Source organism: Oryctolagus cuniculus, chromosome 18 (genome assembly GCF_051225735.1).
Source record: "Oryctolagus cuniculus isolate XC-2025 breed Fujian yellow rabbit chromosome 18, ASM5122573v1, whole genome shotgun sequence".
Classification (NCBI taxonomy): domain Eukaryota; kingdom Metazoa; phylum Chordata; class Mammalia; order Lagomorpha; family Leporidae; genus Oryctolagus; species Oryctolagus cuniculus.
The window spans coordinates 56,806,260-57,094,617 of NC_142884.1; the positions used below are offsets into that span (position 1 = coordinate 56,806,260).

The window sequence follows — 288,358 nt, forward strand, 5'->3', positions numbered from 1 at the left end:
CTTTCAATGTCTGGTAGAATTCAGCAGTGAATCCATCTGGTCCTGGGCTTTTCTTTGTTGGGAGGGCCTTTATTACTGTTTCAATTTCTGTCTCAGTTATGGGTCTGTTTAGGTTTTCTATGTCTTCATGGTTCAATTTAGGTAGGTTGCATGTGTCCAGGAATCTATCCATTTTTGATAGATTTCCCTGTTTGCTGGCATAAATTCTTTGTAGTAATTTCTGATGATTCTTTTTATTTCTGTGGTGTCTGTTGTTATGTTTCCTTTTTCATCTCTGATTTTATTGATTTGGGTCTTTTCTTCTTTTAGTTAGTTGGGCCAATGGTGTGTCAATTTTGTTTATTTTTTCAAAAAACCATCTCTTTGTTTGGCTGATCTTTTGTACTGTTTTTTGGATTCAATTCTGTTGATTTCTTCTCTGATTTTAATTATTTCTCTTCTACTAGTTTTGGGTCTGGTTTGCTGCAGGTTTTCTAGATCCTTGAGATGAATTGAAAGCTCATTTATTTGGTGCCTTTCCAATTTCTTCATGTAGACACCTATTGCTGTAAATTTTCCTCTCAACACTGCTTTTGCTGTATGCCATAAGTTTTGAAATGTTGTGTTGTAATCCTCATTTACTTCCAGAAAGTTTTTTATTTCTCTTTTGATTTCTTTTATGACCCAGTGTTCATTCAGGAGCATGTTGTTCAGTCTTCATGTGTTTGCATGTGCTCTTGGGTTGCTAATTTCCAGTTTCATTCCACTGTGGTCTGAGAAGATGCATGGTTTGATTTTGATTCTTTTGAATTTGCTGAGACTTGCTTTATGGCCTAGTATGTGGTCAATCCTAGAGTAGGTTCCATGCACTGCTGAGAAGAATGTAAAGTCTTTAAATGTAGTATTGAAAGTTCTGTAGATATCTGTTAGATCCATTTGGGCTATAGTATCGATTAAATCTGCTGTTTCCTTGTTGATCTTCTGTCCGGATGATCTGTCTATTTCTGAGAGTGGAGTATTGAAGTCCCCCAGTACTATTCTATTACAGTCTAAGTTTCACTTTAAGTCCCTTAACATATCTTTTAAATAAACAGGTTCTCTGTAATTAGGTACATAAACATTTATAATAGTTACATCTTCCTGTTGAACTGAACCCTTAATCATTATATAGTGCCCCTCTTTGTCTCTCCTAACAGTTTTTGTATTAAAGTTTATTTTGTCTGATATTAATATGGCTATGCCAGCTTTCTTTTGGTTACTGTTGGCATGGAATATCTTTTTCCAACCTTTCACTTTCAGTCTGCATGCATCTTTGTTGGAAAGATGTGTTTCTTGTAAGCAGCAAATAGATGGGTTTTGTTCCTTAATCCATTCAGCCAGTCTGTGTCTTTTAACTGGAGAGTTCAATGTGACTATTGATAAGTAGTAACTTTGCCCTGTCATTTTCCCAAAAATACTTCTAATATATCCTTTGAGCTTCCTGTGATCTTTTACTGGGAGGTTTTCTTCCTTTACCTTCTTTCATATTGATGACCGTGTTTCTGTGTGTAACACATCTTTAAGCATCTTTTGCAGGGCTGGACGAGTGGCGACAAATTCTTTCAATTTCTGTTTGCTATGGAAGGTCTTTATTTCACCTTCATTCACAAATGAGAGCTTTGCTGGATATAATATTCTGGGCTGGCTGTTTTTATCTCTTAGTACTTGGGCTATATCTCCCCATTCCCTCCAAACCTGTAGGGTTTCTGCTGAGAAGTCAGCTGTGAGTCTGATTGGAGATCCTCTGAGAGTAATCTGACGTTTCTCTCTTGCACATTTAGAATAGTTTCTTTTGTTTCACTGTGGTGAGTTTGACTACAAGGTATCGTGGTGAGGATCTCTTTTGGTCATGTTTATTAGGGGTTATGAGCTTCCTGTATTTGGATGTCTCTGTTCTCCAAAACTGGGAAGTTTTCTGATAGTATCTCACTAAAAAGGCCTTCTAATCCTTTCTCTCTCCCATGCCTTCAGGAACTCCTAGAACCCGAATGTTGGGTTTTTTAATAGTATCCTGTAGATTCCCAACAATGTTTTTAGATTTTTAATTTCCTCTTCTTTTCTTTGGCTTGACTGTATACTTTCCTGTGCTCTGTCTTCTAAGTCTGATATTCTCTCTTCTGCTTCACTGATTCTGTTTTTAAGGCTTTCTAATCCATTTGTTATTTGATCTATTGAATTCTTCATTTCATTTTGATTTCTCTTCACTATCACAATTTCATGTTCTACTAGTTTCTTCATTTCACTTTAATTCCTCCTTAAGATTTCATTTTCACAAGAGAGATTTTCTTTCCTGTCCAATAAGGATTTCTGTAGTTCAAGAATTTGTTTTTGAGAACTTCTAGATGTTCTTATCATAAATTTTTGAAATCCGTATCTTGCATTTTTTCTCTCTCATCATCTTCATAATCTTGGCTTGGAGTGTCTTGTTCATTTGGGGGCCTCATAATGTCTTCTTTGTTCTTATTTCCTCAGTTTCTGCGTTTGTTGCTTGGCATTGTGGAGATATTCTTTGGTTTCTTCTTTTTTTTTCCTCACTATTGTGGTTTTTCTCATTATACTATGACTCTAGATTAAGTGGACTGTCTGCTTTTGATGGATCCATAGAGGCTTCTGATGGGTGTGGCCAGAGAGCTTTGTTTGGTTCTTCAGGGTTAAGGGTGTGCCAAAGGTGACACATCCAGATTAGGCATGGTAAATCTTTCTCTCTCTCTCTCTCTCTCTCTCTCTCTCTCCAGAAGGAAAGTAAGTCCACACAGCTGAGCAGAACTGAAGGCAGTCAGTGTCTGAGCTCTGGCCCCTATGGGTATAATATTCGTCTGCTCTGTCCCAAGGACCACACCAAGAATCTGTGCAGTCCGCAGTGTAAAGCTCAAATTCCCCTGTCATCTCCCACCAGGTTGCCAAGGTTGCCGAGTTTTTGGCGTCTCAGGCACTCCATGAGTTCTCTCCCACACCCTCAGTTTTGTTTTTTTTTTTCCACAGTCTCAGTTCATTAGCTCCACACATTCACTAGATCTTAACCTGCTGTTATTTCTCCCCACCAGAGTCAGGTTTTTTTGCTTGGCTGAGGGTGGGTGCAGCCCACAGGCATCGCAGCTTTTACGTATGTCCAAAATGGCACCTGCTCTTTGTCTTGCTTGCCTTTGTAAGCTGAGTGGAGAGAGAGGCTCGTGTCCGTGCTGGTCCCCTTTATTTATTTATTTTTTTCTCTCCTCTAGTTTGCCTGGTGAACTTTCCTCCATGGGGCTTCAAACCTCATTCCCTCTAGGCTCTTCCTGCTGCTTCCCTGTCAGTGTCTTGGGCTACAGAGGTTTCACTTCACCTCCCTTTCCAGCGCTGGTGTGTAGACTCGGCGGCTGGGGTCCCGAGCCGTGGGCACCCATGCCCTCCTCATAGGTCCACCGTGTCCCACTAGATCTGGAAGAGTTTCCTCTGCAGTTTTTCCCCTAACTCTTCCCTGAGACTACAGTATCTCCACTTTTATTAAACTATCTTTTCCCAGACTATGAATGCACTCCCTCCCTATCCCGCCATCTTGGAGCGACTCCTCCATATTGGCAATTTTTTTTTTTTTGACAGGCAAAGTTAAACAGTGAGAACAAGAGACAGAAAGAAAGGTCTTCCTTCCATTGGTTCACCCCCCAAATGGCTGCTATGGCCGGCGCACTGCGCCGATCTGAAGCCAGGAGCCAGGTGCTTCCTCCTGGTCTCACATGCAGGTGCAGGGCCCAAGCACTTGGGCCATCCTCCACTGCCTTCCTGGGCCACAACAGAGAGCTGGACTGGAAGAGGACAGAATCTGGCATCCCAACTTGGACTAGAACCCAGGGTGCTGGCACCGCAGGTGGAAGATTAGCCTAGTGAGCCACGGCGCCAGCCCAGTATTGGCAATTAAACACTTTGTCCAGGAAAGAAGAGGTCACTCTTTATATTTGTAAAAAATTATTTAATTGATATAATTAGATGCTTAAATATACTTAATTTCAGAAAGTTAGAAAAGTCTAACTTTTAATGTGCTTTTAAGGAAAGAAGAACCATAAATGTTGAGAAATGTAGATCTCCTCCTACACTACTTTGAAATGATACTGATACAAATCTAACAAAAAGATCTCAAAATACAGGACACATATTTCATGCCCCAACTAAGATGCCACTAAGGATGTCCACATCTCATATCGAGGTACTTGGATTGGAGCTCAGGCTCCACTTCCAGACTCCAGCTTACGGGCACCCTTGGAGGCAGCAAGTGATGGCTCATTTACTTGGGTGCCTGCCACCCAGTGAGAGATCCTAGTTAATTTTCCAGGCTCCTGACTTTCAATTGGTCCATCCCCATCTGTTAGAGGCATTTGGGAGTCATCCAGCTGATTGGTCTCTATGTGTCTCTGTCTCCTTTTCAAATAAAAATAAATCAATAAAAATTTTAAAAACAGAAGAACTCTAAAATAAATATGTACCTTTAGCATCATTCAGTGCAAAAATGTCTTTTATCCCAAGCTTTGTCATGTATAACACTTAACAATGCCCATACATTGTTAGAAAAGCATAAATATTCCACTTATATTATGTGATTAGTTGATGGACCATTTAAAAAGATTTTATCATGCAATGGGGAGAGGATGGTTACTGGATAAAATAGGCATACATTTGAATTCTGGATGTGTTGTAGCTATAGATAAAATATTTAAAATCACCCAGATTCACCTCTTACTTACAATATAAAGATAACAGAATCTTCACAATTAACTTTCCTGAAAATTAATCATGTAAATGAAATCCCTGAGAACAAAACATTACCTGCACTTAGTGGAGCATTTTCTCAAGTTGGTTGCTTTTTCTTGACAGTCATAAACCAATTAGAGATGACTGAATACCTGCTTTTGTGTCTTTGGCCTCCACTTATAGAATGGCTTCATCACACCTTCCTTGAACAATTAATTAAAACTGCTATGAAATAAGCGTACATTGAATGCCAGGAGAAAGAATCCTACCCATCCATGTCCCATCCTTTTCTGGCGCCCGTGAGTCTACTTCGTATAGAAGCAGCAGCTAGCTGTCTCTGAGACACCAAGTTTCTACTTCAGAGGACTCACATAGGCTTTCTCGGGCTTACTGCTCTGCACTCTGCATTCTCTGTGCAACTGGGGATGGTCAGGCTGTGGAGCTCTGTATCAGTGATACCCCAGCACTAAAGAATACTTGTCTTCAATTATCAGGCACACTTTCCCCAGACTCTTGCACATATGAGTAGAGTGTGTGCATTAGAATAATTCCCGTGATGGTATGTATGTCTCTTTCATTTAACTCTACCTTATCAGAACCCAGAAATCAAAGTCAGTATTTCAATCAAAATGTTAGGTCAACCACCCAAGTTGTTAAAAGTCAGGCGATTACCCAAGGAAATGTTTTGTGCCTTATTCAGTAACGAAACTAACTGAGGCAACATTTACATTTTTATTGTGAAAGTAAATCTCCTTTGGTGGGGGTGGGGGGAGCTCATAATTGTATTGCTTCTTGTAGTTCCTTCAGATTCTTGCGTGATTTGTTCTATTGCAGTGGTTCTGCAGGGATTATTAATAAAATGCCAAGCATCCCTTCGTGGCCAAAATGTGTTGTTGGAAAATGAAACTACTTCATTATGACATAGATCCTCTTGTTTGTAATTCAACCGGTATGAAAGACACATGTTGTGGATTTGGGCCCTGATTTGATTGATTTAATATGTGATTATGCTTCTCAACTTATCTGAGAAATACTCAGAATTAATCCTTGCTCCTGTTTCCAAATACTGAGGTAGAATCAGACTCCCAGCACTAGGCCATTGGCCATAGATGACCAGGCATCTGCACAACAAGATTCATCCTCCCAGAAAGAAGCCTGTTGTGTGGTATGTTCATTGGAAAATGAACAATAAAATTATACTCTTACTGTACAAAGTAATAGAAGGATAAAAATGGAATCAGCTTCTTTTAGAAATAATTTATGGAAGTACTGTATGTCCCAAGCTGAAAAAGAGAAAAATATTAAAATATGATCAGTCTTAAAAATCAGATCAAATGTATGTGAACATTTTATACCAAATACCAATTTCAATTTAAAAAATGCAATCCTAAATAGTAATGACTCTGAACACAAATCAAAATCCAGTTTCATTTTTGCAAATGCTTTTCTTGCTTATTTTTTTTTAGAGATAAAAAATACCCCCATTGCAATAAAGCTGATCTTAGATGAATTTAAAGCTCAAGGGCTGATTAATTAGAGTATTGACTGATCCTTCTAATCCTTAAGCAGATTATCTGAAAATAGATTGATTTATGATCACCATAGGAATGCATCATGAAGATATTGAAGTTTTTATTTTGAAAAATTTACTATGCTTTTAAAAATAACAAAAATCCTAAAATCAAAACTGCCACAACTCCCAGCAATATTTGTTTAAACTACAATAATCTAAATTTAATTGAGTACATATGGAGTCATTATCATTATCATTACAACAATAATAGTTTTGTATTTTCTATCTCTAGAAATCTTTCTAGGTATGATTTCTTTTACTGAGCTGTGTTACAGGTCCAAGCTATGTAGGGAAAATAACCAAAAAGCTATACATAGATTGAGAGGAGGGAGGCAGGAATGGAGATAAAGACACACACAGGTAGATGATAAATAGATAGACAGCAGAAAGGTGGACAGACATATAGATATAGACAGATGATAGATAAGACAAGGTAAGGTAAGATGAGAAACATACTTATGAAAGAAAGAGAAAGAGGGAGATTTTTAAATTACTCACATGCTATTTAGGGCAAGTGGAAGATTCAGGGAGATGATGTCGCAATCTCAGATCTGAAGGCAGTCTGATGGTAAAATATTTTCTTACAGTGGAAACCTCAGTCTTTGCTTTTAAGGTTTATCACTAGATAACTACTCATGTTATGGAGGATGATTTTGTAAAACCTTTCTTGAACAGTGTACATTTTGGGATAGTGACCTTAGATTCATAAATCTAACTGAAGAAATTTGTCTAAAACTAAATGAATGGTTCTTGATGATTTCTACCAAGAGAGATGAGTCAGCCTTAAGTATAAAGTTAATTAACCCACAACCCATAACCCATGAAGCACTATAGGCTCATCAAGTCTATGATCTCATTTTCATAATTACTATGTAGCTCCTTGAGTTCATGAAGAAAAAATGCACAAGCAAAGCAAGCAAACAAATAAAACCTGCTATTTTGCAATAGTAATTATCTTCTTAAATAAAAAATAAACAAACAAATGTTATATTATCAAGACAGTAGACTAGGTGACCCTAGTCTGTGTCACTACCTCCTACCCCTCAAAAAAGAGACCTTCACCTGATGGATGAGGGTGTTTAGTTGAAAAGAATCAACAATTACATTACAATAATTAAATGAAAATAACTCTAGTCAATTCAGGAGTCCATTTAAGAAGCTGAGACAGCATAGTAGAGGGAAAAAAAAACTCCAAAAACTGCACATAAGAACAGGAAGAACAGTTTCATGTTGCCTGCATCACCCTGTCCCCAGGGCTGGTAGAGTTCATTGCTGGGTGGGAACATCCTCACCGGAGAGTTCTGCAGGCAAGGGTAAGGACACAGGGGAGTGAGCCGCTTCCCCGCCTTCTGGGGGCACTGCCAGAAGGACCCGCTTCAATGTCATCCCATACCCGTGGCCTGGGGGAACTGGCTGAGCTGAGACATCTGGAGATGGCCGGTTAAAAAAAAAAAAAGACAAAGAGGCGGCTAGGAAGATCAGTCGCTTAGCAGGTGCCACACGGTCCCCAGCAGCCGCCACTGTTGAAGACTGCAAAAACTCTGCCGGCTGATAGGAACCTCTTGAAGCTTTTCCTGCTGAGGACCCGGCACGTGCTCTCTATCTCTGATCCTGCCTTTTGCTCTGCAGGGACTTTTAACACAGGAGAAACAGCATAGTTTCTGAAGATCACCACAGTTTTTGACACTTAAGGCCTGTAAGTTTATGCTTTAGCAGATTACAGCTGAGAAATTTTCCTGTATTCCACCCCTCTGGAGCTTTCCCAGGGCTTGCTGGCTGCAGAGCCTGGCTAGGCCACCGAGTCCAAGCCTCCAAATAGACCAAGACATCACTGCTGCCTTCCTCTTGTCTTCCTCCACTTGGGAACCAAAGCTGGCCCATTCAGTCAGCTGTGTGCACACCTCCAGCCTAGCCCCTGTGGCGGGTAGCACAATGCATGCATGCATGCAAGCTCCAGCCCCATCTCTGACCCCTCAATTAACCCCTACAGCTAAGTATGTGCCCAATGTCAGTTCCAGTGGCCACAGCTGTCACACATGTGACACCTGTCACCAGCCCACTCTGCCACACATGTGTTGGTTACAGCTAGCTTCTGGAGTCGTGTACTTGAACCCCACAGCCCTGTCGTCAAAAGTGCATGCTGCATGGCTTTGTTGCTGGCCCTGCATGTGCCTGCAGCCACACACTGTCACAGCAGAGACCCAGCGCAACACTGACCTACACCGTTAGACACATGGAAAGCCTCATGAAGTTGTTGCTAGCAACAACTGCATGTAAACAAAGCAAGTAAATGTCACTTGGAAAATTTATGTGTTCTCTAAGAAATCATATAAACACACGTAAAAAGTCTTCATCTTTTTTAGTCAGAGAGAGAAAAAAAGTGAAAAAGGGAGGAAATAAAGACAAAATGTGGATTATGGATTCTACATATTATCCGAACCTGGCATAACTAAGCCATTCCGGAAGCTCTTATTTTCAACGTGAATTGCATTTTGATTTCTCATGTGTTTTGTAGTCAGTAGAAATCCCAGAGTAGTCACTGCACGTGTTTCCCTCTGAGCCCTGGGAGCTTTCATTGCAGTGTCCACATCGAGAATACAAACGCCCTTTCTCAGGCTCCTCGATGAGTGTGACTTATTGACTGCACCCAGACTCCTGGCTGATCAGTGACATGAAATTTCACTAGTGTCGTGCTTTTTTGTTTTAATATTTATTTATTTATTTATGTACTTGAGAAGCAGAGAAACAAATAGACAAAGAGAGCTTCCATCTCTACATTCTTTCCCCAATTGCCCCCAGTGACCAAGTCTGGACTAGGGCAGAGCCAAGAGTTAAGAACTCAATCCAAGTCTCCCTTGAGGTGGCAGGAGATCAGGTGCACCTACTGGATTGCAGCGAGGAGCTGGAGCACGGAATTCAACACAGACACTCTGATGTGGGATATGGATGTCTCAACCAGTGTCTTAATTATTGAGCTAAATGTCCTCTCCTATTATCTCCATTTTTTAATAGTTCTTTTACGACGCTTTGCCCATTTATCTTTATTGCTGTCAACTTTGATTAAAATCTGTAGCATCTGTGATATCTCTTCAGATATTTTCTTAGCACAATATTACTTTTGCAATTTTTGTACATTTAAACCATTCATTAAAGAATCATTTCTTAAATCATTTAAAATTATTTGATTAATTGATAACTCAGAATGACATACAATCCTCATTAAGAGAAAACCCTTTACATTCTGTAATTTTGTAATGTTGTATATTACAGGGATTTGGGGATGTTTGAAACATGAAATCAATGCTTAGCATTGTAACAGTTTATGATAAGGAGTCATTGCCTACTTAGGGCCTATCACTGTCTAAACTGTCATGAACCAATGTGTGTCTTCCTGCACCACCATTCTGTACATATACGTTATTTAGAGGAATATATGGGCGGCATAGGTTTCGATAGGAGAATCTGATAGGACTTCTTATATAAGTTAATCACTGGAAAAGGTCTTGACATATGAGAAGCTTTTTAACAGATGACAAAATCTACACAGCCATATCTAGATTGAAAAAAATGATATTGCTAATAACAGAGACACAAAACTGCATGGAATTTAGAAACTGTACTCTGATGTTACCATTGCTTCCTAAAACGGGAAATAATAGGGGATGGGAGTGGCTTCTTTTTTTTGTAAAATTCTGAAGCATTTTGCAATTTACGCTATACACTTTGGAGAGCCATCGAGGGGATAGAAAGGGAAAGCTGTACTGTGGTCCATATTTGTGAAGGTCTGCCTGATAGTCCTGAATGAAGGAGTTGAAATGTTCCTGTGATACGTAATGTTTGGAAAGAGGAAATAGTCCTGGGAGAAGCAGTTGAGTATTATTTGACCACTTGCTTATGCTGTAGAGGGGATTCTGCTGGCATGGGAGAGGAGGCTGATTTATGAACAATATTCTCTTCTGCCCTGACATGATAAAGTTGTATAGTCTTGCAAAATGCAGTAGACTGCACAGATTTGAAAGGGCTCTGGATGGAAATCCTCCCCTCCACTACTTTTTTTTTTTGACAGGCAGAGTGGACAGTGAGATAGAGAGACAGAGAGAAAGGTCTTTCTTTGCCATTGGTTCACCCTCCAGTGGCCGCCGCGGCCTGCGCGCTGCAGCCGGCGCACCACACTGATCTGATGGCAGGAGCCAGGTACTTATCCTGGTCTCCCATGGGGTGCAGGACCCAAGCACTTGGGCCATCCTCCACTGCACTCCCGGGCCACAGCAGAGAGCTGGCCTGGAAGAGGAGCAACCGGGACAGAATCCGGTGCCCCGACCGGGACTAGAACCCTGTGTGCCGGCGCCGCAAGGCGGAGGATTAGCCTAGTGAGCCGTGGCACCGGCCCCTCCATTACTTTTACATCTGAATCTGGTAAGCGCTTTGCCTCTTGATGTCTGCTTCCTCATCTGTAAAATGGGGGCAAGCCATGAACCTTGATGTGAGGCTATGTTTAGCCCAGTGCCCTGAAAACAGTAACTGCTCAATGAAATGAATTGACAGTCATTTAAGAGGACATGTACTCCCACCTCTGGCTCCTGTTTTGCTGCATTTTACTGTAAGAGGCAGCCTTGATCTTGCGCCTTGGTACAGGGCCAGGTGGGTAGGATCCTGTTGCACAGATGCTGCTCTTATTCTTCATGGTTCTGTCACCTGTGACCAGGTGTTTATATGCACTTGCTCTTTGTTTTAGCAATGAATTCCCAGAAATGTTCCAAGGGTCCATCTGGCATTAATCCTTGGAAATGACAGATACTTAGACTAAATTACAGAAGATTGAAAGTGCCATTTGTTCAGCTATTAAACCAATGAAGGAACACTCTTGTTGAGAGAGAAAAAAAAAAGTGCTCAGTATGGCATATTCCCCATAAGATAAACATCTTCCCTCTTTGTCCTGGGAGAGTAAAAATAGTAGTTTCATGTCATCAATATTTGAAGATGCTTTGAAATTTAAGTTAGAAATACAAGAAACATCTGAAACAGTATTTTCTGCTTCAATTTATGCTTGCAATTCTCCTTATTTAAAATCATTTCCTCCAAACAGATGTTGATAAAAGAACACAAGGTTTATTTGATTTAAGTAAATTTAAGTCTTGTCTCAGTTTCAAAATTAACATATTAAGAAAATGAACAGAGTTTAAGAAGAAATAATATGCTAAATCTGGGGGGAAACTAAACTAAAATCTGTTGCAGATGGTCTCTGAGAGTGATTGTCATTGAATATTCACATTTATCCCCCTATTTTTTTAAACTCCTCAAGACCAAAATGGGGAAAAAAAACACTATATTTTCCATTATTTTATCCTCCCCTACTTTCAAAGGTAGACAAAGCTCATTTCAGGGTTGTGTCAGAGTATGATAAATGGTACATAATGAAGACAGTGTATTTTAGCAAAATTTCTAGCAGATATTTTTCCATGAATGACACAGAGACAAGTTGTGCATTGATCTTTATCTGAATTCCTCTTTTCTTGTTACAATTGTCTCAACATAGAGTGTATGGAGATGACATATAAGAAAGGAAAGATAACCTTTTTTATCATTTTATTTGAGAGATCAAGAGACAGGGTGGCTGAGAGAGAGAGAGAAAGAGAGCAAGAGAGAAAGAGAGAAAATTTCGAAAGCACACTGTCATCCAGTCATCCATTCGTTCACTCCCCAAATGAATACAGTAGCCAGAATTGGGCCAGGACCAGTCAGGAGGCAGAAATCCAATCAGGCCTCCCAGGTGGCTGTCAGAGACTCTCACTTGAGCCACCACTGCTGTCTCCCAGGGTCTGCAATGTCAGAATTCCAGAGCCAGGAACCAGAGTCCGGAATAGAACCCAACTTGATGTAGGTTGTGATCTGTTAACTGCTAAGGTAAACATCTAATCCAATAGTTTCAAATTCTGAATCATTGTGCTCATGTCATTCCCCACACTAACATTTCATAAAAATGGAGGAAGCTGAGCAGGAGTACAATTATGGATCAAGATAAAGACATGTTTAGAATCACCCCTTCTCTTGAACCCAGGACCAAATCCATGAGCATTCTCCCTCGCCCTCCCGCTGAAAGGAAAGCTGCACAGAGGATCCGACTATAACAGACTGATCTGAATCTGGACTGGAGCAGGGGCTTCCTCCACTTCAATGACCCCATCTGTCATTTCATGTTTAAACCAGGCCTTTGTGTTCTGTCTCCTTATATAAAGGCTATGAACTGTGCTTGTCATCTTTGTGTCCCTTGGGCATAGAAGCAGGTCAGGCATGTAGTAGGTACCTGGAAAGTGCTTGTCAAAACTTTGGATAGATGTATGCATGGACGGATGAATGAATGGTATCATTTAGTAGATAAAAAAGGATGAATTAGTAAAATTGGACATAGTGAAAATGTATTGGTCCTTGCTCATTAATAGGTGTTGCGGGAAATCAAACATTGCCTCAACAATAGTTTTCTACCATTTCCCTTTGCATTATTTCTTCATTAGACCCTAAAGATATCAGGTACTTAAGAGTTTACAGTCAAGACAAAAAATACTCCATGATTTTATCTTCTGTGAAATTTTGTGAAAAATATGATACTGAGATTGTAGATATTTAGGTGTTTCTTTATGATGCCTAAATTTCCTCTCTTTTGCAAGAAGCACTGAGGTTTTGGCCTCTGGAATATCCTTGTTAATGGTGACCACTGTCAGCAATCAATAGATGTGAAAGAATACTCAGAACTATTGGAGGGTAAAATTGCAAACTCAATGTCCAAACACACAGCTAGGAAAATTATTATCTCATTACTGGTCAGGCCAGTTTTGTGCACATTATTTTTAATTATTTGTATTGTCCTGAGATAGTACATACAGTTCTGGTACAATGAAAATCACTGTAATATGGTAACACTCTTGTGTTTTCTGTGTAGCTTTTTTAATCTGCAAGGCTATTGTCATAATGCTTAAGGAAGCAAGAGACACTTAGGGCTTGCATCCCAAGCCTCAGATCACTGAGGGGACAGTGCTGGGCACTGTGTCTAAAGTGGGCCTGTTTACCTGGACTTGGGAGAGATCAACAGCAATTCCAGAGTCCTTGTGTCTCAATTAACTAGGATTAGGGAGATTTAGTCAATGTAAGTGCAACAAGCCCTCTGTAAAACCAATTATTTTTTTTTTTAAAGCTGAAAGTTTTAAATGTGATTCTCCTCACTATTATCAAGAGATACCATTTTTTCCTATACCTGTTTCCTTCATCTGTAATATTGGGGGATAATAAGTTTAGCATAAAGTGTGTCTGTAAGAAACAGGTAAAGACTATATTTAGGGGCTGGCGTTGTGGCATAACAGGTAAAGTTGTCCCTACCACCGTTTATATTGAGGCTTGATCTCCATTGTGGCTTATGGGAAAGTGGGGACCAGTGTACCTGTTTGGTTATGGGAGCAGAGCCCTCATGAATGGGTTAAGGCCTTGCTCTCCAGAGGCAGTTATTGCTGGAGCAGATTTTAAAAAAGAAATTTTATTTTATGAGGTTGGTACAGTGGTGTAGCCGGTAAAGCCACTTGCAATGATGGTATCGCATATGGGTTTTGGTTCAAGTCCTGGCTGTTCCATTTTTGACCCAGCTTCCTGCTTAGGTCTGGGAAAGCAGCAAAAGATGGTCCAAGTACTTGGGCCCCTGAATCCACATGGGAGAACTGCATGAAGCTCCTGTCCTCCTGTCTCCTGGCTTCGGCCTGGCCCAGCCCGGGTAGTTGTGGACATTTGGGGAGGAAACCAGTAGATGGAAGACTCTTTCTCTCTCTCTCTCTGCTCTGTAAATATGACTTTCAAATAAATAAATAAATGCTTTTTAGAATATTTGATTTTATTCATTTTTTTTTTTTGGACAGGCAGAGTGGACAGTGAGAGAGAGAGAGAGACAGAGAGAAAGGTCTTCCTTTGCCGTTGGTTCACCCTCCAATGGCCGCCGCGGTCGGCGCGCTGTGGCCGGCGCACCGCGCTGATCCGATGGCAGGAGCCAGGAGCCAGGTGCTTTTTCTGGTCTCCCATGGGGTGCAGGGCCCAAGCACCTGGGGATTTTATTCATTTTAAAGGCAGAGTTAGTGAGAGAAGAGGAGAGATGAGATCTTCCATCTGCTGGTTCACTCCCCATATGGTTGCAATGGCCAGGGCTGGGCAGACTGAAGCCAGGAGCCAGGAGTTTCTTTTGGGTCTCCCACATGGGTACAGGAGCTCAAGCACTTGGGCCATATTCTGCTGATTTCTCAGGCACATTAGAGGAAAGTAGTTTGCAAGTGGAGCAGCTGGTACTTGAACACACACATATGAGATGCTGGCATTTCAAGCAGCAGCTTTAGCCACTGCACCACAATGCCAGCCCCTGGAGCAGTTGTTAAAAGACAAGTCCACCTCATATGTTGTCTCTTTAACACATTCCCACTTTCCACCATGAGTCAAAGCAGTGGAAAGCCCAGCAGAGATCAGTTCAATGCTACTGGACTTCCCAGCTTCTAGAACCATTAGCCACGATAAACATGTTTTCTTTATAAGTTACCCAGTTTCCAGCATCCTCTGACAGCAACAGAAAGTGGACTAAGACTGGTGTCTCTTTAAAAATTATCCTAATACAACTTACTATGCATTCCAAGGGGACAGAACAATTCCTAGTGCTTCTTTGTAACCCTGGAGACCTCCATCTGTACCCCCACCATGCTATGTCCTGCCCTACATTGGCTGCCTCACCGGCCTCTAAATCAGCCTCCTTCTTTGAATTCTCCTCACTTCTTTTCAATGTTATTTTTCTCATCAGACATTCTCCCTATGGTTTTATTTTTTAACATATTTCCCAATTTTAGATGAGTAGATTTTTCAATAAGCTCTTGAAAATTGTGCATGGCATGTAAAAGAAATGTGCTTTGAATATGTGTAATGGAGTTCAGTGAGAAGTTATATCCCTTGGAGGTTAGAGCTAACGCACAAACCATGGTGCCTCGCAGCTGAGAGCTCCAGGAATGAGGAGAAGGGAACAAATCTTCCATGGACATCCAGGGCACACTTGTCAGTTGATATCCAAGGCGGGACAGATAAAAAGGAAGTTAGCAGCACATTCAAAACTAGAACCTTTGTCCCTGGATAACCAGGCTGTCTCTTCCCAATGAGCTGCAACGTCTGGTAGGGTGTGTGCTTGGTATCCTTTTTATTTCATTGACTGTTCAATCCTTACTATGACAATGTGCTGTGTATCTCATTCACTGTGACCTTGGTCATTCTACAGATGAGGACATGGGGAAAAAGAGCTGCAGACACCGATCTAGTTACTAGTTGTAACTAGTATGTGGCAGACTGAGACTAAAAAATGGACACACACACACATACACGTGCACAAAATAACTGTATTTCAATAATTCATATATTTAAAAGCCAACTTGTAATCATATACTTAAAAATAATAGTTCTTAATTAATCAAAGCCATCTTTTAAATTGTTTTATGTGTTTTCCTTTGTTAAAAATTGTTAAGAATAGTAATTGCATTTTATGTTATTGAGCCCCCGATGCGCAGCTTCCTTTAAAGTTCAGATAGAAATGTTCTAAAGAGCAAGGCTGATTTCAAACATCCAAGGCCTGTGCAAAAGAATATGAGAGATGGGCCAGTGCCGCGGCTCAACAGGCTAATCCTCCGCCTTGCGGCGCCGGCACACCGGGTTCTAGTCCCGGTCGGGGCGCTGGATTCTGTCCCGGTTGCCCCTCTTCCAGGCCAGCTCTCTGCTATGGCCAGGGAGTGCAGTGGAGGATGGCCCAAGTGCTTGGGCCCTGCACCCCATGGGAGACCAGGAGAAGTACCTGGTTCTTGCCTTCGGATCAGCACGGTGTGCCGGCTGCAACGCGCTGGCCGCGGCGGCCATTGGAGGGTGAACCAACGGCAAAAGGAAGACCTTTCTCTTTGTCTCTCTCTCTCTCTCACTATCCACTCTGCCTGTTGAAAAAAAAAAAAAAAAAGAGATGGATGACATTGAATCTTTTCTCTCCTTAAATGGAGCGGTGTTCAAACACCTAATCTGTGCCTTTTTAAGACACACTGAGTACAATAAAGTCTAGTTTACAACTTTAGCTAAAAAGTACCATGCCTAGAAAGCTGAACAATGAACATAATAGTCATTGGGATTTCCAGCTCCAGCTGTTGCAGGCATTTGAAGTGTGGAGCACTAGAGCTTATTCTCTCTCTCTCTCAAATAAATTTTTAAAAGAAAATAAAGTTTAAAATATAAAGAAACACATATTTAAAAAATTTAATGATGGGGAACGGCATTGTAGCATGGCACATTAAGCCACTGCCAGTGATGCCTCCCATATGAGTTTTGGCTGCTCTGTTTCCAACCCAGTGCCCTGCTAAAGCAGCTGCAGTAGCATCAACAGTGCTTGGGCTCCTGCCACCCACATTGGAGACCAGGATGTAGTTCCAGGCTCCTAGATTTGGCCTGGCCAGGCCCAAGCATTGCTATCAGGCTGCTTGGGTAGTGAACCAGCAGATGGAAGGTTTCTCTCTCTCTGTCTCTCCATTTCTCTCTATAACTCTGCCTTTCAACTTAGTAAAATAAACCTTCTAAAAAAGTAAAAGGTAGTCATTTATATGCATCAGCTTAAATTGTTTATCTCATGGGCCTGTGTTGTGGCATGGTACGTTAAGTCATTTCCTTTGGTACTGGATCAGAGCACTAGAGTCCTGAATTTGCTGCTTTTGACCCAGCTCCCTGCTAATATGCCTGGGAAGGCAGCAGAAGATGGTCCAAGTAGCTGTGCCTCACCACCTACATGGGAGAGCAGGATGGAGTTTCTAGCTCCTAGCGTTGGCCTGGCCCAGCCATGACCACTGCGGGCATTTGAGGAGTGAACCAGGGGATGGAAGATTTCTCTCTCTCTCTCTCTCTCTCTCTCTCTCCCTCCCTCCTTTCTGTCACTCTGCATTTCAAATAAATAAAATACATTTTTAAAAAATGAAAAGTATTTCTCTCAAGTTATTAAGAGATTGCTTATAGAATATTGGCCGATGAGCAATTCATAATGTGAAATATTATGATATTATGTCAATTAACAACATGCAGTATCTTCCAAAGATAAAAGAAGGTTAGGTTAGGCTTAGGGATCTAAAAGCCTGTTTATAAAACATATCACCTAACAGATTTGATTTTTCATGTATGAGTGTTGTGGGTTAGATTGGGTCAGAATTAAAATTCCAGACTTTTGCATTTTACTTAGAGATAAATACTGTGGGCTAGCGCCGCAGCTCACTAGGCTAATCCTCCGCCTTGCAGCGCCGGCACACCGGGTTCTAGTCCCGGTCGGGGCGCTGGATTCTGTCCTGGTTGCCCCTCTTCCAGGCCAGCTCTCCACTGTGGCCTGGGAGTACAGTGGAGGATGGCCCAAGTGCTTGGGCCCTGCACCCCACGGGAGACCAGGAGAAGCACCTGGCTCCTGCCATCGGATCAGCGCAGTGCGCCGGCTGCAGCGGGCCGGCTGTGGCGGCCATTGGAGGGTGAACCAACGGCAAAGGAAGACCTTTCTCTCTGTCTCTCTCTCTCTCTCACTGTCCACTCTGCCTGTCAAAAAAAAAAAAAAAAAAGAGAGAGAGAGAGAGATAAATACTGTGTACAGGCACAAACATGACACATGACATGCAATGTGATAATGTTTACCTACAAAGTGAGAAAAATACACAGGCACTCGTGGGCTTTATTTAGGGAGAGTGAGCCAAAGAATGGAAATTATCATACCTTGCTCTGCTCAACCTGAGTCCACCAGGACAGTGAGAACTTCTGTTCCACCTGGCTTTTTATGAGCTTAGAAAAATGGAATTGTTTACATGGTACCACCCCCATGTCCCAGGTAAGAGGAAGTATTTCCAGGTAAGGGGTCCCTTGATTGACAGGTGAACATGGCAACACAGGGCAAAGTAGATGTGGTTTCCACTTCATGAATTTAAAATGATCTTCTTAAGCTTTCCCACATCATGAGGAAGAGTGGCAATGTTTTCAAAATAAAGGGCAGACATATCAGATGGGAAATAATACCAATTTTGTCACCAGTGCATGACGCAAGTCCCAGTGAAAACAACAAAGAAGGTAGGACCAGAATGACATTGGAAAATCATTTGGTGCTCCGTTATGTGATTTTTTACTGTGAAATTAAAAATCATTTGCCCAGGAACAGGTAATATCCTTTGTGATAGAAGTTCATTGATTTAAAACAATAATGAAGGGGCAGGCACTGTGGTAAATTTGGTTAAGCCCCAGCCTGCAGTGCTGGCATCTATATGGGTGGTGGTTCAAGTTTCGGCTGCTCCACTTCCAATCCTGCTAATGTGCCTAGAAAAGCAGTGGAAGATGGTCCAAGCCCTTGGGCCCCTGCTCCCTCACGGGAAATCTGGAAGAAGCTCCTGTCTTCTGGCTTCAGTCTAGACCAGCCCTGACCATTGTGACCATTAAGGGAGGGAAACAGCAGATGGAAGAGCTCTCCCCTGTCTCTCTTCTCTCTCTTTACAACTCTGACTTTCAAATAAATAAATAAATCTTTTTTTAGAAAAAGAGTAATATGTTTTCCAGGAAATTTGATTCATAAAAATGTCTCTATTTGGTAATACAAAATACCAAATTTGGGATGATTAAATAATATGATTATGTTAGTAGTAGTAAAATAATTTATTTCATTTTCAGCAGTATGGCAGAATATATTTCTGAAAAGTAATTATAAGCTCCTGATAAGCACAACAAAAATGCCTAACACATTATATTGTGTAGTTGAAGTTACAAGAAATTTAGGAAAATCTCCAGGGTCCCAACGTTCAGTAGAAGCTAAAAATCAGAGTGCTGTAATGGCATTGACACTTCAGCTATCCTGGGGCATTAGTCAATTTGATCCAATGAGATGTTGTTTTTAGAGCCTCAAGGGAGAAATGCACATAACAATTCCACAGAAAATCAAGTATTAAGACTAAGATACTGAAGGGCTAAAATGTGGATGGAAAGGAAAAACATACTTGTGTGTGTGTGTATGTGTGTGGACGTGCACATTTGTATGTGACTTGCTGTTGAGGTTCTGGGAATTAAACAACAAAACCACCCCTAAGAGTGTCACGACTTCAGCCTTTCCCTCAATATCCATCCATGGAGAGGGTATTTATAACACAAGCCAAATAATATCTTACAAATAATACTGGCTTAACATTACAGCATCTAGTGTAGTTATTAGTACTTTATATAAACTAAATGTTCGTATTGACTCTCTTCTTTTGATTTAATTCCGTACTCTGTGCAAGACAATTCAGAAGGAGGGTGGAATGTGAATTAATGTTCACTGCAGAGTTGATAAATGACTATTTGCTTCCTTGGGACTGGGTGAGATGCTTCGGCCCTGTCCCTATCAATTGGGTCAATAAGAATAGGGTACATGACAGCCAGCTGTATTTTAACAAATGATCTATACAATGCTAAGAATGAGAATCTCAGCAAATTTATAGCTTTAGAAACAAGTCGTGTTTCTATTGCCCAATTCTAATAAAATCTGCTGGCTCAATTCTGCAAAGTTTGTAAATTTTCTATCATCCTGCTAACACATGTCTTCAATACCTTTGTGTCATTGGTTTCTAGGACTTTAAGCAGAGATATAAATGGCCTTTGTGATTTTGAATTTTTTATCTGTCCATTTGTGACTGCAGGTTAATGACATGTGGGAGGATAAGAAATGAGAACACCTGATTTCTATTTCGAGTAAGTAGGAAACAACACACACAACACTGTGGGGGATGAACAATGAGATTCCATTTCCAGATACAGGACAGACACTTTTTTCTTCTTTTCATGTTTTCCATTTTTCAACTTTTATTCATTGATTTTTATTATATTTATTTGCACATTAATATTTATTTTTTAAATTAGTTGATTTTTATTTATATAAGGGGAACACATTTCATGCCTTTCATAGAAACAGTTTTAAGAACATTTTTGATACTTCCCACCCTACTCTTCCCCTATCCCACCCCCTCCTCCTTCCTGTCTTTTTTTTTTTTTTTTAATTTTTGTAATGGCACACTTTCAATTTACTTTATAAGCACAAGCTTAATTCTCTACTAAATAAAGAATTCAATTAGCAGTAAGCAGAAAAAAACACCATTCCTCAGGCATATAGGCAAGGGCTATGAACAATAATCAAATCTCAAAACAGCAATTTCTCTCATATGCATTGTTTCTTGTACTCTCTATTAGACTCCAGATAAATACTGAAATTCCTGTGAAATACTTTGTGTTCTCTGTCAGTCATCATCACTGATTTCCCCTGCTTGTTCATTAGAGGTCTTCACCCTTAGTATGAAATTGCAACCATCTTCTGAAGGCAACCCCTAATGCAATTGGCAATCCTTTTTTTTTTTTTTTTTTTTTTGACAGGCAGAGTGGATAGTGAGAGAGAGAGAGACAGAGAGAAAGGTCTTCCTTTGCCGTTGGTTCACCCTCCAATGGCCGCCGTGGCCAGTGCACCGCACTGATCCGAAGGCAGGAGTCAGGTGCTTCTCCTGGTCTCCCATGTGGGTGCAGGGCCCAAGTACTTGGGCCATCCTCCACTGCACTCCCGGGCCACAGCGGAGAGCTGGCCTGGAAGAGGGGCAACCGGGACAGAATCTGGTGCCCCGACCGGGACTAGAACCCGGTGTGCCAGCGCTGCAAGGTGGAGGATTAGCCTAGTGAGCCGCGGCACCGGCCATGCAATCCTCTTTTCTAAAAGCACTGAAGACATTCATTGTGAACTGAGAACAACTTATTGAATCTGTGTGCCCCAAATGTAAGTATCTTCCATATTCTGAGTTCTGCCTTACAAGACATTGAACTGGTACCTTCTAGTCAAATGAATCCTTTGAAATGAGGGAAGTAATATGCAAGTGCTATATGCCTGATAGTACATGTGTGCTTCCCTTAGCCAATCATTCGACCCATGTTAACTTTAGAGGTAGTCCAATGGTCTCAAATGTATAATATTCTGGACATGCCATCTTAAGAAACAAAAGTCAGACTCCAACAAGTTCATTTGTTATCTTAGGTATTTTTCATCTGATATTTTAAATGAAGAATGCCAAAAGCTCTGAGTAGTCATGTCGATTTTCTGGTATTTTTTCCCTTATTTGGCATTTCTGAATTAGGAAAAGTGAGAACAAACATTTAATCAATATCTACTATATGTCATGGACTATAATAAGCAATTGGTTCACATTTTTATTGACTTTTCCCAACAAGACCATGTCTCATTGTCTTTTTTGCAGTGTCAAAGTGATAGAAATTTGCTTAATATTGATATTCTGGTGTCCTTTCTAGCTGGTGTTGACTGAAGTGTCTGATGGCCCACACTGAAACACACCCACGTGTTATTGTGACAACTGCAGCAGAAATCCCAACTTGATTCTCCACTTGTGAGAAAGATGCACTGCAATGCTAGAAACCACAAAGACAAAGGCTGCTTGACAAAATGAGGGCGATGTTTAAAAAAGGAAAGATAACTCCCACTCCATTCTCTGTCTTTCCTTCTGCAGAAGTGATGGTCCTACTTCCCTCCACCTCTCAAGCCATTGTTGCCCTGGTATGATGCCAGCATCTTATATGGGATGAAACCAGTGCGACTGCTCCTGGTGTGAGGTTCCTGTGACACTGAAGTCTGGGCTGTAATGTTGAGACTCCCACTTGATCCATGATGGTGCCTCTCTATCCAGAAATGACTTGACCAACCAGCAAAGGATCAAGGGAAGCCTTTTTTTTAAATCTATGTATTTATTTGAAAGGCAGGGTTACAGAGAGAGAAGGAGAAGTGTGGGAGGAGAGAGAGAGAGAGAGAGAGAGAATCTTCCATATGCTGGTTCACTCCCCATCAGGGTCTCCCAAGCAGATGTAGAGGCCCAAAGACTTGGGTCATCTTTAACTGTTTTCCCAAGTGCTTTAACAGGAGCTGGATCAGAAGTGGAGCAGCTGGGACTCAGAGTGGTGTCCATGTAGGATACAGGCATTGCAGGTGGCAGCTTAACCTGCTATGCTTCCATACCGGCTCCTAGAGGGAAGCCTCTTCATGTGAGACTAGGAAATCAGGGTGCTGTGACTCCACGTGTTCTTATAGCATGGCAACGAAGACTCTCCTTTGTCCCACCGAAAACACAATAGATTTAGAGGACAGATGTGCACAAGAAGTGAAAGAAGTGCAGTTTTCATTGGTATTGTGAAATGTAAAAAATACCATGATCAGCTCTTTTCTTCAAAAGTATGTTCCTTTTCTTACTTCCTCCACACTGTATAGTATAAAAGAGGTTAAATTATAAATAAGTAAGTAAAAACCAATGATGCTTCAGTGTCATGTGGATAATTAATGAAAAAAAAAACTGATGGAGTAAATCAGTTTCAGAATCAAGATTTGATATCTAACTCTCTCCACCAGAACATGTTAACAAGAAATGCATGGCCCTAAAATAGTGAAAGATTATTATTCAAAACTCAGCCAAGTTCCGTATTATCTGATCAAAACTGATTCAACTGGAACAATATGGAGAACAGAGGGTAAACTTCAAATTTTTGAAAGGGAAAGTAAATATTCTCCTTCCTTCTTTTTTGCAGGAGAGGGTAAGAAGAAGACACTCATAAATCCAAGCAGAGTCAATCAAACCAAGTTCTCGAATATGAGAAACTGGACTCAGATGCATAAGGGATGTAGAGTTAGGTATCATGCAAAAAGCCACAAAATGAGCAAAGATAACTGGTTAGATACACCCAAGTCATGGAGCAAACGCTGTAGGAAACTTCTGAAATCACAAGGTCCTGGAGCTAGTTCCATTTAAATAAAATAAATGCATAGTACATCATTCAGTGGGACTCTGCTGGCACTGAAAGAGTTTCCTAGCAACAAATTAGGTGTGAAGAAAAGGCATTAGCCAAAACATCCCAGCAAAGTCTAATATGCGCTGATCTTGAATCTACAACACCATGCCACCCCCCTCAAGAAGGCATCAGAACATGTTCTGTTCCTAATTAACGATTCTCTATATTTGCCAGTTTCTCAGCTTGTTCCTAAGAGTATTATCCAATAACTTAGGTAAACATTAAAAATTTATGAGGCCGGTGCTGTAGCGTAATGGGTAAAGACACCACCTGCAATGCTGGCATCCCATATGGGTGCTGGTTAGAGTCCCGACGGCTCTATTACTGATCCAGCTCTCTGCGTTGGCCTGGAAAAGCAGTAGAAGGACCAAGTCCTTCGGCCCCTGCACTCAAATGGGAGACCTGGAAGAGGTTCCTGGCTCCTGGTTTCAGATCGCTCAGCTCCAGCCATTGCGGCCATCTGAGGAGTGAAACAGCTGATGGAAGACCTCTCTCTCTCTCCCTCTGCCTCTGCCTCTCAGTAACTCCGTCTTTCAAATAAATAAATCTTAAAAAAAAAAATTAAAAACTTAATTTTCTTTACACCAGCATGTCTTCATGCTCTACATTTCTTGGACTTTCTTCCCAAATAACTAGAATGAGAAAGCATGTATTCTTCACCACTAGGGAGAAATGAGAAGTTTCAGAAAAAGCATATTTGATCTTATGTATAAAATCGACAAATTAAAATCCATGCAGAGTTTCTACAACCCCAGAATAGAGCCTGAAAATCTTCAGAGAAAACAATACAATGACCAAGCAGTCCAAAGATTGTCAGTTGTCATTTTCCACATTACAAATTAACATTTCATAACAAAAAAGACCCTACAGACCAGCTATGAAAATCTTATAACAGGTGCTTCTTTGAGGTTGTCAAATGAAATCTCTTGTTTTTCTTCCCTAAAAAGATTTAACAACGGAACCAGTAAAAGAGCTGAATGATGCCTATTCATCATTTGGCCTCCAAACTCTGAGCCTTTTTTCTGAGTCATCTCTTTGTTATGTGTGTTTCTGTCTTGGGCTGTGTTTGTCAAATATGTGTTTATATATGCAATCATCTCCAAACAGCCGTAATGTCTCCATTTTAATAAACACAAAATATGTAATCACTAATCATAGACCTCAACACTGTAGAAAATACAGTGAATCATATGTTCAGACATCAGAAAAGAATCCTGATGCTGTGGATTCTCATCAAAAATGCAAAATTCATTTCCAGTTTTGAAATACTGAATGTGGATTCCACATCTTTATTGCTACCTCAAAGTACCATAGGAATTAGAGGGCCCCTGCTTTTAATAGCACTAGCACATTGAAACCAATGGCTTTAATTTATTTCTTTGTTTTTTTTTTTTAAATTTTTTTATGTATTTGAAAGGAAGAATTTGAAAGAGAGGGGGGACAGAGAGAGAAAGGCAAGAGAGAGAGAGAGAGAGAGCTTCCATCTGCTGGTTCACTCCCCAAATGCCTGGTACTGCCACTATAAGGCTGAAGCCAGGATTCTGGAACTCCTATCAGATGCAAATTTCACAAGTAATGGCTTAACTTTCTGTGCCATAATGCAGACCTGAAAACCTCCTTTTAAAAGGAGCAATGGAAATAAATTCTAGGAAGATAAAGGAAAAGCTGCAGTGTTATGCTGCTGCTAAGTGTCCATATTAGAACTATGCCTGGACAGAGCTGAATTTGGCTCAATGCATTATGTACTCAGCTTTATTGAGGTATAATTGACAAATAAAAAACACCTGTAAGTCATGAAAATGTGTTGTTTTGTTGTGTGTGTTCATTGTGAGCTGTAGATATTTGCTGTGTATGATATGATGGTTGGATATTTGTGTTCACTGAGAAATGATTACCACAATCAAGGAGAGTCAAGCTCACATATCCAACAACTGACCAAGGTATCACCAGTGTGTGTGTGTGTGCACTCCCGTGTATGTGCAGTGGGAGCCCTTGAGAGCTACTCTCTTAGCATATTTCAAGTATACATTTCTCTTAACTGTATTTACTGTGTTGTATATTAAGTCTACAGATCTTGCATGTCATGTAAACTGCAAATTGTACCCTTTGACAAGTAGTTCTTCCCTTTTTGTCCTGTTTACCAACCCTTAGAAAATCACCATTTTCACTGACTGAGTTTGTGGTCACAGAAGGCTTCCATAGTTTTGGCAACTCATGACAGGACCCTCGGGTGATCACTGACATCATAAATAAGAGTGTTAATTGTTAAATTAACAACAGAAGTCGCTGTGCACTTACTCCCCATGTGGGACCTCTGTCCTTAATGAGTTGTACTATGAGAATCAACTGCGAAACTTGTTCTCAAACAGAACTTTATATGTTGTGTGTGTGTGTGGGTGCAAACTGTTGAAATCTTTACTTAGTACAGAGTTTCTCTTCTGTATATAAAGTTAATTTAAAAAGAATCTTAATGAAGAATGGGGTGGGAGAAGGAGTAGGAGGTGGGATGGGAATGGGGGTGGGAAGGTGGGTATGGGGGGAAGAACCACTATATTCCTAAAGTTGTACCTATGAAATTTGCATTCATTAAATAAAAGATTAAAAAAGAGAAAACCACCATTTTCTGTAATACCATTTCTGTTACCATGAGTTTTGTATTTTTTTAGATTCTGCATACTTGTGTATGTGAGATCATGTAGTATTTATCTTTCTGTGTTTAGTTAATTCCACTTGGCATAAAGTCCTCGAGGTCCATTCATGTTGAAGTATTTATATCAACATCTTTGCCTTCATGACTGTCTTTGCCACTCTGATACCTACCAGTACTCCTAATATTAATAACAATTTTTCTTCCACATAGACCATCCTATAATCCCTGAGTCTCATATGGTAATACTGACCTTCCGTTGGCCTGTTTACCTTCTGACTTAGCTTCTCTATGTGTATAACTTTGGTCTCTCTTTATCCTCTATTTATGAATGCATGCATATAGCTTAACCTTTGATAACATTCATATTAAAAGGAACAGGCTTAAAAGAATTTCTCTGATTTTTCTTATTCCTTCATTTCTTTGCATTGCTCTACATTTATAAACTTGGCACAGAACATCATATCACTTGATACCCCATATATTTTGTAATTATAAATTTTTGATTTACAATGAAAAGGAAAACCATGCAAATGAGAAAAACAACATAAAACTCTTGCATACATTAAAATTTTTAGAAAGACTAGTCAGGAGTAGATAACTTAAGGTTAATTATAGCACCAAACATTGTTAGTTCCACATTTTATGGAAAATAAAACTGGACTTTTATAGGAGATAGCTTAGAAATACTTCCTAGATTTGGGCAATAGTCTTCCAGGTGCTTTCTTCACCAGCAGCCACTTTCTCTTCCATTTCATTTCCATCCCACGGCTGAATCGATCTTTCTAATGTGAAAAATGCATCATTTTATTTAGCAGTTTTAATGTCTTATATGACTTCCTGACATTCAGAAAAGAGAAGACATATTCACTGCCTGTGGGGTCCTTCCAAAATCTGTCTTACCCTCATTTTTCCATTTTCATAGACTTATCTCTGGTGCCTGACTAAGACACGTACAATGTTTCAAGAAAGCAGAATTCCCAATACCCTATAATTCTTGTCACCTCAGGACTCAACACACAGACCGTGCCTTCTGCCTCAGATGTGTCTTCCTCTCATTGAATAGGTTCTGATCTTGTGAGATCAAATTTAAATTTCAGAATGTCAATATTCTTCTGTACCTATGCAGTCATTCTTTCTCAATTAATATGCTCATTCAGAAGATATGAGTGTGTATTTTCTAGGTGCCTATCCTTTCTTGAAATAACAGGGAGAACAAGCTAAAAAAAAAAAAAAAAAAAAAAAAAAAAAAAAAAAAAAAAAAAAAAAACACAAAACCCCTTCTCTCCCTATGGCAATTACCCTAGAGGATGGAAATGGAAATGAACAAATAAACACACAATATTGAAAAGCAGTAATCAGTGCCATGAAAAAATAAAAGCAGAACAAGAGCCTAAGAATTCCAGGGAAGAGCGAAGTGTATCAGAGTTTCGGTTGTTAGGGAGGTGACTTTCAGGAAGTTTTACATAAGGGAGAAATTCAATGAATATGGGAGTGAGAAGGGGCAGAGAGAGAAGTTTCAAACATATGGGAGAGAAATACAAAAGATACACATGAAACCAATTTATTTTCTGTTTGGAAGACAAGCACCACAGAAGAAAAATGGCTTCACTAGAATGTGCTAAGTAAATGGAACCCTGTAGAAAATACTGCACACCTTGCCCTAGGTATAGACAAATATCTTTAAACATAGCTACGTAAATAACTTCACTAAATCATTTTTGTCTATTTTTCTATGTATGCTCAAATATCAGAGTCCGTACTAGATTGTAAGCTACTTCAATAAAAGTACAGCTTATAAATCTTACCATATTTCCCTGTGCCTATAATGGCCTGAGATAACACATAGGATGTGCTGACTCATACATTTTTCCTTCATTTATTCCATATTTGTTTGCTAAGAACTCAGTATAAAACAGGTACTGCATACACACACTGGGGATAAACTGATGAGCAATGATTGTTGTATTCCCCTAAGTTTTTGTAGAATAGAATCCATAATGTTGTAGGAGACTTAGCAAAGAGCTACAATAATTAATATATAAAGGAAAGTGCAGTAGGTCACGAAGAAGAAAGTGGTGTCTTCTGCATTCAGGGGTCCCTGAGGAGGTAGATTAGAGACTAAAAGGTAAAGAATGAATGGAAGCTTATTACATGAAAATTTTAGCTGATAGAGGAGCTTACATTAAGGCTCCTCTGTGGAGGATGAGATCCAGTGAAAGAGACCTAGCTTTGCTGGCCGTGTAAAGGATTTTGGATTTTTACCCCAAGAGCAATGGGTAGTCAAATATTGCAACCTAAAGAATCACCCAAATATTAATTAGCTTGGCTCAGAAAATAATTTTGGTGGCTACCATAGCTTATTAGTTTTGTACCTAATCCCTACTTCTGCTTTAACATATTTTAAAATAGCAGTCCAAAATGTCTTCCCTGAACAAAATACGTGTTTATTTTTTCAGGATCCTCTTCAACCACGATTCATATTGATGTCCTAAATGCCATTCATATGGCATTTGTGGTCCTAAAAATGCAATACTAACACTATCACTTGTCTTTGAGCCTTTGAACCGCGATGCATTTGTGCTGTCACACATGACTGAATTCTTGATTGGAGGACAGTGCCTTGGCTCATGACAAAAGATCAGGCACCTCTTGAAGGCTACTGTGTACAGGATTTATGATCCAGAGTTATCAGTGACAATCTGATATCTGTCTTGCCCAACTAGAAATTGTTGCTTGTCTAGATGTGGGATATGAGACTTTGTGGTGCATTTTCAAGGTGATACTTCATTTTCTTTTTTAATTTGGATAAAATTGGGCTACACAGAAAATGGATGATCCTTTCAATCAGAATTATAAGTTATGATCCTGCAGGTGTCTTTAAGAATGGAAGTGAAGATTGAGTCAGCTGCCTGTTTCTATACCAAATCAGACCATTTTTTAATTACTGAAGGAAGCAGACATGCAGAAAAAAACTCCAAGACATAATTTAAGTATCTTCCAAGAAAAAATAATTTAAAAAACAGGCTGGAAATTAATCAGGAATAATGTCAGCATGCTAGCCACAGTGTTCTAGTTTTATTACAACAGTAGTCAGAGTTTCTGTATAAGATGTGGCTGCTTTATTGGACCCTGCTGACCACTAACTCTGACAAAACTAGAGAAATGTCCACAGAAAAATATTAGCAGAAAAAAAGTATCAGAATATGTGCTTCTACTTTCTCTCCCTCTCTCTTTCTCTCTCTCTCAAAAAACTTTCCATCATTTGAGAGAAGCTGTACAAATATGAGATAAAATCTTGCACGTCTTTGCTTTACTTACTCACTGAAGCAGGGTTGCTCCGTAGCTGCATGATGATCTTTTGAGTGGATAATTTGCTGTGGGGGTCTGACCCTTCACTGTAGCAACATCTCTAACCTCTTCCTACTACAGGCCACTGGTACTCTGCTGTCCCCTGAATGGCACAAAATCACATCTTGCTGTGTTGACAAAATATTCAGGTCAATAGCAAGAATAACTGTACCACAAAATCAATGAAAGGTCTCACGTATTTTAGCTCCTCATGCTCTTTATGCCTTTGTCTATATCTGCATATAGAGCGCATGAAATTTTGCACACATATATCCTGCAGGTGTGATCCTTATAGGATCTCAATTAATTCTCACAAGTATTCTTTTTTTCCTTAATTTTCAGAATTTTGAATTTAAAATGTTAAATTTATTTTTATTTACCCAAAAGACACAGAGAGACAGAGAGATTCCCCCATACCTAACTGTCTCCAACATCCAGTTGAAGTCTAGACTGAAGCCAGACACCAGGATATCAGGGTATGAGGGGCCCAGCAACTTGAATGATCTGCTGCCTCCTAGGGTGTGCATTATGAAGAAGCTGGAATTGGGAATAGAACCAGAATTTAGACCCTGGCACTCCAATATGAGATGTGGGCATCTCAAATGATTTCTTAACTATTCCACTAAATGCCTTAAACACATACACTCTTATCTAGAACGGAGATTTCTTGATAAGTGGTAATTTCTAGCGGTAATGAATAGTGTCAACATGTAAAAGGAAAATCTTGGGATCAATGATGAATATAACTTTACCAAAAATATAAGTGTTTGGTGGGACTGGAAATTTACTTTAGATTGTGTATGCAGCATATAGTCTGACTCATGAGCGGAATAGATGAATGGAATTTCCATTGTGTGGCTCTAGAACAAATCTATTGGGGAATGTGGGCCAGGGAGAATTCAGAAACCAAGGAGGGTGAGAGATAGTCCTTGGAGAGATAAGCAGAAGAATTCAAACAGGAAAAGTTCAGGGAGCCCGCCTTGGAGACTACTGCAGAGCACAAGCATGTGATAACAAAGGTGGGGAGAGACTAGAACAATCCAAAATTCTACTCTCAGGCCTGACTTGTCTTGACATTCATCAGTTTATCACAGAGTTTGACAGGCACAGCCTCCTCATATATTAGTGAAGACAGTCTTGTAAATGTCAGTTAGGTCAAGGTAATTGATGGTGTCTTCAAGTCTTCTAGATCTTGCCTGATTTTCTGTCTTTCTGCACAATCAATTATTAAGATTGGTACAGGAATCTTTGATTGTGACTGTGAATTTATTTCTCTATGCAATTTTCTTTAGTTTTAAATTTATTTACAAGTTTCATGACTTACAGTACCTCAAAACTATTTTTTACTAGGCATGGTTCAAAAGCAATATATGTCTAGTAGGACATGTTTAGTAGAATCTGGACTTTACATTTTGAATTTTGATCTTTTCCCAGACTAGTGATATGTATATGGTACACTCACATAATGCTGGACTAAGGAAACCCTAACTCCCAATCAGCCACAAGATATTGAGGGTAAATAATTGATAGTTTATAGAATATTTTTGCTAAGTTATGGTGTCATATAGGTTAGGTATATTAATGTGTTATTGATTTAAAATGTTTGCAGTTTATAATGTATTATTGAGATATAACTTTAGCATAAGTCAAGAAGTATCTGTATTATTACAAAATATTTATATTTATTTATTTTCATGTTATTTGAAAGGCAAGGAGGCAAAAGTGGAGAGAGACAGAAACATATCTTCTCTCTGCTGGTTCACTTTCCAAATGAACACAACAGCTGAGGCTGGATCAAGCTGAAACTAAGTGGGGAACTCAGTCTGGTCTCCTATATGAGTCACAGGGCACAAGTCCTTGAACCATCTGCTGTACTCCAGGGTACACATTAGCAGAAAGATTGAATCAGAAGCAGAGAAGGGAATCAAGTGCACACAAATTGGGAGTGTCACAATGAAGCAGATTAAGCCACCAGTGCCAGACTGGTCTCATATTGTAATGTCAGTTAGAGTCTTCTTCCAGTCCAGCTAGCAGCTAATGTACCCAGAAAGGCAGTGGAAGATGGCTCAAGTACTTGAGTCTTTGACATCTATGTGGGTGACCTGGATGGAGGGCCTGACTCCTGGTTTCAGCATGTTCCAGACTTTGATGCTGTGGTCATTTAGGGGGTGAACCAGTGGATGGAAGATCTCTCTCTGCCCCATCTCTGTCTCTGTCTCTTTGTCTATGTGTCTCTTCTGTATCTTGCTCTGCTTTTCAAATAAATAAGTAGATAAATAAATAGATCTTAAATGTGGGGAGCAAACCGGACTAGACTGAGTTACTGGAATTAAGACTTATTCTATGCATCTGCTCTCCCACAATATGGCGCTGGGAGAGAAGTAAACAGCTTCCGCACAGCTGCCTCCAGTTCAACCAATAAACTGTAGGACTTGCTACTGATTGGAGGAGAGCAGCGTACTCGGCGTGTGGGCAGCTGAGTTAGGATTGGCGGAGGAGGACTATAAAGGAGGAGAGAGACGGCATGCACCAGGAACATCTATGGGGAACATCTAAGGGGAACATCTAAGAGGAACACCTGTGCAGCCCCCAGAGAGCCGGCCGGCGGTGTGCCGCTCCCCTGCGGAAGTGGGGAATGTGGCAGGGGGAACCGCCCTTCCACGGAGGTGGAAGGGATAGTAGCCAACCCGGGAAGAACCAGCAGCAAACCCGGGGAGGGCCGAGCAGACGAAAGAACAGCGCAGGGTTCTGTGTTGCTCCTCCACGAAGAGGGGGAGCGACATAATGGTGCCGTGACTCGGATATGAAGCCTAGGCAGGGCTTAGTGTCGTTCCTCCACGAAGAGGGGGAGCGACACTTAAATAATTAAAACAGAGGCATTCTCATGTGGGATGTGTACTTCCCAAGTGTTAATTTAACTGCTGTGACAAATGCCCACCCACATATATCTACATTTAAAGGCTCTATTATTAAGTACATAAGTGTTTCAGGTTCTTATGTACTCTTAAGAATTTGTTTCTTTTAAGGATAAAAGTATCTTCCTTGTCAATGATATACTATCAAATATTAGTATTATGCAGTATTAATTTCTACTAATACCCAAGTTGAGATAAATGTTGGCATTAGATTTTTCCATTCTTTTAATTATAAACTGTCTGTATAAACAGCATTATTTTCAGTTAGCAGGTGGTTTGATATTGCATTTTGTAGCCCAATGGTATATTTACTGTTTGCACTTAATTTGGGAAGTTACATGATTAGTTTCATATATATCATTTCATTACATGTTTTATATTTGTCCCATCTGCTTCTTATACTTTGATCCTCATTGTTTGCCGCCTTCTGACTTAATAATTTTCTGTGATTCTATTTTATCTCCATTTTTGACTTACTAGATTCAAATTTTTGCCTTGTTATTTAGGTATTACTTTAAAATTTATAGTATTCATCATAATCTCTCAAAATGTACTCTAAAGTGAAATAATATCACATAATGCATAAGAAACATAAAGTAATATATGAAGGCATTTCAAAAAAAAAGAGCACTCTCTTTGATATGGTTTGGAACAAGTTTGGGCCTTTTTTTTTATTTATTTGACAGGTAGAATTATAGACAGTGAGAGAGAGAGAGAGAGAGAGACAGAGAGAAAGGTCTTCCTTCCGTTGGTTCACCCCTCAAATGGCCACTACGGCTGGCACTGCGCCGATCCGAAGCCAAGAGCCAGGTGCTCCCTCCCGGTCTCACATGCGGGTGCAGGGACCCAAGCACTTGGGCCATCCTCCACTACCCTCGCGGGCCACAGCAGAAAGCTGGACTGGAAGAGGAGCAACCGGGACTAGAACCCAGCACCCATATGGGATGCCAGCGCTGCAGGCGGAGGATTAACCAAGTGAGCCATGGCGCCGGCCCCGAGTTTGGGCCTTACAAGTCTTACATGTATGATTTCTTATGAGGGATTAAATTAGTGCTCATGCTGGAGTCATTCCCCCAGTGTATTATACCCAATGCCTCATGAATCATGGAGTTATCAGTTATTTTTCAGAGCTGTATAAGTGCCTTCGTTGTTACTTTTCATTTTTCTGGGGCATAAATCTTTCTCTGGTCTTCCTTTCATGAATACACAAACAGGTATGGTTTTCTCTCTGGAAGCTCTCTTCTCCTTACCTCCTTCTGTTCTGTGAAATCCACTCACCCATGCACCCCACATTCTCATTCCTGTCTCTGCAATTTGGGAGACAACTGTGAGAAGCTGGAGTTTTGCTGCTTACTCTGCATCCTAGAAACGTTCCTGAGACAATGAACCAGGACTATAGAATGGCTTACCTTGTCTGCTTGACATCTCTTAGGCCTGATGCCTTTCTGACTGATGACTAAAGTCTTTTTTTTTAAAGATTTTTTTTTTCTTTTGTTTACTTGAGAAGTAGATCTACAGACAGAGGGAGAGACAGAGACAGAGTTTCCATCCTATGGTTCACTCCCCAAATGCCCTCAATGGCTGGAGCTGGGTAGATCCGAAGCCAGAAGCCAGGATGTTCTTCGAGGTGTTCCATGTAGATGCAGTGTCCTGGGGACTTGGATCATCTTCCACTGCTCTTCCAGGCCATAGAAGAGAGCTAGATCAGATGTGGAGCAGCCGGGACACAAACCTGCACCCATATGGGATGCCAGCACTGCAGGCAGAGGCTTAGCCTACTACACCACAATGCTGGACCAGCTAAAACCTTGAAAACTTCTTAAAAAGCCGTTTTATTAGCATCTTCTGTTATTCAAGTCAAAGATAAATTTGGTCCCCGTTATTTCATCTTTGTGAAAGCAGAAGTGTCATCCTTCAGTTTTAACCTCAAATTTCACTTCTGAAAGGGACCTGCTTTGAACATTCTTTTCTCCTACTCTTCCCCTTGCCATGAGGCATTGCAACACATATAGTTACTTCATGTAGATTTCTCAACTCATGAATAACTGTTCATTATTTGTAGACTTTTCCTGTTTTCCTCTCTTGTTTACAAAATTTCATTTATCATAGCACATAGCACAGACCTCTACAATCCCATACCATGCACACACTAATTGCTTATTAAATCTCGGTTGAATAATTGAATATATCTCAATCATGTTATCCCTCTCCTTGAATTTGCCTATCTTATTTTTTAAAATTTAGCATTCATTGTCTCCCAAGGAACTTTGTTAATCACAGTATTGAGTTAATCAAGAAGACAAATTATATTTCCCTGGGACTTTTTTTTTTTTTTTTTGCAATTGAATCACCCAGTTGGCTGGTAAGCATTCAAAAGCAGAATGCTAACTTGAATACTTGTCCATGGAAAACTATTTCAGGTACAAAATTGTTTGCACACCATACATGTTGTCTCCATTCTTCCTGCAGTATGCTCCCTGTATTGTAGTATTGTAGTCTTGAAACAAGTTGGTTTTGAATTGAAGCAAAAAAAAACATGGCAGATTTTTGAGAAGTGAACAAGGCCAACTAAACTGCTGTTAATGACATGGAAGTACCATATGCCATTTATGTCATATGGCCTTCTTCTCCCAGTAACACATATTACTCTGAAAAATAAACACATTGAAATGTAGGAAAAAACTGAATAATCAACCTGGGACACTATTTGGTGACAACTAGATTATTTACTGCTCTCTCTTTAGCATGAATTGGTTAGATTTTTTGAATGATTACTCTCATCTGTCTTCTAAGCAGAACACTCCAAAGCTAGAATTAATCTAGAGATCACTCTTTTTTCAACCACCCTACATTTATGAAATATATAGCATGATTATATTGACTAAGAGGGAGAGATATCCATAATCATTAAACAGTTACTAGTTTGCAAGGATTATGATTGATTTTTTTTGATTTACAGGAAAGGAGACATAGAAAACACTTTGAATTTATGTAGATCACCACTAATTAATAACAAAGACTATGAGTTCTAGAACTTGATGGGCAAAGAATGCAGTGAGAGGATACAGGTCATGAACTCTGAGCATGCATCCTATAGTACTGGTAACTGAAGGCAATATTTTATTTAGGGCCATCATTGAGGCACAGTAGGTTAAGCTGCTTCTTGCAACACTGGCATCCAATATCAGAATGCCAGTTCAAATTCTAGCAGCTGCACTTCCAACCTAGTTTCCTGCCATGGGCCCATGACACTCACCTAGGAGACCCAGATGGAGTTCTTGGCTCATGTTTCCAGTTTCACTGGAACCTGGTTCTTGCAGCTGTTTAAGCTCTGAACAAGTGGATGGAGGAGCGCTCGCTCTCTCTCTCTCTCTCTCTCTGTCTTTCTATCTCCATTTGTAGCTCTGCTTTTCAAATAAATAAATAAACCTTGTTTAAAAAAAGGAAAATTTTATTTAAAAATTTTTATATCAATGATTGTATAGCAGTAGACATGTTAGAAAATGCTAATAGAAAAAGCACAGGATATAGGTGTCAGAAAATTTTCATTGAGGCTTGGTATCTTATCCAAGTTCGCATGGCTAATAAGTCAAAGGCAAAGATTTAAGTTTAGTTCTATTGGATCTAAAAGATCGGGACTTGTTTTTCTATTTAATGACTATCATGCCTCTCAAAAGGAATATTTGGATTCTTTAAAGAATGTATTTCCTGATGGAGTATAGGTTGGGTGATTAAGGTTGTGAAATAAAGTTACAGGAGTTTATGCAGTCAGGAATAGGTGCACTTGAATGACTTAAAAAATCAACACCTGGAAGAAAGTAGACTTTTCTACAATGATTCTTCCACTGAGAATCCCATCAATGAGTGATTTTCTTGCTTTAAATTTAATGCTGACTCCATTCAAGCAGAAAATAGATTTGAAGACAATGAAAAATGCACCACTTTATTTCCCTAAGGACTCCTCTGCACAGTAGGCCTTGAACAAAAGTAATTTTATAAGAAGAGACAAACAACCAAGTTAATCTTCAAATGCAAAAATTTATTGTTTTTCTAAATTATTTCACTAAGTATTGACTTCCTGATTCATATTAGCCATCTTCAAATCACATAGCTCAGTGCAGAATCTGCTTACATTTGAGCAACAAAATTCATAATAGAAAGGAAGAGGGAAACTAATCCCACCATGGTGCATGTCATTTTTCTATCAAAGGGAACCAAGAAAATTGCTGAAAAGAATAAAGTGTCGTGAATCACACAGTCATAAGGAGTCAAAATAAAAGGATCTTTGATGATAACCTGATTCAGGGTTTGTTTTCCCATCCTAAAGGAAAAAATTTCAAGAAAAGCATTTTTATTGTACCTTTTCCACACGGACACCATTTTTAGTATATTTTATAATATAATGGTGTATTTACTTATTAGAGTTTTTACATTAGAATTTTTATAACTCAACATTTTACATTTTGAATTGCATAATTTTAAGATTTATTATTCATTTTTTATATTTGTATGAAAGGCACAGAGACAGGGTGGGGGAAAGAAACAGAGATCTCCCATTTGCTGATTCACTCTCCAAATGCCAGCAACATCCAGGTCTGGTTGGACCAAAGCCAGGAGCCAGAAGCTTAATTTGGGTCTCCTGTGTGGTTTGTAGGGACCCAAGTACTTTGGTCACCACCTGCTGCCTTCCAAAGTGTACATTAGAAGAAGCTAGAAAGGCAAGCAGGGCCAGGACTTAAACCCAGGAATTCTGATATGAAATGTGAATAAATTAAAAGGTAGTCTACCTATGGCAACAAACACTCACCCCTGAATTAGGTCAGTTTTTTTTTTTTCATCAGAAAATGTACAGAGTTATGAACATTAAAAACAGGCATAGTAATAACCCTGAGCTTTAAGGAAACCTACAACTAGAAGGTCTGAGGGAGATTGCCATCATTAGTGTCAGTAGATTTTATGGTGGTGAATCTACTCAAAGGAAGCTGAAAGAAGTAAACAGTAGATTATTTTACAGAGTAAAGATCATAGGAGCAGGTCAACAGCGGGAAACTGAATTGTACCTTCATGGCCATTAAGAGTAATCTGAGGCCGGCGTCGTGGCTCACTAGGCTAATCCTCCACCTAGCGGGGCCAGCACACCGGGTTCTAGTCCCGGTCGGGGCGCCGGATTCTGTCCCGGTTGCCCCTCTTCCAGGCCAGCTCTCTGCTGTGGCCAGGGAGTGCAGTGGAGGATGGCCCAAGTGCTTGGGCCCTGCACCCCATGGGAGACCAGGAGAAGTACCTGGCTCCTGCCATTGGATCAGGGCAGCGTGCCGGCCTCAGTGGCCATTGGAGGGTGAACCAACGGCAAAAAGGAAGACCTTTCTCTCTGTCTCTCTCTCTCACTTTCCACTCTGCCTGTAAAAAAAAAAAAAAAAAAAAAAAAAAGAGTAATCTGAGAAAACATGGAAAGAGAACTGACAATTAAAAGCATGTGGGAATAGATGGATGGGTAAATATAGAATAGAAGGAGGTTGAGATTTGGCAGGGTATCTGTACAGAATCACCAGATTGCTTCTTGCTGGAGTCTATACACTAGTTCATGCTTCATAAGCACAATATTTTAAATGTCTGGAGAAGAGGAGGTGAAGTAGGAGTTTAAAGGGTATGTTCAATGTTTAGATGTCTATACCGGGTCTGTAAATTGCTTCTAAAGTTATAGAAATTCTCTTTTAGCCTCTAGGTCCAGTATCTACAGAAAATTTTACAAGAAACAGGACCTGGATTGCTGAATGGCACCAGTTCTCAATGCTCATGGGGCTCCCTTAGCCTTCAAATAACACAGTAGGCATGCTTTCCATGTGAAAGTCTCCAGCAGTCTCTATTGTTCCACACTAAATACACTTCACCTTGTTCAATAATTTGCTTGGCCTCCAACATATTTGCATCTTCCATCTCTTCTAAATTGTTGTGACATTTCAATTTTTAGGAAGTGTTCTACAAGATTAAGCAGGAAACTGTGGTTTTGTTGAGTTTCTATCCAAATGTTCCAAAGATTCTGTAGGTCTGAAATGTTCCCTGTGGTTTAGCAGTTCTAACAAACTCCTTGAGAACACCAACAACAAAAATTTAAGGAATAGAGTTTAAAGGAGGAGCCAACGTTGTGATGTCAGGGTTAAAGCCATTGCCTGTGATGTCAGCATCCCATATGCGAGCCAGCTTAAGTCCCAGTTACCCCACTTCTGATCCTACTTCTTGCTAATGTGCCTGGGAAAGCAGTAGAAGCTGTCCCACGTGCTTGGACTCCTATCTGTCACATGGGAGATGTGGATGGAGTTCCAGGCTCCTGGCTTCAACTGGGCCCAGCCCTAGTTGTTGGTACTATTGGGACAATTTGGGCAGTGAGCATTTGGATAGAAAATCTAACTCTGCCTTTCAAAACAAACAAGCAAACAACTTTTTAGAAAAGAATTTGAAGCAAGTGATTTCCTCTGGGGCCTGCAAAAAAGGTTTACATGAAGACAGTTTATTTGCTAAGACAATTACAGGAAATAGAAATATAGAACAGAGAAAAAAGTAAAAGCTGACAAAGGTATAGATGATCAAATTGGTCAATGATGTCACTGGGAAATTTTTAAATAGATGTCAAAATGTATTGCCTGAGACATATCAGAGGAAATTTTTTTTAAAGATTAATGTATTTATTTGAAAGTCATAGTTACACAGAGAGGGAATGAGAGTCAGAGAGAGAGAGAGAGAGGTCTTCCATCCACTTATTCACTCCCCAGTTGGCCACGATGGCAAGAGCTGTGCCCATCCAAAGCCAGGAGCCAGGAGCATTCTTCAGGTCTCCCACACAGGTTCAAGGGCTTGGGCCATCTTCCACTGCATTTCCAGGCCATAACAGAGAGCTGGATGGGAAGTGGTGCAGCTGGGACTTGAACGGGAGCCTATATGGGATGCCAGCTCCACAGGCAGCCACTTTAACCATTATGCCACAGCTCAGGCCCCCAGAGGGAAATTTTTATCCATCAGATCTTTTTGCCCATTTGTCAAAGGTGGCTTCATGAGCCTGCACTTCTAGGTTGCACATGAATGATGGCAGGGCATTTTTCTATGGCAGTATCAACTGTGTACATCAAAGAAGCCCTAGTGCATGAAACAGAAATATTTACAACATTGGCCAAGGCAATGTGCAGTTCATGTTGCTTCAACAGGATGTGAGCCAAGGCCTCCTTAAAACTATTTGTGACAGAGTGATGGGTTAGCCAAGAGTTTTTGGAGTGATGCATACAACTATAAGATGCAGTAAGGTTTGGTATGATTTTTGGTGCTGTGAGACTAAGTGCTTGGCTACAAAACTCACAAATCTAGGAGGAAAAGGCCAAATAGATCTGACTCTATCCCACACTGCTATCCTCAAAGCAAAAGTGTAAGCATTTAAAAAATACACTGCTGGATGAAAACAGAGTGTTGCATATTCCCCTTCAGACTAATGGGTGGCCTTTATGGCAATGATAAGTATCCGTGCAGGCTTTTCCTATTCTAATTCTGTGGCCCTTCAGTGCCTTCCAGCTCATGAAATGGTCACCAATTGACAGAGAATCACATACAATCATTCTTCCTACTCTCAAAAATAAAAAATGCATCTTACATTGGAATATCTTTGTATTATTGAAATGTGGGCCTTTTGCTCACATGGAAGAAATCTCAGCTTCAAAACAGTGGGACCTTTAACATTGATGATGTTACCGACGCCGTTGTACCTATATCCCCTGAGTATCTAATAAATTGTCACTACCTAATAAATTATAAACTACCTTATAATTTCTATAGTCACTAAGCACTTTGAGCTATAGGTGACTTTCTGGTTTGCTCTTTTCATTATTTCTCTGAAACCAGAGAATGATAGCCTATTAGAGAGCTATGATATACCCAGACTAGAGTATTTCCGAACGTTCAAAATCTGCAATGAACATTTAAACTAAAAATCACTGTTTTGCTCCAGTTGGAGCTGATGAGTGCCCTGCTTAACTGTGATGCCTGCATTATTTTCCCCTTTTAATGATATAAAGGTTACTGAAGCCTAGGGGAATTTTAATGTGTCAGTAGCACATAGAAGGCTCACACATGAGTACCTATCTGTTTTGGAGTAAGAGAAACTGACATATTAAAAAACCTTTGGGATTCAATGGAGCATCAAATGACCTACGTTTGGCAAGAGGCCACATTCTGTAGAGGGAATAGATTTGGCTCAAGTGTAAAAATAAATTGTCCTCACTCTTGGATTGAATTCCAGCTACTCTTCAAAACAAAGTATGTGGCTTTAGATTTATCTTTTGATTCCAATACATCTATTTCTCCATATAAAACTATGAAAATATTATTCTTGTTCATATCTTGAGATACAAGTATTTATATTTTGCCCCATACTATACACAGAGTAGGAAGATAACAGAACACAAAATGGTAAGGTACTTTATAGCCATGAAGGGACTGTGAGACCATGAAGAGAGTGTTCTTGATTTTGGAAAATCACCAAGGAAAGAATATACGTTTTCAATTCATTCACTTCATCCTATATTTATCTTACTTTTCAGTGTCCCTTTTGGTATTTCATGGTCACTCTTTACTACTTCAAAAGGTTTTGTTTACTCAGTTCTCGGTTAATTAATTCTCTGTTAAGTAATCAATGGTCTCAAAATAATGACATGGGGCTGGCACTGAAGCATGGTGGATAAAGCCGCTGCCTGTAGCTCCAGCATCCCATGTGAGTGTCAGTTTGTGTCCCAGCTGCTCACTGCTATGGCCTGGGAAAGCAGTGGAAGACAACCCAAGAATTGGGTCCCTGCACCCATGTGGGAGACCCAGAAGAGTCTCCTGGCTCCTGGCTTTGGATCAGCATAGCTCCAGCCGTTACTGCCATCTGGGGAGTGAGCCAGCTGATGAAAGACTCTCTCTCTCTGTGTCTGCCTCTCTGTAACTGTGCCTTTCAAATAAATAAATAAATATTTTAAAAATTACAATATTGGCAACATCAAGAAAAATTATATAATATCTTGCATGTGAATTTTATGGTTTTTAGATGATGTCAGTAACTACTGCTCTAGAATGATAAAGCAAAAAGGACTTCTTTTTCATTTTGTTCTTGAGGCTGTGAATGAATGCATCCCTACATCTGGCTAGTTTAGTTAGTAACATGTGATTCCACAGTTTAAACCAAAGGCAAGGCTGGTGCCGCGGCTCACTAGGCTAATCCTCCACATTGCGGCGCCAGCACACCAGGTTCTAGTCCCGGTCGGGGCACTGGATTCTGTCCCGGTCGCCCCTCTTCCAGGCCAGCTCTCTGCTGTGGCCAGGAAAGTGCAGTGGAGGATGGTCCAAGTGCTTGGGCCCTGCACCCCATGGGAGACCAGGAGAAGTACCTGGCTCCTGGCTTCAGATCAGCGCGGTGCGCCGGCCACAGCGCTCCGGCCGCGGTGGCCATTGGAGGGTGAACCAACGGCAAAGGAAGACCTTTCTCTCTCTCTCTCACTCACTGTCCACTCTGTCTGTCAAAAAATAAATAAATAAATAAATAAAAATAAACCAAATGCACCTGACTCCAAGGTCACTGCTGCTTTTACTATGGCATGTTGACTGCACAACTGTGACTTTAGTTGCTCATATTTTATTCCTCCTCCCCAAAATAAAGCAGGAACTTCATCCTCCTTCTTATTGATACTGCAATTTCCAGAACATCAGGAGAGTGAACACTGCTCATCAGGCTAACTCTGCTCAGTGTGTGGTGTCCCTGTATCTATGAGTCCTTCACCAGGATTGCGTGAAAAGAGAATAGATTCTCGCAAAGTTGCATATGCAAAATATCTAGAGTTAAACTTGAACTGTGTTTTCACAGGTGACAGAAATAAGAATCACTAACATAATTTGATGAAAATGAGACTCATTTTAATGAAGTTAATCTCAAATTTAAATTTACTTAATGCTAGCATGAGCTCCTAACCTGTGGTTTAGGAGGTCCACATAGGGCTACTGCTCATGGTAAACAACACTCATTAAAATAGCATCGGGGATCAGTTTTGTGGCACGTGGATGCCAGCATACCATTTGAAGTCCCGGCTGCTTCCCTTCCATTGCATCTCTCTGCTAATACACCTTGGAGAGCAGTGGGTGATGGCTCAAGTACTAGGCCCTGCTGCTCACACAGGAGAACCATATGGAATTTTGGGCTTCTGATTTCAGCCTGACCCAGCCTCAACTATTGCAGGCATTTGGGGGAATGAATGGAAAATCTCTGTATCTCCCCCACCTCCACCCTCATCCCTCTCTATGTCACTCTGCTTTTTAAATAAATAAATATGTCAGAAAATAAATAGAAATAAAATAGCACTGACTGTCTTAGGAAGGATTGCATTCTCTTATTATGGATGCATAAAATCATCAAATCTGACTAGTGTTATAAAACTCTGGACTGTTATTAGGAATTGTATTAAATATTCTGTTTTCTTTTCTGCCCCTGAGACTATGTGATCCTCTCAAACCCCATTTCTTGGACTCTCAGATCCACTGGGCTCCTTACAGTGGTTTTGGAGTGATCCATGGATGAATATTCCTGAGCAAGGGTCACCTCGCTTGCTCATGCCCAGAATTAGGAAAAACAAGATGTGCAAGCTATTCTGGCACACCCTCTATCATGTCGGGGTATGAATGGATACATCATTGTCATGTCTCTTTCCATCCCTACTAATGTGAAAAGCCTTCCAACATAATCAGGAAGATATTTTCAATTAAATGGAAAACGGGCATTTATTGCGTACCATTTACTATACAAACACAAGGACAGTGGTGTTGACTCAGAGAGAAAGAAATGAATTTATCCTACAGCCAATTCTTCATATATAGACGACAACACTGGTATATACATTGGCATCTAACTTAAGAGGTGGCAGATGAGGAGAATGTTCCTTTTATAAGTAATGTCAAATACATGATATAAGAGAAGAACCCCTCAGCGGCTTCACATACATGTTTAAACTCTACTAATCACTTTCTTTCTACAAACGATAAAGATACAATCACCTCATTTCCAAGTCCCTGCATTATCTTCTCCCAATGCAGTCTGTAAATCTCATCCTGTACTATGCTTTACTGCCATAGCGGTAATCCAGACAATTACATGAGTCTGCTTCTGATGTGGAAATACATCTTATCCTCTTCTTGGAATGTTTATACCTCAATTTCTTCAAATTATTGCATTCTTCTAATATATCTTGTATCAATTGAAAGCCATTTTCTCATAATATTACTGAATTATTACACATTACACGGAATCCTCCCTCTCCAACTCTCCCTCTCTAACAAGACAGCATTGTATTTTGTTCCCAACATGTATCACTTTCTGGCGCTAGCTTAACATGCATGTGATTATATATTTTTGTCATTGCATCTGCTGACTTCAGCACACAATGCGTATGTTCAAACACACACACACAAAATACATTAGAGTAAGATGTGTGCCTTTCCTATTCTGTATAACCTCAGTATCTCGTCTATTGCCAGGCACAACAGACACTCAATGGTATGTGGGAAAGAGTTCATGTACAACAAAAAGACAAATATCTAGTATGAACCAAGAAAAGCAGAGGTAGGAAGTAGCATTGAGCATTAAGAGATGGAAACTAAAGAAAGCTTCAAACAAAGGTGGAAATTAAAACAGAGAAGCATAAATAACAAATAATGTTTATGGATTTGTTGGTAGAATACATATAACTGAAGGATAAAAAGCAAGGTTAAAATAGGCCAATTAGAATCTCTCATAATGAAATGCAGGAAGAAAATGAAAGTTAAACAGAACATACACTGAAGAACAGAATAATTCAACTTTTGTAGTATTTATACAATTGGAATACCAAGAGGAAAAATAAAGAATTTAACAGAAAATAATATTTGGAGAAAAATTAACATACAATTTTTTAAAGTGAATGACAAACACAAAGCTACAAATTCAGGAAACTCAGAATGTATCAACCAGGGTAAATCTAAAACATTTGAAAAACAAATGGGGTTTGATGTTGTAGAGCAATAGTCTAAGCCACAACTGTGACTACTGCATTCCCTACCAACATGCCAATGCAAGACCTTGCTGCTCTGCTTCCATTCCAGCCTCCTGTAAATACTAGTAAGATAGCATAGGACAGCCCAAGTACTTGGGACCATTCCACTGTTGTGGGATTCCAAATGGAATTGCTGGCTCCTGACATAAGCCTGTCCCAGACCTGGCTGTTGCAGCCATTTTGGGAGTGAATCAGCAAGTGGAAGATCTCTACTTCTCTATCTCTCCTTTCTCTCTCTGTCACTCTGCTTTTCAAATTAGTAAATCTTTAAACAAATGAATTCACTATTCATAGCATATACAAACCATGGTAAAACAAAGATGAAGATACTATCTTGCAACAAGGCAGGAATAAAGTGTTTATTTACCCACAGAATTAATAACAACTGCATCAGGTTTTTTTTTTTTTTTTTTAATTTTCCCAGAAAACTTGCAAGCAAGAAAAGGGTGGAATGAAACATGTGAAGTGTTGTGGGAAAAAAAGAACAAAAAAGCTTAACCTAAAATTCTATATAAACACAATTGTCTTTCAAAAGTGGAGGCAAAATAAAGGCTTTCTAAGACAGGCAAATCTGAGGAAATTCATTGTCAGCAGATGGGTCTGCTCTGCAAAACAAGCTCATAACAGTTCTTCAGGGAGAATTTAAGTTAAAAGTATATGAAACTTGGATGAACATAAGCAAAGGAGAAGGATCCAAAATGAATAAATCAAGGAAAAAGAAAATCTATTTTCGTTATGGGGAGTGGTCTAGTGTTTTAGGAAGGTAGACATATCTTAAAATATATCTTGCAAACTCTAAGGTAACCTCTTAGAATGTTTAAAATGAATTAGGTTGACATGCTAAGGGAGTAAAGTCACATAAAATAATTAATCAAAATCAGAGAAGGGATACAATTAGGAAGGTTAGGAAAAAACAGGAAGTGCAAAAACCAGAACATATTCAAAAAGATGGCAACTCTTAATCCAAACATATCAATAAACACTTTAAATGTGAATGGTCTAAAATATAAATTAAAAGACAAAGGTTATCTGAGTGGATAGAAATATAAACACATTATACAAAATTGAACTACATTGAACTACATAAAAATCAAATAGATCTGCAACTCATAAAAATTTGTACAAGTACAGATTAGACAAATTTATAACATTGAAAGAATTTGGAAAAAAGAAAAATGTAAAATCAGTAATGTAAATTCCTACTAAAGGAAACTGAGTAAAAGGGTAAATTAAAACTAAAATATCCAGAAGAAAAGAAATAAGATGACACTTCCAGTTCTTGAACTCCAGTTATCAAATGTGAGAGGCCTGGATGGAGTTCTTGTCTCCTGGCTTTGGTCTTGTCTAGCCCTAGCTCTTGTAGCTAGAGGGTCAACCAGCAGATGCAAGATCTCTATCTCTCCCTCTTTCCATGTCACTCTGCCTTCCAAATAAATAAATAAATAAATGTTTTAAAAATGTGTACACAAATACCAATAAGTTTTATTCATAATTGTGAAAACATTTTTTAAAACAGAACTAATCAGGCAGGTGCCGTGGCTTACTAGGCTAATCCTTTGCCTTGCGGCGCCGGCACACCGGGTTCTAGTCCCGGTTGGGGCGCCGGATTCTGTCCCGGTTGCCCCTCTTCCAGGCCAGCTCTCTGCTGTGGCCCAGGAAGGCAGTGGAGGATGGCCCAAGTTCTTAGGCCCTTCACCCCATGGGAGACCAGGAGAAGTACCTGGCTCCTGCCATGGATCAGCGTGGTGCGCCGGCCGCAGCGCGCTGGCCGCGGCGGCCATTGGAGGGTGAACCAACGGCAAAGGAAGATCTTTCTCTCTGTCTCTCTCTCTCACTGTCCACTCTTCCTGTCAAAAAAATAAATAAATAAAATAAAAATAAAAAACAGAACTAATCAGAATTGTCTCTAGTAGGTACCTAGCAAACTCTGTTGCATCTTAAACACTGAAGAATATTGTTGAAGAGTATTCTACAATAAAAATAAATGAACTATTTAATCACAGAAGGCATATACAAAACCTCAATGTGCCTCTCTAGTTGAGACTAACCAGTCCAAAAAGTTTTCATATTGTATATTTTAAATGATATGAAATTCTGAAAAAGGCAAAAAACAAATAGTAAGCATGTCAGTTTGAGAATTGAAAGGGTTCAAGAGTTGAAACATGCAGTTTTTTCAGGGTGGTGAAATTATTCCTTTTGATACAATAATTGTAGGTACATGATGCTCTATGTCAAATCACATAGAATGTTACAGTACAAAGAATGAGATTTAATGCAGAAAAGTTGAAGACAAATTACCTAGAAAGGCTGAAGAATCTTAAGTGGAAAACAGACTGTGGCAAAACATTCTAACTGAGTTTACAAATGTGTAAAACTACTTCACTGAGGAGGTTTGGGGGGGAATGCTGCTGACGTAAGGAATTTTGCAAATGAGTGGTGTCTATAAAACTAAAAGAAACAGTATAGAAGCAATGTATTCCAGTTAATATAATCATTTCCCCAGGGTAAATTAACAATTCTGGCAATTCCATAAATGAATTTTGGAATTGAACAATTAACTCAATAGATAGTGGATAGTGATAGCCAAGCATCTCACTGCTGTCATTGAACTATCCAGATAAGGAAAAGGAAGAATCTAATAATGATTCATGTATTGTGGATTGGAGTCAAAGACATTGGTATAAACTCATGCTTACATTAAAATAGTCACAGAATGCAACATATGTGTGTATATTTATATATATGTATGTGTATTTACATAAATACATGCAGATGTTTTAATAAGATAATGGAAAAGAGATTTAAAAACTAAGCTTTTTGTTGTGGAAAAGCTGAAATCCACATGCAATTTTCCATTATACACATTTTTATGAATTTTGAAATTTCTTTATATGCATGAATTTCAACAATGTTTTGTGCCAATATAACCTTTTCATTCTAATTTCCTCACAATTTCTATAAAGATTTATTTATTTATTTATTTATTTATTCATTCATTCATTCATTCATTTGAAAGGCAAATGACATGGAGAGAGATAGGCAGACACACACGCACACACACACAGTGAGAAGGAGAGAGAGAGCAAGCAAGAGAGAAAATGCTTCCACTTGCTGGTTCACTTCTCAAGTACCCACAACGGCTGGGGATTAGACTAAGGCTGAAACCAGGAGCCAAGAACTCAGAACACATGTTCTGTGAGCCTGGTAGGCACTGAATTACTTGAGTCTTCACATGCTTCCTCATAAGATCTTTGTTAGTAGGAATCTGGAGTCAGGAGCTGGGGCAGGGAATTAAACCCACGAATCCAATACGCATGTGAGTATCTTAATCAGTGTCTTAAATTTTAACTGAAAAGTGATCCCTGTTAGGAATTTGGAAAACATTATGCTGAGTGAAATAAGCCAATCCCAAAGGGACAAATATCATATGTTCTCCCTGATCAGTGACAACTAGCCGAGCACCAAAAAGGAAACCTGTTAAAGTGAAATGAACACTATGGGAAACGGTGACTTGATCTGTCCTTGCCCTGACTGTTGATGAACAACTTAATACATTATCCCTCTTAGTATTTTTTGTTTGTTCTACTTAATACTTTTGGTTGAATACTGTAATCAATACACAGTTATTCTTAAGTGTTGAAACTTAACTGAAAATTGATTGCTGTTAAATATAAGAGTGGGAATAAGAGAGGGAAGAGATGTGCAATTTGGGACATGCTCAATCAGACTTGCCCCAAATGGTGGAGTTAGAAACATACCAGAGGATTCCAATTCAATCCCATCAAGGTGGCATGTACCAATGCCATCTCACTAGTCCAAGTGATCAATTTCTCTTCACAATTGATCATAATGATAGGACTAAGAGTCAAAGGGATCACATAAACAAGACTAGTGTCTGCAAATACTAATCGATAGAATAAAAAAGGGAAAGAACAATCCAACATGGGAAGCAAGATACACAGCAGACTCATAGAATGGCAGATGTCCTAAACAGCACTCTGGCCTCAGAATCAGCCCTTAAGGCATGCAGATCTGGCTGAAAAGCCCATGAGACTATTTCAGGCATGGAAAGCCAAGACACTCTGGAAAAAAAAAAAAAAAAAAAAAAAAACACACACACCTAAATGAAAGATCTCCACGAGTGAGATCCCAGTGAAAAGAACAGGTCATCAAAAAAGGAGGTACCTTTCTCTGAAGGGAGGACAGAACTTCCACTTTGACTATGACCTTGTCTAAATATGATCAGGTTCAGCAAACTCAGAAGGCTTCCATTGCCTTGGCAACTCATGACAAGAGCCTAGGGTGATTACTGAGGCCATAAACAAGAGTGTCAATTTATTAAGTCAACAACAGGAGTCACAGTGCTCTTACTCCTCATGTAGGATCTCTGTCCTTAATGTGCTGTACAGTGTGATTTAATGCTATAACTAGTACTCAAACAGTATTTTTCACTTTGTGTTTCTATATGGGTGCAAACTGTTGAAATCTTTACTTAATATATGCTAAACTGATCTTCTGTATATAAAGAGAATTGAAAACGAATCTTGATGTGAATGGAAGGGGAGAGGGAGTGGGAGATGGGAGGGTTGTGGGTGGGAGGGACGTTATTGGGGGGAAGCCATTCTAATCCATAAGCTATACTTTGGAAATTTATATTCATTAAATAAAAGTTAAAAAATAAATAAATATGTACACACACACACACACAAATCAGTGTTTTAATGGCTAAGCTAAATACTCATCCCCCAGGTTGCATTTTGATGACCAAATATATGGGTATCCAGAGCACAAAAATTACAGTAGGGGAAAATTAAGAAAATTTGAAAAAAGAAACTATGGACATTAATAATGGAAGTATACAATAAGAATAAAAGATATCATTAATAGGATAAACTGAGAATAGGGTTTGTGGTGATGTCTGCGCTATCTTCCATTTTTCACTATAAATAAAAATTCTTCTAAAAATAAAATACATTAGTATTTTAAAAAATCTAGTTACATGAGGATCAGAGAATCAGGACAAAGTATTAATATCTATCTATCATCTATTCATTCATTTAAAAACATGTAAAAGTTAATGTTGATCTGCAATTTATGCACATATGCCAGTAGAATACAAAAATACAAAAGCAGAAGCAACACTATTAACATGCAAACTGTATATTTAGTCGATTGTACTATCTGTATGTCCTCTTTAAGAGTGCATGTGGATCAAGAAAGGCTAGGAGACAGTAGCCACCGTTCTGTCCTGAACTGACATATTTTTAAAAATGCAGACTATGCTGCATGGTTAATAAAATAGCTTTTGTGGATAAAAGCTACAGTGCTGGCTATAAAACACTTTTATTATTCTTAAGTGGCTAGTTGAGAGATACTTTCAATTTCTTTAGTTAATTTTACTGCTGAGTCTATTTTTTAAATTAAAAATAAAAAGCAATGGGGCAACAGCAAGGGATAAGAAAAAGTAGTCACTACAGTATAAATTATGAGGTTTGGTAAATAGTTACTTTTTAAAGGGAAAGAAAGTGTGAATGATCATGGCTCTTGTTTCCAGGAAGTGTGTACCAAAATAATTGATTTGGAATATTTACCCAGAAAGGTAGAATGCATAAAGAAAACTGGCATTATTTGATAATCTCCCACTGTGTCCCAAGCCATATGCAAGATATTTGTAGTGATCACATATTATTTATCTCCTGTCTTAGTTTGGGCTACCATAGCAAACTACCATAAACCTGGTGATTTAAAATGGGCATTGATTTCTCACATTTCTGGAGTCTGATAGGTCTCAGATCAAGATAGCGGCTGATAGGGTTCTTGATTAAGGTCTTCTGTTTCACTTGCCATGTGATAGGGAGAGATAGAGATCCAATCTTTTCCTTCTCATATTAATTAAGGCATTAATTCCACCAAGGGGGTCCTGTCTTATAAAGCTTCACCTCAAAAGGCAATAGGGGCAGTGAACACTGTTCCAACATAAGAGTTTTAGAGTGACATAGTCAGCTCAGGACATCACCATAAACTCAAAGATTGGATGTTGGTTGGCTATATATCTTTTTTTTCTTAAAGCAAATTTTTAATATTTATTTATTTGAGAGGTAGAGTTAGACATTGAGGGGTGAGACACTCACTGATTCACTCCCCAAATGGCCCCAACGCCTGGAGCTGGGCTGATCTGAAGCCAGGAACCAGGAGCTTTTTCCAGGTCTCTCACACAGGTGCAGGAGCTCAAATGCTTGGGGCATCTTCTACTGCTTCCCCAGGCCATAGCAGAGAGCTGCATACAAAGAGGAGCAGCTGGGGCTAGAACCAGATCCCCTATGGGATGCTGGCACCAGAGGCTGAAGATTAACCTACTGTGCCACAACCCTGGCTCTGGCTTTATTTCTTTTTGCTTTTCAGCTAATAGAACTCAGGGCCAGGCAAGTCCAGTGAGCTGTGCAGGGCAACTTCAGGTCTAGCAGGTGACTGCTGGTCTAGACATGCTGAGACTTTGTAGTCAGAAATAACTGTTGTAGTAAACCTAGGATCTCAGTGAATACACACGGAGAACATTTATTTTTCTTTTATATTCACAAAACAGTTCATAAGGGATCCTTACTTAATATATCTGGTATGACAAGACATTCCCAGAGATTTGAAGTCCTCCAATAGGACTCTGCATCAGGCCAGGAGAGTAGAAAAGAGCCTTGAGGACCAAAGCACACATTATTGTTGCACTGTCAGTTAATAGCCATTTTTGCCTATATTCTATTGGTCAGAATCAATTACAAGGTCACAACTCACTGCAAAGAAAGATTGGAAATGTGAGAGGACTTAAAATAGTACATGGGAAATGGAATTTAAAAACAAACTTATTTTGTGGGAAAATTTTGAAATCCATGTACGTAAGAAATCTTCCAAACATTAATTGAAACAAGAAAAAGAACTCATAGATTTAAAGTTTTGGTATCAAGATTATGTTTAATTTTAATTTCATTTTTTCCATGAATTTTTTGAAGTTCCCTCATATAGTGTTGTTACATTCCCAGATAGAAAACTGGGAAGAAAATATAGTACAAGATAATACACCAGCAATCTCAGTTCAGCAGTATAGGAGTTTTTTTTTTGGAAAAGACACTTATGTGAAAATTAGTTCCCATGGAGACAGTCTTCCATCATTAAAGATGTTGACTGCAACAACTCAACTACAGGTTATAGTTTATAGACATGTCATCACTTACAAGTGCAAACAATGACTTGATAAGCTCTTGTCCTGACTGTTGATGTACAATGTAATACTTTATCCATTTTAGTATTTTCTCTTTGCTTTGTTCTAGTACTATTGGTTGAACTCTATGATTAACACACAATTATTCTTAGGTGTTTAAATTTTAACTGAAAAGTGATCCCTGTTAAATATAAGAGTGGGAATAAGAAGAGGAGGAGATGTACAATTTGGGACATGCTCAATCGGACTTGCCCCAAATGGTGGAGTTAGAATCATGCCAGGGGATCCCAATACAATCCCATCAAGGTGGCATGTACCAATGCCATCTCACTAGTCCAAGTGATCAATTTCAGTTCACAATTGATCACACTGATAGGTCTAAGAGTCAAAGGGATCACACAAACAAGTCTAGTGTCTGCTAACACTAGCTGATAGAATCAAAAAGGGAGAGAACAATCCATCATGGGAAGCGGGATACACAGTAAACTCATAGAATGGCAGATGTCTTAAATAGCACTCTGGCCTCAGAATCAGCCCTTAAGGCATTCAGATCTGGCTGAAAAGCCCATGAGAGTATTTTAGGCATGGAAAGCCAAGACACTCTGGAAAAAAAATAAAAAAGGAAGACCTAAATGGAAGATCTCTGCAAGTGAGATCCCAGTGGAAAGAATGGGGCCATCAAAGAAGAAGGTACCTTTCTCTGAAGGGAGGAGAGAACTTCCAATTTGACTATGACCCTGTCAGAATAAGATCGAAGTCAGCGAACTCAAAAGGCTTCCATTGCCTTGGCAACTCATGACTAGAGCCTAGGGAGATTACTGACGCCATAAACAAGAGTGTCAATTTGTTAAGTCAACAACAGGAGTCACTGTGTACTTACTTCTCATGTGGGATGGTCCTTAGTGTGTTGTCCAATGTGAAGTAATGCTATAACTAGTATTGAAACAGTATTTTACACTTTGTGTTTCTGTGTGGGTGCAAACTGATGAAATCTTTACTTTATACTGAATTGATCTTCTGTATATAAAGATAATTGAAAATGAATCTTGATGTGAATGGAAGGGGAGAGGGAGCGGGAGATGGGAGGGGTGTGAGTGGGAGGGAAATTATGGGGGGGAGCCATTGCAATCCATTAACTGTACTTTGAAATTTATATTTACTAAATAAAAAATTAAAAGAAAAAATAAAGATCTTAGAAATTATAAAAAAAACAAGTGCACACAATGAAGAAGCAAAAACTTCCATTGGAAAGATGCTTCTTGCTGATGGACAAGGCATGTATGGAGAATGGGGAGAGTAATACAAAGAAAGCAAGAATGGAAAAATGAGTGATTCAAAAGTGCAAATGAGGCAGCCTGAATTACACTGCAAATGGATCCAGGAGGTAATTAAGCATCAGGGAGGAAACCACATTGACTGTGTTACAAAGCTACAGGCTTCAACACTTAGTAACATGTCCTGGTATGTAGGCAAATCCAGTAACCTTTAAGTTGTGTGAAGTTGAAATATGTCTGACAGCTTGTTATTCTCTTCATTGTGAAAAATGGTGTCAGTTGGAGCCAACACCACAGAAATGAGGACTCTTCATTGTGTGGTGGGAAGTTCCCTGCAGAGACAACAGCATAAACCCAAGAACAAAAGCAGGAGCCAGAGCTTTCACTATACTGAAGGATTTTCAGGCTAAATCCCATCTTTGCCATCATATAAAGAGAAAGCATTAACACATGGTTCCTCTAAATTTCAAGGAAGTTCAACAGGGATACCAGGTATCTGGTAGAATTGGAAATACTATTGTGTTTTATTAGCCTCATCTTTGCAAACCCTCTACTCATGCACTTTATAGTGGCCAGTTATTTCTCATATCATAACAATTCTGACTTGTTCTTTTGTAACTGTTTCAACTTTTTGTCCAGCGTCTTTGTTTCCTTGCTGATGCACTTGATTCTGTTTAAATCACAGACTTCACAATTTCATATGTAGTTTAAATACATCATCATCAAAAAACAAATGTCCAAGGCCGGTGCCATGGCTCACTAGGTAATCCTCTGCCTTGCGGCGCTGGCACACCGGGTTCTAATCCTGGTCGGGGCGCTGGATTCTGTCCCGGTTGCCCCCCTTCTAGGCCAGCTCTCTGCTGTGGCCAGGGAGTGCAGTGGAGGATGGCCCAAGTGCTTGGGCCCTGCACCCCATGGGAGACCAGGATAAGTACCTGGCTCCTGCCATTCAATCAGTGTGGTGCGCCAGCCGCAGCGCGCCAGCCGCGGCAGCCATTGGAGGGTGAACCAATGGCAAAGGAAGACCTTTCTCTCTGTCTCTCTCTCACTGTCCACTCTGCCTGTCAAAAATAAATAAATAAATAAATAAATAAATAAATAAAACAAATATCCAGACATTGAATAACAATACAAATATATTATTAATATTTTACACATAAGCATGACCATAAGGATTTCCTGTTATGTATAATCTTGCCAAGAGGTGATTTAAAAATCCAACACATGGTTATTTTAAACTTTCCCATTGTAAACATTATAATACTCTCTGTAGCATTTAGAAATAATCCAAGCATGAGGCTGGCGCTGTGGCACAGCAAGTTAAAGCCCCAGCCTGCAGCACTGGCATCCCATATGTGCACCAGTTTGAGTCCCAGTTACTCTTCTTCTGATCCAGCTCTCTGCTATGGCCTGGGAAAGCAGTAGAAGATATCTTGCCCAACACTTTAGGCCCCTGCCCCGGTGTGGGAGACCTGGAAGAAGCTTGTGGCTTTGGATAAGCTCAACTGTGGCCTTTGCAGTCATTTGGGGAGTGAACCAGCGGAATGCAAGACCTCTCTTTTTCTCTGGTTCTACTTCTCTCTGTAACTCGGTCTTTCAAATAAATAAAATAAATCTTTGAAAAAAAATCCAAGCCATTCCAATTCTATGCATTTTTATTATAATAAACATATTAAGTGTTCCCCAAGGATGCTGTGATGATTAGCCAGATTCGGAACAATTTAAAGCAAATCTATCTCTATATGGTTTGTTATAAAAATTCTGTCCAAATAACCATTAAGGAGGTAGTATTCTGTACTTACTGAAATGACATTTTGTTTTTGATAATTAACCATCAGATAATTAAAGGTCATATCAAAAATATTTCATATGTCATTACTTTAAAAATCAAAGCTATGTTAAATATTTTTCCAGAGATATTTTTGCTAAATCAGGCTAATTCTATTTTTAATTATTTTATTCCCACAGACCCAGTCAGCACAATACCGTGAAGCTGGGCGCTTTCCAGGCTCAGGAGAAAGAGCTGGTGTTCGACATCGACATGACAGACTACGATGACGTGAGGAGATGTTGTAGTTCCGCAGACATTTGTTCCAAGTGCTGGACCCTCATGACCATGGCCATACTCATCATCGACCGAGCGTTGAAGGAGGTCTTTGGATTTAAGCATCGTCTCTGGGTGTATTCTGGAAGGAGAGGTGTTCATTGTTGGGTCTGCGATGAATCGGTTAGGAAATTGTCCTCCACAGTGCGTTCTGGAATAGTTGAGTATTTGAGTCTTGTAAAGGGCGGTCAAGACGTTAAGAAGAAAGTTCACCTAAATGAAAAAGTTCACCCTTTTGTCAGAAGATCCATAAACATAATTAAAAAATACTTTGAAGAATATGCCTTGGTTGGTCAAGATATTCTTGAAAATAAAGAAAGCTGGGATAAGATATTAGCCCTTGTTCCTGAAGCAATTCATGCTGATCTTCAACAAGGCTTCCAGAAGTGTCACAGCTCTCTTCAGCGTTGGGAGCACCTGAAGAAAACAATAGCCAAACATCAGAATAACACCAAAAACGACAAATGTGCACCCTGGCTGGAGTGGGAGATTATGCTGCAGTACTGTTTTCCACGGCTGGATATCAATGTTAGCAAAGGAATCAATCATTTACTGAAGAGCCCTTTCAGTGTGCATCCTAAAACAGGTCGCATTTCTGTGCCCATTAATTTACAGAAAGTGGACCAGTTTGATCCGTTTACTGTTCCAACCATAAGCTCCATCTGCCGTGAGTTAGATGCCATTTCCAACAATGAAGAGGAAAAAGAGGAGAATGAAGCTGAATCAGATATCAAACGTAGAACCAGAGATTATAAGAAGACCAGTCTGGCACCTTATGTCAAAGTTTTTGAACAGTTTCTTGAAAACCTCGATAAATCCCGAAAAGGAGAACTCCTCAAGAAGAGTGATTTACAAAAAGATTTCTGAAGACAGCGTGCCTCAAACCAGTGTGGATATCTTCTGTTTTCACCCAACAATCAAGTATTTCAAGAGACATTTTAATAAATATGGCAGAACTGTGTAGGCATCTTCATGCTCAAAGTAAAAAAAAAAAAAAAGTTCACCAGAAATTTTCAAGCATATTTTGGGCAGTGTTCAGAATGATTGGTTTCTGAAGATTTAATTAAAATCTTTACTTACATTTAACTTTTAGAAATGAATAAATTATTCAATGCTTCCTCAACTGCTTAGTCATAGACAGCTAAGTAGATATGCTGATCATATTTCCTTTCCATGGAAAATTTGACAAGATGATTCCAATGAAAAATAAACATATAGAACTGAATTTCACTATTCACATTGCCTCTACAGAAGTGGTCAATGTCTGCTAAATTAAATATTCTCTTTAGTAAAGTAGAAATTTCAGTGGTTATGTATAGCTACTATCTTTAGTGTAAATGACTAAATACACAGCTAAACCATGTTTTCAATGGGATATATCAACAGGGGATCCTCTTGAAATCTAAGACAGATTTGGAATTCAAATAGAGTCTCTTATGGTGCAGTGTGTGACTTTTCAGTGGTTCAAAGTGATATGTATTCAAAACCACTGTGACTTGTGAACTGTGATCTACTCTCAGCTCACAATATGCAGTGTGATGCTCTTTTGTGATGTTTTCCAGCGGCATTGTGCCTCAGTTGCCAGTTGATCGTACAATCACAAGGGTGCCAACTCAACCAATACTCCATAATATATGGTGGAGCCAAGCCATGCTGTTAGGTATGTTAGTTATATTAAATGCATAAGCAACTTGACTATTCTCTACTTCCTAGGTGTTTATACTTACATAATCTTATCATAAAAAGAATATTCATAATGCATGAGTTTCCCCAAATTTATAAAGCGATGTAATAGAAAATTAAATATTTCCCTTTTTGGTGAGGAATGGCAAATATAGAGTTAAATATTGTTTCTTCATGAAAAATGGAAAAATTTTACACAGTCCAGAGGGAAATAAAGTGGTCAGCCCCTAGGTGAGTCTTATCGAATACTCCTCTCTCAGCATCTATACTGGCTATAGAAGGTAGATTAACTTCAAGAATTCATTTGCCAATTTTGTGGCATAAATACAAGCTTACCTAATACATAATACAAATTCAAAATACTTAACAAAGTTGGAATGCAAAATGTGGCTAATACTCTATTTGGAATCAATATTAATTTACAGAAGAACTGGAAAATTGGTCGTAGTAAAATTAGTCAGATTATTTAGCTATCTAACCTTATTTTAAAAGTTTACCAAAATTTCTTGGAACCCCTTAAAATAAAGTGTTGGTATTTTCCATAACTAAATCTTTACAATAAAAACTACATAGGTAGAACTTTGCAGTAGTCACTTTGCTTAACTTACTTCACTTGAGAGACAAGAAATAAAGTGAGTCAAATATGCCTCATAATTCCTCCTTAATGTTATCAAAGGAGTTAAAGGACCAGGAAGGAAAAGCCTTGCCCCAAACATCTCATTCATTATTCATTTGTTTTACAAAAAGTCATGTGCCAGTCTGCTTAGCTCAATCACCAAATGCTGCTGTATGAAGTTTAAATTATCAATAGCATATGAGCTTACTCACTTATTTTTGGATGGTTGAACAAGTAAAGGTACTTAGAAGTCCATTGAGTATGAATTAATAATTTGATAGAATGCAACTTCCATTATTGAAAGTGGTTAGCAAGTGAATGGAGATAAAAACAGATGCTTCACATTTTTTGGAAAAAGATTCCGGGAACATAATCATTGTAGCACAAATCATGTACTCATTTTTTGCTGAAAATCATAATGTTTACATTTAATGTCTACAAAACTACATGCCCTTCCATCATCTTTTATTCCCCATTCACCAAAGAAGGAACTATGACTCAAAAAATATATAAGGCTGGCATTGTAGCCCAACAGGTTAAGTTGCCACTTACAGCGCCAGCATTCCATATCAGAATGCTGGTTCAGGTCTTGATTACTCCACTTTGGATCCAGCTTCCTGATAGTGTGTCTAAAAATGTTGCACAAAGTGGCTCAACTATTTGCATTCCTGTCACCCATATCCGGGACCTGGATGGAGTTCCAGGTTCCTGGCTTTGTACTGGCCCAGCTCTGGCCATAACGACCATGTGAGGAATGAGCCATAGCATCTCTCTCTCTCTCTCTCCTGCTGTCTCTCTCTCTGCCATTGTGCCTTTAAAATAAGTAAATAAACTATTTTTGTTTTGCTAAAAAAGTAAATCTTTAAAAGTTAATATAAGCACTACATGCAATCAAAACTAATAATTATCAGGGATAGATACAAATCAAAGTCTACTTATTAAAAATCTCTGCTCCAGTTGCATTAATTTTTATAAACCAGTCCCCCAAAGACAAGTATCATATGTTTTCTTTGATTTGAAGTAATATATAAAAGCACAAAAATGTGATATATATGAGTGAAATTGATGCCTTGAGATTTGATTATTGTTTATAGCCCTTGCCCATACTCCTGGGGAACAGTGGTCTTTCTACTTTCTGGATTCTCTATTTAGTGGAGGATTAAGCCTGTGACTATAAAGTAAGTTGAAAATTTGTTACTGTAAAAATTTTAAAAAAATATTGAAAGAAGGAATGTGGAGGGAGGGAGGGAGAGATAGAGAGAGAATGGGGAGTATCACTAGGGACTTAAAGTTGGATACAGGAAATACATCATATCTGTTCTGTTTATATACATTTTAAAAGTCCATACTACCAAAAATAAACTTAAAAATAAATAAAAATCCCTGCTACTTACAATCGGTTATTCAATTTTTCACACCAGAAGCCAAAACCATGTACTCAAGTTATTTTACACTCTCAGTATTTTCGTGAGGAATATTTTCTACTGAAATAATTTGTATTAAAACATCATTGAAATGTTTGTTTTCTTTGTTACTAATAAAGCAACCTTTTTTCTAACAATTTTCCTTTACAAACAAAAAACAAAGTTCACATATAAAAGTAACTACACAAGTAATTTGAGCATACAGGGGATTACTTCTTCTTGACCTCACTATGACTTGGAAAATAAAGTAGGTGAAGCAACACAGCAACTGATGCTTTACCTATCACCTCCCCACAGAGACTCCAATCTAACCAGTTATTCATGCACTTAACTACATTTACAAGAGCTGGGGCAGTCAGATGAGAAACCATAGTGTCTAGTTGCAGCATAATAATTAAAAAAGATGCATTGAAGAAGGCAAGGAGAGTTCACCATGTCAACCCTTCTCCAGCCCCAAGCACCTCCATGTGGACACAGGTGTAGAATGGAGCCTCCTGTTTGGGAAGAGTGGGAACTAAATGCGGGCCTTAGTACCTTCCACAGTATCAGACCTGCCATGATGAATCCTGGCTGTATGAAGAAGGAAACCAAATACATAACAACTGATTCTATGGCTCAGGATAAACCTAGAGTCAAGAGGAACTTTGCTCAGAGGCAAAAGGCTAAGCAGTCTCTACAGATACCTGAGGCACTGAATGCTAGCACACAGACGCCTGTGGAGGTCCTGAGCCCAGACTGGGAAAATTCCAGGTAACCACAAGGTAGCAATGTCCCAGAGAAAAACACTTCTCCCACTCAGGGTGTTGTTGAATGAAGCCATTTGGAGACCCTACCAGTCACTCAGGAGGACAGCTGCTGGGCAAGGCCTTGTAACACAGCTGGACAGCTGTTCCTAGCGGCTGCCTTGATCCAGCTCTATGACCCAATGAAGGGGCCACATCTACTCTTCTAAGATCCTATGTAGAATATGAATGTCACATCCTGAGAGTCTTGGCCTGTAGAGGCCCCAGGAAACAACTGTGTGGTCCTCCCACACACACACACACACACACACAAGACACGTACACATGGACCCCAGGCAACAGCTGCCTGATTTATCACTGTCCCAGAAACACATAGGCTGTACCAGCATCCTGCCCTAGGCCCCAGTCAGCAGCCTGATGGCCCTGCCCATCCTCTGCTCTCCTGGAAGAAGTCCGTTTTCCCTGGGATCCAGCTCTGAGTGGTTCAACACACAGAGGTTCAGAGAAGCAGCTCAGCAGTCTCCTAACGGCCTGGCCCAGGTAGGCCCCTGGGAAGCAACTTGATGGCTCCTCCCACCTTCTGTGGTGCCAGGAACAGCTGAACAGCACACTCAAAGGAATTTGGCCAACTGAGGTCATGGAAAGCAAATACGTGGTCCTAGTAACCCCACCCCCTCCAACCTCAACCCTTGGAAGCAACAGGAAAGATTTCTCTGAGCCCTTGAGCCCCCAGAAACTGCATGAAATCACTCAAGTAATGCTTGGAAATTGACAGGTGATGCATCTAGGCTTACTGGTGTGGTCTGGTCTCTGTAGTCCTCAGACACTGACAGGTATCTCAATACTCCCATTGGGCTCACAGAGATGGCCCCTCCCTCGCACTACAGAAACCCCCAGGTGCTGTACCTGCAGCGCGACACCCACCCAGGACTTCCAGTGAGGCTGCCCTAAGAGACTTGTGTCTCAGCCAATGAAATGATATAGGCCTTTAGTTATCTCTAGAAGGAGATTCTAAAAATGAACTTAATTTCTTAAATACATACAGAACTATTCAATAAATGTTTTTCTTTCCATGTCAGTTTCCTGAATTTGTGTTTTTGAAAAAATATGTGCATTTCATTCACGTTGCCAAACCTGTCAATATAGAATTGATTAACATGCTTTTTTTCTTTAATTTTAGCTCCCACATATAAAGGAGAACATGTGGTATTTGTCTTTATGTGTCTGGCTAATATCACCCGTGATGTCTTCCAGTTCCAGCTATTTCCTACAAATGACAAAATTTTATTCTTTTTTATATATTTAAAATCTTTGATAAACTATTGTATTTTGACATTTTCTTCATCACTGGTTATTTTTGTTTTATTATCACTTTTTAAAATCTTTACAAAACTTTTTGGCTCGGTTATCACACTTCTTATATTATACTACATATCTACAGATTAAAATTTTATTGTACAGATAAATATTGTTCACTTGGAAAAAAATGTTACCACTACAATTTAAGATAAATTTTTTTTTTTGAAACTTGAGTTTGGCATAGTGGTTAAGATGTCACTGGAGGTGCCATTGTTGTGGCATAGCTGGTAAAGCTGCTGCCTGCAACAATGGCATCCCCTATGGTCATCTGTCCATGACCCAGCTGCTCCACTTCCAATCCAGCTTCCTGCTAACGGCCTGGGTAAAGCAGTGGTATATGGTCCAAGAGTTTGGGCCACTACCACCACATGGTAGAATTTCCATGGCCCAGTGCTGGACTTAGCAGCCATCTGGGGAGTAAACAAATAGATGGGAGATTCCTCACCCTCCCCACCCCAACCCCCGTATGCTATTTCTCTCCCCCCACCCTTGCAAATAAATAAATAAATCTTAAAAAAAAAAAAAAAAAAAAAAAAAAAAAAAAAAAAAAAAGATGCCATTTGAGAGACAAGCAGCCCACATGAGAATTTTTAGGTTTCAGTTGTGCTAATGCGTACTCTGGGATTGAGGAGGTGACTACTCAAGTACTTGGGTCTGTGCGACCCGCATGGCAGACACAGATTTAGTTTTGTGCTTCTGACTTTGGACTGACCCAGTCTTGGCTGTAGTAGACATTTAGGGAGTGAATTAGCAGATGGAAGACCTCTTTATTTCTCTGTCTCTCTTTCTGTACCTCTGCATTTCAAATAATATGGAAACAAATTAACTTTGTTAATCAGCCAAGCCATATGATGAATAAAAGCAAAACCATTGAATTATTTAAGCCTCCTGAACTCATTTTATTAGGTGTGTTGTTTTTTAAACTCAATTTTATCTTAAAATGTTTGCCATATAATTGAAATGTTATCAAAATATAATATTCCAATTTTTACAGCAGGTCATTTTTTCTGCACATATTTTCAATATAAACATGAAAACATGTTGCAGTAGACTGATGATGAAGTTAAGTTGAAGCCAAATAAATTAAGTGATGCGAAAATTTTTTAAAAATAAAAAAAGTTTTAAGTTTCAAAAAATAAAGTGTCTACCTTTGCAAAATTTTTATTCCAAAAATATCTAAATTAATGTTTTAAAATGATAGTTTCCACAATGCTTTCATTCCCTTATTTTAAAATTTTGAAAGAGTGGGTTCAGATTTATTAAATGTTCCATGAATATATTAAATGAGACCATGGAAGTCTAATCGCATCTACCATATTTAAACAGGCTGAAAATATTGAGTATCTGAACATATACCATTTAATTAATTAATTAGTTAATTAACTCTGATAATTATCAGAGTGCATGAAATAACTGGAAATAATCTTCAAATATGAGTAAATAGTGACTGTGTATACATTCTGCATCATTAGTGAGGCCTGCATTGTTTTAGCAACTTCTAATCCAGTATGTTCCATGTTTGCTTGCAGCTAACATTGCTGATATGAAGGCTTTATGACCTGTGCCTTGGAAACAAAATAGAGAAACATCAGCATATGTTTTTTCTCATTATAGGATGAATTATTTTAGAGTTCTGGGGCCAATGTTGCTCATATGACCTCATATATATCAACAAATATGGTTCGCATACATGAAAATAATTCCATAATAATAAAATATACTTATGAGAACAAATTATATTCTGAGATGTATTTGACTTAAATAAAATCATGATATGAATAGTTTATAGGGTATTCATTTTCCAGGTCCCTTGATCTATTTTTAATTTTTATTCTCTCCTCCTCTTATTTTATTTAAAATTTTAAAAATTTTTCTTTATTTTTACTATTTGATATCATTAAGGGGGCCATCATTGTGGCATAATGTGCTAAGCCACTTCCTGCAATGCCAGCATCCCATGTGGGCACCAATTTGAATCCTAGCTGTTCGACTTCCAATTCAGCTCCCTGCTAATGTCCTTGGAAATGCAGCAAAAGGTGGCCCAAGTGCTTGGGCCCTTGCCACCCTATGGAAGACCTGCAGGAAGCTCCTGGCTCCTGGGTTCAGCCTGACCCAATCTTGACCATTGCAGCCATCTGGGGAGTGAACTAGAGGGTAGAAGATTCTCTCTCTCTCTCTTTCAAATAAACAAAAATCTTTTTTTTTTTTTTAAATAGTAGTAAGGAAGTAGGAAGGAGAAGAGTTCAACATCTAAATGTTGCAAACTGTAATGATTGTATGCAATGCTGACCTGAGAAAGGTCCTAAAGTCTTAAAAGTTACACTTCCTCTAAATCTTGATGTTCTATTTTTTTCTTCCTACCTTCCCGGGCATAACTTCCTCATTGTTCTAGAGAGTCTAAGGTGATATATTGTTTCCTATTCAGTCAAGTTACTTACACTGCCTGGATCCATTATGTGATTTATCATGGTCCACCTGACCCTGGTTAGGACCATCATGGTTTCTTTTTGGAAGCCTACACTTGGATCACAGAAACTCAATTTATGAACAAGAAGCCAAGTGAGAGTCCTTGTTAACTGAACTACTCAGAAGAACAAGCTAACAGCAGCCACTGAGCTCCAGAGTTTTCTCTCTTCTCAAGGCAGCGAGCTTCCACCACATAGGCACACAAACATTCCCCATGTCCTGTCTATAATAAGCAGGACATCATGGGTGTGGGCTACTGTGCACAACAATTTTGGCTATCAGGTGTAAACATCTCTGTATGATACTGTGGTTTAATTAGAGTTTGCAGGAATTGGGTGCACACTTCTACTCCTCTACTTTTATGTTTTCTACCTCCCCCTACCCAGTCCTGCCTCAAAAACAAAAAAACCACATGTGGACCTAGAAGTATGTACTAATGACTCCTTTATACAACACAAGTCTTATGGAAATAGGTCCAGAACAGGGCTTTCTGAAATGCAGAGTGGAAAGAGGGATTCTGGAAAATGTTAAATTGGAGAAGGAAAGAGGCTAGTTGGCAATGTAGTTGCACCGGATTCCAAGATGGAAGCAGAGATAATGGGAGCCACTGTCTCCCAGAAACAAAAATACTCACCTTTATTCTTCCATTGCAGATATCTTGAGAATTACTGGGTTCCATGTAATTCTTTCATTCATGGTGTCCTTACTTTTATTCTCAGATTATTAGAATATTCATCCTTCATAACTAAACTCAAATGTCAAAGCTGCTGGGAGGCATGCCTTAATCTCTCAAGCCCAAATTAATCATTCTTTCTTCTGCACTCTCTCAGAATTGCACTTACGAATTTATTAAAGATTAATTTTGTCCTACCATAATTTGTTAGTAATAAATCAGTCCTCCCTCCAGTATAAGTTTCTATTAAGATAGTGATTAGGTCTGGTGCATATATGTGTATGCTACATGTCCTGCATGTTATTAAAATAATAAAAACAAGTAGTTAATAAAACTTACTCTTAAGGACTATGCCAGATTTTTAGAAGTATCTCTTAAGAGGCAAATGTGTGGCCTAACAGCTAAACACCTGTGTCTCACTTCAGAGTACCTAGGTTCAGTTTCTGATAATGCGTGCTGTGATAGAATACAATGGAGGCTCAAGCAATTGTGTTCCTCTTATCCTTGTGACAGATCAGCATTGAGTGCCCACTTCCAGGGCTTTAGCCCCTAACTGGGCTGGGGTGCATAGCAGACATTTGAGGAGTGAAACAGCAGACAGGAACTGTGCCTCAGTCTCTGTGTCTTTTTCCCAAACAAGTTTTTAAAATATTAGAAAAATATATATCTCTTGAAGATGTTAATAAAGCTACCCTATAAAATGAACCATTCATATTTTATGTAATAAAATGAAATGTGAAAATAAAGTGTGTGAGAAATACAGAGGAGAAATTAGTTAATGGTGGAACTAAGATTCAAAGCAAGATGCTTCCTGATACCAATGCACATACAATTCGATAATTGCTGTAATGAATTTTCATCCCTGGTTTGATTGCCTAACCAAGATGAAAGGTTGCCTTTTGATCACAAGCTTTGTTTACATTAACATAAAATGAACTTAACCATGTTATTGATGGGCATTAAAAAGACTTTGATAGTATCTGTAATCTTTCTTCTTTGGCAACTTGAGAAATCTGCTATAATCTCTTCAAAGAAAGTCAGATTATCTTGTCTCATAAAGAGTTCTCTGTATTTCTATCTTAAAGAAAGGAAGATCGAATTTGTTACATAGGAAAAACATTGTGTAATGTCTCTATAGATTTGGGCATGTCAAGTGCTCATTGAACAAAGCGAAGGTGCTAAATTTATTCTTAGAGAGAATAAGGAGTTCAGTGTACATGACATATTCATTCATATCCTATTAATTCCATACGTATGATAAGTCAAGCTTTAGCAATTTGAAATATCTTAGTCTAACAATATCAGAAAGAAAATAGGCATGATAATGCAACAAAAATTCTAAATAAGATTGAGGTTGTAAAAGAAAGTTGTTTCAGAAAATTAAGTTATGGTTAGACCTAATTTAACAACTTGTAAATCTACACGGGCATCATGCTTCCTCTCTCCAATATGTTGCTCAAATGATTATCATTGCTAACAAAATTAATCCTTCCCTGCACTATTATTATTTATACTTCTCTAGGCATTATCCCTGCTTTGTCTTCCAATAACCTTTCCTTTTTATCTATGCCAAACTTTAATACTTTTTTTCACAAATAAAAAACTCAGAGATATGACACATTACCCACAACTCAAATTTTTTAAATGCAAGGATTGACATTTGAATTAAAATCTGACTTCAAATGCTATTCGTTTTAATTTTGTCATCATATTGACTACAGCCTGAAACTATGTGCAATTTCTGTACCTAACAATAGCATTTATGACAAGACCCTTGGCATAGAAGATCCTAGATGAAAGCAAACCGAATGTTGAAACACATTATGGCTACACATAACTATAAACAGTTAGTCTTTTCTACTCAGGAAAGCAGTTTCACAGTCATCCCAATATCAAAGCTCATTCTCTCTACTCATTATTACATTCACTGGTGTTACAGTGTCGAGAATAGAGGAATATACCTTCCCAAACAAAAACCCATATTTAAATATTTTAAGATATTTAATAATTTAGATGTTTCATTACTTTAACACAGCCAGCTTTTAAAACACAATTATCCAAATTAGTGAGGTTGGTTTGACAAGTACCTGTGACCAATGAGCAAAGAGAATCATTGAAGACTGTGCTGAGGGCCTACCGAATACCATCAGTGCTAATAAGGGCAGCATCAGACAGCCCAGTCCTTAGTATCCCCCTTAAATCACAAATTTATTTATGAAGGATGCAAAAATTATCTCAAGAAATGCAAGGCTGCCAATGAGATAGCACAGATTCTTAAAATCCCATGTTTTCTTTGCAATACTGAAGTTCAAAAAGCCCTCTGGGGCTTGGAGAAGTCCCTGCCGGTGTTGTGCTCAGCTGGGAGGTGGAATCAGGTGGCAGAAAGTTAAGGGCACCACTATAGGGGACCAGACACGTCTGAAACTGTCAGGACACTTCTACTGCAGGGCATGGCAGCACTTACAGTACGCTTAAAATTTCTCCAAGTGTTTTCTGGAGCCCACAAGAGTGTGGTTTCTTTCTTCATCTATTTTCCTCTCATCCTGTCTTTCAATGTCTCCTCAAAGTCAAGGTAAGTGGCAAAACAAGCAAACAAATGAGGTTCATGTTATCAAGAGAAACCTTAATTAAGGTCCATTGAAAAATAAAGTTAATCAAAAGCTGGGAAAGCTCAGCTTATCTCCTGAAAACCAAGGAGGTATTGAAGAAAGAAAACATATCAAAAGACACAGACCGCTGCATCTAGCACAGAGTACAGTGTCCGATAGATGTTCAATAAAAAACAGATACGCAATAGCACAGTATTATGTGTAGAGTTTTTTTTTTTAATATTTGGTGGGGGGTTACCTAACATTTTCACTTACACTAAAAAGGAGATATTATTTTAAACCATGACATTACCAGTTAGTACTTCTGCATTTGAAAACTGTGTGGTTCCATTTACTACATTACAAATATGTCATGAACTAACCAATCAACAAGGTAGAGTCAAAACTATGTTACAATTTTTAATCCTAAATTCCTAAGAAAAAACTGTTAATTCAACAATAGCAAGACCTCTATCTCTGTTGAGCTTAGACATACACAAATTTCTATTCAAATGCTGGAGAGAAATGTTAGTAAACAGCCATTGCTTCTATGATGGAGGATGATGTATGGTAAGTTTCAACTCCATTTGATGTATAGCTCACTACATTTGGTTAAGTAGATGATATGTTACTCTGTTTTGACCAAGGTTAGCTAAGGGAAGTTTACATCTGATGTACTTGTTTCATGAGGATTTCAAGTGCCAGACTATGGATCCTTTTTAAAAGAGAGGGAGAGAAAGAGGTCTTTCATCAGCCAGTTCACTCCCCAAACGGCCACAGTGGCCAATAGGCCAATCTAAACCCAGGAGTCGGGAACTTCTTCCAGGTCTCCCACTTGGGTACTGGGGCCCTAGCACTTGGGCCATTTTCTACTTTTCCAGGTCATAGAAGAGAGCTGGATCAGAAGTGGAGCAGCAGGAACTTGAACCAGCGCCCATTTGGGATGCCAGAAGACTCCAAAGTTCTGTGACATTTTCATCTCATTAAGAACTTCATTTCTGGCCAGTGCCGTGGCTCACCTGGCTAATCCTCTGCCCGCGGCGCCAGCATCCTGGGTTCTAGTCCCGGTTGCTCCTCTCCCAGTCCAGCTCTCTGCTGTGGCCTGGGAAGGCAGTGGAGGATGGACCAAGTGCTTGGGCCCTGCACCCACCCAGCCTAGCCCAGTCCTGGCTGTTGCAGGTATTAAGGGGTGAACCAACTGATGGAAGATATCTCTACTTCTCTTTCTCTCTCTGCCTTTCAAATTCTCTTTGCCTGCCTTCCAAACTAAAAAATGAAAATAGATAAATAAAAACATCTAGCCAAAAAACAAACTGACTCCCTGATAAAGTAAAATGGTAGGGATCCCTCTGGCCTGCAAACTAAGGTACAAACGGGACAGTCTGCAAGGCACGGAAGTGTCATTTTGGTCTTCCGAGGGCCAGCTCGGGCCTTCTGACCAGAGTCAGGAGAAAGAAATGGTGGTGTTATTTCTACGCTAGGACCGGAGGAGGGAATGAAGAGAGAGTGGGGGGTGGGGCGAGTTAGAGAGACCCCAGCCTCTCCGGGACCCCACGTGAGAAGTTGTCCATCAGGGGCTGAGTAACTGGGCAGACACCACCAGGCTGGAAGCAGCAACAAGTTTGCCCCCAGACCGTCCCCCGCCCCGGGGCGGGGGTAGACACTGCACCTGCCAGGAAGGAGCACCCACTGCAGCAGGAGCGATTGATGGGTGAGAAAGGCTGCACCCAGGAGGAGTCTGTGGGAGGAGGAGGAAGCCCCACGTCTCAGGAGCCACCGCCCCCCAGGCAGTCCAGGAGTTGCCGAACCATGGCACAAAATTATCCCAGCCACGCTCCCTCCTCCATCTCCCTCCCAACCCACAAAAGCAGCCAGGCCAAGGTCATGGCAGCAGGCCCCGGAAGTGGCATCTCCGGGCAGCTAATCGGTGGCCCCGGGGGGCCCTCGGGCCAGGCGGGGCGAGGGACCCCCCCCCCCACTCGCACCCGTGCACAGCCAGGTCCCAGCTTCCCCCTCCTGCTTGTCGCCAAGAACTCCAAGGATCCACAGCCGCAGAGGTGTCTCTCCCTGTGACCTCTGCAGCCCTCGGGTGTAGACGAAAGGGTTGAATCCGGCCTGGATCTGGTCCGAGCCTGCCCGAGGCCTCGGAGCGGCGACGGTGGAACACGAAACAGGCGGGAGGAACAGGTAGAGAAGCAGCCTTGGGCTGCGGAGAGCCCCCGAGGGCGGCGGCAAGGACGCAAGCGTAGGAGGCCACCCTGAGCGAGCAGGGGGTCGAGATGGAGGCGACGGTGACGGCCAAGTTCCAGCCGCAGCCCCCGGGGAGCGTCACGCAGGCGGCGATGGACGCCAGGGAAGGGCAAGGGGACGATGAGGACGGCGTGCGCGGCGGCCTGGGGCGACGCCTGAAAGCGAGGCGACGCCCGTGAGGCAGGTGGCCCTCGCCACGCAGGCCCCGCCGCCCCGATTCGCCCGTTGGCGGCGTTAACGGTCAACGCCGGGGCCGCGAGGAGGCCGCGACGCCGAGAAAGTAGATCCGGGCGCGTGAGCCGGGGGGCGGGGCGGCCAGCATCCGGGTCTCCGCGCGGAGGAAGACAAGTCCGGGCGCTGAGCAGGCAGTGGGCTCCGCGCGCGCGGGGACAAAGGGGATGCGAAGTGGGTGAGCGGGCAGGGCAGACGAACCTGGCGGGAACGTGGAACTTCCCGGAGGCCGAGGGTGAGCCGGTACGAGAGCGAAAGAGAGAAAGAAGACATAGGCCTGAGACTTCCGGGAGGATGGGGGGTGGGGTGCGGGGTAAGGGTGGGCTCACCTCTGGTACCTCCTGATCCAACGCGGTTGTTCCTGATTGGTTCGGACCCAGGGGCTTCCCTTTTATGGTGAATGCTAGAGCTGTTCCTGCGTGAGTTTGGGTTTCCCCAGAGTGATGCTGCTTTTTCCGGAAGTCGGGTCTGCCTCTCCAAATGGAGGCACTTTTTCAAAATGTAGTTACTCTGGCCCTTCATTCCCCCCTTGTTTTTGCGCATATTTAAAGACCCAATCATGGGTTGTGGACTGACATTTCATAAGTTTCAGTCATGTTTAAAGGCTTGTATTGGGACCCTTGGACCATTAACTGAATGGTACCCAATCTCTGTTTCATGAACTGCACAAGTCTGTTAATAATGTAAGGGCCAAAGGTTAAGATTAGAATTAGGAGAACAAGGGGCCCTGTGAGTCCTGTTAGTAGGGTGGTTAGCCATGGAGATGAATTAAACCAAGACTCGAACCACCCCTGAGAGGTTTCCCGTTCTTTTTTTCTGTTTTGCCAGTCCTTCCCTGCCTTGAGCCATGTTATCTTTTATTAGGCCCGAGTGATCAGCGTAAAAGCAGCATTCTTCCCCAGACCAGCGCACAACCCCCCTTGTTGCAAGAACACTAGGTCGAGTCCCCACCTCATCTGTAACACAACTTCAGCCAGAGATGAGAAGGCTTGTTCTAAGTGGGTAATGGCGTTTTCTATGCGTTCTATGTCAATATCTATAGCTGCACTTATTTTGGAGTAATGCTGATTTTGGGTAACTAGGGCCGATACTCAGCTGCCCAGCCCCCCAGGCTGGCTCCTATTAGTAAACTCAGAGTTAGGGCGGTTATGGGCTCCCTTTTATATCTGTGGGTTTCAATCATTTCCTGTTTGTCCTGGACTTTATTTAAGAATTCATTATTTGTATGATACAGAATTTTGGGGACCAGTCTAACAAGTATGCAATAATCAGTGTGATTTAAGACCTGGAGATGGGCACAGGGGTAAGGCCGGTAGAACAAGCCTACCAGGTGTCATTGCGAGGTGTGATATACCGGTTTGCCAGGTACACCTTAAGAGTAGAATTACAGAGATGCTTTTTGCTGTGGGGGACCTGTCCCAAGCAGAGTCCCTGCCCCGAACCTGTCCCAGAGTTAAACCCTGGTTACGGCTTTTCCATCTACAGTTAGCGGAGGAGGTAGAGTTAGAAAACGTGGCAGTGAGGCCGGCGCCATGGCTCACTTGGATAATCCTCTGCCTGCGGCACTGGCTCCCTGGGTTCTAGTCCTGGTTGGGGTGCCGGATTCTGTCCCAGTTGCTTCTCTTCCAGTCCAGCTCTCTCCTGTGGCCCAGGAAAGCAGTGGAGGATGGCCCAATCCTCATGGGAGACCAGGAGGAAGGACCTGGCTCCTGGCTTCAGATCAGTGCAGTGCCAGTCGTGGTGGCCATTAGGGGAGTGAACCAACAGAAGGAAGACCTTTCTCTCTGTCTCTCTCTCACTGTCTATTACTCTCTCTCTCTGTCTCTCTCTCACACTGTCTAACTCTTCCTGTCAAAAAAAATTTTAATTAAAAAAAAAAGAACTTCATTTCTGAGACAAAACAGGTTAGGAGATATAGTTTTGGCTCATGATTGTACATGACCAGGCAAAAATATGCAATATTTTAGTATTATGAAAGAAAGGTTGAAAAAAAAAAAAAAAGGTTGGGATAGCTAAATAAACGTCTTCACTGCAACTAGCATACTATTATATATATATATATGTATATGAGATATGTATATGTGTATGAGATATATAAGAGATGGGTATTTGTTTGCACCAGGACAGTTCCTTAGGAAGTACACCTATATTTCCTGGTTTCCCTAGGATGCAAAAAGTGAAGATTCGCACAGTGAAGCTGTGGCCATTTGGAATTCTGCATAACATATCCTACACCAGCATGCTCATCCTAAGAGACAGATCCTTCAGTAAAGCAGTACTCTTCCCTTGGGCCAGGAAGGGAAGTGGTTGTCTGGTAAATTGGTGCCATTTTTGTTTTCTTTGCCTATAAAAATAGTGTATGCTTTCTTTCTCTACACCTAGAGTTAGTGCATGCTTAATTCTGTTAAAATATGAGTTGGCCAACATGATTTAAAATTTGATATCAATTGAAATTCATTTTCCAAACTGTGGTACGGCCATAGGAGTCTAGAATAAACTTATTGACAATCCTCCAACATTGGCACACACATACACCTAATTACTTGAATGTTATAACTTCTTGTCAAGGATAGAAATGAATTTTAGTCAAAGAGAATATAGTTACTAGTTTTTTTTTTTTGAAATAATTCTTATCATCTTAAAGTACTTTATGTAACATGATAGGTAAACAACTATGTGCATGCAGCTGTTATAGAGGAGATGGTTCCTGAGAGTGGGATATAACTGTAAATAAGCACCACAAATTTCAGGGTGTAGATTTGTCTCGCCTTTAACTTTTTCAGTCTTTTGGGCAAGTTAGATAATCTTTCTGGGGCCTCTTTACTTATCTGTAAAATCAAGGGGGTGAGTTTGTTTCCGTAAGGTTCTTTCAGCTATTATATTCCAAGGATATGTGGATTTTGTTGTCACTTTCAATCAAGTTTAATTTTCTTCAAGAATCAGTCTTTTCACCTTTGGAAATTTGTTTCAATTTTTATCTATAGTCTCAATATTCCCAAATCCTCATTTTAGTTTTGTACTCAAAGTCTGCAAAGGTATTATTTTTAGCAGTTCCCCAAAGGAATTGGAGAAGAGTCTCATCTTTGGCTCATTACCTCTGAGAACCAGCTCACTGATGCCTGCTGTTTCTACACTCCTGCCTGTAATTGTCACCAAGGTCAGCACAGGTTCAGCACCTCTGTCAAACGGGGAAATCAAAATGAGTTATCTCGTGTTGAAAGCTGACTTGTCTTAGGATCCCTTGGGCTTTCAGGTTATTGAACACTGACTAGATAAGGAAATGCCACACTAAGCAGCTATGAAAAAATACACAAACAGGAACTTGGCAGTTGCACTTTCATTTCTAAGTCTTCCAAATTAAAATTCTTAATACAAGGAAATAGTGGACTCTAGTACTTGTTTATATATCTAGGAATCCAAGCATATACTCGTGTTCTTAAATTCTGGCTGTTCTATTACTATGAAGTTATAGGCCTGGTATTTCAATTAGAAGCTCAACTAGAGAGCAGAGGTAGAAATAAGTGTGGATTAGAGGTAGGTGTTTGAGTAATGGACTTGGAGATTCCTCCAGCAGTCAGGATAGAACAGACTTTGTTTTCCATTTTACATGCTTCTCATTTCACAGATCCGGTAAGTCCATGCAAAATTTAATTCATTCTCAACCTATGCTTAGACATTGCTCTGGTCATGGGCACTAGCTAAGATCTCCGCTATCATGAGTAATACTCTCTGTCATCATTTGTAATCTCCTATATCTGTGAGCCCCAAGCCTCCTGGATTTGAATTGAGAACTTCTTTGAAGCACCTTTCACCTCTACTTTATTTTTCTAAAAAAAAATGTTGCAATTTGCAAGGGGATAGATCTAAGAGAAGGCATTGGCTATTCCAACAGTCTCAGCATCACTTTATCATTTGAAAATTCTCAAAGAATTTTTTCTCTGTATATAAACGCAAATCTGTGAGAGTCTCCTTTAAGTAAAACTTGTACTGTCCTTTCTAGCTAAAATGAAAATAAAATATTTATTTATAGCATTCCATGTGATAAGGATCAAATATTATTTTATTTAATTCTTACATAAAAGAAATTGTGAACCTACTTTGCATTTGATAAAACTGAGATGTTTGAGAGTTAGGAACTTAAAGTTGTTTAATCTATAAAGGACTTTATAATTGAGTTCAGATATGGTTTAAATCCTTGGATCCCTCTCCATCAGTCTACAAACACTGTTTCCAGCTTGGTAAGTGTTTGTGCCAGTGAGCCAGTTGGGCCTTCCTTACTTGATATCCCCAGCCATCTGCCCTACTGCTTGCTCTTTATGCCTGTCTGCTATGGCTGACAATTCTCTGGACGTGTGTTCACTTCTCCCAGACCTCAATATATTCAGGGTTCTGCCTGTGACCTTTGGTCAGCATTCTTGGCTTCTAGTAAAGACAGAATCATTTTGCATTATTGGTACCTTGTGCTACCTCAGAGAAGAATTGCTAAGAAATGATTTCTCAGGGTCAAACCAGGACCTACCTTTCATCAGCCAGGATCCTGCTAAATTAGGGATCTAGGCAGCTGAAGAGAGGAACACTTTGTGCATTGGCCATTATCAACTCCCTCCTTATTTACTATTATTTATCTTCTTTTAAAGTTTTATCTCTTTATTTAAAGGTTGTCAACTTGTCAGCTTTCTGATTTTCCTTTTTTAGTCATTGCCTTTGGAAAGTAACAAAATTCTGCAGACTCTGATACAGCTGAATATCGTCAACTAGAAATATCATTTTGGGAAAGAGAATTTATACATTTCACTCCTTTTTTATCTGTGTTGAACTGCAAAGGATGGAAAATTGAATCGTATGCTACTATCTGGTCAACAAATGTGCCCACGCTAGCAATGCTTTATGATGACTTTTCAGAGCTGTAGCAAGTCCAATCCATGATTAAATACAAATTTTAACCTTCTTGCTTCACACGGAAAATGAGATTTGTGCCGTGGACTTCTTTTCTGAAATGTTGAAGCCAGCAGAAAGTCTCATCTTGCCATCCAGTTTTTCTTTCTACCATTTCTATTTGCATTCCATTTGCATAATGTTGAAAAATGGAAGCAACCAAATATTTTTTTTCGTAACTGAGCAGTGAGAGAAATGGAATATGCAGCACTCTCTTCAACTGCCCATTGCTTCAGGATAGGGGCAGTGCAGTGCATTAAATGATTAGAAATTGATTTTTTCTTAAATTTACAGTCTTTCCATATTCCCTATTTCTAACTGTACATATTATACAAAGAGAGAAGCTTTCTGACATGTATATTATCATTATGTGTAGATGCATATACCACTGGAAAATATTCACATAACAACTAATAAGTGTCTGGCCTTTTTTTGAAAGTCCGCTAGTTAATAAGTCTAATCTAGCCATCTTTGTGTATATAATTCTTTGTCACAATTCATATTACATACAGATTAATGCCCTAATCCAACCTTAAAGTGAATTATGAGAACAAACATTTCTAATAATTCATTACATAGTTTATATATACAATATATCTAGGCTCTGGGGCTAAAAAGTGGCTCCTTCATCTTAAAAGCCTTTCTAAGGAATCACTGCACTTGTATTGGCTTGAAATACTCAGATAATACAAATTTATGTCTTCAGGAATTTGCAAAAGTGAGCTATGTTTCTTTCAAAATGACAATAAGTTTGTGTGGATTGTGGCAGCATAGTAAAGTCAAAATTGTATCATGTCATTCTCACTGATGTGTACTTTCGCCTTAAAACGAGCATTAAACTTGAATATGTCAAAAACAGAGAATATAGCCACAGATGGGAGTGCTGGTGAAGATATGAGTTAATTTATGTGAAAAGGCACACCCAATGAATGTTCTCAGTCTTCTTAAAAGGAAAAAAAAAAAAAAAAAAAGCTGACTGTGCATTTACTTTTAGTTGGGCTGCCCAGTTATGATCAGTGCCTTTCAGTCATGGCTGTATTTGCTTCCTGAAATAGCCCTGCAGAACTCAGGATTTAACTTACAACAGACTGACTTCTTGAGTTTACAAAGTAAGTTACAAGTTACACCCCGGCCCAGAATATTTTACTGTTACTGAGGCTGCGAGTCACACTTTGTTTTACATGTGGGCATGTATTAGAACAGAGCGATGAGCCCATGAAGCTCTGTGAAAGAGTTCTGGCCATAGATCCTGTCCTGGTGTTGACGAGTGTCTGCCTAGAACAGGACACTCCCAGACACAGGTGGATGGAATGGTTTAGTGTTGAAAGACTGAGCTTTGGGAACCAGAACTGAGGCAAGGCATTTTAGCTGAGGCATCCAGGATCGGAATCATCTACAGGAGAAGAGTAACTGAAATCCTCTATTCAGAACATGCAATAAAGGAATTATGGTTTTAAAAGAAGTTTTCCAAAAGTACTTTTTGGGCTGGAAATAACTGGAAAAGGCCACGTGTGAAGTGGTAGGCATTTGGCACAGTGGTAAAGATGCCACTTGGGCCCCGCCTGCCTCTACCATAGTGCCTGAACTTGATCAAGTCTCAAGTCTGCGATTCTAACTTCCTGATAGTGTTTGCCTGGGGTAGGGGAAGCAGGTGAGATACCCAGATGGAATTCTTAGCTTTTGACTTCCGCCTGGTCAAGCTTTACCAATTGTGGACATTTGGAAAGTAAACCAGCAGAAGGAAGGCCTCTTCCTCTCTCCCATTCTCTCTCTCTCTCTCTGTCTCTCCCTCTCCCTGCCTTTCAAATAAGAAAATAAATACACTTAAATAAGAAGAATATGTACAAAAAGTAACAAATGGATAGCATTCCATCCAGAGAGGAGTGAGGCCTATTTTCCCAAGCTAGTATCTGGGAAATTCATTTTCACTAAGTGTTGTGTTCCCTGCTTACTCCCTAGGTAAATACTGATACCATTTCTGTGGCTAATGGAGTCTTTCTGCATAGAATCGATTGCTTTCCTGCTTTCTTAATCAGAGTCTCTTTCCACTCCAGCATCGCCTTTTAATATGCCAGGTAATAGTCTTTGCAACTTAGCCACCTTTGCTTATAAATACAGCCTACAGTCATGCCTGTTACCAGTGAATGGCAGGGTTCTTGTCTTCGCACAAGAAAGAGTTCAGGCAGAGAGTGAGACAGAGTAGTGGGAGGTAAAATAGCAAGGTTTATTAGAGAAGGGACATCCGTAAGAACAGATGGGCACCTTTCCAGACAGAACCTGAGAGAGTGCCCAGTTGCTCGGACTGGGGGAGAGCGGAGTTGCATGGTTGAGTGGAGAGATTACACCTGGACAGGCCAGGTGGGCGGCTCAGCAGAGAGGCAGAGGGCTGAGCGCGCAGTCTGGTTGAGGCCTGGGTTTTTAAGGAGATGGGTCTTTGTCTTCACACAACTCCTCCTGAAACAAAGGATTTTATGGATGTAAATATTAAGAAGCTCCTATTTGAGTTTTCCCCTGAAGGTATCAGACAGGAGGAAGCCTAGCTGGCACCGTCCTAACCCAGGATCCAGAGCAGGGTATTTGAAATGCAGATACTGGGCTGCATCTGGAAGATTGTGGAAGATTGTCAGGCAGAAGGGCCCCCCCCCCCTGCCTGGCAGGTTATGGGGTAGGAGGGGGCAGGGCAAGATGGGAACACTGGGCTGTCCCTGAAATGTTATCGAGATGACTTTAAGATGCAGATGCATATGCTGGACATAGACATCTTCTCTTTAGGCCTTTATGTCACACACACATAAGCTCATATCTGACTTCCTACCTAACACCTTCATGGTCAACAAAATCCTAAGACTGAATATTTCTGTTCATCTTGTGTTGGGCTGTATCAGATGCAGAGCCTGGGCCAAGGACTCAGGTATATCTGACATATATTAAGGAAGTATTCCCAATAGGAACTAGCAAAGAGTGGGGCGAGCACATTAGGAAGGAGAGAAGTCAAACAAAGGTGTGATTTAAGGTGAAATGCCATATACAGTGTGGTCCTCTGTAAAGCTTTGAAGAAATTGCACCTAAGTCTATTCCATTTCAAGGCAAAGGAGCTAGACTTTTGTACTGCCTCAACAGACATTGGTGGTGGACTACCCTGTGATTTGGTATGGGGGAGGACATTTGTTTTAGGTGCTTCTGGATCTTTCCATTTGTATGGAGGTTTCAGGGACCAAACATTGGATCAAATCCTATAGTAATAGATGCGATTTTTTTATTCAGAATGTTCATTAATCAAACTTTATAAATTATTTTTATCAGTAAAAATAAGTGTTAGGTAGGAAGTCAGAAATTTAGCCCATGTGTGTGTGGAGACAGGTCTGAAGACCAGCGCCTACTGTGGAAGCCCCAGAAGCCCAGCATCCTGCACTTCACATCCTGCTCAGACCCTGATGACCTCCCAGCTGGTCCCAGCCCTTCCCCCAAGAAAGCTCCCAGGACAATTCTCTCTCCTCAGGACCAAATGGGTTACCTGATAACATGGGGCAATAAAACCTTCACAGATGCCCTAAGGGAAGCCCCTCTGCTCTGCCCAGTACCAGCAAATCTGGGGAGGAATTTGCTAATTTTCACCCAACAAACCCTTCCACCAAGACTCTCCAACCTTTGTCCTGGAGGAGAGGGGGAGGTGCATAAACAGACTCCCTTAAAAACCTAGGGAGTCCAAACAGACTGAGAGCTCAGCCCTGCCTCTCAGCAGAACCACCGGCCTGGCCTGCCCAGGTGTATTCTTTCCATTCAACCATGTCACCTTGCTCTCCCCCGGTCCAAGCAACTGGGCACTCTCTCTCTATCCCTTCCATTCTAATGGATGCCCTATCCCCAATAAAGCCTTATTACTCTGCTCTCTCTCATGTCTGAATTCTTTCTTGTGTGAAGACAAGAACCCCATGGCTTCCACAGCCTTTCCTCCAGTGACATAAGTATTTTATTAATATTTAATATTTAAAGAGACATTTTTGTTCATTGGGGGAGATTTTTATATAACAGTTGCACTAAAATGAGTATCATTTCTATTCAAGTGAATGTTGACCTTAGCACTTGTATAAAATCTCAAGTGACACTTGATAAGCTAAGGCACCTTAATTGTTTTTTATTAGTAGTTTTTTAGATTTAACAACTTTTTATACTTTGCCATATTCAATTCAGATGTAAATATTATAATATATACATACACAAAAAATAACATTTTATTGAAAGTAGGAACATTAATATCATGTAACATGGGATTCGTGTCAAGGATTATAAACTGAGGAATGAAGGGTATATTCTTATTTAGAAGGTATAAGTCATTGAAGACCACATTTATAATATCTGTATACAAAATAATTTGACATCAACACATTTCTTATTCCCTCTGTATATTAACATCCACCCACATCAGAGAGAAAACCTGTGGAATTCGTTTTTCTTTGTCTGGCTTGTTTCACTTAGCATTGTGATCTGCAGTTATACCCATTTTGTGGTAAATGTTGGGATTAAATTCTTTTTATGGCTGAGTAATATCCAATTGTGTAAATAGATCACATTTTCTTTATCAAAACACAGCCTGGCTGAGCTGACCCTATGGTTTGTATAGGAAAGCTGAGATTCACAAATGGGAAATAATACCCAGAGGCGCATTGCCAATGTTATGTCATCAATCTTGAAATCAGGGCCTTTCTGTGACATATTCCCATTATGTGACTGTGAGCCTTAATGTCATTCATCAGAATTCATGAAAATGCAAATTATTATCAGATTTCCTCCTTCCCAATCCATTCTCCACACTGCAGAAAACTAAAAGCTTGTCCTTTGGATTAAGCAAACAAGCAGCTCTGTTTGTGTTTACTGAGGTCCTTCCTTGTGACGTTCCTATCTGTTCCTCCAGGATCCACCACCACTAAACATCTCCACATCGAAAATACCAACAGGCTTGTAGGTACCAACTTTTCAATCTTTTTTTTTCACTTTCATGGCTTTTTATTGGTTGTTCTTTCTTCAAAATTCCAATATCTGACAAAAATCTGATGGGCATAGATACTTTTCTCCCATATGGGCCAACACAGTCCCTGTGTGCCTGTTTATCTGAGCATGTATCACTGGTGACTGTGATATTCTGTTGCAATCTCTGGATCTCAGTAGACTGTGTGTGTGTACAGAGCAAGTTTGATCTTGTCTTGTTCATCATTAGAACAGATCTTGTCTTATTAACCAGCAGAACAAGACACCTGTCATACATGAAACAGAGTAAGTGTGCTCCTTGTTAAAAATAAGATAATGAACATACTGGAGATATACAATTGCTTTACAAAGGATTCAGAAGAGTCAATTGAAAGTGATTATGAAATGTAGTGGATGTGACTAATGAGTCTTAATAATAGCCATCTCTCTTCGCTAATTCACACTGCTTAATGGCTCCACATGGCTTCTGAAGTGCAGTGATTGAAGATTCATACTGAGAATCTCATTTGGTGCTGCTACTTACACATCCCAATTCCAGGTAGGCTGATAGTTGCTTTAAAATAGAAAACTGAAATTATATACCTTTGTATTTTCTAGGACGCTTTTGACTGTGAGTAGCAATTAGCCAATTCGTAAATGATAATTTCTTGGCTTATCTGACTTGGGAGTTTAGAGTTAGTTCAAACAAAGGCATTCTTACACTGAGCTCGACAAATGGTATACTTAGCATTGGCTCTACCGTCTCAACTCTGATGCTCTTGGTTTGCTTCATTACTTAGATGGAGTCTTCCCGATGGAGGAGGTTATATCTCTCAACAACCTGGCATTCAAGCACTGCCATCGTAGGAACTTGATTAGGAAGACTCACTTTTCCTAATATCTATTGCTCATTTTTCTTGTAGACAAAATCCAATTGGCATGCTTGACATACTAATTTCATGGGCCTTCCCAAATCTTATATCTATTCTTTTTGGTAGGAGAAATGGGGAAAGACAGTTCTCTAGGGTCACCATGGGTGATATATCAGGAGGCTTCTCTTATGAAAGGATGAGGAAGGGTAATGATATTCTCTTGTGACTTGTAAACTGACTGTTGCTGTACTGAAATAATGTGAAAAGAAGAAATAAGTTCAAGACTATCACTCCCTTATTCATAAATGCTTATTACTTTATCATCTGTCTATGTAGTCCATATGGTAAACATTGAGGCTAGAATAGCCCTATTCTTAAAAAGATAATTATAGAATAAGATTTTTTAAAAGATACATTTTATTTATTTGAAAGGCAGAAGAGCTACAGAGAAAGAGGAAAGAACAGATATTCCATCTGCTGGCTCACTCTCCAAATGGTGACAAGGGCTAGAGCTGGGCCGTGCTGAAGAGAGGATCTGGGAGCTTCTTCAAGTATCCCATGTGGGTGTAGGGGCCCAAGCAAGAACATGGGCCATTCTCTGCTGCTTTCCCAGGCACATTAGCAGGGAGCTAGATCTGAAGTGAAGCAGCTGGGACTTGAACTAGTGCCTATATGGGATGCTAGCACTGCAGACAGTGGCTTGCTATGCCACAGTGCTGACCCCAGGATGAGGAATTTAAAGAAAAATGTTGTCCTGGCTACAGGAAAGCGATTCCCGATATCCCCAAATTTTTATGTGAATTTGCATAAGTACAAAACCACATGAATAGACACAAACATACACACACAAACACACATACACATACAATGAATTTCAATCTACTCTGATAACATTTACACAGTCAGAGAGAAAGTGCTCTATATTGAGTGAGATTGTATAGTTTCATTTATATAGAATACACCATTGTCAAATTTCAAGGTGTTTTCCTGGGCCTGCAATCCTCCTACAAGGTGTGACTTATTTTTAGGACTTTCAAAGATAATGACATGCTTCTTCTTTCTTTCAAAATTTTTACTTAAAATTGATGATTTCAGTGAAAACTGCCCAAAAAATTATATTCTGTGATTTCACACTGAGATAATTTCAAATGTCAGATAGTTATATCTTGGCTTGAAACTAGTTGAAGTAGAGATTATGAAATCCTAGGCTGAGAGTTAAAGTGGATGCTCGTGTCAACTTCACCTCTTATTAGTTATGGGACCTGAGAGGTCATTTCAACCCTCATTGGATGCAGATATTTTGTCAATGAAACAAGAATATCATCGATCTAGTGGAACTATTAACAGCATGGGATAGTAGAAGTAAAAGAGGCAAAAGTACTGTTCTTTTATATGCATGCACTGATTGTCAATTTGTTTTTAATTTTTATTAATCACAAAAATCTAGATAAAATGGTCAATTCATCTTTCCCCTCATTTGTTAGGTCTGAGGTAGTTCAGTGTTCCTAGTGCAGGTTTATAAATGTTTTTTATTCTGTTTCTCTTTCTGGAAATAAGTAAGGTAATTCCAAAAGTACAACTATCAGTGGAGAAAATCAAAAGATGCAAAAGGGTGAGTTGTTTGCATCTGATATACACAAGCTGCAAGTATTTGACATTAGCACTATTTTCTGAAAGCCCTTGGATATATGGCAAACTGCTCCACATCTTCACAGAATGGCTAATCACAAAATGCTGTGCCAGAAAGGCCCTTAACAGTAGCTAGAGCAGGATGGAGAAAATGCACAGAATACCTCCCATTGTTCACCTTTCTTATTCTCAATGGAAGATATAATTAATTCATCTTTTTTTTTTTTTTTGGCAGAAATAGACAGTGAGAAAGAGAGATAGAAAGGTTTTCCTTCCGTTGGTTCACCCCCAAAATGGCCACAATGCCTGGAGCTGCACCAATCAAAAGCCAGGAGCCAGGTGCTTCTTCCTGGTCTCCCATGAGGGTGCAGGGGCCCAAGCACTTGGGCCATCCTCCACTGCCCTCCTGGACCACAGCAGAAAGCTGGACTGGAAGAGGAGCAACCAGGACTAGAACCTGTACCCAATTAATCCATCTTTAGATAATTTCCCCCTTAGTTTCTACTTCTCCATTCAGTGCTCCAGGCAATATTACCCCTTCTTTGGAATTCCTTGCAAGTAATATCAATTTATTATGCCAAACATCCATCCCCCATATGGTACTAATGAAAATCCCAATGCCTAGTGAGAGAATCAGCCTGGGGGCAAATAGCAAAACAAAATAGCTGCGAAGGCAGAGCCAGAGTTAGGATCTAGACTTCATGGTTCCCAGTCTTAAGGGAAAGATTGAAAATAAGTTATAAAAATCCTCCGCCTGGCTGCGCCGGCACACTGGGTTCTAGTCCCTGTCAGGGCGCCGGATTCTGTCCCCGTTGCCCCTCTTCCAGGCCAGCTCTCTGCTGTGGCCCAGGAAGGCAGTGGAGGATGGCCCAAGTGCTTGGGCCCTGCACCCCATGGGAGACCAGGAGAAGCACCTGGCTCCTGCCTTCAGATCAGCGCAGCGCGCCGGCAGCAGCAGCCATTGGAGGGTGAACCAACGGCAAAGGAAGACCTTTCTCTCTGTCTCTCTCTCTCTGTCCACTCTGCCTGTCAAAAAAAAGAAAAAGAAAAAAAGAAAATAAGTTATAAAAACAAAACAAACATTAGGAACAAAAGTGCATATGGTAACCTTTAGCCATTAGTTCCTCTGGGCAATGGAGAAAAATCCTAGCCAGCTGCTGTATTAACATATCATGGATAACAATATCTGCCCTGGCAATGGAAAGAGGACCTAAAATTGGCAATGCATTTACTGTAAATAATCCAGATAGCAAAGAAAAATGTTTAGGTACAATTTGGCTTGTAGAAAATAGACTCTTTTTAAATTTAAGAGTTAACAGGGAGTGCCTCTCAGTTGATGCGTTTCAGATAAATCAGATTCGACTCAATTGTGCACATGAGCTTTCCTGTAGAAAAAAAAAGTGACCTTGCTAATAAATCTGAGCTAATGTTGAATGTTGTACAGTAATTGTGTGTGTGAACTGGTTTTTGAATTTTTGTTAGAGACAGATACAGTTATGGAGGGTATCCCTATATTATATACTTGCAGAAGTCTAAAAATAGCATAGCTTTTTAGTATGCAAAGTTTACAACATATTAAGTCTTGAATTGAAGAATGACTCATCTAGGGTTATGCAACTGGTGGAAGAGGCACAGATGGAGTATTGACCTACATGATTTTGCAACCCATACCCTCCCCACTAAGGGAAAACATTAACTATCCATTTTGGAGTTATGCATATTATAACAATTTTGCTTATTATGTATTTGATTATAGCACATTTAATATATAATTTTATATAAATTCATTCCAGACCTTTCTTATTTAGATCCAAAATATTTTGCGTTGAAAGGGAAGAATACATGCAGGTATAAATCTTTAGCTGCTTAAAACCAAATAAGAAATTACTGGTTGAGGGGCTGGCACCACATACACTAGGTTAATCCTTTGCTTGTGGTGCCAGCATCCCATACGGCGGCGGGTTCTAGTCCCGGTTGCTCCTCTTCCAGTCCAGCTCTCTGCTGTGGCCTGGGATAGCAGTGGAGGATAGCCCAAGTGCTTGGGCCCATGTACCCACGTGGGAGACCTGGAGGAAGCTCCTGGCTCCTAGCTTCAGATTGGTTGGTGCAGCTCCAGCTGTTGTGGCCATTTGGGGAGTGAACTAACAGAAGGAAGACCATTCTCTATTCTCTCTATCTCTCTCTCTGTCTGTAACTCTACCTGTCAAATAAATAAATAAACCTTTAAAAAAAAAGAAATTACTGGCTAACTAAAGGCATTTCAATCTGGCTGAAAAGCCCATGAGAGTATTTCAGGCATGGAAAGCCAAGACACTCTGGCAAAAAAAAAAAAAAAAAAAAAAAAAAAAAAAAAAAAAAAATCTCTGTGAGTGAGATCCCAGTGGAAAGAACAGGTCTTCAAAGAAGGAGGTACCTTTCTCTGAAGGGAGGAGAGAACCTCCACTTTGACTATGACGTTGTCTATACAAGATAAGAGTGAGAGAACTCAAGGGGCTTCCATAGCCTTGGAAACTCATGACTGGTGCATAGGGAGATTACTGATGCCATAAACAGGAGTGTCAATTTGTAAAGTCAACAACAGGAGTCACTGTGCACTTACTCCTCATGTAGGATCTCTGTCCTTAATGTGCTGTACATTGAGACTTAATGCTATAATGAGTACTCAACCAGTATTTTTCACTTTGTGTTTCTATGGGGGTGCAAACTGTTGAAATCTTTACTTAATGTATACTAAACTGATCTTCTGTAAAAAAAAAAAAAAAAGAAGAAATTAGCAATTCCCAATTTGACTCTCACTGGGATTAAACATGACAATAGGTCTGATCTGATTTCATCATCATTTAAAAAATCATCTATTATATTTCACTTTATGTTTCTGTGTGGGAGCAAACTGTTGAAATCTTTACTTAATGTATGCTAAACTGATCTTCCGTATATAAAGAGAATCGAAAATGAATCCTCATGTGAATGGAAGGGGAGAGGGAATGGGAAAGGGGAGTGTTGCGGGTGGGAGGGACGTTATGGGGGGGAAGCCATTATAATCCATAAGCAGTACTTCGGAAATTTATATTCATTAAATAAAAGTTAAAAAAAAAAGAAATTACTGGTTAAAATTCTTTAAAAATATAAAATATAATTATCAGAGTAAGTGTAATACCATAAAAATCCGCATATATTCTAAATATATGCTATATAATGTATATATATATATATTTTTTTTTTGACAGGCAGAGTAGACAGAGAGAGAGACAGTTCCTTTTCCATTGGTTCACCCCTTAATGGCGGCCACAGCCAGCGCACTGCGACTGGTGGACTGCGCTGATCTGAAGCCAAGAGCCAGGTGCTTCCTCCTGGTCTCCCATGGGGTGCAGGGCCCAAGCACTTGGGCCATCCTCCACTGCACTCCCGGGCCACAGCAGAGAGCTGGCCTGGAAGAGGGGCAACCAGGACAGAATCCAGCACCCCGACCGGGACTAGAACCCGGTGTGCCAGTGCTGCAGGTGGAGGATTAGCCTATTGAGCCACGGCGCAGTCCTAATGTATATATTTTGTATACTATGCTTTGCACATCATTATATACATATTTTTACACAAGTGTAATTTGGGTAGTGCCTCCTCTCAAATGAAAATTTGGAAAACTATTTTGAGTTTGACGATTAGACAATGGAAAGTTTACGAGCATGGATATCTTACTCACTTACTTACTTTTCAGTAGACTGAAAAAAGTCTTACATTCTCATTCATATATGAGGATAAAAATGCCTGCATTAAGTAAGACAGAGGGGTGGAATAAAATATATATGAAAGTTCTGGCTCACACTTGGCCCATGATGTATGTTAGCTCTCTTTGGATATTGCCACAAATTCTGAAGACCAATGAGGGAACTGAAATCCAGAAAACCTGGGAAATGTTACAATAGAGAGCAAACAGCATGCAATTTGCTATTAGACAGCAGGTGCAGTGGGTATGGTTAACAGGCATTATATTTATTGTTAAGAGTGAGAAAACACTCAACAAAAAGGCAGCCATTGTTATTAAGAAACTCTTCAAGGTCCACACTTAAGAGATACACATAGTCATTATCTGTGCTTTCTTGCCACCAATCCTCTGTTACACCTTATGACCTGTCACGTTCTCATGAACCAGGAAGTTCCCCTGCAATGTTACCTTGTTCATGTTCTTATTTTTTGAATTTGTCTTAGTCCATCCCTTCTTGGGGCCCTGTGCATATGACGCCGCCTCTGTCTATTAGGCTTTCCACAGCTCTCTTCAAATGTTACCAAATTCATTTTGTACTATGCTTATGCATCTCACCAGAAATGTTAGTTCCTCTAAGAAGGACTCATGAACTCTTCTTACAAGGCCGAAAGAATCTACTATATACTTTTATGGCACCATTTTTTCTTCAAACATTTATTAAAAATACTTGTTTATCAGCACATGACATACATTCAGTAAGGATTACTACAGAAATGAGTAAAGGAATTTATTTGTTCCTTTACTAGAATCTTTGCTAGATTTGTATCTGGTCTTTCTAAATGTATTTGTGACAAACTAGATTTGTAACTAGTCTTTCGAAATGTCACTCATTTGGACTGGATCCTCTACTTCATAGGAAATAGTGCATTACTAATATTTGCTGTGTTACACTATTGATGAGAAAGAAATTTATCTCTTCCAACTTCCTGGTAATACAAAGATGTGCAAAGGCTGGATAGACAGAGAAAGTCAAGCACAGACACTCATTTAGATGTGAAAGTGACTTTTTATTGAATTTGCTAACTGATTAGCCAAAAGTATTTGTGAATACAGATGTGACTACAGTTGAGTTGTTCAATATTTGTGGAAAGTTTGTTCTCATTCATTGGAAATCCTTCTCAAGTCTATCTCATTATTGCAGAGATAAATGTGGGCTAGGAATCAATAGAATTAAGACATGTGGGATAACTGCTTGGACAAATAAATAGATTGAGGGCCTAGAAATTAAATCTAAGTCATGAAACTAAATTTAAAAAAATGAATAAATTTCAATATCAAAGTATCTTTCCATTTTTTGGATAGAGCAAAGAGGAGAAATAATTACTAAATACAAAGGATAAGGAATAAAATCCTACAGTTCATATAATTACTCCAACTGTAGATTAGCCTATCAATAACATCAACTTAAATCCATTTTAGACATAAACTTGACAAGAACTAGTGCTCTTTGACCATATAACACTTCTGGATAATTGGATTCCTGCTCAATTCACAATTTTATACATAGTATACACCTATGGTTCTCTCTAAATATTGCTGTATTATTTGCTAAATTGGAAAGCATACATTAGATATCATCATCATCATCTCCACACCACTAGTCAAAATTGTGGTGCTTTGAATGTTTACTTCCGTCATTTTTCATCAATTGATTAGATGTAAGCAGTTTCTTAGATTAAATAAGATCAAACAGGATTTGTGACTGTCAGATTTTTGTTAGGCTTTTTCAATCATTATCTAAATTATATTTTTCTGAGTACAGCAATATATTAATTTATTAGGCTGTGCATGCAGCAGTTATGCATGTTGAATTTAAAAAATTAGTTAAGGAGGGTTTGGTTCAATGCTGTATTTTCTAAAGTGAGACAAGTACCTTACATTGATATCTCCTAATATTGTTCATGACAACTGGAATTAAACCTCATATTAATTGTGTTTCCATAAACATACATCTCTTGGTATTGTTGGTCGATTTTCTTATACCCAAAAGCACATGTACTTGTAATAACAGAAAGGATTTTTTGTCACTAGTGCCGCGGAGGACAGTCTACCGCAAAGATTTCTTTCTATTCTGTCTTTAAATGTCACTTCCCCTTGAAGAGCCTTCTACTCTGCTCACCTGAAGGACCTGTTGTTCTCTGAACTCTCACAATTGTTTCTCCCACTCTTTTACACAGGGCAGTGTTTTGTTGTTGTTTTTCTTTTATTTCTGAAGACATAGTTTGGTGGTTACTTTATATACTATACCAGAGCATGGTGTAGTCCAGGATTGAAAATCTCTAGAACCCTGAACACTGATTAGATAGCATGAACAAAGGGTGATTTGAATATTTCCTCATTTCTCTCACAGTATCATGTGAACAAAAATAATTTATATAATTCCTCTGTAATTATGTCAGTGTTAAAAACAGGATCAAGCAGTGAGTGACCATACTAACCCTGAAGAGTTAGTTGACATCAATCTGAGATAGCATGAACCCCTCTATTCTGCAAGAAGTGTTTTCTGTGCTAATTTGTTACAGCTCATCTTGGTTTTAACAAGTATTCCCCAGATTACCCATTTCCTGAAAGAGTGGCAACAGTAATATTTTTCAAGCTAATATTCTTCCACAAAGATCCTAAAAGTAAAAAGTAACATTATTTGTATTGGAAAATTTACAATAGCATAACTAGCACACAGAAAACTTCAAATATGAAGATATCTAAGAATACTAATAACATAACAATGCTTTTATAAGTTGAATGCAAGTAAAAAGAATGGATTCCGCAGAATTTACACAAAGATCTTGTTTTCCACTCAAAATATGTGAATATGAATGAATTCATTGAATGTCTGTGAGCATGAATATTCAATAGAATCCAATAATCAAGGGCACATATACTGAATTTCCTCGCCTGGGTTGGATATTTACAAATTAGGAAGTATTAACCACAGAAATTTACCTTATGCCTCTGTGCTACATTTTCATAATATATAAAGTAGAAATACTCAAAAACATCTAGAATGGGAGATGGAATGAGATAATGGATCTAAGTGCCATGAACAGAAACTGTCACAGAAAGGCATGCAGTCAGTATTAGCTATTTTATATGCCACATGTAGAGACTAAAAGCATATTTTACTTATTCTATCTATGGTTAAATTTATATGGTAACTCCTCACGTTTCATTTTACTTTTTTGGGTGGTGGGGGGAGCTTTGTAATGTCCTTTCACAAATAAACATTACTTTTCCAACCACTAAATATCAGGGCTGACACTGTAGCACAAGAGGGTTAAAGCCCTGGCCTGCAGTGCAGGCATCCCATATGCGCAGCAGTTCTAGTCCTAGCTACTCCACTTCCAGTCCAGCTCTCTGCTATGGCCTGGGAAAGCAGCAGATGGCCAAAGGTCTTGGGCCCCTGCACCCGCGTGGGAGGCCAGGAAGAAGCTCCTGTTTTCTGACTTCAGATTGGCTCAGCTCCAGCTGTTGCAGCATTTTGGGGAGTGAACCAGCTGATAGAAGACCTCTGTGTGTGTGTGTGTGTGTGTGTGTACCTTTCTCGGTAACTCTGTCTTTCAAATAAGTAAAAATAAATATTTAAAAAATCTATTAAAATTGTCTGTAATTCTAACTCCACTGTATACCCTAAAAGCTGCACTAATTTCTGCCTTGCCTATGTAGATGCACAGAAAATATGTTGCTCATAATAATATAGTGATCCCCAGTATAAATCTCCAACTTACATTTAGAACAGTCCAACTTTTAGATTTTATATAATGGATACCTGATCAAATACTGAAGTGAATAAACTGAGCGTCCTGAAATATCTTACCAGACAGTAGATAGACAATCTCTTTATTCAGGGCACCCTAATTTGCTAAAGGTAACCAGTCTAACACACTTAAGTTACCAAGGAGGTACAGAATCAGCATATATTCTCTAACACCAACAGCATCTTGTATTTACTGTAAATTAACCAAGGAAATATTCAATAAATATTGCTGAAAATTGCTTGAAAAACACATAATGAGAGCAAATTTTATAAATGTGTTATTACAAAGATTTACTTAAATCTTTAATATTAATATTGTTTGACCTGTAATTTTAAAGCAATTCTCCTAAAATTCTTGGCTGATTTATCACACCTCTTATCAATTTCCCATATTGACGAATGCATAGTAGAGAAAGACGTATGGTCAGAATTAAGTGATCAGTCTGAAGCCCTCCAGCCCAAGTGGATATGATGCAACTGGTGAAGACTACTTGTAAGCACTTGGTCATCTTCGTCCTCTCATCACTATCCAAAATTAACAAGAGAGTATTTACTGCAGAAAATCATTTGCAAATATGAGAGCATCCAGAAAACTTTCTTTGTATTTTGGGACTACATAAGATATATATATATATATATATACACACACACACACACACACACACACATATATACATATATATACACACACACACATATATATCTGTATATGTATGTATATATATATATAAAATCAGAAAGTACTGATTAATTGCTTCAAAATTTCCATCAAGTAGCTATAAATCAAGGTTTCATAACAGTTAATTTTATATGCCAATTTGACTGGACCACAGGGTACCCAGATATATGGTTAAACATTTTTTTCTCCAACTTGTCTAGGAGGGAGTTTCAGGATGACAGCACCACCTGAATGAAACACATTAGCGTTCTCAAAGTGGGTGAACCTCATGCAAACTATTGAAGACTTGAGTAGAAGAGAAGATTAGAGTATGGAAGAATTATTTTCCTCTTATTTTTTTTCATGTGGGACATCAGCCTTCCATCTTTTAAGTTGGATTCAGACTGGAAAGTTCAACATTTTCTTTCCTGGGTCTCTCTTCCTGACTACAGCTTCTAAATTTCTCAGGCTCCATATTCATGTGATTCAAGTCTTTATAGTAAACCTCATAAAACAGATAAATGGATAGGTATGTGATAAACACAATATATTTCTATTCACATCATATATAATAAATGTATAATATAGTATATAATATTTGAATATTTAATATAAGTACATTAAATATACATTTAAATCTGATATATTTAATAAAATACATTAAATATATTTAATGTAAAGTATATTTACATATAATATTAAATGTGGTATGTTTATATGTCATACATATTCATTTTAAATGTTTCCATTTCTCTGAAGGATTTAATACAGTTGCATTTCCACTTTTGCATACATTTTCTGTAAGAAATTTATCATGTGTCACAGCCTAAATTATGTCTGTCTCATGAATCCAGGGATTTCCCTTTGAAGCAATCAATGTAAAAGTGCTTGGTTTCTGTAGTGTGCTTGTCAAAATAAATCAAGTATTTCTTACTCTTTTAGACTACTTCCAAATTATTCTTATGGTGTATATGGACTGCAATAGTTTAAAAATGGCAATGCAAAGAATGCATATATATTTAATGAGATACATGAAAATTGCTGTGGTAACTAAATCGAATAATGAATTGTATACATATTTCAGATTTTAAGAGTTTTAAACTTCATTTCATGCTTTGTCTAAACATTTTTAAAGTAGTCTTTCTCTATTCACAATGTTAGGGTTTGTGGTTTTTGAGGTTTTCTACATTAATACAGCTCCATTCCCCATGGAATCCCAAGATATACATTCTGGATCCCAGTGCACAAAAAGGGTGGTGTTCTGGACTGTTTTTCCTAAGCCAGAGCATTCTCTCCCTGCCATATAAGCATCCAATATAGGGCATTTGTGGCAGTGTTTAAGGTACTGCTTGGGATGCCTGCATCCTATATTGAGTGCCTGGGTTCAAATCCTAAAGCTACTTCCGATTCCAGATTACTGCTAATATATGCCCTGGTAAGCAAAAGTTAATGACTCAAGCACTTGGGTCTCTGCCATCTGTGTAAGGGATTAGATTGACTTCCTGGCTCCTGTTTCCTGGTTTGGCCTGCACTAGCTCTAGCTGTTGTGTGCATTTGGGAATTGAGACAGCATTTGGAAAGTTTCTCTGTATGTCTCTGTAATCTCTCTCCACTTTTAAAATAAAAATAAATACATACATAAATAAAATAATATAAATATCTTTGGCCCTTTGGAAAAAAAAAATGGTCACATAAATGTATTGAAATGAAGTTTGCCACTCTGGAAAAAAAAAAAAAAAACAAAAACAAAAACAAAAAAACACCTAAATAAAAGATCTCCGCGAGTGAGATCCCAGTGGAAAGAACGGGTCATCAAAGAAGGAGGTACCTTTCTCTGAAGGGAGGAGAGAACTTACACTTTGACTACAACCTTCTCTAAATATGATTAGAGTCGGCGAACTCAAAAGGCTTCCATAGCCTTGGCAACTCATGACAAGAGCCTAGGGTAATTACTGACACCATAAACAAGAGTGTCAAATTGTTAAGTCAACAACAGGAGTCACTGTGCACTTACTCCTCATGTAGGATCTCTGTCCTTAATGTGCTGTACATTGTGATTTAATGCTATAACTAGTACTCAAACAGTATTTTTCACTTTGTGTTTCTATGTGGGTACAAACTGTTGAAATCTTTACTTAATATATGCTAAACTGATCTTCTGTATATAAAGAGAATTGAAAATGAATCTTAATGTGAATGGAAGAGGGGAGAGAGAGGGAAAGGGGAGGGTTGCGAGTGGGAGGGACGTTATGGGGGGGGAGCCATTTTAATCCATAAGCTGTACTTTGGAAATTTATATTCATTAAATAAAAGTTAAAAAAAAAAAGAAATGAAGTTTGCTAAATAAATAGACAAAATTACTCTTCTTCTTAGACAAACCTTACTGAGATTCAATGGTTTCTTAGCAACTTTTATAAGGTAATTCTACTTTCAATGGACTTGGTACAAAATCCTAAATTATTTTGCATTTTCTTGGGCCAATATCTATTAGATTGCTATCTATGCATTCATATTCTAGCCCAATTACCTCATTCTAGATATAGTTTTTTTCCACCTTAGGCTTTTGCTATCGAAATGTTTTTCTTCCTAAAAATAATAAGTAAATTGCCGAAGTGACTTAACTAGTAATTATGTTGTCAATTTTCATTCATTTTAGGTGCTTTGGTCCATTTTAAGTGTTAGAGGTAGACAATAATTTAGCAAAAGCAAAATAAGCCTTCAATTCTGTCACTTATGAAAGGAATTATCACTGTGAACATTCAAAGTACACCAGACAATGTCTTGGAAATGTTTTACCATGAAGCACAATAAAATTTCATTGAGCACACCAATTCTGTGCAAGTCATTCTCCATGTGCATGATATATCTGTAATTCTAATCCAAAATTTATCTTGATGAGAAATCAGAAGAATCACAATAGCTGCAATAATGTTAAGATCACATATCTTGAAATTTCTAAGGGCAGTTTGAAATATGCATCTTTTTTAATCAAAAATCAGACGATTTCATTATGTCATATGAATTTCTTTTTTAGTATAGGTTCAACTTGGATGTTTTAATAACTTAGTAAGATAAAGTTTTTGCATTATGCTAATACTTTTTATGGGAATGTTCACCAAGATGATGATTCTCTTGCATACTTCGAGGTTGAATTTTTCTTTCGTATCTTTTATTTTTTTGGCTAGGCACTTAATACAATACTTTGCAAAAATTCCTTTTATAAAGCACTGGGATATAAACAAATGCTGTTTGTTTCTTTGCCAGGAGTTCATAGTGAGTTCATTTTTATAGGGTCTCCGAGTCCATCCACTTAAATCTTCATATGAACAAAATTAGAAGGTGCCTCAGAGGTGACAGGCTCACGCCTTTCTTTTGTGAAAAAGAGCTTGTGGCTTTGTGATTTGGAAGCAATATGCTTCATTATTCAGAGCTCAGTTTCCTTTCTTGCCATCGATTTCTCAGGCTATTTACAAGAATGTTGGATAATTAACCTGAACTTTGACCTTCCTCCTTTTCTTTAGGACAATTATTTAGGCAACATGGGTAGGTCTGTCTTGATATGTTCATTTCTTGAGAGTAGCACCATTATGTGTGTCACAGAACATTTGCTAAGCACATCCATTTAACGCTGTAACTAATCTTGACAGGTGTGATGGTCTCCACTCTGTCACAAGAATTAGGAAGTGACAGAACTTGGCATGGAGAACACATCTCTCTGGGCCCCAAAGCATTTCTACTGCACCACACAAGTCTCTCCAGAAACCACAACCAAATTTTTGTAAAATGCCAGATTAAAATAAACATTTGTTTTTGTTTCCAAAAAATCTTCTACAACTATTTAAGCCTAAATTGTATGGTTTTCCAACAGAATTTCCTCTGTTCCTGATTTCAGCTTCCTGCTAATGTGCACCAAAGTAGGCAGCACAGAATGGCTTAAATAAATGGAAGACCTGTGAGTTCTCAGGTCCTTGCTTTGGCCTGGCCCAGCCAGGCTTGTTTCTGGCATGCGAGGCATGGACCTGACAATAGGAGATTTCAGTCGCTTTCTGTGTATCGCTATCTTTCTCTCTCTCAAATAAATAAATCAAAGTAAAAAGTGTGTGTGTGTGTGCATGTGCATTTTCCACGAATTTTTTGAAGCCCACTCCTATACTCTGGCTGGGAAGCAGGTGGTCCCTATTTGCTGTTCAGACCTTGTAGCTATGCAGGCCCAAGAGTTCTCTCATTGACATCAGCTTTTCCTTTTTTTTTTTTTTAAAGATTTATTTACTTATTTGAAAGTTAGAATTACACAGAGAGAAGGAGAGGCAGAGAGAGAGAGAGAGAGAGAGAGAGGTTTTCCATCTGCTAGTTCACTCCTCAGATGAACATAAGGCCCAGAGCTGCACTGAAGCCAGGCACTTCCTCCCGGTCTCCCAGACGGTTTCAGGGGCCCAAGGACTTGGGCCATCCTCTACTGCTTTCCCAGGCCACAGCAGAGAGCTGGATCAGAAGTGGAGCAGCCTGGTCTCAAACTGGCGCCCATATGGAATGCTGGCACTGCAGATGAAGACTTTACTCACTACGCCACAGCACTGGCCCCAACATCGGCTCTTATGCATTTCTTTTTTTTTTTTTTTTCCACAGGCAGAGTGGACAGTGAGAGAGAGAGAGAGAGAGAGAGAGAGAAAGGTCTTCCTTTGCTGTTGGTTCACCCTCCAATGTGCAGCCGGCACACCGCGCTGATCCGATGGCAGGAGCCAGGTGCTTCTCCTGGTCTCCTATGGGGTGCAGGGCCCAAGCACTTGGGCCATCCTCTACTGCACTCCCGGGCCGCAGCAGAGAGCTGGCCTGGAAGAGGGGCAACCAGGACAGAATCCGGCGCCCCGACTGGGACTAGAACCCGGTGTGCTGGCGCCACTAGGTGGAGGATTAGCCTATTGAGCCGCGGCGCCGGCCTCTTATGTATTTCTTATGTATTTCAACACATTACTGAGTAATTGATACACTGCTTTCCATCTTGATCAATTTTGCTGAAAGATTATTTGATATTGTGCAACATTTCCTCAAAAAGGAACAGAAATCACTAATTACAAAAGATACTATGTGCCAAACTCATCAGATATATTGTTTTATTAAAAGCTAAAATTTTCATTTTCCCATTCAGTGGCTGTTTATGTAGTGCCTTGCATGAGTCCCAGAACTGTTCTAGACAAAAGGGATACAATTATTATCAAATACAGATCTTGTGTTGCCCTCATGTCACTAGTTGTCATAAAGATATCAATCACATAGAATTTTCTGTATTCATGGAGTTCAGGAAGGGTTTGCTTGAGGAAGCAGAGGTGCAGCTGAGATCTGAAGAATGAACAAAGCTAATTCATTGAAGAGGTCAAGAGAAAATGAAACTTTCAAAGAGTGAGAAGATAATGGGGAAAGAGCCTGCCGTGAGATGGAAGGCGGCACGTTAAATGGCAGAGAGAGGGTAGAAAGGAAACACTGGGTCGTCCTGACAATCAGGAAACAAAGGGAAAGGTTTCTCTGTTCTATCAGAAAATGCTTCTTTGTGGATATATCTTTAGGTGACATTTAGTGACAACTTTCTCCAATTCTACTTATTAAGAAAATGTCTATCAGAATAAAACTGAATGCTAATTTCAACACATTGTGTGTAAACAAACTAATACAATGAAAAAAAGTCACCAGAACATGGTAATGAAAATGTAGATGCTTATAAATTCCTTGCTAATACTGGGTTCCTAGTAAAAGCCCTGGGATTTATCTGGCCTTAAATAGTTTTCAAAACTTCAGGCCAGAAAATGAAGGAACGTAGAAAAAGAATGAAAGGGGTAGAATTATAAACAAGTGCCCCTCAGTGCCTTCTACAAAGTTTGCTTGCTAGAGTTCTTGCTGGAGGGGAAAACATACCTTCCAATGGTAGCTAATTGGAAAGAAAAGATCCCCTACCCAAGTGCTTTTCAAATAAAATTGTAATTAACGTCATCAGCACAACAGAAGGAAAAATTCATCAAGAAGGCTAATATGCTTCACCCAGTGAATCTGTTTGCTGTTCATGAAACGCTGATTTCTTTTAAGATTAGTTAGTGAGTCAGCTTATTTGAAAGGCAAAGTGACAAATGACAAGACAGAGAGAGAGAGAGAGAGAGAGAGATTTTCCATACACTGGTTCACTCCCTAAATGCTCACAATAGTCAGAGCCCTGGACTCCGTCCCATGTGGGTGCCAGGAACTCAAGCACTTGAGCTCTTGTCTATGGCTTCCCAGACACACTGGCAGCAAGCTGGACAGGAAGCAGAGTAGCCGGGACTAGAAACAACATTCTGACATGGGAGGCTGCTATGCCAAGCAGTAGCTTCACTAGGTCAGCCACAAGACGAAGGTTACTTTTAATATCGTAGGTTGGGATGCTTACATTTTTGCAGTAACATATTTAAAAGATGAAGTGATGCAGCTGTAACTAACTTGTGAAGTATACAATTTGATGGGAATGTGGATGTTTGGGTTTTTCTTTAAAAGCCCTCTGAAGTTCATGAACTTTGGGTCTCTGGTGGGAACTTGCATCTACTTCTAAGAAAGGAAAGGTACAAGTGTGTAGCTGTGGTTGTAACTGATTACCCAGCACCTGTGGCTCTCTAGTTCCTGGAATCTGACTTGAAGTGGATACATACCATATGCACCTTCTAAGCCTCAGATCTAGTTTCTTCCTTTAGGCATGTATTTTTCCAGTGGTGAGGTAAAAACGAACAGATTGGTAAAGAGAAAGAAAATAAACCATTCTCAATTGCTCCCCCTCATTATCACCAATACAATGAATAATAATAACAATAATTACTGCAATTCACTGGGTGCAATCTATGAGACTGGTGCTTACAGTAAATTCTTTTTTAAAAAAGATTTTATTTATTTATTTGAGAGGTAGAGTTACAGAGACAGGGATAGCACTTGGACTGTCTTCTACTGCTTTTCCAGGCCATTAGCTGGATCAGAAGAGGAACAGCCGGAATAGGAACTAGCCCTACAGGTGGAGGATTATTAGCCTACTATGCCACAGCACCAGCTCCTAAATTATTTCTAATCCTTGTACTAACTTTAAAAATAGAGGAACAAGAATGAATATCTTCCACCTATAAATGAAGGTAGCTTCTCAGAGAGATAAAACAACTTGCCGGATAGACTATAGAACCATTAAGTGCAGGATTTACTTACCATGCATAAGCTTTTTCTGTAGTGTCTGGGTTTTAGCTGTTTGCCCATACATATACATATTTGCAGCTTTGTTTGGTTTATTTTGTTACTATGATTTTTATCTTCAATTTGCTATATTATATTCTACTTAGCTGAGTTTTTATTTTCTTGAAGATTTATTCATTTATTTTTTTATTTTTTAAGATTTTTTATTTATTTATTTGAGAGGTAGAGTTACAGACAGTGAGAGGTAGAGACAGAAACTTTTATTTAATAAATATAAATTTTGAAGGTACAACTTTTGGATTATAGCGGCTTTTCCCCCATAACCTCCCTCCCACCTGCAACCATCCCATCTCCCACTCCCTCTCCCATCCCATTCTTCATCAAGATTCATTTTCAATTATCATTATATACAGAAATTAGCTTAGTATATACTAAGATTTTAATAGTTTGCACCCACACACACACACAAAGTACAAAGTACTGTTTGAGTACTAGTTTTACCATTAATTCACATAGTACAGCACATAAAGGACAGAGATCCTACATGGGGAGTAAGTGTGCAGTGACTCCTGTTGTTGATTTAACAATTGACAGTCTTATTTATGAAGTCAGTAATCACCGAAGGCTCTTTTCATGAGCTGCCAAGGTTATGAAAGCCTCTTGTGTTCACCAGCTCTGATCTTATTTAGACATGGCCATGGTCAAAGTGGAAGTTCTCTCCTCCCTTCAGAGAAAGGTACCTCCTTCTTTGATGACCCATTCTTTCCACTGGGGTCTCACTCGTGGAGATCTTTCATTTAGGTTTTTTTTTTTTTCCCCCAGAGTGTCTTGGCTTTCCATGCCTGAAATACTCTCATGGGCATTTCAGCTGGATCCGCATGCCTTAAGGGCTGATTATGAGGCCAGAGTGCTGTTTAGGACATCTGCCATTCTATGGGTCTGCTGTGTATCTCACTTCCCATGTTGGATCATTCTCTCCCTTTTTTATTCTATCAGCTAGTATTTGCAGACACTATTCTTGTTTATGTGATCCCTTTGTGAACATACATTCTTGTACATATGTATTGTACATATATTTCTTGTACATATGTTCTATATATACATAGTTTTACTTCTTGTAGACTTCTTGTGCATTTTGGATGATTTATTTGAGATGGCTTTCTACCCAATAAATTGTTTTATCAAAAGATATTATTCTTATTTTTTCAAGAATGTTTAAATCCTAATGCCCAAATCAAAAGGCATTTGCTTATGACATAATTCACAGTCACATTTGATTAAACTCTATGATTCTGTATTTTCCAAGCTCTGTGTCAATGAAGCTCTAGAAATCTAGTTGATCAAAATGCATTCCCATTTTTCAAATAAGAAGTAGCAGAGGATTCAAGTATTTCAGTCCCTCCTTCCCATGGGGTGGAAAACCTAAATGAAGTTCCTGACTCGGCTTCAGCATGACCCAGATCTCCTGCAAATTGCAGCTTTTTGAAGAATGAACCAGCAGATGGAAGATATCTGTCTCTCTCACCTCTCTCTCTTCTTTCTCTTTCTCTCTCTGTTTCTGTTTGTCCCTCTCTCTGCCACTCTATCTTTTGAAATAAATAAATAAATAAATAAATATTTAAAGAGAAAAAGAACTTCTAAGCTTATTTGCATATCTAGTTATTCATATCCTTGCTGTTAGTAACTCTTTACTTGAAGTAATATGGCAGAACAAAAAAATGACTTAAGTCATTAAAATATAGCATGGATTTCTAGCACATCATGTGAAATAAATGCTTTGTCTATATTGTTTACAGTCACTTATTTTAATAGAGACAAAGTAGAAAAATAAATACTAAGCATGCAATATTAGACAGCATTTAATTAGAAATATCCAAGAACACAAGGTTAGACTGTCTATGCATAGCTTTGTGTATCTTTACATGTGTGAATTCTCCCTTTAGGACAGATTCTTTTTACAGCAAATCTGAATTGGTCTTAATACAGCAACCATCTTCTGAGTACCACCAGGATAGAAGATTAATTAATAATAGTAAATACAATAGTTTTTTTTTACATTTGTTTTGCATATAAGTGCCCCAAATACAGTATTTTCATCCACACAATATCACCAGAATGCAATAATATTGCTATATGTACCACAGTTGAAAATCAGGAAGAAGAGTTATTTGCCCAAGGTGACTGGGCAAATAAAGATAATCAAATCAGAAAGACAAAGTTGCAGTTTGTAGCAGAAACACAAACTGAATTATGGTAGAAGTTCAAAAACTGCTACAATAGAGGGTGTGGCCACAATCAACTGCTAAGAAACAAGCCACTTTAAAAAGTGGTAGCTTAAAGGAAAATGAAAGAGGGAAGAGGAAACTTTGGGATAAATCAATTATATCTATGACTTTTATTATGGTGATGCTGCTGCAAATGTTAGCATATGCCCAAACTCATCAGACTCTACACACTAAATGTGTATAGTTATTTGTATGCAACTAAAAATGACGCTTCAGTAAAGCTGTTAAAAATATTCAGTAACTTAAAACAGCACCAATTATTATTACTTGAAAAACTTTTGGCCAGAAAAATCACTCAACATGAAGATGCTATTGTCAGCAGTCAGAAGTTAACCTCCAAGGCCAACATCATTTAGTGTGGGAAGGACAGCAGCAAAACACAGGAAGTATCTATGACTCATAGGACTGATGATTCTAATGTTAATTCTTTTCATTCATTGAATAAATGAATGTAGTGAGTATCTTTTAGATGACTATTAAAAAGAATATCATGAGAAGTGCGAAAATAGATTTGAAGGTGCAAGAGAAAAATTAGTGATAGTGTAAGATGAGGAATTGTTGCTGGGAATTCTGGGGAACACCTTCGAATGATTTTGTGACTTAAACACCGGATGCTCCTGAAGACACACAAGCCTTACATGCTCTATCTTCTTATTACACCGACAGAAAAGATCAGCAACATTTTCTAACATTCCGATATGAAGTTGATCTGCAAGACCCTGCTTCTTCAGAAACTCACAGAGAACTAGTTAATAAAGTTGATCCAACCTGTTTTGGTAATAATCACTAAGTATTTATTTTCACTAGGTTACTTTATCTTCACTTTAACGTCCCCTGAGCTAATACTTCAATGAATCTCAATGTTGTATTATTTTCTAACTTCTTAATATTATGTTACAAAACTACTCAAAAACTGTTAAAGCAATCAGTAAAACACTTTAAACTAAATGAATGTAACCATTTTGTTTTCCAGACACTGTATAACAGTAAAATGAATACTAATGATTGTTGCTTCATGGTTTACTAAGTAATTCTGAAATAGTTATCAAGCAAAAAATATAGAGGAAATATCTTCGTAGTTCATTAAACCTAAAGCCCAATTTGCTAAGTCTTTCTTTCAGAGGGAACATAGGAAGCAACTGTAATGGACACAGCAGGGATGCTAAGTTGTGGAGAATCATTCTCACTATTAAAGAAATAATCCAACTAAACAGTTTTATTCAAGCAAGAGATCAAAAAGGTTGGGTTGAATTCAGGACCTGGGCTTCCCTGCATCTGCACTTTAAAGAAAGGCACTTAAACCCATCTAGGGACCACCACTGTGGCACAGCGGGGAAGGCCACCGCCTGTAATGCCAGCATCCCATATGGGCGCCAGTTTCAGTCCCAGCTGCTCCAGTTCTCTGCTGTGGCCTGGGAAAGCAGTGAATGATGGCCCAAGTCCTTGGGCCTCTGCACCCACTTGGGAGACCTGGAGGAGGCTCCTGGCTTGGATCGGCACAGCTCCGGCCATTGTGGCCATCTGGGAAGTGAACCAGCAGATGGAAGACTTCTCTCTCTGCCTCTCCTTCTCTCTCTGTGTAACTCTTTCAACTAAAATAAATAAATTAAAAAAAAAAAAAACCACCTAACTTCTCTAGTTAGTATATAGGTTTCTCAAGGCCCTAATTGAAGTCAGATGTAAAACTAGAAATAGGAATTCCTTTTTGGAAGGTTTTTAAGGTCTAAAATAGTATTAAGAAATTACGATGGCATCAAAAAAAAAAAAACACAACAAAGAAATGTGTGTGTATCAGTCAGTTTTGCTAGAAATATACTGTTTTGTAAAACTTCATTTTAAATCTGTGTCTGATTGTTAAGAATCATATACTACCATAGTTTGAATGAAATGTGACTATTTTAAAATTTACTGTATATCAATGAAGTTGAACATCTTTTCATCTGATTATTGTTTATTGTCCTTGCCTATATTTATGCTAGAATGTGATCTTTTTATTTTTATTTGTCAAACTCTTTATTTAGTGGAGTATTGATACCTTGACTGTAATATAAATTAAAATATGTTATCTCAAAAATAGTAAATACTAAGTTATAAAAAGGGAGACTAAGCATAATGATGAATTTACATAGGCAAATAGGGTGGAAATAAACTAGATAAATATACTTGGTTTTTGTTTAGGGAAAATAGGCATTGACTACTTGGTGATTAACCAAGGGTATTTCAAATGTTTATGAAAATGGGACTGAAAGACATTTTTGTTTTGCTACAAAAATTTTCTTCAAAATTTCAAGGAAACTGTATTAAGAATAAACAATGCATGGATTTTTAAAAAAAATTCTGCACCATAATAATCAAGTTCTTTAATTCTATTTTACACAAACTTTCTTATGAAATTTTTTATTTATATAAAGGGAACAAATTTCATGTATTTCATGCATACAGTTTGAAGAACATAATGGCACTTTGCACCATACTGTGTCTCCCTCATCCCTCACACCCTCCTCTTCTTTTAAACACTACCATGTGTAGCTCACACAGTTTCTCTGGGAGTAATTTATGTCTTCCAAGGTCAATGACATGACAGCTATAACAGGACAGGAAGAGCAAGTCCATGCTTTACTGAGTTATTTTCTTATTTAAAGAACAACAAAAACACTGAGTGTGTACTACATGTCTTCCATTATTTCTGATTAATTAAATGATATGGAGTAAGCAAGGTATGATTGCTGCCCTGTGAGTCAAGATATTTTGTCTATTCGGGGTAGGAACTGTGGCATTGCAGATTAAGACCAGTTGGGATGCAGGCATCCCCCATGAGAGTGCCAGTTCCTACCTGCTCTGCTTCTGATCCTGATTCCTGATAATATGTCCTGGAAAACAGCAGGTGACAGCTCAAGTAGTTGAGTCCCTGCCAACAGTGTGGGAGAATCAGTTACAGTTTTGTGTTCTTAGATTTAGCCTGGCCCAGTCTTGGCTATTGTAGGAATTTGGGGACTGAACAAGCAGATAGAAATTTCTCTCTCTATTGCTTTCTCTCTTTCTGTGTGTGTGTGTGGGGGGGGGGTTGGGTGTATGTTTGTGGTTCAGCCTTTCAAGTAGTTAAAACTAAATAAACATGAGAAATGATGACTTGATCAGCCCTCACCCTGACTGTTGATGAGCAACTTAATGTTATCCCTCTTAGTATTTTTTTTTGTTTGTTCTACTTAATACTTTTGGTTGAATACTGTAATCAATACACAATTCTTCTTAAGTGCTGAAACTTAACTGAAAAGTGGTCGCTGTTAAATATAAGAGTGGGAATAAGAGAGGGAAGAGATGTGCAATTCGGGACATGCTCAAGCTGACTTACCTCAAACAGTAGAGTTAGAAACATACCAGGGGATTCCAATTCAATCCCATCAAGGTGGCATGTACCAATGCCATCTCACTAGTCCAAGTGATCAATTTCTGCTCACAATTGATCATAATGATAGGACTAAGAACCAAAGGGATCACATTAACAAGAATAGTGTCTGCAAATACTAGCTGATAGAATAAAAAAGGGAGAGAATGATCCAACATGGGAAGTGAGATACACAGCAGACCCATAGAATGGCAGATGTCCTAAACAGCACTCTGGCCTCAGAATCCGCCCTTAAGGCATGCGGATCCTGCTGAAATGCCCATGAGAGTATTTCAGGCATGGAAAGCCAAGACACTCTGGGGAAGAAAAAAAAAAAAAACACCTAAATGAAAGATCTCCACGAGTGAGATCCCAGTGGAAAGAATGGGTCATCAAAGAAGGAGGTACCTTTCTCTGAAGGGAGGAGAGAACTTCCACTTTGACCATGGCCTTGTCTAAATATGATCAGAGTCAGTGAACTCAGGGGGCTTTCATAGCCTTGGCAGCTCATGACAAGAGCCTAGGGTGATTACTGATGCCATAAACAAGAGTGTCAATTTGTTAGGTCAACAACAGGAGTCACTGTGCACTTACTCCTCATGTAGGATCTTTGTCCTTAGTGTGCTGTACATTGAGATCTAATGCTATAACTAGTACTCAAACAGTATTTTTCACTTTATGTTTCTGTGTGGGAGCAAACTATTGAAATCTTTACTTAATATATGCTAAGCTGATCTTCTGTATATAAAGAGAATTGAAAATGAATCTTGATTTGAATGGAAGGGGAGAGGGAGTGGGAAAGAGGAGGGTTGCAGGTGGGAGGAACATTATGGAGGGGAAGCCATTGTAATCCATAAGCTGTATTTTGGAATTTTATATTCATTAAATAAAAGTTAAAAAAAATCTTTTAGCTGTGATTAAAGAACAGAAGATAAGCAAAGTTGACCTCCTGCATTATTGTGTTCTGATATTTTGTTAATGTTTTCTAAGAAACTAAATCTAAACCTAATCCTTCAATTTGCTGTCCAGACTCTACTACCTCAAATTGCTGCTGACCACAACATTAGAAGTCACCTCTGATTCATTTGAACTTGGCATCTTATGTTCTATTTTTCCTTAGTCTGTGCTATGTCTCCAGATAAACAAACATTTCCTAATGATATAGTAATGATGCTGGATTTGTATTTGAAATCGTTGCAATACAATCTGGTACAAATATCTTCCATCTGTTGGTTTACTTCTCCAAATAGATGCAACAGCCAGGTCTGGGCCAGACCAAAGCTAAGAGCCAGGAACTCCATCCTGGTCTCCCACATGGGTGGCAGGGACCCAGGTGCTTGGGACATTTTCCAGTACCTTCTCTGATACATTATCAGGAAGCTGGATAAAAAATGGCATAGCCAGGATGCTAGCTGGCAGTCTGATATGGAATGCTTGTGTTGGAAGCACTGGCTTAACCCACTGTGCAGCAACACTGGTCTGTTTCTTATTTTTATTTTTTTGTCTTTTTGTTTTTGTTTTGATTATATGTTTTACACTCATGATATCTTGAGTTGGAATCAAGGCAATCAATATTTACCATCTGTGCAGACCCTGATTAACTGCTTTTTCTTAAGCCTTATTTTTTTACATTTTTTCTATATATAAAATGGAGATTATACTTTTATATGGTCCACTGGCTTTTCTAAGTATAAAATGAGGTCATACTGATAGAAATACTTTGAAAGATGTCTGATACATACTATGTATTAAGCAATATTAGAACCTCATGTCAACCTGCTAATGCCTAGTTAGTAATTATCAATCAGAACAGTACTCATTTGTATATGCAATGATTATCATAACCAATCATGGATTATTTAAAATATACATTGGAAAATATTTGGGATAATTAAATGATATTAGTGATTTTTTTTTTTCCTTTGAGATTTAGGTATCTCTGACACGAATGCATGAATGTTCAATAATGAAAATAGAATGCCATTTTAGGTCTGCAACCCTTATATTCTGTGTCCATTCTATCCTTTGCAACTTCACCCATACCAGGATACCCCAGTCTGGGAGAAAATACTGTATCTTGTTGCCTTGAATATCTTTAATCAGTCTATTTTCCTAGTATTTTTTTTTTTTTTTTTTTACAGGCAGAGTGGACAGTGAGAGAGAGACAGAGAGAAAGGTCTTCCTTTGCCGTTGGTTCACCCTCCAATGGCCACCGCGGCTGGCGTGCTGCCCCGGCGCACCGCACTGATCCGATGGCAGGAGCCAGGTACTTCTCCTGGTCTCCCATGGGGTGCAGGGCCCAAGCACTTGGGCCATCCTCCACTGCACTCCGTGGCCACAGCAGAGAGCTGGGCTGGAAGAGGGGCAACCGGGACAGAATTCGGCGCCCCAACCGGGACTAGAACCCGGTGTGCAGTAGCCGCAAGGCAGAGGATTAGCCTAGTGAGCCGCGGCGCTGGCCCTAGTATTTTCTATGTTTCTCTTCCCCTAATCTGTTGAAGTTCATTTAAACCCTACCTTTCCCCTGTTCTGTCTTCTCTCACTCTGACAAAGAAAATCCTTCCAAGGTGTCTCTCAAATTCTGATTTCTTGTTAAAAATAGGACTCTTTCTTCATATTTGTCTTATATTATATTATTTACCTAGCAGTATTTCTCTATTAATCTTGAACTCTTAGAGAAGCAAAGAGAGGACAGTCTTGCTGGCAATGGTTCCCATATCAAACCATAGTGTCTCTATAAGGTAACCCACATGGCTTAATAAACTGAATAGGTATCTGGTTCATAAAGGTGTCAAGATGTGTTCAAAAGTGGCCACTGGGACATTTACCAGATGGCGTTTGTTGTCTTTTCAACACCAGAAGAAAAGAGAGATTTCCATTAGTCTTACTGTTGTGTGGGTTTTCTTAAGAACTGCCTGCCTGCCTAGCAGCAGCAATGCATCACCTCCTCTTCACAGTGCTATTAAACATGCACAGATTAATTTCTGTCTGGTGCTTTGCAGCTCCATTAGAGTGTTTTTGATGACTACACTCACATACCTTGCAAGACTTTTTATTGAATTTCTCAGACAGTCGGAGGACTTGCCAAGGGGATTTTTATGTAATAGCCAAGCCTTTTTATTACAGTGGTTATTTCACACATGGTCTAGTGAGAAAAGACCTTTCATTTTTGCCTTGTAGAAGTCACTAAACAACAAATGGGGAGATGAGAAATTAGCAAATATCTCTTGATATTTTTAAAGGATGTGGTTTTTTGTAGCTAGTTACTAAATGAATTTTCTGAGGCAGAGAGTGGAGTCTGAGACCTCATATTCTGTCATCTTGTGGATATCACCAAGACCTGCCTGATACTTCTTTTGCAGAAATTGTTGGGATCTTTGATGTTGTCAAATTACCAAACACCTAGCATGGTCTATATACTGTGTGGTTACCCTTCATTTGCAAATACATTTCATTCTCATAGCATTCGTGAAAATGTAGGTGATGTTATTAAAATTTCAGAGAGAGATCGATAGAGCTCCCGTTCCCTGGTTCACTCCACAAATAACAGGATTCAGGAACGCAATCCAGGTTTAAGAAGTGGATGATAGCGAATCAATTACTTGAGCCATCACCTGCTGCCTTCCTGGGAACATATTAACAAGAAGTTGCAATCAGGAGCAGAGGCAGGATGTGAACCCAGGCACTTCCAGATGGGATGTGGTCATTCTGAGCAACATCTTAACCACTTTTCCAATGTCTGCTCTCTTAGTCTTAATTACCACACATGGAATAAATCTCTACTTTGTTATTTTGTTTTTATTGCCCCATATATCTATGATTGGAGGCAAAACAGTTTTTAACATGTTGGCAATTATTTTTTAATGATCACAGAACAATCCTAACTTTTCCAATTGATTTTAAAGCTTGCTTTGCAGTTTCTAGTTGTATGAACAATTTATGGTTCACTATTGTACAAACTGAGGACTGCCTTACCAAATTTTGTATGAAATGACATGGTTCTCATGACTAAGGGCCATGTAATTTTATCCAAGACCAAATACGTCCTGGAGCACTGCTTTAATCATTGATCACAGAACACAGGCTTTATAGTCTATTAAGGTATTAGATGCTAAGTCCTCTGATGTTTAGGATCTGTCTTCAACCTAAAGCTATGTTGTTGATTGTAATAATATATAACAATGGTTCACTTTGTCCAGTGTAATAGTTCAAGTCATTTTGATTACCCCTTAATTAAAAAACTACTTCCTTTTTAGCATCAAACTCTGATTAGATTTCTTTTTCCAATGCTACATGACTTTTTCTGCAGAGAGATACTGAGAAACAACTTCATTATTAATAAAGTTATCTTTTATTTCCATATTTTATCAACTTAAAGGATTTATTTGAAAGGCAGAGTTACAGAGAGAGAAGGACATACAGAGAAAGAGGTATTTTCCATCTACTGGTTCACTCCCCAAATGGCCACAAGGCCAGAGCTAGGCCAGACCTAAGCCAGGAGCTAGAAATCTCCTCTAAGTCTCCCATGTGGGTGGCAGGGATCCAAGGATTGTGGCTATCTTCCATTGCTTTTGCAGGGGCATGATTAGGGATATTAATCACAAGTAGAGCAGCAGAGACTCTAACTGGCTCCCACATGGGATGCCAGCACTGCAGGCAATGGCCTAGCCACTGGGCCACAGCACTGGCCCAAAAAATGATTGCTGATATTACTAAATAAACTATTATTCCATCCTAAATGTTGTGTTCTATAAGAATTATGCCATAATTTATTATGTTTGTTCACTGAAAATTGCTGCTTAGGCTTTTCTTTATCTTTAAAATGTTTGTAATGTAAATACTATACTGGCTATATACAACACTTCCATAAATGCATCATAGTTTTATTTTTCTTGGATTTAGGTAACTTCAGATTTTAATAATTTTAGATATGGCTGTAAGAAGCATCTTTATCTTGAAATATTTTTATTTAATAATATTTCCTTAAGAAAAGAATATTTACTAAATATGACATTACTAAGTAGAAATGACTATTTTTAGGGATTTCCATATATATTTAACATAGAACAAGGATAAATTGATGGAAAATGGAATTAAAATATAAGTCTAGTTACTATAAAATTAAGAAAAAAATGATAAGTCTACATTGGTGCAAAAATTTGAGATCCATGCACTTGTTTTTCATGAACCTTTCTCTTTCTCTTGTGTGTTTCTAATTTATATGGATTTTGAAAAAAGAATTTATGAGTGATTTTACACAAACAGAATTTGATTCATTGTAATGACCTAATAGTTCACTAGCATAGTTTTGGATTCAGGAGTGACTTAAAAACAGCAACAAAGCAAGTTCTAGCAAGGGCATGAAGTAATCAGAACTCCATTCATCATTGGTGGGAATGTAAATGTACAGCCGCTTTGGATGGCAGGTCCATAGTTACTTAAAAAATAAACATACTTTTACTATAAGATCCAGCAACTGTACTCCATTATCGTTATCCAAGGGACTTGAATGTTTATGTCCACAGAAACTTGCATTTGAGTGTTTACTGTAGCTTTTTTCATTGTTGCCCAAGTAATGAAGATGTCCTTTGATGTGACCATGGGTAAAGGACTGTGGTATATCCATTCAATGGAATATTATAGAGCAGTGAAAAGAAATGAGTCATTGTGTTAGAAAAAGTCATGGAGAAAATGTACATTACTAAATGAAAGAAGCCAATCTAAAAGGTTGATGAGTGATGTGATTATAAATATAAGCTAATATACAGAACTTTATCCTCTCTATCTGTGTCCTCTCCTCTTTGAGATATTGTTGGCATCACATATTTGCCAGCAGGACGATGCATTGTGTCCAAAGTACATACAATAATCTCTCTACTCAATAGGGACTTGCCATATTCTAAAAACAAATTTATATGCTGTGGAATCATAGAGTTCATATATACTGAAACACATCTTGGCTTTGCATAAGTGCTTTTACTTGATTATGTAAGGTAGATAAATAAGACAGTAAAGAGTTATATCTAACCCCACTTACTCAAAACATAATTTTCAACAAATTGTTTGACATACTTATTCTTTTTCAATTTTTTTCTTCTGTAAAATGTGAATTTAGAACTAAATAATTTCTAAGGATGCAAGTTATCCCTAACACTGTATTACAAACACATATGCACACACTTCTATACCCATAAACAGATGTGGCCCATCATGACTTCGAGAAGAAGATACTAAAATTGAGGATGTAAAATAAGGATACTATTTCCCTGGAGTTCTATAAACATCATGAGAAAAATGAGAATGATTTTTTATATGGTATTTACATCAAAACTGTTTCGTGTTACCAATGTGAAAGCAGAAAAAAGGAAATATATATGGGCTGTCACAAAAATAAAGAATACTCTAGGGGAAAATATTTATTGTGGTTTCTTCAGGCTGTGAGCAATGTGAACCTATGTTTAATTTTCAAGATTTTCTTAAAATATTTAAAAAATATTTTAAACTCTATACTCACACATATACACACATAATACTCAAAGGCAAAAACAACTATTCAGACTGCTGAAAAACAGTAGGATATTAAGAGTGATTAATTTCATTTTTTGCACTGTGGTTGATCAACACAAAAATTTATTTCTTATGAAAAATTTCTGTTTCATGCAATGAGTTATCAGTTGTAGGTTGATCTACATCTCATGGAGCTAGTTTTATTCTTAAGTAAAAAGCTACCTGTGTGGCTCATGGAATATTCACATCTTCTCTTGAGAGTGATTTTGCTCTAAATCTTTCTTGATAATATTCTGAGTCCTTTTTTTTTTTTTTTTTCCTGCTACCATCTGGCCTTGGTGTAAGAAATCAATTCCACTGCAGCCATCAAACTCTGGTGCACTTGAAAGACATGTCCAAACCATGCCTCCCTCAATATCTTTAGCACAAATGACCTTTTGTTCTTGCAGAAACATGCTCAATTGGAACAAGAAGGAACCTGTCATGCCATTTCCCAGCTACAATATTCATTAGCTGGAGGCCGTGATCTTCTGTGTCTCTGAAGAAGATCATTGTTAACAAGCCTCAAGTCAGCAACCTGCTCTGTCCCTGGGCCTCGGTAACATTTTATCAGAATAACTAATTCCTAAATGAGCCTTTTCTCATGGCATTAGCTTCTCAAGCTCTTGGATTCTGTTCCCTCCAACAGCTACCCTTTGATGACAGAACCTTCCACAGTATTTAAATCCCCCAAAGGAAAGTCTGCCCCACTTTCATGGATATGAGACTGCTGTGTGGGTACTAGAACCACTACAATGTAGAGGCTTAGTCACCAGCAACCCTGGCGGCTCTGAGTTTACTTGTTTGGCCAGGAAATGTGGGTCAAGTTCCTTTCAGATTCGAATCTCCCAGAAAGAAGACATTGTTTTTTTACTCATCAAATCATTTTGAGAAATGGCTATTTATAAGTACATTAAAACAAATATCAGAGAGTGAATTTATTATATATTTTAGTGAAAAGAACATTTGTGTTTGAGGATTATTATGTATTTATATGATACATTTTACATTATATTTTTATTTTATATGTGTATTTATATTCTGTTCAATAGGATACATTGAGGAAAGAGGGCAGGGAAACATGGTTCAAAAATATAGTTGATCAAGAATGATTTATGGGATTTTATAGGGTGATTCTGCTAACTGAGGAAACAGACCACCAGGTCAAAGTATACAATATTGAAATGTGTACCCTTCTTCTGGAATCTATTTGAGCAAGAAAAATTATAAAGTAATATATCCCTTCCAATCTGTGAGATTGTAATTCAATACCTCTTTTAATTAATAATTAATGAATTAAGTTTGATGAGCAGAGAAAAGTATGAAAAGACAGAGGAAATCTCCCACTTGTTGCTTTACTCCCCAGAAGATTGCAATGGCCCAAACTGGTCCTGGTTGAACTTGGAGGGTCAGAACAAAGGTTTCGTTTCCCACATGAGTGGCAGGACCCAACTTCTTGAACACTCACCTGCTGCTTCTAAGTGTGTACATTATTACTCAAGCTGTAATGGAAAATGAAACTGGCTTTCAAACTATGCACTATATTATGGAATGTGACATCCTATCAAGCATTTTAATGGCTTTGCCAAATGCTACTTCCATAGCACCTTAACATGGCCTTTTGGGGAGTAGAATTTATGTAGCCTAATGTCATACAAATTGTAAGAGTGTAGGAGTACCAGAATTTCTCTATCCCAACTATCTTTCCTTTTCCTATCCACATGTACAGTGCCTGGGTCTTAGGTTGCAAAGGTGACTGAGTGATGCCATTTATGACAGACAGACTAATGCTAGTGAAAGAATACTTTTATTATATTTCTCAAGAGTACTGTGAAGGCAGGGCGTGCTTTGCTCCACAGAACTCAGAGGAAGCATCAGTTCTGGCAAGAGAAGAAACAGGAGTGTTAAATTCAGTCTCCAACATAATTAATCTTAAATTATTATAATATGGAGCAGAGCTTACTGGTGTCAGAAGTCTTTGCACTTAATAGAGAACCCAGTTACAATGATTCTGAAGTAACTGACACATTGGTTTATGTTTGACATTGAAGCAAGGAGGTTGAGATATCTCTCCAAAAAGAAGCAGCTCATGGTGCAATAAATGGTAGAAAAGTGGGAGGAGAAAAGGGGAACAGGAAAGGATATCAGAGAAAGACGGGCTTCCTAAACAATCATTTTCAGGAGGGTGAATTCCCTCAGAAGTGATTCATGCTGTGGCCATCTTATGGACCATAAGGACATGGTTTTCCTAAAGCAAAATAATTTTCCTCTTGGTGATGTATTGCACATTCATACAGCACAAAAGGCTTAGCATTCCGGTATAGAGGAGGCGACAGAGAGTATCTTGGAAGTACAAGGATACTTCGAACAGTTCATGGAAAATGCAGTTTAAAAATTAAATGTATTTTGAAACCTATGCTTAGTTTTTTTCATAAGATGCATGTTGTATGAACTCTGAAAATCACTGTATGAGTGGCTTTCAAAAATTTTCATGCAAAACAATTTGATCTTTTAATTCCATTTCCCACACACTTTGTGAAGGTCTCATGGTATTAGATTGCTATCTGTAGCCATGCAGGGCAAAAGTGACACCTCATGGGAAAGTTATAAAGGATGCTGCTTTTGTACAGTAGCTGTTTTTAAAACTTTTATTTATTTATTTTCATTTTATTTGCAAGAGAGAGAGAGAGAGAGAAATCTATCCATTTGTTCACTCCCCTAAATGCCCACCATAGCCAGGGCTGGGCCAGACCAAAGCCAGGGGACCTAGAACTGAATCCATATAGGGAAGCTGCCTCCCAGTGTGTGAGTAAGCAAGTAGCTGGATTGGAAACACAGCTGGGCTCACACCCAGGCATCCCACGCAGCACCCTTACTCCTGCACCAAATGCTCACTCCCAGTTGGTGGTTTTGGAAGACAGCAAGGTGTTCAGGGCAATCTAAGCCTCCACTGAGACAATGGACAAAATGACTGCTTTCTTACCAGGGTTTTGACCTTACTTCATTATTTTTTGCATCATGGTATATGTGAATCCTTTTCCTTACTGGGACTGCAGGGAGACATAGCTGAACAATCTGTGGGCTTCTGGGTGAGCAGAGTAATAATTAAGTGCCAAGAAGTATCCTTTGTCAAAGAAGAGGTGTGAAATGCTGCCCATGGGATTAAAAACAAATTACAAACTTCTTTGTCTTAAGAAAATGCTTAAATTTCAGCCAACTGTGTTAGTTTCCAAAGACAACTCAATTCCATTAGGATCATTCATGCTATGCAGCTGGTTAAGGGCATAGTTAAGTGCCTCACTGCCTAACAAAGGTTTCTTTTTATTGTGTCTCAGGAAAGCAATAGAATATTTCTAATTTAATCAAACCTGATCAGAATATGTTCCTCCTCATTAATAAAAGCCAATTCCTTTGGAGCTTAGAGATAAAAATCCTAAAATGGAAGACTATACACACACATACTTGTGTTTTTTAAGTATATATAAAAAGATAAGAGCTATTAGCAAGTGATGTAAATTTTTAGTTGAAAATCCTTGGATTTTTTTTGTAATACTATATAATAACTATAATTTTATCTGATAGAAGGCAGTTTTGTGCTAACAAAATTTTAGCCTAGAAGTGCAAACTAGACATGGGACAGAGTCCAAAAACCTGCTACCTGCTGTTAAGGAAAATTACATGGCAGAAGATGTTTTAGTCAACCCACCAATTCCATGCAAAAGATTTGGGTCAGATATCTCTTGTCTGAATTAAGCTCTTGATTATGACAGGCCAAATTGAGATATAACATTGTTCTTTTTAGTAAAAATAATACTGTTACTTAAATTTCCATAGGATGAAACTTAAGATAGCAATGACCAGAAAAATGAGGCAAAAGAATGATTTTCCCAGTTTTATTTGTATTTTTTCTGTCATTGTTTTCCAAAGTTTTTATTCTTAGGCTATACCTGCAAATCACATAGAAATGAAAAGAGGATGAGAAACAACATAAAGTCATTCAATCATCATGAACCAGTGAGAACTTACTGGTTTTCAGATACTTTAATATAATGATTATCTCATTTAACCTTCACAGATTTGAAAAGTAGCTTTCTGTCATTCCTCCTTTTGACAATGAAAGGAGTTGAGAGGCTAACCACTAGTTCAAGATCACATTATTCTGTGGCATAGCTAAGATCTACACAGAGTTCTGTTTGGCTCCAGCTTTCCAGTTTAGCTACTAATGTGTTTCTGTGAATTTCTTTTGAAAAGAGTTAGGTGGAGAGGAAAGGAGGAATAAAGGTCAGAGAAACAAAAGACCATGAGAACAGACTGCAACCCCGTGACCTTGTAATCTATTTTTCAGCCAGCATAGAATCCCTCGGTAATTCTAAAACAATTATTCTGTAGTTAACTGTAGTTAATGACTAAGCTTAAGACCATTTCACTGGTAATTATTTTTTATTTTAGTCTCTTTGGTCCTTCTTTTAAGCATAATGGGGGACTTCAGGCTGCTATTGATGGAATAGCTCTATCAGATATTACCTTGAGGGCCAGCACTGAGGCTCAGCAAGGTAAGCTGCTTGCAATGCTCGAATCCTGTATCAGAGTGCAGGTTCCAGTCCCAGCTACTCTGCTTTCAATCCAGCTTCTGGCTAACGCATTCTGGGATGAATCCAATGATAGCCCAAGTGCCTGGGTTTCTGCCACTCAAATGAGAGACTCCAAATAAGATCCAGGCTCCTGGCTGGGTAATCTGGAACTAATGATGAATACTTGTTTGGGGAACTCAAGATTGTAAATAAGATTCCAGATCCTTGTGACATAGGTCAAGACGTACTGTATGATACAGATCTCTTGTGGGCCCTTGTCCTGGAACCTAGGGTTTGGTTTTTCCTGTTCATACGGTGAGGTTTGGTTAATGCATTACTGTGCCCATGTGCTTGCTAGCTTATAGAATTTTTTTTTAACTTTTATTTAGTAAATATAAATTTCCAAAATACAGTTTATGGATTACAATGGCTTCCCCCCCATAACTTCCCTCCCACTCACACCCCTCCCATCTCCCGCTCCCTCTCTCATTCCATTCACATCAAGATTCATTTTCAATTATCTTTATATACAGAAGATCGACTCAGTATATATTAAGTAAAGATTTCATCAGTTTGCACCCACACAGAAACACAAAGTGTAAAATTTGTTTCAGTAGTAGTTATAGCATTACTTCACATTGGACAACACAATAAGGACAGATCCCACATGAGGAAAGTACACAGGGACTCCTGTTGTTGACTTAACAATTTGACACTCTTGTTTATGGCATCCGTAATCTCCCTAGGCTCTAGTCATGAGTCGCCAAGGCTATGGAAGCCTTTCAAGTTTGCTGACTTCGATCCTATTCTGACAGGGTCATAGTCAAAGTGGAAGTTCTCTACTCCCTTCAGAGAAAGGTACCTCCTTCTTTGATGGCCCCATTCTTTCCACTGGGATCTCACTCACAGAGATCTGTCATTTAGGTTTTTTTTTTTTTTTTTTTTTTTTTTTTTTTTTTTGTCAGAGTGTCTTGGCTTTCCATGCTCGAGAAACTCTCATGGTCTCTTCAGCCAGATCCAAATGCCTTAAGGGCTGATTCTGAGGCCAGAGTGCTGTTTAGGACATCTGCAATTCTGTGAGTCTGCTGTGTATCTCACTTCGCATGTTGGATCGTTCTCTCCCTTTTTGATTCTATCAGTTAGTATTAGCAGACACTAGTCTTGTACCCTCTAGTAAATAGGGCTGGCCGAGAGCTTTCCGGCGACACTCTCTTCTAATGGATGCTCCCATGTTTTGTCTCTTCATTTAAAAAACTCAACAGTCTGACTCAGCCCTGACTGTTGCAAACAACTGGGGAGTGTACCAGTAAATGGAAAATCTATTTGTCTCCTTTGCTGCTGTGCCCTCAGTTAGAATGGGAATAGACATTAAAGTTACTACTAGACTTTATCACGGTCATTTTTAAAAGAAATGCTATTGAAAAATCAAGTAGGAATTTTAAGCATTTTGTTTTCTATTCTCTTCTAATGGTTGGCTTGACCAGATGGCCTGCATCCTGAACATTGCCTTGGTTAAATACATCCATAAGATAGCTTATTGATTTCTCTGTTTGTGTTTACCAGGCATTTGGTTAAACATGGACATATGATCATGCTATCACCTTGATATCTTTTTCTGTCGAAGATAAAAATGCTATGTTTTTAGAGTGAGAATTAGGGAGGACTGTGCATTTTGGATGCTGATGGTAGAAAATGATCACAGTGTCAGAGAGTGAGAGTCACCTTCCAACTAGGGACAAGTGGATGATGTAATCATTAATAGAAGGAAAACAGAGATGGAACCCAGTCTTGCCACTTTCTCTCTGTGTAGCCTTGGACAAGTAGCTCCATCTATTAAACTGATAGAATCAGATGGAGGTTACAGTTTGTGAAGTTTAAAATGATGCATTACATACAAAACAGTAATTTATAAAAGCTTAAACTTTGAAAACTGAGTCTCAATAGTACAGTTCTGTTTCTTACTTGTTCTTGTTTAACTTTCTTATGGCCTTGTCTAAATACTGCTGGAGTGTGTGGATTCAAAAGACTTCCATAGCCCAGGCAGCTCATGTCAAGAACCTCTGGCATCATACGTAAAAGTGTTAATTGTTAAATTAACAGCAGGAGTCATTGTGTACTAACTTCCCACACAGGACCTCTGTATTCAAAGAGTTATACAACTCTGTTTGAGAGCTATAGTAGAACTTGTTCTCAAAGATTTGTTTGGTTTTAGTGTATTAAATGGGGGATATTCTAATGTCATATAAGTTTTAGTTATACCTAAGTGTCCAACTCCATTGCTTGTTTTCTTATGTGCTTACTTAATTAATGAAAAAACTCATTCTCAAGAACTCACTTTTTTTAATGTATTAAGTGGAGGATATTCTTATGTTCTATAAGTTATAGTTATGTCTAAGTGCTCACAAAAGATGTATCATTCTAGGGTGCTTCTTTAAGAAAAGTTAATTAAGTTTCTAAAAAAAATGAAATTAATTTTGAGATGCAATGACTATGAACAGCCATTGTCTCGACTGTTGAGGAACAGTTTTTTTTTTTCTTTTGTGCAAATTGTTGAACTCTTTTCTTAGTAAAGAGTTGGTCTTCTGTGTATAAAGTTAATTGAAAATGGATCTTAGTCGAGAATAGGACTGGGAATGGGAGAGAGAGAAGGAGGAGGGGTGGGAGTGTGAGTGGGAGGGCAGGTATAGTGGGAAGAATCACCATATTCAAAAAGTTGTACTTATGAAATGCATGAAGTTGGTAGTCCTTATATAAAATATTTCTTTGGAAAAAAATAAAATGACATTAAAATATAGACAGACTTGGCTTCCCTGTTGAGATACAGATTAGAGATTTCCTTTCAATCTATATGTAAACAATCAGCCTTCATAGCAAAATATATTTAACACATAACATTTTACAATTATAGATGTTTGGGACTAATCATAAATGATCATTCTGGTAAACTCTCATTATTTAATCATAATAATGTGTTAGTCCACAGTGTCCCATAGGATAGCAACAAACCACATGTGACTTTAAAGCACTGAAAATATGTCACTATATGCTTGAAGAACCACATTTCTCATTTTATTTTCATTTCCATTAATTCGTATAATTATTAATTGGAAGGCATAGAATTTTTCTTTTGTACATATCTTTTTTATTTGGCTGAGACTGCATTTCACAATTCTGTATACCTCACATCAAATATTTTTTCATTACTGTGTGCATGTGAAGCCCACATGTTTTTTCAAGTATTACACAAAACACATTACTAATCTTGTCAGTGTCAACAGATTGATTCAGTCCAAATGATTTTTAAGTGTATTGATTGTGTTGTAATATGTTTACTTGAATGTTTCAGGCAGATAGAAGGAGTTACAGTGACAATAGTGCATTTGTAATTGGTAATTAAGTTGACGTACTTACTACTTTAATTATAGGTAATATTTCTCTAATCCAAAAAACTGAATGTGGACAATTTTTACATTTAAACCACCAAATATCCTTGATGCAGAATTGCATGGGAATTTAGTAGAAAAGCTGTTAATATACTAATAAAATAGTGAAGAAAAACACTAGAAGCAGGTGTGTCAAAGGTTCACATTGGGTAACAAACGTAATTTACTGTGGCAGACTGAAAAGAAAACACTGTTTCTTTGTAGTACAAAAGAAAATTCGAAGATGATGAACTAAATGATATTAAGATTTGTTTCTTATACACAGTCAAAACAGAATTGGTATTTATAATTGCTTGGAGCTAGGAATAAATGTCCAGCAAAAAAAGTTAACCAGTTATAAAATCATCTGAGTTTGTAATATTGGTCATAATAGAATTCTTGCACAAAAAAGCAATCTTTGATAGAGGGTGAAACAAATTATTTTAAAGTTTTATTTATAATATAATAAACATTTTAAACTATATTTTTTCATAAATTAAAAGAACCTTCAGTCAGAAAATAATTACCTATAAGAAATAAAGTATTTCCAGCATATTACTTATCAATTGACTCAAATTAGTTTTAGATTAGTCATACCCAATTTACATGAGCACATTTTAACTTCAAAGGACTTCCAAATTTCCAAATAAATGTCATTAGTTCATGGTTTAAATAATTGAACTCAAGGCATACATGATTTGAATTGTTTGCATTTAAAAAAGAAGAATCAATTAATTTTTATTTCTATAGAGATGAATGGTGTTTTCCTTATGTGAGCTTAAAAACTAGAATCATAATTTAAAGCAGAGGACTGATATTTCTGTTATTGCTTTATTCAACTATATGATATGCAATGAAAATATATTTAGTGTCTGAGAAAGATTTTGTGGAAAATATGAATATAGTTATTCCAGTCCCTCAGCTGGGGCATACACTTGCAAATGATAAAGATAATTTTAAAGATTCTGTGTTCTTTGCTAATGCTTATTGGTTATCAGGGATCTTTTCAAAGATTTACTATACTGTAAGTTCAAATTCAAGATTTTGTCCCAATATTGCAAATATTCAGCAATCAAAGATAAAAATGGCAGCATATTTTATCTTTTTCTTCTCACTATTAAGCTGCATGTGAATGTAGTAAATTGAAGTTACTAGGTAAGAGAAAATGTATTTCTGACTTGGCTAAGCAAGTGAGGGACTGTCAGAATTTAAACTTTCACTTAAAGTAAATAACCATGATTTACAAAATTTTTAAAAATAATTATTATGAAAAATATTCTATTTTAAATGACAGCATCATGCAAATTTATTTCAAAACTCCAAGAAAAAAATTAAGGAGAAATTTTATATGGATAAATTTAGAACTGCTTCTCAGTTTGCACAGCATCCTTTTTAATTTGATGTTTAAAATAATAAGTTGACCCAGGAGTTATTCAATTTACTAACTCAGGCAGATGGAGTATTGAAATTAATATGTGTGTGCTTAGAAATTTGATGACTCTTAGAAACTGAATCAGTTTTATCAAAGTGAATATTTAAATTATTTGGGATCACTTGATTAAACTAGTGGAAATTTTTAAATATATTTGAGATATCAGGATATGTGAATTTACTTATTTATATTTATTTTTATGTTTTAATTTTATTTGAAAGGCAGAGAGAGAAAATCTTCCAGTCACTGGTTTACTCCCCACAGCCAGGGCTGGGCTAGGTCAAAGTCAGCAGCCATGACAGTTCAGGTGTCTCATGTGGGTGGCAGAGATCAAATTACTTGAGCCATTACCTGAAGCCTCCTAGGAAGCTGGAATCAGTAGCAACATAGGGACTCAAATTAGATCAAGTTTCTCTGATGGAAATTTGGTATCTTATTTAAAATGTGATATCAGTTTAAAACATATAGCTGCATATTTAAGGCCTAATATTTAAAAGACTGTAAAATTTTTTATACTTTACATAATGACTACTTGTTGAAAATGATAGTATATTGGACATATACAATACATTGCTAAAATTAAATATATGTTTGTTTTTACTTTTTTAATGTGGCTTCTAGAAAATTTAAATTGCATAGATATCTTACATCACACTCTCTGTTGTACACTATCAACCCATCTGAGAATGTGGCAATTAATACCTGAATAAAGAATAGGCAATGTATACATGTAAATAATTTTTTAATTTTGTGAATATACTTTTCAATATCAAATTTTGTAAATATTATTCTTTTTTTCATTTTCAATTATCTTTATATACAGAAGATCAGTTTAGTATATATTAAGTAAAGATTTCAACAGTTTGCACCCACACAGAAACACAAAGTGTAAAGTACTGTTTGAGTACTAGTTATAGCATTAATTCACATTGTACAACACATTAAGGACAGAAATCCCACATGAGGAGTAAGTGCACAGTGACTCCTGTTGTTGACTTTACAAATTGACACTCTTGTTTATGGCGTCAGTAATCACCCTAGGCTCTTGTCATAAGTTGCCAAGGCTATGGAAGTCTTTTGCGTTCACCGACTCCGATCTTATTTAGACAAGGTCATAGTCAAAGTGGAAGTTCACTAAGTTCACTCCTCCCTTCAGAGAAAGGTACCTCCTTCTTTGTTGGCCCGTACTTTCTACTGGGATCTCACTCACAGAGATCTTTCATTTAGGTTTTTTTTTTTTTTTTCCCCAGGGTGTTTTGGCTTTCCATGCCTGAGAAACTCTCGTGGGCTTTTTAGCCAGATCTGAATGCCTTAAGGGCTGATTCTGAGGCCTGAGTGCTGTTTAGGACATCTGCCATTCTATGAGTCTGCTGTGTATCCCACTAGTGAGATGGCACTGGCACATGCCACCTTGATAGGATTGAATTGGAATCTCCTGGCACGTTTCTAACTCTACCATTTGTGGCAAGTCTGATTGAGCATGTCCCAAATTGTACAATTTCAAATTTCAAATGGAATTTTCCTATATTTCCACAAAGCTGACTAAGCTGCAAATTAGATTTTATTTACCATATTTCTACTAAATCTTTGATTCATATACTACAATTAAAAAAAAAAACACATGTACAGAATGTGAAAGGCATGTAATGTAAATTAAATTAGATTAAAAGGAAATGATAAAAATTGGCCAAAAATAGCACATCCTGTTAATTCATTCTAATGATAGCTGGATGGAGTGGTTCAATTTATCCTTTAGTGCAAACAACCAAGACTCAGATATGTGATTACTTTGTGAGACTGGACTTGGAATTGCTAGATCATCTTTTGTGTTGCATTTGGGAAGATTAGGATACACGATTGTCACACATCATCATTTTTTGTGTGGGAGGAATTATTAAGGAATTAATACATTATTAACATATTAGGCTATGTGTATGTATATCAAAGGAATTTTCACAAATGCAGGGAGTAGGCTGTCTTCTTACTACCATCAGGCAGATAAGGAAACAGGTCGAGAAGTTTAAAGTCATTTGCATAATGCCCACAAAGTTGAGAATACCAGTGATAGTCCATGTGGAGTTATTAGAAGGGTAAAAACTGTCATTGGAGATAACTTTAGCCTTTTATACCACACTCCTGGCATTCATGCTTGCTGTTTAAGGCAACCATAATGTTTTCTTTACCTTGCACCAACGTTGCTGAGATAAATGTACACACACTCAAGATGAGTGTTTTCAATGACATAAATTAATAAATAAACAAAATGATCCAATTGAGCTTTTAATCTTAAAAATAGTAGTAAGGACATGCGTTTTGTGTAGTGGTTAAGACACCGTTTCAGATGCCCGCATTCCATAACAGGGTGCCAGAGCCTGAGCCGACTCCACTCCTCGTTGCAGTTCCTGCTAGTGTGCACCATGGGAGGCTGGATGTCACGGTTCAAGTAGTTGGGTTCCTGACAGCCAAGAGAGACTTGGATTGAGCTCTATGCTCCCAATTTTGGCCGAATTCAGCCCTGACCAATGTAGACATTTGAGAAGTGAGCGAAAGGATAGGAAATCTTTCTCTCTATACCTCTGGCTCTCAAATAAAATAAATAGAGAAAAAAAATAAAGTTGTGCTAAAGCAAACTTCCTTGAGGACAATTCAGTGCAAATCTGCCACTTTGCTGCACATACGACACAAGGAAACTTCTGGCTGTCCCATTCTATGTTGAGATTTTTACTTTAATTTGGACTGTTTCTTCACTTGGTTTTCAGGCAGGCACTACCATTGGCTCACAACCGATACCTGAGTTAACATTCAGTCATCATTTTTGATCCAATATGATGGATGTATGAAGAATTTCTGAGGGGCCGGCACCGGGTTAAAGCCCTGGCTTGCAGTACCAGCATTCCATATGGCACGGTTCGAGTACTGGCTATTTCACTTCCAATTCAGCTCCCTGTGCCTCCCATCTTTTGCCAGGGTATGTGTGATCGCTGTACCTATGTCATTCCTGTTGTTAGATTTTTATATTTGTGATCTCTTCTGTCTGCGTGGTCTTTATAGGTCTTAGATTAATGTCACCACAATAAGTTTTATGAGCTCCAAAATAGTAGGGATCTTATCTAGATGTAATTGCCCAAGTATAGCTCAGTGCCAGACACATGTACTCGAAACTAGATGAACGAATCTTTGAAAGAACCATTTGGATGGAATCTTTCACATTTTCAAACTCTTTCAATGCACACAAAGCTTTTCAGAAAGCTGTAGGAGATAATTACTGTATTTGCCATGATTTTCACTTGAAGCATAAGACTGATTTGAAGACAAGTTTCCCAAAGTAACTCAGTGGATAGTTAGGAGCACAAGGCTTTTGATTCAAGCAGTGTGTTCTTCCTACTACAACAAAGAAATAGATTATGATTTTGTTTGTGTCCACTCTGTGGGTACAGATTGACAAAATATAAAAATGTTATGACACATTTAAATATTTTAATTTGTTTTACAGATTGACTCAGTTATTTGAAAGGCAGAGTCACAGAGATAGTGGGAGAGACAGAGAAAGGGATTGAGAGATCTTCCATCTACCGATTCACTCCACAAACACCCACAGGAGATAGAGTTGGACCATGACAAAGCCAGGAGCCAGGAACTCCATCCTAGTCTCCCACATGGGTGGCAGTTGAGCTGTCATCTGTTGTCTTGCCAAGTGCGCCTGGAAGCTGGATCGGAAGTGCAGAGTAGCCAGGACTCAAATCAATCACTCTGATGTCCCAAGTGACAGCTCAACCTGCTGTGCCAAAAATCCAGCCCCATGTTTTGGTTCTTGCTCTCTATTTTGATATTCTCATTTTCACATGATTCATGAGATTCTAAAATATTAAATACTTATTCTCCAAATAAGCACTAAACATTCCATCATTCCATGGCTTTGCATATACTATACCATTTTTTATAAACTGATTTTCCTCATTCTGTGCCATTCAACGCCTATCTCAGAGATACCCTGAGCCCTTCAGAGAAAGTGGGTCCTTTCCTTTGACCCACTTCTCTTATTTCACTTTTCCAAATATCCAATCCTATTGCACTTTCATATTTTGTTTTTTCTCATGTGATCACCTGATCTTCTCACCAGACAGATGGCATGCTTTAGTCATTGATGAGCACACAGTGTCTAACATTTCATGTTAAAAGGTTGCTCTTGAGAGCATGGCAAAAGCCCAAAATATGATTACGTTGTGTGAAAGATTTATTTTAAGTATATGGAGAGACAAAATCATTCTCAGCAATTGAAGGAAGAAATCTAACACATCCCCACTGAGCAACACAGAGAAGCCTTGGTGCTGTAAAATAGGGAAATGTGTGGGCGATAAGGTAGTAATTAGCTTCTTCATGTGTGCCCAACAGCAATTTTCCACAAGGTCAGGCGATTTTCAGTGAGGAAGACATTTAGGAAATAAAAAGAAGAAAGACCAATTTTGTGAAGGCTGTATTTCACAAACACCTTCGGACATTTGTAATCGACACATGTTCACACGTGTATTTTATGCATATATATATTATATATATATTTTTTCTTTTTCCAAATATGGAAATACCTGTAAAAAGAATTCTTAAAAAATAGAAGAAAATTTACTCATCTCATATTTTAAGCCAAGTTATAGTTGGCGCCTTATTATAGCTGCAGCTTGAATAGAGAGATTGGAAATATATAACAAAGCTGCAGAAAAAAGGGTGCTTAAGACTCAAAGGCGGGGAAGCTACTCTGAGTTCATTTGAGTTCATATCATAGAGAGAAGGAAGAAGAGACAGACATAAAACCACATTTAGGTGAATCACATATCTAACAACCCAGGGTCAAAACACTAAACAATACTTACAACTCACACAAACAACTGATTCTGTAAATTTCTTTCTAAATTGAGGAGCAGATTCCTGCAGGCTTTGAAAAGGAATTCTTTTCTAAATTACTGGGTAATTTTCTCCACTCCAATTGAGCTATATAATCAGACACGGTCAAAACATTGTATAAGGAAGCATAATAGAACATGAATTCAACAAAACTGTGACTTCATGAGCCTGTAGCTGCAGAAAGGGGTCAAAAAAGAAAGTAGCAAATGCGTTAACTAGAACTACTGATTTTCAGTCTATAAATCCATTGTTGTACTGTATTCATACAGCCTTCAAGCAATTGTAATTGGAAATATATTTTAAATTGCATATTTTACCACAGTAGAGTCTTAGAAATCTGAACCTATGAGAAGATATGGTTCAAATGCTCTTATTAGAACAAATAAAGTCCTTGAAACTGAGCAAATAAGTATTTGTAAATTTCCTTTATAGTAAGAGACTTAACGTCACATCCCACTCATACTGAAAACAGAGCTAACATTGCTGTCCATATTTGTTTTGTTTGATGTCAATTATCTTAAAAACATAAGCATATGGAAACTATCCCACTTCCCCACCAAAATCACAACTTATTTTCCAAACAAGCTGATATTTATTTTGCTGCGTATGAAGAGTTGAAACCATGTTTGTTATTGTTCAAATATATAGTTCTATTGGGTGGTTCTCCTGGTCTATTCTCAGAAACGCAAAAAAAAAAAAAAAAAAAAAAAAAAAAAAAAAAAAAACTACAAAGTAAGGCCCTGTACAATTTCTTGGCCTGGTACTCAGATATTCTTAGCTTTGGATAGAGATGGAAACCACATTTCTGGCTGTCTCTTCAAAATGGTTTTTCTTTTTGTCTCTTGACAGTGATAGGCCTAAAATCACAAAATACTGAGATGTTGATAAGGCCTCAGTTTGCCGGAATTCAATGGCATTGCAGTGGGCAACTTTTATTCATTTAGTCTTCATTTAATAAATTTGGTCTTTCTCCAGGAGCTTCCTCTGGGTCTCCCATGTGGGTGCTGGGGCCCAAGGAATTGGGCCATGCTCTACTGCTTTCCCAGGCCACAGCAGAGAGCTGGATAGGATGTGGAGCAGCCGGGACATGAACCATCTGCTGGCACTGCAGATGGAGATTTTACTCACTATGCTACAGCACTGACCCCTAAATGTGGTCTCTTATTTGTTTTCTTTGAAAGGCAGAGAGAAAGAGAGATGAAGAGAGGGAAAGATCTCTCAGTGGCTAGGTCACTCCCCTGGTGTCTGCAACAATCAGGCTGGGTTAAACTGAATCCAGGAACCTGGGTCTCAATCCTAGTCCCAGCTGCGAATGGCAGCAACTGGACTACTGCAGCCATCACCTGTTTTTTTGCAGGGTGTGTATTATCAGGAAACTGGAGCTGGAAGCGGAGACAGCACTTGAACCCTGGTACTCTTGGCATGGAATGCGGGAGTCCCAAGTGGCATTTTAGCCTGCTGTGTCAAATGCCCACTGCAGGAAATGTTTCTGAGCACCTACTGTATGCCAGACAATATTCTAAGCACAAGTGACACAAAAAGTGAGCAAAACGGATGAGTGTCAAGCCCTGAGTAAGCTTGCACTTGCTGACTGGAAAACAAACAATGAAGTTAAGTAAGGATTTCTTTTTGGAAGGTTTTGTATTTTTTTCTCTATAATATGTAGTTAAATGTGTATTGTCACTCTGAATAAGTAAGGAGAAGTTAATAATAATTAAGGATAAAATAATTAGCTCCAGGAAAAGTAGAAAATCGACCAGCAGCTGGAAAGTAGTGTGTGGGTTCACATAACATCAGCAAGTGGAAACTGGGACACAACGCAGAATAAGGCATTTTCAAGGGGTCTTGGGAGAACATATGACAGAAAACTCTTGTTCTTTGTTTCCTGGAACTTGACAGCTCCAACCAACCCTTCTAGCAATGAGGATGTAGAGTGTATAGTGAGAAAATCATGATTATGGCTGGTTATGTGGTGACCAGACATTGTAGTGCTGGCATGATTGTGTGAAGAGTTGTAGTGAGGTGCTATAGGCAGAGAAAGGGCTTCCTGGTACCCTTTCCTGCAATGGGCTTCCTTTACATACCTAGTTTTCTACTCTGTGAGGTGACAGTGAAAGGTAAGAATGTAAGGAAAGCAGTTTTGGAAAACCTGGAAATACTTTGCCCTGATTTCCATGGGACCTCCCCTGGAACAACACTGTTGACGACTTCTTACAAATAATCTCAGTTTTCCAGAATCTCAAATTTCTTATTTGTTAAAGAGGAGACTCCAATTTGTTCAGGAGCCCTGATGACCAAAGGGAGATAGATTGTGAATTTGGAACAGTGTCTGAACATGGGTAAGTGTGGTAACATTATAGAATTCAGCAAGCAAATTCTATGCTTGTTTTGTTTAATTTTAATGCGGTTTTTAGAAAGATCACTGAATATAATAAGCAGAAGAGTTGGTGAAGGTTTTATGGGGACGGGAGTCAATTAGGAAGATTCTATAGAACTCGGGGGGATGATGTGCACGTGAAGCCGATGGTGTGCGAGAGGGATCAGAAACCACCTGACATTACTGGTTCATCCACTTGGGGTAGATTGTGAGGTGTTGCTTCTGTTTTTGTCTCTTGAGTTTTGCTACCTCATCTCATTAGGAACTTGAGGATAACGGGAATTTAATCCTTCCTTGCAAACCATGTTGTTTCATTTTAAATATCTAGAAAGATTTCAATCTGTGAAATGAATTATATGTTCACAAATCAGCTGTCATCTTCAGGTAAGCTGTGTATGCACACACACACACACAAATCCAATTTGGAGTTGTGAATTATTATTTGAAAGGTGTAGGTTTCACATGAGAAATTTCATCATCTGAAATTGCATTGTCATTGAGGATAATAAGAATTAAACTCAGCTACTGAAAGGAACAAAGACAAATATTGAAAGATGGGAGAGTTTTCTAATCCACTGCAATACTGCCGAGTCTTCTGTGAGATTAGGCTGAGACACATTTGCAGAAATCACTAACTGTTTCAGTTTATTAAAAGATTAAGAGTAAATCTATTTGGATAATGTGTGGCTTGCAAAACCAGGAATTTCTTCAAAATCAGTGCTTGTGTTTTTTCTATTTCCCCTCAACTCACCAAGAGGTAATGAATGTGGGAGTAACTCTACTTACACCAAGAGAGCATTCTGGTTTTCTAAGGAAGCACAAGATGGATGCAAGAAATATTTATTTCACATCAGAATCTAGAGAGAATTTCTCTAGAATTAAAATATTTCTTCTTTTCAGCACATCAAGCTGCAGGGTTTCTTAATCCCCATAATTAATACACCACTGTGCGCAAAACTTTCAAAATAGCACTTTGCAAGTAGCAAAAAAGGCTACATGCTTTAGTTGATGATCTGATATATCTCTCATTCTTTTATTCTTTTTCTTCTCTCTCCCTTTGTGAGATTGGGGAGGAATGAGATGTGAGATGATGAAAGATATGGCCGAAAACCAAATTATCTTCACATTGTCTTTAATTTTAACGTCTTCTCTAGTTGTAACATTACAAGCATAATATCAGATGTTTCCCAGTTACTCTAATAATTCCATTATTATGCATTGCTGAATCTATTGTTTTGTTTACTTGGTCAACAATATGTTTCTTGGGCATGTGTACCTGTCATTGTATGGGAAATGAGATGTCAAACCAACGCATGTTCCATTTCCTCCATGGACACAAAGACATGGGGAAAGTAGGCATAGGAACAAAAAGATATAATGGGATTAGTGCCACAGTGATAGTAACTGCACAAAGTTACCGTAATACTAAGGAAATATGCTTAGGCTCAGCTTATCTGCTGAGCCTTTGAGAAAAGTTATGAAACTTTTTTAATGGCCAGTTTTGAAATGGGTATGGCCAGCAAGCAGGGGAAATGCAGTGTCTGGATACTTTTCAAATTTTAGATAGAAGAAGGAAGAATTATTGTGGGGACAAGGTTTGCATTGTATTCATAGAATTTTATTCAGAGAAAAAGTACGACACTTAATCAAAAACAGGGACATTAGTTTTTCTTGTGTGTGTGGTTACCTGCACCTTTGTTTTCCATGTTGCAGTTGTGATTTCTCTCTCTTGTCCTGGAGTGGTCTGCTGGAGAACTATTTACATTCTCTGAGAGCTCCTTATGTTCGTTGGGTAATATGGCTGACCTGTCCACTCCTCGCTGTCAGGGGATGAATTTCCAGCTATCAGGACCATTTTAGAAAATTTATTTCTCACTATACTACATGTCATTAAATTTTCCTCTTACACAAATATATTTGTATTGTCTCTACTTCAATTTTGGTCATTTATCACAAGCAATACTGTGGTAAACATACATGCATATGATGAAAATGGAACCTTGAGTAATAGAAATAGGGATCTTCAAATTATGAGATACTGAAAAATTTCTATTCAAATGTCAGAACCAATATTCAATATTTAAAATCCTTCTTGATTATAGAAAAGTTCATGCCACCTTAAATGTATCCTAATAAGTACTAGGAAGTCTTTCTGTTTGCCAGCATTTTGGTATATTAGAGTTATGTGTGCATGTGTATATGCAGTCATTGCTTGTTGACATTCTACTGAGTAAGCACTTACTAATATGTTGATATCACCACTGCAATTTTTCTGTTCTGTGAATTACCTACTCTTTCATCCCAAATTCTATTCATTAATTTGTCTTCTGATTTTATAGAGTTCTTATATTTTATGACATCAGATGAATTGCTAGCAGTTAGTATCTCTGTTAAGTGCAGTAGTTATCTTGAAAGCTAATTTGTAGTATGTTTCATAGGGATTTATTTTTATTTTTAATTGACACAGTAATTGTATATGTTTATGAAATAAGGTGTGACATTTCAATACATGTCTATCACATGTGATAATCAGATTAGGGTAATTGGCATATCTACCACCTTAGATATATATCATTTCTATGTGTGGGGAACATTCAAAATCCTCTCTAATAGCTCTTTTGTAACATTCAACTAATGATAATTAGCAGTCATTATCCTACTGTGCTACAGAATCTGTGAAGTTGTTCCTCCTTTCTGGCTGAACTCTGTGTCATAGAAAATTTTTTAAAGAGTTATTTATTTGAAAGGCAGAGTTACAAAGAGAGAAAGGGAGAGGTAGAGGTTGGGGTGTGGGGAGATCTTCCATATGCTGGTTCACTCCCCAAATGGCCCCAAGGGCCAGAGTTGGCCAGGAGGAAGCCAGGAAACAGGAGCCTCATCCAGGTCACCCACATGGGTGTAGGAGCTCAGACACTTGGGTTACCTTCTGTTGTTTCCCAGGTGCAATAGCAGGAAGCCAATTCAGAAGCAGCCAGTACTTTAACCAGAGCCCATAAGGGATATAAATGCTGCAGTCAGCGGTTTAACCTGCTGTGCCATAGTGACAGCCCTTCACAGAAATTTTTTATAAGACTCATGGACCAAACATCACAAGGTCTAGAGAAAATCATGTACGTTATTAAAAAGAAGGCTAAGAGAAAAATGCAAGATAATTGATGTGCAGAGTGGCAAGAAGGAGGAAGAAAAAGAGAAAGATAATTCTATTGAGCTTTAATGTTTAGATTTTGATTTGAACTTCCATGAAGCTTACTAGATAAAATTTATTCTATATCATGATGAAGAACATTTGCCTATGATTGAATTTTTTTTCATTCAACATTGTCTCTGACTTATCTACTGTGCTAGAAATTATCTCCATGTATGAGCTTTGATGCCATGATTAAAATGCTGCTTGGGATGTCTGCAACCTGTACCAGAGGGCCTGGGTTTGAGTCCCATCACCACTCCCAAACCAGTGTCCTGCTAATGTGCACCCTGGGAGGCAGCAGATGATGGCTCAATTACTTGAGTTCTTGCCACCCACACAGAAGAACTAGTTTTTGGGTTCTTGGATACTGCTAGTTCTTTGTTGCAGTTTTTGGTGAGTGAACCATTGGATGGAAGATCTTTCTATTTTTCTTACTTTCTGCAGTTGTCTAACATTAAAATAAAAATAAGTAACAAACACATTTTTAAAATATAAATTATCACATAAATATTATATGCTAATTATCAAAAATATATCCTACATCTTCACACAAGAGGAGTTACAATTTAGCTTGTTTTTTTGCTTGTATTTTTTGAACATAAGCATCAAAGAAATATTTATTGAATAGGTGAAAATTGTCAAAACAATAATGTCTCTTAGTTGAAATTGTTTTGACTATCATTTACTTTTAAAAACATTTCATAGTGGGAAGAAAAAATACTTTCCTATATACATCTGTTTCATTTAAAGATAAATGAACTTAGACTTCAGAATTGATCTTTGCCATTCTGGACTCAAAATCTAACTCTGTTAATATCAGTTGCATTACTTTGACCAAAATAAACAAAGCTTTTCATTACTCAATTTTCTCCTTTACAGAACTTGTAGAGCTGATATGATATCCTACCACTAAACTCTCTTTAGTACAAACAGAGCTTCTGTCCATTAAATATTTTCTCTTACTAAGAAACAGGCACAGATAATAAGAGACTATTGTGATTTAGGCAAGTTTCATCTTGTACAGTTTATTTAAAAGTATTTTTTGGTCCTCTGCACAAAAATTATAACTGGATGTAGGATGACTTCATACTATATTGTAGAAACATTGCCCTTGGAGTCTACTATTTAAATACATGAAAAAACTAACCTGCGTCTCTGATAAATTATGTTTTTGGAAGTATAAAGGTACTTCCTTATTAAAATATTTCTTAGTGCTATTGATTTAAAGTTCCCCCTTATTGCTTATTAACAAAATTCCAGTATTATTGAAGCATCCTGTGGCTTCCCCTTCTCCCAGAGAAGGTGAACTAACTCAGCCTTAATAAAGAACCATCTAAGCCTTCTAATCAAATTATTGTGAGGGCTTTTTCTTTGTTAGTAAGGCTGATTGTGTAACCCAGTGTTGGCCTGTGACATTTGAAGTAGGGCTTAGATACGGGGTTGGGGCAAACAATTTCTTTCCTATTAAGATAGGCACAAGATCAATGATATGGTTCTGCTGCTTTTAGTCATGCCATGCTGGATGTGATTCAAGAGGTCACAGCAACCGGGGGGTTATTACAGAGGTGTCTGTCCAGAGAAGACAGTCCACCTGCTGAGGAGCCCAGAAAGTCCTGGAAAAATACCTATGAAGTAAATCACATGTGGGCCAGGTTTCTATTCTTTGGCACCATCTTTATATAAGTTGATAATTTGCTTTCTAGTATTTGGAACAAAAATATTTCAATTGTTAACAAAAGAGATCTTTCACACCAATCAAGGTTTTCATTCATTCATTCATCTATTGAACAGATAATGACTGCATGCCAACTCTATCCCAGGAACTCTTCTAGGGCCATGAATATAAAGCAATAATGGATATGAAAAGTCACCACCTCCATGGACAATGCAAGTTGGAATCAAATATTCTTTAGAGTTACCTAAGAACAGGGGTGGGCATTTTTGCACAGCAGTTAAGACACTGCTTGGGATGCCTGCATTCCCTATCACAGCATCTGGGTTTAGGCTGACTCTGCCTTCAATTCCAGCTTCCTATGATACGCACTCTGGAAAGCACTGGGCGATACATCAAATATTCCATTCCCTGACACCCGCATCTAAGACCCAGATTGAGTTCCTATCTCCTGGCTTTAAGCCTGGATGAGCCCTGGTTTTTGTACTCATTTGGGTGAGAGTGTAGGGTAACCAGTAGATGGAGGGTCTCTGCCTCTGTCTCCCTCTTGCTATTATTCTTCCTTTCAAATAAATAAAAGTAAGTTTCAAAAATGAAAATTGAAGGAAGAAACTTAAGCGGGGATTAGATCATGAGCTGATACGACAATGCACAGGAATAGAATGCATTCTCTCGTAGACATCAGAAGAACACAACTCCATCACGACTACCCCTCAACATTTCCTCAGATAATAGAGCATCACATAGCAATTGTGGCATTTCATGATCTGGCTCCAAAATGATATGGGATTGTGGTTGTTTGATATGGGAATTCACTCAATGATCTTTGAGTCTAGTTCCTAAAGCAGCATAAAGGTATATTTTTTGCAGAACAGAGTAAACTAGAAAAACAGTTGTAGTCTACTTTTATTTGAGGTTTAGACTTTAATAATGTTACTTCTATTTATTAAATCCTTGCAGAATGAAATTTTTAAATTTCTACTGTTGGAAATGTCACTCAAAGGAGAAATGTGTTTAAAAACATGGAAATGTGAACTCATTGCCATGGACAGAAGAAAAAGAAATAAAGAGGGAGATGGCATGGCATAGCAGATAAAGCTGCCACCAGCGGTGCTGGCAGCCTGTATGGGTGATGGTGTGTGTACTTCTGATTCACTTCCCTGCCAATGGCCTGGGAAAAGCAGTGGAAGATGGTGTAAGTGCTTGGGCCCCTGCCACCCACATGGGAGACCCAGATAAGGCTCCTGGCTTAGGCCTAGCCCAGTCCTGGCAGTTGCTGCCATTTGGGAGGCAACCCACAGATGTATGCGTATGTGGGAGTCTGTCTGTCCGTCTCTTTCTCTTTCTCTCTCTCTCTCTCTCTCTCTCTAACTTTGACTTTCAAGTAAATAAATAAATCTTTTAAAAATGAAAATAAATAGTTACTTTCTTAGTGCTTATACTTTGTCAGCCAACTACCTTATTTAAATGGCATGCCTGTTTATCCCCATTTGAGATAAGAGAAAACTGAGGACAAGAAAAGGAAATAAAAGCCCTCTGGTTTGAGATCTTGAAGTCAAATATGTCAGTGTCCAAAATCAAAGTTCGTTGCTCTGACATCAGGCTGATTCAAAATTCCATTGACAGAATGTGTGACAGTATTGTTTTATCAGCTAGATGGAAGCTTTTTCTTTTTTGAAAAGGTTTATTTATTTATGAGAGAGAGAGTGAGAATCTTCCATCTATTGGTTTACACCCCCAAAGGCTGCAAGGGCCAGGGCTGGACCAGGTGGAAGCCAGGAGCCTGGAACTCCATCCAGGTCTCCCACATGGGTGGCAGGGGTCCAAGGACTTGAGCCATCTTCAGCTATCTTCTCAGGAACATTAGCAAGAAGCTGGATCAGAAGTGAAGCAGCAGAATTCAAACTGGCAGTCCAACATGGGATGCTGGCATGGCAGGTGGCAACTTAATCTGCTGTGCCACAACATCAGCCCTGAAACTTTTTTTGTATTGTTGCAGGGTGAAGATAAATAAAGTAGGTTTCTTATGAAAGTAAAATGTCAGTGAGAAGGTTCAAACCAATATCACACACTCAAATACCCACGAAGGGCAGGAAGGTATACGAAATGCATGAAGAAGGCTTAAGCAAGTACACACACAAGCAAGGCAAGGACTTTTGCTAACTGGGGACCATTTGTGCTAGCCAGGCTTTCCATGGATAAATGACAACTCACTGTTGCCAGATATCAACTTTTGAAAGGAAGCCAGAAACAGCTTTTATTTTTTGTTTGGTGTGATATCATGGACAAGTAATTCATGATTATAATATTTCCCAGCAATAAATTTTCTATTGAATTCTGAAAGAAACGCTTAAGGATGCATACACTGACAGCCAAGAATTTTTGACAAGTGTAATTATTACATATAAGTAACTCCTAGCTAAGTTATTTGCAAAACATTTAAAAATATTTTCAAAAATTTTATTGATTGCTATCTTGCTGTATGCAAATCGTGGTTGACCTAATTAATATTGCTAGCTATCATTAAGTTGAAAATCTTGAGGATGTCAGCAAGATGGTAGAGCTCCCTGGCTCTAATCTCTCTTACAAAAATGCCAACTAGCTACTGACAGACAAGAATATTTTTATGTAAAGCCCAGAATCTGGAAATGAGGCTTACACACTTGTTCCTTGATACACAAAAATCAAGAAAGCCTGTTACTCCTCCACCAGGCTGCACAGTGCTACAGGAAGGGTTGCTGGGTCTATGGTTCCTTCAGTGGGGAAAAGGAACCAGAGACAGACATCCAACTTCTTAGCATGGTAGAGCATAAATCACCCCACAGGGAGCACTGGTGGCATTCACAAGGCTAGACCACTTAGGATCAGCAAGAACACGCAAGGGATGCAGAACTCACAGTACCAGTGTGCATCCTCCAATGTCCTCAGCTAACCATAGAACCCAGTCAGCAATTATGCCCACACAGGGAGCCTAGCCAGCACACCTGTCTGACCAGGAAAAATGATGTGCATTTCTGTCGAGCAGGGATTCCCAGCTAGCAGTCTGGCTTTGGAGCTGAGTTGAGGAACTGGCCCTGACTAACAGGAAGCAAATTAGAATGCGAGCTCAGCTATGGAGCCCAGCCTCCATATGCAGCTGATTGTGGAGTATAGGTAGTGAACATGCTCAACTGCTGAACATAGCTGGCAGGACCAGCTGACTAGGGAGTCTGACTCTCAACCTAACCCTATGACAGGGCATAGCCAGACACCCTAACTGGTAGCAGAACTCAGTCTGCAAACCCATCCAGCTGAAAGGCACAGCCTGTGGTTCTGCCTCAATAAAGAACACAGCTGGAATCATCATGTAGCCAATCAACACTGCCCCCATTCCCACCTAAACACAGGTGACTGTGGAGTCTAGCCTGAGACCATGCCCAGTTGTGGCATCCAGCCATCAGTGCTGCCTGAAAATTGAGCCACACCTACAGACTCACCTGGCCTCAAAGCATGGGGAGCAGCTATGCCTGACCAGAGAATCCCAGCCTGGGCTAACTGGTGAAGGCCTTTCCCTAACCAAAGTGCATCTCTAAAGGTTGAGAGAGGTGACCACTTCCTCAAATACACAGTCAAGAATGAAGGAAGATCTGGAAGATTCTGGAAAGCAGGTATAACCAAAAGAAATTAATGAAGTTCCAGCAATAGACCCTAAAATGGTGTTTTCTGGTCCTCCTTCAAACTGGAAATTTCTTTAGTTTGTTTTTATCTTTAATGATTTTGTTATTTTTGAAAAGTACATATATTTGTTTTAAGAATATTTCTCGGCCGGCACCACCGCTCACTAGGTTAATCCTCCGCCTTGCGTCGCCGGCACACCGGGTTCTAGTCCCGGTCGGGGCGCTGGATTCTGTCCCGGTTGCCCCTCTTCCAGGCCAGCTCTCTGCTGTGGCCCGGGAGTGCGGTAGAGGATGTCCCAAGTGCTTGGGCCCTGCACCCCATGGGAGACCAGGAGAAGCACCTGGCTCCTGGCTTTGGATCAGCACAGCGCGCCAGCCGCAATGTGCCGGCCGTAACGGCCACTCGGGGGGTGAACCAACAGCAAAGGAAGACCTTTCTCTTTGTCTCTCTCTCTCTCTCACTGTCTAACTCTGCCTGTCAAAAAAAAAAAAAAAAAAAAAAAAGAATATCTCTCAGTCTAATTTTATTTAATTTTTAAAGACTATTATTAATATTAATATGTATATACAGATTTATACACATATGTATCTGTATATACACATGTATATATAGAATTTATGTGTGTTAGTGACAAATGGTTAAGGTTTCGTTTTTGGCTGAGCTTCCATTTTTCTTGATAGTATAGATATATGAGATTGGATTTGTTAGTTTTATCATTATGTTTTGATTTCTCCTTCGTGTGTTTGTCATAAATTTCTAATTGGGTCTCACTTGCCATTGTCCAATATTGAGACTTTATGAGTATTGCTAGAAACTTGGATTGCTATATATTTCTCTAGAGAGGTGCACATTTGTTTCTGCAACACACCAACAGACACCTAGAGTAGCTTCTAGTTTGTATTTTTTCTAAACTTCTTTGGATTTTGAGGGTTCCTCTTTCACCTCCTTCGGTAATTAAAGGAGGAATTCACTTTCCAGAATGGATGAAAGGATCGTGGCCCAAATGGGAGAGGACGCAACTGGAACCCTGGCTTCCTCTCAGCAGAACACAGCCCCTGAGGCGCCCATCGCTGCGAGGAGGAACTCCCACCAACTTCTCTGTTCAAGCCTTGGCTCTAACTCTGACTCTGGCTCAGAAGTGCCATCGAAGCAAGAAGTGTTAGTGATGAATATTTCAGGATACGTGCAGTTTAAGAGCGCTCTGATATTTTGTACGCTTTTCTGGTTACAGGGTTTCTTCTCAAAAGAGGTCAGACAACCATATAGTTCTTCTTCAGATCCTGCTTTTGTTTTGGCTTTTAATTAATTACTATGTATTTTAAAGCTGTTATTTCTAGAGATATGCTGTTCTGAGATATGGCATGTTCTGAGCATGCCACTGTTGTAAACTGAAGTCCTTTCACAAATATATTTTACTCTACTTTGTCGTTCAAGTTTGTCTGATCCTCCCCAGTGAAAATAAATTGTGATCTTAGGTAATTCTAGCTCATTGACTTCAACACCTTCTTTCATTTACAAAGGAGGCAGATTCCCTAAGGAAGGTGTGAATTACACAAGGAAACAAACTATTGAATTGCTTTAGAAAAGCCCAAGAACAAATATTGACTGAATTAGGGTTAGTAATTTTAATTTGGTAGAAGTTGTTTGTTTTCATTTCTTGACATCTACACATATTTACATTATCACAACATTTGTCAATCAAGTTTTCTTCTATGAGAACTAAATCAACACTGTGGCTTCCTGCTCCCTGCCATTAAATCTGGAAAATGTCTCTTGAGAATCCATTTAAGTTACTTTATTTAATGACATAAATCAATTCATGGTATAATGTCTAGCACATGTTAGACTTTCAATATATATTTATTGAGTGAATTAAAATGTTAAATCGTACCTGAAAACTGCCAAGAGTATGTCAGGTAAAATTTAAGGGTCAGTTTGTTGAATTGCAATTCAGTGTTTGTATTTGAGAAAATGGCTATCTAGTAAAAAGTATAAATGAAATATAATTAAAACTTTGCACACACAATGTGTGCTCTGTGTGTGTGTGTGTGTACATTCCTCTCTGTAAATCTTTGGCAATGTTTTGCTTTGTTTTCTATAAGCTTTTAAACAGATGAATTAACACTGAATGTGATTTTCCTAAAAGTGAAAATTGAATTCTCTCTGGGGAGCATGTTTTCCCTTCATATAAATCTTCATCATTTAAAATGGAAGGCTAACATCATTTGGGGAGACATCAAGAGATGTGTGTATTTGTGTGTGCATATATTTAGTGTTATATCTTAATGTTAGCCGTCATAAAGCACACCAGACACCGGAGTAAGGGAAAGGATTTATTGGGGAACACCCTAAAGACCGGAGTGAAGGGGCAGCGAAGGAAAAAGAGAGAAAGAGAGTATGAGAGAGAAACAGAGAGGAGAGGAGCTATCAAGGAGAGAAGATAGAGCAGAGAAGAGGAGAGAGGAGAGCAGAGCCAAGAGACCAGAGGAGGGGGCTAGAGAGAGGAACTGAGAGAGAGGAGAGAAGGGCCAAGAGAGAAGAGCCAAGAGCCAAGAGACCAAAGGGGGAGGCTGGAGAGAGGAACCTAGAGAGAGCAGGAGAGAAGGACCGAGAGCCAAGAGCCCAGAGGAGGAGGCTAGAGAGAAACCGAGAGAGAGCAGGAGAGAAGGGCCAAGAGAGCACATGTGCAGGAACAGACCCTTTTAAAACTTTGCCTGAGGGCGGGCAGGGAAGCAGGAGCAGCAAATCCCATTAGGATGGGGGTGGAGCCTGGCTCAGGTAGCTGGGCCACATGTGCCAGTTTCCTAACATTTAATGCATTTAAAAATGATATAAAGACAAATTATGTAACATTGTCACTGCTTAAGGATGTTTTCTAAGACAGAAAAGATTGACGCAGGCACTATGGTGTAGCAGGTTAACCCTTTGATTGGAGTGCCTGCATACCATGTTGGAGTGCCAGGTGAATTCCAGCTTCTCTGCTACCAAACTAGCTTTCTATTAATGTGCCTGGTAAGGCAGCAGATGATAGTTTGAGTACATGGGTTTCTGCTACTCATATGGGAGAACCTGGTGGAGCTCTGGGCTCCTGGCTTCTGCTTGGCCCAGCCCCAGCTATGGCAGGCATTTTTTGGAGTGAGTCAATGGCTAAGATCTCTCTCTCTCTCTCTCTCTCTCTCTCTCTCTCTCTGCCTTTCAAACAAATAAATCTTTAACGTGGAAAAGTTGTTCTGCTGGATAGTTCCCCTTTGCTACTTCAGTCTTCTGCCCTCTCCTTTCTGCTCTGCTCACGAGTAAGTAGACTGTAATAACAGACTCCCTTGATGTGTTGCCTTGGTTTGGGCTCAGTTGATGAGGAGCAATGGTGGGAATGGAAAGAGGGGAGACAGTAAGTGAGCAGCTCATACAGGTTGTGTCCCTCAACCAGAGGTCACTGGTCCTCTCCCAGCAATCTTATCTTCAGATTTCTTGGTAAACACTCCCTCACTCTTCAAACCTAGAAGTAGTCAAACCACTGTTTTCACTAATTCTGGGTTTTTCTTCCATTTTTTTTTTTGTGGTCTTCCTGCTCTCTGCTCATATCTCTATTAATAGTCCCTTTGATATACTTTCTTTCCATTATACTCATTTAAACGGTCTATTTGCTTTCTGTTGCCACCGTAAGTGATACAGGCAATGAGGTGGAAGACAGAGAGCAACTAAATGTTGTCAGTACCCGGAATCCACAATAATTGGCCAATGTCATTTAGTAGTTCTATGGGGAACAAAAACTCATTGCCAGGAATACTCAAATGGCTCTGGGCCATTGATTTCCAACATTTAATGTTAAAAAGAAATTATATCCTAACATGCTACCATTAAAGGAGTCAGCCAAACAAAGCTCTGAATCTTCCTTCTGCTCATTGACAACCACATGGGTGTTTCTTAACCCTCTGATCCCACTGCATCATCTTCAAAGGGAGGGGTCAGTACATGGCCTGCAGCAGCAGTTTCAGTATTATATAACGTAAGACAGATAAATACTACTACTTAGCACATGGTGCATCTCATTTGAGGCATCTTTTATAGATCAAGTAGACAAGAAGTAATTATCTTAATGAACTAAATTGATATAATACATTTATAAATATACTAATGCACATAATCATATTCACCTTCTCTTGATCACTAATTTTTATCAGCAAATCTCTTTCATGGCTCTCTATTACTTCTCTTTGAACATTGTTTTTGCTCCTTTGTAAACAGATTTCGCTCTAATGTTGTTAGGCAATTTTAAATATTTTTTAGAGAGCAGAGGTGCTATAATGCTCACTTGATAAAGGATGTTCTTCAGCTCACTGTCCATGTATGCTTGTTTGTTTGTTTTTAAATTTTAAGAAGAATTTTTAAGACATTAATTTTTGGAAGACATTTCCAAGATCGAGAGAATGGTATGAATTGAGAATATTCATTAGGGACAAAAACCTAACTCAGATTTACTTGTAACTACAGAGAATTCACAAATATATAAAGCTAAATTTTCCTGGAGCTTCTAGCAAGACCAGATCTATGTTATTCTTTCTTAAGAATTTCTCTTATTCATATTTCTGCTCTGATTTCCCTCCTATGTTACTGCTTGGCTTCCAAGCAAGTCTTTCCTTTGCTGAACCACAATGTTTCTCACTTCCTCTCTGCAGGATATTTTTCTTCCTGTTTACATTTGTTAAGTAAAGAGAGCATCTCGTTTTGCAATTCCATAATAAAGTGCAATCCTAGGTCTTATTTGAATCCTGGTAACATGGTCAAGATCATGTTGGACCCTGATTAGAAAGAAGATGGACTGCATGTGAACTATTCCATAGCAATGACATGGAAAAGGATACAAGCTGGTTATACATACGAGCTGTCTCAAAAGGTTAATGGAAAATGTGTAGTATATAAAATATGTATGAATTTCAGAACATTTTTCCACCAATGAACTTATATTTTAATCCCATTTACCACAGAGATGTATCCTCATAACTATATAAATGAACAAAACCAAAAATTAAATAAAAACAGAAAAATATACACTCACTTTATGGACTTTCTTTATCTACACTTGACTCCTATTGAAAACTCCTCTGTACAGTATTTGGCTATGAAGTAGTTCAGTTCTACTCCATTAATTCCATGTTGATTGGTTTCAGCACCATTATAAAGCCCTGGGATCACAGCCCTTGTGTTCTTTTGGACAAAGTATCAATTAATTTTCCCAGCACCATCTGGGAAGAGTTAAGAGCTTTCTGAGGCATAAGATAAAGCAAATACAATCTATTACTCTATGGTCAAATCCAAGTTGTGCTCATATTGATTAAATTTGTGGTAGACCAAGAATAAGCTGATTATTTTATGAGTCATAACTGTAAATATTTTCAGTTTTTGGTCTATGAATTTGAACATCATCACTACCATCCTTAAAACAAGAAAAATATGAGTGAACCAAATCTTAATGACAGTTTCCAGATTGACTTCAGGAATGACAAATTGACACCCTGAATTCTGGACAGGTAAATCTAAAGAGGTACAGAATGTACCATCTTACTTATAACAAAATCCACTGGAGTCATAAATTAAAGGAAACGCTTAAGTGATTACTTTGAGTGATAGTTGGAGGCTGAGTATAGACTGGGGTGAGTACGAAAAACTGAAGAGGTTGTCTAAGGAGAATGCTGAATTTTCCTCATTTTTATAACTGTGAACTCTAACAGGCTTTCATGGTGAGGAGCCAAGGAAAATGCTGTGATTTGGAAAGGAGAATTATTTTCCTATTTTTTGTTGTTGTTAGACTCTCTCTACTGTATACTGCACAAAAAATGTGTAGAAATGACCATTTCCCTAAATCCTCTCCAGCATTAGATACTTTACAGATTTTTTTTAATAATAGTCAATCTAAAAGGGGTGGGGTGATATGACATTGTGAGTTTGATTTGCATTTTCCTGATGACTAAAGACATGAACATTTTTTTTTTTTCATATATTTGTTGGCCATTTGTATTTCTTCTTTTTAAGAAAAGCCTGTTCAGTTCGTTGGCCTCTGATCTAACTGGATTGATTGTTGCTGCTGAGTTTTTTGAGTTCCCCATATATAAAAAGAAAAGTAATTCTTTATTGGATAAGTAGCTCACAAATACTATATCCCATGCGGGTGGATGTCTTGTTGCTCTGTTCACTTTTTCCCCTGTGCGGAAGCTTTTGTGTATGATATAATCCCAATGGTCTGCTTTTGCCTTTGTTGCCTGCACTGTGGTTATCTTATTCAAAATAAATGATCATCTCAATCACTATCTTGATGTTTTTTCCTTGCTTTATTCTAGACATTTCATGATTGTGGTCATATATGTAGGTATTGGACCCATCTTGAGTTGATTTTTGTATGTGGTGAAAAGTAGGGCTCTAGATTAACTTTTCTCTATATGTATATCCTTTAGAAAAGACTGTCCTTTCTCCGCTGTACATTCTTGGCACCTTTGTCAAAAATAAGTTGGCTTTATCTATATGGAATGATTTCTGAGTTTTTATTCTGTTTCATTGATTTATTTGTCAATTTTTATGCCTGTACCATACTATTTTAATTACTATAGTTTTGTATTATGTTTTGAAATCAGGTCTTTTGATGCCTCCAACTTTCTTTCTTTCTTGATTTTTAAAATTTTTACTCACAATGGCTTTGGTTATGGTGGTCTTTTTTTTTTTGCTGCATATGAATTTTAGGATTGTTTTTCTTTATTCTGCAATGAATGCATTGGTATTTTGATGGGGATTCATTGTATCTGTAGATTGCTTTAGCAGTACAGATATTTTAACAATATTAATTCTACTAATGCATAAATATCTATTCCTTGTGTCTACCATGATTTTTTAAGATTTTATTTATTTGAGAGGTAGAGTTACAGATAGTGAGAGGGAGAGAAAGACAAAAGTCTTTCTTCCACTGGTTCACTCCCCAAATGGCCATAATAGCTGGTGTTGTGCTGATCTGAAGCCAGGAGCCAGGAGCCAGGAGTATCTTCCAGGTCTCCCAACTGGGTTCAGGGGCCCAAGCACTTGGGCCATCTTCTACTGCTTTCTTAGGCCGTAGCAGAGAGCTGGATCAGAAGTGGAGCAGTTGGGACTAAAACTGGCACCAATATGGGATGCTGGTGCTGAAGACAGAGGAATAACCTACTGTGCCACAGCACCAACCCCATACTATTATTTTTTTCATCAGTGTTTTATGATTTTCATAAAGAGATCTTTATGAAAATAAAGATCTTGTAGAGATCTTTCACTTCTTTGGTTAAATTTATTCTAAACATTTTGAATTTTTTGTAGATAGTTTGAATGAGATTATTTGGTTGATTACTCTTTCAGGAAAATTATTTTCAGGGTATAAAAATTTCAGTACTTTTTGTATTTTGATTTTGTATCCTGTAACTTTATAGAATTGATTTATGAGTCTTAATAGCTGTTTTAGTGGAGTGTTTAAGTTATTCTGTATATAAAATCATGTCATTTGCAAACATTAATATTTTGACTTTCTGCTTTCTAATTTATATGCCCTATATTTTTTCCTATTGCTCTTTCTAATACTTCTAATACTATATTGAATAAAAGTGGTGAAAATTGGCATCCTGGTCTTGTTCTGGATTTGAGATGAAACACCTATTTTTCCTCATTCGGTATGATTTTATCTGTGATTTTGCCACATATAGCCTTTCTCATTTTGAGGCAAGTTCCTTAGATTCCTAATTTGTTGAGAGCTATCACATAGAGATGTTGAATCTTTTCAAATGCTTTTTCTGTATCTATTGAAGATCATATTATTTTTGTTCTCCATTTTATTCATATAATTTAGTTTATGTATTTATTCACAAATGTTGACTCATCCTTGTATCCACATGGACCACACATATAGACAGCATTCTGTCTCATCAATGGCATTTAACGTGTATATCAAAATGCACTTCTTGCCATGGGTTTGTTTTCCTGTGTTCTGAGTCCTTTTATCTGTCATTTCTCTTTATATTTCCGTTTCCTTTCCTGAATATAATCCACATGCCTTATTGTGCTTGTTCTCCTTTCGTCCTATTGATTCTGCCCATAGTATTATTTCTTTTTAAAATTGTCTTTATAATTTTGTTTTTCTACTTCAGCCATAAATGTAGGGATTGCATTTAAAATGCCAATCTAGAAGTCAGCATTGTGGCATAGCAGGTGAAGCCACTGCTTGTGACTCTGGCATCCTCTAAGGGTGCTGACTGGTGTCCCAGTTGCTCCACTTCCAACCCAGCTCCCTGCTAATGGCCTGGGAAGAAGAAGCTGAAGATGGCTCCAGTGCTTAGGTACCTGACACCCATATGGGAGACTTGGAAAAAGCTCCTGACTTCTGCCTTCAGCCTGGCCCAGCCCTGGCCATTGCTGCTATCTGGGGAGTGAATCAGTGGGTGGATGATCTCTATCAGGTCTCTCTCTCTCTCCCCGTCTCTGTCTTTCCATCCCTGTAACTTTTTCAAAATAAATAAATCAATATTTTTTAAAAACTCTAAAATGCCACTCTATTGACATTTCTGTGATATCCATCTTGCTTGGAAGAAATATTCTCAGAGGATATAACTGCAAAATTTTGCAGATAAGATGAATAAATGGCAAACTTCCCACTTCACTCCTTATTCTAAACAGTAGGTATATGATAAAAGAGAAGGAGAGATTAAATATGATAGTTTACATGATTGAGTAGATGACAAGCCATTTAGAGAAATGTGCAAAGTGTACCAGCAGCTTTAAAGATAGACATCTTCCATATGCTGGTTCTGTTTGAATCTCTAAATATCTGCAATAGTCTGCTGTCTCCCAGGGTGCACATTAGCAGGAAGGTGGATGGGAAGCAGATTAGCCAGCACTCCAACTCATACTCCATATGGGATATTGTTTTCCCAAGCAACAGCTTAACCTGCTGTACTATAGCACTTGCCCTTCAAAATCTTACTTTTGAAGGAAGTATTTGAAATATTGACAGAAAACCAAACAATTGTACTATATAATTTGATTCTATCAACATTGAACACATTACTTTGTTGAGAGTATTATCAATATCAAAAGATATTAATAATCACAGCAGTAAGCCAATGAATATATATGAGAGTTCTTCAGAAAATTTGTGGAAAATTAGAATTAAAAGATAAGTTGATAGTAGTGGAAAGTAATTTGAAATCTATTCATACAAGAGTTCTTCAAAAATTCCATTAAAATGTATTCTATGAAATAACATTTCACGGATTTAAAATTTTTTTACCAAAATAAACCTATCTTAGAATTCCATTTTCCATGAATTTTCGAAGTACTTGCCTGTGCATTTGTTTCTGTGGTAGTGATTGCTGCTTTTACTAAAATCCTGCATATGTTCATTAAATCATTTGAGTAATATGTGTTATGTATCATTTATCACATATGTGCAATTTGACAAGAACAAATTAAGTGCTTCTTAATGCATAATATAACAGGCAATATAACTGAAGGATCTTGTAAAGAGAACCAATGTGTGGGGACAGGCGCTGTGGCGCAGCGGGTTAAAGCCCTGGCCTGAAGTGCCAGCATCCCATATGGGTGCTGGTTCAAGACCTGGCTGCTCCTCTTCCGAACCAGCTCTCTGCTGTGGCCTGGGATAGCAGTAGAAGATGGCTAAGTCCTTGGGCCCCTGCACCCATGTGGGAGTCCTGAAAGAAGCTCTGGCTCCTGGCTTTGGATCGACGCAACTCCAGCTGTTGCAGCCATCTGGGGAGTGAACCAGTGGATGGAAGACCTCTCTCTCTCTGTCTCTACCTCTCTCTATAACTCTTTCAAATGAATAAAAAATAAAAAAGAGAGAACCAATATGTATATTTTCTGAACACTTGATTAAGAGATCAATTCCACGTTCTTCTTTTCATTACTTGACCAAATTTAGAAATTTCAATTTTTTTCTAATTGTGAATGTATTTGTGTGAATGAGCATTCTGCTAATTTCAGAAACAAGTGATTATATAAAGTGAAAATAACACTAGCCTTGGATTCGTAGAGTAAGTAGAAGAAACATCCCTTTAATTCATATCTTGAATTGTGTGCTTGGGGAGCAAATTCATCAGTCATTATAATTAACAAGTTTATCACCACAAGAAAACAATAGTAATATAAAGTATTCTACTTGTTGAATGTGCTCATGAGTTAAGTGCCATGCTGAGCACTGTGAACACACGATTTACAGACCTAATTCCAATCTCTTCACTGACTCCATGTTATCATGGCTTGAAACTCATAATCATGGACGTAAAGAACAGCCAAGGCTCCTCACTGAGTCAGAATCTGAAACCAGGCTGGACAGAATCAAAGTCCTTGTACTTTTTCCCTCATCAGTGTTGCCTCGCTATAGGCTTGAATCTGTCTTTGAGGCATTAGTGAGGATTACATGATATGAGAAAGTAACCATTCCAGTATCTAGAACATCAGTGGTTCAATAAACATTTCTGTAGGGTAAATTCCCACCCGAGGGACCTATTTAAATATTTACTCTACAAGGATTAACTGACCTTACCAGATTGGAAATTGCCAGAGCCAGAAATAGGCTTTCCAACAACAAATGATACGGCAGAGAAGCCAATGGTATAGATACGGGAGAAGCAGTAGCTATCCAGTAAAAATTGTTCAACATGCACTGAGCAGTATGTGTTAGTTATGTATTAACCCCCAAGAGAAATTAAGACTGGTATGCACACTACACAGAAAGAAAGACTACCAAGGGTTTGAAAACAATGTGGGTAGGGCTAAAAAGGTGGATGATAAATAGTATATGGCTATTCAAACCTAGTTTTTTTTAATAATAAAACTGCCAAGCTATAATATAAGACCTCATTTTAAAAAGATATCTAATCATGATTGTTTTCCAAGAGAACAATTATGTAAATAATGTTTTTCAAATGGACTTTCACCTCTTTAGTAGATAGTCTATCTGACTATTACACTTAGCTTTGTCAGGTAAATGGATGGTATTCTCTGCTTGCTTCATTTGCTCTCCTCAATAGTTGTTCAATGAAAATAAATAATTCACCTAAATTGTCAAAGACTTAAATTCAGGATCTTTGCTCATTCCAGGCATGAATATAAGTAGTAGCAGCATAATTACCTGCTAATTGTTCTGTGATTACATTTACCTTAAGCTGTCACAACTTTAAAAGGTACCCTAATTGCAGCTAAAATAATACCAATTCTCCTTCCATCATATTATGTGCAGCTTAACTGCAATGCAAAATAAAGGTGTTTAATTTCTTTGAAACATGATCATCTCATTCTGGACATTAAAGAATTTTAATGAGAAGCAGTTATTAATGAGGAAAGCTCCTGCTCTTTGAGCTAGTCCAAGAGGGAAATTTATCAGAAGGTACAAGTGATATGTTAATAAAAAAAACGATGCTCTAAAATTACACATCCAATTGCAACCATGTTTTGATCTTTTCTATCTATGAAGCTGAAATGACAACTGAAACCTTTAGAGTAGTGGTCATCTAGGCTGGCATGTATAACAATATTAGCACAACTAATATTGTTTATAACTGTGAATATACTGATGTCTTCTTAATGAGACTACATTTACCTTGAAGGAGAAAGTATCAAATTAACCAAAGGGAGCACACACTGCTAAGTATCTCCTTAGAGAATTTTACAGGCATCTTTAAAAAAAGTTAGAGGATTCTGTGTCCTGATGGTTAACTGTGTGGTTTCTAGGCTCTGACTAAATTCATTTATTCATTCATTTATTTGAGAGGCAGAGTAACAGAGAGGAGGCAAGACAGACAAACAATCTTCTTGTTATTCCCCTGAATATCTCCAATGGCCCCTAACTGAAGCTGAAGCCTGAAGCCAGGAACTCAATCCATGTTTCCAATATGGGTGGTGGGAACCCAACAATTCAAGCCCTCGCTGCTATCTTCTGGGGTGCACATTAGCAGAAACCTGGACTCAGGTGCCAGAGCCAAGAATTAAACCTAGCACTCTGATTTGGGGTGCGGGCCTCTTAAATGCTAGGCCAAATGCTTTCCCCTCTGATTGATCTTTCATCCTTTGCCCGGCTCAGTTGGGGTCAGTGGTCTTGTACCTCCCTGTACCTGGGAGTACATGGAATGGAAAAACAATGTATATGAGGCTGTCTTTGCCTCTGTGGGTATACATGAACTGAATTTGAAATGTTATACCCACAAATATCCGTCTGTCCTCACCTATCCCAACCCTGTTAGCCCTGGTTTCTTGGGGGAAGATCTTAACACATCCAGTCTTTTGAGAGATTTCAGCGTTTCTAAACAGAGGGTGAGTGGGAGATTGATCTATTTTGGAACCAGTGTGATAAGGAAAGAGTAGTTTCAACTCAGTCGCTGCCTCATGGTAGAAGCTGACATTAGAATGCATGCCTGGCAAATGTTTATTTGGGACTGCACACTTATTCTACTGTCTCTCCTTCCCAGAAGGTGCAGCTCCCTCTGCTGTCAAGCTGGTGTTGGTGGCGTGTGTGTATATAAATACACAGATAATTTATAATAAAAGATAACAAGGAAAGAGAAAGAAACAAGTAGCAAAAGGAAAGGAAGCCATGTGCAGCAACACTGGAGTTAACATCTGTGGGTTAAAATGATTGTAACCAATTAATTTAATAAGCATGCAGGCTGTAAGCTGTGACGGGGAGGTTAGCACTGGGACCGGCTCCCACCTCTCCCCACTTTCACATCCTGTTCTGTGTTGTGCGGGCCTGTGGTTTTGACCACATCTTCAAGCCAGCTGCAGGTCTTCACTCAGACTAAGAGAGAGGCAGGGGCCACCAAAAGAGGGAGCTAGCTCTTAGAAACTCCCACTCAGGGCTGGCGCTGCTGCTCACTAAGCTAATCCTCCGCCTGCGGCCCTGGCATTCGGGGTTCTAGCCCCGGTTGGGGCTCTGGATTCTATCTCGGTTGCTCCTCTTCCAGTCCAGTTCTCTGCTGTGGCCTGTGAAGGCAGTGGAGGATGGCCCAAGTGCTTGGGCCCTGTACCCGCATGGGAGACCAGGAGGAAGCACCTGGCTCCTGGCTTCGGATCGGCACTGTGCACCAGCCTTAGCAGCCATTTGGGGGGTGAACCAACGGAAAAGGAAGACCTTTCTCTCTGTCTCTCTCTCTCTCTCACTGTCTAACTCTGCCTTTCCAAAAAAAAAAAAAAGAAAGAAAAGAAAAGAAAAAAGAATCTCCCACTCAGGTTGTCACCAGAAGACCCTCACTATCACCATGGGACCCCAGCCAGTAAGAATACATCATGTGAAAACCTCTTTTGATAGGAACCCCCATACAAGGACCCCATAAGAAATCAGCAAGACCTTAACACCCCTGTGCATCCCTTAAATCCAGTGTCCCACTCAAGGCTGTCTGGTCTCCTCTTGCAGGACAGGCTTCACTGCCGCTTTGTAAAGCAAAATAGTTTTTGCTTTTGTTTGTTTGTTTTTGTCCCAAATTTTATTTCTATACTGAGCTGAGAAAAAGAGACCACCAAACTCGCTCTGGTAACCACCCTCCTCCCCACGACTGGTAACAATTGTGTTCCTGACACTCAAAGTGGAGACCTGGATTGAGTTCCCATATCCCAGTTTCTGCCCAGACCAGCCATGCCATTGCAGACATTTGCAGATTGAACAAGCAGATGGAAGCTGCCTCTCTGTCTACCCATGTCTCTCTTTTACTTGTTTTCTTGCTGTTTCTCTAATTTCCAAATAAAGAAAAAATATGACACTGTATATGGTGTATTTTTTTTTTTATTTATTTGACAGGTAGAGTTATAGAGAGTGAGAGAGAGACAGAGAGAAAGGTCTTCCTTCTGTTGGTTCACTCCTCAAATGGCTGCTATGGCCGGCGCTGCACCCATCCGAAGCCAGGAGCCAGGTGCTTCTTCCTGGTCTCCCATGTGGGTGCAGCAGCACAAGCACTTGAACCATCCTCCACTGCTTTCCCAGGCCACAGCAGTGTAGGCGGAGGATTTACCAAGGGAGCTACAGCGCCGGCCCCTGTATATGGTGTATTAATGTTGTTTGTTGAAAATGTCAAATTGCTCTGATGTCAATTATTTCTGTTTTCCATAAGAATTAATCTCCTGCATCCTTTAAAATATTTTATTTCACTGTCATAGAGGCAGATATGTTAATTTCTAAACTTTATTTGTTAAAAACAGTAACACTGGTGAACTTGAATTTTGCAGCTTATATTTGATTATTTTACATAAGTGAGGAAATATATTCCAAAGTTGTAGCCCTAATCTTACCCTTTGTATTAAGTACTTTGTGAAGATAAAATTTACATGCCCACAATTTATCTAATGTATGTGTACTTTTGGATGATTTTAGTAAATTTGCATGCAATAAATTTGTACATTACCACTTCCAGTTTTACAACACGTTCATTATGATACAAACATTCATCATGGCTATTTGTACGTCAGTCCTGACTCTCATCCAATTCCAAGCAACCAAGAATGTGCTTCCTATGTTTACAGTTTTGCCTCTTGTGAAACTGAGTGTGAATAGAACCCTGATTTCACAACTAACTTCTATCATTTAGCATGTGTTATGTTTTATCCATGTTGTTGCATATATTTGTAGTTTGCTTTATTGAATTTTCTGCTCATATTTCACTATAGGACTGCAACTCATTTTGTTTGCCCATTTACCTATTGATGAGTATCTAGATTATTTCCCATCTGAGATTATTGTGGATAACCCTGCTATAAACCTTAACAGAAAAGATATTCAGAATTTAAAGTTTCACAAGTTTTCAAAAAACAAATGTTGCTTCTGGTTCCCTGGATTCCCAAATTCAAACTGTGTCCCTAAGAACATGGAAATCATCATTTTGAGAATCAGGAACACATTTTTGATTTCCTGTATAAGATTTTAATTGTACCGTGCTTGAGAGAAAATGGAGAGATTGGCCCCCAAAGAACTCACATCATTTATCAAGCCAGTCATGATAAACCATGCATAAGTAGAGTGGCCTGGGGACAAGAATAGACAGCGAGCTGTTGTAACATCTGCTCTGTTGGCAAGGCACTAGCAGACATGACACTGGGAATCTGTACCCTCGGAAGTATGTAATGTGGTAAAACAGCAAGATGTGTCAATACAATGACCTGACCTCAAGTCTTGAATCCCATAAGAGAGGGACAAGGAGTGATGCAAGTGATAATCTATCATCCCCATTTGACCATTTGCCATGTGCCTTATGTGAAGAAATTATGAAGGAGACAACTGTTGAATGTGGTGCCTGGCCACAAGGAACTTGGAGTTCACTGGTGCTTTTCAGCTACAGGGAAAATGCCGCCCAGTAAGCTTTCAGAAAGTAATATCCAAGAGCCCATTTCCATATCATAGAGTTACTGTAAATTCACTGCCTGCAGGATTTATGGAAGAACCCCAGCCAGAAACTGAGTTGTTTCTAAAAATGCAATAGAATTATGTGGCCATGGTGCCTACTACAGATTAGACATTTCATTCATTGTGGCTGTTAGGAACTGTCCCATTCTATTAAAACCCTGACATTATAGCTGGCAACTCTGATGTAGGAATAAATAACTGCAAATAATTGATTAATGCTATAATGGAAGCAATAGCAATCGCTTACTGCACACAAGGGAAGAAGCCGCTGTTATAATTCAGTCTAAGCAAGAGAGGGATTCAGATGAAGCTATTAGAAGACGATGTGAACTGACCTTTGGAAGATGGGCAGAAGACCACAGTGTAGACTGGAAATACAAATTATACCAGAGTATTTTAGGCAGATGATAAATATACTGAAAGACATGGATGCCTGGAAACAAGGAATGTTCAAGAAGCAGCAAGTTTATACTTATGGCTATAGCTAAAAAAGAAAAAAAAAATGTAGGTTGAATCAGGCTTTTAATGATCTGGTAGGCAATAACAGTGGTCAGAAGGGGCAGTTTTTTCCTGGCCGTGACCCAGATTACTGGCGCACAATGAGATGTTACTGTGCCCTCTGTTTTCATGCTGTCTCCTATTGCAGCAAACGTCTCGCTGACATTGTCTCATTTTTGTTGTTCAGCCATGCCTAGGGACAGAAACGGCAAGGGCATTTCTGGCTTTATTTTTAGCGAGAACGTCTTTCCATAACATTAGTTGATTGTCTTCCATTCGTAACACATTTAGGTAATTTTCTAATTTAAAGTAAGAATTAGTAGCTGCAAATGCAATGATGTATTTCTACGGCCCTTGGTCTTTGAATTCAGACTTCAAAGTATTTTCCAAAACAAGAAGTCACAGAAAATTAAAAGCATCCTTTAAAATCCCACCTACTCTTTTCTCTCTGTCACTGTCATTGTCTCCCTCTGTCACCCCTGCACATGTAAGGAGCACCGAAGTCCAGTGTACTCCTCTTTGCTATGCAACTACCACAATGTGTTTGGGCAGCCACTGCGTGTCAGTTGTGCCTTTGGGCTCGTTCCGCACAGATAGCCCCATTGCTAGAAAAGGATAACACTGTGGGCGGTCCACTTCTGTGAATCTGTCCCTCCCCTACATTCACTCTTTCCCTATGATGTCAAGAGTCATCCAAACACTTAGGAATAAATAGGAAAGTATATGATGTTTCGAAACGAAAATACCCTTGCAAATTTAAACAACTATTTTACTTCTACAATAATTAATACTAGAACTTGAAGAAGGAGGAATTCCAAACACCCTGTTAGACTAGTTTATTCAAGCATTTGCTTGAATCATCATCTGAAGATATTGGATATAAAAGGATGAAAAGTACACTGTGAGGTTTTTACTTAACAATTCTATCACTTCCCTCTTCTTTTGAGCCTATCATTACACTAAGTAATCTTAAGGTATTTGTAATGGGAGAAGCTGTGGGGGCATAAAATAAAAAACAAGTGATTTTCTGGTATGTGTATCCTTATCATAGGGATATGAATGGCTAATAGGACTACAGCCCTGAGGGTATCTAGGACAACTAACAGTATAAAGGTATTTCAAAAATTCATGGAAATGGATTGAGATACAATTGTGTAAGAATTTTTGAAATACATAGTTATATTTTTTCATAATATACATCTTTTCTGAGCTTTATGAAGACCCCACAAAAAATGGACCAAATTCAAACATTAAGAATGAACTGGAATTAGAGATCTAGAAAATATGAACCAGAGAAAGGAATTTCCAGAGAACAAATAGAGTAGTACAGTAGGCATTTTTGGGGTTATTATTATTTTAAAAATTCTGATATAGGAAAATGGCTGGAGGAAAAGGTACTTAATAGGTGAGAAGTAAGAAGTGCTAGAGAGGAAGTCACAAAAGGAAGTTTTTGGACAAGCTCATGAATGAGGAATTTTAATTTTCTCAGTCATTAACCAACTACTTTTCGGCTTCTCTACTATTCAGTGGTAATGCAGTGAGATTTAAAGACAATGACCCTTACCGTGTTGGAGGAAAAGTTATTACTCCTCTATCAAAGGAGACAAGGTAAAGACACACATAAATATGTAATCAGTGCAATTTTAGTGCGCACCATAAAGTGATATTCATGGCTTCATTCTGCTTATTAGGAAGTCCTCAAAAGATTATAAACAGGTGAAATTATTAAAAAACTCAAAATTTTCGGCCGGCACCGCGGCTCAACAGGCTAATCCTCCACCTAGCGGCGCCGGCACACCGGGTTCTAGTCCCGATCAGGGTGCCGGATTCTGCCCCAGCTGCCCCTCTTCCAGGCCAGCTCTCTGCTGTGGCCAGGGAGTACAATGGAGGATGGCCCAAGTGCTTGGGCCCTGCACCCCATGGGATACCAGGATAAGTACCTGGCTCCTGCCTTCCGATCAGCGTGGTGTGTGGGCTGCAGCGCGTGGGCCGCGGTGGCCACTGGAGGGTGAACCAACGGCAAAGGAAGACCTTTCCCTCTGTCTCTCTCTCTCTCACTGTCCACTCTGCCTGTAAAAAAAAAATTTCTTTAATGTTAGTTTCTTTATTTTCTGTTCAGATAATAGACTTTCAGTGTGTTCACCACACACCCAAATAAAAGTATGAGAGCTAACTCATATGTTAATTAGTTTGATATAGCTTGATTTTTAAATGATTATTACTTTTTAAAACACTACGGATGATGAATGTTTTAAATGTAGGGTCTTTAAGATGAAGATCATCTCTCCACAATTTCCAGAGACATAGATGGGAATCAGGACTTTATTGCTTACAGATTCTGGGGCATCCACAGCAAATCTGGAGGGAGAGGGTAAAGGATGGGAATTTTGAACACACACATTTATTGAAATCCACGGCGTTATCCAAAGGAGACTTGTGAAGAATTCTCACTGACTGGTTTTAAGCAAGCGAGCACGAATGGGAGGAAGTCACCCTGTGTCTGAGAAACGGTTGCTGTGACATACCTGTATGTCCATGCAGGGCATGGTCAGCAGTGCCAGAGAAGGAGTATATAGTTGTCCCATATGGAAGTGGCCACTGGAAACCAGTTCCACAAGGCAAATTTCTGCATATCTGGATCCACCCTTCTGAGGAAATGGCAAGGGCATAGAAATGGAAACTCTGTCAAGGGTGATCCAGCCCTCTATCTCCTCTGGGATTAAACTTCAAAATAGAGCACGAGGCTACATAAAAGTGTAAGAATGCACTATTATGGGGTTGTGTTATCAAAACTGGAGTTTCTTGAAGCCATCTTCACCTTGGCTAACCTTTTGACATCAACAGCAGAGGAGTGAAGAGACCAGGGCAATTTTGGTAGATCTCGCAGATGGAAATGCAATAGATTGTATAAGAAGGGCAAGTGGAAAGAAAGGATTTACTGAGCTTAAACCAATGTTGACAGAAGCATAATATATTCATACTTTTCCTCCACAAACTCCAAGATAAGACTGGAATGTTGAAATAGGAGATCAACTTAGTTTACACTTTCAGTGTGGAAAAACAAAAGTGCATCCTTGGAAAACTGGTAATATATGAGGTACTTCAAAGGTTTATAAAAATAGAATTAAAAGATAAATTTATTTTAGTACAAAAATGCTGAGTTCCGCACATAGTTTTACTCATAATATGTATTTCCATGACCTTTTGAAGGACTCCTCATACTCATGAATTTCAAAATTCTTATGAACCAAAATAAACTATCTTTTAATTCCATTTTGACTGCCTTTGTGAAGTACCTTTATGTTTAACTAAATTTAATTCAACTTTTTGACTTAAACTGGAAAGCTTTCAGGAAAGTTAACAGTTTTTCAACTTAATATGTTTTCAACTTAATATTTTGATATTAGAGTGATAAGTGAGTCATTCATAGTGCTTCCAAAGATCTATTCTTCATTCATTTTCTCATTTAAACATTAAGCAGAAATAACATAGTAGGCACTGCAGTAGGCACACAGTAACAATGATGAAAAGGAGGGAGAGTCTGTCTCTACTTGGTATAGATAGTCTTATGGGGAACTCACACACTGAACATATGACAACATGCGTACAATTTATGGTGGGAGCAGATATCATTCACTGAAGTATAAGATGGTGTAAGATAAGTATAAGGAGAGAAGACACAGATGAAGTAAAAGATTGTATTTGGATCAAAATTATAGCACATCTGAAAGGGTTTACATCATTCAAAATTGTGTGGGAATGCTGCCACTAAAATAACCAAGATTAGCTTCAAACATTCTAATATCCTTTACGTGCGACAGGAGTAGACATGTCTCTGGAAGCATTTATACTCAAGTAGGAAGAAGAATTTCAAGAAACGTTTGCTGGATTTCCAGATTCAAATGTTCATAGGCCAAATAGTACACAGATATGACTTAGATAGGTATGAAAAAGTTAGAGAAGATAGAACAATTGAAGGGAACACGTATTGTATGAAACATTCATTTTTACATGGTATTAATTAGGCACTTGTTAATTGTTTATGTGCAAAGAACAAGTTTAGGATGTTGTGACTTTAGTCTACTGCACTAGCCCCAAAATAGCAAGTCTGTAACTATTGTTAGATAATGGGAAATCTGAAAAGGGGAGCAGAATTAAAGAGTTTAAAGTTTTTATTTTTCCTTCACATTTTAGTATTCGTTTTGTAATTCTGTGGTAAAATTCCAATACTGAAAAGCACAGTGTTAGACACAGGTGATTTTTTGAGTCCATCAAATTGTACACAAAATACATACATGTTTCTTCCTGCTGGTGTGATATAAGAACCTATAACCCTCACTAGCTGTGATGTCTCAAGGGTCTGAGCTCATCACTGAACTGTGTTTTCCCTTTGAGCAGTTTGGAAGTCCTGCTTTAGCAGAGCAAACAGCTGAAGTGCTGAAAGTGAGCTGTCCTTACTGAATGAACCAGAACTCTTATCTAGGTACAAGGAAGAGGGAGACCATCTTCCCTTGCCCGGCATTGCTGTCGTGTCCCCATTATAGGATAGCACTTCAGGGACTGCACACTGTGCTATTCATAGGAGTTTCAGGAGATAAGATCTCATAGGTTGATTGGTTCACAATGTATCACCCTTCCCAAACTGTGCCAGTCAATATTGTAATGGCAGTGACTTCCTCCCTGAGTTGACTGGATATGGGAAAAGCTGAAGGTAAACTACTCAAAATGGTTAAGAACGCTGTTATCCATGATATTTTTAATTGTCATGCACAGAAGGTAAAATTTATGAAACTGCTTTGCAGAGAGAAGGCATGGCACAAACTGGAAGTTCTCAAAATGCTAAGTTCCCCTAACAGTGGTTCCAGTGGCTGAGCACATGCCTTCTGATACGGCTTAGCGATTGTGTGACATGAGTTCCATATCTTCACATGAAGCTTCCCTTTTCATGTATGATTCGTTTATTATGTAATTTATGGTCAAAGTCCTAAAAACACATTAATATTACCTTCCTCAGAATTTTGATAAGTTGCCATATGTCTTGGTGAATAAAACAAAGAAAGAAATGAATGGCATGATTTCCTTTACCTTCTGTTTATGTTCCTTTTTTTCTAATGGAGATCCCACACCGGAAAGGAAACACATAATGCCCACAATAGCCAAAGGATACATTGTAATTAGTTCATTCTATTGCAAACATTAACCTAAGTGACACATTCTGGACCTCATGCCAGTCCCTTTGAAGCCCCTGACTGTCCTTGAGTCACCCACATTCCTCAGAAACTGGAGGACAAAGACTGTTCCAAGGTTAGCACCTAGGTTAATGAGAGATCTTGGCTGGAATCCTGAGAGATATGAAATTAAAGGAATGTGGGACATCTTGTCCTTGTATGCCTTATAGCATCTGGGCAATTGTCACGTAGTAGCAGGTGTAATGGGGCAGAGGCAAATAGTATGTCCTGGAAACAGCTATAGGATTTCAAAGTCAGTGGGACCGAGGTTCAAGTCTTGATTGTGTCTGTCTAGCCAGGGCTACTGATTTAGTTTCTTTGAACTTCATTTTCTGTAATCACTAAGTGCAGTAATAATGTGAATCATGCATGCAGCACCCCAACATTTGAATGAGATCTTGTGTGTGAAGTGACTTGCATAAGGTAATGGCATGATGAAAATGTTCTTTCCTTCCCCACAAGGTCCCTCTGAGACACCCCGAGACAGCTAATCAAAATTAGTGGAGGTAGGGAGGGAGAAAGAGATGAAGGAGACGTTTAAGTAACTCATGTTATCATTAGTTCCAAGTTATCTGGCTGAAAGCCAGGGCAAGGATAATTGCATTTCAAATGCATATATGCTCCCAGCTGTACTTATTACCCTTTATCTTTCTGTTTCCAAAATACCTTTCTTCAGGGTGTTTAAAGAATATGTGACAGCTTTCTTGAAATGCTTTCCACACTCAAACCAGACACCCATCCACAGCCCTTTAGGTTCAAGAGTGAACAATTGAATAAGTAGCCACTACCAACTCTCCAATTTAATGATACATGAAAATTGCTACACCAGAGGGAAAGGATAAGAAATAGTAATTATAATTTATATTTACTGAGCACTTACCATGTGCTCATCCCATTTCCTAGCTATTTCTATTAATAACAAATTTTTAAAAGACATTTTCTAAGAAAGGTTTCATCTTACATTTGTCAGAAATAAATGTTCCGGATTGTGTAGCAAGTTTTTAAGGGTCAGCAGGGATTGTGATAGGTGTAGGGAATAGTTAAAAACACCTGTGTTCTTGACCTCAAGAAACCAAAATAAAGGATATAGCAATGTACAAACATGAACATAAAACAGTAATAGATGTTCTTGTTTATTATGCAAAATATATACTATGAACTCTTAGTTTTTTTAATGCTCTGTTTTCCTATAGAATACATTGGCAGGCAGAGAATATAATAAAATTATCAAACCTACTCTTTGAATTTCATATTCATAAGTAATACCATTTCAGATGAAGAGGGATTAAATACAAATAAAAAATGGAACCAAGCTAAGAATAAATATACTATTAAAGATTTAAATATCCCATACTTATAATGCAAATTGGAAATGTTATCATAGAAATGAAAGAAATTTGAAAGAAAGAAAGAAGAAGAAGGAAGGAAGGAAGGAGGGAGGGAGGGAGGGAGGGCAAAATAGAGAAGGGGAAGGAGTCAAGGAGTGACAGGAATGGAAGAAGGAAGAGAACTATCATTATGCTCTTAGAATCGTACCTATGAACTACATTAAATCTGTTCTCTTTGCACTGATATTACATTAACATGAGAATCGATAGGGATTATGTTGTAATATTAAGCTTTTGCTATGACCCTGAGAGTCTAAGGTACCAATAAATTCCTTAAGGAATAAGTAAATAAATAAATATCCTATTTTCTATGCCATAACTTTCCACAGGGAAGTTAATTTTCCAACCTTGATAATTTCTTGGTAGTTTCAGAGCAAATGTGTGTTGAATTCTCAATGGGATCTCAGGAGCATAAAATAATTGAAACTCTGACAAAGTTTCTATAGAATGTAAAGACCTTACCTAAGAATGTTCACATGGTGCTCAAATTTTGACCTGAGTATATCTGGAATGGTGAAGAGAACATTACAGAGTAGGGAAAGACACACTGGCACAGCTCCACAACAAGATCCTAAACTATGTTAGGGTCTGCATTTTGCAACCATGTCATTTTTTTATTTTCTATGTAAACTGTCACTCTAGATTTGGTTTCTATAATGGTAAAGTCATGTGAAAAACTATTTTACAACCTAATTATTTTGTTAGAATCTGATCATATTCCTTTGTAATTGCTCTAAGTTTCCCCAATAATCTTGATTTTTGCCAGGGCTTTTACTGTGCAGTGTGGGGTATATTCCCATTAGGAATGGATGTGGTCTCATTACGTGTGGAGCAGTAGCTCCAGAGAGCCTAGAAAGCCATTACAAGTGAGGTTCTCTGAATACATCTGGAGCATGATAGTAGAAATAGCAAGGGACAAGATTTTAAAGTGATCATCAGGTGTGCATCCAATAAGAACAGTGCAGAAAGGAAGTACCATGGATGGGCATTTGGTGCCACAGTTAATTTTCCACTTGTGATGCCTATTCTCATATGGGTGTGTCTTGTTTGAGTTTTAGCACCTTGGCTTCTGATCCAGTATCTTGTTAATGTGCACCTGGGAGGTAGCAGATGATGGTTCAAGTGTTTGGACCTTATTGCTCTAGTGGGATGCCCAGATGGAGTTTTAGGCTCCTGACTTTGGCCGGGCCCAGCCTGGCTATCACAAGCATTTGGGGAATGAACCAAGAGATGGAAGATTCTCTCTCATTTTCTGTCTCTTATCCTTTCAAATAGAATGAAAGTAAATATTTTTTAAAAGGATGTGCCCAAATAGTTCATTTTGCAATTTGAGAATTAGCTGCATTGACTACCAAATACACTTTCTGGGCTTTTTCTGAAGGAGTGAATTGCTTTCTTCCAGTATCAAAATGACCTGAGCTGTTGGTTAAAATGCAGATTCAGATAACTGAACTCTGTGAGAATAAAATGTTATGGAGGTGAACCTGTCCCAACACCCATTTGTTTTGTTTAATATTGCTCTCCAATGCCTAGCATGATGCCTAGCACATAGTATATAAAAGGAGGGAGAAATAGGAGAAGGGAGGGGAAAGGTCACAAGCAAAGGGAAAAACTTTTCATGATACCAAAGGCCATATTATTCTGGTGACATTCTAGGTGCTTATGTTCAAGGTTTCAGTTGGATGCACATGGGAAGTGTGTGTGTGTGTGTGTGTGTGTGTGTGTGTGTGTTTGAGAATCTGGGAGAGAGTTCCTCTGTCATCCTGACAGCTATGAGATGATCCTCCATCCTGCCATAGATCACCTGTGTTTTGTGGCATTTTGATGATAATAGTGAAAAAAATCATCTGAATCTTTGAATTCAAGAGCCCAATCCTGAGGATATTTTATGCCAAAATTTCCATCTCCACATCTCCTGTGTAAACCATATGTCATTCTAGTGCTTATTTGGGTAATTTTTATCTTATATTATGGTAAAATACACAAGATATAAAATTTATTATGTTAATTATTTTAATAATTTTTAATTTTATTTATTTATTTGAGAGGAAGGAAGATAGAAACAGAAATAAAGATCTCACAATGCTTGGCTCATTCCACAAATGCCAAGATGCACATCAAATCCTACCTATGTCTTCCATGTGGGTGATAGAGACCCAAATACTTGATCACTACATGGTACCTTCCAGTGTGCACACTAGCAGGAAGCTGTAATTAAAAGCTGAGCCAGCACTGGAACCCAGGCACTGCAATATGGGGTGTGGGTGTCCCAACAGGTGGCCCAGTCACTGTTCCAAATGCTCACAACATCTTAATCCTTTTTAAGTGTATAGTTCAGAGGTATTAAGTACAATCATATTATTGTAAAAACCATCACCAATCCAATAGTTAATTTATAAAAACCATCCAATCTCCATTAATCTTTCCATCTTGCAAAGATGAAATTCTGTACTCATTATACAGTAACTGCCCATTCTTCCCTCTGCTGGAAAGTCCTGGCAACAAACATTCTACTCCTATTATCTCATGGGAATGAATCATACTGTGTTTGTCTATAACTGACTTATTTGATATAGCATAATGTCCTCAAGGTTAATCTATGTTGCACCTTATATCAGAATTCCCTCCTTTTCCAAGGATGAATAATAAAATAATCCTATTCTATTTTATGTGTATCCTTATTTTTCTTATGCCTTAATCTGCTAGTGAACCTTTTGATTGGCAATGTGTTATAGCTATTAAGAGTGACAATGTTGTGAACATCATTATACAAATATCTCTTTGATATTTTGCTTTCAATTATTTTGGATATACACAGAAGTAGAAATTCTGGATCATTTAATATTTTTTTAAATATTTGAGGAACTACCTTACTGTTTTCCAAGCAGCTGTGCCATTTTACACATTTCCACCAAGAATGCACAAAGGTTCCAATTTCTTCATATCATCACCAGCATTGTTACTTTCTAGTGTTTTCATTTATAGCAGTCATCTTAATGAGTATGAGGTAGTACATAATCACATTTTTGACTTCCATTTCCCTAATGATTGGTAATGTTGAATTTTTTTTCATGTGTTTATTGGACATTTATATATTTTGTTTGGATAAATAAGTGTTGAAACTCTTTGCTCATTTTTTGAATCAAGTGGTTGGATTTTTATTGTTGAGTTTCAAAAATTCTCTATATGTTCTGGATATCAACCCTTTTTCCATATATAGCTTTCAAATATTTCTCTCATTCTCTTGGTTGTCTTGTTATTCTGTTGATAGTGTCTTCCATATTCTTTTTACAAGAAATCATGAGCCCAATTTATGTATATTTTTCTTTTGTGTCCTATGCCTTTGGAATTATAGAAATAAATTATTGCGAGCCGGCGCCGTGGCTCAATAGGCTAATCCTCCACCTTGCGGCGCCGGCACACCGGGTTCTAGTCCCGGTTGGGGCGCCGGATTCTGTCCCGGTTGCCCCTCTTCCAGGCCAGCTCTCTGCTATGGCCAGGGAGTGCAGTGGAGGATGGCCCAGGTGCTTGGGCCCTGCACCCCATGGGAGACCAGGAAAAGCACCTGGCTCCTGGCTCCTGCCAGGATCAGCGAGGTGCGCCGGCTGCAGCGGCGGCCATTGGAGGGTGAACCAGCGGCAAAGGAAGACCTTTCTCTCTCTGTCTCTCTCTCTCACTGTCCACTCTGCCTGTCAAAAAAAAAAAAAAAAAAAAAAAAAGAAATAAATTATTGCTAAATTCAATGTTGTGAAGGTTTTACCCTCTGGGTTTTTTTTTTTTTTTTTTTTTTTTTTGGTACAACCTTTATAGCTCCAGGTATTACTTTAACATTTGTGACCAGTTTTATGTCAACTTTTTTTTTTTATGCTATTAGGCAAGCATACATCCATATTTTTCTTTTTTGGCATGGGTATTCAGATTTTAAGTCACTTTTTAAAATTATCATTTTATTCAAAGGCATAGAAACAAGGAGACAGAAACAGAGACAGACAAAGAGGACTTTCCATATACTGTTTCACAAGGGACTGGGCCAGGCTTAAGCCAGGAGTCAACTTAATCATGGTCTCCATGTTGGTGGCTGGACCCAACTAATTGAGGTATCATCTGCTGCTTCCCAGGGTGTATATTAGCAGGAAACTGGAATCAGAAGCAGAGCGAAGGCCCAAGCTTAGCCACCTCAATATGAGATGTGGGTGTTCCAAGTGGTGTCTTAAACACTGCATTAAATAACTTCTCAAGTCTTCCCGTAATTTTTGTTTTTCTGGAAGAGACTGTACTTTCCACGTTGAATAGGTTTGGTCTGCTTGTTGACATTAAGTTGATGGCATAGCAAGCATTTATTTTTGGGCTGTCCATTCCATTCTATTTTACTTGTCTATGTGTCTATCTTCATGTTAGTACCATATTACTTTGATTACTGTAGCTTTGTAGTAAGTTTTGAAATCAAGAAATGAAAATACAGGAGAGGTCTTCTTCTTCTTCAAGATCATGTTGGCTATTTGAAATCTCCCGATGGTGACAGGGTGAAATTACCCACTTTGACATTTAAGAACCCAGACCCCTTTATTCCAAAAGTCAAGCTTCCATAATACCCTCTACATTACCTCTTATATAATAAATTACACTATGCATTATTTGGGAGATTATTACATTCATTGCTATATTATATGAATGATATGACAAGGGACCTATCAGAATACCTGGTGATAGCAGGTGTGTATTGGATAAATACATGTTATATGTTTACTTGAAATTGTAATGGCTGAAGGATTACTTCTGTATTGAAATGGTTTCAAAAATATTCTGCTCAATTTTGCAATCATCTCACTCTTGTCTGAAGTTCAGAGTGCGTGGGAATGAATGTCATCAAGGGATGCCATTGGATTCAGTTGTAAAAGACACACATTTCTGCTAAAGAGATGAGCACCTTTGGAAGGAAAAAATAATGAATGAGAAAAAAGAATTAAAATTTCTCATAGGTCTTAAGAATAAAATTTATAAATGAACATTTTTTTTGCCAGGCAGAGTTAGACAGTGAGAGAGAGAGATATAGACAGTGAGAGCGAGACAGAGAGAAAGGTCTTCCTTTCATTGGTTCACTCCCCTAATGGCCGCTATGGCCGGCACTGTGCTGATCAGAAGCCAGGAGCCGGGTACTTCTTCCTGGTCTCCCATGCGGGTGCAGGGACCCAAGTACTTGGGCCATCCTCTGCTACCCTCCCGGGCCGCAGCAGAAAGCTGGACTGGAAAAGGAGCAACTGGGACTAGTACCTGGCGTCACAAACAGGACTAGAACCCGGGGTGCCTGCGCCGCCAGTGGATGATTAGCCTAGTGAGCCATGGTGCCAGCCCTAAATGAACATTAAAGAAGCTGGAGTAAGTGTTATCTCCCAGACACTGGCTAACAGTAACAGGTTTTCCAGTAAAAGTCTTGGTCCTGTCTCTCTGTTGGCATTGCTTTTTGCTGCTATTGTTTTTGTTATTGTTCTTTGGAGGCGTATGTAGTGGATATGGCTGTGGTTCTTCCCTGTGGTCCTCTCCTTTGTAGGATGTCCCTTAATTATTGTTGTTTCTTGAGTTCAAGGGTTTGCGCTGAGTTGTACTTTATTTTATCTTGCAGGTCTTTCTGCTATCACAAGGATATTGTATAATCTTCTTGATAATAGGAAGTAGTTAAATTTGCACTTGATTTTGCAGCCAATTGTTATCTCAGTTCTGTGTAATCTTGGCAACTTTATTGTTGATGACTCACACTGCGCATTAGGAAATACAATGCTACCAGAATTCCACAAACATCCTCATATAAACAAGAGCTTCCAAACTCATTACCAGTGTGCACGTCAAAATGCACCTAAAATCCACAGGAGAACAGTAAGCTTACAGCTGAGGTTAAGCTTTTCCAGTTAGCACAATTGCGCTGCCTAAGAGCCCATGCCAAAACTGTTTTTTTTTTTTTTCCATAATTCTCTTGAAAACTTGGCATTTCTTATGTTAGTCTGAAGCACATAAAAATAAATACAGGAATGAGAGGCAAAAATTAAGAGCAAAGCAACTTTAAGGCCAAACCATGTATTAAAATTTCTAGTTAAGTGGAGTGTAATTTAATGGTAATTGGGAGAAGACTGGAATGCTCCAATATTGAAACACACTTAAAATGTATGACATTTGTGTTATTCTATTCCTATGAACTGATCTATAATGCCATTTAATTCTGCTTTCAGTCAAGCTTCCCAGAAACTACTCATTTATTCAACATAGATTCATATATATCATTTTTCACTTGGCATCTCTAAGTTGGAGGCAAAAAAAAAAAAACAAACAAAAAAAAAACAAAACTTAATAGGGAACAAAGAGTACTTTGGAGCCATATCTTTCCACCCTATTCTGAAAATATTTTCCTTCTGTCTCCACTTTATTAGAAGAGATATCAATCACTGTCTTGGCTAATAACATAATTTCCTTGGAATCTTTTCTTCCCTTTATACCTCATATCCATGACATGCTAAGGTCCTACCCCATCTCCATTATTGACTGCTGATTCCAAGGTATGACTACTTTCTCATTTAAACCCAGAGAGCTGCCCAAGTAATCTCTTGCATCCATTCTCATTACTTATTTCATTCATGATACAGAACACAAAATGAGCTTTTTGGAGAACATAAATCAAATCACTATTGTTTTTTGCTTAAAAGCATTCATGGTTTCCTCAGTAATCTAGAATAAAAGCTAAACTCATTTCCTGTTTATAGATGTGACCTCTATCTATATTCCCCCTGATTCATACCCCTTCCATTTGTCACTATCAAACTATATTTACATTAATATTATCAAACATGCCAAAGCTATTTTTATATTTGCAACAGCTCTTGCCTTTGCTGAAATTGTTTATTCAAACTTGGTATAATTGAACCCTCTTAAGGATCTAAGCCTAAATATAACCTTTTAGAGGGGACTGTCTTGACTACCCAAATTAAAATAGCTCATTTGGCAATCCTTATCAATTTGTTCACTGTACAACATATTTTTATGCTAGCAAACACAGAAGAAAGCCACACAAAATGTTTTGCTGTCATTCTACTCTTTCTAAATTGTAAGCACTAGAAGAAACATCTATTCTTATTATGCTGAATCCATTAGAATCTATAATATTTTATGTCTCTTAGTAGACTCTCAAGAGATATATGTTGGATAATTGTGCATCCAACAGATATTATTTAATGTGTTGTCCAAAGTCAAATGTTGAACATTCGATGCTGAGTAAAAATAGATATAGCTCCCTTTTTCACAAAAGCATCTTCCAGAAGGGAAGAGTCATATTATTTCAATATTGGGACACATAAGTAAGGTAAGAGTGAAACAATTATAAAGGAAACCATTGGCAGAATTTAACTGGGGAAATCAGGAAATGCTTTCTCAAGGAAGCTAGAGTGGTACTGCAATCTACAAGATGAATAGAAGTTAAAAGGAAAAACTATTGGATGTGGGGCAAGTTGAAGTTCTGGAATTCAGTGGACAGAGCAGTGTGTATAAAATCCATGAAGAAAGGGAGACCAAGTTTAGTTTCAGACCTGAATGAAGCCAGTGAGGTGTATAAACAGAAGGGAACAGGGACAGGAGGCCTGAGTGAGGTCAGAGAGGTGACTAGGGCCATGATAGTTGAAAAAGAACTTGATGCTAATCTTGAAAGCATTAGAGAAATGGGGATTATTGGTCTTAATCTCTTTCCTTCCTTCCTTCCTTCCTTCCTTCCTTCCTTCCTTCCTTCCTTCCTTCCTTCCTTTTTTCCTCCCTCCCTCCCTCCCTCCCTCTCTCCCTTCCTTTATTTCTTTTCACTCAAAAAAGATATTTATAAGAATATAAAATGACAATAATTAAACAATGTCTTTAAGGAGATGGTCATGACTTCATATTTGAGATTTTCAGGCAAGAGTTAGGAGAGAAAACAACTTTTCAACAAGGTTTGATGGTATATATTGTATGTTCAAGGATGGGGGAGTGTCTTTAGGTGAGTAAAACAGTCTATATGAAAGTGAAGTCTTTTGTTCTGACCATGGGAATTTTGGGGGGACTGAGGAGGGGGGAAATGATGTGTGACCCAGATGTGCCCAAGGATGATAGTGCAAGAATAGTCAACATGGAATAATACTATTTGGTGCTCATTTCTGGAGAACATGACAGACCAATAGAAATCAAAATTTTCCATTCACATATTCCTGTTAGAAGATGAACTAGAAAACCTCCCTCAGGGACCTACAGGTATAAGCACCAAAGCCAGGAATACGTTGATTTCCTTTTTTTTTTTTTAATAACTTACTTCACATTAAAGATTTATGTGAATGTTTTATTCCAACCAGGATTAGTTGGTTTTATTTTGAAAGCTATACAGTGTCCAAATATTTTGAAAGTTCAATCCAATGCTTATCCTATGCTGTGGAATAAGCCTGGCAAACCACTTTACACCTCTAGGTTTGTACCCCCTAGTGAAGAGATGAGTATACAGCAGCCACTGGGGACTTCAGAATAGGAGAGGCACGATCAGATTTGTGATTTTAAAAGATCCCTGTAGTCAGGAACATGGAGAATGGATTAGAGGAAGTAAATAACTAGAAACCTGTAAATATTTGGTGAGTTGTTCTGTTAACACTCATGAAAGCCAAGTTTATATAATCACATGCAATCACATTTGTAAGGCATATCCAAGTTCAAATACTTCCTCCTCGGGAATAAACATTGGGTTTTAACCTAAATCACATGGCATCACATCCTGATAATAAAGTTCACCACAGACTGAGCAACTTCCCACTCTACAACCTCAGACAATGTGGAAAAGCATATTATTCAGAATATATTTTCCCTAGTGAAGACAATGGCTTATGAAAGCCAGTGTAATAGGAAGAAAATCAGGGTATTTCTTCTAGCATTCACTGAGAATAGAAAGCATGACAGTATTTCAATGACAATGCTTTTCCAATATGTATGATCTTCCCAATAAGGAACGTCTCACCTAAGCTAATGACTAAGACTCCGATGGAATTAGAGGTGACAGGGTAGAGGCACACCAGCCAATAAGTTTTCTTTTTCCTGATTTTACTTTCACCAACCAAAAGGCATTGTCAAGGACAGATTTTTTTTCCCCCTAAAACTCTTTAACCCAAAGTGATCTTCTTGATAAACACTTAAAAAACAATCAGCTCTGAAATGAGCTGCTCTTTGAGAGAGGATGCTTGGTGCAAGCCACCTGTCACTGGGAGGAAATAAATTACCCCAGGTGGGGAGGAAGCTATAGGATCCCAAGCTTTAGGGGAGAGAGGCTTGGGATTAATTGAGGTGGAACTCAGCAGAGTTAGAAAGCAATTTTCTTCTGTGGAAAGTGTAGCGACTATTGTGTTCTAACTGATTGAGAGGACAATGCTAAGAGCTACAGGTGGCATCCAGTGACATTTTTTCCAACATGGAGAAGAGATGATAACCTGAACCAGGATGGCTAAGGAAACTACACTTTCTTATACCATCTTAGAATCTTTATCCTATCCTTTTCTCTGTCAGACTTGCAACTCAACAGTTTGAGTGCGTATTATAGCATATACATTATAATATCCTAGTTTTAGAAATGAAGTGATGCGATCTAATTGAAAATGCCTAGTGTATAATAAGTTTTAAGTGATAGAGATGTCTTAATGTTTCCTTCTATTTGACCAGACTTTCCATAGGTTTTTGTCCCAATTCTAGGCTCAAAATCTCTTTTTAAGGGGGTTGACATTGTGGTGCAGCAAAATGCCTGTTTGAGTCCCAGTTGCTCCACTTCCCAGTCCAGCTCCCTGCTAATGCACCTTAGAAAGCAGTGCATGATGGTATAAGTGCTTAGGACACTATTACCCATGTGGGAGACGTGAATGGAGGTCCAAGTTTCAGGATTTGGTCTGAACCAGCCTCATGCCTTGGAACCATTTGGGGAGCGAACCAATAGATGGAATATTCTCTCTCTCTCTCCATTTCTCCCTCCCTCCTCTTCTGCCTGTTCCACTTCCTCCTCCTCTTTCTCCTCCTCCTCTTCTTTCTGTTACTCTGCATTTTAAATAAAAAATCAATCTTAAAAAAAAAACTGTTTTCACAGTCAGAGTTGTGGCATAGCAGGTAAAACTGCCAACAGCAACACTGGCATCCCAAATGGGTGCCGGTTCAAGTCCTGGCTACTCTATTTCCAATCAAGCTCTTTACTAATGTGCCGAGGAAGGAAGTGGAAAATAGCCCAAGTCCCTGAACCCCTGCCACCCATGTGGGAGACATAGAAGAAACCTCCTGGCTCCTGGCTTCAACCTGGCCCAGTCTGGCCCAGCCCCTGGCCCTTGCAGCCATTTGGGGAGTGAACAAGTGGATGAAAGATCTCTGTCTCTTTCAACTCTGCCTTTCAAATAAATAAAATAAATCTTTAAAAAAAGGGTATATCTCTTCTTGGAGCATTTATTTTAGAAATTTTCCAATTGTAGTCATGTTCTTTTCTTTGAGACACAAAAATTCTCCCAGTCTCTTGTCCATTTTACTAGACAGGAATGGCTTCTTTCTCAAGGCCACAGAAGTCATTCTTTGAAATATAATAATTGAGTAGTATCACATCCCTATATCCCACTCTCCAAGGCAAGATACAAAACAGCCTAACATCACAGTGCTTAACTCTCTCACATTTTATTCCAATAGAGTTGAGTTCAGTCTCTCTCTTGAGGTGCATTTTTTTTTATTGAAAAACGAACATTCATTCCTTCCATTACAAAGATGCTGAAAATTCTACCAAATATTTCCTTTAATCATGCTATTTTTTAAAGTTCAGCAAAATTATTTTTTTAAAAGTTCTATTAATATAAAGAGAACAGATGTCACAGTTACAGTTCTAAGAAGATAGCCATACTTCCCTTCCTCACCTTCTCCCTCACTCAACCCCCCTTTTCCCTTCCTTTTTTTTTCTTTAACTTTTGCAAAGACACACTTTCAGTCCACTCTGTAATCACAGGCTTAATTCACCAATCACAATAATATTCAATAGGTAAAAAGTAAGCAGATCGGCCGGCGCCGTGGCTCAACAGGCTAATCCTCCGCCTAGCGGCGCCGGCACACGGGTTCTAGTCCCGGTCGGGGTGCTGGAATCTGTCCTGGTTGCCCCTCTTCCAGGCCAGCTCTCTGCTGTGGCCAGGGAAGGCAGTGGAGGATGGCCCAAGTGCTTGGGCCCTGCACCCCATGGGAGACCAGGATAAGCACCTGGCTCCTGCCTTCGGATCAGCGCGGTGCACCTGCCACAGCATGCCAGCCGCGGCGGCCATTGGAGGGTGAACGAACAGCAAAGAAAGACCTTTCTCTCTCTCTCTCTCTCTCTCTCTCTCACTGTCCACTCTGCCTGTCCAAAAAAAAAAAAAAAAAAAAAAAAAAAGCAGATCACAATTCCACAGAAGTGTAAACAAAGGCTAAAAACAATAATTATATCACAAGATGTCCATTTTCTTCCCATACTTTTTTTAAATTCTGTAATAATGGACACATATCAGAGAAAAATATATTTGGTTTCTTGAGCCTGGCTTATTTCACCAAGGATGATGGTTTCCAGTGCCTCTGTTTTGTTGTAGCAGACAGCATTTCATTCCTTTTTATGGCTGAGTAGTGTTCCACAGTGTATATATACCATATTTTCTCTATCCAATCATCATGTGATGGACATCTGGGTTGATTCCATATCTTAACTATTGTGAACTGGGCTACAATTAACATGGAGGTATAGATAACTCTTTCATATAATGATTTCATTTGATAAAATTCTCAGGAGTGGGGTGGCTGGGTCATATGGCAGATCTATTTTCAGATTTCTGAGGAATCGCCATACTATCTTTACTAGTTTACATTCCCATCAACATTGTATTAGGGTACCTTTTTCTCACATCCTCACCAGTATTTATTTATTTATTTTGATTTTTGGATGGTAGCCATTTTAACTGGAATGAAGTGACGCATCATTGTTTTTATTTGCCTTTCCCTGAAAGCTGGTGATCCTGAGCATTTTCTCATGTGTCTATTGGTCATTTGAATATCATCCTCTGAAAAATGCCTGTTCATGTCCGTCACCTGTTTCTTGATTGGATTGTTTGTTTTGTTGTTGTTGTTGTTGAGTTTCTTGAGCTCTTTCTAGGTCCTGGATATTAACCATTTATCAGCTGTGTAGTTCACAAATATTTTCTCCCATTCTACTTAAGAGTCAACTTTTCATTCACTGCTTAAATATATACCAAGTTGCAGACAGCATTAAAATAAAACTTTGAATGAGAATCAGAGTGTCAGCAAAAACAGTTAGATGTTTGGGTAATTAAGGGGGTAATTAAAACATGTGGGTAATTAAGTGAGCAGCAATTTCATAAGTATTACTACCTTTTCTGTATCCACTATTAGTCTTTCCAGTGGTTCTAAATTCATTCATTTAATATACCCCAAATGAAATAAAGGATGAGAAAAAATATTTTCTGAATATTTTAGACATGAAAAATGGTGCAAGATTTTATTTTTCCTATTAATCTCAAAAGAAGCAATTTTGATATAATACTATTTATTGCCAATTAATGAAAAATGTATTTTAGGGAGGAGAAAATGTTGTTTCATTTAACATAATAAGGGCAGCATAAAATGTGTTTAGTTTCTGTGATATTTGGTACTATTAGGACCTACATGAATCTCACATAAAGACTCAGTAGAGATTTGGGAAGATAATTATTCTAATTTTTGCAAGATATGATTTTAAATATTGTCAGAAATAAAATGTTTTAGCCAAGAGTAGAATCTTCCCTCTATCACTTCCTTCCCTCCCCCTGTGGGGCTCCCATCACTATCACTCTAAGGAAATAGTTATCATTTCATCTTCCCATGGCAAAACACAAATTCATATATATATACACACACATATATATACACACACACATATATATGCATAAGATTAACTAAGTACAATTTACCTGAAGAATCATTTAAGCTGACTTTTCCATTTTTTCCTACCGACAGAAGATAACAGGATACCTTTCCTGGTAAGCAAAGAAAAAATGTCTACAGAAAAAAATTACAAATGCATAACATTTACTTCTAAAACTGAGTAACTGTAGAAGCAGGGTCATCTGGCACAATGACTAAGTCCCTGCTTGGGACACCTGCATCCCATATCTAAGTGCTAGGTTTAAGTTTCTGATTACCCAGCTGAAAGTTCAGCTTCCTACTGATGCATATTTTGGGAAGTAGCAGATGATGGCTCAAGTACTTGGATTCCTGACACTCACAAGGGACACTTAATTTCAGTTCTGGGCTTTTGAGGAGTGAAGCAGTGGCTGGAAGATATCTGTTTTCCTCCCCATTTCCCTCTCTCTCCTATTTACAAATAAAAATTAAAGTAAATAAAATCATCCAAAATGATATTTTTATTCATTTTTACACACTGGGTCAATATTAGTGCTAAGTACCTGCTATGTTGTAGACACTGTTCTAGGCATGCCACAATAAACCTAGCACTGTCTTTATCTAGCTCTCATGAAGTTTTATTCTAGTTATAGGAAGGACAGAATCAGAGAGAAATATTATATATAAATTTATAAGCAGATATAGAGCATTTCCTCTAACACTAATTGCTTCTATTTAAAAAAATAGCAAAGCATTCAATATGGATAAAATAAATGAGCAAAAGAGCGAATTGTAGGAGATAATGTCAATGGGTTCTGGGAGACTGGACTGCTGCAGGCAATTAGAAGGATTCTCATCTAACCCTAGTGAAAGAAGAAACAATTGGAATGTTTTGTGTAGAGGAATTCATTGAATTTATGTTTTAGGAAAAAAATGCTGCTAAACATAGACTTTAAGGTGTTGAACAATATCATACAATGGAAATCCATTCAGAGGACAGAGGATGCTATGAAAAGATGTGGTCAGGCCCCAAATAAACTTTGATGTCAAAAGTGATGTGATTTAAGTCATGATAGAAAAGATATGGAACCAATCCAGATGTTTCTCAACTGTTGACTGGTAAAGAAATTATGGTATATATACACTGTGGAGTACTACTCAGCTATAAATAAATGAAACCTTGTCTTTCGCAACAAGATAGTCACAGCTAGAATCCATTATACTTAGTGAAATAAGCCAATCCCCAAAAGATAGACGTAATATGTTTCCCCTGATCCGATATAACCTATAGAATACCTAAAATGTAGTGTATTGGTCTGAAACAGATGTCTTGACATTTGATGATTATTTATAACACTGGTCTCTTCCATAGAGTGTGGGGAGCAACTCAGACTAGACTAAGTTACTGGAATTAAGACTTATTCTATGCATCTGCTCTCCCACAATACGGCGCTGAGAAGGGAGAAACAGCTTCTACACAGCTGCCTCCAGTTCAACCAATAAACTGTGCTCCTGATTGGAGGAGAGCAGCGTACTCGGCGTGTGGGTAGCAGAGTTGGGATTGGTGGAAGAGGACTATAAAGGAAGAGAGAGACAACATGCACCAGGAACATCTGAGGGAACATCTGTGCAGCCCCCGAGAGAGCCGGCCGGCGGTGTGCCGCTCCCCCGCGGAAGTGGGGAAAGTGGCCAGGGGGAACCGCCCTTCCACGGAGGTGGAAGGGACGGTAGCCAACCCGGGAAGAACCAGCAGCAAACCCGGGAAGGGCCGAGCAGACAAATCTCACAGGGTCCTGTGTCGTTCCTCCACGAAGAGGGGGAGCGACATAGAGGAACAATGTTTTGTTTAGAAGTGTTTCTTTTTCTTCATGCTATTTGTTGAGCTCCATTATTTAAAGTAGGGTTAACTATATGATCATTAAGTATACTGAAAACAGATCATGGTAAGCGTTAAGAAGGAGAATCTGAGAGGGAGGGGGAGGAGGGTTTGGAGGGCAGGGTGGGAAGGGAGACAGGGAGGAAATCTCTCTGGGATCCTAAATCTATATATATGGAATATATAGAACTTGTATAAGTTAAATTAAAAAAAAAACAAATCTAACAAAAACGTGATCTGATTTGCAGATGGCATAAATGTGAGAGTAATAGAAAGAAAAACTTAAGTAGGATATCAAGAAATATGGCTGAAATGAAAGAGCTGTTTATTGAAATAGAGGGGTTGGGAGAAGGAATGAGATTTGGGAAGCTGAGAAAGCAAATGTTTAGCATAAAGCAGAGGTAGATAATTAGATATATTTGTTTTCCAGTCAGGAAAGATATTATAACAGGAGAATATACAGGCATCTCATGCAGACAATATTTAAAACTGATGTACTAGATACTATATATCATACTATATCATACCAGATACTATATGTCATACTATATTCCAGACACTAGGGAGTGATTGTAAGCAAAGAAAAGTGCTGTTATTTCCAGGTTGATTATGAAAGCATCAGCAATGGACATGGTGGAAGGAGAAGCCAGTGTAGGAGGAAGAGAAGGAAGAGGGACCATATACTACAGGATAGTTCAGTAAGAGCTGATCAACTGTTCCAACACAGGTGAAGGAAAATGAGAATCAAGGCTTCACCATTGGGCTTAGAGCACTCTGACTGCTGGGTTCTTTGATAGAGTAGATGAATGAGGGTGATGGAGGAAGCAAATGTCCCACTGGAAGTAATTTCAGGAGAAAATGGGAGGATAATACTGTTGTAGAAAACAGAAATGGGGTGACAGAGGATAATTTATTAAACATAGCTTAATATTGGAGAAATAAAACCATGTCTGCAGGCTGTTAGCTCCGTTTCCTTCCAAAGGAAAAATGATGGTACAATAGAGTGATGGGACATTACTCAGCAGATGTCCTTGGGTAGAAAGTAGGGAAGTAACACATAGGTAGAGAAAATGGCATTAGCTAGGAGCCCAGATAACTCATCTAAATTAATAGAATGGAAGATAGAATATAAAGGTACAGACACAGTGTTTAGATAAATGTAGTAATCAAAGCATGTGGGATGTGAAATCAGAGATAGAAGATAAAATGGATTAGGGAAATGGAATAGAATTGCCTGGCAGCACAGAGGCCTGGCTTGACATTAGCATGGTGAATTTAATGTATGAGCACTCAGCGACGTTTTGTGTGTGTTCTCTCTGTCTGTATTTACATTGGGCTATAAGAATGAAGGTGAACTTATCCAGTGTTGAAGCTTAGCAGAGAATTATAGAAAAGGGAAAATGAAGTAATGAAGCTGATGGTATAATTATATCTATTGCTCATAGGATCTAAGGTTGGAGAGAAATGAAGTGAGGTTATGAGAGGAATGAGAAACAAAAGAAATACTGTCAAAGTATTAAAGTCTTAGTTAGTTGAAGCATTTTTAAGCATGTAATTTAGAATGGGAAAAAGTTGAGAAGCTTGACTATTCTGAATGGAGGAAGCATACAAACTTCCTTCAAAGAGGTTATAGAAAGATGGAATTAAAAGTTGAGTTTATTGAGGTGAGTGTTACATCATCTGGAATGTCAGCATCAAAAATCAGGTTGCCAGTTGCAGTCCCAGCTGCTCTGCTTCTGATCCAGTTTCCTTCCAATGCATCCTGGAAGACAACGGATGATAACTCGAGTATCTGGGTTCCATGCTACCTGTGGGGGAGACCTGGATGGATATCTAGAATCCTGTCTTTGGCCTGGCCCAATTTTGGCTGTTGTAGATATTTGGGGAGTGAACCAACAGATATAGAACTGTCTGTCTGTCACCCTCTCCCTCACTCTAAATTTAAAATAAAATAAATAAGTAAATAAATACAGTTTGAAAATGAGTTTATTTTGATGGAAAGATGTTTGATGTCCATGCATAATTTTTTAAATATGTATTTTCCATAAAGTCTTGAAGACCCTTTCATATTACTGGGTACTATCAAAGTCTGGGTTAGGAGCATAGGTAACTGATATCAGGTAGAGAACCAGTGCAATGGAGGAAAAGTAGGGAAATTCAGATTCAAGAAATTTAGGGGTAATATGCATGCATACTAAGATCATCAAGCAGTTGTGTTTAGAAGACATTGTACAATGAATGAGAATGACTGAAGATGACTACAACAGAGAGTTACAGTCGTTTCAGGTGATGACGTGGTCAAGGTGAAGGCAAGGTGATTGCTAGGAAGCAGTCAAAGGACATCAAGAAGGCCTATGTCTCCTATCTCTGCCCAGCAGAGGGAGAAATGTAGAAAGGACCACCACCAATAGCCATCAAAGGAAGAGATATATTTAGAGGAGAGGTAGGGACATAAAAAACATTGCTCAGGAAATGCTGGGACTTTCTGAGAGCAGAGTAAAATGTTTGCAACTGAAAAATTAAAGGTGACTTCAAGAGAAGTGTCATCTGCTTCTAGTGGAGGAGAATATCAGAGCTCTATGAATTCCTGTGCTCCATATCACAAACGTCAGATAACTTGAGCTAGAATTTCCATCCCAAATCACTCCACATTTCCAGAAATTCTAAATCGTTTCCTATCAAGATTAAGAAACTGTAATGAAGCTAGGAAAGGGTAATACCTATGTGAGAATTGCACTTGATGACGGAATGATCTCTTATCTGCCAAATTTATTTGGAATTACATGCCAGAATTCAAGAAGTATCTCTATAAGTCCTAAGACACTTCGAAAAATTATTTTTTCTGCATAGTTCATATTGAATAATTTGATAACCTTTATGGATTGACAGCATAGTATATAAGGCAAATGGATAAAAATGGAACTAACAAGTTCAAATTCCAAGTCCAGTAATTTGTTGTAGGTGAGATTTGCACAAATTAAATATCTTTGATTTTGTTTCCATATTTGTGATATTGGAATAACAATAACTACCATGCAGCTACATAAAAAATGTGGAAAGTTGGGGCTGCCGTTGTGGTGCAGCACATAAAAGCCAACATCTAGGACACCAGCATCCCATATGGATGTTGGTTCCTGTCCCAGCTGCTCCACATCCAATCCAACTCCCAGATAATGGCTTGGAGGATGGGACAAGTGTTTAAGCCCTTGCCACCTATGTCGAAGACCTAGATGAAGCCCCCTGGCTCCTGGCTTTGGACTGGCACAACCCTGGCAATTGTAACTGTCTTGGGGAGTGAATCAACGAATGGTGAATCTCTCTCTCTCTCCCTTTCTCTCTGTACCTCTGCCTTTCAAGTAAATAAGCAAATAAATCTTTTAAAAAGTGTGGGAAGGTGAATTGGGAAAAGAACTTCAATTAAAAAATATTCCTTCTATTTTACAAGTATAACACAATTCCTTATAATAGGGCATTTTCCCTCCCCCACCTCAATCTGAGAGACCTGTATTGTGAAAAGGAAGAAAAGAAATGGGATTTTAAAATTGTTTCCCTGCACATATATATGTAGATTTGTATCCTATTTTCCTGAATCTAGAATAGGTTTTCTACTCTTTAATAGAAGATAGTTATAAATGTCCATGTATCTAAAGACTGGCTAGTAATGAGGAGATGATGGAAGGGTAATATAAAACATAAAATAGAAGGAGGCTACTAGGTGCTTTGTCAATGGACCACCTAATATCTGAATTTAAGTTGTTTGCATATTGTTGATATGAATCCCAGTTGTATCCAGCCTATTTCTTCTTCTCTTGTCACTTTACTACCTTCGTGACCTCAGATCCAGGTATCCTAATGATAGCTTCTTTGCATGTCGGGAGTGAGTTTAAAGAAAACGCTCATCTAGTTTTATGATTAAAAGCTTGTCCACAAAATAACTTACCCTGGCATTTCCCTACTTAAAATATGTGAATAAAAACATGAGTTTTTAATGGAGGCAATAATTACTCAGCTTGGATAAAGAGATAATTTTCTCAAGAAAGGGAAGGGCATAGGCTTGTGACATTCTTATGAATGTCAGGAGTCTTGGACCAAATAACAAGCATGCCTAAATAACAAGACAGGTTAATTGCAGGGAAGACTGTGAGATGTCAAATGTTAAGGATGGGGACTATAGAAGCAGTGAGCAATTTTCTCCAAGCCTACCTCTGTTAGCAGAGGATACTGTGAGGTGTGCATTCACACCCCAACTGCAGCAGGAGTAGCAGATGTACAAAAACTCATCATACCTATGCAAAGAGTGGAAGGTAAACATGGAAGCCGCCAGCCCTGGACACCATAATCATCTCCATTTACCCAGAATCAGGTGGACTTTAGGAACTGCGCAACACAGCCAAACACATGGGGAGCCTGATAGTGATTGACAACAGATTCTGATAAATGCTGACATGTAGGGTCTGACTCGTTTTCATTTGATGTTGAGATAAATCTGTCTGATATTTCTGGAAGCCAAGTATCAAAGTACAAAATTAAATTGGGTCACTTAATTCATTTAAAAACAACAAAATATATTATGTTAATACAAGATGAGAATATATTTAACAAATGCAGGTATGACTTTATAGCTTTGTGGTTAAGACCAAAGGTTTATATACTAGAAATTTGACTTAGCATTAGTACCTACCTGGAAGGGTTAGCTAGCATTGAGTGAAGTCATTCATGAAAAATATCTCACTATGTATCTAGGAACATAAGAGGTACTCAAACATTAGTTTATCAATAGTATCATTCTAGGTGATTTTCAAAGTTTTTCTACTACTTACATACAGTTTGAAACTACATTACACAGATCTGATATCACCCAAAGATAGGAAACATACAGCCATATTATGTATGGGACTCTAAGTTGGATATAGCAAGAATATTAACTTTAATTTGGCTGGGAAATAAACAAATCTCTCTGCTTGGCCCCTCCCTCTGACTTGCTGGTAGTTTAAAAACTTCTATAGATGGTGAATTGCCATCTTGGAATAACTATTTGTTGTTCTGATTTATAGATACATTATCTAAAATAAAGCTCAATCTTTAATATGAGGAAAGTTTAGTGGCTTACAATATTTAAACTACATAGATTTTTATCAGACTATTTTGGTATTTTAATATGTTGCAAGACAGATAGATGTTTTCCCAACAGTGAACATTTTCTTTGCAATGCAACTAATCAGCCCCTAGTTGAAAGATTTTAATACTATCATTTATTTTTGAGCTGTAAGCATTTAAATATGAGTGTTAACTAATTTACACTTATAGGAAAATGTAAAATGATTTATGGGAAAAATTAGATTTGCATATCAGTTTGTATGTGGTAACATATCCACTTTTTCTTAGAAATATCCATTTGCCCCAAATTAGATCAGAGGTGAAATGAAAATTAAAAAGACTTTTATTGCTATATGATTGATGAAATAAAATTTGTTTGCGAAGTAAAAACTACCTATTTCTACAACACTAACTTTTCTATGGATATGAAGTGTATGTCAAACCCCACGCAGTAACTGTGGCCCATACTATCACTCTGCAATTGAAACATCATTATCCTCAGTTTACATATGAGAGACATAACAGTCAGAGAGCCCAAGGAACTAACCTTGGTACTCATACGTACTGAGAGTGTAGTTGTAAATTCCAAAGTTCTAATTCCAACACACTTTCACATACTTACACTTTGCCTCACTTGAGGAATGTGAAAGTTAAGGACAGAACAAAATGCACAGATGATAAATTCAAATTAGAATTTTTTTTATTTATTTGAGAGACACATTGAAAAAGAGAGAGAGAGACACACACACACACACACACAGATGGGGATATCTCTTATCTGCTGGATCATTCTCCAAATGCCCATAGTGGTTGGGGCTGGGCTGAGCTGAACTCAGGAGCTAAAGCTGAATACCGATCTCCCACATGGGTGAAAGGAATTCAATTACTTGAGCCGTCAGAGCTACCTCCTGGGTTCTATATTAGCAGGAAGCTGGAACCAGGAGCCAAATCTGTGACTCATACTCAGACTAAAAATATGGGATATGGGCATCTCAACCAGTGTATTACCTGGTAGGCTCAAAGTTCTCTCCAAAATGATATGAATAATACAAGGATGTTCTTTATAAAGGAGTGAAACACTGAAATGTGGGTGAAAGAGTAACCTATTACTGCATTGCCTCTTGAATAATGCACAAAAATCAGAGCTAGTAATAAAAGAGCTAGTACTGGCCTTGGAATTAAAAGGTCAAGAGTAACAAGCAGTTATTGTAGTATGGTACGATGTAAGAATGCTCACTTTGAGAAAAGCAACAGCCTTTAATGGAGAGTAGAATAAGTCCCAGATTATCTAGGAAAAGGAAGTTAAGGACCTAAGTACCCTAGATGTTCTTTCTCGCTCTGATCTTCTGCCATGTCTTCCTACTGTACTAACTAGCTACTACACAAGGGATGGGAATGTGTTTATTTTCATGTTAGTCCATTTCTGTTGCTATAACAGAATGCCATAGAGTAATTTATAAGGAAAATAACTTTATTTCTACAGTTTTGCAGGATAGGAAGTCTATGAGCATGGTGCTGTCATCTGGTGAAGGTATTTTTGCTGCATTGTAACATAGTAGAGGGCATCTCATGTCAAGAGAATGTGTTGGAGAACAAAACGGTGGAAGGCAGATCAAGCTGCAGAGAATGACCTCACTTTTACAACAAGGCCAATGACTAACCTACTCCTCTGATCTTAATCTATTCACTAGGGTTTGTCCACATGACCTAATCATACTTAAAGGTACCACTTTCCAATCTCATCACAATAGCAATTAAATTTCATCATCATCATGGAGGAGGCACTAAAATCCTATAAGTGTCCTTCAAACAGGTCAGACTTATATAATAAATATCAGAATACAGAATGAAAAGAACTAGATATTGAAAACACCCTGAAGATAATAGGCATGGAAGTATTCTTTACATGAACTAAATGTCACTAGAGGAGAGGTTACCTGTTTCAAAATCATGCCATTAAAGGTTTTTCTCTGTTATTCAGTCTTAATAGTTATCATGAAAGTAATTTCCTTTTTAAAAATGCTGCAAATAAATTATAAATTAGAAAACAAAATTGTGAATACAAATATATATGAATACATAAATATGAATATGTGTGTGCATGCACATTCAAATTCTTTGGAACTGCACACCCACAGTTATAAGAGACTATTGCTGAGGGATAGCTATTGGTGAAGAGATAAGAGACCAAATTGAAGAATGAGTGGGGAGGAAATCACATTTCTCTTTTTTATACTTACTATGTTCAAACATATATATTTATTTATAATTAAGAAGGCAGGAATCAATATTTAACTTCCTGAATTTGCAATTAAATTTTATCCGTGAAGGCAACATGAGATTGAACAAATTCCTTAACCCATTTGTGCTTTGTGATTTTTTATAGATAAAAATAATGAGAGCACACATGCAAGGTGATTGACATATAATAAATATACATTATATGCTAAGTAATAAAGAATACTGAAATTTAACATGCTGCAACATAACAGTTCTTAAGACACAATAGGAAATCATTAAGTATTAATCATCTTAATCATTATAAATTGTAATAAGGTGAGTAGTATTTTAAATATACGATTTTTAATTTCTCCGTTTCACAGATGAGAATCAGAGATTCATCGATGGAAGCTGTCTTTCCTGACATCACATACAGAACAACAGATGGATCCTATGAAGGTTGTTTTAACCCATGCATTAATATCATTTACCTACCTATACCTTTTATTAAAGAATATTCACTGAGTGTAGTTTCCAAATTAGCATGGTAAGTATTTTGTCAATAGAACTCTAATTATTGACTCCTAAAAATCCTACAGAATTGCTTCGCCAACCTGGGAGGAGACTGCTCATGCTTCATCATGTTAATTGTGAAATAATCAGGAATAAACATAACATTCTGGCATCTGGTATCTAATTTTGAAATATTAGTATTTTTGCTATATTAAATATTGTTGGCTCCCCTATTATTCTTCTATTTCTTATGCTTCTTAAGCATCAGAAGTATTACGTTGTTAAAAATATTCTGTGAACTGAATCTGCTTTGCTCAAACTTATGACAGGCCATGTTTTGATTAAATCATAATATGCCAAAAATATAAGGAAGAAATGTATATATTTTTAGGTAATTAACATTTGGAATTAGAGATGGATGGCACTTCCTCCCCCTTACCAGTTGGTTGATGATTATAACTGGTATTTTCGTCCAGGCCAATTTTTATCATCAGTCTTTTTTGCAGAAACTTACAACTACTTCATTTTTTTGTCTGCTGTAATTCATCCAATTTCACAGAAGGGTTACAGAAGAATGAGTTGAACTCAGACAAGAAAAATATCATTCTCAGAGTTTTAGGCCCCAATGGAATTAATCAAATGAGTTGTATTCAGATATTTTCACAATACTTGATGGAGAGGATTATATAAACAATTTTCTTTCTCTTGCTATAGAAATTCTGCAAGGGACTGGCGTTGTGGTATAGTGGGTAAAGTCACTCCCTGCAGTCCCAGCATCCCACATGTGTGCCAATTCACGTCCCAGCTGTTCCACTTCTAATCCAGCTCCCTGCTAATGGCCTGGGAAAAGCTGAAGATGACCCAAGTATTTGGGCACCTGCCACTCATGTGGGAGACCCAGATGAAGCTGCTGGCTCTTGGCTTCAGCCTGGCTCAACACCAACTGTTATAGCCATCTAGGGAGTGAACCAGTAAACCAGTGGAAGACCTCTCTCTCTCTCTCTCTCTCCAAAACTCTTTCAAATAAATAAATAAATAAAACTTTAAAAAAAATTCTCCAAGATGTGTTACTCTTGGTAGTTCTCACATTTCTAGCATATCCATTTTCTTCCTTCAGTTATGATACTGGCAAACTAACCTCCAACTCCACGTGCTCGAAATCAAGGATGGTATGATTGGTTGTGGAAGCTGCAGTACAGCCTGCAATCCTGTTGTTCTGAAGTCAGAAAGACCTTTGAGTTAGTATTGAACTTATTATTATCAGTGTGTTTATGCTTCTTCAGTAGTTTCTTTGTCTCAGAGAAAGACAAGACTCCATTGGTAGAAATACCTGTTATTTCAAAAATATTTGTTTTATGAGGCATTGTGTTAAGAAGTTAATGTTTGACCAATAATCCTGACAAACATTTGCTAATTATGTGACATTGAACCTTTTAAGTAGAAGAGGAACCTGAGGGTATTAAATGCTAATATGCTTCTTAATTTCACAAACTTTAGACAAGGCCAAGCTAGGAATCAATCCTGGATAGGCATGTTTAAATTAAAAACATGTTCTTGGACTTTGGGTGTCATATTCAGAAAAATAATCACTTTGACAAATGTAAAGAAGTCTTTTAAACTGTGTTTTCTTCTAGTATTTTTATGGTTTTAGGTCTTGTACTTATTCATTTTGAGTTGATTTCTGAATGGTCTAACCTAAGGATTGAATATCATTCTTTTCCAAATTTCCTGATACCATTTATTAAAGAGACTATTCTTTCCCCATACGTATCATTGGTATCTTGTTGAAAATCAAATGACTATAGATCCATGGATTTATGTAACCTAAATAAGATAATTAGTAGTTGCCAAGTATACCTCAAGAAGTTGCAAAAATAACATGCTATTTTATATTTCCTATAATATAATTTCCTATAATAATATTATATTTCCTATAATATATATTATATTATATATAATATAATTTATGTTTGGTCAGACATCAAAAAAGTTATACAATTGCCAGTGGAAAGGAACCTTGAGGGTTTGGACTAGGGAAATCAGTAGAAGGAGTGAAGTTGGGATGGATGAGTTGGGAATCTAGGAGTTGCTCACATTTATTTAACACTATTATTGTCTGCTGACTGTGTTACACACCACACCCCACTAACTCCTAAAATATATAGTCAGCCACATTTGAATCTCAACTTATTGGGAACATGAAGATTTACAGATAGGAAGCAGCATGACAAAAAGGATAGAAAGATTGATAATTTTTTTGGTTTAGCCTTCCCTCAGTTAAACAATCACATCTTTATGACCTATGTGTCCAATTATAAGGACTGGGGTTACTATAAATTTTTCAAGATATTCAAATATAGTATATAACAATGATGAAAAACATGTTAATTTTTCAAACCACGTAGACTATAATCTATGCTATGGTGACATTTTATCTTTTCTCACAAAAAAACCGTGAAGGACAACGGTAATATCTAATGTATGTGGAGAAGTCATGGGATCAGGTGATGTATTTTCCCTACTATTATAATATTTTTCCAGAATCAGAATATCACTATTTATGTTGAAAGATAATTACCTCAAAGATTCAAGATGATCAAATGATTCCTTTGGTTCAGGAAAATATTTCTTTTCTTTTTAGTGCAATTGTTAATCATTGTAGCTATCAATTGAATTTTACATCTGTAGCTGCTTTTGGTACAAACTAAATCCTTCCTGACAAATGGTTCAAATCAGACTCCCAGAGGAGAGTTCATAAAGCGGTATAGCTGGCAGGTTATGAACTCCTTGGGCTTTCTATTGTGATTATCCTGTCTGACAACCCAGTGTCCTCACACAGCCCAGCTTTCGGTGGATACCTGCGCAATGAGGCTCCCATTTGAAGTCATGCCTGCTGTGTGAGAGTCACACAGTCCTTCCCCTTCTCTTGCTGCACGAGGCAGCAATGCAGAGCCCATTTGCGAATTTTGGTAAATTAAATTGTTTTTAATAAACACATGCATATTTTTATCCTAGAATCTTGTAACAAAAAGTTGTTCATTAGAGAGAACAAATTTAGAAATTAAGGCCATGATTTTGGGAAAATCCTACCTGCCCAAAAATATGTAAGCACTATAAAAACCTATGTTCTCCATGTTCAGGAAATAATATATTCCATCAACTAATCATGGACTATGGAGTTAAAAAAAGATAGATTTGAAAGACTACATCATTTAGCAACTAGATATTTTACACTCAGGGAATCTTAAAAGACAAGCATCTGGAGTAAATATTATTAAAGTACAAGCCACTAATTTGGAAAGCGATCACAGGAGACTTCAATAGCAAGTAGAGACATGACAAGGAAGAAGGAAGGGAATTAAGTCAAGATTCATGGAGGCACAACTACTATTATACACAATCAGGACACGATTTCAATAGAAAACCCTGGGAAACAATAGAAACCATGAATCAATATTTATCCTTCCTAAAATCATACGGGAAACTGGACTGTAATACACCTACTCCTATCAGTCATTGGTGAGAAGCAATTGAGAAGCTGTTGAGGGGATGTGTATTGCAGTGCCTATAAAAGTTGACTGACATATATTTTTGCTCTGTGGATGTACATGTTTTCTTTCTTTATGCAGGGTCAAGGGGTTGAATTTGTACATTGTAAGAAAGATTTAGTGATATCCTTTCTTCCTCTTCCTGTTATTGCTCATCTTAACTGGTTACTTCCTGAAAGTCTGAATAACTATAGAAGGATCCCTTTCCCAATTTTCCTAAGCAGTGTATAAATGGTGTGACTTAGTTAGCTGTTAATATCAGTAGGATTGTTTCTTTAAATTTGTCTATGAAATGATTACAGAATCACAATTCCTCAAATTATTCCTAATGTTATCTAGTTATTATGGTATATTAGGAAAAATGATTAATTGCATAGAGTTTCACATTTCTCATCTAAAACAAGCAAATACACCAAAATACACACACACACAAACACACACACACAAATGAAGCTGTTGAGCTAATATTAGACTCAATAAACGTATGTCCTCTCTCTCTCCTTCTAGGTTCCATGACTAAATTACATTGCTAAAAACTCATAAGCACAGCACTCCCCAATGTCAGTAGCAAATGGAAAGATTGAATGTGCAGATAGAACATAATTTTTACTCCTTATTTAAATTATATCTAAGATTATCTTGGGATTTAATACTCTAGAAACTTGATTTTTTTTCTCTCCTGTTTTCAATCTGAAGATGTCAAAGTTTGACAAGTCCTTTGTTCAAATACAATGCTACATGAATTACAACTGTATGAGGTCAGAAAAATCAGGATAGTCCACTTTAGGAAGGTGTGTTGATTCATATCTCTATATTTAAGTGTCCCAGCCATGCTACACATTAACCCCCAAGGCACATTCGAAGAACTCTGTAGCCCTGGAAATTCACTAACGTCAGCCTAATGAGTGCAGGTGGTTGGACTGGCCCAAAGCTACCTGAAGCTGAGGCCAGCCATGAAAGCAGGTACTGTGACTCCTGAATGGCATTCGTCCCAGAACCGAGGGCCTAATTATGCCTGACACAGCTCTCTGATGAAGAAGGTTCTATAAATCTCTTCAGTGGGCTTTCACAACACAAATCACTCTTGGTTAGAATTGCTCCAGCAGGATTTAGAGGCAGGAAAAAAACATTTCCTAACATTGCTGCAAAGATAAATTGTTCCAAAAAGAGGCATGCTGTCTTAGATATCGAATATCATAGTATATAGCCTTCAAACAAAGTATACTACAAAGACGGACCACAAAAAGACAACCAGAACAGTGGGAAAGGGTATGTGGAAATCACAACACCTAAGACTACACAAATACACACACAACGCAAATTTGATAAAAGGAGGCCATTAGTGCAATTTGGTAGCTATTATCAATGCCATTGTTTTTTAAACAATATTTATTTGAAAAGCAGAGTTGGAGGTGGGGGTGAGGGAAAAAAGAGAGAGAGAGAGAGAGAGATCTTCCATCTGCTGGTTCATTCCCCAAATGATGGTAAAGGCCAGGGCTGTGTCAGGCTGAAGCCAGGAGTCAGGAGCTTTGACCAGGTTTCCCAGATAGGTGGTAGTGGCCCAAGTCCTTTGGGCATCCTCCACTGCCTACCCAAGTATTAATCGAGAGATGGATCAGAAGAAGTACAGTAAGGACTCAAAACCAGTGTTCATATGGGATGCCAGCATTGCAGTAGGTGGCCCAGTCTACTGTGCCACAATGCTGTCTCCTGCCATTCTTATAACTAAGAAACAACCCAATATTACTTAATACTAATTTTGATTTTGATTAGTATTTAGCCCTGGAAAAGCATTATGAGATTAGTAAAATTATTGAAAGTGGATTTGTTTACATAGATGGGATAGTACCAAACAGAGTATAAACCTGTCATATTTTCCTCCAGAAAATTCCTTTACCTATATATATATATATTTTTTTTTTTTTTTTTTGCCAGGCAGAGTGGATAGTGAGAGAGAGAGACAGAGAGAAAAGTCTTCCTTTGCCGTTGGTTCACCCTCCAATGGCCGCATCGCGTTGATCCGATGGCAGGAGCCAGGTGCTTTTCCTGGTCTCCCATGGGGTGCAGGGCCCAAGGACCTGGGCCATCCTCCACTGCACTCCCAGGCCACAGCAGAGAGCTGGCCTGGAAGAGGGGCAACCAGGACAGAATCCAGCGCCCCGACTGGGACTAGAACCTGGTGTGCCGGTGCCGCAGGTGGAAGATTAGCCTATTGAGCCACGGCGCCAGCCACCTATATTTCTTTAAAGGCCCAAATTGCAGAAACTACATATGCTTTTGTCAGCCAGAGGTTATCAAGATTCCAAAAACTTTTTTTTATATTAGTTAACTGATGCATTTTGATTTCTCTTCATTTTTATAAAATTTAGTTCATACTAAATAGAAAACATAATATTTGATTTTTGACATTTTGAAATCTAGTTTTCCTGTTATTAATATTCAATACACTTTCACATTATAAATTATTTGTGCAAATAGTTAATTTGCACAAATTGAAAATTAGTTTGTTTTACATATTTTAAAAGACTTTATTTTTAGAACAGTTTAAGTTTATAGCAACAATGAATGAAAGATACTGATGTTTCTCATATAACTTCTGTCTCTCACATGCCTGATCAGTTATCAACACTGAGCACCAAAGTAGTATAATTTTTATAGCTGGTGAACCTACATTGGCACAGACTTGTCACCCAAAGTCCATAGCTTATGTTGGGGTTCACTCTGTGTTGTACATTGCATGAGCTTTGCAAATTGTAGGATGATTTGCATCCACCATGGTGGCCTCAGATGCAGAATTATTTTTCCCCTCTGTACTATCAATGTAATCCTTCCTCCATAACTCTTTTTTTTTTTTTAAGATTTATTTGTTTATTTGAAAGGTAGAGTTACAGAGAAGCAGAGAGAGAGAGAGAGAGAGAGAGAGAGAGAGAGAGAGGTCTTCCATCTGCTGGTTCACTCCGCAGATGGTCGCAATGGCTGGAGCTGGGTCAATCCAAAGTCAGGAGCCAGGAGCTGCTTCCGGGTCTCCCATAAGGGTGGCAGGGCCCAAACACTTGGGCCATCTTCCACTGCTTTTCCAGTCCATTAGCAGGGAGCTAGATTGGGAGAGAACACGAACTGGCCAGAACATGAACTGGCGCCCAAATGGGATGCAGGTGCGAGAGGCAGAGCCTTAGTCTACTACGACACAGCGCTGGCCCAGATATTGTTTCTTTTAGTCTCTTCCTTGCAATAGAGAAATGTTACATTTTGATTATTGTCATTTTTAACAGCATTCTTGCATCATTCATTCAATTTCCTCATTTAAATAATATTCAGTTATGTAAGTTATTTGTTTTCTGTGTAAATATTTATTGACATTTAGAAATGTGCTAGGCACTGAAATACCCTGATAATTAAGGTAGACAGGCAGCTATATTTATGGACTTTACATTTAATTGAATGAATTTTCTTTCTGATTTATTGCTTATATCCCTGAGTTCACTTAATGGGAAGATTAATTTGTGTCAACTGTCTTGTTGACTCTCATCACTCTGACATCCTTGCAAGGAGGCATCATCATATTATTTTGCTGCTATTGAAAGTGTAGGCTTGGCCGGCACCACGGCTCACTTGGCTAAACCTCTGCCTGCGGTGCCAGCACCCCGGGGTTCTAGTCCCGGTTGGGGCTCCGGATTCTGTCCCGGTTGCTCCTCTTCCAGTCCAGCTCTCTGCTGTGACCCGGGAGGGCAGTAGAGGATGGCCCAAGTGCTTGGGTCCTGCACCTGCGTGGGAGACCAGGAAGAAGCACCTGGCTCCTGGCTTCGGATCGGCGCAGTGTGCCGGTGGTAGTGGCCATTTGGGGGGTGAATCAACGGAAGGAAGACCTTTCTCTCTGTCTCTCTCTCTCTCACTAACTCTGCCTGTCACAATAAAGAAAGAAAGAAAGAAAGAAAGAAAGAAAGAAAGAAAGAAAGAAAGAAAGAAAGAAAGAAAGAAAGAAAGAAAGAAAGAAAAGAAAAGAAGAAACTGTAAGCTCAAATAGGTTAAATAATGTTTACATAGTGAAATTACCTAAGGAACACTAAGCCACTTATGGAACCAAAATATTTTTGCCTGGGCAATAGTCTGTCTATTCCATCCTACTAAACTGAGAACTTTCTAAGGAAGTGAAATGATGCCTTGTTGTCTCACAGTTTGAAATAGGCAATTGCAGGTTTGCTTGGGAACATAAATACTTACAGATCACTATTACAGCTCAAAGCTATGGTTTGACATTGATAGAGGCATTTGCTGAACTTTTCATTTAACATAATATAACCTCAAAAATAAAAATTGGCTGTTTTTAAAAACCTTTGATATTGTATTTTTCATCAACAACATTTGGGTCATTCACATGTGCCTAAAGCATAAATTTACCACCCCCATTCAAATTCCACACTTTATTTGATTGGGCTTGAAATTGGTCCCCTGTCAAAAGACATTTTTAAAATATATTTATTTTTATTTTTAATTGACACATTGTAATTTTACATATTTGTGGAATATAGTGTGACATTGCAATGCATGTATACAAGGAGACATGATCAGGTCAGAGTAATTATCATCCTAAACTTTATTATTTCTTTCTGTTGGGAACACTCAAAATTCTCTTTGCTAGCTATTTTGAAGCATACAATTAATTGTGGTTATAGTTACACTACAGTGCTATAGCACATTATAAGGCATTCATTCCAAATTCACCTCTATAATCATTAAAAATCTTATCTGTGTTCATTTTAAAAACAATATTTACTAAGTGTGATTATCTGAGTCACTTCATATTTCTGGATTTCTCTGTTCTAATTCACGAATTCCTTGACCATGACTACTTCATAGTAAAATGAAAATTAAATCGGACCTTGAATGTAAAAGCAGTTGAGAACCATACATGATTTTGTGCAAGTAATGGGTAGTAAGAAATCAAGCAGCAAGCATGTGACCCACCTTGAATGGCTCTCCATGGCATCATCTGCTAGAGTTGTTGAAATTGTGTGTCTCCTTGCCTCTCCAATCTACCCTGTACCCAACCTACACTTCAGTGGCAGGGAATTATTTTCAATTATGTTCATATTCTTTGGACTTTACATACACTGTTTTCACTTTATGGAATGTCATATATGTATATGCATTATAAATATAAATATAAATTATATAAAATATATATTTATATATCTTATTTATATTTATTATATCTTTATATGTATCATATATTTATATAGATAAATACATATTTATATATTATAGTATATATTTATATATTGTATCTTATATATATATAATTTATATATAAATTATATGTAGTTATATATAACTATATATATGAATTTATATATATATAATTTATATATATAAATTACTTATATACATTATATTTTATATAACCAGAGATCCCTCAAGGCAAAAATGTTTGTCCACTTGCTTCCCTAGTATATCACACCTAATAACTAGTACCTTGTAGATAATCCTTCACAATGTCTCCTACTCTTCGATCCTAAAGCCAGGACCCAAATCAGGTCTGCTTAAACTTCACATAGATCATTCTTCGTTTAAGTTGGACTCAATCCCTAGTTACCACTTAGCCTTCCTGTGCAGAGATTCTCCAAAAGTGAAAACAATCCTACTTAAATACAGGTCAAGTCATAGGAGAATGGAGGAAAAGACATACTACTCCCACATTCATTGAATTTAAAATTCTTGTGAGGTGAACTCATAATGTGAATTTGACCTAAATGGAAGAGCATCAAAAATCTCCTCCCTGAGGTTAACTCTCAGGACAGTAAACTATAGGGTTAGTATAAAAAATGATAGGTATAAAAATGGCAGGTATTTTATGTCTTGATATATAATAGGAGTTCTTAATATGTAATATGAGCCCTGGATGCTCCACTTCAATCTAGCTTCTAGGTAATGCAACTGGGAAGGTAGCAGAAGATGGCCCAAGTATATGGCCCCTGCAGGAGAAAAGGACGGAGTTCCTGGCTCCTGGCTTTGGCCTGGGCCAGACCTGGATGTTATTATAGTCACTAGAGGAGTGAGCCAGTGAATAGAAGATTATCTCTTTTTCTCTCACTCCATCAGTATGCCATTCAAATAAATATACCTTTAAAAAAAGACAGAATTGAGTTAGCTTTCATGGAAGATAAGAGGACATATCAAAGACACCAGAATTCAAGCCATGTTCTTTGTCTCCAAAACCCAGATTCCACCATGTACCTTCATTCAGGAGCGCTGAACAAACAACAATTAAGTGTTCATTCAAATTATCATTTGTGGGTTCAAAATTAATGAATCAATACAAGAAAAGATGCAAGAATCTTTATTTTTCCTATTTTTTAGATTATTTTAGTATATATACAGGTTTGGTGCTACTGGACTATGTTACTGATGTTCTTTGAAACATTTACCTTTAGGTAGAGCAATACCATTAATTAGCTTAAATTTGTTCAACAGCATTAGAAAATATCCAATATGTGCCAGGAATTGTGGTAAGGTATGACAACAAAATACTAAATAGACCTTAAAATTAAAAGTATGATTCAAAGAAAATATGATAGGGAATTGGCATAGACACCAGTAAATTATAATGCCTAATGATATGATATATGTCAATAATAAAAGGACTTCAGAATGGGCACATGAGAAAAGAGAGAACAGTGCTTCTGCTGGAAGAGACAACAAAAAAGTATTCATGCAAGAGGGGTATCTTTATCTCTCAAGAAAACTTCTCCCATATTACTTTCCAGTTAGACAGTTATTTTTATTTTAAGCTTTCAGTTCTCGTAAGAAAAATAGTTTGAATATGCTTCTTCTTAAAATATATCTATTTCTCCATCTCTAACTACATATATTTATTTTAAGGGCTGGTATATTCATAATATATTGTAGTATCTCATGAAAAGAGCACTGGTGCCCAAGTGAATTTATTACTTATATTTATTTTATGTGACCTTTTATTTTTATTTCATAATTTCAAAACTTGCACATAGAATATATAATGCTGCAATATGAGGCTTATATTTTATTCTAAATATTGTGTGGGATTGTATTTTTTTTTCTTCTAAAGTCTCTGTATAGCTGTGGGGAAACATGAAATCATGAAAACCTCTCTATTCTTGACATCATCTACTACAGCTACTTTTAGAGTTTTCTCTAATACATTGTGGGAGTTTAGATTTAATTATTCCACTTTAAAAGCAGTATGAAACAAATTATAATTGCAATTCAAAAGAACATTCATATAAATCATTTTTTTCATATTTTCCATTGTTTTTGGAGAGTATTTTTATAAAATGAATAAAAGTGGAGCCCGCGCCACGGCTCACTAGGCTAATCCTCCGCCTTGCAGCGCCGGCACACCGGGTTCTAGTCCCAGTCGGGGAGCCGGATTCTGTCCCGCTTGCCCCTCTTCCAGGCCAGCTCTCTGCTGTGGCCAGGGAGTGCAGTGGAGGATGGCCCAAGTGCTTGGGCCCTGCACCCCATGGGAGACCAGGATAAGTACCTGGCTCCTGCCTTCAGGTCAGCGCAGTGCGCTGGCCGCAGCGCAGCGGCCATTGGAGGGTGAACCAACGGCAAAAGGAAGACCTTTCTCTCTGTCTCTCTCTCTCACTGTCCACTCTGCCTGTCCAAAAAAAAAAAAAAAGTGAATGTCCCAGTAAGGAAAGGACATTTGAGAAAATTTACCAAATCTTCTGTATTTGCTGATAACGTCAGTGGGTACAGAGTGGACCAGAGACTTTTCCAAAGATACACAGCCCTGCCCATCAAATGTACACTTTCTATTCTGAGCTCATAGTTCTTAAACTTGATTTATATCTTTCTTAAAAATAATGCATTGAAGGGGCAAATCTTGCTAATAATTTTAAATTCTTCCCAGGAGACATAGGATAATAAGGAGATCTATACATACAGAGGGCAGACCTTCTAATTATTGAAAATATCATGTCTCAGTGATATTTATTAATATTTTAAATGTGAAATAATTCAGATCACTGAACAGAGACGAAGTATCTGAGGAGAAATCCATCCTTGGTTTTCTTTCCCTCTGAGGATGTTCAATAACAAAGTGAATTATTTAAGCATTTATGTTATGTATTATGAGTTTTATTATTATCATTCAATCTCACAAAATATGGCTAACATATTATAAATTTTATGACCCTTAACTTTCCCTTGCACTGATTCTTGGAACAAATGATTAAAATTTCAATTTATGTAATAGTTTACCTTTTACCTTGAGAAGAAAGGTATATCGTTAAAGTAAATCAGGCACATAATTACAATTGTGAATAAACAGAAGCCAAACTATCACTATAAAAATCCAGAGGAAATATTTTCATCATATCATTCATGGAAGGAACCTGTTTTAGCCCCTGATTTTTTTTATGAAAACAAATGGCAATAGTAAAAGACCAAGAATCGCTGTTGCAAATCTACTTCAACCATGGTAGAAAGTGGTGGGTACTTACCCGAAGTCTAGCCTTGTATTACCACATATCAACTGGACATGCAAATGGCCCTATGAGGTCCATGGTAGTTCAGAGCAATGAAAACCAATGTGAAACCTTCACAAAATTCAAATCTGGTCTCAGGTTGCATGAATAAGTGCAGGTAAAGTAAAAAACAATACCATGGTACAGTTCAACAGGTGAGCCAGTTCAGTTGGTCAACTACCAACTTCTCCTTTATGAGATTGCTTTCCTTTGTAAAACCCAAACCAGTATGTGGCCCTCCTCCATGCTTAGAAGAAAACCTTAAACATATGGAAACAGGAGTGTGTAACTCCATTTTCATTTTAGAAAACCCAATACTGTCTTTTGTTTGACAATAAAATAAGTGGCAAGCAATTATGGAGGCTAGATTAAAGGAGAAAAACTTCCAACTGAGATGACTCACAATCTCAAATGTCTCATAAAAGGGAATAAATTAAGCCACTGAAGAAAGATCATTTCATATGTGGAGAAATTTACCAGGGAGATGTTATCATCTTTCTACTTAACAAGTGAAACAAAAATTAGTTGAGTAACTTCTCAAGTTCCTCCATAACTAGTGAATGAGAAGCTACCATTCCTGCCCTAGGCTTTTCCCACTACCTCGTGTTAATGGCGAGAACTAAATGAAATTTAAAAGTCACATCTCTTCCATGACTCATAAAATGCCCAGTGCCGTGATAGGTTGATTTATTGTGTGTGGTGAGAGAAGAATCTATAGCATAATAGACTATAAAAAATGCAACTATTAAAAATGACCATATGTTCTCATTTCACAGGTGAGGAAATGGAAACACAGAGGGGAAATGACTGCCAATTGATCGTTAATAGAATTTATGGAACTCAACTCCGATTATATCACTCTCCTCTTTAATATTTCTTAATGGCTTTCTATCAAACTTCAAATAAAGTCCAAGCCCCATGCCATGATTTAGGAGACCCTTTGAGATTCTTTGCTTCCTTCTTTTTCTGTGCAGTAGCTGGTCACATGCTCTTCTGGGTAGCGTGCTACAGAGAGTGTTATTTTTCCCAGTTCAAGGTGTTTTTTGTCATGCTCTGCTTTTCTGATTGAATTGATTTCCCTCTGTCCATTCATAGTTCTTTTTTTTTTTTAAAGGAAATATTTATCTATTTGTTTTAATGCAGAATTACACAGAGAGAGAGGGAGAGACAGAGAGAGATCTTCCCTCCACTGGTCCACTCCCGGAATGGCTACAATGGCTAGGGCTGGGCCAAGCTGAAGCAGGAACCAGGAGCTTCTTCTGGGTCTCCAACACAGGTGGCAGAGGCACAGAGACTTGGGCCATTGTTTTTTCTGTATTCCAAGGCACAGTAGCTGGCAGCTGGACTGAAAGTGGAGCAGATGCAACTCAAACAGGTGCCCATATGGGATGCTGGCACTGCAGGTCATGGCTTAACCCACTGTGCCAAGGCACTGGCCCCATGCTTATCAATACTTATTTACACTTCAAAGTTCACCTCAAATGCTCTTCCTAAGTTGAGCAAGGTTTCCTGCCTAGGTTACTTTTATAACATAACCTGTGCTATTTTGCACTTGACAAAATTCAAATGACAAGCTATCTTAAAGATTTCTGTTTAAAATTTATATTCTTTTATAGATTATAAACTTTATGGATGCATGAGTTATAACAACATATCTTGAATCTTGAATGTTGAATGTTGAGATTTATCTGGATATTAAATTAAGAACATCAATAAGTTTTTGGCCAGTGCTGTCGCATAGTGGGTTCAGCTGCCACTTGCAACACTGGCATCCCATATTGGAGCACTTGTTCAAGTCATGGCTGCTCCAATTCCAATCCAGCTCCCTGAAAATGTACCCAGGAAAGCAGCAGACACTAACTCAAGAGCTCGGGCCCCTGCCACTCCCATAGAAGATCCAGATGGAGTTCCTGGCTTCTGGCCTCAGCCTGGCTCAGTTCTGGCTGTTGCAGCCATTTGAGAAGTTAACCATCAGGAAGATACGTCTCTTCCTCTCTCCCTGTCATTCTCTCTCTCTCTTGAATCAGAAAAATAATAATAAAAATCCTGTCATTTACAACAAGAAGTAATCTGGAAGACATTGTGAAGAAAATAAACTGGAAACAAAAGACAAAGAGCTCATGTTCTCACTTATATATCAATCTAAAACAATGAAGCTCGTAGAAGCATAGAGAAAAATAGCGGTTACCAGAGACGACTGTATTAGGGGGAATGAAATTTGTTAGTCAAAATTTCAGTTAGGAAGAATAAACAGTAAGTATTTAAGGTGATGGTAATGCTTGATCCAATCATTCACCACTGTATGCACATATCATAACATCTTGTACCCAATAAATTTTTGTGATTATAATTCGTCAAAAGAATAAAAAAGTTGGCAAGCAGTTTTACAAAAAAAATGAGAGAGTGAATATCCGCCATTGCAAAAATCTGAAAAGCTACCTCAGGTTCCAGTAGAATGCTATGAAGGGGAATATTTGAAAACTAAACTTCATAGATGAGGCTGGCAAAGCTCAATTATTTACATTTCCACATTGTGATTTACAGCAAGGCCAAAAAGGGTGATCAGACTACTCCTTCTATATCCTTATCTCCTTTCTTTGGATTTGGTAAGAATAGTGAAATCCTCCAAGTCAAAGTTGGCTTTTCCTTCCAATGAGAATGTCCATTTTATTTTTCTCTATACACATCAAACCAAATCTCAATATGCCCTGCATGAAACTTTTCACCTCCACAACAGCAACCCTATACCTATCGTGTTACTGCCACAGAATTTATTTATTGACCTTCACTTTTATTATATTTAAAGATCTATGTCAATGACTATTAAACATCCACCTTCATCTCTGAGAGTTCCACTTTGCATGGTCCTGAGACCTCAAGCCTCAGACCTGAAGTATTTTTGATTAAAAAAAAAAAAGCTTTCAAATGAGAATTTATAAATTCCATCAGTGTTTATAAAAGTCTCATATGTATGTCTTGGGTTATTCCACATTCTATTTATAAATACAGTCTTTCTTTAAAGAAAACAACTCTTTGAAAGCTTTCATTTGAAATTCATGATAGTGGTGAATTCCTATAATTTTATAGTCTCGGAATCTATTGTATACGTAAGGTTAACTCTATCATATCAGTTTCCAATGTCGTACCTCCTCCATTTCCGAAGTGAGATCAACCCAGATTTCCACTTTGTATTACATTGTACTTATGACCACCTCGCTGTGACACAGCTAGAGAAAACTTACAGGATACAATCTGTTTGGCCTGGTAATGCTCACACCCCACATGGATCCTGCATATTTACAACAGTGTCCATGTTTCAGTAACAATGAGACCTCCTGGAACTTGTGCCTACGTCCTGTATTTTTTAATTATTATATATTTAATTTTATTTTATATGAAAAAACAACAGGAGAAGACACAGACAGAGAGAGATCTTGCATCTGTTGGTTTCTCTTCATAGGCTGTCAGCAGCCAGGTTTGGATCAGGCTGAAGCCGGGTGCTTGGAACTCTGACCAGGTTTCCTATAAGGGTGGCCGGGTCAAAACTACTTGAGCCATCACCTGCTGCCTCCCGGGGAGCACATTAACAGGAAGCTGAACAACAACCAGAGCAGATGGGACTCAAATCAGGCATGCCAATAAGAGATGCAGACTTTCCAAGCAGAGCCTTAACCACAGCACCAAAATGTGCCCTCCTTCTTGCTTGAAGTCTCCCAATTTCAACTTCCTAAAATAAACCTGTCTGGATAATCCCCAGGATCACAGTAATGATAGCCAATGGGTCTCTCTGTCTCTCTTTGTGTTTCTCTCTCTCTCTCTCTCTCTCCCCCCTCTCTCTCCCTCCCTCCCTCGCTCCCTTCTTCCCTCCACACACTCCCTTATTTTCTGGGTAGGACCTCAAGTTGTAACACTTTCATTTTCAGTGTTCACATCTCCTAACCTTTGAAGGAGTGCTATTCATCTTAAAGACCCTAGTTTAAAATGTCTACATTTAGGTCTCCATCTGTCTGAGGGCTTCATACAAGATGTTGGCTCCATTTTCAGTGGTGTTCAGCATGGTCTCCAGGGTTTCCACATTCAATAAATTTCCTTAAACATTTCCATCTCAATGTAAAGTAAAATTATAATGTAATCACTTCTCATTGAGAAACACAAGCAGCCACTCTCTCAAAGTTACATGATAAAGTAATCACAGAAGAGGTGACAATGGAAAAAAGCACAACCAAGTGGCAGATATTTCAATCACTTGTAGTTAGCTAAGTTATATTAATGTTTGCGTGTTTACGTGCGCGTGTGGATGTATAGAGGGGAGCTGTATGTTTTTAAGCATATATGTTTCTCTTAATAACATCTAAACAACACACATCATTATTTCTAAAAGAGAAAAACAAATGTTTTTTCAGCACATGTAATTTTTTTAAGGCCATTCCAACCTCCCAATAATTCTGTGAAGTATTTTCATCAGTATAAAACGTAGAAAATGTAGTTTTGAGGGATTAATAAATAACCGGAGGGCATACATCAAATGGGTAATTAAATTGACGTTCGAAAGCAGCATTACAAGAATGGAGAATCTATTGTTACCACTCACTGCTGTATTTTAAGCTGTAAGGAGCCATGTATGCAAACCTTCACATTTTCTTTCCTTGACACTTAATCCAATCAACTTGATGAAAGCCCCAGAGTTCTACTTAAAATTTTCAACAGGATAATACATTGATTGTATAAATTTGGAAAGAGCTGTTATTAGGTCATTTGCAGGAAAACTCAAAGAAGTATATACCTCATTGTTATGAGGTTAACGTTTCCAAGAGAACTATTCTCAAGCACACAGTGAGAAAAATAGATTGATTTCTGAATAAAGACATAAGCTTTAATATCATTAGCTAGTTTTATATACAGTGTTCTGGAAATGCATAACATTCTCATGAATGAACTATCTCAAAGCTTAAGTTAATTAAATAACATAAAAGAAATGGGACTGAAAGAAAAGGGAGGTGTCATTTAAAGAGTCAGACTTTGTTGTTTTACTCTGAGGAAATTAAATAGGAAAATTATACCCAGACTTTCTTCCACCATTTCTTGTTTCCAGTTTCAGGTGGTTGGAACATGTAGAGGAAAGCCTGTTAACAGGAATGATAGTGACTGATAATGACTTTCAGAGACATATTTATTAAACTTAAGGATGAAAGAGTTTTCATGATGAATACTGGGCAGATCTTACTGTATCTGAAACATAAGTAGGCATCTATTTGGAGGAATATGCTGGAAATACAGTAATCATTTTATGTGTTTTGTCTTGTTTTTCTATTCTACAACTAAACAAATGGAGGTGGATGTTTAACCTAGTAGTTAAGACACTAGTTAAAATGACCTCATCTCATTTTGGAGTGCCTCCAGGATCAATTACTGACTGTGGCTCCTGACTCCAATTCCTGTCCAAACAGACCCTGGGATGCAGTGGTGATGACTCAAGTAGTTGGGTTTTGACTATCCATGTAGGAAACCTGGAATGAGCTCCTGGCTTTTGGCTCAGCCCTGGCTGTTGCTGACACTCTCTGTCTCTGTTTCTGTATATCTCTTTCAAATTGTTAAATTTTAAAAAGTAAAAATTACACAAATCACCAATATAACATTTTCTATTTTTAGTAAAAGAAATACTGTGCAACACTTACTAATGAAAATGAAAATCTCAGAACTTCCCAAACAAATGATACATAAAACTTCTCAGAAGAGATGCAATGGTCCTTCTTACATTATTCAATGCTGAACCCCTTTAGTTATTTCCATGTAATACCTTAATATTCATTATCTGATTAATTTACATATTAACTGAGTGCTCATTTTATAGCAGATTCTTCTCACTATAAAATTATACTTGCAAATAAATAATAAATTGTCCCCTTTCAATCAAAATTTTGGTGAGGAAGATGGACAATAAACAAATAAGTAAAGAGGAATATTTTAGATGTTGAAGAGATAACAAACAATAAATCAGTAGAAAGTAATTGGAGAGAGGTATGCCTTCGATGAAGTTTTAAGGGAAGATCCCAATTAGCAAGTGACAATTGGGTGAGTACTGAGTGACAGGAAGGAAGTCCTTGATGGGCTGGGTCTGGAGTGTGTCAGACAGAGGCAAATGTACTCTCAGACGTACTGAGTTGAAAAAGAGCACAGTCTGTGCTCCCATAATGCGAGAAAAGACAATGAGGCTGGGGTTACTGAGTATGACGGGTTAGGTTTGAGGATAAGGCAGGAGTCAGGTTCTGTAGAGATATGATACACTCACTTAATTCTGTCTAAGCTCTGAGTCTCTGGATTCCTATCAACTATCTTTTATTCTGTGAACCTCAAAAAGCAGTGCCTTTTTTCATTGAACTGAGCTGTCAATATTGACTTGGGATACATCCTAGCACTAAACTGCTTAGTACCGTCAGGGGCATATCTATATGCATCATTTTTCGCGTGAGCATCTGTCAAGTGAAAATGCGCCAGGCACCATGTAGCTTTGAAAGCAGCTTGGGGGAATGCAAATTGTCTACATTGGAAGTCAGAGGCCAACATCCTAATCCTCATCAGCAGTTTAATATCTCTGCTAATTTGGTCAAGGTAGCCACCTTCTCTTAACCCAAGAATCCTCATCGGTAAAATGGGGATGACCATGGTGGAGCTGGCAAAAAAGTTCATTGTTTCAATATAGTAAGCTCCTTAAAAGATGATAAGTAGGCTCTTAAGAAGCTGGGATAGGATTAAAGATATTTCAGGAAAGTAGAGAATCAGCTATGAGATAATATAGAGGCTAGGCTAGGTGAGCAGGAGTAAGCTATGTATTTGTACTTACATCCAAAGAACAATGAGTGTGGTCATTGTTATGGCCTTCGTGGGATAACATCCATGAACAGCTGATTAGTAGCTGTGACTGTGTTTGTTTTGCTGTTTTGTTTATTGCTTTGTTTATGATTGAGAAGAGGTCATCTTATGTTCTAGCTTATTTCTAGCATAGTGCCAGACAGATAATAAGCACTAAATAGAAAATCAACAAATACAAAGAGTTGAACTGATAGATACATACACCCATGTAGAATTGGCCAAAGCCTTAGTCTTCAAAGCAATCCATCTTCTCAGACCTCTCTGTGTGCAAGTATGCAGTTCAAATGAAGTGAACCAGGTTCTTTCTATATTCTACTGTCTACAAGACTATTTAACATAGTGCAAGCTAGAAAACTATCTTTTTATTTATTTATTTATTTGACAGGTAGAGTTGTAGACAGTGAAAGAGAGAGACAGAGAGAAAGGTCTTCCTTCCGTTGGTTCACCCCCCAAATGGCTGCTACGGAGCCAGCAGCCAGGTGCTTCCTCCTGGTCTCCCATGCAGGTGCAGGGGCCCAAGCACTTGGGCCATCCTCCACTGCACTCCTAGGCCACAGCAGAGAGCTGGACTGGAAGAGGAGCAACCGGGACTAGAACCCGGCGCCCATATGGGATGCCTGCGCCGCAGGCGGAGGATTAACCAAGTGAGCCATGGCGTCGGCCCCAGAGAACTATCTAAATAATGAATGCATTTAGTGCTTGAGAACATCTCATAGATGGAAATGTTCCTAGATTTTTCCACAATAAATTCCTAAATCATTTGCTTCATCAGATCTACCTTAGTAAAGTCTTCAATGCAAGTTCAAGTCTCCACATGTATGAGACCAGTAAGATCTGGCACCATGATACAGGAAGCAGACCTCTCAGGTCATGGCTTAACCTACTGCACCACAACTCCTGCCCAAGCCGATCTTATATAACATTATATCCTGAGATTTTTGTCTAGATTGGTATCTATCATTTGGATGGCTGCACAACCATTCAACAAGTGATTTGATAAAATAAAGTTTCCTTCTATTGACTGTGTGTGGACAAAATACTCTGTAAAGCAGAAGATAAAGAATGACTTGGAATACCTCAAAATAAGAGAATCCTAGGAATTAAGCTGTGTTTTGAGGTAACTTCTATAGCCATGCATCTTTTATGAAAAATAGTACTGTGGTAGTAGGCAGAGCCACTTTAGTACACTGGGTGAGTAGAAGAACTTGGGTTTCTTGGGTCAGAACTCCTATTGAACCATCACACTGCAGGGAACTGCTCTGGTTCTTTGGCTTCAAAAGGAAAAGAATCTTCAGAGGCATCATAGAGGGCACTGTGCCAAGGAGATATGCATTACTATGGCACTCAAAGTTATGAATACTTATGCGTCTGGCAAAAATGTTTTGCAATTAGGACATTCTAAATGTTTAATAGCTGTCTCGTTGATGACTTATATTAATGTAATTATTTCCTGTGATTTGTCTTGTTTTACAAAGCTTTCTTTAAAAAAGGGATTTATTTGAAAGGCAGAGTTACAGAGAGGCAGAGGCAGAACAAGAGAGAGGTCCTCCATCCAATGGTTCACTCCCCAGATGGCCACCATGGCCGGAGCTGTGCCAATCTGAAGCCAGGAGCCTGGAGCTTCTTCCAGGTCTCCCACACGAGTGCAGGGGCCCCAGGACTTGGGCCATCTTACACTGCTTTCCCAGGCCATAGTAGGAAACTGGATCAGAAGAGGATCAGCCGGGACTGAAACCGGTGCCTATATGGGATGCTGGCACTGCAGGCAATGGCTTTACTGGCTACACCACAGCATCAGCCCCAAAGTTTTTTTTTTTTTTTTTTTTTTTGGTATGTCTTATCAGGATGAGTCACCAAGATAGTATTTAGGAGTAATAAAGATCCACTACATCATCCAGTCTTCCATCTTTCTGTCCACTGTCTAGGGAAAACATTTTTAATTTGAAAATTAAGCTTTCTGGAAAGACTTCACGATGTGCCCAACAAAAGTTTAGGGCATATCCCTGGAGCTAACACAGGTGTCTTGATAGGTGTGGCACTATACATGCCAGATGGATGTTGTTCTACTCAAGCATTTTTTTAAAACCTATTTTTATAACAGTCCCTAAAATTGAAGCTAATTAAATACAGTATTTCTACTTTATTTGCAGAAGGCATCCACTGCAGATTTGGTCTGCTATGTAGAGCTGTCTATAATTTCTCACTTAAGAGGGTAATTTATTCATGACACTAATTGTTGATGAAGTGATTATTAAAGCTACATGATGTGTCATTCTGTGTCGCTGTACATTAAGTTGGTATCTGTCTTCTTGAATCTCTGTGCCAGAATAATTACATGGCCATATGTAAATCACCCCATCCCACCTCTCCAATTTTTGAATGAAAACCAGGAATGGAATTACATCATAAAAAGATTTTCAGAATTTAATATAAACTATAAGGTGAAAATAAATTATAAAAATAATTTAAGGACATGTTAGAAATTAACTTTAATGATAGGTTTGGAAGGTTTTAAACTTAAGCCAGATGAAAGCTGCAGGATTATGCATTTACTCTCTTTACTAACTTCTTGTTGAAGTACTGTGTAACTTGTCCTTTATTTTATGACAAGACACTTGAAAGGTTGATTTGAGTGAGTCATAGTCCTAATTATTAGGAAGCATAAAAAGATAATAGATTTTGAAGCTTCTCTTTCATTTTTTTAAGATCTTAAAATACTACCTTGAACTCTTGAACTATTGAATCTAAAATAAGATCTCTGAAGTGTCTGATTCTAGACATCAACTCAAATTCAAAAACGACATGCTCAAGCTGACTTACCTCAAACGGTAGAGTTAGAAACATACCAGGGGATTCCAATTCAATCCCATCAAAGTGGCATGTACCAATGCCATCTCACTAGTCCCAGTGATCAATTTCTGTTCATAATTGATCATAATGATAGGACTAAGAACCAAAGGGATCACATAAACAAGAATAGTGTCTGCAAATACTAGCTGATAGAATAAAAAAGGGAGAGAACGATCCAACATGGGAAGTGAGATACACAGCAGACCCATAGAATGGCAGGTGTTCTAAACAGCACTCTGGCCTCAGAATCAGCCCTTAAGGCATGTGGATCCGGCTGAAAAGCCCATGAGAGTATTTCAGGCATGGAAAGCCAAGACACTCTGGAAAAAAAAAAGAAAAACTAAATGAAAGATCTCCGCGAGTGAGATCCCAGTGGAAAGAACGGGTCATCAAAGAAGGAGGTACCTTTCTCTGAAGGGAGGAGAGAACTTCCACTTTGACCATGGCCTTGTCTAAATATGATCAGAGTCGGTGAACTCAGGGGGCTTCCATAGCCTTGGCAGCTCATGACAAGAGCCTAGGGTGATTACTGATGCCATAAACAAGAGTGTCAATGTGTTAAGTCAACAACAGGAGTCACTGTGCACTTACTCCTCATGTAGGATCTCTGTCCTTAGTGTGCTCTACATTGAGATTTAATGCTGTAACTAGTAGTCAACCAGTATTTTTCACTTTATGTTTCTGTGTGGGAGCAAACTGTTGAAATCTTTACTTAATGTATGCTAAACTGATCTTCTGTATATAAAGAGAATCGAAAATGAATCTTATGTGAATGGAAGGGGAGAGGGAGTGGGAAAGGGGAGGGTTGCAGGTGGGAGGGACGTTATGGGGGGGAAGCCATTGTGATCCATAAGCTGTACTTTGGAAATTTATATTCATTAAATAAAAGTTTAAAAAATGAATAAAAACTAAAACCCATATTGATAAACTTAATTCATTTTTATAATGTATAGACCATTGCCTGTGTGTGTATATATTGTACAAATGTGGGCCTATCAAGTCCATTCTTTCACAAGCACAGCATGATTTAGATCTCTCAGGAAGATCATCACCCAATGCAGTACTGGAACAAAAACTTTGCTTTTAGGGTGGTGGCTGGATATTGGTATTGCCTATCTTTTTATCATGCAGGCCAGAAATCTGAGTGTGACACCTCTATTTCACCTCCGTTTTCCTCATGCCAACATCTAAGTAACTGGAAAGCAATATGGCTTCATGGTCAAGCCACACACAGGACAGATTATCTTCCCACATTCTTCATGCCTGCAATCTGATCCAATCCAGCACAGCTGCATACTTGGAATATTCAGCAGCCCCATTTGTTTCCCTGGTTCTACTCTTGCCACCGTAAAGTATATGCTGCCTAAAACACATCTCACCTAAGTGTAAGTGTGCCTGATTTCATTTGCTTTATGATGGCCTGCTATATATTCTTCATATTTTTAATTTTCAATTTGTCTGCATGATTTTATTTAAAATGAATTATTGTAAAAAATATATTCTTGAATTGTTTTAAAATCCAGATTGTTTGGTTTGAATTGCTTAAATAATTAACAATTTAAATTGTTTAAAATCCAAAAAATTATTTTAAAAATTGTTTAAAATTGTTATCTGTTGTTTAATTGGTACATTCACACTATTTATACTTAAAATATTTATTGTTATAATGTGGCTTAAGTCTGCCACTTTGTTTTTTTTTTTTTTTTATAGTTTTCTATTTTCATGTTCCCATTACCCTGTGGGTTATTTGGACATTTTTCATGTTGCCATTTTTTTATCTTTTAATGATGTTAAAGTAATTACTTATTTATTCATTTTATTTATTTGAAAGGCAGAATGTCAGGGGGAGAGAGAAAGAGAGAGAGAGAGATCTTCCATTCACTGATTCAGTTCCTAGAGGCCTGCACATGCTGAAGCTGGACCAGTCTGAAGCCAGGAGCCAGAAACTCCTTCTGCATATACCACACGGGTCGTAGGGACGCAAGTCTTGCAACCATTATCTCCTGACTCTCAGGCACACTAGCAGGATCTGGCATTAGAAGCATAGGCAGGACCGGCTTCCGGGGGCTCTGTTATGGAATGCAGGTGATGGCAAGACCTGCTGTGCCACAACAGGCAACCACTGCCTTAGTGTGATTTTCCCATGCCACTTTTTCCCTAGACTTTTGGCTAGAAGAGCAGCCTTTTATTGTACCTCTTTTTCTTTGTGCCCCCTGGAATTTCTGATTCTCTGGCTTTTTCTCCTTCAAGCCTGGGAATATATGAAGCAACAACAACAACAAATTTTAAACCTAAAGACACAACTGACCACTGAGCTGTTCTTTGTGTCCCAAGGGTGTAGCTAGTGTGCTTTTCCCTTTCCACCTTCTGGATCCTTCCTATATTCATTTGCAACATTATGTCCAAGTCCATTAGCTACATTTAGTTGGAAGGATAGGGAAATGTAGCTCTACTCCATCTTACTGGAAACCTAAGCTCCTGCCAAGTCTCATTAAATGATATTTTGTAAACTTTCTTCTTGTCTGAGGAACATCTATTTCCTGATAAAAACTTGATATGCCTATTTATTCATCATGACATTTTGTCTTTCCTAAAGATTACGTTTGGGGCGAGATTCATGCCAGATTGAATATCCCTATCCTTTGTTAAATATCTAATATTAAAAAGAATTTGGGTTTTAAAACATTTAGAATTGCTACATATTTATTTTTTATTGTATGGTCTTTATAGGAATTTATAATAAAATTCTTAAAAGAAACTAACCAAAATGAGTTTGTACTGGCTATTACTAAGACAGTCTGTGCCTTGAACCTACGCAGCTCAGATTGGGAGTAAACTGGAAGAGCCAGGTTCACCACAATATCGTGGTGACCAAGATCAAGAGAAGACAAAAACATTTGGAAACTGGCAGTTGCTCTCCATTGCAAACAGTGATTACTTCTGTCTTAAAGTGAAAGATGATCAGGAGTACAACTCTGGTCTCAGTGTCCACATTGCTCCGTATAGTCTCTCACAAAGAGAAAGGGGCTGGTAAAAAGGTTTGAATGCATCCCCTGGATACCCATATATACTGACTAGTACATAATAAATTTCAAAAATGCTTGAATAAAGAATGATTGCCTGTTGTATTGTTTCTTAAAAGAAACACATTTAAAATAAAATGTGTTTTTGCAAAAGACTTAACAGGGTGCATAAAATAAATATTGTATCATATTTTCCAGGCATACATTGGCCTTGCCAAGGATGAAGTAGATATAACAATCATACAGTCTCATAATTAAAGTAAATAAATTGCTACCACTTCTTGAAGGATACACATTGTTTCTCCATCATTCTATCATATTTTGAAGCATAATTTAGACTGTACCCTAGAGGACATTTATTTCTTCATGACCAATAAGAAACAACCTTACTTGTGTGATTTTTTTTTCATTATAAGATAGAGACTTTTGAAATCATGTTTCTGAATTACCAGTTAATAAAGGTCAGTCATCCAGGAATTCGATTGGCTGAACCTGATTTCATTAGGCATGATATGGTAATACAGGAGATGAAGAAAGCCTATCTTATTAAGATCAGCAATTTGAAAGCCAAGAATCATTTTGGAATAATAGCTTGCAGAATTTTTTGAGCTATTGAAGTGTACAGAAGATGTTAAAATAAACCATGGTGCTCTAAATGAGGAACTCGTCCTATGCAAGAAAGATGAATTTATGCTAATTGTTCATTTAGAATGAATAAAATTGCCTTCTACTTCAGAAAGCACCGACCTCATCAGGGGTTTGTGAAGCTGGACACTAATAAAAGTGACTCTTCTTATTTTTAAAGAGCAGAGAACAATAATTAAAATAGATCAGTGCCATAATATGCAAGATTCTAAATATTCAAATAAACATCAGGACCATCTATAGAAATCCCTAACAAAATATCAGTGGTCATATTTATCAATTTTCTTTATATAGCATGTAAAGTATTTTAGTTCCAATACATGTGTGATTTGAAAAAAATATTTATTTATTTATTTATTTGAAATCCATGTTGCAGAGAGAGGAAGCAACTCAGAGGAGTCTTGCAACTGTGGGTTGACTCCCCAAGTGGCCACAACAACCAGAGTGGACCCAGACCAAATCAGGAGCCAGGAGCTTCTTCCAGGTTTCCCACATGGTGGCAGAGGCCCAAGCATCTGGGCCATCTTCTGCTGCATTTCCCAGGACATTAACAGGGAGCTGGATCAGAAGTGGAGTAAGCAGGATTTGAACTAGTGCCCACAAGGGATGCCAGCATTACAGGTGGGCAGCTTTACCTGTTATTCCACAATGACAGCCCCGTATGTGTGATTTTAAATTTCTGGGTTATGATTATAAAATATAATCAAATTAAAAGCAGAATAGCCATGGCTGAACGGAACAGGGAGTGCTAAGAATGCAGGATCCCTGCTTAAAGATGAGAACACTTGCTATCAAAATAGAGAAGCTGCATGCTCCATTATTTCAAGAATTTTTACTTTAATGTGTAGGAGAAATTACACTTTGTTTTTCCAAAAACATCTAGGAGGAAAACAGATTTGCAAGTTACATCAGAGGAAGAGAAATCACAAGTCCTCATTTATTTTACAGCCATTATGAAAAAAGGTGCTGGCCAGAACACTAGACAAGTGAAGGAACTGTTGTTTCGTAATTAGAAGAAATTTATACAGAAATATGCACCCTGTCCTCACCATATTCATTAAATTTATTACCTTAAATATTTTATGCAAAAGATTAACAGATTATTTAATGCACTCCTCACCTATTTTACTGTTGAGAAAAGTGACAATCAGGGTCAACGTGAAAGAATATGTTATTACAAAGAGAAGGTACAGGTCTTTTTTTCATCATAGATCTTTTTAATTACAAAGAACAAAAGCTACCTTAACCTATAAATTATTTCCTGTGAACGTGAACTTTTAGCAAAAAGGTGACAAATGAAATTTAGACTGGTTTGCCAAATCTTCCTAGTGCTTCTTCTAACAGCTCCAAAGAAAGAAAACTCAGAATAGCTTAACGGTGTAGAGTGAAAGGAGGTGGGAGGGGTGTATCTCTGCATGTCTCACCTCCTATGTGCAAGCATCCCTCTAAGTCACAAATGGAATGAAATGATACGCAATGTTTATATAAGATCACGCTATTTAAAAACCTCTCTTTTGAAGCCCTGTTTATAGTGCTTATATCAATGTAGGGCAAATAGAATTCTTTATGCCACCAAATGCTTGCAACTGATTTAGTAGTGCAATGTTTTCCGAAGGTGGTGTTAAATCCCACAAGTAAGGAGTATGAATGTACATTGTGTTAATATTCAACTCCCTGTCTGTAAAAGCTATACCCGTGTGTGTAACTCCTGGAAAGGGGATTCAGGTTTGGTCTAAACACGAACAATATGCATTACTTGAAAAGAAGGAAAGAAGGCTGGTGTCGTGATACAGCAGATTAAGCAGTAGCCTGTGATGTCAGCTTCCCGGGTCAGACCCCATGTTCAGGCTCCTGCTTCCAATCCAGCTCCCTGCTAATTCACCTGGGAAAGAACAGGAAGTTACTCCAAGTTCCTGGACCCTGTCACCAATGTGGAAGACCCAGATGAATTTCCAGGCTCATGGCTTTGGTCTGTTCCAGCCCTGGCTCTTATGGCCATTTGGGGAGTGAAACAGCGATTAGATGTCTTCCTCTCTCCATATTTCCTTTGCTGTCTGTCACTCTGCTTTTAAAGTAAATAAAGTAATCTTTATGAAATTTTAAAATAAAAATATTATTACTAAAATCCACGCAGGCAAAATTTTTAAACCAACTAAGTATATCCAGCAAAAACTGTTTCACAGGTAAATCAGTAAAGTAAAACAGTAATCAGTAAAGTAAATCAGTATAACAGTAGAACTGCACTCTTTATCTAGTTTAATTTTTTCTTCATCAATTCATTCAAAATTAATGAGTTTGGGGGGAAATAAAAGAAGAGAAGCTAATATGAATTTCTAGTCTATCAATAGATGCAAAAAGTACAAATCAAATCACATAAGCAAATGTTTTTATGTTATCACATTAGTCTGAGTTATTATTTTAATAGAAATTTCAGTTGGCAATTAGAGAACTATATATTTTGTTAACTTGATGCATCACTTCACTTCTATGAGCCTTGTGTTCTTTTTAAAATCCGGTGGAATAACATACATAATTTCTATATATGATGTATAGAATTTTTTTATTTTATTAATTATTGCTAACTTTTTTTTTTTTTTTTGACAGGCAGAGTGGATAGTGAGAGAGAGAGACAGAGAGAAAGGTCTTCCTTTTGCTGTTGGTTCACCCTCCAATGGCTGCCGCGGCTGGCGCGCTGTGGCCAGCGCACTGCACTGATCCGAAGCCAGGAGCCAGGTGCTTCTCCTGGTCTCCCATGTGGGTGCAGGGCCCAAGCACTTGGGCCATCCTCCACTGTACTCCCGGGCCATAGCAGAGAGCTGGCCTGGAAGAGGGGCAACCGGGACAGAATCCGGCGCCCCAACCGGGACTAGAACCTGGTGTGCTGGCCCTGCTAGGTGGAGGATTAGCCTATTGAGCCGCGGCGCCGGCCTGCTCTTTATTTCTAATTTTTAATTTTTTATTTCTCTTGAGTGAATACTTAATAGTAAAATTGTTGTTTGATAGTGATTTGTATACTTACCATTGGTAAGGCAGTCTTCTAAAGTGGTTACATCATTGTATGTTCCCACTAACAATGTACAAGAGTTCTAGTCATACCACAACCCTTCTGGCTTTTAGTTGTAGTGATCAGTTTTTAAATTTTAGTTATTCAAGTGGGTCCATAGTGCTATCTCATTATGTCTTTGAAATATAAAATCTAATGCTATCCAGCCTTTTTAAAGACTGAATGCCTGTGTTGTTGAAATATCTTTTCAAATGTGTACTCATTTTTAAATTCAATTGTATTTTTGCTACTGAATTTTAATTCATTATATAGTCTGAATATCAGCTTTTGCTCCTTTCCAAAAATAAGAATTGTATTTCACATAACCTCTAATTTGCTTTCTTGTTACCATTTATTGAACAGAAGTTTCTGCAAGAAACTTGATTTATGTATTTATTCTTTTATGGTTATTATTTTCTGTATCTTTTCAAATAATTTTTTTGAAAGGCAGAGTCACACAGAGAAAGGAAGAGAGGACAATAAGAGAAGAGAGAGAGAGGGTGAGAAAGAGATCTTCCATCTGCTGGTTCACTCCTGAAACAGCTGCAATAGTCAAGGACTGGCCAGGCTGAAGCCAGGAACCTGCAACTCCATCGGGATCTCCCACGTGGGTGCAGAGGTCCACCCTCTGCTGTCTCCAGGCACGTTATCAGGGAGCTGTATTGGAATCAGAACAGCTAGGGCTCAAATTGGCATTCATATGGGATGCAGGCATTGCAAGCAGCAGGTTCACCCACTATACCATGATGCTGGCCCCTCAGAGAACTTTTAAGTAGCCACAACATCTGAAAATATTATCTCATGTTTTCTTCAAAGTCTATATGGCATTAATTTTTATGTTGATATCTATTTTCAATTTCAAATGATATTTGTGTAGAATATAATGCTGGAATTATGGTTCATTTTGTAATCCTCATGAAAATCTATTTGATCCAGTATGATTTGTTGAAAAATTTGCTCTACTTTTCAGATTGCTTTGGTGCCTTGTGAAAATTCAATAGCAGTATAAGACTGTGACTATTTATGGAATTTGTGGTCATTATGTCATAATTATTTATTGTTCCTCAAGTTAATATTACAGTTCTGAGATTATAGTTGCTTTACAGTAAATCTGGAAGTCATGTAATATCATTTTTCTTCTTCAAATATGCTTTGATTATTTCCTGCCTTTCCTACTAGCAAATGCATTTTTTAAAAAAAAAAGCTTGTAAATTCCCACAAGCCTTACTGGAATTATTATCTGAATGTCAATGAGTCTATAGATAAATTTAGAAAAATTGGCATATTAATAATATGCGGGGGGCTGGCACTGTGGTATAAAAGGTAAAGCCGCTGCCTGCAGGGCCGGCATCCCATATGGACGCCAGTTCAAGTCCTGACTGCTCCACTTCTGATTCAGCTCTCTGCTATGGCCAGGGAAAACAGTAGATTATGGTCCAAGTGCTTGGGCCCTGGCACCTCTATGGGAGACCCAGAAGAATCTCCTGGCTCCTGGCTTCCGATCAGCACAGCTCCAGCCATTGCAGTCAGTTGGGGAGTGAACCAGTAGATGGAAGACCTCTCTCTCTCTGCCTCTCCTTCTCTCTGTGTGTAACTCTGACTTTCAACTAAGTAAATAAATGAATCCTTTTAAAAATAATATGCAATTTTGTCACTACTGACCATGGTATATTTCATAATTTACTTTTGTCTTTTTAATTTTCACTGACCACTTTTTTAGAGGTTAGTATTTTAAGTTGAAATACTTATTTTTAATATTAGTTTCTGATTACTACTAGAAAACAAAAATACAATAATTATATAAATTAAATTATTATTTAGGACCTTGCAAAATGTAGTTTAAGTGCTCATATTTGTGAATTTGTTTTTAATTTTTAATTTTTAAACTTTTAAAAAAGATTTATTTATTTATTTGAAAAGTATTGTTACAGAGACAGAGAGATCTTCCATCTGCTGGTTCACTCCCCAGATGGCTTCAATGACCAGGGCTGTGCCATGCTGAAGCCAAGAGATGGGAGCTGCTTCTGGGTCTCCCATGTGTGTGCAGAGACCCAGGGACTTGGGCCATCTTCAGCTGCTTTCCCAGGTGCATTAGCAGGCAGTTGGATCAGAAGTGCCAGAAGTGCAGCAGCGTGATTCAAACAAGCACCCACATGTGATGCCAGTACTGCAGGCCATGGCTTAACCCACCGCACCGCAGCACTGGCTTCATGATTTTTTAATATTCTGTATATAAACAATCTTATCAAAAGAAAATATAAATAATTTAACTTTTCCTTTTCACATTTTTGTTTCATTAAATTTATTCTCCTACTTTATTTCAATCACTAAGACCACCTTATCACTCTTTTCCTAATTTTGCCAGAAAAGTGTTCCAGATTTCATCATTTAGTAGCCACATAGCTACACAGGATTGTGGTAACTATTTTTGTTAAACTGATAAGTTTTTTGTTTTTAGCTTTTTTTTTTCCCCAACACACTGAATTTGACTTTATTGCTTGACACTCTATAAAAAACTGGAAAACTATTGTGCTAATTGCAACTAAATATGTCATCTTGAAGGAAAGATAGTTTTTGATATTTTGTATTTATCAGATAAAGAAAAGCTCTAAGAAGAAATAGAATTAGTAATATTTTCCTAGTCTGTTTAAATCACATTTAAATTTGATGGTGTTTTCTAGGAATGACACTAAATTTGTAAATATTAACAATGTTTTAAATCTGAACGTTGTTTTATAACTACGGGCTTTATTAACGTTTGCTACATTAAGTGTTAAACGGAATTAACAATTTCTTTGAAAATAAAACAGGATAGCATAATGGCAAAAGGAGATGACATCTTTTACATATTTTCCTCATTAATACTGTATATGTACAATGTGAAGTGCACATTTCTGGAAGTAATGGGATGAACAAGATCGAGGGAGAGGGAGAATGCGGGGGGCAAGGATGAATGATCATTTTTTTTTAGAAGAAGAGAATAGAACTTAGGTATGCTTTCTAATGGAGTATGCAACTGTTTTAACATGCTTCTGAATATCAATATAATAGACCTTATCAGGTGACAAAAAGGTGAAATAGGAGCATAAATGGTTAAGGTTTCTATTGACATGCAGGAAATATACAGTGCAGTTAATATTTCGTACAGGCTTTGGAGTGGCTACACATTCACATTTATACATATATGCCATTGTGTACAGCTGAACACTATGCAACAGTTTTATAATAAAAATCCAAATCTAGCAAAATGATATTTTCCAACAGCAGCTCTTCAAGTCAGATTAAAGAGAAGTATACTGCATATCAGATGACATCAATAAATTGTGCAGTTTTGATCATACCCAACCTTATTCATACCAGAGAGTTTGATTTCCTCAGAAACCAACAATGCAACTTCTGTGTCGTCAGCATAGACGCATGCAGGAGGGATAAGGCTGCTGCTATCTACAGGAGACCCGAAGTTACTGCTACTAGGGTTCTGATTATCAGAAAGTTGTTCATTCTCTTTCTTTCTTTTGACAGGCAGAGTGGACAGTGAGAGAGAGAGACAGAGAGAAAGGTCTTCCTTTGCCATTGGTTCACCCTCCAGTGGCTGCTGCGGCCGGCGCACGGCGCTGATCCGATGGCAGGAGCCAGGTCCTTCTCCTGGTCTCCCGTGGGGTGCAGGGCTCAAGCACTTGGGCCATCCTCCACTGCACTCCCGGGCCACAGCAGAGAGCTGGCCTGGAAGAGGGGCAACCGGGACAGAATCCGGCGCCCCGACCAGAACTAGAACCCGGTGTGCCAGCGCCACAAGGCGGAGGATTAGCCTAGTGAGCCGCGGCGCCGGCCTCATTCTCTTTCCATATAGCTTTCTTCAAGAGGCCCGATCAGTTACTCTGATGCCTAGCTTGGGGGTGGGGGGTAGACGGCCTGTGTAGGGTGATTCACCACCATCTAACTCTGATAGCAGCCGCACTTCAGCATCAGTGAGCACCGTTTACACCAGTGGTCCTCTGAAGCACTTTGTGGTCCAACACATGCTATAGGTTTCATGCCCCAAATGATTTAGCTATAGATACGAGTCTCCATACGCCCCAGCTAGAAACTCAAGAACAGAAAGGTTACATCTTCCTAACCAAACTTTTACCACCATTAATATGTCTAATGATGCATTTGGAGTATCAGCTAACGATAGCATAGCATCATTTGCTGTGGTTCACTCAGCCATTTTTATCACTGAACACAGACTTAGTTAGTTTTTTTTAATTTCATGATTACTTACTGTTTCATTTGATCATTAAGGGATTTTTTCAAATGGTTTCTCCACATGTATTTAAATTATCATAAGCTTTTTCTCTTTTCTTCTGTTAACATAGTGATTTTGCTTTATCCTTTGATAGTGTTCTTAAAAATACTAAAATGTGAAATATATTTCAAAAAAACACAAACTTCACCCTTTTAAGTGTATAACTTCGTGGCTGTAAAATTTTTTTAATCTATTCAAGAGACAGAGAGACAGAAAGAGAGAACAAGCTTCTACCTGCTGGTACATTCCCTGAAATTCCCAGGAGGCTCAGGGCTGCTCCAAGTGTCCCACTTGGGTAGCAGAAACCCAATTACTTGAACCATCATTGCTGCTCCTCAGGGCTGCATTAGCAGGATGCTGGAGTCAGCAGCCAGAGATAGGACTTGAACTCAGGCACTCAAGATATGGGATGCAGGCATCTTAACAGCTAGGCTAAATGCCTGCTCCAACTAAGTCTTTTAGACATATTAACAGAGATATGCAATCATCGCTGCTATCTAATTTTATGACATTTTCAATAACTAAAAAAATCAAATCCTGTTGTCATTAACAGTTATTCCAAAGCCATTGGCAACCACCAGTATCCTTTACAGCAGTTTGGATTTGCATATTCTGAACATTTCACAAAAATGGAATCATGAAATATGTGGCCTTTTGTGCCATACTTCTTTCACTCACCACACTGTTTCAAGGTTTGTATACTGTAGCATGCATCAGTTTCTAATTTTCTTTTATAGCTAAGTGCTATTCTATTGTTGGATGAATTCTACACCTTCTATATATTCTATATATTTTGTTTTTCCATTCATCAATTGGTGGTCCTTTGATTAGTTCTTGCATTTTGGTTATTATAAATATTTTTCCATAAATAGCCTATTCAAGTTTTTACAGGGACATTTTTTAAGGCCAATTTATTTTGGTATATACCCAGGAGTGTAAATGCTGGGTCATATTTATCTTTGTCTTCTGAAAACTTACCATGAGTTTTTTTTTCCCACATGGTTGCTCTATTTTAGATCTCTGCCAGAAATATTTGATGATTTTTATTCACATCCTAAGCAAAACTTACTCATGTCAATCTTTTCCATCCTAGTGAATAGTGTCTGTCTTTTGTTATTATTCTTACAGTCATCTTAGTGAATTAGTGAATCTGAAATTGTACCTCACTATTCCTTGGACTTGTGTTTTGCCAATGACTAATGATATTGAACATCTTTCATGATTTTTTGGCCATTTCTATGCAGATCCCAATTTCTAAATTGGACTACTAAACTTGTTCACATTAAGTGGTAAGGCAGTCTTTAATAATCTCCACACTTGGCTGTTTCCTAGATATGATTTGAAAATGTAAAGATGTTTTCTCTCATTCTGTTGGTTTTCTTTCTTTTGTTGTTACTTTAATTTTTAGTGTCAGCATGATGTAACTTTCTCTATTCTTTTACTTTAAAAATCAATATTCTTTATGTTTAGAGTACTTTTAGACTTATAGGAAAAAACAAGTGGAACGCAGAGAGAGTTCTTATGTCCCCTTTTGCCTTTGGAACTGTTCCCCCATTATTAATATTTTGCATTAGTGTTGTGTATTTTCCAATTAATGATGAGACAATGTTGAAACACTATTTTATAGCTAAAGTACAAAGCATACCTTAGCATTCACTCTGATGTTAAGTGCTTGAGTATTGGTTTGATAGCAACTCCCTGGTCATGTAAGAAGCACAAGTTTCATACATAAAATAAATTTTCTTTCTCATGAATAGTTTGTTATTTTTAAACTCCAAAATCTAGTCCTACATTTTCTTGCTGGAATTTATGAGCTTTAAATTTCTCTAATCTTTAGTCTTTAATTTTTCTGGTGTTTAGAAGATTTAAATTACCTTGAAACATACTCTTACATAAGCTTAATTCTAGGTAATCCATTTAGATACACACTCATTCATTCATGCATTCAAGGATGTTTTTTAAATTTTTTAAGGTATACAGTCTCATGTATTTCATACAAACATATTTTGGAAAACAGTGACACTTCCCAACCCACCTCCTGCCCACACTCCATCCCTTCTTCCTCCTCTCTCTCACATTCCCACTCTTAATTTTCACAAAGTTCCATTTTCAGTTTACTTAATTATCCTGTAGTTAACCCCACACTTAGAAAAGAGTTCAACAAGTAGTATGAAGGAAAAAAAAAAACTGAAAAAAACAACAACAACACTGTTCCTCAATGGAAGAGACAATCATTAAACTGTAAAACAATTTTTAACATTAAAATTGTAAACAATCATTAAATTTCAAACTGTCTATTTCACTCCAATATATTACATTTCAGGTACTCTAAGAATTACCTCAGATAAAGGAAAACACGTGATATCCGTCTTTTTGGAACTGGCTTATTTCACCAAGTATAGTGTCTTCCAGTTGCATCCATTTTGTTGTGAAAGGATTTCATTTTTTTAAACAGTAGTTACTCCATAATGTATATATACCATAATTTATTTATCTAGTCAAAAGTTGATGGACATCTGGGTTGATTCCATATCTTAGACCATAGCAAACACATGGAAACTGAACAAAATGTTCCTGAATGAACAGTGGGTCATAGAAGAAATCAAAAGAGAAATCAAAAATTTTCTGGAAACAAATGAAGTTGACAATACATCATATCAAAATTAATAGATACAGCAAATCAGTGTTAAGAGTTTTTTATATCAGTCAGTACCCACATGAAGAAATTGGAAAGGTACCAAATAAATGAGCTGTCAAAGTATCTCAAAGGCTTAGAAAAACAAAAGACCAAACCCCAAATTAGTAAGAGGAAACAAATAACTAAAATTACAAGAAGCAGTGAAAATGAAATGGGTTTTTGAAAACAATAAACAAAACTGACACACTATTGGCCTAACTAAGAAAAAAAAAAAAAGAGGGAAAGAACCCAAATCAATAAAATCAAGATGAAAAAGGAAATATAACAACAGATAACACAGAAATTAAAAAAAAAGCATTATCAGGAATTACTATAAAGAGCTGAATGCCAACAAATTGGGAAACCTAGATGAGATGGCTAGATTCCTAGTTACATACAACCTACCAAAATTGATCCAATAAATAGGCCAATAACCAAGATGTAGATTGAATCAGTAATAAAGACCCTCTCAATAAAATATTAGCTAATCAAAACCAACAACACATCAGAAAAATAATTCACCTGGATCAAATGGGATTTATTGTTGGTAGGGATAAATTTTTCATCGGCAAGGTTGGTTCATCATTCACAAATCAATCAATGTGATACATCACATTAACAAACGGAAGAACAAATGCCACATGTTATCTCAATAGATGCAGAGAAAGCATTTTATAAAACACGGTATCCTTTCATGATGAAAACCTTAAGCATATTGAGTATAGAAGAAACATTCTTCAACATAATCAAGGCAATTTGTGACAAACCCACGGCCAGAGTCCTATTGAATGGAGAAAAGCTGGAAGCATCCTAGCTAAGATCCAAAACCAAAGATACCCACTCTTACTATTGCTGTTTAACACAGTCTTGGAAGTTTTAGCCAGAGCCACTAGGCAAAAAAAAAAAAAAAAAAAAAAAAAATCATTTAAGCATTTTGTGCTGAAGATAGTGTTTTCTTTCATAATGGACTTTTTGAGTGCCATTCACCTGTGTTTGAAAGTCTAACTGCGGCTTCCTTTCTAATTTCAAACTTATGAGAACCAAATTCTCTCTGCAGGAAGAGCATATTGCCAGTAAAAGAGAATTAGATAGTAATATCAATGAAAGAATATCTCTTATTTTGGAGAAAGAGAAAGGAAGGAAAGATGTAGCATGTTCAGTTTGGATTTCAAACTTCAGCAAATATTTGTTGTAGAACTAATTTTTTAAAGATTTATTTATTTATTTGAAAGTCAGAGTTACACAGAGAGAGGAGAGGGAGAGAGAGACAGAAAGGGAGAGGTTTTCCATCGGATGGTTCGCTCCCCAACTGGCCAAAATGGCTGGCCGGAGCTGCGCCGATCTGAAGCCAGGAGCCAGGAGCTTTTCCGGGTCTCCCACGCGTGTACAGAGGCCAAAGGACTGGGCCATCTTCTACTGCTTTCCCAGGCCACAGCAGAGAGCTGGATCGGAAGTGGAGCAGCCAGGTCTCAAACCGGCGCCTATTTGGAATGCCTGCACCCCAGGCCAGGGTGTTAACCCACAGCACCACAGTGCCAGCCCCTGTACAACTAATTTTAAGTTATACCATAATTACATGTTGTTTTTGTTTTTCAGTTCCTAAATGATGCGGTTTTTGCAATGGGAACTCCTACCTTTCCACCAGCTACCACTTTGGAAACCATGTAAATAAAGACTATCAAAATTTGATAATCACCTAACTTAAATGAAGATACTTAAAGATTCAACACATAACTGTGTGTGTGTTTTTTTTTTTTAATTAGCTGGGAGTAAATGCTGCCTGTCAGTCAATATCTGTACTGAGATGGAAGAACTTCTCTCAGGTTCCCCTCTTGCTAGGAAACCACTTTTGTTATTTATAAAATCAAATTGAATTTCACCTTCGAAATGGCCAGAGTTGTATTAAAACTGCAACTTATAGCATTGAAATGAAAGCAACAGACCGTAGTCTACAGAACTACAGGGATACATGCTTAGATGAAAACAAATTAGAAGAGAGATTTCTGGTTGCTAGATATGGAATCATTGCAAAAATCTTTGCCAATACAAAGAAAAGCAATTGAAATAAGGAAACAGTAGACACATTCTTTGCATTTAGAACCTGAAATTTTGAAATGAGGGGATAGACAACATCCTCTATACTTGAGAATAAAAACATATACTGAAGCAAAACGAAGAAAAACATGTAAGTACAGTTCAGTTTCTCCTGAGAGTGGCTTCAGCGCACATAAAGGAATCTGTGCATAATGTAGTTTTCAAAGACTAAAGAAAATAATTCGGATCATGAGAGAAACATTTCATTTATTTATGTATGCTAAGAATATCTCAGAATTCCTTCATCAAATATTGAAAACTTATACCAACATTGTATTATAAAATTTTTTGCAACTTTTCTTGTGTAGCTGAGTGTTTTTATGCACACACATATAATGTTTTTTTTTTTTTTTTTGACAGGTAGAGTGGACAGTGAGAGAGAGAGACAGAGAGAAAGGTCTTCCTTTTGCCGTTGGTTCACCCTCCAATGGCCACCACGGCCGGCGCGCTGCGGCTGGCGCACCGCGCTGATCCAATGGCAGGAGCCAGGAGCCAGGAGCCAGGTGCTTCTCCTGGTCTCCCATGGGGTGCAGGGCCCAAGCACCTGGGCCATCCTCCACTGCACTCCCTGGCCACAGCAGAGGGCTGGCCTGGAAGAGGGGCAACCGGGACAGAATCCGGCGCCCCGACCGGGACTAGAACCCGGTGTGCCAGCGCCGCTAGGCGGAGGATTAGCCTAGTGAGCCACGGCGCCGGCATAATGTTTTGAATCCACTATGTAATGAACTAAATATACTTTGTCTCTGAGATATTAATTCTGTGTTTATCAAAAAATAGTGCTTGCTTATTTAGCGCATCCTAAGTTAAATAGAACTTAAGCTCAGTTTCCCAAATATGTTTCCTATAATACTGGTGCCATGTGTAATATAAATATACATACATACACAATCCTGCGAAAAATGATAATTAACTGAGAAATGCTGCATGTCTTATTTTTCTCTTAGATATTTGTGATGCTCAAGAAGATCTGAAAAACGGTTATGGGAGCTATTTGTCTTCCTTTCTCCTTTCCTCCTTCCCTTTTTCCTTCATTCCTTGCTCCCTTCTTTGCCTCCTGATTTCCACATCTCCGTGTTCCTGCCATACAGTGTCTATCAACACAGAAACAACCTCTGGGGCCCTTTCTAGGCTACTTAATACAAAAGTACTGAAACAGATATAAAAATAGCCTTCACGTGCCCTGCGTTGACTATCACATTCAAACTCTGGTGCCCACAGATGAGGAACCAGGTAGACACTGGGCAAAGTCTTGCTTGTTACTCCAGAGACTCAAGGTGCGGCAGTTTAAATAAATACAGTTCTGACCAATCTGGAGACACTAAAAACAATTGAATATTCAATGTGATTGCTCAGAAATGCATGTAAAAATTTTGGGGGAGGGACAAAAATCAGTATTCCCCAAAATCCTCTTCCTTTGGCTATCGAAGTCGGCGAACTAAAAAGCTTCCATAGCCTTGGTAACTCATGACTAGAGCCTAGGGAGGTTACTGATGCCATAAACAAGAGTGTCAAATTGTTAAGTCAACAACAGGAGTCACTGTGTACTTACTTCTCATGTGGGATCTGTCCTTAATGTGTTGGCCAATGTGAAGTAACGCTATAACTAGTACTGAAAGAGTATTTTACACTTTGTGTTTCTGTGTGGGTAAAAAAAAAAATCCTCTTCCTTTGGCTATCTCCATAAGTGCAATACGTTGACTAGGACAGCTACACAGCTATAATGTATCTCTTTGCCACTGTCTAGTAGTGCCCCCGATTTCAACCTATTTTTGCAGACTTCCTACAAACACCCCTAGTTTGTGCTCACTCTTAGTTTCTGTCACCCTACTCCTGCCCTCCACACTCCGTAGATAAACTATCGCCTGTTCTCTTCTTGAAAACACATGTGAAGTATTTCTGGAATTCTGTCACTACACACAACCAAACATGTGAATATATAGGAGTTCACAGAGCCATTTGGCCATGAGAAGGATGGCAAAGGGGTAAGTGCAGAGAATGGAGAGGTTGAGATGATTCAGACATTTTACTCCCAATCCAAGTAGATTTCAGGCATTTTCTTTTTAATCACATTCCGATTTATGACTTAGAACGCTAGGAAGCTGTTTCAATCAGCAATCAGTGATATAATGGAAAAGACTAATCCTTTAAATTAATCTTAAAGGGAATTAAGAATCCAAATATTTACTGTTAAAGATCTAATTGAGGGGGTAGGCATTAGCCCAGGGAGTTAAGATGCCGCTTGAGGTAGCTGTTTCCTACATCAGAGTGCTGGTTGGAGTCCCCACATCTCTTCCAATGCAGCTTCCTGCTAACAACCCTCGAGGCAACAGATGATGGGTCCAGTGCTTGGACCCCTGCCATCTGTGCGGCTCCTGATTTGACTTATTCTAACCCTTACTATTGCAGATATTTGGGAAGAGAACCAGCATATGAAAGATATCTCTCTCTTTCTCTCTCCCTATCTCTGTCGTCTCTGTCCACCCCAGCCTATTCTGCCTGTCAAAAAGATGGAAATCAATAAATAAACCTTAAAATAAGATCTGTGTTAAGTAAATTCATCTTTGAGGAAGCACATGCATATTTCAGTCATATAACGCATTAGCTAAGAGTCAACTATAGAGAAGAGATTACATTGAATAATTTCAGTTTAACAACCTTAATGGCTTTGATACTGAATTCACATTTCTTTGACAAGGATTCCCCTTCTGGTGGTAAGGAGTTCCAAATCATAGTCCTCCCTAATCTCTGATTGATTCCATTCTCAACAATGGTTGTAAGTCAATTGTTTTTATTTTTTTTAATTTTTTGACAGGCAGAGTTAGACAGTGAGAGAGAGAGAGAGACAGAGAGAGTTATAGACAGTGAGAGAGAGACAGAGAGAAAGGACTTCCTTCCATTGGTTCACTCCCCTAATGGCCGCCACGGCCGGCGCTGCACCGATTGGAAGCCAGGAACTGGGCACTTCCTCCCGGTCTCCCATGGGGGTGCAGGGACCCAAGCACTTGGGCCACAGCAGAGAGCTGGACTGGAAGAGGAGCAACCAGGACTAGTACCTGGTGCCCCAACCGGGGCTATAATCCAGGGTGCCGGCGCCGGAGGCGGAGGATTAGCCAAGTGAGCCATGGCACCGGCCAAGTCAATTGTTAATAAACCAGCAGTTGCCTAAATCAGAGATTGAGAAGTTCACTGAATTATTTTATAAAAAGTCCATATTTTTCTCAGAGTGAAAATATCTTCTGCTTATAACTGATTGTCATGTGTTCAGCCTTCAGAAGAGGAACCATATTTTTTTTTTCTTTTTTTTTTTTTGACAGGCAGAGTGGACAGTGAGAGAGAGAGAGAGAGAGACAGAGAGAAAAATCTTTCTTTTGCCTTTGGTTCACCCTCCAATGGCCACCGCGGCCAGTGCGCTGTGGCTGGCGCACCGCGCTGATGCGATGGCAGGAGCCAGGTGCTACTCCTGGTCTCCCATGGGGTGCAGGGCCCAAGCACATGGGCCATCCTCCACTGCACTCCCGGGCCACAGCAGAGAGCTGGCCTGGAAGAGGGGCAACCGGGACAGGATCCGGAGCCCTGACCGGGACTAGAACCTGGTGTGCTGGCGCTGCAAGGCGGAGGATTAGCCTAGTGAGCCGTGGCGCCAGCCTGGAACAATATTATTTCTAAGATGATGGAAGCAAACAGATCTTTTATGTCTGATCAAAAATTCATGCAACAATTTTGATCTATTATATTTAAAACATATGGCAGGGGGTTCTGCAGGTATGTGTGTTTTTGTGTATCTTCTGGGCCCATGTGCAAACATGCTTGAACTTCTGTTTAGTTTTAAATATGACAGACTCCAGGCATTTGGCACAGTAGTTAGGTTGCTGCTTGAGACACCCATTTCAGAAAGCGTTGTTTGGTCCCAAGCTCTCCACTTTCTGATTGAGCTTCCTGGTAATGCTCACTCTGTGAGGCATCAGATTAAATCTCAAATACTTGTGTCCCTGCCACCCAGCTGGGGAATCTGGATTGCATTCCAGGCTCCAGACTTCAGTCTGGACCAGACCTGTCTGTGGAGGACATTTGGGAATGAACCAGCCAATAGAAAAGGGATTTCTCTCTCCCTCTCTCTTTCTCTCTCTCTCTCTCTCTCTCTCTCTATCTCTCTTTCCTTTCAAATAAAATGGAAATAAATTAATTTCTAAAAATATGCTTGTTTGCATTGGCTTTTGCTACCTGATTTCATGGCAGTCCACATTGGAGCAGATTGTGGAATTAGGCTGTGTCAGAGAGGCGATTGTGATCCATAGTGTCAGAATTTGGATTGTCTTCGTACTGTCATCTTCTTCTTCTAAAAAATTTTCAAAGTAATCCTGTGATGTTTCATATCAACAAATAAAAATATTCTAATAGTGATGGTACCTCAAGCAGGTAACATTAATTTTGATGATATATATCAAGTCTCTATCCATTTGGGAGATAAGTTTAAAATTATTTCCTTATCAAGGTAACAAAATAGTGAGAATAGCACATAGGAACTATCCTCCAGTAATTTCTCACTTTGTCTCAATTCACCCCTACTATGCATGCTGCTTCCCCTGACTTTTATAGGCCTTTCTTGACCACCAAGATTGTAAGAGAGAAGAAAGATCATAAAGGAGTTGAGGGGGTTCTGCTGGGTTTCGGAGGAAGGATGCTAAAATTAGTAAATTTTTCTAATGATAAGGTAATTTCTTGTTAGTACCTTACACTGTTTTGTCCACTGTAAATAAAATATTGCAGAACCAAAGGCTCAGTGGCTTAAACCATAAAGTTTTTATTCATGGGTTTCAAGGCTGGGAAGTCCCAGGTCAAGGCATTAGTGGAATCCGGGTTTTTGTGAATTTACGCTTCAGGTTTCAGACTGTCTCATTCTGCTGCATCCTCACAAAGCAGAAAAGGACGAGCACACTCTCTGGGTCTCCTCTACAAGTGCCAGTGGTGCTTTTGAGGGCTCCACCCTCGTGACTTAATTACCTCCTGAAAGCCTATCACCATACTGGGAGTTAGCATTTCTACATATGTACAGGGTGGATATAAACAGTGAGAAATAAAGTTTACAACACAAATTAAATACTTATCTTAATAAGCACTATGTCCCATTTATTACAACCCCAAGATTTGAAGTGAGTGTGTCTGGTTTAAAATTCCCACAAAGCCTCTTCTTAGGCATGTGCCTCAGTCTGCTTGCAAAGGCTGTCTGTACCTGAGATTTTCTCATCTGTGAAATCAGGATTCAAAGACAATTATTTTTTGTGAACAGTAAAGGATTCAATATATGAGCATTGTATAAATACCACTTGAACGTAGTAGGTACAATCGAAGTATTAACTATGATCATTATTACTGTTCTTGTTATGCTATCATAAGGAGAATGTTTCATATTATATATCCTCGTCAAGACTTTTATAAGTTAAAATCATCATTATATATAGAAAAATTAGAAACAGAAGTAATTTTGTGTGGATGTGAAAAACATCTACTGTTGGTAGACATTAACTAATCTCCAGAACTAAGATTCTTTTCCTTACTTATAACCTAGATAAAATAAATAATTCACAATAATTAATAAAATACATTAAATTTCATATGTGAAAATAGCCATAAATCCTTGCTTTGAACTATCCTTTGAATATATTTTTATTCAATTTTTTCACAATAATATGTGTTAAACCACATACATTTTGTCATTTAAAATTCCACTAAATCTTGACCTTTAATATTTGCATAAAATTAACCTTTGAATAGCAAATTACAGAGACATATGGAAGCATGAAAAAGTATGAACTATGTAGAATACAACATATTTTGGGAGAACTAAAATTGCTAAAAGCTACATATTTAATTATGCATGACCTGAATACTTTTGGAACGAATTTAATGTGTTCAAATAAGCTCTGTTTCAAAGGGTACTTTGGAATAGAAATATAAACTGACATCTCCTTTTGTGACTTATTTTCTTGCTCAATAGAACTTTACTTCTAAAAAGGAACATGAAAAAGATCCACTTAGTAGGTCACTGTTATTAGAAAAAAATGCAAATGAACAACTAAACTTCACTGCACAAATCAAGCTGCTGCTCTCCAGGGCATTATTCAGTGCTTGGTTTAATATTTTCCTAACATTTTAAGAGTTTTTCCAATTAAATATTAATACTTTTCTCAAAGAGAAAGAGAGATTTATTATCCTAAAGAGATGGTAGAAGGGAGGGATGGTGATCCGCATCAGCAGTTAGAATGAGGTACTGAAGAGAAAGGGTCATTAAGGAAAATCAAGCCTCCTTTCTCTCTCACACCAAAAAGTTGCACGTAGAAGCTTGTGTTAAACTGTATGGTAGAATCAAGCAAAAAGTCAATATGGTTTCCAAATAATTGACTCCATTGAGAAAGGAGTCCCTCCACCATAATACCCAGTCAGTAGATCATTCAAATATTGTCTATATTAAAAAAAATAATAGACTTACTGGGAATCTTTGCATCCCAAATACATAGAATCGCCCATGTGAGAACCTGTTGAGCTCAGAGTAGCATATCCCAGATTAAATTGCTTGATCCATACCCCAGGTGCCCTCTTCCCAAACTACAACAATTATTTCTAAGGTTGCCAAGTAGTGTGTTGATGACTGAAAAATCTGAGCTTATTCCTTTTGGGAGGATGTGACATCAGCTGAACTGGTCTGTGTTGATCAAGGTCGTGCCTCTTGCCTGACAGCATCTTGCAGTGATTTAATGGTTCATATGGAATCTAAAGACCTTGACCCTCATTCCTTAATTCATGACATCATTGAAAATCTATTGTTCCCGCATATAGATGGAAGTAAAAGCTGCAAATGCTTTGCATTTCAAATCTTTCTCTACCCAATTCTACTTTATATTCACAACAATGTGGATCTTGAAAGCACTTCCCTATAAAATATTTTCAGTACACTGTCCCCCAAAGTGTTGACTTCTTGGAAAATCCAATATGTGATATCCATCATTAGTATTGCCTAACTCTGGTTTTGAATGTGACACCCTTATTTAATGCACTTCTCACTGTTCTTTGTCCATTACTTCTGAACATTCACAACATGGCTTTCTTCATTGGAACTTGCCATGGTTTTCCAAGTTCTGTTAGACTGAGCTATTTTGCAGATATTTTTTATGTCATGATATGATGGGTTATTCTGCATACCAAACAACCTATACATCTCCGTATTTAGAGTATAAAATTTAATTTCACAATTCCACAAGTTTCCAGAGTAGAATGAAGATATGGTTTTCTATCCTGTCTTTCTCCTAAAACTATTTATTTAGGAACCTAATCTGCTTCCATTTTTTTTTTTTCCAATTTAAAAGGCAGGGAGACAGAGAAAGAAATAAGAGAAAAGAGAGATCTTCCATCTGTTGATTTACTCTCCCAAATGGCTACAACAGCCAGAAGAGTGCTACTCAATCTGAGTCTCCGAGAAGGATAACAGAGGCTCAGTTACCTGAGCCGTCACCTGCTGACTCCCAGAGTGTTCATTAGCAGGAAGTTGGAATTAGAAGTGGAGCCAGGGGGCTGGTACCGTGGCTCACTTGGTTAATCTTCTGCCTGTGGCGCCAGGATCCCATATGGGCGCCGGGTTCTAGTACCGGTTGCTCCTCTTCCAGTCCAGCTCTCTTCTGTGGCCCAGGAGGGCAGTGCAGGATGGCCCAAGTGCTTGGGCCCCTGCACCTGCATGGTAGACCGGGAGGAAGCACCTGGCTTCTGGCTTCAGATCGGCACAGCACGCTGGCCGTAGCAGCCATTGGGGGCGGGGGTGAACCAACAGAAGGAAGACCTTTCTCTCTGTCTCTCTCTCTCACTAACTCTGTCAAAAAAAAAAAAAAAAAAAAAAGTGGAGCTAGGACTCAAATCCAGGCAATCTGGCTTTTCTGGGATTTGGGCTTCTTAAGTAGTGTCTCAACTGATGTGTCAAACACCTGTGCCTACCTACATTTTGTGGTTCTATATTCCGTAACACAGAACACTCAAAGTTGTCGAAATGAAGGAGAAAACGAGATGGAGGAGGTATGCTTTCTCTACACAATCTTTGTTCCAAGTGACTCTAACCATTTCTAGTTACAGTGCATGAGTCTGAACCCATCTGCATTAGAAAATACTCAAGTGTTGTGAATCAGAGTACAAGATCCCCACTGGACAGGTACAAATATCCTTGCAATCACACTTCCCAAATAATGCTTGAATCTGCCACTCAGTCACATATTCAGTGAAGTACTCTATAACTTTAAATGAAAAAATTTTTCTGGACTTTTCTATTATTTGAACAAATAAAAATATTTAATTTTATTCATAAAACTCAATATAATAAATTGCATCACCAAAAATTACTATTTTCATTTGTCAAATAACAAACTACAAGACCTATTATTCTGCTAGACTTTGGTTGATTGATAAAAAGCTCTCCATAAATATTAATCTGAGTTATTTTAGTTAGAGTCACTATGCTTCTTACATGGGGACATAAATTTTGTCTCTTATTTTTTAACATCTCAACCTAGATATAGATGCCAGAGGCTAACCACTGACAAAACAACATAGAATGAGACCCAAGATATGATTTGGAAAAAATAACCTACAAATATAAGTATCAGATTTTTGACAGTTCTTTAATGTGGAAAGATGTCGCTGTAATGAATGTAGGCTAAATTTTCAAAGTCCACCTGGTGGGGAGAAAATGAACTTCTCAAGCAAATCTGTCTCTGAATTGTCATGGAAATCAGGTTGTAGTTGTGTAGTTCTGGTTCTATTCACCTAAACCCCAGTACTGTTTCTGTCATTCATGAAAACTTAGGTCAAGTTCTATGACCCATAAGGCAGCAATTTTCTCACCTGAGAACATTACACGAGACCAACACAGAAGGAACCCACAGAGGCAAGCTTCTGCAGAATGACCTGCTTTCTGCCATATCCTGACTTCTCCTAAGTTGAAAGAGGTCTCAATCTGAAAACCGAATCCTCAGTCTTGTGGTTTCCCAAACTGCAAGTCATCCTCATAGAATTAGTACACTGATCAATATTCACACACAAAGGATTAGTTTGTGACATACTCAATGAATGATATGACTCTTCCACAGATTTGAAATCCAGTGAGTAACTAAGGTGAGATCCTTGTCAATTTGTTTCTGCACCTCCTTTGGGTTCAAATCACCTGGACTTTCTCCCAAATTAACCTCTTAATTCCCATAATATGATCCTTACTTTTCTTTCCATGATGTTGTAGCAATCCATTGGACTGTATTTTTTATAGATTTGTTCTCATTATTCTAGTTATTTCATAATATTCATTTATGTAACTAAACCCTTCCTGCTATCTTCTCTAAAAGGCTAATATCTGTGCCACCTGCCTATTTGTCAAATACCTGTTAGAGATAGTCCTCCACTAGGCACACCAGTATCTTTTAGAACTTAATTCTTCCTGAAGTAAGTTAGTAGGTATTTCCTTCATACTTTCCATTTCTGGTCTGAGGGCATAATTGTACCAATGCAGTGATTTACCCAGTATAGACATATGTATATCTTTATTGTTTTTTTTTTTTCTTTTTTAACCACTTCCATTCCATTAGCCCACAAATACTCCGTCATAAAACTGCTAGCTTTATGACCTATCTTTCAAATGCTCTGTGTCTCTGGAGCTGATTAACTGTTTCTTGGCTCAGAATAGTATATTCTACCACCTGTACCCTTAACAATCAAGAATCTGATTAGCTGATTATCTGAGCTACACTCACCCTCAACGGCTGCACACATTATACCATTATGGCTCTTAAATTTTAATTATATTTTCCTGCTCAGTGATTTCCCACTTTCCTCAGGACGAAATACAACCTAACATATATAACATAATATATAATATAACATAACATAATGATGAAAATATAATGATTTCCATTGTAAGTGTAAAAATATGGCATTTAGGATTCACCTTCCTATAAATACTGGTTCTAGCGCATATAAGCTCTGTTACTAAGGCAAATCAATTACCTCCTGTCTTCCTTTAAAAAAATGTATTTATTTGAAAGACAGAGTTTTACACACACACACACACACACACACACACCACAGAGAGAGAGAGAGAGAATGAGAATCACGCTTCAGTTGGTTCACTCTCCAAATGGCTACAACACCTGCAGTTGACATGATCTAGAGCCAGGAGCTTTTTCCAGGTCTCCCACTTGCATCCAGGGAACTAAGTACTTGGACCATATTCTGCTGTTTTCCCCGGCATACTAGCAGTGAGCTGGATCATAAGTGGAGCAGCTGGGACTCAAACCAGCACATTGAAGGTGACACTGCAGGTGGAGGCTTTACACACTATGCCACAACGACGACCAATCCTGTCTTCCTCCTAAAAACAGGTTTAAAGAATGATCTCCCTAAAATATCATGAGTACTAAATTAAGATAAAGTTTATAAAGAGGTTATCCTAGTGCCAGGCATAAAAGACATAATTGTTTTATGCAAACATAAATTATTATTTATGTAAGCATAATTATTATTATTTTGAGAGAAGGGTACAACATGCTATCTATTGGGGCTGGAGAATGCTTATTCCTTGTTATACAAGAAAGCTTGAAAAATCTCCGGTCATTTCTCCTTTGTTTCTCATTGTCTTAATCACTTATAGGAAAATTCAATTACAGTTTCCAGCTAAGGTAACTTACATTAGTGGTTTTAAAATTCCATTCAGGTTAAATTTCTTTAAGCAGTGGTGGAGGAAGTGGTAATCCTTTCTGCTGTTGACAGATTCTGACAGGTGGAGTACCTGACCCATTAACTACAGACACCATTAACTTATTTCTTTAGTACACATTGCAAAATTTTCATGTTTGGGTTCTGCAGATTCTGAGGTGGATTTCAAGCTTTCCTGAGATAGTTAAAGTTTAGGGCCAATTTATGAAACAAAAAATATATGTATGGGGGGTGCTGTGGTGGAGTGAGTTAAAGCCCTGGTCTGAAGTGCTGGCATCTCATATGGGCACCGGTTCTAGTCCCTGCTGCTCCTTTTCCGATCCAGCTCTCTGATATGGCCTGGAAAAGCAGTACAAGAAGGCCCAAGTCCTTGGGCCCTTGCACGCACCTGGGAGACCCGGGAGAAGCTCCTGACTGTAGGCTCCTGGCTTCAGATTGGCAGAGCTCCAGCCATTGCGGGGCCATCTGTGGAGTGAACCAGCAGATGGAAGACCTCTCTCTCTGTCTCTACTTCACTCTGTAACTCTGTCTTTTGATTAAATAAATTAATCTTAAAAAAATATATGTATGATTAAATAACCATCAGACTGGAAAATTTGTGCATAGGTCAGCTGTTCTGTTCCATGGTGGAAACCATCATTCCAAAGAAGTATTTCCTGGTCATTAAAATAAACATAATGGTTTAAAATTTGTATTTAATTATCACATTTGTTCCATTTTTCTTGTCATTATTTTGGTCCAACATAAGATTCTTTTTTTAACATCCAAATTATCTGTGTAGCTCACCTCTTTGCCTTTTGGATTCCCTGACCACTTCCCATTTCTCTTGCTGACTATTTATTAAAATAATAAAAAGTATTACAACTTCATTCAAAAAGCATTGGATGTCTTCCTACTGATCTTCAGATAAAGCTTCCATTTCTTTATTTTGGAGATTAATTCATCTGATAGGCAGAGTGGCAGAAAATAATGATAAAAAGAGAAAGAATTTCCATGTTATGGTTCACTTCCAAAACATCCACAAAAGTCCACAAATATCTTGCTAGGTTAAGCCAAAGGCAAGAACTCCATCCAGGTCTCCCACATGGGTTTTATTTGGGCTATGATCCACTGCCTTCTGATATGCATTAGCAGGAAACCAGATTGGAAGCACAGTAGCCAGGATTCAAGCTAATACTGTGATATGGGATGCAGCTATCCCAACCTTAATCTGCTGCACCAAAACTCCTTCCCTTATGTGAGAAAGCAGATATACATATCAATTTCATTGAAGCAATAAGGAATTAAAATCATCAATGATTATAATAAGTGGGTTTAAATGGAAATTAATTATACAGAAAGCTTATTTAATTCTTTTTATGCACTAAAGGAGCTATATACTATTTTAGCAGCCTGAGTTTCTTACTGTCATAATATTAGGTATAAATATCTCATAGACAGACTTGAAGCATTATAAACACACAATTTCCATTTGATTTCAAAATTTTGACCTGAAATTGTCAGTGCTAGACATAAGTGTTGTCCTGTCTATATATTTTGTCTTTTTTATCTCTCAATCTATCTGTGTGTATAAATGTATTGACAGACTTATTACATTGAATTGGGAAGCTTTGTGTTGTTAACTTTTATGGATTTCTGGCAAACCTACAAGGCACACTTTTTCAACATTTTCAGAACATCACATTCTTCTTCAATATAGAAAGAAACACTTCAGCAAGCAAAACGAAGATGTATTATTAAATGTTTCAAAGAAACATGGTCCCCAAGCATTAATAAATACTGATCTTGACTTTACTTGAAACTTGTGTCTCATATTCTAGTTGCCTTAAGGTCTACATACAGTACAATTTACAGTAGTAGTGCTATACCAGGAGGAATCAATATTTGGTTTGTTTCTGTATGTTAAGGCACTTTTGTGGGATAGTGGCTAAAATCAGCATTGTTCTCAGCCAGTGAAACAGGGATTATTCCCAGACTGAGAGCAGCATGGATAAAAGGAAATACAGTGATGCATGCTAACATGATGGTCCCAGCATTTACTTTTCCTTCAGTAATCTTGAGCAAGTTATATTTTCTCAACCTCATTCTACTTACTATAAAAATTCAGGTAATATTTACTCCACTGAGTTGTGTGAATGTATGCACAGGTGATGATGTTTAGTGATTATCTGTTTCACACTGACTACAATATGTATTGCACAACACATGACTAAATAAATACATTTATAATTCATATCAATAAAATATCTATGCTAAAATATATTTATATATTGTATTATATATTGTATATATTAATATCTGAAGTTTTTTCTGCCAATGTTATCCATGATGCACATATTCATTGCCAATTTTATTCACTTTGAGTGTATTCAAATTATATAAACATTCCCCATCATCTGTGAACGACCACAATATAATTAAATATTGTACATAATATTAGGTGGCTATATTGCATTTGGATTTATGATAGCATTCATATCAAAAAGTACAACTTGGCTAATGCAAAAAGACCCAAAATAAACTTCATTCATCCATGATAAAATCATAAAGTATAAAGCCAAAATGAGAGCAGAGTGAGAGATACCAAAGGAGATTTTAGTCTTTCAAAAGAACATTTCAGTGTAATACTTTATCCATTTTAGTATTTTTTTTGTTCTAGTACCATTGATTGAACTCTGTAATTAACACACAATTATTCTTAGGTGTTTAAATTTTAACTGAAAAGTGATCCCTGTTAGGAATTTGGAAAACATTATGCTGAGTGAAATAAGCCAATCCCAAAGGGACAAATACCACTTGTTCTCCTTGATAGGTGACAACTAACTAAGCACCAAAAAGGAAACCTGTTAAAGTGAAATGAACACTATGAGAAACAGTGACTTGATCAGCCCTCACCCTGACTGTTGATGAGCAGCTTAATATGTTATCCCTCTTTTTTTTTGTTTGTTTGTTCTAATTAATACTTTTGGTTGAATACTGTAATCAATACACAATTCTTCTTAAGTGCTGAAACTTAACTGAAAAGTGATTGCTGTTAAATATAAGAGTGAGAATAAGAGAGGGAAGAGATGTGCAATCCGGGACATGCTCAAGCTGACTTACCTCAAACGGTAGAGTTAAAAACATACCAGGGGATTCCAATTCAATCCCATCAAGGTGGCATGTACCAATGCCATCTCACTAGTCCCAGTGATCAATTTCTGTTCACAATTGATCATAATGATAGGACTAAGAACCAAAGGGATCACATAAACAAGAATAGTGTCTGCAAATACTAGCTGATAGAATCAAAAAGGGAGAGAACAATCCAACATGGGAAGTGAGATACACACCAGACCCATAGAATGGCAGATGTCCTAAACAGCACTCTGGCCTCAGAATCAGCCCTTAAGACATGCAGATCTGGCTGAAAAGCCCATGAGAGTATTTCAGGCATGGAAAGTCAGACACTCTGGGGAAAAAAAAAAAGAAAAAAAGAAAAAAAAACCTAAATGAAAGATCTCTGCGAGTGAGTTCCCAGTGGAAAGAACGGGTCATCAAAGGAGGAGGTACCTTTCTCTGAAGGGAGGACAGAACTTCCACTTTGACCATGGCCTTGTCTAAATATGATCAGAGTCGGTGAACTCAGGGGGCTTCTATAGCCTTGGCAGCTCATGACAAGAGCCTAGGGTGATTACTGATGCCATAAACAAGACTGTCAAATTGTTAAGTCAACAACAGGAGTCACTGTGCACTTACTCCTCATGTAGGATCTTTGTCCTTAGTGTGCTGTACATTGAGATTAATGCTATAACTAGTACTCAAACAGTATTTTTCACTTTATGTTTCTGTGTGGGAGCAAACTGTTGAAATCTGTACTTAATATATGCTAAATTGATCTTCTGTATATAAAGAGAATCGAAAATGAATCTTGATGTGAATGGAAGGGGAGAGGGAGTGGGAAAGGGGAGGGTTGCTGGTGGGAGGGACCTTATGGGGGGGAAGCCATTGTAATCCATAAGCTGTACTTTGGAAATTTATATTCATTAAATAAAAGTTAAAAAAAAAGAACATTTCAAGAAGCAACAAATCTACCTGTGGTCCCCTAAAAATATATGCTACACAAATTCCAATTTTTTTAAGATTATTTTATTTATTTGAAAAAGTTACAGAGAGAACTAGAGGCACAGAGAGAGAGAAAGAAAGAGAGAGATTTTTTTCATCTACTGGTTCATCCCCTAAATTGTAACCAAAGCCAGGGCCAGGTCCAGCTGAAGTCAAGAGCCTGGAAATCCATCTGGGTCTACCATGTAGATAGCAAGTTCCCAAGGGCTTGGGTCATCACCTGCTGTCTTCCCAGGCATATTTGCAAAGAGCTGGATGGAGAATGGGGCATGCAGTGATTGAACTGTCTGGCATGTGGTATGCTGATGTTGCAGGCAGTGGCTTACCCACTATGTCACTATGCCAGCCTTAGAACTATATTCTAAGCATTGTTTGAATATTCTGAGAATAATTTGGTTCCAGCAAATTATAATTCTATTTTTTTTTACTTTTGATGGCCCTAGATGTGTTTGTTTTTGTAATTTTATGAAATCTGAAGTTTTAGGAGCTTGCACTAATTAATGTGACTATGTGTATTAATTATATGGAAAAATGATAAATCACTATTTTATGTTTGCCTTGATAAAAATTAACAGTTTGAAATGTATAATAATAGAAGGCAGAACAAAAAATTTTTTGTAAACTTGTGCAAAGGTAAGTGCCAGCTCTTCCACTTTGTAAGTTTGGGCATTAGTTTAACCTCACTGTTCCTTAATTTGTTCCAGATAAAAATGAGGATAATAAAATCCATCCTGCCTCCTTTACAACATGTTTGAGAGAATTAAATAAAGTCAAACTTGTTAGAGTGCCTTGTAATCTGTAAAGCATGGTATTAATGTGAGGGATTATTCATTTCATCATTATTAATAAACACTTGAGCTTCCTACATCAGAACATGTGTAAGTCATCTTCAGAGGAAATTGTCTAATGCCTTAGAATGCAAATCAATCAATGAATTCACTGTTCCTTTTCATGATTGTGAAGGTTTATCTTACATAATACTCATGTTTTCTGCCATAAATAAGTTTCTACATTCTGGAGTTTGGCAAGGTGCTGCAATCTGAAGAGAAACTATGGGTTGATGTGCCCCATGAAGAGTCTGGTTTAGGCATAAGGCAGTTCTCTTCTGGGAACTTTGCAAGAGGCCTCAATTTCTCTCTGATTTTCAGTTATAGCATGTCTAGGAGGTAATCTATTTTCTTTAGCAACTTCAGCGCTTACAAAAAACATCACCTGTATATTATTTCATATACATATTTATAATGTATATGCTCTAAGGAGAAACTAGAGAATATATTAATGGCAAACAGGTTGGATTTGAACAATTCCTATAGAAAGTGATGATCTATATTTAATCCATATACATGAGCAGCTAATTATTAAATAATTTGTAATAATTACATTTTAGAAATACAGGGTGCATATATAGCCTAGTGGTTAAGTTGCCACATCATATATCAAAGTTCCTGGGTTTGACTCCTTGCTAAGGCTCCCAATTCCAGCTTCCTGCTAATGAAGACCCTGGGATACAGTAAATAATTGCTCAAATAGATGAGTCCCTGTCACTCATAGATTGTGTTCCCTGATCCTGGTTCCAGCCCTGGCCCATCATACATGGGTGTTGTTGGAGAGTGGAAATATGCATACATATTGTGAAAATGCAATAGCATTAAATTCAAGTAGATGTAGAAATAGAACATCAGACTCAAGGAAAAAGGAAACATGCAAATTTTGTGACATGATATTTCCTAGTTATTTCAAAAATACAATTACCATGTTTAACATTTGCATAACATTTTGACCAGTGTATGTAGTGATTTATCATTTTTAAAATTTTTTAAAATTTTTATTTATTTGAAAGGCAAGTTACAGAGAGAGAGAGAGAGAAAGAGACAGAGAGAGAGACAAATACACACAAACATACACAGAAAAGAGGGAGAAAGGGAGAGAGATCTTCTATTTGCTGGTTCACTCCCTAAATGTCCACAACAGCTGGAGTTGGGACAGGGTGAAGTCAGGAGCTAGGAACTCCATCCAGATCTCCCATGTGGGTGGCAGGGGCTCAAGCACTTGGGCCATCTTCTGCTGCTTTCCCAGGTATATTAGTAGATAGTTGGATCCAAAGTGGAACTGCTGAGACTAAAACTAGCACCCATATCAAATACCAGCATTTCAAGAGGCAGCTTAACCCACCTTACCACAACACCCCAGACATTTTATTTCAAAGGGTATTTGTGTGGTGTGTGTGTGTGTGTGTCTAAATTAATCACTGGACATTCAATATTTCTGGCCATTCTTCCAAGGACATAATACTACAGAATTTGCTTATTGTATTATCACCTTGTTTGTATTACAATTTCATTAAAAACTCTCAGGCAGCATTGTGGCACAATGAGAAAAGGTGCCACTTGGGACACCTGCATCCATCCCAGAATTGAAATGCTGGTTCAAGTCCCAGCTACTTCCAAACGAGCTTCCTGCTAATGCAACTGGCAGACATTGGATGATTGTTCAAGCACTTGGATCTCTACCAGCCTCACGAGAGACCTAGACTGTGTCCTGGCTCCTGGGTTCAGCCTGAGACAGTCTTGGCTATTAGGGACTTTTGGAGAGAGACTCTAGAGATGGAAGATCTCACTCTCTCTGTCATTCTGCCTGTCAAATAAATAATAAAGAAATCTTTCAAAATGTGTCTCTCCTGAGTTAAAGAAATAGTTTCTCATTCTTATTTTTCTCATTTTTTCCTGCTAGTTACTGTGCATTTCTCTTGCCTTTATGGTGACAATAAAAATTGAGTGAGAGCAAGGTATATCTCTTTGAACTTCAGTAACAACCGACACAATATTTGACATATTGTAGGCAGATCCTGAGAACACATTTTCTATATAAGTGGCAATTCATGCAAAAATAGAAGCTCAGAACTGAAAAGAATGGGTTTCCAACAGAGGGTTTGAGCTTGCAATCATGACAGACAAGACCTAAATATTTGCAAAGCAAAGAAAGATTTTTTAAAATTTTTATGTATGTATTTTTTATCTTTTTAAATCTATTTTATGTAACTATTTTTAGTATCTATTAATTTGAAAAGCAAAGAGATAGTTAGAGACAGAGACAGAAAATTTCCATCTGCCTACAATGTCCTAGGCTGGGCCAGGCCAAAGAGAGGATTGGAAAGTCAACGTAAGTATTTTTTTTTTTTTTTTGACAGAGATCCAAGTTCTTGAGTCATCACCTCTGCCTCCCAGGTTACATATTAGCAGGCACCTGGAATTGGAAGTGGAGATAGAACCTGAACTCAGGTACTCAGATATGGAATGTGGTTGTCTGAAACAGCATTTTATCTACTAAGACAAACATCCTTTCCAAATTAAGAATTTAGTAACAGTCTGAGTGAACAGGCCACTTGTTTGGGATTCTGGTTTTCATTTGCACCCCTCATTTTGTCTTCCATGCCTAGAATTGCATCCATATATACAAGTCAGTGCCCCCTGCCTTTGTAGTTCATAGAAATGAGATGGAATCAATATTGCTATAATCATTTTGTGTGTATGTGATCAATTCAGCCATTATTTCATTTAATTATATCAGTCATATCAGATGGGTATTATCCTAATAATGCTACAAAAGTCAGTGCATCAAAATATCTTAAGAATAGTGAGTGGATTTGAACCTGGTGATATCTTCATTTATAATCCATGATTCTGGTAATTTATCCATTTGCCTTTCCTTAAAGCAGATATAGAACATTGGGAACAGGTCAGGTAAATCCTGATCTTCTGGCCATTTCTAGGACTTTCTACATCAATATCCCAGATATCAGCATTTTTCCAGAAAATGCTCTAGTTAGATTTAAATTATAGACACTGCCTTCTTGGTCTAATCTCTACTACAAGATCATTTTTGCATATTTCCATTGCTTCTGGCTATGAATTTTTCCATGTTCTTTCTCTTCATTCTGAAAATTATGGAAATCACAGGTTGCCTTAGTCTTTTGCCATCTTGACTTAAAATTGCCACTTGGTTGCCCTGTCAGCTTATGAATAGCAATTTCACGGAGCCATCAGCTTACCATGTAGGAGTTAGGGAAGACTTGACATCACAAAGTGGATTTTAACCAAATGTCAGATTTAAGTGTGATTTGTATTAAAGAAAAGAATGGCATAGTACATTTATGGAAAAGTCAATCTCAAGTCAAATATTTGAGTCCAAATTTGAACAACGTAGTTAAATCCCATCCCCTTTGGCTGGAAAAGTTAATTTACAAAGTGTCAAAAAATCCCAATAATATCAGAGCTAATATACCTCCAGAACCTTGCAATATACATATGTCCTTTTCAGTGGGTGAGATCATTGAATTCTCAACTGTTACTTGGAAATAGTTATGAAAGTTTTAATTATGTGAACTTCACATATGGGCAAAATAACATCTCGTCAGAATGAGGGTAAGAGGGAGACAGAGGGAGGGAGGGAAGAAAGGAATATATTCTTTTCCTAGAATTGTATCTACAAATAACATTGAATCAGCTAAATACTATTAAAAAGTGAAATTAAAAAACAAAATAAAACAGTTGATCCCCTAGAAGTTGAGTAGAAAGAGGTTATCAGAGGCTGGGGAGAGAAAAGAAGAGGGAGGAATGGGGAAATGTTCATCTATGGGTTCAAATTTTTTTTTTTTTTTTTGACAGGCAGAGTGGACAGTGAGAGAGAGAGACAGAGAGAGAAAGGTCTTCCTTTGCCGTTGGTTCACCTTCCAATGGCCGCCGCTGCAGCCGGCGCACCGCGCTGATCCGATGGCAGGAGCCAGGATCCAGGTGCTTTTTCCTGGTCTCCCATGGGGTGCAGGGCCCAAGCACCTGGGCCATCCTCCACTGCACTCCCTGGCCATAGCAGAGAGCTGGCCTGGAAGAGGGGCAACCGGGACAGAATCCAGCGCCCCGACCGGGACTAGAACCCGGTGTGCCGGCGCCGCAAGGTGGAGGATTAGCCTACTGAGCCACGGCGCCGGCCTCAAAATTTTAACTACATAAGATAAATATTATGCAGATCTATTGCACAGTAGGGTAACGATAGAGAACTATAATATACTGTAAACATGCATTTCTTTTAAAAGCTAGAATAAAGAATGTTTAATGTTTTGAACATGATGGTTTGAAGAAACTGATTTGAACCTTATAGTACAGAAACATGTATTGAAATAGCACGTGTAGAACACACACATATACCAATTTTATGTGCCAAGTAAAAAAGGGTGAAATGAAGTAAAACAATAACTATAGTATATTAAAAATTTTCAATTCACAGAACTATAAGTTGGCCTGAGTGTTCAAAAATAGGAGCTCTTAGTTCACAGCCTGTATATGAGTACATGTGTGCACATACATACGTATGTAATACCAAGTCAGTATTCTAATCGTGTTTATGGTCTTATTGTTCTATCCACTGTTACAGAATTATAACAGAAAATGTTAAATATCATAGCTCCTCCCATATTTTAGACACACTGTCAACTATATAAGGAAAACAAAGTTACATAAATAAAATCCCTGCAAAAGACAAAGTAATGATGTAATTCAGTTCCATATGCTTTCAAAAAAATCTATAAAAATAAAATATGGGGTAGTTTTATAACATGTGATTAAGCAGGTTAAGCTGAAGATTAATGTTATGATTCTGGTCCCTTCATTAAAATAGTCTTAGTATTAAGCCAGAGTAATGATTGAATCATTTTGTGCAAATTGCTTAAGTCACCAGAAATGTACAATGTTTTGATATTAATAAGAAATAAACATACTCTATGTGTGTGAATGTGTGTGTGTGTGTGTGTGTGTGTGTGTTTGGTCAGATCAGCTGGTATAGACTCTTTAACAAGTATTTTTGTATGCCAATAGTAAGGTTCCTTGCAGCCTATCTCATTAAAATCCATAAACAGCCAAGAGATATTGGTGGTATTTTGCATTCATTGGATAAAAACTACTACTTAAATTGTCATATAAATTTTGAAGACAGTGTGGCCATATGAATAGGCTTGCCACACTGTTACTTTATGAGTTGACTTGTTTCATTTAACTCCAATTCTGCCTGCACCCTCAGGCAATATTTTTGCAGCTTTGCTAGTGTACTGTTTCATGGGCTAGGCCAACATAATTACTGAATGTTCAGATATCTGTGGAGGCCATTGCATTTGTTGATTTGGATGTTCGAGGATGTGTTATGTGTTTATCCCTTTCTCGAGTCATAGCTCAATTTTCTCTTGGAGAATTGATTCTCTCCCTCCAAACCCCAAGATCTGCCTTGGTCCAACTTGTGTATCAACTTGGGATTGCTGGGGGTTTATCAAAAGACTGGCCTTGGTGTAGTCACCTTTAGCCCTAAAGTTGTTCTGGTTCCTGACTCCTGCCCTTCGTTGGGTCAGAGTTTTCAGCTTTATAGATTTCCTAAATATTCTCATAAACTTAAATTAACTTCTTTCTGTTCTCTTTTCCTTTTCTTTAATTTACTTTTTTTTCACCTTTGAATTGGTGGTGGCCAGCTTCTGTTGCTAGCAAACAAAACAAAACAAAATGAAAACCACACAACAATTCATGTGGTTGAAAACTCTATACTTGGATTGCATAGTTTTATACTGTCTGCCTTGCCTCTCAATCTGAGTTCATCAGCTTATTCCAACTATTCCATCTTCATATTCATTGAAGTTAGGAGATTACTTTAAAGCAAGGAAAAAACGGAAACATATTTGTATGGAAATACTTTTCCTACCCTTTCCATGTTAGCTACCTTGGGTTGTTATTCTGAATCTGGATCTGGGTCAGTGGTGGGGTCCAAGAAACATTACGCCAAGTTACTGTGCATTGGCGTTTGAGAATGGAGCAGTAGCAGGAAGGGCACACTCTGACAATCTCCTGACCTGCTCCCCTGAGCCAGCCATAAAACTTGGGAATGATTTTTGGACCTTCCCCTAAAGTGGGTGATGCCCTCCCTCTACTCAAAGGAAAAGAACATTTTTGTCCAATCATATTTCTCCATGACTATTTATTTCACCAAATCTGGTGAACGAAATATAGTACATGGGTTTATCTTTTCCCTCAAGTCTTCATTTCTGTGTGAACTTTCCCATGTTTTATAAAAAAAATTAAATAATTTTGCATGTTTTTCACTTGTTTAGTATGTCTTTTATATAGGTGGTTTCAGACAGAAACCTAGAACGAAAAAGAAAAAGATATTTCCCCCCTCAGAATGTGTCTCCTTTAACTACATGATACCTTGAGGAAATGATCACAGCTTGAAAAAAAAGTATATTATAGCAAAGTTTATTCATCAGCCTACATTATTCAAAATTTCACATAAACTCCTGATAGAAAACTGTGGTTTATTTTAAAATCTCACCTGAGGACTATAAAGGGTGTACATAGGAAGTAAATTTCACAATAAATCTGAAGGTTAGAAAATTCAGATTTGCATGAAGAAGGTTGAGTAGCTCTAAGATCTGTAATAGGGAGTGAGCCAAAAAAAAAAAAAGAGTCAAGTCAGGAAAGTGATTGAAGCTATAGTAAAGTTATAAGAAATCATTGATATTTGCTCTCATTTTACGGTGTTGTAATCCCATTCAATTAATGGTTATGCAGCTATCAATGCCTATGATATAAAATGTATATTCCCCAGGTGAATAAAATCTAGCTTTTTAATAATTAAACCTCTTGCTCAGGAGGACAACATTGTAGCCACAGGTAGCATTCAGACCCAGGGAGCCAACTCTATGGTCTACACTCTTAATTACTGATTAACTACATTTTGGATAAATTATTGGAGTGAGAATTGTCAGACAGCAAGTGGGGCAATTTCTGGAAACAACTGTACCTGCAGAGGGATGCAGGGGTTGCATGGAAAAGACAAAGTTGTAAACTTACACATGTGCATGGAGAGATCTATGTATATGTTTGAAGACAGAGGAGGAGGTGGGAATCATCATATTTATGTTATAAAAGTGAAAATTGTAGAGGCAAACATTAGCCCAGCAGTTATGGAACTGCTAATTAAGACTCATCCTGTATTGGAGTGCCTGGGTTCAAGTCCTAGCACTGCTTCTGATTCCAACTTCCTGCTAATGCATACCCTGAGAGGCAGCAGGTCATGGATCAGGTGGTTGGGTCCCTCCCACCCATGTATTATACCTGGATTGAGTTTTTCCAGCTTTAAATTTTCCCAGCCCCAGCTGTTGCAGGTACCTGGAAGGGAGGAATCATCAGTTAAGAGGTATCTTTCTCTTTCCCTGTGTGTGTGTGTGTGTGTGTGTGTGTCTGTGTGTGTGTGTCTTTAAAAACTGTAAGTAAAAAGCTACAGGGGCCAGTGTCATGGGGCAGTAGGTTAAACTGCTACTTGCAACCCACCATCCCACACTGGCTTGCCAGTTCAAGTCCTGGCTACTATTGTGCATGAGAAGGCATTGGAAGATGACCTAAATACCTGGGCTCCTTCTACACTGTTTGGAGACAAAGGACCATGTTAGAATTCCTGGCTCCTGGCTCCAGCCTGGCACTGATGTAGTTATTGTGGATATTTGGGGATTGAAACATAAGTTAGAAGATTGTCTCTGTCACTCTCTCTGTCTCTCTCACTCTCTCTCCCTCCCTCTCTCTCTCCTCCCACCTTTATGACTTTCAAATACATTAATAATTAATCTTTAAAAAGTAAAAACCTGAGAAACAAGGGAAATCTGACTGGGAGTTGGGGGTGTGGAGAGTGAGAGACAGAGCTAACATACTGTGGTCAGACAGCAAATGCACTAATGTGCATAACCCTGATCAATAGGATTTGTTCTCATAAGGGAGATTTTGTTGAAATTTACCTTCTACCTGAATTCAGTCTTTGTCTAGCTGCTTTTTCCCACTTTCTTCTTTGAGAAGGAAGACAGGACTGCCTATCTATCCCATTACATGTTAAATTCTGAGAAACACCAAACCTCTTGTTGCAAAAATGTCCTATGATATTTTCAGTATTTTAAATCTTCAGGAACCATGATGTTTATCTAAATGGCCTGAATTTCCTGTCAAATTCAACAGATTAAGAGAAGAGAAAACTAACAGTCTTCTTGAGTATTACAATAGATTCTCTAAAAAAAAAAAACCCAAAGCTTACTTCATTTCTTTTAAATTTTATTTAAAATCCTAACTATTTATTTGACAGGTGGTGAGGGGCAGGAGAGAGGAAGAGAAAGAGAGAGAACAGGGAATGAGGGGGCATTCCCAAGCAGTAGTTCACTCTCCAAATACCCGCAAGAGCTCAGACTGTGTCAGGCTGAATCTGGGAGCCAGAAGCTATATCGAGGTCTCCCACATGGGTAGCAGGGTTAGAATTACTGGAGCCATCTCCCATCATTGCTGCCTCCAAGGTCTGCATCAGCAGGAGGCTGAAATCAAGAGCCAGAGCTGGAAATTTAACCCAGCTACCCTGATGTGGGACACAGTCATCTTAACCGGCTTCTTAACTACTTGCTTAAATATAATGTGTTTATGTTCTCTTCCACAAAGAGACTCAATGCTGCTTGGTTTGCAGAGTTCAAAATGCATGGACAACTCCACAATTCATCCTTTCTCCTTCATATTAATTGTTATTTTTTTCTGAAAATATGTATCAAATACTAAAAGAAGAGAAGCAATGCTGTGCATTGAAAATAGAATCAAACTCAGAATACAGAATTCCCTTCCAGATTCTGCTGCTAACCGACTAATCTCAGCCATGAACATAAACGTATGTGAGCCAAGCATTTTTGTATAAAATGAACAGGTTGCTTATATAACATGTGACTTCTAAAATATAATACATTCTAGATCAATGAATATATTGTTTTAAAAAAAACTACATTTTATTTGACAAACATTAAATACACAAATCTCTCACCCATTTCTGTTTCTTGAGTAACCAATGGAAATCGTGACAATTTTTGCATACATTTAAAATGTCAATGCTTTGAGAATAAATATGTTCACTCTACAGAACTTTGTGCCTCCTATTAATAGCAGTGATGTATCTCATAGACTCTGTTAGAAGAACTTTCTTTTTAGGGTAAAGAAGGAGTCCCTTGGTTCTGTCTTTTATACTTGTATTTTGGTACTATAGTCAAAAATATTGATTAGTATGTCACTTTGTTTTTTTAAAATTGTCCTTTAGAAAATTCCCTTCATTTTAATAAAATGCAATGGACTTTAACTGAAGGTTTTTTTTTTTTTAAAGATAATCTAATGGGTGTGGCATTAAAGTAAAAATATTCATGCACCAACTATTTTTCTTATATAAACTTTTAGGTATTTTCCTAGTCAGTCCAGTTATCAAAGACTTCGAAAAGAGGAAGATTGTCATATAAATATGACAAATTAGATAATAGTGAGCTACACAAAACCCAAATAGGATCACAGTGCTGTTCAAGATGTGCGTAACAAAATTAGCACAGAAAGGACAGAATGCTTTTAGGCAGAATTCTCAGTGTCACATATTTAAAGCAGTAAGCTAGATATTTTCTGATTTTTTTAAATAAAAAGCATTATGTCTTTTATACTTTGTTTCATGCCTAAGTTACATTATTCGTTTTTCTCCATGCCATCACTTATGTACTTATGTGTTCCCTGGGTAGACCAATAGGGTTTTACTCAGCTCTGGACACTGGACCTTGAAAAATATCTCTGCTTAATTGCAGTTTGAAAGCTCTTACTTAGCTCTACGCAATCATCCTTCGAAGTTATGGATGCATCCCATATCAAAGTGTTCAAAAAATATAAATATCCAGACTACTCAACTTCCAATCCATCTTCTTTCTAAAGTGCATCCTGAGAGTCAGCAGATTATAGCTCAAATACCTGGGTCCTTTCCATCCTTGTGGGAAATCTAGCTGGAGCTCTAGGTTCCAGGCTTTGGTGTTGCCCAACCCTGGCTGCTGAAGCCTTTTGGGGAGTGAACCAGTGGATGGAAGATTCTCTCATTCATTCTCTCTCTCTCTCTCTCTCTCACTCCTCTCTCGGCCTCTCAAATAAATAAAAATTGTTTCTTAAAATTCATTCCCTCTAGAAAGATTTCCTTAAGATAAATTAAACACTTTTATGTCTAATTTTCACTCAGCTGCTTTCTTTTTCATATTTTAAAATTACATATCTATTTGTGACCCTTTGCTAGGCTGTAAGCTCCAGAAAGATAGACTTTTAATTCAATTTCCTGAACTCAGCCCTGACAATGACTTATGCTAGGTGTAATGAACAAAAATGAGAGAACACCTACATAGTACTAGAACATATTTAATTCAATATGTAGTAGTTGTAGGTTAAAAAAAATAGCATTCCATTCAGTTGAATATGCTTATAAAACAAATTAGTTTTTTCAAGCACATCACTGAAGACTGTTTTCTGTGCCTCCCCCCCCCCCCTTTCTGGAAGTACATTTATTATGTTTTTTTATAACGTATTTGAGTCAGGATGGTTTTCCACACAAACAGATGCCTGTTTTACCTTTTGTTTTGTTTCTACACAATAAGTGCAATGTTTTGCCTAGGGTTCAAGTGTCTCTAAAGCTTCATATGTTGAAATTTAACCTCCACTTTGAGGAAAGAAGAGTGCAGAAAATGAATCCAGCTATAGAGTTCAGAGGTGAGGACAGTGATAAGTACTCACAATTAAAGTCCTTAGGGTGGGGCCCCCAAAATTGGCTTTGCAAGAAGAGAGAGAGAAGACAAGACAGACACACATTTCTTGTCTCTTGTCATGTCATGCTGTGCACCTTCTTTACCACCAAATGAGGCCTCTAGGGTAACTAGTGTCACTCTTTTAAACAGAAGACAGTAACACAGAGTACAAATGTTAGTTTAGGAAATCTAGGTAAGAATATAGGGCAACACAGACTTGTGACAGCAGTAAGTGAAAGTACACTGGTTTCTCATTAAGCCTAAGAAAACAAGTTTTAACCTAGAGGTTTTCCTACTGAATGATAAACATAGCAGCTTCTTCCAGCAAGACCAATCTATCTATCTATCAACTATCTATAGATTATAGCCTGAATTCTTCTATTTGAGGAAATTTAAAATGATAAAATGAGGCTTATACATTATTATATTACACAAAAAGACCATGTAAAGCTTTGCTGCAAGTGTATGTGTATTAGATAAAATTTCATTTATGTGCTCTCTTAATTTAAAATACACTACCCTCTAAGTCCAGTGAACAATTTTTTCAATTTTTATTCATATCAGGTGAACAAATGTTATATATTTCACATACAGATCTAGGAGCACAGTGATACTTCCCACCCAACTTCCTCCCACCCATGCTCCCTTCCTCTCTCCTCCTTCCTTTTTTCTTATTTTTTAAAAAATTTTTACAATGGCATACTTTCAGTTTAGTTTATAATCATAGGCTAAACCCTTCATATTTTCCACAGTATTGTGTGAAATTGCAATGCGACCCCCAAGGCCATCTTTTTATCCAATAGATCTTGTTTGAGAATTCCCTTGAAAGGAATGAAGTATGTCAGATAAATGAAAGGAGCAGATGTAGATTAAGAGTGATGTATATTCTGAATCTGAAGTTTTAATTTTACTAAATATTATTTTCCATCTTCATGATCACATTATTTTGAAATGTTGGAACTTCAATTTCCTCTACTATTTCATTTAATAAAACCTTTGTCTCCTCTGAGCTCTTAAGGAGATGTTAGCTCTAAATCACATTGACTTCACCCTTTGCAATTTACATATGTTGAATAAATAAAAGCCTTTTCAAGAGTAACCATGGGGGCCTGGGAAGTCTCAAAGGAGTATTAAGACCTTGAGTTTAATGTGAGCTGCCTCAAACACAAAACACAAATCCTCCCTGTGGAATACTAACGACCTTTGTGTACAGTTGCATTTCCTTGTGATTTTTTTTTTTAAAGTTGAGGAGCAGCCCATGTACAAAATAGACTTTGTGCTGGTGATTGAGAAATGCAACTCCAGCTCTTGGGCAAAAGGCAACTTTCCATTTGTCATTATCACTGGTCCAATTTACAGTGAAATAATTAGAACGAGCTTTGAAAGGCTGAAAACCTGAAGCTGCAATTCAGAGCTGTGCAGCACTCTACGTGAGCTGAGACTTAGGTTTCCACAAAGCTTTTGAAGAACCTTAAAGATCAAACCAAGATGGAGTGACTTAAGGTAACACTATTAAAAACAAGAAGTCAACTTTGCCCCAAATAAAATTAGAGTTTAAAAATTATAGCCCTAAACCTTTTCCCCCAAAGCTAAAATTAGGTGCAGCTATAAAAATAAGGGACCCTATGCTTAGCTAGCTGCGACACTTGTGCCTGGCTGTGCTAAGACCTAACCCAGTTTGTATGCCTCCTAATACTCAAATAACGGTGTGGGAAGCGGGACGCTGCTCTCCCTCCAGGGGAACGAAGGGAGCGAGATGTTGTCCCTCTCAGGGTGAACAAGATGACGCTGACAGGGAAAGGAACTGGTAAAGAAGTAAACAACAAAATGGCGACAAGGTGCATGCCTCCCATGTGAACCCATAGCTGATTGGATAGAAGACGCATGCCTTTCACATGATCAGCTCACGGATTGGACTGCTGTGTGCATGGACACTATAATGCTTTTGATTGGTCTCTGTGGGTATATAAACCGTGTGGCTTTGTACTGGGGGCGCTCTCTGGACTCCCGAGTTCAGGAGGCCCGTCTGTGCAGACGCCAAATAAATCCTCTTGCTTTTGCATCAGCTGGTCTGGACTCTGAGTCTTTGGGGTGTGCCTCTCGACGTGTTAGCATCCTCACTCCGAGGGTCTAACACTTTGCTCACAAGGTTCTGTGAAAAGTAGTTATGAGTTTAGTCTTTAATCTTTAACAGTAGGCTGACCCTAACATAGTTTTTCTCAAAACTTCAGTTTTACTTTATTTTCTAGAACATGTGCTTCATTTGGAATATTAACCACATTTACAACCAAGCTCAAAAAGTTCAAGTAATGTTGATTTGCTAAAATCATCTCTTCCTGCTTTCTTAATAGATCTTTCTCATGTAATTCGTATGTCATTAAATGATCCAGGAAGGTTTTAAACATGACAGAAAGCCAAAATTTTGATAAGAAATTCTTGGTGATGTTGTGTTTGGAGTTATGTAGAATTCTAGCAAAATCCAAAAGCTCATAAAAGCAAACAAATATTGTGTTTGCACTGTAGATTCTTAAGTCTTTATTCGCAAATCTGGCTGTATAATGTATCACTGCAGTAGTAAATAAATAAATCATTCAAGGTTGCCTCAATCCGAAGACCTTCTGATCAAGAGTCTCTAGAAATTCCATACTTCAATATCCAACACTGTACCTACCACCCACAGGATGCACATTTGAAAGGTGACTAGTCTGAATTAAGATGTGATGTGAGTATAAAATATACATTAGATTTCAAATATTTGTTCTAAAACCAAACAAAGGCTCTTTGACTAGCGTTTAGAAAGAATCCTCAGGGAATTAATCAATTAAGCATTATCCTTGAGTCCTGTCCTTCATCTGCCAAGCCATTCTAGTAAAAGCATGCCATTAGTTTAGCAAGAATGCCTCTACCTTTTTTTTTTTTGTCAGTCTCATCTCATTTTTTTATAAAGTTCATGGGTGATGCACTCTTCCTCTTTTTTTCCCAAAGAAACGTTTTATTTAATGAGTACAAGTTTCATAAGTACAACGTTAGCAATATAGTGATTCTTCCCACCATAAAGCCTTCCCACCCCCACTCCCATCCCATCTCCTCCTTCTCCCATTCCCAGTCCCATTCTCCATTAAGATTCATTTCAATTAACTTTATGCACAGAAGACCAACTCTATACTAAGTAAAGATTTCAACAACTTGCACACACACACACGAACAAATAAAACTGAAAATAAGTTTTACAGTTAATTCTCATTATACAACTTAGTGAGGACAGAAGTCCTCATAGGAAGTAAGTGCACAGTGACTCCTGTTGTTAATTTAACAATTAACTCTCTTAAGTATGATGTCAGTGATCACCCAAGGCTCTTGACATGACCTGCCAAGGCTGTGGAAGCCTTTTGAATTCACAATCTCTGTTAGTATTTAGACAAGGCCATGAGCAAAGTGGAAGTTCTCTCCTCCCTTGAAAGAAAAGTACATCCTTCTTTGATGGCTCCTTCTTTCCACTGAGGTCTCTCTTGCAAATATCCTTCATATAGAACATTTTTTGCCACAATGTCTTGGCTTTGCATGCCTGAAATACTCTCATGGGCTTTTCAGCCAGAACAAAATGCCTTAAGGGATGATTCTGAGGTCAGAGTGCTATTTAAAATTATTGTCATTCTATGAGTCTGCTGTGTAGACTGCATCCCATGTTAGAATAGTTTGTCCTTTTTAATTCTATCTATTATCATTACCAGACACTTGATCTTATTTACATTATCCCTGTAACACTTAATCCTATCTATATGATCACTTTAATACTCAATACGGTCACGGTCATTTTAACACTTAAGATGTGATTTGGGGTCCCATGGCAAGTTTTTAAATTGTACCCTTAGAAGTAAATCTGTAGGAATGTATGCGGAACTATACAGCTTTATCATTACAAACTTCCTCCTCCCTCTCTTATAGGTGGTCAACCTTCTTAACTTTCTGATCAAATTCAAGACTTCTCACCCTTGATGTCCAAGCCATTGCCCTGTCTTAGGATAAATCCTATTGGGTCACTGTATACAGAATTCCCTGACTTTTGATGTCTGTACTTAGTAATTTTCTACACAGTTCTTTGGTTCTTTGGCTGTAAATTCCCAACTGTCTCAGCTCTAATCAGAGTAAAGTTCATTCTCTTCTTTACTGCAATGATCTTGAATTATATCTTTTATGCTGTCTTTAACATTTTTCCAGTAAAAAAAAATCTATTTAATAATACAAATATAACAATGTCAATATTGTTATATGGATGGCATGTTAAAATTGCTTTTACAATATATTGGGTTAAATAAAATGTATTAATAAACTTAATTTCTCTTGTCTCTTTTTACATTTTTCTAAAGTGGATATTAGGAAACTGAAAGTTACTCATATTTGATTTGCATTATAATTTTATTAGATAGTCTCACTGTAGGAATCATGCAAGGGCGATAATTTAAAAGACACTCCAGGTGATTATATACATATGAAGAATTGTGACCCTTAATCTTTAATCAAAGTAGCACAGGAAAAATACATAGCATATATATTGCACAAATATATATCTCACCATGTGACATGTAAGATGATATAAGCTGTATGCTTATTAACCTGTCACAGTAGCAGTATGGCACATGCCATTATTAACCTTAATTCATGTCTGGTGAAATGAGATGTAGAGAGACAAAATCATCTTCCCAATGTCCTAGCTAGTAAAAAGAAGAGCCATGACTCACAGTCTGACTCAAACCCATGTGGTTTATTTCCTTCCGCTGGACATCAGTATTCCCCCTCCTATTTTGATGTTTCAGTTATACACACTCAAAGTGGTCTGAAAATATTAAATGAAAAACTTCAGAACTAAACAATTCATGAGTTTTAAGACTTTTCTGAGTCTCATGATGAAATCTTACAGCCCTGCTCTGTACCACTTGATATCTAAATCATCCTTTTGTTCAATGCTTCCATATGTATACATTACCTTCCTATTAGTCACTTAGTAGCTGTTGGCTATCAGATCTCAACTCCTCATATTGCAGTGCCTCTATTCAAGCAACTTTATTTTATTTAATAATGACTCCAAAGAACAAGAACAGTGGTACAGAGGAGGCACCAGGATATAAAACATAGAGACAGATTAACTCTTGCAAACACGTGGGAATGTGGCAACACCTGTAGGAAAAAAATAAGGTCTACATAGATTTGGTACTATTTGTGATTTCAGGCATCCACTGTAGGATTTGCAACATTTCCCCAACAGATTAGGAGTGACTTCTGTATTCAAGCAAAAGATACATGCACCTGATTTCATACTTGAAATATCAAATTAATAAAACCATTATATATTTAATATTTTATATATAATAATTATAAGAATATCATATTCATATATAGAGATAAATAGATAATCTGACAATTGTCAGAGGTGCAGTATAGGTGATATAACTCTTATTTATATCAATTAGGAAACAAATAATCAAATAAACCAAAACTTGCCCAAATCACATCAGACTTTACTTCCCATTAATCTTGTAGAGAAGGAGTGGCTCAGTGGTCTGCTTCCTAATTTTCTGACCCATTAATTATCATATTAAATGAAGTATTTCAGGAAGCTACTGGATTGAGGTGTGATCCATATTTTAATCTGATTTACATCATGATTCATTCACAAGGAAATACGGACCTAGTTTGTTCTCAAATCTTTGCTATGTTGTTGGGTAAAGTATTGCTTTAGAACAGGGACATGGGAAAAGACGTTGGAACTGCTAATTAAAGAGATCAATCTATTAGGGATTTGTTCTTATGACACCCTCAACAATGTTATTCTCAAATAAGATTGCTATGGTTTGAATATTAGTTCGGATGTCTTCTCAAAGGTCTGTATGTTAAATGTTTGCCCCCAGGATGGCAATATTGAGAGGTGGTGGAACTTTTTGGGTCATGGGGGGTGCTTAGCTTATTGTAAGGTGTCTCTAGGAGATAGGTGTTGTGAGACTCTTTGATACTTATTGGGAAAGAGTTGTTATAAAAGTCAGTCTTCTGATTCAAGATGTTAGCATTTGGGGCCTGCACTATGGCACGGTAGTTTAATCCTCTGCCTATGATGCTGACATCTCATGTGGGCACTGGTTCTAGACCCAGCGGCTCCTCTTCTGATTCAACTCTCTGCTATGGCCTGGGAAAGCAGTACAAGATGGCCCAAGTGCTTGATCCTGTGTACCTGCATGGGAGACCTGGATGAAGCTCCTGGTTCCTGGCTTCAGATCAGCAAAGCTCTGGCCGTTGCGGCCATTTGGAAAGTGAACCTGCAGATGGAAGACCTTTTTCTCTCTCTGTCTTTCCCTTTCTCTGTCTGAAACTCTACCTCTCAAGAAAATAAATAAATATTAAGAAAGCATGTTAGCATTCACTGCGACACATGCTGCAGCCATCACTATCTGCCATTCAACATGTAGTTCTCACCAGAACCAAGACAGTCGGGCAGTCTGCCTTTGAACCTCCAAAATCATGAGCTATGTAAAGCTCTCTTTACTTCATAAATAGCATGTCTCAGATATTCATCTGCAGTAATGCAAAGCTAATGTAACGATGTTTTCTAATATTTTAAATGTATATATATACAAATATATGTATACATATATATGGGCTTTATTTTATGTATAATATATTTTATATATATATATATATATATTTATAATCATATCCCTGAAATTCAAACTCAGAAATAGTGAACATCCCAGAATTCATTCCCACCGCAAGTACACATTTTATTATCATTATACCAAATGTTCTAGAAGTATCAAGAACAGAAAAAATAAAAATGAATACATGGGAACTGATACTGTGGTGCAGTGAGTTAAAGCCCCAGCCTGAAGTGCCAGCATTCCATATGGGGGCTTGTATGGGTCCCAGCTGCTCTACTTCTGATGCAGCTCTCTGCTGTGGCCTGGGAGAGCGGTAGAGGATGGCCTGAGTCCTTGGGCCCCTGCACCTGCTTGAGAGACATGGAAGAAACTCCTGGCTCCTGGCTTTGGATCAGCTCAGCTCTGGCCATGGCGGCCATTTGGGGAGTGAACTAGCAGATAGAAGACCTCTACCACTCTTTGTAATTATGTCTTTCAAATAAATAAAGAAAATCTTTAAAAAAAGATGAATGCGTGCTAAATAAATGGTGGTGGTCATTTGTAGAGTACCATTATGATACTGTGATATAAATTGTCTATATTTAAAATACACAATTTGCTGCAATATAATCACTTATAAATAAGAATAATGATTTTGTTGATACTGAAGGGCTTGTTTATTTTTATTTGCAACTGATTTTTTACACTTCTGTTCTCAGCACTCTATTTCATTGTCGTTATTCCTAAAATTTACAATATTCTTATATTAATATCTCTAGATGTCCCAATTTGTGTTTGATGTTATGAGACTGAACAGTACAAGCATGAGGACATGTGCTAGAAATACAGCAGCATGAGGTTTGGCAGCAAAGGGCTGTAATTTAGAGACTTCTGAGTGACTTGGGCATGTAACTCAACCTCTAACCACTTTAATTTCTTCATTGGGAAAATAAAGACATGTATATGACTTTTCCATTTGCAGGAATTAAGTGAGAAATGTATTAAAATAATTAAGTGTGGTGCCAAGGTCATAGTAGATAGTTAATAAAAATGGATGCTCCATTTGCCCTTTCCTTTCCATCCTCATGAGCAAAATACACTTTCACACATCCACCAGTTATTTTCATGAATGCACATATACACAGCCAGATCATAAAGGGGGAATCACCCTGCATGTCTGGCGTTATACTAATGTGGACCAACAATACCCACTAGGTTCTAAGAGGGACAATTTCAACACACATGAAGAATTCTAAATCTCTCTTCCCTTTCCATGTGCTATCTTCTGTCTTGATCCACACGTAACCTAAATTCTGAGTTCCTATCTGAGAGCAAATAATCTCCATTTTTGCTTGTGTGCCTTGCCTAGCTCAACCACATGTACTCAGACAAATGGTGGCTCCTACCTCCTACCTCTGACCCATGTTCCAATAGCAGAGAATTTTATTCAGGATCATCCTGTTAAGAAGCCTGCAATTCTTTTTACATGCAAATGCCCTCTGTGGTCATATTAGTGATGTATGCCAAACATTTTCTTTTTTCTTTTTTAAAGATTCGAATCTATTCATTTGAAAGGGAAAGAGAGAGAGAGAGAGAGAGAGAGAGAGAGAGAGAGAGAGAGAGAAAGAGAGCGCCTATATCCACTGCTGAAGCCAGGAACCAAGAGCTTCATCCAAGTCTTCACGTGAGTGGCAGGAACCCAAGCACTTGGGACATTTTCCACCACCCAGGCCATTAGCCAGGAGCAGGATTGGGAGTGGAGCAGCCGGGACTCCAACCTATGCCCATATGTGATGCCAAGGTTGCAGGCTACAGCTTTACCTACTGTGCCACAAAGCGGACCCCATGCCAAATACTTTTCTAAACATTTTTACTAATGATTCCATGTTCAATCATGACAAGTTGATCAGATGGAATGGAATATTCTGTAGAAATTATGACTCAGAAGAAGAATCCCATTAGCCTACTAAATCAGAAACTATTACACCATTCTTCATTCAGCCTAATGCCAGAGCTACCTCCATAGCTACCAACTTGCTCTGCTATGGAATGGGTAGTAGAGATTACTAATTGTCTTTAAATTTCTACATCTTTCATAGTAGGACATTTTTAACTAGCTATTTGGGCATTAGTTCCCAGTCTTTCTGAAATTCAGTCTGATGTCTGGTGGCTGGTTGTTCTGAAGGTATCATCTGAGATCAGTGATGAGGTTGCCTTTATCTGTTGATTTTTCTGAGACCTATGATTCACGCTGACCTTACATATATGTCTGACTGTTATCTGCAGGTGCCAGAGCCACTTTCTCTCTCTTGTCCATGTCCTTTTGATCTCATAATTTCACAGTATGGCCCAGATTTCCTCACATGATTATGGCAATGTTTGAAGGACCTCTATAATGAATTTGGTAGGAAGTAATTGTACCAGTCATAGGCTTGTGTGTTTTGACAACAGGTATGCATTTTCATTGATTTCTTTCCTTTCTGTACCTGCAGCCAGCTCAGCTTCAAAAATGTAGATGATGCTATTGGTCTATCTGTGGCTCTTCAGTAACTAAAAAGAACCCGGGTCTTTTTGAGGAGTACAAATAACCTATTGACCTGGCCTGTTCAACTCAAGTCAGTTATGTAGGATACATAAGTAATTCCTTTGTTTTTCAAGCAGCTATATTATTGAGTCTAACCCTAATAATATAAAGCAGATGGAGGACAAATCCAGCATGAATCCTTACAGTAACTAATATGAAGATGTGATACAACTTATGTATAACATACAGCACCTTATTAGATGATAGAAACATAATAAGAGATATGTTTTCACAGATGCCCCTATATAAATTGAGGAGTTTACAAAACAATTAGAGAAAACTGAAACAATGTCTACAATGATGGAAACCATATTTGGGGAATGAGTGTGTGGGGTGTTTGGATATGAAGTGCCAATATCTATGAATATTGAAAAAAGAAAACATAGGGATTAATTTATAAGTTTACTGAATGACAAATGCATACCAACTATGATAACACTGAAACCTTAATGGCAATATTGATCATTAAGTGAAATTTGCAATTCTCTTTAACCTTAATTGTATGTTCTGTGAGGGCAAGACAATTACAATTTTTAAGTTTTACTGGAAAGTTGAAGAAGAAGAGCATACAGATAGCATTTGCATAGCCCATAGAATTCAGTGTTTTTTACACTGTGGGTTAATTGCCTGTAGTTACTAAGCAAGCTTCACTAGAATGCTATAAGTATTTTGAGTGTTTTGGAAAATAGTCACAACTCTGCCTCCAGGAGGGTAGGAAATGGGGAAAAGATGGGGGATCCCTTTTCTCACAGTGACAGCAACCTCTAACTCATGCTTCAGAGAACAAGTACATTAGATCTAGCCAAACCAATCTATTAACTAGGAGAAAGTGTTCTAGGGGGGAAAAAGTACATACTGGAAAGAGGGAATGCGTGTTTGTTTCAATAGTGAGCTTAGAACAGTATACAGCCTGTCCTGCAAAGAATCAGGTACTACTTGCTTTCCTTTCCTAGAAATTTTTTAAACTGACATTTTCTTCATTTGGAAGTCGCTGCATAGCTTTAAATTCCACTTCTCTGATTCATGGTGTTTGCTACTAACTCTTCCCTGTTGTGTCTGATCATCTCATTATCTCACTCTATTTCCCATGTTCCATTTTTCTAATAGGTTTCCTGTTCACAGCTCACTGGACAATTCAACAGTTCCTGGCAATAAAAGAGTTGGACCTACACTAACAGTGTGCTAGAACTGGAAGGGATTTAGAGACTCTTAATCACAACCACCTCACCCTGCAGATGATGAAACTGAGGCCTAAAAAAGAGCTAGCCAAATGTCATTAAACACGGTATGCCTGAGGGAGGACAGGTACTATATTTTTTTAAGATTTTTTATTTGTTTGAAAAATCAGAGAGAGAGAGAGAGAGAGAGAGAGAGAGAGCTCTTCCATCTGCTGGTTCAGTCCCCAGATAGTTGCAGTGGCCAAGGCTGAGCCAGGCTGAAGCCAGGAGCCAGGAGCTTCTTGCAGATCTCCCACATGGGTAGCAGTGGTCCAACCACTTGCACCATCTTCCACTGCTTTTCCCAGGCCATTACCAGGGAGCAGGATTATAAGTGGAGCGCCAGGATATGAACTGGCACCCATACAGGATACCGATGTTGCAGGTGGCACGTTTTCCCACTATGCCACAATGCCAGCCCCCAAATACCAGATCTAATCATGAGTGGTCAGGAGAGATGTAATATCAGCATGAAGCCTCTACTGTCTCTCTCTTCCTAGTGATCATATCATGGATTTAATATTTACCAACTTTTCTGGTATCAACATGCAAGAGAAGCAAGCTATTGGTTCATTTTGAAGAAAAATGTTGGCTTTCAATCCTCAGTAGCTAAAAGCACTTGGAAGGTTGTGGGTATAAACAAAAACAAGGGCCCACATTTTCTATATGTGACTTCAATGGTCACTTATATTTTTGTATCAAAATTCTACTGCTTTACAAATCCTTCCTTCAGTAAGCCCTTCCCAATATTCTAAAGTGATTTCTTCCTCTCAAGTCCTAATTGTGGGAAACCATTACTATCAGTTAACAGTGAAATAATACATATTTTTCTCCTTCTGAAAGCTTTTCAGTTTATCCTTTGACTTTCTCTTGACTTTGCTTCAATAGATAGTATATTTCTTTGTGCTCCAAGCAATGCCTTATGTATTGATTTTCGTACAATTTGGAAGTGGAGTTAGCTAAGAGTTGTTGAGTTGTTATAATGTACCCCTTACTCTGCCAAGAATTTTACATATACTATTTCATTTCATCCTTATTAAAAACCACTTGAGGTAGGACTTATTACCCCATTTCACATAGAAGAAAATTGAAGCACACACATCAGATAAGGGAAGTTTTCCAAGAATGAAAATTTAGTGAGCTGTAAGATAGGCAATTAAGCAAACATCATTTGTCTTGCAGCAAGCTCTTTCCATGAAACAATATTTGCTGTCCTTATAATTTAGCACACAGTTATAACTTACTAAATTCCTGGCCATTAGAATATTTATAAAATTTAGAATTTATAATTAGAATACATATAAATATTTATATATGATACATGTATGCATTTGTATATATACATATCAATGTACATAAATGTGTATTTATGATTATAAACTCATAAACATGTTTCAGATTTTAAGGAAGACTTGCTTTTTACTTTCTAGATGCTTGGGATTTTTAAGATACTAATTATCATTGTCATCCCAAGGAACGACTAAATCTGTATTTACTATCTTATTGATATGGTGCAAGGGAAGAATATATCAGACAAGAATGCAAGCTCGTACTTAGAGAATTATGTTAGTCACTTCATATTGCCTAAGAATAGTTTCCAATGGCAGGCATTTGGTTCATTGGGTAAGATGACACTTGGGACTCTGGCATAGGGTGTGTGGTTCAGCATCGGGCTTCACTCTCTAATGAGCTCCTTGCCACTGCATTCCCTGGGAGGCAGCCAGGCACTCAAATACTTGAGTCACCGACACCAACTTGGGAGACTCAGATTGAGTTCTGGCTTCAACGTGTCCCTGAACTGACTGTTGTTGTCATTTGGGGAGTGAATTAGAAGATGCAGGATCTTTATCTGCCTTTCTTTGTCTTTCTCTCAGGCTCTTTGCTTTCTTTTTTTTTAGATGTATTTATTTATTTGAAAGTCAGAGTTACAGAGAGGAGAGGCAGACAGAGAGAGAGGTCTTCCATCCAATGGTTCACTCCCCAATTGGCCTCAATAGCCAGAGCTGCACCAATCCAAAGGCAGAAGCTTATTCTGGGTCTCCCATATGGGTGCAAGGGTCCAAGGACTTGGGCCATCTTCTACTGCTTTCCCAGGCCATAGCAGAGAGCCTGGATCGGAAGTGGAGCAGCCGGGTCTTGAACCGACACCCATATGGGAGGCCAACGCTTCAGGCCAGGGCATTAACCCACTGTGCCATCGCACCAGCCCCTCTCTGCCTTTCAAATTAAAAAAAAAGGAAAGGAAAACAAAAGTGCTCAATTCCTGGTTTAACATGGTGACTATAACACATACACTGATATATTAATTGAGAAGAAAATAAACAAGAGTATTTTTCTTCCTGTAGATATTGCTAACTGATTATTCTCTACAATTAGGCAATAAACATGAAGCTTGAAAAAATAGATGGTTTTCTCAAACAGAATTATTTAATACCCTTTACCGTTGTCTACTCATTCAATGAAAATACTCAATAATGTTTCAGCATATCTACCAGTTTACAATAAATGTGGTAATATTTTCCAGAAAATTTTAAATATTTCTGCATGTATGTTTGTACCTGAAAATTACAATATACACAAAATACATTTAGAACATGCATAGTGGAGATTTGGAGTTTGAATGTGCAAAGTAGAACTTAATTTAATCAGATATAGATCTTACATGCACTAGCTTACTTCAAAGATGGCCACAATGCTCAGGGCTGGGCCAGGCCAAAACCAGGAGCCAAAAGATTCTTCTGTGCCTCCCACATTTGTGGCAGGGGTCCAAGCATTTGGGCCATCTGCTGTTGCTTTTCCAGGCCATGAGCTGAGAACTGGATCAGAAGTGCAGCAACTGGGACATGAACTAGTGCCCATAGGGGATTCTTGCATTGTGGGCTATGGCTTTATCTGCTATGCCACAACACCAGCCCCCAGAAATACATTTTTATAGACATGTAACAATACAATGACAATGACCTCTTTGGAAGATGAAAATCGGTTTAAGTCATTATAGATAGTTCTTATCTCATGGTTAATACCGTGGGCATGAGAACTAGGAAATTAGATATGTGGATGAACATAATTAATGCCACCAGTCTTTAGCAAACAACATTTTGGAGAATTAGCTGATGAAGTGCAGCACATTACAAATCTCTCATACTTAAAAAGTATAAATAATAGCAGGTCCCAGACTATCCAGTATTTCTTTTATTAAAAGATTTATTTATTTATTTGCAAGTCAGAGTTGCACAGAGAGAGGAGAGGCAGAGAGAAAGAGCAAGAATGAAAGTGAGAGCAAGAGAAAGAGAGAGTAAATGTCTTCATAAGATGGTTCACTCCCCAAGTGGCGGCAATGGCTAGAGCTGGGCCAATCTGAAGCCAAAAGCCAAGAGCCAAGAGCCAGGAGCCTCTTCCAGGTCTCCCACGCAGGTGCAGAGGCTCAAGGACTTGGGTCATCTTCCACTGCTTTCCCAGGCCATAACAGAGAGTTGAATTGGAAGTGGAGCAGCTGGGTCTTGAACCAGCACCCATATGAGATTCTCGCACTTCAGGCCAGGGCATTAACCCGCTGCGCCACAGTGCTGGCCCCAACTATCCAGTATTTTAAAATGCAATATTATAAGGAATTCATGACAATTTTCTTTGAATCACATTTCTTATTATGGCTTCTGTGTGCAAGTACTAAATTAATATTTAATGATAATGTGTTTTAAAGATATATTTATTTATTTGAAAGCCAAAGTTACAGAGAGAGAGGGAGAGACAGAGAAAGATCTTCCAGCTGCTGATTTCAAGCTGGACCAGTATGAAGTCAGGAGCCAGAAGCATCTTCTGGGTCTCCTGCGTGGGTGACAGGGACACAAGCACTTGGGCTGTCTTCCACTGTTTTCCCTGAGCAAGGAGCTGAATTGCGATTGGAGCAGCTGGACTTGAACTGGCTGTCAGCATCACAGATGTACCTTTACATGCTACACCACAGTGATAGTGATGTGACAATAATATATAGTGCTTTATTAAAAATATTTTATTAATACTTTAGAATTTATTTATAATTTTATGTATTTAATATGGAAGGACAAGGTCTCAGGTGACATGATTGAACTGGAAGTGCTATTGTATGTTTGATGTGGGAAAGATGAGATATTAAAGATGGGGCATCATGGAAGCAACATTCACAAAGCTAGAGAGGATAGAGTTAAGAAACTGATGTTTTAATACACTATTATTTGAATTACATCTCTTTTCATTGTTTTGCTACTTTGAATTCATAAAAACTAGATTAAAGTAGACATGTTTTCATGATTTTTTACACACATAACAAATCTTCTGTGGTTTGATATCTTCCATTCAAACACAATCCACGTGAATATTCTGTTCTGCTGCACTAATATGGTGCCCATGTCATAGGAAAAAGCCAGTTAACTAATGATTATTCAACCCTATTTGTGAAGTTTGAAATAGCATATGCTAAAAACTGGGAGGTCAACAACTCAGAGTGGTCCTCTCTGTGCTCATTATCTCATGCAGATGAAGCCTGTGTTAAGAACTAAAATTGATGCATATCCTCCAAGAAGACATGTGTCCACTGTAGCCACAATCACACTGTCTTCATCCCGACATGCAACACGTTGATAGTTGCATTCACAAATGGCCACAGTCTTGGAGTGTCTAATGGCCGCATACTTTTGCTCATGTTCAATGCTGCTTTCCTCACTCTTCCTTCCTTCCTTTCTTGCTTCTTTCCTTCCTTCTTCTTTATGCTCTCCTTCTTCTCTTCCATCCACCCACTTCCACTCTCTCTTCTCTTTTCCTTTTTCCCTCCATCTCTTTCTCTCTTTTTTTCCCATCCTCCTTTGATCCAGATACTTATGGATAAAGCATAAAGTTGAGTTCTAGAGATCAAGTGTTATCAATACTGACGCACAATCATTAAAAGTAATGCTATACTTCAATTGATTTATAAGGTGTGAACAACACGTTGTCCATTAACAGAAAAATTTAAAAATCACGCAAGAAAATTAGTTTAAAAATAATACATTGAGGCTGGTGCTACAGTGTAGTGGGTTAAGCCACTGCCTACAGTACCTGCATCTCATTTAGTTCAAGTTCCAGCTGCTCCACTTTCGATCTAGCCCCTTGTTAACATGTCTGGGAAAGCAGTGGGATACGCCCAAATGCCTGGGCCCCTGAACCCACATGGAAGAACCAGAAGAAACTCCTGGCTCCTGGCTTCCGACTGGCCCAGCTTCAGCCATCACAACCATTTGGGGAATCATCCAGCGGATGGAAGACCTCTTAGCCTCTGCCTCTACCTCTCTTTAACTCTGCCTTTCAAGTACAATAAATGAAATCCTTAAAAAATAATACTTCAATATTATACAGACATCACTTCAATTCTTAAACTCTTCCTCAAGGAAATAAAATTATCTTTTAAAAACACAAAGGTATAAATAGATAGTGATAATTTGAGTGAATGGTTGTCACAACCCAGTTGGTTTCTGGTGAAGTTACCCTAGTTCTTGGATTCTGCATCACTTCATATGAGTGACACATGACCATGGAGATACACTGTTTTCTTGTGCAAGCAAGTAGAATTTTAATGTATACTTCTATTTCAGAGAGTGCATAAATTGTGGCACCATTTTAAATAAAAGAGCAAAATTTCTAAAGTGACTTGCTGAGTTGTGCTCATCTTAAAATTATACCCCAGGGCCAGTGCTGTGGCATAGCAGGTAAAGCTGCCTCCTGTAGTGCCAGCATCCCAGCTGCTCCACTTCTGATCCAGCTCTCTGCTAAGGCCTGGGAAAGCAGTAGATGATGGCACAAGTGCTTGGGCTCCTGCACTCACATAGGAGATCCGGAAGAAGCTCCTGACTCCTGGCTTCGGATCGGCACAGCTCTGCCCGTTACGGCCAACTGGGGAGTGAACCAGCAGATGAAAGACCTCTCTCTTTCTCTGCTTCTCCTTCTCTCTCTATGTAACTCTGACTTTCAAATAAATAAATAAATAAATCTTTAAAAATTATACCCCACCATATATATTTGACATATTCAAGGATAATGCTTCATTGGCATAATACTGCATGAGCAATTTCTATAGCTAAGCATTACTTACTACTCTCAATTAACTGATTAAAACAACAGTATCTTGGCCAGTGCCATGGCTCAGTAGGCTAATCCTCTGCCTTGCAGCGCCGGCACACCGGGTTCTAGTCCTGGTCGGGGCGCCGGATTCTGTCCCGGTTGCCCCTCTTCCAGGCCAGCTCTCTGCTATGGCCCGGGAGTGCAGTGGAGGATGGCCCAAGTGCTTGGGCCCTGCACCCACATGGGAGATCAGGAGAAGTACCTGGCTCCTGCCTTCGGATCAGTGCGATGCGCCAGCTGCAGTGCACTGGCTGCAGCAGCCATTGGAGGGTGAACCAACGGCAAAAGGAAGACCTTTCTCTCTGTCTCTCTCACACTGTCCACTCTGCCTGTAAAACAAACAAACAAACAAACAAACAAAAACAAACAAACCAGTATCGACCAGGAATCCCCTGTATACTAGTGAAGTTTCTGGGTTGCTTTTCCCTTTTTCAGAATATATTTCAGTTTTTAAATGACTATTTGTGAGAAAGTGGACAATCAATCTTAAGAGTACATTATTTTAAGACTATGAAATTATTTATACAATATTATCACACTATTTCATGGGCATTCTAGGCAGAAATAATCCAGCTGTTTTATTATTTGGATGTATCATTTGCTCACCACAAACCCACGTGATAACACAATTTTTATACAATGACACATCTATAGAAAAATCATTGGAAATTAAATAAATAAATTGGAATTAGAAATCACATATTTAAATAAAAAGTAAAACTTCCTAATTTTATATTCATCACATTTGATTATGTGATTAAAGCTTTTGAAATCTATTGGGTAAGAAATATCACATATAAGTTTTGGGGATAGCATATCTCAGATCATTACATTAAAATGTCAACAGCTGAATTTCTGAGAAATTGTTGTTATTCTATTATTTAATACATAGCATTTAAAAAGAGATTATCCTGGGGTTTTCATTTTTATTTGAAAGGTACAGAGATACAGATATTTCATCCCATGGTTCATTCCCCAAATGCCTCCAGTAAATAGGGCTGTGCCACAGGAAATCGGGAGCCTGGAATTTAATTCATGTCTGCCACATGGGGGTCAAGTACTTATGTACTTGAGCCATCATCTGCTTCCTTCCAAGATGAAACGGAAGATACATAAAAATACAGAGCAGACGTCACTTTAACCAGGCACTCAGATATGGGATGTGGACACCCCAAGTGGTGTCTCTCTCTCTCTTTTTTATTTCTTTTGAGATTTAGTTATTTATTTTGAAAGTCAGAGTTAGAGAAGGAGAGAGAGAGAGAGAAAGAGAGAGAGAGAGATGTACCATCTGCTGGTTCACTTCCCAGATGGCTGTAATGGCCAGCAATGGGTCAGGCCAAAGATAGGAGCTTCAATTAGGTCAAATTTGGGCAGGGGCCAAAAGAGTTGGGCCATCTTGCATTGCTTTTCCCCAGCTAATATCAGGGAGCTGGATGGGAAGTGTAGCAGCTGGAACATCAACCAGTGCCCATATGGAATAAGACTTTACTTGCTATGCCACAGCATCAGCCCCAGGGTGGTGCCTTTATAGCTGTACTAAACATGTACCTCAACAAATAGATTTTAAATGGACTCTGAATCCTAGATTAAGTACTGAGTGTCACAATACTTACTTCATTAAAGGGCATTAATGTTCAGGATACTGAGCTCCAATTCAGATTATGGTTCATTGAACTAGTTTAACAGTTGTTCTATTCAATGAAATGTAACTAATACAAAAACAAATAGTAAGAAGAAACATTCTAATTGAAGTAGCAAGGGATTACTGAATTGTGTCCCTTGACCTCCTGTTATCTTTTGTGTTGGACCATAAGAATTTATCTGAACAACAGGACTCTAAGCAACTCAGTTTAGGAGATAATATTCCAGATTACAGTATATCTACAGGACATTGAAATGAGTGTACAGCTCTGTTTTGCAATAGAGTGGTCACTAGCCATTTGTAGATGTTTAAATTTACATTAAGTAAAATTCAAAGTAAAATATTATTTTTATTGCACTGCTATAAGTGACATGCTCAGTAGACAAATGTGGCACTTGGCTACCATATTGGAGAGCACAGCTATCATACATTGTTCTTTCAACCACAAGACAAGCTCTACAGTAGCAAAGAACATCTTGTTTATTAGTGCATACCCAGCACTTAGCATTACCTATAATAGATACACAAGCAATTTACTAGAATAACAATAAGTCACAATTGTCCCCTGGGAACAAGTGAGGAACACAACCAAAGTTTAATTTATATGAATGAGGTCTTTTTTTAAAAAAATATTCCAGGGTATTTGTTTCATTGAGGGATTAAGACACTAGTTAAAAGGCCAGTAAACATATCAGCATATTTGTATTCAGTATCTGGCTCTAGCTCCTGACTCGGGCTTCCTTCTAATCCACACCCTAGGAGGCAGTGGTGATGGTTCAAATAAGTGGATTCTTGCCACCCACGTAGGATACCTGGATTGAATTCCCAGCTCTTGGCTTTGTAGGCTTTTGGGGAGTAAACTAGTGTGTGGGAGTAAACACTTTCTCTGTCTCCCTGACTTGAGAAAAAAAAAAACACTAAAAATGCCAGATTAATTGAGAGGATAATGTTAAAAATGCATACATGCACTAGAAACCTGCTTTAGTTACTCTGAACAGAACTTTCAGGTCCCTGATTACAGTATTACATGTACATTTGTAGCTTGATGAGCACTCTAAGGCCTTAGGAAAGGCAGTACTGGGTGTCTCTATCCTGGAGTTCTGAATATGGAAGTCTAAGAGCCTTTTAGACTTCGCTTGGTCGTGTATGGTCTTGGAACACTCTAGCAGTCTGTGTCTTTATCTCCAACTGTTTTTCATACTTTTCCTCCTACCTGCATTCTATTATCATGTATACTTTCAGTCTTCTCACTTCAACCCCTGCTGGTGCTCAGGCCTCTCCTCTGAACACAAGATTCCTGCTGCCTGCAGGACTGCCTTTCACCTGCTCTCACCACCTTGAGGAAAGAGGGGAGGGCTAGGCCTGAAGTATTTTAAAATACGTCTTTGATGATCTTTACATTGATTAGTGTTCATGCTGAGCTTAAAAAGCATTGTTTGAGCTAAATGGAATGTGTTGTACTTTTGTGTTCTTTGCTTTGATCATTTTCCCATGCAACTCAGAAATTCAGAGCAATACCAGGAGTTTCTGCAATGCTCCTGAAAACAAAACAAACTACACAAGCAAAACTATAAATGCTGTTTATTTTGAAGTTTTCACTCAGCTGAGATGAATACTTCAATGTAAAAAAGAAAAGTAAGCATAGAGTTGTCACGTCCACAGCAGGAGAGGAAAATAGGAGCAGATGAGTCTCAAGCAAAGCACTTAGAAAAAATCTGCAGAAAGGACAACTTGGGGGAAAATGTGAATATAGGTCCAGCCCTATGGTGTAACAGGTTAAGCCACCGCCTGCAACAGCAGCATCCTATATGGGCACCAGGTGGAGTCCTGGCTGCTCCACTTCCAATCCAACTCCCTGCTTATACACCTGGGGAAGCAACGGAGAATGTCCCACATACTTGTGATATGGGACTGGAGGCCACCCCTTCTTGCCCCCACGTAATCTCTCCTGTACCCGCCTACCTGTCAATCAGACAATGTAAAGACTCCCCTTTTGGAAGTGAGTAAGAGGCCCAATGAGTAAGTGGCTGAGGTCTCTCTCCCTTGCCCACTCGCCTGCACTTTTGCTCTTTGGCTTGCTTTCTCTCTCCTCCTGGACCCCTGGAATGACTAGTGTGGAAAAAATTCCTGTTTGCCCTTTTTGGCCCACTCTCCCTTAATAAAGCCCTCATGTTCCTGTGTGTCCTTCTCACTTGAAATAAACTATAAACTTTATCATACTACATGCCTGTTTGAGCCTGTGCTTAGAATTCTTCTCTATGTAGAAGGCAAGAGCATGAAATATTAATTTTAGGCTAACCTAGCCCACAACATGATGGCGACCACAAAGGGACTAGATATTTGTTTCAAAAATGGCAGCACAGTAAGTGGCTTTCAAATAGTTTCTGTCTCAACAATGTGTGGCTTCTATTTCCCAGTCTTCTTCTCTCAGTGCTTACGGTTTGGGAAGGTCAGCTAAAATGCAAGTCTTTTACGTTTCTGATGTTGGTAGTTTTTGCTGTACAGGCTATTAGCTTTAATGGAATTTGGACAGAAAGGTGGGAGAACAAGGGGACAGTTTGAAAGTGTTTGTTGATTTATAGAAATTTCCAAGTCGTTTGTAATGTGTTTTTATGGATAACTTATATATCTGCTAAGGTTAAAACTTAAACCTTAAGTTTCATGGATGGTTTAAGGTTATTGACAATTGCTTTGTCTCAGGATTTTCATTTTTAAATCTAGAATATTTTTCAACTGCTAATTTCCGGTTGGGGAATAGGTCCTGCTGCCTAGTAATTAGGCAGACATGGTGGAGGTTCCACCTCCTGCTCTGGAGGGCAGGACTTCCACCCTAATGTGGTGGCTACCATTAAAAATAAATGATTTCTAGGATGCTGACCTTTATTAGAAACACGTGCTTGCTGGGGCCCGCACTGTGAAATACTGGGTAAAACTGCTTTGTGCAGTGATGGAACCCCATAAGGATGCTGATTCAAGTTCTGGCTACACCATTTCCAACCCAGCTTTTTGCTATGGCCTGGTAAAGCAGTAGAGTATGGCCCAACTGCTTGGGCCTCTGTACTCTTGTGGGAGACCCAGAGAAATCTCCAGGCTCCTGGCTTCTGATTGACCCAGCTCTGGCCATTGTGGCCATTTTGGGAGTGAACCAGGAAATTCAAAAATATCAAAATCACATCATGCCTCTTCTTGGACCACAATGCAATGAAGCTGGAAATCAACAACTCAAGGATCTCTACATCATATGCAAACATGGAGACAACGCTACATACAAAATTTTGTGGGATACAGCAAAAGCAGTGTTAATGAGGAAATTTATAGCAATTGGTGCCTACATCAAAACTGAAAAGGCATCAAATAAATGATCTATCTATGCACCTCAAGGATCTAGAAAAACAGCAGCAAACCAAACCCAAAACTAGTAAGAGAAAATAAATTATTAAAATTAGAGAAAAAAAAAACAACAAAATTGATCATAATGAAAGGACTAAGAGTCAAAGGGAGCACATAAACAAGTCTAGTACCTGCTAACACTATCCGATAGAATAAATAAAGGGGAGAGTGATCCAACATGGGAAGTGAGATACTCAGCAGACTCATAGAATGGCAGATGTCCTAAATAGCACTCTGGCCTCAGAATCAGCCCTAAAGGCTTTCGGATCTGGCTGAAAAGCCCATGAGAGTATTTCAGGCATGGAAAGCCAAGACACTCTGGCAAAGATCTCTGTGAGTGAGATCCCAGTGGAATGAACAGGTCTTCAAAGAAGGAGGTACCTTTCTCTGAAGGGAGGAGAGAACCTCCACTTTGACTATGACCTTGTCTAAACAAGATAAGAGTTGGAGAACTCAGAGGGCTTCCATAGCCTTGGAAACTCATGACTGGAGCATAGGGAGATTACTGATGCCATAGACAGGAGTGTCAATTGGTAAAGTCAACAACAGGAGTCACTGTGCACTTACTCCTCATGTAGGATCTCTGTCCTTAATGTGCTGTGCATTGAGATTTAATGCTATAACGAGTACTCAAACAGTATATTTCACTTTGTGTTTCTATGGGGGTGCAAACGGTTGAAATCTTTACTTAATGCATACTAAACTGATCTTCTGTAAAAAAAAAAAAAAAGAAAGAAAGAAATTATCAATTCCCAACTTGACTCTCACTGGGATTAAACATGACAATAGGTCTGATCTGAATTCATCATCATTTAAAAAAAATCATCTATTATTTTTCACTTTATGTTTCTGTGTGGGAGCAAACTGTTGAAATCCTTACTTAATGTATACTAAGCTGATCTTCTGTATATTAAGATAATCGAAAATGAATCTTGATGTGAATGGAAGGGGAGAGGGAGTGGGAAAGGGGAGGGTTGTGGTGGGAGGGACGGTATGGGGGGGAAGCCATTGTAATCCATAAGTCGTACTTTGGAAATTTATATTCATTAAATAAAAGTTAAAAAAAAAATTGAAACAAAAGGATACAAAAGATCAGCAAAACAAAGAGCTGCTTTCTTGAAAAAATAAACTTGACACACCACTGTCCCAACTAACCAAAACAGGAGAGAGAAGACCCGAATCAATAAAATTAGAGATGAAAAAGAAAATATAACAGCAGACACCATAGAAATAAAGAATCATCAGAAATTACTACAAAGAGCTGCATGCCAACAAATTGGGAAGCCTAGAAAAATTGGATATATTCCTAGATACATAAAGCCTACCTAAACTGAGTCATGAAGACATAGAAAACCTAAACAGATGCATAACCAAGACAGAAATTGAATCAGTAATAAAGACCCTCCCAACAAAGAAAAGCCCAAGACTTGATGGTTTCAGTGCTAAATTCTACCAGGCATTTAAAGAAGAACTAACTCCAATACTTCTCGAGCTTAAAAACAATTGAAAGGGAGGGTATCCTCCCAAATTCTTCCTATGAAGCCAGCATCACCTTAATTCCTAAACCCAGAAAAGACACAACAGAGAAAGATAACTACAAACCAATTTCCATGATGAATATGGAAACAAAAATCCTCAACAAAATTTTGGCGAATTGAACCCAACAACACATCAGGAAGACCATTTTCCCAGACAAAGTGGGATTTATTCCTGGTATGCAGGGATGGTTCAACCTTCACAAACCATTCAATGTAATACATCACATTAACAAATTGAAGAGCCATATGATTATCTCAATAGGTGCAGAGAAAGCACTTGACAAAATACAGCACCTTTTCATGATGAAAACTCTAAGCAAATTGCGTTTAGAAGGAACATCCCTAAACACAATCAAGGCAATTTATGACAAACCCATGGCCAGCATCCAAAAGAAAGGGGAAAAATTGGAGTCCTTTCCACTGAGATCTAGAATCAGACAAGGAGGCCCACTCTCACCACTGCTATTCAATATAGTCCTGGAAGTTTTAGCCAGAGCCATCAGGCAACTAAAAGAATTCAAAGAGATTCAAATCAGTAAATATGAAATCAAACTATCACCTATTTGCAGATGATATGATTCAAAAGACTCCACTAAGACTACCAAAACTCATAAAAGAGTTTGGTAAAATAGGATATAAAATCAACACAGAAAGAACAACAGTCTTCATATACACAGATGATGCCACAGCTGAGAAAGAACTTCTATGATCAATCCCATTCACAATAGCTACAAAACGTCAACAACAACAAAACAAGCAACTGAATCAAGAAATAAGCAAAGGACATGGGACTCCAAATCCCATTTGTTGGCATGTACCAATGCCATCTTGCTACTTAAAGTGATCAGTTTAAGTTCATAATTGATCATAAAGAAAGAATTGTCAAAGGGACACATAAAAAAGAACAGTGTCTGCTAATAATAACTGATACAATTAAAAAGCAAAGAACAATCCAACATGGAAAGTGGGATACACAGCAGACTCTTAGAATGACAGATGCCCTAACCAGCACTCTGGCCTCAGAATCAGCCCTTAAGGCATTCGGATCTAGCTAAAAAGCCCATGAGAGTTTCTCAGGCATGGAAAGCCAAGACAATGTGGCAAAGAAAAATGACCTAAATGAAAGATCTCTGTGAGTGAGGTCCCAGTGGGAAGAATGGGTCATCAAAGAAGAAGGTACCTTTCTCTGAAGGGAGGAGAGAACTTCCACTTTGACTATGGCCTTGTCTAAATAAGGTCAGAGTTTGTGAACTCAAGAGGCTTCCATAGCCTTGGCAGCTCATGACAAGAGCCTCGGGTGATTACTGATGTCACAAATAAGAGTGTCAATAGTTAAATCAACAACATGGGGTCACTGTGCATATACATCTCATGTAGGATCTCTGTCCTTAATGTGTTGTAGTATGCGGATTAACAGTAAAAATAGTATTCAAACAGCACTTTATACTTTGTGGTGTGTGTGTGTGTGTGGGTGCACTGTAGGCAGAGGATTAACCAAGTGAGCCATGGTGCCGGCCCCACAAAAATCTTTGACAAAATATTAGCAAACTCTGTCAAAAACATACAAACTAAATCAACACAATTGCAAGTGATAGGCATCTCCAAGATACAAAGATAGTTAATTTAATATACATCAGTAGAATTGAAACAGAATCCACATGATCTTTTCAGCAAATGCAGAACAAAGCATCCAAGCTCCTTTTGTGACAAAAGACAGAACAAGTTAAGATTAGAAAGGAGCTTCCTGGATTAGCTAAGGAACATGTAGAAGACTCAGAAGACTGAGTGCTTTCCTCCTAAGATCAGGCACAAGATGGAGAGTTTCACTCTTGCTGTTTGTATACAACATTGTACTGGAGGTTATACGCAGGAAAAGGAGGCAAGAAAAAGATAAATGTCATCCAGATTGGAAGGAAATGAAACTATCTTTGTTCAAGATAAACCTGTATTCAGAAACTACAAAGGAATTCACTAAAATACTATCAGAAATTGGACATTTCATAAGACCAATATACAAAAATCAGTTATATTTCTATACACTTTCAATGAACAATCAGAAAATGAAATTGAGAGAAAAATTCAATTCACTATTGCATCAGAAAATAAGCCCTGTAGAAAAAAATTAACAAAATAAATGCAAAACTAATACTCTGAGAACAATATATTGTTTATGAAATTTAAGAAAATCTAAATAATTGGAAACACATATTATATTCATAGATTTGAAAACTTAACAAGGTTAAAATTGCAATACCCTCAAAAACTTATTTAGATTCAATGCTATTCTCATCAGAATGTTAGATGCTTTTTTTGTAGAAATTGACAAGATAATTTTAAAATTCATAGGAGATTGCAAAGGACTCAGAATGTCTAAAACAATTCCGAATATAAGAAAATAAAATAGGACTCACACTTCCTTACTTATTAAATCTTTAAAGAACTTAATATATAACAAGGGTAATCAAGACAGTGCCATACTGGTTTGAGAATAGACATATACACCAATGGAATAGAATTGAGATTGTAGAAATAAACCCACATGTTTATGGTCAAAGTGTCAAGATCATCACATGGGCAAGGAAGTGTTTTTAGCAGATGGTTCTGGAGTAATGTTGTAGACTTGTGCTAAACAATACAACTGGGGAACCAGCATTTTCCATCAGAGAGTTAGTGCACCTCCTGCTATGCCAGTGTTCCACATTGGAGCACTTGTTTGAGTACTGGATGCTTTGCTTCCAATCCACCTTTCTGTTAACTTGCCTGGGAAGATAGTGGAAGAAAACTCATATGTTTGGGCACCTGCCCTTTGTGAGACTGGGATGGAGGACCTGGTACCTGGATATGGCCTGGTGTAGACCTGGCTGTTGTGACAAAAAATAATTAAATTGGAACTTTGTCTTACACCATGCACAAAAAATAAATTATAAAGGATCACATATCTCAAGTATTGATGCCAAACATATAAGACGTTTAGAAGAAAACAGGGGGCCGGCGCCGCGGCTCACTAGGCTAATCCTCCGCCTAGCGGCGCCGGCACACCGGGTTCTAGTCCCGGTCGAGGCGCCGGATTCTGTCCCGGTTGCCCCTCTTCCAGGCCAGCCCTCTGCTGTGGCCAGGGAGTGCAGTGGAGGATGGCCCAGGTGCTTGGGCCCTGCACCCCATGGGAGACCAGGAAAAGCACCTGGCTCCTGGCTCCTGCCATCGGATCAGCGCGGTGCGCCGGCCGCAGCGTGCCGGCCGCGGCGGCCATTGGAGGGTGAACCAACGGCAAAAGGAAGACCTTTCTCTCTGTCTCTCTATCTCACTGTCCACTCTGCCTGTCACAAAAAAAAAAAAAAAAAAAAAGAAGAAGAAGAAGAAAACAGGGGGAAATCTTTATTATTTTTGATTACCAAGGGATTCTTTGATAATGATGTTATAATCATGAGAAACAAAAAAATTATTGGACTTCATTAAAATTCAAAACAGTTATAATTCAAAAGACATCATCAAGAAAGTCAAAAGACAGTCCAGGAATCAGAAAAAATATTTGTAAGATATTTGCTAATTATAAACCTGAGAAGGGGCATTTACTCATAGTTCAACAACTGTAACTATGATGATGATTGCATCTATTTGTGAAAATCCTAAGAACTATTGAACTGCACACTTTATATGAGATAATTTTGCAATATGTGAATTTTATCTCAAGCTTTTATTAAAAGTGCAGAAAAATGGGTATTCACATGGAAACTGGCTAATGAAGTGACATTGAGTTAGACTATTATAAAACTAGAAACCTAAGAATTCCGTTTTAAATCCCATAGGAACCATTTCATATGGTAGTTGCAAAACATCCCATCTGTCTTTATTTTCAAATTTAACCTTTTTTTCCAGTTGATAGTCATTGTGTTTCTTGTGTCTCAGTTTCATTTTAAGCAATGAACTCAGAAACAGTTTTATGTATCCACAGCATATTTCAGTAAATACACAGCTGGGAGTAATTTGAATTCTGAACATAATTGATGAGTAAATAAATAATGGTCCATGTACTCTACGTAGAGATATAACACAATATAATTATTACTTTTATGACCCTTAAGACACAAAAGTTTTCTAACATTATGATAAAAAGGAAAATACAAAGTTGTTTGTTGATTATATTTCTAACTAGGTAAAAAGTTTAATAAGTATAACAGCTATCATTAAGTAAACAATTAATTTAAAAATTCTGTGTTTAGAAAGGTACTAGAAGCTTTAAAGATGTTATAAAATTGATATCTGTATGACAATACATATCATAAATTTTAAGATGCACGATCAAATTAATAAAAACTATTGGGGACAATGCAGCAAGAAAATAAAACAACACAGCATGTCAAATTTACGTGTATACCATAAATTTCTTCTCAACTTTAGACATATTTTCTTTTTTTAAAGATTTATTTATTTATTTGAAAGAATTACAGATAGAGAGAAAGAGAGAGAGAGGAGATTTTCCATCCACTGGTTTACTCTCCAGATGGCTGTAACTGGCAGAACTGGACCTGGCTGAAGGCAGGAGCCAAGAGCTTCATCCAGTTCTCCCACGTGGGTGGCAGGGGTCCAAACACTTGGGCCATCTTCTGGAGCTTTAATCAAGTCATTAGCAGGAAGTTGTATCAGAAGTGGAACAGCCAGGACACAAACCAGCTCCCAGAAGGGATGCCGGCATCACAGGTGTCAGCTTTACCTGTTGTGCCACAATGCCAGCCTCTAGACATATTTTCAAATCCAAACAGCAAAGACATCATTTTCTTTTGTTATTTAGGACATTTCAGTTCCTTCAATGAGGCTATGTCATATATTTGTGTTATGAAACTGAATGAATCACACACACACACTGCCCCCACCCCGCCAAGAAAAAGTTCATATTTGACACTTTTCCCAATGTAAAGATATTTGGAGATGGAATTTTCAGGAGATATTCAAGTTTACAAGCAGGTCATATGGAAGTGAACTTTATCCAGTTGAATTGCTAACCTTATCAAAAGGTCTCTCTTCCCCCTTCTTCCTATTTCTCTTGCCATGCACTACTGAGGAAAGGCAATACGAGGGCATAGTTAGAAGGTGGCTGTCCATAAGCCAGGAAGAGAGCCCTCACCATAAATGAAATCAGCTGGCACATAAATATGTTCTTCCTAGACCAGAATTTGTGGGAAATATAATTCTTGCATTTTAAGTTTCACGATGTTTTTTTATGACAGTCCAAATAGACTAACTTAATTAATAATATAGTTATTACTTTTGTGAGGAGAGACAACAAAGTCTTCATTAAATATTAGGACTCCCTGATACCCTGGTTGAATATTTAAATTTACATAAGTTTAACTTGTGATGTGTGATTCTATGCAGTTTGTCATGCATCCATGCCACAGTATCAAATAGCACAGATTCTTTACCCAAAAATGTTCCTTGTCCATCCCTTTTGTCATCAATAACTCTTTCACTTGAAATATTTGGCAACTATCAGACTTTTTTCTCTCTGTGTTTTCCAAATTATAAAAATAAATAAAACACATAACTTGCTTTCTCTTCAAGTTTCATTGCTTTCACCTAGTAAAATGTATTTCCGATTTATTTATTCTTATTCCTCAATAATATTCTACCATTAGGATACAGCTTAGTTTTTAGCCATTTAACTGTTGAAGAACATTTAGATTGCTTCTAGGTTAGGAATATTATGAATAAGGTTAATATAAACATTTGTTTGCAGAATTAGATGTGAATTTATTGTGAACTTATTCAGGATTGTATACAAGGTTTTGTGTAAAACTAAGAGTAAAACAAAAGAATTGAATCACACATAAACGTGATCTCTCAATAGCAAATTTGTTTCTAATAGGGTATAAGCTATAGCTGTATTACATGAGAATGAGGTTGAACATATTAAAGTGGATGTGGGAGATAGAAACCTGTTTCTTGCTAAGGAAGAAGAGAAGACACAAGTAAGCATTGAGAGGCTAGAACGAGCCCCTGTGATATTAGTTGGAAATAGTATGAACTCATGTTCGGCATAATAGATTATAGGTATGAAGATAAATAGATAGATAGATAGATAGATAGATAATGAATGGATGAAAAAAGATGGATAGATGGATGTATACTGAATGGGTAGATAGATAATGAATGAAATAGGTAATGTATAGATAATTGATAAATAGAATATGGATAGATTACAAATAGTTAGATAGATGCATAGGTTAATAGATTAATGCATAGATTGGTACATAATTAGATATATGTATACACTTAGCCTCTTAAACATATCTACATTATCTAACTCTGTCCACTAAAGGGGCCTATAATAAGTGACACTGTTAAGGCAGCTAGGTAGATATTAGCCTATGTGTGTTAAGACAGGCCAAAGAAAATAAAAAGGTTTAAATAAAATACTTGCATGTTCAATGAAATGAGAAAAACAAGTCCTGGAAGGGAATCCAGCCTCTTGTCTGTCTTCCCTAGCCCACGGTGTCCTTGCCTGTCCTCTGTCAAAAGGAATTCACTGAAGTCAGGGGCAATACAGCTGGTCCAGCAAGGTTAGTCACTGGACTGAAGGAGTCATTTGCTTCTCTAATAGATAAGGACCTTGATGGTCAGTATTGTCCAAGGGAGTTTGTTTAGGGGAATTCCATATCTGAAACTCTCCAATCACACTTTCCTAGAAGAGGGAGGAGAGGAAAAGAAGTGGGAGACCCAGATACAGTTCAAAAGCAGTCTACATTCTTAGTCCTTTAGTGAGATGCCTGTCTGATCAGGTGTGAGAATCTGATTTCACATTTTCCAATAAACCATGCTAAAATCTCCTCTCATTTGCTCATTCATTGGCCACATACTTCTTTGTTGATAGAACAAGTTCATTGGGTTCGAATCAGTGGTAACAACACCACAAATGTCACAATCATGACTAACACCTTGGTTTCTAAGTGCTATTATCCAGTAAAAGAAACCAAGTCTCTTTGGAGAAATGACTCATTATAGGTTGAGGCAGGGAAAACATAAGAGACACTGGCCTATCTTCTAATGACAAATAGCAGAATAACTGGCTGGGATGTGCGGAACCCAAACTGCAAGACTGCTTAATGGCCAAGCTGAAAAACTGAATCTGTATTTGAGATTCACTTACACTTTGTGCTTTCTTTAGTTGGATTCAGGCTTCCATTGTCTAAAATATTGTGAAAACAGACTTAGTGTTGTCCCTTGGGAATGGCATAGGTCTGGGCACTAGCAAGATTCTTGCTGTCTCTACTTCACATCTACACAGCTTTTGAAACAAGGAATCTCTGTTTAATAATTCAGATGTCATTTTTTTAATACTAGAGAATTCATCTTTACCGCTATTCTTGGTTTTCACTTTCTATTCCAATGTAGCTTTTTTGGCTTACTGTCTAGACTTTGAAGACCAGGGAGTACCCTTGGCACAGAATTGGCAACCCTCAGGAGGGTTCTTTCAACTCTCACATTTTTCCCCAAGGTTCAGGTGCTTGATGCCATTCCCCTTGCTGAAACCTCCTCATGTTTCAGGGGGCAATTTTTTCAGTTTTCTTTCTTTCTTTTTTTTAATATATATTTATTTATTTCAGAGTCAGAGTTACAGACAGTTGGCAGAGCACACACCAAGAAGAAGAGAGAGGTCTTGCATCCGCTGGTCACTCCCCAAATGGCAGCAACAGCTGGAGCTGGGCTGATCTGAAGCCAGGAGCCAAGAGCTTCTTCCAAGTCTCCCACATGAGTGCAGGAGCCCAAGGAACTGGGCCATCTTCCACTGCTTTCCTAGGCCATTTACAGAGAGCTGCATTGCAAGTGGAGCATCCCAGACTAGAACTGCTGCCCATGTGTGATGCTGGCGCCTCATGCAGAGGCTTAACCTGCTGCACCACAGTGCTGACCCCTCTTTTCAGTTTTTTCCCTCTCTCCATGAATTTTTATTTTTATTTGAAACCAGAAACAGAAAGAGAAAGAGATATTAATTCTTTCTGTTGGTCCACTTTCCCCAGATAGCTGCAACAGCAGGACTGAGCCAGGAGCTCTGTCTGGGTCTCCCACCTGGGAGGCAGGAACTCAAATACTTGAGCCATCACGCATTGCATTCCAGGTGCATTAGACTGAAAATAGAATAGGGCCCTCCAACCTGGGAGGCAGACACCCTAAGCAGGAGCTCAACCTGCTGTGCCACAACCCCCGCACCACCCCACACATGGCATGCTACCATGGTGAGTCCAGAGAAAGAATCTGAGAAAAAATCAGTGTCTGTTTTCAAGCTGAGTTTCCAAGGATTAATGTCAGCACACATTTGGCCTTTGAAAGCTTGACAAAAGTATGGCTTTTTTTCTTTCAACTACTCTCTATGTCAGATTCTTCATCCTCCCTCCACTCTGCCAAAGAAGATTTGGATCACTTCCTTTCTAAGAACTGTTCAGCATTTTAGGGTCAAGTCCTCAACTCTGATTCTGTTTAGAACTATGGTTTTACAGCTTAACAAACTTCCATCCATGGTTAGAGTGGAAGCAAGGAGCACTTATGATTTTTATTACATTTTAACGAAAAATATTAATACCATGTAGGAGTTTGAATCCCTGTATATATCTTTTTCCTTTTTGCAGTATCCTGGATAGTTCCTTATCCACCAATAAACAAAAGGATGGGGCATGAGGCTTGCATTGAATATAGCATTTGGCAGACTCATTTTTTTTTTTTACTAAATCCAATGGACATAATTCAGGTTCTTTTTACTAGTATGAAGCCTTTTAGGAAATTCTGTTTAATTTTGCTGTTCAGCAAATATAATTTTGGGGTGTATATGTATATATATACATATATATATATACACGAAAGAAAGCAAAAAAAGAAGAAAAGCAAGCTTGAGATCATAACAAACCAAAGTCAAGAAAATGATATCAGTTTAGGATCAAGCAATACTTAATGAGATTGAGACAAACAGCAGGGCGCTAGCTAAATGAAAGCAGGCACAAACAAAGTAAAACAACTTGATCAAAGAATAAAACATAGGATCAAGATCAAAGAAAATAACCTTATAAAGAAAACAATACTTGATTTTCTATAGAGAAACTTAGGAGGCAGAGGATACATTTTAAATTTAGTCAAGGGATAGCACTAGACCTATGTTTTATAAATATATGAATTATGATAAATATTCCTATTTATTTACAATAAAATTGAAAATGGTGTGGTTTATAAATAATCATGCTTTTAATTTTTATGTAAAGAAAAGCACCAAAAGAAGGAAAAAATAAGTAACTGGTTTGTTTTTATTTATACTTATAAATAATAGAGGTAAAAGTTACATTTAAAAATAAATGAAAGAAAACTCAAAGCAGTAATTGTGATGTGGAATCCATCTAATTGGTGTAAGTAGGCTTAATGATTCCAAAACTCTTAAATTACCCCCCAAATTACCCAATTTGAGAAATGTACTGAAAATCAGTGTATCTCCTAAGAGGATTTTACAGATTTGGCTAATGGACCTTACTGAAAATGTCTGATGCATCTCATGGCAATTTGTAGAGAAGAGTAGAATTTTAAGAGTCATTATACATTTTTATAGGTGCCAAGTTCTACACCCAGATTAACTTTTGTAACCACCATATCCATTTTTATTCTATTTCTTCTAAAGTAATTTATATGGATTTAGCATTGATAATGACCTTTTGGGGAGTGGAAATCATTAGTATGCAATCTCAATTATCCTTTAAAATTGTTCATTAAGTAACAAAATGATGTATCCTGAAAAATGAGAAAGACAACTAGAGATATTTTGTTATGTGATGGTTTCTTTGCATTTGGATAATTCACAGTAGGTCTTTGACTCTAATCGTAGTTCTTTCTCATGGCACAAAAACATCAGATAAAAGAAAACAACTTAGGAATTAGCCTTGATTACTGTGTTTGATTTACTTGTTTGGGTCCCAGAAATTTAGTCCTACATTTTGATAGCCCCTTGATTATCACATCTTATTTGTTTATACCTATATCACTATTACTAGATATATGGTCTGCATGGAGTAGACATTCAAGAAATATTTCTGAAACAGATGAAGGTTTATTTATTAAATAACAATTTTCACCACTAAATATGTCCTTGTATGTAAATATGTGCTAATTCTGTCTCTCTATATAAATATACATATATACACACATATATATACATATACATATATAGTATATACATGTATACTTTAGAATTAAAACAAGATAACTATACAGATACATAACAATCACTGTTTTGTTATTTGCCAGGCACCATTGTTTGTTCTTAGCTATATTAATTTCACTAATTTCAACAAGATTCCATTGGCTTACATACATCTACAATTCCCATTAGTTTTCCTTCATGGGACCTGGGACCTAGAAGCTAAATAAGTTGTGCAAAGTCACACACCTGCTAATGAGAACATCGGGATTCAGGAATAGTTCATTATATTCAATTCCACTTTATAAAGTATTGAAATGCAATACTCCTTCAACCACTCAAATGAGATGTTTATGTATAAAGACACATTATTTTTGTTATTAAATCATTAGTCCGTTGCCCTATTCGTTTTCTTTTAACACAGAGATACAACTGCATTCAGGAAAAAGCAAGAAATATATGCACACATTTTAAGGAGCTAGAATTTGACATAGAAGTCTAATGTAGGGATTGCTGCCAGTTTCTGAGAAAATAATAGAATTGTGAAGTGATGAACTAAGCTTCCAAGAATTTGATGATGGTGAATGAGAGCCATCGCCACTGTTCATGGGTGGGCGCCACTCTTCTTGCTTAAGATGCAGGAGGTGCTAAATCAATGCAGAATTGGGAATAGATAAAGAAAGTAAAGAGATGGAGAGGAAAAGAAGGAGGAAGGAAGATAAAGGGTTGGACTAATGGATGCCTTTCCAAAGTAGAGTTAAGATCTTGATGGTGGGAGTGGTTTTCTGTAGCTCTTTCCAATCCCACTTTTCTAGTTATAATGGAATGTAAAAAAAAAAATCCATGAAGAAAATAATGCTTCCTAAAGAGAACATTTATAATCTATTGATAATCTGTTTATTCTTCTATAATCGTCCAGATTCTCTAAGATAATTGATGCAGAATTATTATTCCCACTATTTAGATAAGAAACAGTGAGTGTTGAGATGGTTAAATGAATTAATGGAGACTGAATAGCTTAGTATGGGAGAGAGGATTTTGCATTGGGTCTTTTGATTTCAAAACCTGTATTTCCTATAGTATATATTAAGTCTCACCCAATGACTTAATAGTAAACAATTAAATATTGGTTCTTAGATGTCTGATTTCTTACCAAACTTGAGTCTAATTTTAAGAAACTTTTATTTTCAATGAAACTTAGAATCCCTACCCTTTTCTGTACTCACTGGACATATCTGAGTTTCATAAACCAGTGCAGTTAATCTCTCTATGAAAATCCCTTATGATGTGTTGTCAGAATTTTTTCCCACTTATAGTATCAGTTCAAACAGCTTTTCAGAGATAACTGTAATTCTGAGGCAAGCCTGAGTCCTTTATGGCTAATCCTTCACGTGGCACCACCATTCGCTTTATTTTTAGCATCATTCAGTTCAAGTGACTGTCTCACTCTGACACCTACAGTGGCTTCCAGCTGCATTGTTCTCCCAAAGGAACCCTAAGAGGGAACTCAGGAATGAGTACAGGGTTTGGTGAGTTTTCTCAAAGTCTTACTAAATATGAAACTTTCACATTATATTTCCAAGGACTTTCTGATTTCAGTCCAGCAATTAGAACTGGCATTTTGGGATAGTCCTATGGCTGCAGGTCCTTTCATTCTTTTCGTAGACCTGCACAATCTCAAATATTCATGCTATACATGATTTTACTTATAATTTCCATTTTCAGAGAAAGCAGTTTGTACTATAAATTCTACATTCGTTACATCAGCCACTCTTGCATTGTTCATGCAGCCTCCATTCATTCAATTACAAATTCATTTACAGCATTTATTCAACAAACATAAACACAGCCCTATAGTATGCTCGATGTTTGATGTTATAGCCCAGCAAGGCATTGTGTGAGAGCAGTCTTCCATCTCCAAGTCCCGTGGTCTTCTAAATTCTGTGGCATCAACCTTTGTAGTAGTTATTACTCACACATGCACCTGGCCTCTGATTTTCAAGTTCCTATTGCCTAATCTCTGGAGCTTTCCTCTCATTTATCGTCACAATTTCAAATATTCTGAAGTGTTTCCTCAAGTATTCATTGCTAGGTATTTAAAGTTCTACACCAGGAACTGTGCCACTTGGTTTTGGTCTTTGCTATTGTAAATGTAGCATAACATTTGCTAACCAGTCATTTGTGGGGAAATAGAAAAGTCATTGATTTTATTTTAATTTTTTAATCAACTTTGTGACTAGGTTTCTGATTATGTCTACTTGTTTGCAGCTGCTCTTTTTGTGTTTTCCAGGTTAAAAAAATCATATAACTTGCAAATAGTGAAAATTATACTCAATTTTAAAAACCCTATTATTTTGTTACCTTTTCTAATTTTACTGAAGAATATGTCGTATATAGCTCTGTAATAGTAACAATACTGTTCAACCTCAAATGAGACTCAGCATTAAAGAGAATGCTTCTAATTTAATATTCACTATTATTTATAATATTTGTGCCTTCAATGTCTATTTTTCTAACATCTATTTTTATTAAATAAGGAAAATGAGTATTACTTTACTAACAGTTACTAGTAGGTATGGCTTTCAAATTTCCAAAATGTGTTTCATTTCTCTTCAAATACTTAATATTTATTGACCTATTGGTGATTCATAATTAGTGTCTTAAAGTTAATGTACTATTTTAAAGAAAATATTTATTTATTTATTTATTTAAAAGTTAGAGTTACAGAGAGGCAGAGGTAAAGAGAGAGAGAAAGAGTTCTTCCATCTGCTGGTTCACTCCCCAAATAGCTGCAATGGCCAGAGCTGAGCCAGTCTGAAGCCAGGAACCAGGAGTTTCTTCCGGGTCTCCAAGGACTTGGGCCATCTTTTACTGCTTTCCCAGGCTATAGCAGAAAGCTGGATCAGAAGTGGAGGAGCCAGGACTCAAACCGGCACTTATAGGGATGCTGGCAATTCAGGAAGTGGTTTTACCAGCTCTGCCACAGTGCCGGCGCCAAGTTAATGTACTCGTAAATTTACCACTCCTATTTTTGCTTATTTACTTTATAAATAAGTATAGACTCAAAATGAACTGTTTAATAAGCATTGTACTGACAAATTGTGCTCAGCTTTCAAGAAAGCAACAAGAGGTCGTATGAAGTGCCATTGGACTAGAAATGGAAGGCGTCCTTTGTTATCCTAGGTGTGCAGGATAAGAGGAAGGAAAGAGGATGTCTCCACGGAGAGAACTGCTAGAAACAAAGTGTGACTGTAGTTGGAAAGTGCTACCAACCAACACTGACAATGCATGAAGGCACCCACTGGGATACTTTCCCCTTCCTTCACTACTGCCTCCCACAGTGTTCCCGACTCAACCTGAAGCCAGCGAATGGGAGGTCCACTGTCTATGAGGAGGTCTGATTTCCAGGGCACAAAGCTGGAGAGAGCAAGAACTAGACTGAGGAAGCAAAAGGCATCTTTATGTTTGTTTCTAATGACATTTATTAGTAACCTAGTATGTTCCAGTACCTGGATAATACTTGTGTGTGCTTGTTAACATTATACAATCAGTACTGAAACCAGTGAAATAGAAATTTACTTAAAAATGTAAAAGGCGTATGAGAATCTGTATTAGAAATTTGAGGATGGCAACTAAGCCTAGAAGTATCATTGTTGCTAAAGCTTGATAAGCAACGAAAACTGATGTGGAATGAAGATAGAGAGGAAACAGAAGAGTCAACATATTCAGGGCATGTCTCTGATAAGATGTTAGGTTTCATGCTAAGTTTAATGGAAGTGCATTGCAGAATTTCACGTGGATAATCAGAATTATTTAATCTTCAAAAGATCTTGAGGGGCTGGTGCTGTGGTATAGCAGGTAAAGCCACCACCTGCAGTACCAGCATCCCATATGGGTGCTGGTTCGAGTTCCGGCAGCACGACTTCCAACCCCGCTCTCTGCTATGGCCTAGGAAAGCAGTAGAAGATGATGCAAGTCCTTGGGCCCTTGCACCCATGTTGGAGACCTGGAAGAAGCTCTTGGTTTTGGTGCAATGCGGTTGTTGCAGTCATCTGGGGAGTGAACCAGCAGATGGAAGACATCTCTCTGTCTCTGTCTCTCTCTCTCTCTGCCTTTGCCTCTCTGTAACTCTGACTTTCAAGTAAAACATATAAAATTGTTTAAAAAATATCTTCAATAAAAGTCCTTTACCTGATGATTAATATTGGTAAGCATACACTTTGATAAGATTATTCTGTCTCTGATTATGTATGGTGGGTGAATGTGGGGTAAGTAGAAAAGTTTTTTTTTAAAAAAAAAAAAAAACAGAGTTGGACAGTGAGAAAGAGAGAGAGACAGAGAGAAAGGTCTTCCTTCTGTTGGTTCACCCCCCAAATGGTTGCCACGGCCAGCGCTGCGCTGATCCGAAGCCAGGAACCAGGTGCTTCCTCCTGGTCTCCCATGCGGGTACAGGGCCCAAGCACTTGGGCCATCCTCCACTACCTTCCCAGGCCACAGCAGAGAGCTGGACTGGAAGAGGAGCAACCAGGACAGAATCTGGCGCCCCAACCTGGAAAAGAACCCCGGGGTGCCGGCGCCGCAGGTGAAGGATTAGCCAAGAGAGCCATGATGCCGGCCAGGAAATTTTTTTTAACTATGTTCGTGTTCTCTTATTTCTAAATATTTTAAAAAATTTTTCCAGATATATAGTTGTTAATTTACATTTTCCTAAATGTAAAGAAGAAATTTGTGATGCAATAGGTTTTATGCCCAACAAATATATATTATTTTGTAATAATTTTAAAGTGTCTTCTGTATTAATATTTTACCATCTTATTTGTGTGTACAGATAGAGCTCAGCAGACAGTTTTCTATCTCGTTGATGATTATTTTGCTGAATAACAACAGTATTCCCAATACATGTATTTGTTTTCCATTACTTTAAGGTTTTAGTTATACTGTCTTCATTTTCTGGTTTTTTCTGCAATAAATAAAACAGAATACTGAGAATAACTAGAAAGAAATGTATTTTTATTGTTTTAGCTTATAGTATCATTTAAACATTTGAATTCTTAAATTAATTCTATGTTGATTGACTTATAATTTTGACTTTTATAGGAAATATACATGAGAATAAACACTTCTTAAAAATATCAGTTGTAGGTTTCCATAGATCATGAAATATGATGATCAGAAGCCTGTTTAAACTTTTGAAATTTTTTGATGATTCCTGCATGTAAAATGTATTTAATTCAGTTAATTAAATTCAACATAAATTTGTAGTTTAAAAAATGAAGTTTTCTGCACAACTTAAGATCAATAACTATATTTTTGTGGAAACTTACAAATCATGAGATTCAATATGAATAATTATTGATTGAAAGTAGCTATGTGTTCTATTTGCAATGACATTGTTCCTTTGGAAACAAGTGAATTAATTGTGGTCCATTCTGTAACCTTCTCTATGCCTATTTTTACACGAATAATGTACGAATAATGCACCGTCTTGTATGTTGTCTCCTTATACAAAGTGTTATAACCAGGCAATTCAAATCTTCTAATTTTTATCCTTTTGTAAGAATATATTGGCTATTATATGTTTTTAAACACTTCCATAAAATTTTAAGAGTCAGCTTGTTGATTTCTACAAAGTACATGCTGCAGTTCTAAAATCATAGATCAGTTTGTAGAGAATTTTCATTTTAAAATATTAAAACTCCCAGCCTTCAACATAGTATATGTCTGCATTTATTTAATATCCTTAATTTTTCTCAGCTATATTTTTTCAATTTTTCTATGTAGTGGTCTTAGACATCTTTGATTAAATTCATTCATAACTGATTTTTTTCCTGTTTTGAAGTTAATTCATTGCTGGCATCACCCCAGATAATTATCATCATGAATATATGAGAGCTTTTTGAATGAGAGAAGGAGATATTACTCAGTTGTCTTTTAACAGATAAAGAACATTAAAATGAATTTCCATTTAGTTATTAAGTTGTCAAGTAAAACATAATTGATAACAGAGCTTCTAAGATCACAGGATTAAAAGTAACTATTACTGAGGGACTAGCTACATTCCTGCCTACTATAGTCTTAAAGTTCTTTTAGTTTGTAGATGAAAGTATTGTTTCTACTTTCAGAATATTTTCTTAGAGTATAACTGAAATTAAGCACTGTTATAATATTCTGGTTTTCTTTTTCAGAGGTTAACAAAAATCTTATTCCTAAATGATGTCTTCCATTACTAACGCACTCTCTGTGAACCTCTGTACTTTAATTCATTTTCAGTCGGTTGTTTCTTCAATCTTTCTTCCCTCATCCTAACAACGAAATCCGGTCATTTGCAACAACATGAAGGAATCTGGGAAACATTATGCTGAGTGAATTAAGCCAATCCCAAAGGGACAAATATCATATGTTCTCCCTGATCGGCGACAACTAACTGAGCACCAAAGGGGAAACCTGTTAAAGTGAAATGAACACTATGAGAAACAGTGACTTGATCAGCTCTTGTCCTGACTGTTGATGTACAGTGTAATACTTTATCCATTTTAGTATTTTCTCTTTGTTTTGTTCTAGTACTATTGGTTGAACTCTGTGATTAACACACAATTATTCTTAGGTGTTTAAATTTTAACTGAAAAGTGATACCTGTTAAATATAAGAGTGGGAATAAGAGAGGGAGGAAATGTACAATTTGGGACATGCTCAATCCGACTTGCCCCAAATGGTGGAGTTAGAATCATGCCAGGGGATCCCAATACAACCCCATCAAGGTGGCATGTACCAATGCCATCTCACTAGTCCAAGTGATTAATTTCAGTTCACAATTGATCACACTGATAGGTCTAAGAGTCAAAGGGATCACACAAACAAGTCTAGTGTCTGCAAATACTAGCTGATAGAATCAAAAAGGGAGAGAACAATCCATCATGGGAAGCGGGATACACAGCAGACTCATAGAATGGAAGATGTCCTAAATAGCACTCTGGCCTCAGAATCAGCCCTTAAGGCATTTGGATATGGCTGCAGAGCCCATGAGAGTATTTTAGGAATGGAAAGAAGCCAAGACACTCTGGGAAAAAAAAAAAAAAAAGAAGGCCTAAATGGAAGATCTCTGTGAGTGAGATCCCAGTGGAAAGAACAGGGCCATCAAAGAAGAAGGTACCTTTCTCTGAACGGAGGAGAGAACTTCCACTTTGACTATGACCCTGTCTGAATAAGATCGAAGTCGGCGAACTCAAAAGGCTTCCATAGCCTTGGCAACTCATGACTAGAGCCTAGGGAGATTACTGATGCCATAAACAAGAGTGTCAAATTGTTAAGTCAACAACAGGAGTCACTGTGTACTTACTTCTCATGTGGGATCTGTCCTTAGTGTGTTGTCCAATGTGAAGAAATGCAATAACTAGTACTGAAACAGTATTTTACACTTTGTGTTTCTGTGTGGGTGCAAACTGATGAAATCTTTACTTAATATATACTGAATTGATCTTCTGTATATAAAGATAATTGAAAATGAATCTTGATGTGAATGGAATGGGAGAGGGAGCGGGAGATGGGAGGGGTGTGAGTGGGAGGGAAATTATGGGGGGGGGAGCCATTGTAATCCATTAACTATACTTTGAAAATTTATATTTACTAAATAAAAAAAAATAATGTTTTGTTTGATTCATTTCAATCACATAACTTGAAAATATAATTTATGTTTGGGTTTAGTCTTTGTTTCTGTGATAATTTTATGTTTTTCTTTCATTTGTGTAAGAATTTAATCAATCCTTTATTTCTCCCTGCTTTAAACTCTTTTAATGATCTCATCATTTTAATTTTTTTATCAAATGTTTTACAGATGACAATTTTCTTTGGAGTGTTCTCTCATAGTGTAGCTTCAGAGATTTTGTGTTGTGCTTTGTTTTATTTCATTTTTATTTTTTTTTTTCCTGGAGGAATTTTCCTCAGTTGGTAAGTTTTGGACTTTTTTGTTCTATGACTTTTTTGACAATACCTTTGCACTATCTTTCAAATCTTTCTCTTGTTTATATATGTGACATTTGCGGATTTGATACAATTTCTTGTTAAACATCACCTTCTCTGTATTGCAAAGTCCAGATATCCTAGTGGACTTACTTTTTTTATTGGAAAAGAGTTGAGGAAGCCCAAATGCCCTGAATTTGGCCTTTTCCTTTAACCACCCAGTTGGCAAAAGACATTGCTCCTTTCTATTTTGAATCCCCCCCTTCCAAATTTACCTACTTTTATTAAAAGTTAGGCTTGTAATAACTGGGGTCTCCTATCAGCAGGAATCAGATAGCAGAAATGGTATAAAATTCTCTTGTTTCTGTTTAGATACATAGCATTCATTACTGGGTATACCCTGGATATCCAAGAATCATCTCTATTTTTTTTCTGGTGGTAAGGGGCTGTTTCTATTCAACTGTTATTTATTTCCCCACTACCCCACCCAATAGCTCCATAAGGACAAAGAAAAATTTCTATTTCTGTACCATCTATTTTTCTGATCTTTTCAAAAATGTTTCTTTTCATTTCTCTTTTCTGATATGAGGACAAAGAAGGGATTTTTTAAAGCTGTATTCTTCACTAGAATATCAATTCTGAAGAAATGTATATGTCTAAATGGTCTTTAAAATAACCAAGCTAGCTGAGCCTTTCTCAATTATTTGTATTTATTGGAATGTTAAGAATGTATTTGATCACCTCAGTGGGAGGTTAATATTAGTGCACTATTTGCAGGGATCAAGATACTACTTAATGAGCTTTTCTATTGTTGCTCATGTAACACCAGGGGAAACTCAGAAAAATGCTTATGCTTTCAATTGTATCAATTTATACATTTTACAAACTCCTCCTGAAAAATCAGCTTTGTACATTTCCCATTTTTATTTTAGCTTGTGTTTCCTAATGGGCTCCCAGTGATGATCATCAAAAAATAATCTAGTGCATGTATGTGGAGCACTAGCTAAGTCACTACTTGGGATGCCTGCCTCCCACGTCAGATTGTGCAGTTGGAGTCTTAGCTCCTGCTTCGGATACAACACCCTACTAATGCATACTCTCAGAAGCAGCACATGATGACTCAAGTACTTGGGTTGCTGCCACTCATGCAGGAGATGCGGATTGTGTTCTTGGCTACTGGCCGAAACACTGTCTGTTATGGACATTTGGCGAATGAACAAAGAAGGGAGGGAAGATTCTCTCTCTCTCTCTCTCTGCCTTTCAAAAAGTAAAAAATAAATAAATAAATAAATAAATAAAACTTTTAAAGGAATATAGAAATAAATACTTCAAATGAAAATAACTCCTAAATATGTTTCCAGAGGCGCTAAGGAAAGCATTGCTGGAAATATTTAATTACAGATCAAAGTGACATCCGCTGGAGAGAGCAGATGATAGCACTTTTTAAGAGGAGTAGAGAGTATGCTGCGGGACCAGTGCTGTAGCGTAGTGGGTGAAGCCGCCACCTGCAGTGCCAGCATCCCATATAGGTGCTGGTTTGAGACCTTGCTGCTCCACTTCTCATTCAGCTCTCTGCTATGGCCTGGAAAAAAGTACAGGATGGCCGAAGTCCTTGGGCCCCTGCACCCGCATAGGAGATCCAGAAGAAGCTCTGACTCCTGGTTTCAGATCAGCACAGCACCAGCCATTGTGGCCATCTGGGGAGTGAACCAGCTGATGGAAGACTCTCTCTCTCTGTCTGTCTGTCTGTCTTTGCCTTTATGTAACTCCGCCTTTCAAATAAATAAATAAATCTTAAAAAAAGAAAGCCATCTGCTATATTTATTTTAAAAAATAAAAAAATAAGGCATGCTGTATCCTGGAAGTCTGAGGCAATGGGACAAAGGAGGAACAGGACTGTAAGAGCTCTTGTATTGGATAAATAGGAAGAGTTTTGGATTTTTGAGCAAACACTGTTCCCCATTTACTCGTGGACTCAAACAAGTGAAGCTTAATGGCATTATCCCACTGAACCAAGTAACTAAATAAAGAGAAAATTTCACAGGCTATTGGACTGAGAATGTATGTCTAAATCAAGCATAATAGGGAATGGGACCTCACACATTTGTTTGTGCAGTAGTAGTCTCATACAGTGAGAGATGCTCACGTCTACACTTTCTATAAATATTTTCTTGTTTCCAAATAACACTGCTTGAGTGAATTTGTTAATTAGTTTATCTCAACCCAAAGTTAAATAGATAGGCAAACATCTATTAAATATTATGTATTTCCTACACACAAACATATTTAAAAAATCTGTGTAATCATTCGTATAAATGACTTTTCCTTCTAAAATTGCTTCTACTGACAATAATTTCTATGTCCAATTGGTAGCTGGCATTTTTAAAAGCATTTTCACATGCATGATGATATGATATTGATTGTGTTATTTCAGTCCTTGAAAACATGATTATTATTGTTGTGGAAGATTCAACTCCTTGCATCAATCCAGTACCTCTAGGAGGCACCTGGACAAGGGTTTATCACTACAACCAACAGACATTGATAGTCAAGTACCTGTTCAAAGTTGCTTTGCCTTTTTAAGTCATAAATAGAATCTCTAATCACATGTTTCAAATACAAACTCAAAGCTGTCTATGTGAAATACCATGCCCTCAGGGCTAGGACGTGTTCATACGTTTACACTGAGAAAGTGGTGGAGTAGTTTAAGTAGATTGTTGCTATAATTATAGCAGCTGATGTAAATTGAGCATTTACTATGTGAGGGATTTGTGTTAAATAGTTTCAACATCATCTCCTTATCACAGTTACCCTATAGAAAGGAGACTCCATCTTTCTAATTTATAGTTAAGGGAGCAAGAATACAGACACTAAAAGAAAATGTTTTACCTTGAAAGTAATAGTGAGTTATTTTTTTGTTTATGGACTTAGAAGATGCCAAGTGTGGGGGTCTTCTTTAAAGCCATCATATCTAAAACCCCCAGCCTCCTCTTCAGCTTAGGGAAACATCCAGGATGGGCTTTGGAATTGTAGCATGAAGGATCTCAGTCCCTAAATTCCTCACCTACTAATGTATCTTCCTGATTTTTTTCTGTCTTAGACTACTCTGCTGATGCTGGTTCATTGAATTCTTTCTGATTTTATTTGTCTACTTGCCTATCTGTTTAGGATCTACCTATGACTGATTGCTTCCCAGTTATTTTTTTAAAGATTTATTTACTGAGTTACACAGAGAGAGGAGAGGCAGAGAGAGAGAGAGAGAGAGAGAGAGAGAGAGAGACGTCTTCCATCCGATGCTTCACTGCCCAATTGGCCGCAACAGCTGGAGCTGTGCCGATCCAAAGCCGGAGCCAGGAGCTTCTTCTGGGTCTCCCACATGGGTGTAGGGGCCCAAAGACTTGGGCCACCTTCTACTGCTTCCCCAGGCCATAGCAGAGACCTGGATCAGAAGAAGGGCAGCCAGGAATAGAACCGGCGCCCTTATGGGATCCCTGTGCTTCAGGCCAGGGCGTTAACCTGCTGTGCCTCAGCACTGCCCCTCCCCCTATTTGTTTTTTTAATTAAAAATGTGTGGAATGGGCATTAAGCCTAGCTGTTAATTTGCCCAAATCCCATATTAGAATACCCAGGTTTGGTTAATGCTCCAATCCTGACTCCACTTGTCTGCTAATGCAGATCCTGGCAGGCAATAGTAACGACTCAAGTAATCGTCTTCTAGCTGCGATACATCAATTGTGTTTTCAGCTTTCAGGTTGGGTCCCAATCCAGTCCTGATCACTGCAGGCATCTGGAGATTGAACCAGTGAATGGGAGCATCTCTCTCTCCCTCCTCTCCTTCTCCCATTTCTCTGTATCTGAAATTCATGAATATACAAATATGTAAGATTGTTCAA

The 288,358-nt window shown here is 38.2% G+C and overlaps 1 protein-coding gene and 1 pseudogene across 2 annotated transcripts; both read left to right on the forward strand.

Moving 5' to 3' along the window:
* The first annotated feature begins 54,412 nt into the window (after nucleotides 1-54,412).
* LOC149120969 (DNA primase small subunit pseudogene) lies at nucleotides 54,413-55,778 on the forward strand (annotated as a pseudogene). Its single transcript, XR_016225207.1, has one exon. The product of XR_016225207.1 is annotated as a DNA primase small subunit pseudogene (transcript).
* Nucleotides 55,779-68,956: 13,178 nt separating this feature from the next.
* LOC138846537 (uncharacterized) lies at nucleotides 68,957-193,356 on the forward strand. The gene is made up of 5 exons (XM_089320088.1): nucleotides 68,957-69,079; nucleotides 69,709-69,846; nucleotides 71,011-71,158; nucleotides 179,053-179,128; nucleotides 192,017-193,356. The coding sequence occupies exons 2-5, from the start codon at nucleotides 69,824-69,826 to the stop codon at nucleotides 192,109-192,111; spliced, it is 342 nt and encodes a 113-aa protein (XP_089176214.1). The 5' UTR covers nucleotides 68,957-69,079; nucleotides 69,709-69,823; the 3' UTR covers nucleotides 192,112-193,356.
* The last annotated feature ends 95,002 nt before the right edge of the window (nucleotides 193,357-288,358 follow it).

Coding starts and splice junctions, on each gene's coding strand:
- LOC138846537 (XM_089320088.1), top strand. CDS start 69,824: ATGAGAAGGCTTGTTCTAAGTGG. Junction 69,847..71,010: donor AGAAGGCTTGTTCTAAGTGG/GTAATGGCGTTT, acceptor TGGTTTCCCTAG/GATGCAAAAAGTGAAGATTC. Junction 71,159..179,052: donor GGAAGGGAAGTGGTTGTCTG/GTAAATTGGTGC, acceptor TCCGTTTCACAG/ATGAGAATCAGAGATTCATC.